We start from the raw sequence: 260459 nt of genomic DNA on the forward strand, positions 1-260459 counted from the left end.
GAAAATAAGTTTTCAGCTGCAGACTTACATCATAGAGCGAAAGGTCACACCAATGTTTATATTAAATCTGTGTCAATATGGCTAAGATAAGCTTATGACAAACCTGGATTTGTCTTTGGATCGTTCACATCCATGTAGCCCCGAAAACGCGTCAAAAGGTAATCGCTTAAGTGATAATGGTGAGGGCTTTCAAATCGAGATGAGACGAATATTGGTCGTTTAAGTATATGTCAACAATTCAAACCTCAAAATTTTGATATGATTATGAGTAGAGATCTTCATATAAATCAGATACATGTTTACCCTAATTTTATTTTGGAATATTAGTTCAAACAAATGGTAAGTGGACTTTGGTTCCCAATTCTATAGCAATAAAACGATACTTTTTATATTAAATGAAAATAAATATATGCATTAAACATGCAACGAATACTGGTATGTCTTTTAAAAAAAAATGAATCATAAATTCAAGTATGTTGCATATGTTGTGCTTTTTCCAGTCCATGGTATTATTTACTATAAATGACCTTATCCTATATTAAAGACAGCATTAAATTATCAAAACAAAAAGAATTTTCCGATAAAACATGTATTAAAAACATGCAAATACATGTATGAATACGTCACCTAAATAGTAGCTCATGTAATCTATTTTTTCCTCGTTAATGTTATACATTTGTACACGCACAACCTTCTTTGAGGGCGAAAAAGCTGCTTGCTTAATATCGTTTTCTAAAATCATTTATTTCGTACAGGATAAAATATGTGAAGTGCGTGTTCTGTAGCAAAATTTTGCTTGTCTCTGAAACTATTCATCATCTTAATGCTTGTTGTTTTAATTAAAGTTTTTGTCTTGTGACAAATAGAAGGTTTAAAGTAAGTAATCGTACAATTTCAATAACATTGTCACTTTGTTTATTTATAGATGTACAACATGTAGAACATTTGCATGTGTGTCTTAATAATAGATAAAGCGTTGTAGAATATATATTGGGCTAATGTTTGCACATTATTTGGTTCATAAAAACCAGTAAAAGGTTCAAAACACATTTCATTTTAAGAGGCTTTCATGTAAAAATCAGGTAGATCCTATGATATAGGTGCCAGTGTTAATTTTATCCCACTGACTTTTTTGTTCCCATGTAATACATATATCATATGTCAGTTAGTATAAAGATTGTTTTAAATCGAAGATGGATGGCTCAGAAATTGGCTAACAATGCAACCAACTTTTGCTAAAATTAAAGAGTTATCTTCCCTTTTTCAATTACTTTCAATGCTTTCTATGTGGTATATTTCTCTTTAATAATTGGAGTTAATCAAACACCAACTTTTAACTTAAAGATAGGATGCATTTGTGATATGAAATGGGTGAAAAACAAATTGAAAACAAAATTTGTCATCGACTCCTCTTAAACAGCATATTTGCTCCAATACCAAATTTGATATGAAAAATAAGCGTTTTCCCCGTCATATATGTCAAATTATAGAATTTGATTTAGTTCATTTTAATCATATAATGAACATTTTATATTCGTTGAATTCATGTTAATAGATAATTACATTCGTTCTTCTTATATTTCTGTAGTGGCCATAATGAATTTCTGGCAAATTGTATCACTCTTGGGATTTGTGGTGTCATCTTATCCTTTCTTGATTGGTCCAAATAACTGTGGAGAATGTATACAGCAGTATTCTACAGAAACAGGAGAAGTGGCGTGTGATTGTTCTTCAGTCTCAAGTAAGCTGTAACTTCAGTCTTTTACAGTACACCATGATATGACCTGTTTATATTTATTAAGCCAATACAAAAAAGAGTGATAAGGTAAGTGAAACAAAAACATTTTACGTTTAAATTAGATGTGTTGAAAAGTACCAGAAATAATAAACCGTAATTGAAGCGAGAGGTTTAGTGCATGTGCTATAAAATCTGGTATACCCCACCCTTCATTTTCAAATGCCTGTACCATGTCAGGATAATTGCGATTGTTTCCAACTTTCTTGTTTTTACGCTAATATTGTCTTTCAACTATTCTTTTTTACTACTGATAGATTTTATCAGTTCGGTAATTTTGTTATTTCCCTTCATTTTTTATTTTTTTTCAAAAGAACCAAATGTGAATTTGTCGCTTGTGCAATTAAAATTACTTTAATAAAAGTATGAAACTAGCCTTATATCACTTATTCAATTATTTTTCTTTGTTTCTATTTTTCATGAGGAACTTTCTCTGGTGAAAATAGTTCAATATTTTAGTTCTTCTCACTAAGTTTTCATGTAATATTGACATGTAAAGAAAACCTCAGACTAAAGAGTAAACAATGTAACCAAGATTCTAGCGGAGAAACACCTTTTATTATATTAAGATAAATATATAATTGTAAATTTTAATGGTAATTCCAAGAAAACGATCATGTAAGATATCCTTTCATTAGCACGAAAGGTATATAGCGAAATGGATTCTCCAATAATATCGCATTGTTGTTTAGTTTAAATAGTAAAATAATGGCAGATGCCGACCATTCCTTAAATGCATTTTTATTTTTTGGTGGATGGAAATCAAAGAAAAAACGAGAAATATAAGTTTCTTTTAAGAGTCAGTAAGGAATAAAGGGTATGGACTAGGCGAAACAATCGGAAGTAAGCAATGTTCATTAAGCATGGTCTAATATGAATATCAAATAATTTTGTAATTAAATGAATAACTGAAATTTTCATCTCTATATTATAAGAGTTTATTGCACTAATGAAGGTGAATTTTGTACCGAGTAGATATTATGTTGCATGTGGTTGTGAGCGCAATGCTATACTCTGCCAGGGATGATATTCAACAGTATAAATGCAATAAAGCTATATCATCACTACAGGTAGTGTCATATGTAATCAAAGCGGCATAAGAGAAAACAGAGACGATCCAACAAAAGAAAACAATTACAGATAAAACTGAAATTAGGAAAAGTAAAACAGCACATAAATAACTACGGCACTAAAATAAACATTATATTTTGTATTTTAAGTACCTGTATATCTCCATTATGTTATTTTTTCTTGAGATATTTCAGAGGTCGAATAACTTGATTTATTTATAGATAGTAAACACGACCACAGAAACCATGGTCACCATGAACACACGACCCACCCACATTATCACCATAACCACCACGAGACTGCTTCTCAACAGCCGATAATCTATTCTACAGACAGTCCTTTGACCACAAACTCGGTGACAAATAATCCGGTTATAAAGACAACTTCCAAATGTGACCCTGGCTGCAGATTGATTTTACACCCTGCCAAATGGTCTTTTTGTTATTGTATGTTGTTCTCTACAAATAACAGACACATGGTTTTTTTTCGCTAAGTTAAACGCACTGTTTAAATTCAATTAAATTCAAAATAAAACAAGACATATTTCAAGTTTACCATAAAATTATCCTTTTCTCTTTTGTATCTACCCAGGACTTGACCTTTTATGAGCAACTTGGCGGGTGTTTCTAAACAAAAAGGGGGGACGCTTATCCTACTGCTGCACCTGGTCTCAGTTGTTAGTTGCTTATTTACTTTTGTTGCTCTGTACGATTTAGTTGGGTTATTTTATGTTTTTAGCGTGTGCGTGTGTGTTTTCCATGTCTGGTCATCATCCCTGGATTACATTTTTTAATTTCCATTAGAATCTTGGTTCCCTTGATCACTCTTTCACATAAGATCAAATTGGTTGGTTCAATCTTCATTATTTTGACAGAAGTTATTATATTTAGAATCACAGTAAAATGGTTTCTAATGATTGTTCTCTCTGAAATGTCTATGGTTTATCACTAACTGTTATTGTCTATGCTCCTTCTGATTTGGAATTATGAGTCGTTTAGTTAGAGCGAGACAACAATAATGAGAACTTATTTTCATTTCGTTTTGCATGCTTCTGGAATGTCTTCTACCTGAAATTGATCGCATTTTATTTCCATACATAAGGATATATCGCAAAAAAGACAACAACAAATACTTTACGCTGCTAGCTGATGGATATATTCAGGTAAAAAAGGTACATAAAGATAGTATGATCAGTACTATATACCTTGAACCTTTATTTACTTCGTAAATCATATCATATAAGATCGACCAATCTCAAATTTTGAATCACAAAATTGTATATTGCATATTATTTGGCATTATACGTGTGGGTATATAAGCAATTTATCTTTTACGTTTTCGAATTCTTATTTTTAAAAGTTTTTCTTACATGTGTTGTCTTTTGTAGGTATAACTACAGCTAGTCCATCTAGTACGACGTCACTGAATACTGACACAAGTTCTTCAGCAGTGGATACTAACGGTCAGATTGATATAACTTCTGCTGCTGCGACGTCGACACATTTACTTACAGATATTTTGACCAGTTCGTCGACCTTATCTCTAGAGAAAATAACAACTAAAGTGCAAAATCCAACAACAAGGGAACAAAAAATAAGTGCTTCAACCTTCTTTCCGACACAAACGTCAACAAAAAGAACTACATTGGCACCAACGGTGCTGACGTCAAAATTTACAACAACTGCTGACATTTGTATTATTTTATGTGCAGCACAGCAAGGAGGAGACGCTTGTAATTGTAGTAAACCTGGATTACCGGGATAATAACTCTATAATGTTAGAAATTTTTTTTAAATTTTCGCATTTATTGGTTAATTAATCTTTGAAGATTTATCACCTAAACCTCATTCGAAGCGAAAATGCCCTTTAATTCATACTTGAATAAGCAAAAACTTATCACAAAATATCGATTAAAAATATGAATGGACAACTTTAAAGAATAAAAGGGTGTAAGACAAGGATATAACATATCTGCCACATTTAATAATTTCCATGCAATTGGTGCAATAATCAAATAGTTTTTTTTTTTTTTTTTTTTTTATGTTTCACTGAAACATAAAACATGGCTCACTTCATTTGTATCAACCTAAACGTAAATGATTTCAGCAAACTATATAATCTAAAGAAAAAATAACCTAACACTCTTTTTCAACAATGTAATGAAATCTTCAAATAGTGATCAAAGGGATGAATTAAATATCTTTCATAATCTTTTTATTGTCATTTCAATCAAATTTAAAACCATAAGATGCCTTGCTAAAGTCATTTTTGTGTTATTGATATAATTGAAATTATGAGATCTCCCATAACTTAGTTCGAGCGTAAATGGTATTAATTACCTCCGATGGTCTTCATTTATCTTCATTTTTATCCACTTGACAATTTTTTTAATTAAAACGTAATTTATACATTCATATATTCATAAACTTAAATTGAGCGTTGATAAAATAATTTGTTCTTTTAATAAAAAGATTTTTTTTTTCAATTAAAAACTTTGTTTTGTAATTCAATCAGGAACTCTAATGTACGTTTGTGAACGACTTTGATAAAGTGCATAAATGTAAATTTCTGTAGATCAAAGAATGATAGTTAGCAACGTGATAAATTTCAATGCAGGAAATATTGAAGTAATGGTATTACATCTTAGTATGGTGACACTATCTGATGTCATCACTAAATTCATAAACCCCTATCAAACTCAATTTTAGACTCTTTGAGAGCACCACCCACATTCCTAATTCACAAGAATTTGCAAAAAGGTGAGAAAGGTTATGATTCCTAAATAAGAGATTGTTTGAATTTAACGATGATTTTACTGGGGAGGTAACAGACACGATGACAAAACAAACAGTAGCCATGATTGTAGTCTATCAAAATGTTGTTGATCCAGGATTTTTAGTATTTTTTACTCAGAAGTCTCATTCGAATATCATTTTTACGGGAAGTTCTCTATTCCATTTGAAAATTTTAAAAAATGGAAAAACATTTTGAAGTATCAAAAAAACAAAACAATTCAGAGACATTTAAAAACAATTGACCGAACCACAAAAACAAACGCAACTTAGGAACGATATATTTGACAGTGGCAAAAAGAGACGAACTAAATCCAATTGTATTTCCTATTATATCTGCATATACAAGCCAGAGCCTAGAGGCTTAGATAATCTGTAATCGATTTTTATATTTAGGGTATAGAGTGATACAGAACTGGTATATTTGTCGTTTCAGGAGCAAATCTGCGACAAGTGATGGTTGTGTAAATTTCAATGACCAACTTTAGTTGTTTTTTTTTTTTTCAAATGGTGAGGTCGTTTCAATTGTCGTCTCTTCCAATCTTTCCTTGTAACACATGCATGTATATAACAATAAATTATTAATATCTTAAGTATGAACGAAATTAAAATATAAGAAACTGCGTAACTTGTAAAATCAACTTTCAAATTTTATTCAGAGGACAAGAACAGACCACAGAAATCAGAGACAGTGACAATAAATAAATTGCTCCATAAAATACATCCAGGAGAGGCATAAATGATGCTCTATAACGATATCTCCGCGGAGCTTCGCCCCTGGACCCCTACCAGGGCTCCACCCTGGACCTGCTGGGGGCCTTAAGCGGCCCCCAGATCCCCTGCCGTAATTTTGCCTACGCTTCAATTTGGCCTCACCCACGCGCCTGGTTGTGTGTGTCCTTGTTTAATCTTCACCATTGGATTATATTATTTAGATATCCACTCAAACACTGGTTCCCTTTATTACTCTTACTTTTGTAGACAATCTTTGTGTTATTTTCTGACAGGTTTTAAGTCAAACGTCATTTGACAAAAACAAATATATCGTGTAAAATCATTCATTTTTTTGGGAGAGCTGCCTTCAGTATCCAGGCGGAATTTCGAAGTAAGGCACTATTCAGTTCTTGTTGAATTATAAAAAATACAGAAACTGTCAATTCAATGACCAAGTCAATTCTAATAAACGTCCTTAGCAAGTGAAGTCCTATTAAAATATAGTAAACATGTTTAAAATGTTTTTCAATGATTATATTAGATATTTTAGAAATGCGATTCAATTTGAGAAAACACGAATAGCATAGAAAAGAGACAAATTAAACAGATTCACGTCTTATTTGGTTGGCATTTGCCTGTAATATAGATGCAAAAAAAAAGAAAAAAACACTGTACGTAATTATCAAGCCGGTGTTTTTGGGATGCACATCAATTGATACAACTTATTTTGCACTTTGAAAAATAAATCTAATTTATATCAAAGTCATTCGAAGGCAGTTGGAATTTCATGCAAAGAAAAACTTTGTTTACTGGTGGTAATTAACCATTTATCATATTTTTAATTTAAACGACATCTTGCTTTTGAAAATGAAAAATTAAATAAGTTGAATGGCGAAATGTTGTGAAAATTAAATTATTTTTCTAATAAATTAATTATTACCTTGTATCAGTATTTAAAACATTTATGCTTTGAAACCCGATACGCTTTTTTGAATATCATTACTGGTGATCTAATTTAAGATATTTCTAATGATAGAAAAATACCAATAAAATAGCTATTACAAGCAGCTTTGTTAAATTATTTTGTCACATAATTATCCTTTTTAGCTTATGGTTTTCGTATCATTACGTTTAAAATTTATTCTAGAATTAAACGATGTGTCTATTAACACAGTAGATAAACTAATTTATCTGAAATGATATCTCTGGGAACTGCATATTAATCAAATGACGAGAATATAGATTTAATAAAAAAAAAGACTAAATGAGATTTAGAATTGAACGTCAGACTAAAAGATCAAACCAATATTTTTACGCAACCTTTGAAAAGTACAAACAAATCAATTAATCAAGTTAAGTGCATAAATGATATTGAATTTTACGTTTGGCGGGAAAATTTGTGACACATATAAAGTAGAAGGGGTCCTCTTCACAATTTTGAAGTCTGCTAATTATACATGTACACTCTACATTTAACATAATTTTGTTGGAGATAAGTTTGTTAAAATGAACGATTTAGATTACTAGAAACATAAAATGGATACAACTTGATTCTGTCGAGGGAAATGCTATTATGAAATTATGACTTTTTTTCTTAGGGTATCAGTATTTACTGTCTCATACTAACGAAAACTCGAGAAAAAGAAAAGGACAAAGATTGAACAATGAAAATGGAGACAGAAACAACGTGTAGTTAACAGTAACCAGAGATTAAACTGAAATAATTCAAAACGATGTAATTTGTGATTAGATGAACGTTAGGTTATCAAAATACAAAAAAAAACAACAACAACAACATTCATGTGTATTACAAATTATGAAATGCTGTACACGTGTTTCAAGTAGTAACCTCTCATCAGAACTAAATCGAAAAAATAATTGTATGCAAGAAATTCTTAAAACTAAAACTATCGAAACCCATCACTTAGAGGTTCTACCATGTGCAATACAATGAATGAAGCCTCAGTGTTTTATTTATTTTGACATTTGTAATACTGCACATTTTGATTAAACATGATACATAAGAGTAATCCAGGGAACCAAGGTTATAGCGGTAATCAAAAGAATGCAATCCAGGAACAAAGACTACACATGGAAAACAGACATATACAACAAAGAACATAAAATAACTAAAATCATACATACAAAGTAACAAAAGCAAATGAGCAACTCGGACTCCATTAAAAACTGAGAGTATGGACCAGGTGCACCGGTAGGGTAAGCGTCCTCTGCTTTTCTAGAAACACCCGCGGAGTTACTCATAAAAAGTCAAGTCCGGGGTAGAAAACGAGGAAAGGAAAACTATGACCCGTTGAACACATCAGTGTTCATGATGCAGATGGATACACCATAACGATCAACAAGTTTATGATAACGACCTTTAAACTTATGTAGTGATGACTTCAATCTTGTAGCAACATAACCCTGTTCCAGAAGCCTATTTGTTAGAGTTCAAAAATGTGATATTGTTCGGGGTCAGACAAGTCTGACAACTGAGTTGGTGAATACCTTTAGGTTCACCAGCAGTAGCATCGACCCAGTGGTTATGAAATACAAACATACCAATTATTTACATTGCAAATTTCGATATGCTGTACACGTGTTCCAGAATACTTTATATCAGTGCATATTCTTGTCAGCACTGTCATGAAAAAAATCTGATCAGGAAATCATGAAGAGTAAACGATTTCTTTTAATTATGCTCACAGAAAATCAAGATATGACCACGATGGTAGAGAACCTGATTAAATATTTGTATTATAATTGCTAGGATAAATTACATGTTCTCTATCAGATATGTCATATTCCATGATCTTTAACGCCGACATTGTTATGTATAGATCGTAATAAGAAAATTAATAGTATAGGGTAATTGGCCAATAGTTAATCAATCGGCATGATCGTCTAATAAAGAACAAAATATTCATTCTTTTCTCATAATGTGTCAATATCGGGGCTCCAGTAACACATGGCAGGCACAAAAGCTGGAGTGAAAGTATTCGAAACTGGTTTCGCTAATTACCCGACCAAGACGACCATCTTCATTAACACGGTCTTCAATACACAGGATCTTTGTCTAATTGAGAGAAACTAATTTATTTCCCAATTAAAACATCATAATATCGCCCTTCCTGATAGACTTTGTCGATGTTCATACATACGTTACTGCAAAAACATGTGCCAAAAATTGGTGCTTGTCGTAAAATGTTGAGATCTTTATCGACAACCGCCCTGGTGAAGACAGCGCCCCTATGGAAGCGTTGTATTTTAGTTTAATTTTTGACAGTAAAATGTTTTCTTAGCTGTAAACATATGTATTGGTGATAGAGCTGTAATTAACGAGTGTCTGGAATGATAATTACAGTTTTCCTTACAGTGACTAAATATTCTTGTTTGGTAGTTAGTCAGTGTTTTCTGTACAGAGGGCTAGAACAAACAAACTTGAAATAATCCCAAAAATAATTCTTGTACTGAGGAAATGTTACCACATAACTGAATTTCAAATTTTCATTTTTAATGCCTTGAATAATGAACAATTTCTTATTTTTAGCGTTTATGAATTATAGACAATCTAATGCAATCGTCTTTCAAAATAAAAGTATGGGACGTTTTAGTTTGCTTTAATTAAAGCGATTTTCTTCAAATTGCAAGATATTTTGTTTTCGAATTTAGTGTTAAATATTTGATGTTTTAGAAGGAATGTCGCAACCAATCGTAACACAGTATAATTTGCACAATGAGTGTAATAACGTCAGCATCTGAAAATCCATGATGGCAGAGAGGAGAAGGGTCTTCAGTACGTACATATACAATATATTTCTTTTATTTTAAGCAGGTTTTTTTTCTTTTTCTTTATTGTATTTTGTTTTTTCTTCCTTTTTCTTTGTTTTTCCACGACACATTCGGTACAGTTTCGCTTTGTACACTTTGACCTTAAAGACGCTCTGTCATTGAAGCGCAAGTCATCTGGACGCAATTTTGTTTCCCGATTGGCCGAATACTGGTAACTTAGTGGCGTTCCCAAAAAAACCTTTACCGAAAATTGAAATTGCGTGTCATGTGTTATTTCTTGAATGAAATGTAGAAAATTGTACAAAAAAAGAACAAATTTTACTGCGTCGGTATCTTTTTCTTTAAAGATGGTGCTTGTTTTTTGTTTGTTAATAACAAATTAATATAAATTCTACGGAGTAGTCACCTCCTAGGTTTTCAACCGGAACATAGGTTATCACACGCATCCTGAACATCAGTCATGGTCAATTAAATGTTTGCATGATGCTTAAAATTGAGATTAAAACACTTTGGTGTGAACAATGATTTTTCAATATCAAAATTTCAATGCTATAAAACTATCCAACCATGGTACAAATAATCAAATTGATATTGTGACAACATCATTTAAAACTGTACAAAATTGTTGATCAAATAGACTTTTTATCACTTAAAGAATGCTATGTCTGTAAAAATTGTTTTATTATTAATTTATACGATATTTTGCAAGGTAGTTAGAAATTTTATTTCGAAATTTATCGCTCAGAGCAAAAATACAATATTTAACAACCTTTCTTCTGGTGATATTTTTTCTACTTCAATTATATGTAAATACCTTTGACAAAGTACCCTGACAATTACTCTCATTGTAAAGGAAACATCTTACTGTTCACGTGAGGTGTAATTAAGTCAAAATCAAAGAATCACGGACATATGGACATATAATATTATTTATAATTATGTCGATAATAAAATTCCAAAACGTGCTACCTTCACTATGAGAACACATTGAATTGTATCGCCATAACACAATGTATTCATTCGATCATGATATGTACATATTTAACTCCAGTTTCTTGATAAAATGCTATACTTTTGCACCCGGTCAATATTTCTATTTTCATTGTAGTTTACTTTGTCAGTGCTTAATTGGTTTTCCCACCCTATTTACTTTTTTCGTCATTAAATTAGTTTGGATATCGTACAACACCTATCCTTTCAAATGGTCCCACTTCAACTTCGATTAAAGTTATTTTCCTACTTCTCGATCCTTTTAAGATGCAGTCTTCTATTACATTGTGTTATGAGTGAACTGCTTTCCTTTTGTTTTATGTAACCATATTTTTTGTGTTTTTCTCTCGTTTTACAATACGGCATTACCTTTGCAGCTAGAAAACGCATAGATCTTGACATCTTTTTTTCCGATGAAAAATAAAGTCTCAAATTTTATACTACACCCTGATTTCAAAATTAAGATAAATGGTTTCTATAGTTGTGTAGATGATCATGGCGTTTTACCCACTCGAAGAGTCTTATTGTCTTTGTTATCATCATGTTCATCTTTCATGGTACAAATTGATGCTTTGCAGTTGATAAATATTTTGTATCTTGTTTATGTTAATTCAGCTTTTAAGTCAAAATGTTTTGTGCAGTTTAATATGTATATCGTTTAAAATTATTGGTACAACAATAGTATAATATTACGTATTACATAATTTGAATTGTGTTGAGGTTTTGACGTCATGTAATTAGTGTTTATCAAGATTCGATGAAAAGGTTGTGTTTTAATGGATACGTGTCTTTATAAGCATTTGAAAGAATATTTGACGTTTTTTTTTTATTTGATCAAAATCATATTTCATAAATAGTATGTTTGCATGTCTTTCATTGCAGAAGCATGCTGTACAAAGAAGGTTCATCATTACCAAATTTAGCCTCAATTTCGCCATGAATTTCCCTCTGACAACGGCAAAAACCTGTGCATCTTATTCTAAGGCATAACATCCCATGGATATGAGAAAGTTACTTGAATTTTGTGTAAAATGAATTCAAAAACTGGCACGTCTTTTGCTGTTTTAGTTTAATCAATTCTGTAGAGAATACGAAAATTGCTTGATATATAGGTGTGTGTGTGTGTTGTAAGAAGGATATTTGTGGGGTAACTAAGGCCATTTTGTCGAAAGGTTAATGAACCTTAATCTGGTGTCCTAATTCATTAAAGAATCCAATACATCAGATGAATATTGGTTGCAACACATGATATTATACGGATAATGAAACAATAATATTAAAAATTCTTGAAGATGAAAGAAACAATATATTTTTGGGAAAAAATGTATGTTATTATCATATACGTAGGTAAATAAGTATTCTTTCTCACAATATGATAAAGCAAATTAAAGGGCAAAAATTTGATGTTTTTCCAGATTGCCTAAACGGCAAGTATCGAAATGTTATTACATTTCGTTACTGCTCGGAATTTAGGCAGACGACAAACAGGATCAGATTGAATCTGAGATGGATGACGCTTTGGATTATAACGAGTCTATGAAAAATAATAATACCAAATGGAAAACCACGAGTGATCTGAAAATATCATCGAGGTGGCTGGAAGCAAATTCAGAGCACAGGAATATTGAAGACATCCCCGTTCCAGAACTGGATACAATTTTGGCCCTGTTCTTCTGAAACTCTCTAAAAGTTTCAGTACGCCGCCATGATGAACAGCAGCTCTTACCTGTCCCCAATACCAGAATAAGGGGTTGTCTGAAAGGATATTTCAGGTTTTGAGACGGCTGATCTCAAAACCTGAAATATCCTTGCCTTGGTCAAGTTTTAAAAAAAATTCAGATGTTACAGAAGTTGTCAGTAAAAAACATTTAAGATAAAATAGTTCATATTTTTGCCGGGGACAAGTTACTGGAAATAAACTAAATCTTGTCAAGATTCACACGAAAATTTTCAAATAACTATTCATATTTAATTAACAAATGTCATTTTCCTGTTGTATTATCATATTGCTGAATATAAATGTTTTGTTTTGAAGTGTTTTCAAACATATTAATATCCTTTATTATACTTTCCTGTTTTGGAGCGTATGATAAAAAGACCATTACATGACATTATTTGACATTATTGATATCATATGCATTATTAGCTATTGGCTCTTGGGCCAATATTTAACCTTGGATTAAAAATACAAATGATATCAAATGTCACGTAATATTTTGATAATATTTAAATGACCGGGTTGTTCTGTTGTCATTCATATTTTGATTTACCTTTCTTATAGTTCTGGAGTTTTTTTTTTGGTTTTTTTTTTTTAATTTTTATTTAGATGTCGCGCAAATCATAATCGACGTTATACCCACTTGACGACTTCAAAAAGTTCAATGAATCGAATTCATTTTACGGAGGCTTTTTAGTCCACAGTCAACAAGAAAGTCACAAAACAAAGAAACAAAAAAAAAACATACATGATAAAGATGTTTGTATGAAAAGCTTGAGGCATATTGTTGCCATTATCTGGTAATCTAAACAATTGTTGTTTTTGTTCTAGTTTGTTTTGTTTAGATTTCAATTTTCTGTTGACTTAGTGACTCTCTTTTCTTTGAAGTATCCTGTTATTTATAATATCTCAGATCAACCACAATAATGTAGTCGTAACATATTGATAATTCATGCTCATATCGTCTATTTAAATACAAAGTCCCAAACAATTATAACGGGCGAAAAGACAATTTTCACAAAGTTTAATTGTAAAACAAAATTATTTCAAAAGCCTTTGTGACATTGACGAGAAATAGTGATAAAAAAAAAAGAAAGAAAATACATTAAATGCTCATCACAGGATCACACCCTGATTTGGCTATAAATCATTTATTTAGTACTTTTTTAGGAATAATTTTTCAAACTGATAATATTACTTTGAGGCCCCTCCTCCTTATGTTGGAATATTATGCTAATGTCGAGAAAAATTTGGCCGAAATTTAGCTATTATCAGAATTGAACCGTATTTCAAAATTTCTTGAATCATCCTAGAGAATTTATTTATATTCACACGTAAATCATAGATATTATGCAAGTTCTTGTACATATTTTTTTATTTATTTTTTCTTCTATTTTATCTTTCTTTGTTTTGCTTGTTTCAACTTCTTGCTCTCATATTTGTTAAGCTGTTGTATTCTTTTTTCTTTTGTAATTAGAATTTGCTTTGTTTTGTTTTGTTTTCTTTCATATTTTATGTAGTTTTTTTTATTAATTTATTAATTTACCGCTCTTTATATATAATATATATGTTTGCACTGCCATTGTTTACGGTAATTTCATGAAGTCGTTGTGGTCTTGTACATAATTCATAAGTAGGATTGAACCATGTAAAAACTAAGTTCTGTTCTGTTCTGTATAATTCAATTTTACTGCTTGTGTTTAGTCCAAGTTATTCGCATACGGCATATAACCCCTAAGCGACAACCGTAGTAAAGAATATACGAAATACAAAACATTAAACTATTACTATCATAGGAAAGCAGCTTTTGTGTAGCATTTCAATTACCATAAGGTAAGCGGGCACTGATAAAAAACTTGTAAATAATTATCAATTTCTAAAATCTTTATTTGTCATACGTATATACATTATTACACAAATCAATATCACAGATGCGCTTCGTATTTAATAAATTATAAGTTTATAATAAACAGTCCATCAAGCAATGTATCTGCTAAACATCAGGGTCAGGTCTTTAATCATGTAATATTTCATTCAACAATCAGCATTTTCAGACCTGAAAGATAAAATAAACGCAATAAATATATTTGTACAAAAATATGATTTATATTTTCCTTATATGATAAATATGTTTTTAAATAAATTACAAGTTAAAAACTTGAGTAACTTCATCGAGTATAATTACTACTCTTTTTAAAAAAAAAGTGTAGAGAATGTAGATATTATTTATGAATTATCAGAGTGTGTTTATTAAATTAAAAATTTTCAATATGTGATCTTTTTAATTATATTTTTTTCACTATCCTATTACAAAACTGTATTAACGCCAATTTTTTTTAAAAACATATTCTTCCAAAATATTTCATTACTATTTTTAAAAGTGTATAAAACAAAGCTTACCGCTATAGTTTCTTGATTTCCCTAAGGTTCCATTACAGAAGTAAAGCATAACAGTGCTTGAGCTGGACTGTTTGTCTGTCTGTCCCTGAGACATTAACACAAATTAAGACAAGGAATCATTAAGGATTCTGCAGTGAATGTCCATCTCTCTGTACAGATATAATACACTCTCAGTGTTCTTCGTCTCTCAGTGTAACTGTTGAATGATTATACAGCCCTTGAGACATCAAATGCATTGCTAGAAGGTTATTTTCACCAGACGATTTCTTGATCTTTGCACGTTTATTTTGAAACCAGATCTTTATCTGTCCGTCAGAAAGTTTAAGCTCTCTTGCAAGACTTTGGCGTCGTTCCTCTGTAAGATACCTGTTCGCCTCAAATTCTTTCTTTAGACGAGCAAGCTGTTCACTGGTAAAGGCAGTTCTTGGCCTTTTTTCGTCAATCTTCTTGCATTTCTTTATTTTTCTAGATCGTGGACCTGTCGAAAGATGTAACGAATTAATTGTCTGCCTTAGTAAGGAAACAGATTATGTATGAAAGTGTATTGCTCTATAGTGGTAACATATAAAATCTCATTCTTCTATTTTTTTTATTATGGTTCTGGAGTTTTTTACTTAGCGAAAAACGAAGTTATGGTGGATGAAAAACATTACATTCTATCATTTTGTGATAAGAATACTTCGCCATATCGACAAATTCTAATCTTAACATAATCAATACATTCCCTCCATCGGTGGAAATGAACCAATTGACCGCTGGCCGTCGATGACACCCGCATGGCCGCTGTGTATTAACAGTGACACCAAGCAGGCCATTTTAACAACAGATCATCCTTATAAAGTCTGTAATTTATTTGTACGAGGGGTTAATGGACCAGTACAGGAGCAAATAGCTGGGATCATAATGGTGTTTAAATTGACACTTTGTGTCTTAAGCTATTGTATATTAATACGATAGGATGAAAGACGAATCCCTTGGGTCATTAGTCAGACCATATTTTCATTATCAGTGATAATTAACGTGTCAATCGTTATGTCATAGGTGTGGTACTTAAGGAATAAATAGGAGATGTTTGTATACTTTACAAGTCTCAGTGTCTTATAATGTAAAAACAATCATTTTTACTGTTTCCTATCTGTTTCACAATATTTAATTATTGTTTTTTATTAATATTTTTTTTACTGTATATCAGCCAAACATTTACCCAAAGATAGGACTTTTCATATACACCAATATCAAATTAATAATTCTTTTTTTTTTTTTTAGCAATTATTCGTTTTCTTTCGGACTTTTAATACGTTACAGCTTAAATCATAGGAACGGAGTCTGTTTAAAAACAACATTCGAATCTCCGACGAAATGCTTGCTCAACTATTTTAACATGCTAATTAAAATAATTGAAGTTTAATGAGATCATTTGTCACATATCTACGGTTGCTGAACATGCCACCGACATTTGATACTTAACAGTTTCGATATATAACTGAAATATATCCGTTATTAAATGTACCGTGAAATTTACTCCATCTGAATTGTTTTTACATCTAAATTTATTTTTATTCACGTTGAGATCTATAATTTGACAAAGAGTTTGCAAATGTAGACATACATTAATGTTTTAAATTGTATAAAGATCTAGATGCCTACTTAAACATTTAAACGTTTAGAATTGTGCAGTCTATGATGGGGAACAACATTTATTATTGATTAATTCAAATATTTAAAAAACAAAGCAATAGTTAAGATACACATGTATTGGGAATGCCTAATTCGATAGGTTGTCGGCAGAGTAATTCATTAAAGCTATATAAATGGACTGTAATTGTTTAATAGATTTTTTAGTATGACATTGCATTTAGTTTTTCTTTCTATCAATTAATATAAATGCAATAAATACACAAAGCATATTAACGGAGGGTGCTGATTTCAGATAAAAATGTGTCATTTTAATTGATTTCTTTTTGTATATTTTCTATTTCTTCTATGTTATTAGTATATTTGTAAAGTTATCTTAAAACTTTCAAACTTAATTTATAAAGTGATATCTGACTCAACGCAAACAAAAAATTAAATAGATAAAGAATTAATTTGTATTATGGTTCTTAAAAATCCTTTTGACTTTGAATCGGTCACAAATTGATTGGTTTCATTCTTTATTAGTAAGATTTTATTCACCATTAAGCTAAATGATTCTAATCTAAGTTTAATTTTTGTCAGTTCTACGTGTTTTATAATTAAATCTGGTTTGTGTAACAAACACTCCGCATCAAACATCTCAGCCTTACTGTTAAAAAAATAGAAATTCATTTTGATATTATCGTTATTCAATATGCAAAAGAAATGTGATACACTTCTGATAAAGGTCATTTAATAATTTAACACATATACTGAAAGTAAGAAGGACATACCTGAAGATGGTCTATCTGAGTACCGAGTACAGTAAACCCAGGCTGGAAACAGTAACGGCCGAGAATCTGATCCTGGTGATACTGCCGGACTGCTAGGGGATGAACTGGACTTGAACGATTTCTCTGAACTTGTTGGACTTGGAGCGCTTATACTGTTGTTTGGTCTTGTTATTTCAACAAACGCAGTCTTTCTTTCATTTGTAGGTCGTACTCCGAAATTTGGTCTAAGAATTGCCTCAATTGAAAAGTTTGTAAAAGTAAGTCCTTGATTCTCATTAACAGATCCTCTAGAATTGTCATCTGAGGTGTCCATAATGTCTACGGATTCTTCCTCCATGTCACTAACAACTTCAGTTTTAACTTGAACCTTTTCCATGTTATCCATAATTTAAATGTTGCAAAGTAGCTGGTTAAAAGTTAACAAATAAACAGATAAGGATTTTTCATTCTTGTTCCTCTTATTTCTTCATCCCAAAAGTAGGCGGGGTTTCTAGCTGTGAAATTTTGAAAGCAATCAGCCAATCAAGAAATTTTACAGTGCGCAGAAGGCGGGGCTTCCCGATGTTCATTTTACCGATACAGATCACGATGATTGATGATATTAACAATAATGTGTGAAAATAAACTAATGTCATATTAATCATACAATTTTCAATAATCATTATCATTATTGTTCATATTATTGGCATCCAGGAATTATACTGGCAATACATTTCATGGCATTATTTAATAGAAATAGATTTCAGATCAAGAAGTTACATAAATCATTTTGTTTTCAATTGTTCTTATGAAAAATCTATCACAGTTTAATAGATAGAACTTAATTTAGTATGAAGATAATTACCCAAAAATAATTTTCATATTCCTTTTTTCAATTCTGGGTCAATGAATGATGTGGAGATTCAAATTTCTTGAATTATTATTTTATGGTAGGTTTTCAACTCTTAGGAAAATTAAGTCATTAGAACAAAATGTTTAAATTATTGTCCATTAGTTTTTGAAATTATTTGAGCAATCGTAATAATTCATTGCTTTATTGGCTATATCACATAGAAAAATAAAAACATTTGACAGAATAATAACAATATTTTTCCTGACAAATCACGATGATAAATGTTACATTTAATGATATGAGTACAAACACAGTCGGGTTTTTTACTCTCAAAAAATAAAGTCCAGATCTTGAAACAGCTTCATTTTGGTTGTTTAGATTAGTTCTCTATTTTTTTTTACAAAAGGTTCGGAACTCCTCTTGAGTTAGGCATCAACCCTGCTTAATTCAGTGACACGACTCATATCAATTTAACAAAATAGTCCAGTGCATGCCTCCAAAGATAAATGTCAATTTGTTAATAATTGTGTGTATTAAAAGTTATTATATGATATCTGTAAAACTATCACTAACATATATTGTAGTTATATCGCGTTTGTGACTATGATTTTATATCATTTGGAAGTATTTCTTTTTGTTTTCCAGTTTTAAAAATTTAGCTTTAGTCGATGCAAAATGATTGGAAGCATGTCACAATAAATTATACAAATGCACATGCTAAATAAATAGCAAACCGAGTAAGTGTCCTGGCCATCTTTATTACCACGACTAGAATAAATTTCGTTGCCCTAAACATTGAAGAATTTCCCCTCTGGGATATGATAAGAATACTACGGTTAAAAATCCCGTGAAATTCAGAAAGGATAATCTAAGCATGTTTACAAGAACTTGCCAGAGTCTTAATGTTTAAATTAAAATTAACAAGAACCGGGGGGTTCGATACAACAAGGTGTAGTGATTATAAGATAGATATGGTGTTGCTTAATGTTCATCAAATCGTCATAACGGTAATAAAAGTATCTGGTGAGTGATTTACTGTTGGGAAGTTAATTTCTTGACACCTCGATCATGTGAATCTACCTTTAAACTTATCAAAAAGGTCTACTCAACACCACAGTTTTGAGTTAATTATCACCATAATACCTGTTAGAACAAAATGCATATATTACTTCATATCATGTTTCAATTTATCACAAAACTTCGAGATTCACATGTGTGTAATGTTTGTCAGGTTGTTTCCAAAGAACCAACGGAAACCTCTACTAATTAAAACTATTTACATGTAACTATTCAAACAAAGTAAAATAACCATAAGACATTTCGTTATTATACAACGTGTCTCTTGAAATGAAAACAGTTTGGTCTTGCATTGCTCAATTCTAGAATTATTATAATATAATAACATGCAATGTACATGTTAATTTATCAAACGCGGTTTGTTAAAAAAGAATATTTTTAAGGTTACTTAAAGTTATTTCGTCACGTTCCATTTGATAAATGTGAAACATGTCAGCTCATTACCGATAAAAGAGTTCCGATGCACGAGGGTGTAAAATAACTTGTCAGGCTGCCTTTGGATCTTTACATAAAATTCCTCAATCACACAAACTAAAACGTATTTTCAGCATTATTCTTCAAAAGTATTTTTATCAATTAAAAAACAAGAAATGCGTATTAGTGAAATTCATTCAAGTCTTATTAAGGCTGAATGCAGGACAAATACGATGATTTGATTCTCGAAAATATAACCCAACATAAAGAAATAACTATACATATAAAAAAACGGCAGATTATACAATTTTCTTAACATAATTGTTTTTAGAAATGACAATGTAAAATTGAGTTATAAACTTTATACACAAATAATTGATATATGTTTACACAATAATTCTTGATAAAATCTGTTACATGTCAAAATGGGCACGATGAAATAGATTGAACATGTAGTGTCACATCGTCAACGTCTTCCTACTGTGTTTTTTAAACCAAGGTTAATAAACAAATCTCTTAAAGTATTAAAGAGAAATACACATAAATACTAAAATGTAAGGAGAAAAGAAGTACTCAAAAAATGATAAAAATACTAATCTAATCAAAAGATCAGTTGCTAACGCTTCGATTTTATTTAAGTTCCCTTAAAAAAGAGCTCACTAATGACTTATTTTCTTTCTTTTTTTATTCATATATAGCAAGTTTTTTTTTTACTTTCAAAAGAATGTTTTAAATACTGTATTGTCACACAAAAACAAGTTACAATTAAGAGATATTTGTTAGTCTGGTAATATTTTCTTTCATGCCTCTGTCACTAGGATATATCATTTTATATTATAAATCATTCTTTCTTTATAGTAACATGTTAGATTATTCAAAATAATTGGGCCATGATATTCATTACAAATGTAAAACGTTAGATTTCTTGATAGTTGGCATATGTTGTTACATCTGAAAGACGTTCTGCAGTTTAGTCCCTACTAATGGTAAACAATACAACAATTTTATCATCGGAAATGTGCTATAGATTTTATAAGTGAATGTACATGTAATACCAGCATTTTAGCACAATATTGTCATGCAGCAAATCCGCTGTTAACCGTCCATGTACATATATTTCTTCACTTGATAATTATTTGCCGCAATCAATTCAATTACGATTTTACCATGATGAACATCTAACATAAAATATTGACAAATTTCTGGAGTTGTTTATGCAACACATTGATATAATCGGTACCAATAACAGTGATTACTGTGATGAAGATCGAACGTTAAAAGTTGAGTTTACCAGTTTCCTTTTGAACCTATATAAATCGAACTCTAAAATCAGTACGCATGTCTAAACTATACTGACTGTACATAAATGACATTATTTTGTCGATGAAAATTTTGAACTTCAAAAGATGGTGTTGTAACAACAATGATATATTTTTTTTATATTGTGGATTTGAACTTACATTTCATCAGTTAATTTAGGTTTCAATATGCTTATTATACACATGTCAACATTCTAAATGTAGCGCTGTTTGACTGGATATTGTTCCAAGACAACAGCAGCATATATTTGACAACAACATTAGCAAACTCTACTGTCTAATGTCTAATCAACAATGTGGAAGTTAAATAAATAGTAACCTCGGTTAAACTTTATTGAAATCTGTCGAAACTGATCTCTAAAAAAAATAAACCTTACTAAATCCGTCACCTTTTAAATATATTTTGAGCCTTGGTAAATCGAAAATCTGTCTAAAGTGAACAATTTTATGGTCCAAAAGGGTTTCGGTTTAGACAGAGTTTAATGTACAATTTTTCTAAAACATCCGTAAATAGTAAGCATCAATTAATCAAAACTTAAAAAAAAAAAAAAAAAAAAAAAAAAAAAAAAAAAAAAAAACGGCCTCGGAAAAGAAAAGAGTTTTACCATTAAATTGTGTGCATTGAATTCTGAAAGGAAGAGTTGATAAATGAGTCATACCATACAATAAAATGTGACATGATTGTGTCTCGTATCAGATTAACTATTGAGGTTTGTCATCCCTGTTTTTTCATACAAAATAGCTTTAAAAAATAAAATTCACCATTGGTGAAGGTTAAGATATATATGCTTGTTGTTGAACGGTTAATTTGTTTATGCATGGTTATTTTATTCTTACAAGTTTTAACCATTTTGCAATGACAAATGCACGCTGACTTGATTAAAACAGAATACATATATACTTAGCATTGAGATACTTTCTAACCTCTCATAAGAATTCGTGTATTTTATATGATCATGAGCGCGCTTTGGCAATATACATTGAAACTTATCAAACCGAACCCTGAAAACCTGTCCAAACCAGACATGTTTAAAGTTCTTTATATCAGTTTTAATGTATTTTCAACCTTTATTAACCAGGACGCTTACCCTACCGGTACACCTGGTCCATGCCTCCAGTTGTTAGTGGAGTCCGAATTGCTTATTTACTTTTGTTACTTTAAAATCCGTCAAAACCGAACCAATTATAAAGTCTAAAAATATATCTGTGATTTTCCAATATATACAATATGGCCTGGTATGTAGCTTAAGACTCAACTGAATATTATTTTGTATTAATTGATACTACTAGTATTTAAAGTGCTTAAGTAGAAAAATTTCAGTTTGTCCATTTATACATTTGTTAACCAGGATGGTATTGATAAAACTTACATTGTAGAGCCTTCGTTGTCATTAAACAGGTAACCATCAAATTCTACGAAAAAAACCTAAGAAACCAGAAACAATCTTGTATGAACTCATGAAAATAAAATATATGAATTTTTATTTGTTTTGTGGTATTTGTAATTATATTTTTACCGTTTTATATTGCAATTTGACCTTTAGAAGTATGGGTGGCATGATGTAAATCTAGTGATGCTAAAGGACTATCTTTTCGGTAAAAGTTGTTTAATGTTTTAATAGCACAGGATCCAAAGCTCGCACAAGAAAACACTAGTAAATATTTGGCCCTGTGACATGGCTGAAATCAGAAACCATTTTATTTTTTGTAGTAACTCATGTAAATTGAAATACGTATCCCCTGATGTAACATTTGAATCCAATTTATTTTCGCAAACACATGAAAGATTTAACATCTCTATATTTTATATTAATCTTCTATTCTTTGATGTCATGTTTCATTTTATTAAAATAACTAATGTATTCCATCATATCCGTTTTACTGTGCAAAGAACAAAAATTGCATGGAACGGTCTTAATTCTAGGAGGCAGAAAAAAAATAAATATCATACAATAATCCCATTTCAGAAATAACACGGTTTTTGATTGGATAAAAAATTTTGTTAATCATCTCAGACCAAATTTTGTAATGACTCTGACGTCATCAAAGTTTTTTAATGATTCAATCGTTGAAATTTGGTACTTAAATTGATTATAAGGAAGCACTGTTCTATTTTTCGTTTATCTGAAATACTAGTAACCCCAAGGCCCGTTGTGCACACTTTAAAATAGCCTGCTATTCAAGTTATTTAGTGTGCCCCATGTGAATGACGTTATTTCTTCCGAACCCGAAAAAAAAATATTACAGTCCAAATAAAATAGATGCAAATTAACGCAAATTTTTTTTTATTTAAAGAGAAAAAACCTGCAATAATTAGTTTGATAAAACGTATGATGAAACATCTATCATTACAAAATGAGGAGTATACATATTTTTATTTTGATATTCAGCGAAATATAAGATTAAATTTTTACAGTACTTTTCTTCCTACACAAGGGGAGTGTCAAGCAAAATATATTGTCAAGCCTTGCACTAGGAATGTTAATTTGAAGCAATAGAAATAAAATACAGATCACATCAAAATATTCAAGAAAGAATTTCTGAATTTTTTTCGGGTACAAACCGACAATAATGTAGTCCTCCTTATAAATCAAGCACTCGGAAAAAGAGCTGATTGTCCATGAAACTGAAAATTGATAAAATAAAAATAGAAGTAATAATAAAATGTATGTCAATTACATGAAGTAGTACGTCTTCCTCAAACAAGTTCACTTGGGATTATTAACGGGTTAATCATTTTGTATAGTATTTGTGTTTTCCCCTATTTCTATCCAAAACTTTTAATAAAACCCATGAAGAAAACATAAGTATAAAGATGAAAAAATTGTCGCTATATTGCAAAGAAATCATGTTTAGTTAGACAAATTACTTCCACCAAAATGATTAATTTAGAACATGTCAAAACGATTAATGAATGTGTGAACAGTCGATGGGTGTGATAGAACGTGCCGATATAACGGTTCTTTGATCATGAATTACCGGAATCATTAATCCCACCAAGGAAGTTTGATTAGCTTCATATTACATTACAAAGATCCACAAGCGGTAAGGGTTATAAAGAAAAATTCATAAAAATGAGCTAATATTATTGGAGAGAAAGAATGACTTACTTTATTGTGGAAATGGAATAACACTTATTGAAAACAGTTTTTTCACAGTTCAACAATTTTTCGGTCCTGAAAAAGGGCAGAACTTAAAACTAAAACAAAGGTGAATATCAAATTATTCAAAGACTTTTGAAAATTGATTCAATTTGGATACTAAAAAAAGATTGTTTATAGATTTTTGCATCATCATGCTAGCAATTTATATATATCTTATTAAGTATTACACATATATTATTATATTAATTTCGAACCAAAGCCTTAATTAATAGAGCGATTTAAATTTAGATGTGTACATGTTCAATAGAAGATGATAATTATATTATCGATGACATACACCTAACAGTTTGTTTACACAACATAACGATAATATCAGTAACAATGTCATAATAATAATTGATGGACGACAGTGTCACATGTAATCACTTCCTGAACTAGCTTATATTGAGAAATAGAAATTGAAATTCATTATGTTTAACAAAAATAAATTAACAATACACACAGTTGTTCTAATCTTTATGAAGGGTAATATCAAAATTACCGAAATGATAATTTCTAGGCAATAGTCAAAAAGAAAAGTAAAAAGAGAAAGTCTGTATAAAAAAGACAGTGTCAGGTAAATATCAACTTATTGAGTTCTATCAATGGTAGACGCATTTAAAGCAAATATCATAGGTCTAAGAGAATCACAAGCATACATATAACTGTTATACGAACGTACAGTATAACACCACCTAGAGTAAAGTTATTTACATTTTTGTTTGGTGGAAATGTCCTTTTTAATTTTACTATTTACATGAGAGTTTTTGATTTATAAAGTTGTCTCGTGAGAAGAACAACTGTTAAAATCATTTACTTTGGAAAAGAAAATATATGTGACAGTGAACAATTACTTTATACAGTATTTTGGGGTGTATCTGATCATAAAAATAGCTAAAACACGAATTAATGACTTTGATTACATTTACTTAAGATTTTGCAGCAGATGTTCATGGGAAAGATGACAAAGCATAGTTAACAATAGTTATGTATTTAACATTTACCCACTAAAGAAAATTTACGATTAATTCTAGAGCAATTTTACATTTGGATAGTCTATTAAACAGCAAACTTTACGTTTGATATTAAATATTAGGGTAATAATATTCTGCAGAAAATGAATTTTAATCATTTATATTACCAGTAATACATAAAAGTATGGACACGTTAAGAAATAATAAGATGATTAGATTGGAAGCAATTACATGCCTTATCATTCTTATAACACACCTGTTTTCATTATGATAGAATTTTAACATAATTATTTTACAGACAGAAATTTTGGAAATCTATTTATGAAATGCCACCTGTTCCAAAGAAAATTTAAAATCAAATGAACTTTCAGATATATTTGTTGCAAGGGCATTGTAATATGCAACGTTCATACAATGAGCAACAGATTTTTTACCAAATTAACACCACAGATAGATCTCATCATGGTGAACATTTTTACCCTCTGTCAGAATTTGGTTAAACCTAAACGTTTTGGAGATATATGCAAAAACTATTGTCTGACCCCTTTGTTCTATTTCCAGGAACGGCGGCCATGTTTTTAAACGATCAAAAATCTAAATTGTCATTATGTGCAGGATACTCTAAAAAAAACAACCATCTTAATATATTCGTAACCATTCAGTAGTTTCAAAATAGAAGATGTTTGAAGAATTGTTTACGACGACGACGGAGGCCAAGTGATGGCAATAGCTCACATAGCCTATGGCCAGGTGAGATAAAAATGATACAGACGGACAACAATATTACAGCCTTAATTGACGGACATATACAGCACTAAACACTATATATATCACATAAACAAAAACACTACAAAAAAACAATGTGGCACACTTATCCCACATAAACTGAAAGTTTAGATGGAAGTGACCGGTGCTATCATTTAAGGGAGTTTATCAGTGGTTAAACAATGTGTATTTTAGATTGTCGAAATGGGTATGCTTTAGAAACCACCAACATCTTATCAGAACAAACCACGTTATTTTATCCCCTGAAACTTAAATGGTTGTTGAATGACTCGTATATATTACTCATTTAATATTCATCCTTTCCTCTAAGAGGTCAACAACAAAGAACTGAATGTTGAATTTTGAATCTAAATATCACAATTTTCATAAGGACATTTTGAAGTATAACTTTGTTTAACGTGTTTCAGTCTGGCCTATCTCATTCCCTCATTATTTGTTTTTGAAGAATCATTGGTGGCATCTTAATGCATCAAATGATTAGAATTGTAATAACACCCGAATATTGCGACATACATGATTTATCTTACACAGGCAAACACTCTTTTTATAGCTGGTGCCCTAATGACTTATGTTGCCGCAATATATTGGGTTTACTGTCATAAAATCTTCATATATACTTTAGCCTTTTCAATGTCACAATTTTAAAGAAAAACAGAGATGTCAACTTTCCTTTCATCGATAACATCCCTTCATCACCTGGATTTTTCCTACGCTATATCAGAGCTTGCCAATACTACGCCAACTTTTTTTCTATGTAATACTCCTTGAAATTAGGGAACAGGGTTATGTTGTTACAAGATTAAAGTCTGTATGTTTTTAGTGGAGTCCTGGTTGCCAATTTCATTGTGTTTCTTTGTACATGTTATTTTGTGTATTTCTCGTGTCTATTTTTATCCTTGGAATTTATCATTTTGATTGCCGCTCGAATCTTGATTACTTTTCAGTCCTAGTCATTCAATGTAAGGTCAAAAATATTTAACTATAACCAGCATTTAAAGGAAACGGTAATTCCGCTAGGATATCACTGATAACGGAGAGCTGTATTTCCATAGTACATGTTGAATAGAGTTAGACCGCGCCGTATTTGTGATCAGATAAGTTTTATAATAAGGAATGGTGTTTACAATGCTTCATCAAAAAGAACTTAGGCATTGCATATATATGGTGAAGTCCCTGATAAGATATGAAATTAATATAACCTCGTCCGCAAATGTCTATTTTACAATGCATTGTATTAAAGTCAGTTCTGTCGAAGAAACACTAAAGAATGATAATATATCTAGTGTAATATTGAATGAGTGATACCACTTAGAAAACATTGACAAAATAAAGCTTGCTTGAGCGGGCCGTTTTATATAGATTAATTAAATGGATCACAAATAAGTTCAAAGGTAAAAAGACAGCCCTTAACCATTTTAGTGTGCATACACAACATATCATCGCACTTCCGATGTATGATTTACAGGCTACAGAAAGGTCTTACACAGGATTTACTATATTTTTCAAATAGGTAGATTGAACAGAACCCTAAAGATGTTGCTTAATTTAGTCCCATAAATGATAAAACAGTAACCATTTAGTGTTGTCTAATGGACCAAAAACCACATACCCCCAACGGACCATTTTGTTTTCCTCTAAAAATTCAAATGACGATAGTGTGACTCGTGTCTATTACTAATAGTCTACATATTCTCTGCCTCAGAAAGGTAAGTGAGTGGTCAATATGGTCTGTAATCCCAAAAACCTGAGCATATGTCGTCACAAAGATATCCCATGGCAACGATTGTGAGATTGATATAAATACATTTCCTGTGTCGAGGGTATCGACTTGATGACGAATTGTTTTATGATCATCTGATAAAGTTTTAATTACGATATCAAAAATATGTTCAATTATATTTGTACATCATAGTTAAGATTTCATTAGTTGATTGTGTACTCGTATCATATTTTTCTTTCATATTTAGGCTTACCGTCTGGTGTCAAAATTGAATTTTTGCTTTATTATATTTCATTATTTTGTTTTTACAAATCGAGGCATCTATTATTCGAATTTACTTGATTCGTTTTCTATGAGTTAAGCTGAGACAACAATATCATCAACTATAAAAAAAAAAAAAAAAAATTAGCAAAATGTGTTACCGTAGCAACTTTGCATATCTGACCGATTACGGTATAGTTTTTTTCATATCAATTTATATAGTAATATATAACAGAGGTGACCAATACCGTCTCAACTTATTATTTGGAAAGGTCGAGTTACAAAACAAAAATATGCATGCAGTTCTAGTTTTAGTGCGATTCTTCATTCAAACATGGCTCAGTTATGTCCCTGTTCCTTTTACATGCGAATGTACATTTTTTTTTTCATATACAATGTTTGAAGTTCTTATGTAGTTTTGTATTACTTGGTCTTTATATTGTTTTGATTTTTGCTATTGTTAATTTTTTGATTTTGTTTCTTTTTATTTTGTTTTTATTGTTATTGGTTTATTTTTGTTTTATTTCTGTTTATTTTTTTGTTTTTTGTTTTTATTTTGTTTTTGTTATTTGTTTTTGTTCTTTTTGTTTGTTTGTTATTTGTTTGTTTTTTAAGACGGAGCTAGTAAGAATGACAATGCCTGGTTTGTAAGTGCATGACTGTTTTCCATCAACACAGTTTTCTCGAAAACAATTTTTCTTTAATTAGTTAATCTCTTAATTACAATTTATTTGTTTATATGCTTACGTATTGTTAATGCTATGTAATAATAAAACATACACTAAATGCACACATATATTAATATCGGATATTGTATCACTACAAATATATATATACATGTATATAGGAATATTAACACAAAAATTAAATAGATGGTTGTCGAGAAAAAAAGGGGTTGACAAGAGCCATCCATGCCTCAAAAATCTATCGTGGAAATATTGCAGGTCAATGTTATTGCATTTGATTTTATTATAATTTTTGCTTCGTGCTCATATGCCTTCCCTGTAGTAAATATTTCAATATTGATTTTTTTTTAAGCAATAAACGTCAGAAACGAATCATTGAATAAACACTGTAATCAATTGTATGCTATTTTAGTCTTAACAATTATCTACAATGAGGTTTTCCAGAACATCGACGTTTCAATCTATTAAGACGAACGTTCAAGATCTGGAAGTTACAAAATAGTTGTCAAACCATTTCAGAGGTGTTAAGATACTGCCTCCAAGAAAAGTAAATAACAAACATTAAAGTGTCACCATGAATGTACTTCCTCTATCTAGATTTTATCTAAAATCGTTTGTAATTAAGATTTATAATGAGTTAAAAACATTGTATATATGTTCCTATTAATGATTTAACAACACTATAACTGTCAACGAATTTTACATGTACAATCTTTAGACTGATCTCCGAGGGCACGAGACTGTTATTTTTCTAAGGGTATTATTATTTATAGCGGTTCATCGATTGACGAATAAATAAATTAGTATCTAATAACAATCTAAGTCAAACAAATTAAAGATGTATCACGTGAGTAATAATTCAATCAAAATACATGAATTCGTAATGTAAACATAGCTTTACTTGTTTCACTCTTCATTTTATGCATCATTTCATATTTCTCCTGTACTTACTTATTGCCAAATCGATTTTCATGTATATTTTCCCTTTCTTCATCTTGTATTGTTCATGTTTGGAGGGGAACAAACTCGTTATTTTTTTTAATTCTTTTTCGCCTATTTCTGTTCCAAAGATGAGATTTATAAGTAAAGTATACTGTAAAAACGAAGAGTTTATCTATACATGAAAATATTCGATTTGAATTTTTTGTCAATTTTCAATTTTTATGGAGTTCTGATGAATATAAACTTGAATGAATAATGATACTAATTGGTCATCGGCAAGGAATATCTTATTTTGTATATAGACATGCTCAATATTTCATCGGATTCATTAGATTAATACATACAAAAAATCCATCAATATCCTAGTTAATGATCATGCTCGTCATAATCGTCGTCGTCAATACACTATAATTTTACTTTCAATTACCATATTGTAGGAAAAAGTAGCAATATCGTAGGTTAAACGAATGTAATTTTCGAACAAAGTTATACCTGAAACACCAAAAAGGCAATTCAGCATAAACTCAGCAGCGGACCAATTGGATTCCGGGAGGTTTGCCTGCATTTTTAAAAAATAAAAGCATAATTTGTGTTTAATTTCGTACAAAATTATGGCAAATATGATCACATAACAGCCTGGATACCCCTTTTCTGGAGCCTCTGCGGAACCCATATTTTCTCATAATCTAAAACAGTACACTAAAAAAACTGAAAATCCCACTTTTTAACGGCGACGTTATACTCCTGATAGTACAGATGTTTCAATGAAACAATTCTTATAGATTATTTTTATAATATGTTAATTCCGTTTATAGGAACAAATATTACAATTACATTTCAAGATGAAATTAATATTCTGTTATATTTTTCTCTTTGGAACTTGAGTTCTGGAAGAACTTCTGTTCCATGACAGGTTGGTATAAAAAAAATCCCTCTTCATTTACTGTAGTAACATATAAACAAAACAAGACTGGACATGGAAGCAATGGTTTGGTATTTTGTTTCTAATTGAAACCAGATTTCATTTGTTGAACAGATAAAACTGTAAATTTATTGATAGGTCAGTCAAAGTAAATCAAAGTTAAAAACATCACAAGAATATAAATTTGATGTATGTAAGTTGTTGTGTGATCAGAGCAGATATAACACGGATTATTGCTGAACATTTTACTGTGAAGTGTTATGGTATAGATAAGAGAATCGTTTAATGAGATATAAGAAATTAAAAAATTGTGTTTCGATTGAAAAGAAAGTGTTTTATGATATGGGTGCATGCACGGGCTAAGCCTTTTTTACCTTTTTGTGAGGGAGATGGAAACAATTTTTTTTTATAATGTGAAAGTACGTCCTCTATGGACCATTTCCGTTCAGTAACAATGACATCCTTAAAAAAAACATACAATTCTTATTTCCGAAAATGTTTTGAGTGTGGTGTAAATATGTCTCTAATATTCTTCTCTCGTATTCTTGTGCAGAAGTAATCATACGCGTATTTTTTTTTTAAGATGGCTCTTTTCAACTAATTACATATATTGAAATAACATTCAGGTATCCTTTGTTCGACATTGTTTTCATTTTATCATTATTTTATTTCCTGGTATTTTGTATCTCTCAATTTTTGGTTGTTTTGTTTTTGCTTTGTTTTTGCCCTTAAATGCTAGTTTATATTTCATTACTTTATTATTTATCAATTTCTTGTTATCAGTATATCCATTTTCATAACTTTTTAATTGTCTCATTATAAATTTCATTTTTGTTAGATAAAATTAATGTTTCTTCTTTAAAAAAAATCCCTTACCTCGTAATTTCGTTCAGGACAGTATATCTCTTCCAAATAAAGCTAAAACGGCTAAACAGTTGTTAATTTCATTTTAATGCATTTTAAAGAAATCGTAAAATATTTGATACCCATACTAAATCAGAAAGAAATATGTCCTTTATATATCAGGCAGCTAGAACTTGAATTTCATTTTGTTAAACGCTTCACCTTAAAGAGCAGACGACAAAACGTGGAGCTGTATTAGCATAATTTTCCCATCTTCACAAAACAAATTGCTGGGGAATAATATTCGTATTTCAAACATCTTTAATTCTTCAAGAATGACATTTGTGCACTTGTTCAGATTGCATAAAATAAAAATTAAAAAAATATAAACAAAATATTCCAAAAAGGAGGGTTCCAAAAAACCCTGGATCCATTTAACACCAGGATCCCTCACTGCATAGAAAAAAATAAAATTAAACGTTTTATATGGCACATTAAGAAAAGCACCACTAACGTCAAAGATTGTGTTTTCGTGCAAGAAATGTTTATGTATTGCATATCTGTCCATAAGTATATATTCGTTCCATTCATCACAGCTTTCCTTTTCCGCATTAAAACGGTTATGACTCGGACAATCCAATAAGGTGAAAATTAGACCCGGTCCATGCTCTGTTGTTTGGGAGGTGGGATATCTATTCATTTTAGTTTGTTGTTAAGCTCCACACAGCGACACACGTCCGCGTTACCTCCCTAAGTCTAGAGTGAGTTAGGTATTGTGTGTGTTGTTTCTGTCACTGCTTTCATTGTTTTAATTGTATCATTTGACTCTCTTGTGAATTGTAGTTACCATTGATTTCGCCGTTAACACCTACAATCACTGGCAGTAGCAGTATTTTTAATATTTTGCCGTTTTGGAGTACCACAAAAATTAATGAAGAATACTTCGCTTTCATATATATAGCTAGTCTTTTCTGAAATATTGGGGATTTGGGCAAATGCCCCCCTTAAAGGAACGGGTGCTGCATTTGTAGGGGTTTCACAAAATGTCGTTTCCATTTGAAGAGTATTCTATTTTATTACATATAAGCAAGAATATAACAAAAACAGTAACTTCTCGTTTGTGTTTATAAACCACTCCTCTTGAAACTCACAACTCCTACACTAAAGCATACGGAGTGGGAATATTTTGATATTACTGGACTAAAAGTGAATTATTTGATACCCATACTAAATCAGGAAAATATGTCCCTAATATATCAAGCTCAGTTACCCAATATTTAATTTTGTCAAGAGCTTCACCTATTAGAACCCTACCACAATACGTGTCAAGCAGGGGCTCTAGATCTTCTTTCATAATTTAGACATAATACGGATGAAAACGAGTCTATGGGTGCATTGAGGTTTATTAAAAACTCCAGATAGATTCCTAATTACCTTTAATTAATCATATAAAGCGTACAATATGTTGGTGTCTGGTTTCCTTACTTGGTGATGTCTAAGTGAAGACATTAATTTTAAAATTTCGTATTTATTACGAGCTGCCAAAATATGATAAATAACTTTCAAATTGGGGAGCATTCAGTTGGACTTAGGTCGTTTAGAAATGAGGATGGCACGGATAAAAAATTGCTGTCTGTTTTGATGCGTCTTAAATAGAGAGGAATATTCAACTCTTGAAAGTATGAACTAGATAGCACACTTCAAATGATGAGAATTTAGAAAAATGTTAGTGACACAAGTTAAAAGGTGAAATGAAGGACTATTACATAATAAAGTTATTTCACATCAAATGTACACTTATCAATTAACATAACTATTCTCTATGCCTCACTTTTAATTTTAGCGATGACAATTAACACAAAGGCCAACAGTAGAATGAAGCACCATGTATATTGGACTAACCAGGGAAAAATAATTCAGTTTTCTATTCAAGGGACGACGGAATTGTCGGTTATGTGGAGAGATGAAGGTAAACGATATATGTGTGGATGTTGCAGCCATATTCATTACGTATTGGATTTAGTCCCTCTCTGTACCAGGGCTAAATCCCATCAAAAGCATTCAGGTTATTTGTTTATGCTATAAACAAAAACATTACAGTTATCTCATTTTTTTTAACTTATTAGCATTGGAAGCGAAATTCTCTGGTTGTCCTTAATCTGCTGCGTCTTTTTAAATACGCATAAATCCAATCTGAATTTGCTCAATCTGTCACATGAGTAAGACCTACTCTATAAATCTCTGCAATCAATAATAAGTACCGGAGAACTAGAAAAGTTTAAGCCACAGAGGCATTTAAAAATGATAGATCCGTGACATCATCCTAATACATCCTAATTCTAAAATTTCGTTATCTTTCTCTTGTATCGAATCTGAACATCGCAGAAAATTTACCTATATATATATGATACCTAGCGTTTCAACAATAGAATGTAGAAAACCAGATGTTTACTCAATCAAATCTTTTTTAGCTTCTTTTTGGATTTTTCGGTGACAATTAAAAAGAATCGTGCAATAATCTTTATTTACTTAGAACAGACAGAAATGCAAGATGCAGAAAATTGAAACAATTTACAAATTAACAATAAAAACGTTTTACGAGTGTACAAAAACACTTGCCGACTGACTGTTCAAGCTATTTTACTTGTGTCTTACCCTCTTTCCTTGCTTGAGCTCATTTTAAACAATTTGTCAGACAAGTTGTTAAACACAGAGTTTCGACACTGATCGCCTGACAGACAGCTAATTAGTTTTCCATCCCTTAATGAACGGGCTAGAGTAATTGGCATAATACATTCGTACGTCTTTGTTGTGATTTAAGCAAAAAAGAAGGAAATTAAATGTTGGATTTGTTTTGACAAGAAATACTAACATTGCTACAAAATGTTGTAAAAAGGTGCAAAAATGAGATAATTAATAGTCTTCATTAACTTGTTTCTGGTAACATTCATATTACAAATATGTTATCTTAATGAATACTCGTTTTTTAAAGTAAATCACCGTGTGATTGCTTTTTCTGTGTCTTACAACATGAAACGCACAAAAAAAATCCTCAATTCGAGGGTACGATGTCGTCTCTGGGATTTGACAAAATGTCCTGGCTATTATGTGATTTAAGACAAAACAACCCGACGACTAAGCTAGTAAAGTATTCTATAATTTGATTAATTTTATCACGTCGACGAAACGAAAAACTATTTCGCTACTATGTTCAAATAAACTACTACGATTCATGCATTTTGTAGTTGAAGCAAAACACCATTATTCCGCCAGAATTTGCCAAAATGTCACAATTAATTCAGACTATTGACCAAATAAGACAAAAACAAAATGATTCAGTCTGCGAGTAAGACTAAAACGATGTGATTCAGTCTGTGAGTTAGACTGAAATGACGTGATTCAGGCTACGAGTTAGGACAAAAGGATGTGATTCAGTCTGGGTGTCAGACCAAAACAATGTGATTCAGTATGGAAGTTAGGCCAGAACAACGTGATTCTGTCTGTATGTTATACAAAAACAACTTCATTGTGCACCCTGTGAGTTAGATCAAATCGACGTGATTCAGTCTGGGAGTTAGATCAAATCGACGTGATTCAGTCTGGGAGTTAGACCAAAACAACGTCACTTAGTCTGTGAGTTAGACCAAATCGAGTGTGATTCAGTCTGTGAGGCCAAAACGACGTGATTCAGTCTGTGAGTTAGACCAATACAGCGTCACTTAGTCTACGAGTTAGACCAAATCGACGTGATTCAGTCTGTGAGTTAGACCAATACAACGTCACTTAGTCTACGAGTTAGATCAAATCGACGTGATTCAGTCTGAGAGTTAGGCAAACACGATTTAGTTTCGGAGCTATATAAAAAAACAAATGATCAAGTTCAAATATATGTTTACTATATCAAAATAAAAATATAATCATAATGAATTCGGTTACTGGGTAGATCTGTTCGTGTTCGTTTGCTCAGGGTCTTCAAGTAAATTTGGTTTTTATTTCGCCTTCCTTTATTTTACTGGCGCTCTTGTTTGCATTCTTAGTTTGTCTTAAAATTGTGATCATTCTTCGAAACTTGTAGACGGTATGTTTTCAAAGCTTTCACCTGACGTTAAAAGTCAATCAAATTTACAGTTGTATTTCCTGTTTAGATTTTAGACCGAAATATATCCTAAAACAAATTCAAATGCCACTTTATTATTTTGAGAATGCAATTAAAGTAAATACAAATCAACAAAAGCAATGTAATGTGCAGAATTGTGGTTGTATAACAGACTTAAAACACATGCAACGCGTGTTAACGACGAGAGAAACGTCAAAACAAAAGACGGAATCAATCTTGCCCGTAACAGGTGCACGTGCCGATTTACGGCAGTTAAAAAAAATCATTTGTCTAACGACATTAAGTTATGCAATTATTTTAGCGACATTTAGAATTATATAATTGTTTTGAAAAGAAATATTGTGGAGACGAAATTTAGAAAGTAAAGTAACCGTGAAAATTATAACAGGTTCAAAACCGCGGGATCTAAATATTACCCGGAAAGCATGTCAATAGGTGCATTTGGGTTTTTACCGGGGCAGGCGGGAACTTTGCACAGTTCATAGTTGTGGTATTTGAGCATAATACTGCTACATTCTTCGTTTTACAATTAAGAAAAAATCGTAAATTGACGATTGGGCTAAAGTTTTTATTGTTTTGTATATAGGTTGTACACTGGTGCGTTTCACTATATCCATTCTTTTTTCTGTATACAAACTCTAGTTGTACTTGAGACGATAGAGATATAACTAATTAACTGGCCGAACGGAATCAAAGCTTCTGAAGAAATTTAACTGAAAACCAATAATACAGTTTTTAGTGAGGTGTTTGGGAGAAATCAATCGTACACAATAGTGTAAATGGAATGCGGTACTTAACTGTACGGTTTTACTTGATTGTGACATGTTAGGCAGCCTATAACACAGAAACTAAAGATATTACCCTTCAGTAATTTTTGTTTTAACTTTTTGTTTTTGTTTTTGTTTTTTTTTTTTTTCATAGTTCCCATCGTCTAAGTACCCCGGTGTGCAGCTTACAGTTACCAAAAATCTGGTGTATCGTTGTTATAATGTAAGATGTAGGTATTTTGACTTTAATATTATAAAGTTATTCTTTTGCTTGCTACACTATTGCCCTTTTTACCAGAATATCCTGTAATAATTGTAACACTGCGGTATTTATTCGTTCATACACAAATTAGCACAATAATCTTACGGCTGCTTATATGTTCAATTAAAATTGATTTATTTCGGCTGTAAATGAAATGACATAAGGGATGACCAATAACTCTCGCTTTTAATAGCAATTTAATTGATAGTATTGGACAGCTTTCTCTGGTGCCTTTTAAATTGCGGTCATTCTAGTAAGTACGGGTCATTAATTGCTCCTGTAGAAGCTATCACTGATTGAATGGTACCAGTATATTAGGTCCTATTTGATAAACTGACTGTGGTCAGAATAAACCGAAACGAATCTTTTTCCCACATTGTGTAAATGTTTAGATGCTGGTGTTTGGAGAACACAAAATACCCAATTGTAGACTATTGAAAACAATGTCTTTTAGACTTGCCTTTGCTGTAGATACAATTTCAGAAACCTGCATCGCAAGCAATTGTTTGTGTACAATTCTGTTTTCTATATTAGCTTTTAATTATTAAGCTTAAAGGGGATATTTCAGGACTTTTTCTAATTTTTGAACAAATATAATCTGGTTTGCGGCAGTTTAAACTTAATAGCCGCTAATAAGGAATACACTATTTAAGGCGGATCAAGAGATTTTGGAAAGGAGTCCAGAAATTTGGGCCAAATTGGCACGAAATCAACTAACTTTCAAACAAATTATTCTTTGATGTGCTAGTTATACTTTCACTCCCGTTTAGTGGAATAGAAATGAAATCCTATTTTTTATATTGACAAACTATTTTGATGGCTCATCAAATCTTTCCGGACACTGACAATTTAAAGATGACAACTTAATGGGCCGTTAAAGACGATATTACAGTATTAAAATGGTTCCCTGGAGGAATAAAGACAATCTGATAACGGATCGACCTGTAAATTAACGTGAGATTAAAATGCTTACTTAATTGTCAATGATGAGAGGCAGTTTCGGGGTTGTTAAAGCTAGCCAGGAAGTTAATGAAAGTCAAATGATAATTTTGATTTTGACAATCTTTAAAAAAAAATGCCAACGAGTAATTATCAAACAGCAGTTGTTTGTGGTATCGTATTTATTATATTATTCACTCTAGACCATCTTTGCCTATTTAGAGGCATGTTTTACTGTTATAAACAATTAAGAACCAGTCCTTATTCATGAGTAGGGTCTCACTAAAACCCCTACCGTTTCAATTTCTTTACATGTTTAAAAGTAATTTTCAGAGTTTCACTGTGAATTCACAGGACAAATGACATCTTACAGTTGCATACCACTGCGACAATAACATTTTTTTCATGAAATTGACTTGAATGAATAATACTGAAAATCCACATTTCCACCTTTTTTTGCTAACAGCATGAAGGCAAAATATTCATATTCACACATTATTGCAGTAAATTACAAATATTTTTAAGTACACATTCTTAGCTTTATTTTGACTACAGTAACTTTTCATCAGATGTATACATAGAACTAGGTTCAGTGTATAGAGGTATCGTCATTTGCCCCGGAAGTGGTAAGTAAGACCTAGGTTTATTTCGACTTAAAAATTAGTCTTTTAGCCACGTTTAGAGTTTGGGTTTAATATATATTCAATTGAAATTGCGACGAACACAAGGCATTTGGCAATTAGCCAACAAAGAATTCGAAAAATCTATAGAAATTGTTTCGACCTTGTTCCTAGGGATAATTTGAAAAAAAAAAACACTAAGTAGGGCACAAGCACGGGTGGTTTCTAATGAGGCGGACTTTACAGCAGATCTAAGAAAGGACAGCTTTCATATCTAACTTCTATACTCACATGGTCAAATAGGGGCTCCAGTCCTACTACGACACTTTTACTCCCGTAGTGGTATTAATTCAATGTGGATCCTGAAAAAATCGGAAGATCTTCTGGAAACCCCCAATTCAAGATTGATATCAGAATACAATAGCATCAAAATCTATGATTTTTCAACTCTTAAAACTTCTATTCCCCATACTCAGTTTTTAATCCCGACTCAAAAAAATTTACATCATTGTTACTCCAAAAAAGATGATACACTTAGATACAAATATATAATTCTTGGTAGACATTTCTCATACTTTGTAAAAAATAATTCCAAATCATCTTCCAAATATACCAAGGAAGATATTATCAAAATGCCGGAGTTTTTCATCAATGACATATTTGTCCAGTGTGTTGGACGCGTTTTTCAACAAACGGTCGGCATTCCAATTAGAACATTTTATGCTCCTCTGTCTGTTGACCAATTCTTTCACTCTTATGAGACTGACTTTATAGCTGGTCTGATCCAGGAGAAAAGAAACATCTTTTAGCTACATCCTTTAATCTCAGTTTCCACTATATAGATGACGTATTATCGTTAAACAATCCTAGTTTCCGGGATTAGACACACAAAGAACTCGAGATAAAGGATACTGCAGACACTATGAAGGCAGTCCCAAATCTTGACCTAAACTTAGAGATCGATGGTAAAGGAAAACTACTGACCAAACTACATGACAAACGTGATGACTTTTCATTCCATATTGTCAACTTTTCTATCATCTGTGGCAACATCCCTTCAGCAGCTGCGTATGGAGTTTTCATATCACAACTCATACGTTATGCCAGAGCTTGTCGTTACCATGTAGACTTTTTGTATCGCGTTCGACTTCTTACAATTAGACTTCTGGAACAGGGTTTATTGCTACAAGATTGAAGTAATCACTACAAAGTTTTTTGGTCGTTATCATGTACCCGTGGATCGTTACGGTGTATCCATCTGCTCCATGAAAACTGATTTGTTCAACATTTCATAATTTTTCTTTCCTCTTTCGTCTACCCCCGGACTTTTTATGACTCGGTGGGTGTTTCTAGGGAAGCAGCTAGTCCATGCTCCCAGTTTTTAGTGGAGTCTGAGTTGTTCGTTTACTTTTGTTACTTTGTATGCATTTTGGTTAATTTATGTTCTTTGTTGTGTTTGTCTGTTTTCCATGTCTAGTCTTTCTCCTTGGATTGCTTTTTTTTTATTTCCGCTAGAAACACAAAGACGTTTGCCTCATATCATACAAGCAGAGTTTGGCAAAGTTGAAGACTCATGGTTAAACTATACTACAAACACAATGAACTGGTTGACTATTGTGGCGTGACCATCATGTTGTTCACAATTTCGTTATTTCCTTCTTTCGTTTAACCTAGACTTTACATCATGTGAGTATTTAGAAAATCAGAGGTTGATTACCCTACCGGTGAACCTGGTCCATACCCCTGGTTTATAGTGGACTCTGCATTGTGCATTTATTTCTTAGTTTTTGCAGACATTTAAATCATATGAAAATTAATATTTCTGGTTTTTGTTGGTATTCTTCTAGTGAATTTATGTTATTTGTAGAGTTTTGTCTGTTTTCTTGGACTAGTTAGTCTATTTTTAATTTACACTCCCTGGTAACTCACGGATAGCCTATTCCTGGTTCTAATCATGTCTTATAACAAAAAAAATCACATCTCCTTATCTACCACAACCCACATGACCAAAAATTAAACCATGCCTTCGTATATACTAACTTAACCATTGATAAACAGGGAGAACACTATCACAAACTACGCTCGAGGTCACCAAACATTTAGAAAGACTCATTTTATTATAGCCAAACAGCTGCATAGTTTTCCCGCCAAAATTATATTTTCCATTTTGATATTGTCTGATAATGGATTATGTGTGGAAAACAGAATAGTTGCTAATGACTGTCCTAATGCGAGTAGCAAGATGTTACGTAAGATTATAGAGATTTCATTCATTATGTTATGTTGGTTGTTTTTCGGTGTTAATTGAATAACAGCTCCTTTTCAGCAAATTAGATCTCATATTTATTTATAAATGCATTCTTTGCGAAATTAATAGTAGTAATTTTTCCATCCAATAATACGCAACATTGACGCTGAATGAGTTAATTAATTATTTCTAAACACCGAAACCAACTACGGAACAGATATGTTTATTTAATGCGGAATGTTTACAAGTGCAGCAAAATAAAGATTAGTTTCTTCAGTGACTTGAACACCTTGTAAAATCGTACAGTTATTTTTTTACTGCAGTTAATTATGCTTGTTCTGGAAAAGCAATTTATTTGAAGCTGTTGCTCCTGTAACTCTTTTAATTGAAGAAACCGGATCGGATTAACGACAGTTCGGAACATTTCCGTTGAAAGCGTATAGATGGCTTGAAACAAATAATGACTGTTTTTCACATTTTCCTCAGGAAACACCCGGTCCATGTTGAGAGATCAAATTGATAGCCACACGCAAATTAACAATTGAATTTAACAAAAAAGTGATAATTCTTTTTTCTTAAACAGTTTTCTTTCATCTATTTTTTTTTCACCTCCGAGATTTACTCGAGAGGAACATTATCTTACAACCGATTTTTAAATGAGAACCCATCACAATTTTATGCGAATTTGACTTGATGCTGTCTGTAATGTATCGAGTTTTGAAATTCAAACATTTTATGGTAAATCGAACAACAGCTTCCACTTTCTAAAAACTCAGTACTCATTGGGTTGTTTTTGGAATGTTTTATTGGTTGGTGATTGGTAAAAAAAGAATTCACTGTTTTGACAGTAGGTTGACGTCACAAAAATGGCTTAAATTTAAGGATTTGATTATAAAGTTTGAAAAGTTAATAGAAACTCGCTAACGACCGAAAAAGACATGGTGTATGTATATTTAGGGGATCCTACCAGTGCATATTTGTGTTCCATTCATGAAATTTCAATTTCAAATTGTCGTATGTAAAAGTCTAAAAAAAATAGCATATGTACGTATAAAAAACATTTTTCTGTTGAAACAATGTGTGTAGAACTCGGAATCAGTACCAAGTATTTTGGAGGGAAAGTTTTTTAAATAGTATTTAGTAACTATAATTGACTTGATTTATTTTAATATCAGAACTCCGAGGCATTACTTCTCAAGTTCTTTGATCGCAATCATCCGAAGTGTGTTGCCACTGGTCCAAGATATTTTTCATTTTTCGACACTTTCTTTTCAGTGAAGATTAAAGTTGATACGTATATGTACACCTTGTACACTTATCCCCTATTTTGGGGTCTGTTATCAAGGGAACCAGAATTCGAACGATATTAAAACAATAATCAAAGGATAACGACTAAACAAACTGGGGCAGCATGGACCAGGTGCATATGTTTGGTAAGTGTCCTCTGTTTTTCAAGAAACATCCGTCGAGTTGCTCTTAAAATGTCACGTCCGGGGTGGACGAAAGAGGAAAGGAAAACTATGACACGTTGAACTAATCGTTTCTAGTGGTGTAGATGTTGCATAGAAACAATGCGTGGAGAACAAAAGCAACCCAAACAGTTCTGACGTTAATCAACGTACACATATATAAAGAAGCTTCAGGTTGCCTTACCAGAATTCAATTTTATAAAAGGTCGAAATTTTGTTAATTAATCTTACTGGCTAATCTTGTCAAAATCTGTCCAGTGGTTTTTGTGGAGATAAACGTTTAGCGACAGAAGGCAACTGACCGGTATAAGTTTTGGTACCGAACCAAATAGGTTGCGATGTTGAGAGAATATAGCAGTCCCATTTAAAATCCCCTAATGAAATACATGTAGTATTACATTGCAAAAAAATACTCACTGTAGAAGAATTTAGTATATTTGCTCCGTTTTATTTTAAAAAAATTAAGAAATAATTAAACAAAATCAGAGGCGAAGGTTCTACTCCGTTAAGAGTCACTGCGGGCATTTGGATATACAATCTACCGGAATCCCAGCTTCTGTTTTAACATGTCACTTAACAAGCAGTGTAAGTTATACTGACACCAAGGGAAAATTAATGAAAATGATTAAAAGCTTTCCTCGACATGTTGTCAGCCCGTTTATGCTGTCGATATGCCTCATTTGTAGTCTTAACAGGCGTTCATGCGAACCGCGGCGTGGTTAACATGCCGACATAATCAAGTTTGTTTTTGAAGAAAGTTTTACGTTTTATTGAGAGAATGTGGTCTGCCCAACAAAATAAATGTAAGCGTTTATTTTACTATCTAAATTGGACGTTGGAATTCGTTGTACGCCAAACAGCAACCTTGTAAACAAAATCACACATGAAAGGATAGTTCACGGACATTCAAATCGACGTAATATAAATACATTTTGGTATTAATGTGGAAGGGTTTTTTTCAAAGTTTGAAAACAGTGACACATAAAATCCAATTGTGTCTGTTTATTTACAACCATGAATTACGGTGCCGTGACGGATCCAGGGGGTGTCGGGGGTTGGTACCCCCTATTTATTGGGAAATTTATAATTTTCATGTGCATAATTGACAAAAAAAGTGGCAAATAATGATTTAGGACCCCACCCCTTTTTCTGAGGAACCTCGACTGGACCCCTCCTTTTCAAAGTGTCTGGATCTTGCCCTGCGGTGGAATTCTAATGTTGAAGTCCAAACATGTGTATTGCATACACGTGTCTGAAATTGGAAGTAGACGTTAATTCTATTATTGTATTTTCTTTGTACTACATTAAGGTCTATTAAGCGACAATTTCAGTTCAAAATGGAGGCGGTGATCAACTTATTGTGAACAATCAACGTGTCCCCCCACTATCAATATGCACCCTACATTTACCTAATATACTAGTCAGGCTGTATATCGATACTGGGAGCAATTTTCTGCGATTCGCGCTATTAAAAAGTATATAACAAGAAGAGTAAATACAAAAGTGAAGACAGAAACTATACAAAAAAAAGGACTCGATCATAGTTTCATTCAAACACAAAAAAATCAAAAAGTTTCTTGTCAGCGTTAAAAAATCTTTCGTAATAAACTTTACTTCCAGATTTAGTTATGACTTTCAACATTGATTAATGCAGTCGTCAGAATTTGATTTCGATCCGGGTAATTAGATATATATATCTTTACAATAAAATACCACAAATATTTTAGTAACAATTTTAATCGCTATTTTGCAACATAAAACTTAAAATTGATACAAAATGACTCTATTTTAACCCATCCTCTTTAAAAAGAAAATGAGATTTACTCGAGGAAATTCGAGATATAAATGTCATTCCAAAGAAAAGTGGCATGATTTAAATTCGCACAATTACAAAGATTTAGCTGACACCAGGTCATCGTAATGATAATCTATTAAGAAGTAAGATCTCTATCTAGAAAAATCGGAAATAAGATATTTAACAGGTTAGTCGAATGATGGAAAGTTTAAAGCGTATAGTCTTAATTCGAAACCTATAAGAAAAGTTTATATTTAGCTACAATACATGTCAAAATAGTTTTGAATATATATAACATATGTATTATTATTGGCGCCAAATGATTAACAATTACATTCTATCCATTTTTGTTATAGAGGAATTTAATTTGGCGAATCGCGTAACTATTGCATTGATAGAGGCAGTGTTAGGGCACGAGTGGATACAGGAGCCCTGACATTGCGAGGATGGACGCTGGCTAACACCTTTATGAATAAATCTTTGAGGAGAATGGTGACATCCTTACATGCATTTAGGAACAGAATTCTAACCTCCTACTTTTTAAATGCACGAATCATGTGTAAATGAATACATGAATATGGACTGTTACACATGCTTCATTCAGTACAATTTATACGTTAAACTGAGCCTATGATTCTATTCAAATCAATTGAAACATTCTAAGCTGTTAACTTCTCTTAAAAATTGTCAAAATTAACATATCGACAGTAAAGGACAATAACTTATAAATTTGAGTTATAAGTGAAAGTTCCGAACAGTAAGTTTTAAGGTATACATCAGTTTTACCATTTATCAAAAAATATATATATATATTAATTTTCCACTCGTGAAATATTATTAAGTGGATGTCTAAAGAGGAATAACTCTTGTTCGTAGATGGCCTTAGTATTTTTACGAACCATTCTACCACAATTTTGCATCATAGTTAAAAAATGAAAACATTGGGTTTTTTTTTTTATTTTCTCCTTCGACCCAGTAAAACCCGAAAATTTAGTTCATTACTACATTGAATAATCTGAATTTATGCAATATTTGATGCAGAAATTTGTTGCACATCGTTTTTTTTTCAAATACAAACCTTGTCAAGATAAGAAATAATTGTTTTAACTGTTCCTTGTTTTATAATCTCCTAGTGAAATAAAACATATGTATGACTGATATTAATAAGGTTGGTATTAAACAAAAATTAACTATTGTTAATTAACAGTTGACTGTTCTATTCGACCTCATGGTTTTTATCAAAAAATTTAGTAAAACTAAAAAATATTATAATAACTATTGGCCAACTGAGCGAATTTGTACAGACATGGTCCGAATTTCCTCTGACCCAGCAACCCTTATCCTATTTATCTGGATACTGATATGTCCAGCCCGATCTATTAATTCCAAATAAAAAGGAGGGCTTGCAGGATGCAACTATACAGACATCAGAAAAATACAAATTAACAGAAAGAAGCGAAGTAAAAACAAAATTGAATAAATATCATCTCTAATTATAAAGTTTCCCTACTATTGTATAATGAGACCTGTCCAACACCCCAGTATACCAAAATACAGGTCTTAAAGTGTTTACTATCGGACGGACGTAGCTTTACTTCAAAAGGTGTTTTGGGATAGACAGGGTCTATTTTATATTTTGTGTTCATCTTCACTCTGCATTAATAGCTGTGTTTTGTTGGATTAATTGTGTAAAAACAATGAACCAAACTAAAACTTCTGTTTTGTTCTCTTCAGAATCCTTTAATCTCTTTTTTCATTTAACACGGGTGCATGGATTCAGGAATTTAAAAAAAGTGAGTGGAATGGGTTAAAATCCAGAAATTTATAGATGGAAGTCCTGGATTCTGCTAAAATTATGCACAACATTCATTTTAAAAAATCCAACAAAAGAGAGGGCTCCAATCACAAGACCGCTTTTCTGGGTCAACCTCTGATGTAATGTACTTATACTTAAAAAAATATTGAGTCAGAAAAAAAAATAAGCCAAGATGATGTTAAATAAACTATAATATGGCAAGGAATGTAAATTACATAAAAAAAACCCATAGAGTTAACAGTAAACTGAATTAAATTGAGCGAAAAAATTACAACAAACATAAGTTAGTCTGCACTTCATATAGATTCAAATGGTATATCATATAAGTGGGTTTTTTGTTGTTGTTTTTTACATTGATATTATTTTCATTATATTCAATGTAGATGCTGGGAAACATAAATTAAAATGCATGAATTACTACCAGCAACTCTCCAGCATTATTTATCTATTTAGTATTTACAGTATAGTATTTAGGTTATAGGCTGGTACATTATTGTATTTCACCATACTAGTTCTTATTACTACTCTGATGCATATATTATTCCAGAATCACAAACAATATATACAGATAAAATCACAATTTTGTTTTTCTACTGATGTACAAAATTAAAAAAAACTGCAAAATAAACAACTTATAAGGTAAATTAAGGTATTTTTAGGTAGCCCACTTACTAGCTGTTTAGCAGTAGTGACATAGTATTTAGTTGAATGGAAAATTCATTAACCACTGAACTGACCTGGATCCTAAAACATTTTTATAAATGTATTTTTACTGTAATATAAATAAATTCAACAAATCTTGAATCACCTTAACATTGACTTATTTCCCACAAACATTTTAAAAGTGTTACATGACAATCAATACTGTTTTGCCACTTATAATTCAATCATCACTAATTTATAACAAAAAAATAATAGCACCATTTTGATTTCTATACCTTGACAACTTTATTGAATATGCAGATAAGACTGCCTGAACATTTTACAATTCTCACCTATTATAAAATATTTTCATTCATACACCATGAAAACATGCAGATAAGAATTACATGTACATGCAAATTATCTCCCTTTTCACATGAGATTCCATTCTTAACTCATTTCTCAACTATAAAAAATCATTTTGTGGTAACATTCAATTGCAAAATTATGACTTAAAAACTTGCTAACAGAACAGGTAACAATGTATAATTTAATGCATATAACAAAAACAATTAAGTAGCAACTTAAAAGCAAAGTTCAAAGGTTCAAAGGTTAATTAATGAACCTAAAGATAACATAGGGCCTAATGGAAAGGAAGAAATGAGCAAAAAACGTTTGTGCTCACTTCTTCCATTTGTCTTTGACAAGGAGAAGTTTTGTTATTAGATTACATAAAAAAATGTCAATACTGTTATTTTTCAAACTTAATTTACCAAAACTTCATATCATCAATGCCTAAATTAGGCCATGACAACATTGTTGATGTTTTTAGTTTTCACCCTATATACATGACTACTTTGAGTCTAACATAAGGCCATCAATTCCTGGTTTACAACAGTAAATCCTCACCACCCAAATGTGGTATAATATCATTTGTTTAATTAAGAGAAAATTCCTACCAAAATGTGGCATCATGAACATTTGCTGAGAACACTACCCTACCAAGGCACCTTGTCTCTCAGTGTTTATTGGAGTCCAGGTTACACGTTTTTCTTGAGTTTCCGTCCTAATTCTTTTACCCTAATTAATTTACCTTTTTTAGGTGTTTTGTTATTTCTCTTGGTCTAGTTTTTGTCCCAGAATGATGGATACGTATTCTGTGCCCTATTTAACCATGGACTACATAGAAAAATGCTATAACAAGATTTTTTTTAATATTCATATAGTTAAACATTAAAGCTGCATATCTATTTGGTTACATGAAAATGTGTAACGCAAGGGTAGCATTTAGCTTTGCATAGCCCGCTTTTACTTTTCTAAGAGCTCGTAGCAACCCTAATCACTATACTTATTGATAATACCTATCATTTTGTGCATAGGTTATGGTGTACTGCCTGGAATAACTGGTCTAACTAATTACTAAGGAAACAATATGAAACAGTTGATTAGTTGAATGTTCAGATTTAAAAAAATGATACCTGATGCAATAAAATGCAGGCCACAGCTTGTTTCAACCACAAAGGTTGAACCCTAAATAGTTGGGAGAAGTATGAACACAACTTTCAAACTTCAGATCTGAAGTTAAAATTGTGATTAAATATTTGATACAGGATAAAAACTCAAACAAAATCAAAATGAGCCCTTCCAGTCTCCAAAAATTGGTATGGTACACTTAGATAAGATCTTTACACTTATACTCTAAGGACATCAGATGATGACCACAGCATGATATCATAGCACAGCCGCAAATTGTTTGAGGTGATATAAAAGTAACTAATATATTCCTTCTGAGATTTGTATTGATAAGATATACCCTTACATACTTTGCAAATACATTTATTATGCTACAAAAGTGACAAAATATCTTAATATTAGCACCATTTTTTAAACAGATCACTTTCTACCCAAAAATACAAATAAACAGAACATACAGGTATATCAAACATGACATGATTAACATCTGTATAAAATATGTAGTTATTATACCATGGATGTTTACAACACCAATAGCATCATCAACTTTTTCAAGTACACATCATCATGTACATATATGCATGCCACTATTTACATGGATAATCATAACATTATTTACATGATCGAAGTCTCTTTAGGCAAAAAAAAAGTCTGTTTCCTGCTACCCTTCCTAAATTGTTTGTACCTATCCTGAAATTTGTGATCATTTTTAAAGATTAGACTATTAACTTGAGTGAAAAGGTGTTTTTTTTTAAATAAAATAACTTCTCTACCTACCTATCCTTTTTTTTTTCTTGCTGGTAGCAGGCAACAAGATTATTACCTTTTTTACCTTAGATGGAGAGACTCCATCTCATCAATACTCAAACAGTGGGTTTACTGCTGTTTTCTTAAAATATTGAATAATTATAAATTGATTTAAATAATAAAATTGCATTTGTGGTGGGTTTTTAACAAAGAACAAAGTCTTATCAAAAGTGATTTGGGACCATGCAACATTTAACATATTCCATATGTCAAAAAAAAAAGTGGAAATATTTACAAAATGGTGTTTGATAAAGTCCCACTATATGTACATGTACGTTGTTAGAAAGAGTTCAAAATTGATATTTTAATTCTTTACACTGCCTCATAATTAAGATTGTTCAATTTGCAACTCATGGCTAATACAGAATAAAATATTAATGGCAGAACATATTTATTGTTTTAAAAAAAATCCTAAGGTAATGTTTTGTATTGTTAATTGTCTTTTTCAACCTTTGCAGTGATGTCACACTACTGTGAACGACTGACCAAGCACGAACTGAAAGATGTAGTATAGAAAACTAGCTGGAAAGGAAAATGAAGAAGGTTTTTAGGCGCATTTCTTTAGGATAGAAAAACACAATTTAGACCATATCTATTAAGTATCTTTTCTCATGTCAGAAAGAAATGGTATTTTAATGAAAATTATTACCTATTTTCTTTTTTTATTAATGTAAAGCAAGGAATTTCTCCTACATATACAGTATACATGAAAATTGTACAAGGTCAACTTTCAATGGTCTAGGACTTCTTGCTAGAGACGTGTATTGATCCAAAATCGATGTGTGAAGTGAAATGGAGACCATTTATGGTAATAGAATACTGCTGCTACTATGATATAACAGATGGTTAACAGAGTAAAGAGGTCTACATCAGCAACATACATGTACATGTATACAGTTAAAAAATTTGCTGGGATTTTGTTCAGTATTCTTCCCAGACCAAAATACCTTCTTGCTTTAGTCTTCAAAGTCTAGGGTATCTATCACTGGTACAGTGGTACATGTTTTGAAAAATTTGAAGATTTATAAAACCTATATGGAGAAGGCAGGAGAATATTATTGGATATATACAAATTTCAGAAGAATTGTGTTTTAAACCCTCATGGTATGGTTGACAGTAAATGTTGGATATACCTACATTGTACATGTATAACTTCATCAATCTATGCTACATATATCTTGCATGTAAATAACTGAAATGGACCCTGTGTAAAAGAATTTTTAGATGATACAATTTTAAACCCCTATAGTTTGGGTGAGAGTAAATGTAGCTATCTGATGTAGCTCTACTTTGAATGACTTTAACCATTGTTTTCCTTCCCAGTTCTTGTTGTTGATTTCATCATGCCAATCACCTTCTGGTAAATAAATGTCAATTTCTGTTGTCCCTGGCAACAAAACTGGTGCCACTAATAATGTTTCTCCTACCATAAATTGATTACCAATGGACAGGGCATCAGTATCTGTTGGCCATTTCCACCACAATGGTCTTATTATTGGTGGACCTGAAAATAATCAAGGAAATATTTGCCATTAAGCCTCAAACAAGCAACATTTTACTCAGTCCACAAAAACTTGTGTTTATTACATGTTCAAAATATTCTAACTTTTACCAAAAAATGTTTTAAATGACAATTATGGACCATGAAGAATCTATATTCATGTACATGCATATGTTCCCCTTAAGTGAATGAATTTGATGGATGCTATATTCAAAATATTTTCTTTTACAAACAAGGTACACATTTCTATTTTTTGCTTCCATTTCCATGAGGTTTTTTTTAAAGATTTTTTTATGGAGTATAGTTCTATACAACATTTAGTATCTCTATGACATTTTAAGTGTTTATTCATTTTGTATCTCCTCATGATCATACCCCATACGCCACTAAGATAGCTTAAATAAGAACTTAATGAATATTTTCGCTTAAAAAATTGAACTATGTCATATGTTCTCAGAATTCTGTTTGTTTACATAATAAAATTATAAACATGTCTATGTTAAAATGTATTAATTAAAATGTTAAATTTAAGAAAACAGTGCACAATACGACTTTTACATTTCAGTTTTATCTCAAAACAAAACCAACCATCATCATGTTCAGATGCACGAGCTGCCTTAAGTAGTAATGGTAAAATGGATTCTCTTTTCTTCAGCATAGTTTTGGTAAGTTCAACAACTTCTTTGTCATATTCCCATGGTGGTATAGAAAACTTCATCACAGGCAAAAAAGTATTCAGTTGTAACCATCTTATGAAAAGTTCTCTTTCAGGTAAAACAAATGAGGTTAGATTATCTCCCTTGTATGCATTTCCTCCTATTACATCAGGAACTACAAATGGATAACCAAGGAGACCAAGTGTCAACACTGCTGGGACGATACTATTCAGACCATTTTTATGTTCCCATGTAGAATCACGACTACTTAAATGAATGTAAATTGGATATTTCTGAGTTCGATGTCCACATGTCACTTGGTTGCCATAATCAATAACAGTTGAGACAAATGTCTCTATAAACAAACACGGATTTTTCAGAAACCTGTGAGATTTGTGACTTGATGGAATAAAATTGGTTTCGCAACCAAAAAAAGTGAAATTTTTAACATGATAATTATCTTTCATGACTTTAAGTTGGTTTTTATACCATTCCTGTGTTTCTGGTTTTGAAAAGTCAAAAATTCCAGCCAGACCATCATACCACTTTGTCAGGGCTGGGGCTTTACCTAGAACGTCATGGATCAATAAATTTGATTTCTTTTCAAAGTTATGTGTATTGTTGTTAACAGATACAAAAGGAGTCAATACAGCACTAATGTCACGCTTCATTTCTTTTAGTATGCTCACCATTTGCATAGCATTAGCAAAACGATCATTCCGGAAGTCAAAATTTCCATATGCTTTGGAATATGGTTCATAAATCTCAAAGTTAATATCATTTCCATCACCTTTCAACAGATCTGTGATGTTTTCAGAATATTTTAAGACTTTATTCTGATCTAAGTAACTTTTATACAGTGCTTTGGTCGACCAAGTGACTTTTTGCATCACTGACAAGTCTGGAATTCCTAGAAGTTTTTCAAAATGTTTTCTTTGGAAGAAGTCTCTCATCAATTTGACATTCGGTTGTTTACAAATTCTGTATTGTAGAAATGGTGGTTCATTGTTAGGGTTTGGGAATGGAGAATTATTATAATCTCCCTTGAAACATAATAAATTACTTCCTGACTCATTTAAACTGACATGTAGTGGCACAGAACTGTCAACAATAATTCCAACTCCATTTGAATTTAGCCAAAATCGTTCCACAACATTTCCGAAAACATTGGCATAATCTTTGTCTACTTTGGTTTTGAATAAAATGTCATTGGTAATGTATGGTTGCATTGGTATATCTGTAGACTGAAGAGGGAAATGCTGTGTAGACACCAGAGATCCTCCGAACCAGTGAGCAGCTCGCATTGTAAAGCAGTCTTGTGGTGTAAAGTCACGACTTGTGGAAGTCCACTTAATGACATGACAGTCATTTTTTTCTTCATTTTCCACCTGAAAAAAAATGGAATGTTTCAAATTTCAAATGGTTGCAGACTAGGTATATAAATTGGATTTGGATAATTCTCTGTTAGTTAACATTAAGACATGACTGTATCTATAGTTTAATGATTTTTTTTATATTCATATAAAATGCAGGTGCAGATCAGTGACTCCAGTTTTCACAATAAACTAGTTGTTCTAAGCCACTGTCAGAGGCTGGACAAAATGCTGAAGGGCCTGTGAAATTTCTACTTTAAGAAAGGCCAGTACTATTTACATATCAGAAGAAAATAAATTGTAAAATAAAGAAATGTAACGGTAATATCCGGATTACAAAAAAACGTAAATCAGCCAAAAAGCAGAGGAAAATCATCCCTGATACATGTATGTACATGTAATGGGCTAATGGACTCCAAGGGCAAATTGATCCAGGGCAAACAGACTAAGGGCCAACAAACCATATACCGTATTTGGGAGGCAGATTTGACTCACACTTATTTATTTTAACAACTGGTACAAAAATGTACTTAATATGATAATGATGATTTAATATTTTGTAAGGCAAAAAAAATATGTCTATTTCCTGCTACCCCACCTACCCAAGTGTTTCTAGTCTAAACATTTTATGACCATTTTGGCTCAAACACTGACAATTGCCTTAAAATATAAAATATTTCCCAATCCCATTTCAATACTGGTAACAGGAAACAATACTATTATTATTTCATTTCTTTTTTTTGGCCTAATGTTCTGTATTATGCCAAACACCCCTTTTTACAATAAGATTGTGTTATACATTTTATACAATTAGATCTTGCTCTCAAATACAAAAAACAAGAATACCATGTTGGGCCATATACTACACTCAGCAACATTTGTTTCTCTAACATTCAAGCCGATCTGAGTCAAACACAGTGTTACTCTGACATTTTGAGTGTTTACCACCCAGATTCCACCTAGCCAACACCGACTGTTTGTATATTGAAATAGTCGTAAAATTCAATGAGGCATAACAGGGAATTCATTATAAGATATGATGTATAATGTGGTTCTGCTTCTCAGGTAATTCGGAGCACTCCAGTTAAGATAAAAATAATTAGTCATGTCATTCAAAGTTCCGCATCATCTTTTATTCACGTCCAATGAGTGGGAGATATCATGTAGAAATATTACTTCGTATTTTTATCAAATAATAATTCAATATTTTGATATTTTAATTTTGAATTTGTAAATTGATAATTACTATTTATAAATATAAATAAAACACTTTGAAAGTATTGATTTTTGTAATTTGATTCGAGTGACGGACTTGTAAAAACAGTCTGGTAGCGCTTTTAGTTTCTGATAGTTTTAATAATTGAATGACTTTTCTAGAAATAAAAGAAACTAATTACAATTCCCAAGGTAATGTGTACATGAGAATTGTGATGTAGAAGCCATTAATCAGGACTGAGAACATTGTCAGTAATAATTATACAAGTTACAAGATGTTGTCCAAATGAGGATGAGACAGTGTCCTCTGCTGGTTGTTTTTGACCACTAAAATACTTCAAATTAACTCTGAGAAATGTCTCATTTAAAGTATGTTTCAAATACAACCTACATATATCTTTATTTTCATTGTAAGTTTTGTTGAAACGGTTTCGAATTTTCATTGATGCTGACCGATGTTTACTCCTGAATAAATATAATCCCTTGATGAACCTTGCATATATAGAGTTGTCTATTTTTAGAATTTCAAATGAATACTTTGTTTACAATGTCTCAAATGTGTGTCTGGTCATCACACGGACTGCATTTAATTATAATTACTCAATACAGGACTGTCATGAAGTATGTATCAACGATAAATGTCTTTTTTTAACGATTTTCATGTAATACAAATGTATTTGTCAATCTTTAATACCAAGTGCTAATTGTCTCAAACGGTCTTTTATTGTGCAGACGGCTTGGATTAAAGCTGGAAAAATCAACTAGTATCGATTTCGGCGATTGGATGGACAATTTTCACATGTCATTTGGACTCCTTTGTTGTGATTTTCTAGGGTTCCACATGAATTTTGGAGGACAGTGACCAGGGAGCTTGGGTTCTAACATCCATATTGTCTGCGAAGATCAATGAGACTAACTTCACCGTGCTGGTGTTTCACCGACTAAAACAGATTTAAAATTCCAACTTGAGTGTTAGAGAAACACAAGTCACTGAGTGTAGACTAGTGTAGTGGAAGAGTGCATATACATGTACATTTCTGTACCTCTAATTTAGCATAGCGTAGCCAGACTAAGCACAGATTTTTCTTCCCAGGTCCATTGCTTGTTGGTTTGCAATTCAAAGCAGATGTTGACCTCAAAGTTTCTGAAACAAACCCTTTCACATAAACTTCTTTAAGCTTATTGGTGTAAGTGTACACCCCAGTAGAAAAGTCAAATCTAATGTCACCAAATAATGCCTCTACAACTCCATTGGCATATAAAGGAGTCACTTTCGGTTTTAAAGCTGCTAAGATGTACAGAATTACTATTACAAGGGTTACTAAAACGACTCCGATTTTTAGTAATTTAAGTTTTCTGTTACGTGCGAAACGCATTTTGGAAATAACTGGAGGCGACCATTTTCCGGAAGTGTATACAACTTCAGCGTACTTACTAAAATGTGTATCTTCTTTTCGTACATCAATTATTATTTCCGTGTACCATGAAAAACATACTTGATTTTTTTAAAGATACATATAATGTTACTGTGTGATTCTGTACTAGCCGCGATAATGATTCGAGGTTGGCTGTATTGGTCTTCCCAGGTTCAATATACTGTAGTTAAAGATATGTTCAATTGAAATGAAGATGGATACAACTGAATTTAAGATAGGTTCTATATTCATTTAAAGACAGGTTAAATTAAAATGCACCTATGTAAAAAAAATTACACATACATATATATAGACTGACCCTGTAAAACAGGGGATATAGCTTGGATGGTTGGCTGTCTCACCAGGGACTAGAGTTACTCTCTAGTGTATTGTAGTTATATTATAAATTTTACCGAACCCAAACTATAGATAGGGATTTATGCAGATCCGTTGGATATAAGCACCGGACCTGCAGTTCTCCAGGAAGTGGAGGAATATACGTAACAACAACAACCTAGCTATCTTTAAAGTGAACATATCTTAAAATTAATTGAATATGTGTTGATTTGGCATACTCAAAGGCATACAAACAATGAATATGTACTTTAGAGAAAAAAGGGGGACAGCTGGGCAAAAATAGAAAACACAATTTAATGTACCCATGTAATTACTGTATGAAAGTTGCAGGTGTATTGTTATTTTTAGTTCACACGTTTTTACTTCTGGTTTCAAACAGGGTATAGATTACACATCTCAGCCAGGGGGTTCTTTTGATTCTCAATACCCCTTAAAACGAATAAGTACTATATTAAAGTCGAAGTTTTGTTTGAATTGTGACTATTAAAGGCGATACATGTGTAGCACCTCGCAGTGCGAGATGTAGGATTGGCTCCGGCCGCGAGTCTAAAGAACCCATCTCTACACATTCCTGCCTGTGGACCTGAGATTATTCTCATTCTAAATAAAACCCCATACATAGGCATGGAATTTAAAGTTTATTGGACTACAACAGTACACTTTTCAACGCTTTAAGAGATTTTATACCGAATATGCATAACATTTATATAACATAAAAACAGCCACTAGCAAAATAGTATTCCATCAGTGCTTGATATAGAGGTTGTCTGGCAAGCTTTATTTTGACTTGGTGCATGCATCCATTGGAGCATGGAGAAACGGAATTCCAATCTTTTACGTTGTAACGGTTACGGAGTAGTAAAATAGCAGAGCTTAAAAGCCTTTTATTGCTGATGTTATTGTACACTCAATGCACACATGAACTTTAAATCAGTTATTTATACTGTGTGTCCACAAAGAAATCCCCATGAACTAATATATTCAGACTACCTTTACAAAGTTCAACTTTTTTTGTTAGTACCGGATAAAAGTCTGCATGATTTTTATGGCTGTGTAAATTTTAAAAGTATATCTAGTGTTCTCCTTGTCTGACTGTCCAGCGTGTGTTGAAAAATTCAAATTACTCATGTTAAAGAATTTTACTTCCGTTTTGCTTGTGCCAATTTAAGAGGCATTGTATAACATAAAAGCGTTATACACGAGAGTGAGCAGTAGAACGCCGAGACATCATTGATACAGTAGAGATGAATGCAAACTGATAACAATGAAGAGATTGAAACAAAACAAAATTAGGAAGTAAAGCGTATAACTGTATTAGAAATCAAATTTTCTTTTCGAAATATGAGCAGTGGTAGTTCACAATGTCAATTAATGTTCAATAATATCAATAATGGAATTCAAAACACGTTTTACAACCTATTCAAAGTTGTTGGTCAAATACAACAAAACAGTTGATTTTGAATATTCTTTGGTGGGAAAATGTGTCCGTTAACATGATATTATATGTAGGGCAAAGCACGTGGGCATGCTCCTAATAACCATTATGTGGTTCGACTAGTATACAGACTAGATATTTGATAGTGGTTAGTTAGTCCTTGTGGTGAAGTGTTACCTTTTTCTATTTCTGAAGAAAAAGAAATTTCTTTGGCAAATGGTATTAGTAAATATAACAGTGCTAGTCGCTGTACATCATTGGTATGTTGAATTGTTACTCAATATTGAAATTTCAATTAAATTGATTTTAAAAGTAGCACCGTTTTTCTTCAAGGTCCTTAAATATTCTTCTGGCAATTCTTGACATCCGTGGTTATCGATTTGTTAACAATGATAATTGTTACATTTAGTCAATGCATATAGTCGCTGAATGTGATTGGCTTGACAATGGGACTGGATGTAGTAACTTATTTTCATCAGTATCCATCAGCACCATGAAAACTGATTTATTCAACGGGTCATAGTTTTCCTTTCCTCGTTAGACTACCCCGGACTTGACTTTTTATGTGCAACTCGGCGGGTGTTTCTAGAAAAGCAGATTACGCTTATCCTACCGGTGCACCTGGTCCATTCTCCCAGTTTTTAGTGGAGTCCGAGTTTCTCATTTGCTTTTGTTACTTTGTATGTATGATTTTAGTTACTTTATGTTCTTTGTTGTGTATGTCTGTTTTCCATGTCTTGTCTTTGTCCCTGGATTACATTCTTTTGATTTCCACTATAACCTTGGTTCCCTTGATTACTCTTTATAATCATTTTACACTATGATAGAAAAACCGCAACATTTTAATATACGAGATCGAATATAACAAATATTCCCCCTTTATATTCTTGCAAGTTTCTGTGTTGTAGCACCTCTTATAAACACGAGCAAAACTGATATGGGTTCGAAAATGAACTGTACATTTTAGCATTAAATTGTAATACTTTCCGTCTTCGTCATTCAGAAGCTTGTAAGGAATAATAACAATTTGTCCACCGACAGATTTTGGATTTTGACAAGAGGAAAAAAAATACAATTTTCTTTAATTTCGAGTTATTCTATATACATTCAAATTTTGAATTCCAGTCTCTGTATTTTTTCATACTAATGTAACGTTAGGCACTCCTTGTATCCGGGAAAAGGTTGAACGTGACCGCAGACTAAGGTTATTTGCATTGCGTAATGTCAAAAGATGAAAATATGGATAAAGAAGCAAAGCTAGGTAATATTGTAGAGTTTATGTTTATGCTTATTCTGTTTTACAATTGCTCAATTTAACCCTTTGACTGCTAGAGTTTTCGGATCATCTGAACTTGGCGATCACAACATTGGTATACCAGTATTGTTGACAATACTGGTACAAAATTTTATTCCAGTATTGTTGTTTTTTTTCAAAAGTGTTTTCTTAGCTGTAGTTCTATGACGTTTTGTCGTTCAACGAGTGTATGATGTTACAATGCTGTCTCTAATAAGAGGGTGGAATGAAAACCACACACTTGTTTTCGATTACCATTTTTTAAAAATTGCTTTTCCCTTGATAGGAAGTCTAAAAATATTGACAGGGCAGCTAAGCTATACATTAAACATTGAAAATCAATTACAAAATGTAAACCTAAATGAACAAAAAGCCAACGACACTGTCAACAGGAAAGGATAAATAAATAAAAAAAAATATGCTTCCTCCCTTTACCTGCCTTTGTAGTAGACTTTTAAGTTAGATTGTACATTTAATATTTTTTTCACAAAAAAAAAAAAAAAAAAAAAACATGAGAAGGGCAGTGAGTATTATCAAACAAATATGATTTCATGAACAATACATTACTGTTCACCCGTTACATATAAAGGCAATATTTTATTTAGTTTTCTTCCAATTGTCTTTCCATTCAAAGGAAGGTTTAGGAGGAGTTTCACCTATGAGCTTCAAAATATATGAACACTTCTATCGAAAGATCTCTCTTTTGCTGGCATCCATGGCCATAATTTTGCTGTGTCATACAATAAGATGTAATGCAGTAAATAAGGATTTCTAGCACAATTAAAACATTGGTAGACAGACATGATACATGCATGGCGAGTCGTTCGCAAGAAAGCTTTTGACAGATTTTAAAATTACATTATTTTTCAATCGCTTAAATTTCCAATCCATTTAAAATACGGACAAAGACAACACCGTTTGTGCCTTTTTTTTGGGGCAAACATTTAACATTTTTGTTTTCACCCATAAGTGTGATTATTGGGATAGAGGCGGTTTTTTTGAGTTTGACAAAAAATGGATGTACAATGGTTTAAAAACGTATCATTTCTATTGCTACCACTTTATTTGTGTCATGTTTTTAGATCTTATCGACTTATGTGAAGTAAATTATGATCTGTGTATGGAAGCCTATATCGGCCAGTGTTTTTTGATTAAAAAAAATCAAGATAATATGTTGAAAATTCAAGTTTAAAAAGAGTGGCCGATAGGCCCCAGTGTCTGTGTATCCATTGGTGTTATTTTTTGTTTTATTTTATCACTTTATACCAAAGTGATAATAGAAAAAATAGAGCAGAAATAAAAAAAAAACAAACATTTATTTCTAGCAACTGATATTTCAAATAACTACTGAATTGCAATCTTAAAACACAAACAACTAATTGGGAAAATGAGGTTCATGTTAGCCAAGGATCATATATTTAAATGAATGCATGTACACTGTTGAATTCATTTAACTTCTTGACTAGCCCTAAGGGGTATACAAGCATTTCATAAAAAATATGTTTTAATAACTATGATAACCACTACATGTAACAGCATCAGGGAGAAGCTTGTTGACGTTAGGCACACCAATCATCCAGCCAAGTAAATTAAAAATTGATGAAATAATTGACGACCTATCAATATTTTCCTTTATGGACCGTCCCATTTTTGGCTCTCAATGTCACTTTTTGTCGTCACAAAGGCCTTGCTTCTGTGATGCAAGGAAACAACAAGTTTTTGACAGGGCCGATGCATCGGCCCTCTAGCACTGAAAGGAGTACTACGTTGGGCCAGTGATCGGCCCTGTGGCACAGAACTTGTTAAAACAATGAAAGTTTTTTTAAAAGAAATTTGGTATTTTACATTGTACTGACTCGATTGTCACGTTTGCATTTCATGTAAGGTGCTTATAGACATATACTCAATTATACTAGTCCTAAATTAACAAGTGATGACTTTCTTTGTTGGCAGATATGAACAAGTATATGGCCTTCCGTCCACCCTTGGAACAGTGGATAGAAGAAGACAGAGAAAAAAAATGGAAGGAGGCTGAAGCTGCTGGAACCATAAAAATCATCAAAAGGAAATTTTATCCAGAATTTTATATACCTGTAATAGGTAATAGTTGATCAGTAAATTTTATAGGAATAAAAGATGTTATTGGGGAAGACATTACATTAAGATCCTAAAAAAAGGCATGAAATTATAGTCATTGGACAAAATAATGTCATATATCATTTTACTAGGTAAAAATTACACTGGAAGTTGTATAGAGCTAAAAAATCTTGTCATGTGACCCTGTGAGTTCTTTATGCCCATACAACAGCAAAGACAGTGTAAAAGAGTAAAAATAAATGAAAATTTAATTGAAGATAATTTTGATTACCCCTGAGGGTCTCATACTGAAAGTTTATTACAAACTAAATTTTCTGCTTCAAAACATAATACCATCCTATACGAAAAAAAAAACTGTCTGTACAATCAACAATCAAACACTCTCAAATTTTCATTTAGCACATGTATTTTGTGCAGTCTTGTCAATTTTCCAGCGTTTCATTTTAAATCCCGTAAGTACAAAAAATGTATCTTCATGTTGCCTGTCAATTGCAAACTAAATACAGATCAGTCTTTGGTTTTGAATGCATCTTACAGTTTATTCTGGGTTCAGTTCAAATAAATTTCATGTACTTTATAGAAAATAAAATAGTGGTTTACCAGACTTCTAGTACCCCACAATCTAGAATTAGAAGTTGCTACATGTATAATGATATTCATTATGGAAATCAAAACAAGTCTATTTCCTATTTTAGGATTAACTGTTGGTGCAGGAATCCTGGGATACAGAATGAGCAGACTAAAGTATCATAAACAAGTGGGAGAACTTCCGAATTATCTCATCTACACTCGATTAGCTGTTCAAGGAACTATTGTCTTAAGTTTTGTTGCCTTTGCCGCTGTTCAGACTGGTCGATTTTTGAATAAGAGATATGATAATAATAAATAATGGTGCATCTCATAGCGATGACGTAGGAATTGTTTTGATATTTATTGCCATTGTTTTAAATACCAATGCATGTATAAAAATCTATTCTTCAACAATGTACAAAGGAATGCATATGTATATTTTGTTTCCATCTTGGTCTGTAAAATACGATTTTAGATTTATTTATTGTAATATTATGAAAAATCCTTTGACCATAATAGAAAAAATTCTGAATTGTGAGTTAAAAGGTTTTGTAGTTTTTTTACCCACGCTCAATATTTCATATAAAAATTATGACTACATGTATTTGTCAATAAATAACTCTATGTGACTGTCTCTTGAATTTCAGAAAATTTTAAAGTGCACAGATCATGTTCTGAATTGAATAAATGTAATCATTATTTAATACCTAGTAATGCATGCCAAGAAATCTATGTATTTACATCAAAATCATGTATACAGTTACTCGTGCTTATACTAAAAACATTTGTTATGAGAAATCTAAACCATATTGGGCATTTTACTGCATTTTTATATGCTTATTTGGGTAGTAAAATTTTTATAGCGTGTAATTATGTCTGAACTATTTTCATTCTGTGAATGTATGCTGTGAAGGTTTTAATCACATTTGTTGACGAGAAAAAAGAAAAAATGTCCAAACCATAAAATGTGTTACTCTTTTCATGGTCCTGTCTTTTTATGAACATATATCATATTAATATGGAATGGGGTTGTCTGTCGGTCTGTCCACACATCATGCAGTGATAATTCTTAATCTTTTTACTTTGTTTTTCTAATGGAAGAAATCTCCCTTTAAGTTTTTATTACTTATCGATTTATCAGACTCATAGTGAAGGAAGATGGGGACAAGTGTTTATTTCCACATTAGTTAAGGAACAATGAAATATGTCATTAATGTGACCATATGAAATAAAAACTCTTCCATTTAGTATTTGTACTTCAACTAGACAGAACTATATTTTGGGAACTCTGATAAAGCATGTTTGATAAAAAAAAAAGATAATATATGATTTTTCTAATTCATGTAATTGCAGAAGTCTTGTCCAAAGCAAGTAATGCATGTATAATTTTAGTAGTATTGGACAAGTATTGCCATATCAGAAGTGCTTGAACGATCAGCTTAAACTTTATATTCAGAGTATGTATTAAAGCACCCTACCAAAGGTTTTAGGTTGCTATATTAGACATACATGTGATAAATACACTCTTGTTTAAAAAGTTTTATCAGTGCGACTAGATTGAATGGGTTTGAATGAGACATTGAGTAAAGTAGTGTTACATGTAGTTTTAGCCTTTAGTGACAAGACAGTCATGAATATCACAGTAGAACATTTTTTTCTGAAGTATTAGTTAAATTTTGGCTGAAATAATTACCTGCTTAAATTGTTCCCCCATGGGTCAGATGGGTGAGCTGACTTAAAATTAACTTTTAATCACACTTACTGGTTCATATCTAGGAACATATCTGGACAATGATCTATCGTATGGTAAGACCAAATTCATATATAATATTTTTAACACATTTGCAGTGATGTCAATAAAACACCCCTTCACTGCAGACTAAACATCAACATCATTGTGGTGAATTATTAACTTTCTGATCTCGCATAAAATACGGAAACTGCTAAGGAGCTTGGTTATAAATTTAATGGTCATGTACTGAAATACATTAATAACTTTTATTTTCTATCTGCTGAATATAACTCATGTGTTATTAAAGTGCATGGCATTCTACTCTGTGTGTGTATGTATATACATGTACATGTATGTGTGTAACATATTTATATTAAATCTCCATAAACCAATTGTTTTTTTTACAATGTTGTATTTTAAGTGACCTTTCAAGGTTAGAAATATTTTACAATAAAACTTATTTGTTTTATTTTGATTCATCTATTGTCTAAACTGAAATTTGAACCAGCTTTCCTTCCTCGAGTTTCTTATCCATGACCTTTGACCTAAAGGTATGCAATTAATTGTTACAAATCAAGTATCTGGAGTTAAGTTTTCTATAAAATGAAAAAAAAAACCGAATATCCCCTTTCTTTATCATATTAAGAATATGCATGCTATAGTTATACCCCCTGCAACCCAAGTTAAGGGGTATATAGGTTTCACCCTGTCTGTCTGTCTGATCTATTTTCTTGCCTGGATATAGCTGAAATATTGCTGCTCGGGCGTTAAACCCCTACAATCAATCAATCTGATCTATTTTCTAAGCAGCTTGAAGCATTATGAAACTTTCTGGGAGGTAATATGACCTAAATATAACCACATGGATATGTGCATACTGTCAGGAATTTATGTTTGGACAAAAATTATAGAAATGATGGCTATTGAACTTGGGCGGTTTTCATTTGCTATTCTGTTATCAGTAGTTTGTCCATTTTATTAATTCTGATGTAATTTAGGAAGGAACATTTGATATATTTCTATATTTTTAATAAGTAATAACATAAATAAAATTGCAACAAAATATAAAATAAAATGATAAAATACATGTATAAGCATAAAATGTAACAATCCATGCATGGTATAAATTTGTAAATGATAAAACCTAAGTAATATAAATTTGACATAATTCTTTACATACAGTTTTATTATACTAGTTCATACCGGTATGTTATTTAAATTTGTCATGTACTAAACAAATTACAACTGAAATATAGAAGGCAATATTGTTTTGGAGACATTTGTAGAAGCACAAAGCAAGGTTAGAAAAAGCTAAACTACATTTTCTTACCTAAGGAAGCTAATATACAAGAGGAATACCCAAGAGACACTGGATTAGTAGTAGAATAAGATGATACAGCAGGAGGGCACAGAAAAGCCTTCAACATGCAGCAGAACTTCTACATAAGGGAAACTCGCACTGTTATTCTTAAAAAATAATGTGTTTAAAAAATCTCACTGCACTTGAGAACTGAACATTAGCAATGCAGATATAATAAGCACTTAAAGATTTAAAATAGAAATATTATGAATAATAACACAGAAAAAGTTACCATATTAAAAATTGACAAGTTTAAATGCACTGTAGCCATTGGAAATGCATAGGATTATAATATAGAAAGACATAACTGCAAGGCAATATCGATAACCATGAACCCTCAATAAGGTACTCCAGACTTACAATATCAAAAACAAAAATAGCATATTTATCTTTTATCAACTAACTAGTACTTAAAAAAATGCATAAGAATTGCACATTGAAATGAAGCACAATAAAACTAATTCTTACAAACACGGAGATACATATACATTTATACCATTAATTTTACTGACAAGCATTGAAATACGTACATGTATACTGACAAGCATTAAGATACATGTTATCTAGTTACAACTAGATAACGAGCAAAATATTGAAAGCATAAAGCCAATACCTAACAATATCTTAAAAGATTAAAGTCTGGTAATGAAGATATTGAGACCACAGTTATCTACTAGTGGAGATATACATGTAGATTGACTATCACCATTAACACTGTGCTGGATGAAAAAAATCAGGTCATAAACTGTAGAAAAGTATGTTTGTCAGGTATTTCCAATCCTGATTTGGATTGACACTTGACAGCTTTTGTGCTGTTTAATTGTTTTAAATGACCCAATTAAACATCAATATTTGCCATAAAATCAGTGTAGAAATCAAATGACTAGGTATTTCCATATGCCTATACATATCACTAATCTGAATGCCTATGTTTTAAATACTAAACCATGAAATACCATGGGTTAAAATTAGCTTCTAAAAAGAACGGTCAAGAACCAGTTAGAATTTAAAGCCAAAGGTCAACCCATTGAAAATTAAAGTCCTTTATAAAGCATCCAATAAATGATGTAAATTCAAGGACAATAGCAATCCTAACCTCAAAGGTCAATTCAAGGACAATAGCAATCCTAACCTCAAAGGTCAATTCAAGGACAATGGCAATCCTAATCTCAAAGGTCAATCATCTCAGACACTCTATGACTATTACCAAAAAATTCAAGTTTTGTGAAGAAGAGCTAACATTAAGTAATAAAATGGCCATGTTTTAATAAACATGCACATGTTACAATACAATGACTGATAATATCATGCTTACAAAGTTTGCATTGTATAATAAGCTACATGAATTTGGATAGTTAGCTTAGTTTCACATAGTGAGTTAACATTGAAATAAGATAAAATAGCATTTTAACACAGCTTATGTTGTTTAATAAGCTACTTTGCTTTTTTTTATTTTATTTGCTAAATTTTGCTTTAAATGATAACACTGAAATAGAAAAAATAATAACTTGACAAAAGTTTATCTTTTAAATTATAATATGTGAAAAGAGAATTGCACAAAATTTATAGAAGCCAAAGACTTCACCTAAGGGTTCCCCCCAAAAAAAATCTATGATAAACATATCTTAATGCACACATTTACAAACATACACTATTTTTATTTTTGAAAATTGAAAATGGGGTGGTGCCCCTTTGGATCCGTCTATGAAGTTGGTCACATTTAAGAACGTGACCTGGAGTAGCACAATCATCAAATTTCTATTCAACCATAACACTTTCTTATACAACAATTTAACTGTAAATACAGAAAATCTTGTGATGTATTACAAACTAAGTATCAATATCCAATCTACGTAACTGTACTTCTGACATTACCTTGTCTTATCTGATAAATGAACACATGCCTTGGGTCAATTTAATTTGTTAATGCTTGACCAATTCACTGCCAATTGAGAAAACTCTTTCCTTTTAATTGATACAACTTCACCACTTAGTGGACACAGGAATCAAATTCCATGAAATAATGTGAATAATCTCATGTGAGCCATAAACAAACCAATACACAAATAACTGAGATCATGTGAAGCCGAAAACTCTCCAAAATGGCTGCTTGAGTATATATCCCAAAATGCCTAGCTAACATTGTCTTATTACATCTGTGCTGCTATTTGACCTGAAAATATAAATAAAAATGTTGCTTTGATTCCATTTATAAAAGCTGCTATTAAAAGAAGAGATAAGTTCAGATATTAGCAAGAATTAAAAAAGTCTTGGTCCTACATTAGATACTAATTTTTACAACTGAGGGTCAAGGTCATACATGACTAGTAAAAGAAAAATATACCAATATGTAATAGTGTATGAAACATGGCAATAAATTAACTTATCCTAAATAAAAACTCATAACATCATTCCAATCACAAAAACAGCTTAACTGTTAAGAGTGTAGCAAGTCACTTCATTCATAAATTTGAGTTCTTAACCAATTTTAAAATATTTCAATTAAAAACTTGAATGATCTAATGAAATCCATTGATTTAAAAATAAAAATAAAAAATATTGAGATTTTGACAAACAGCAAATCTCCCTTTTTATGAACATCTTGAGCTGAGACCTTCTCCCTTGGAGTTCTCAAAAGTAACCCCTATGCAAACCAGGGGAATTGATATTCACAAATTAAAGGACCTTAACAGTATAATAACAACTACAATGCCTTTCCTTGGCAGGACAGCCTACCTGCATTGTAGTAGATAGTAATTTAAAAGTAGCCAACTAACTGACTTGTATTAAGGACTTATTCTTTTGATGAATCAGTTTGTCACTGTCCTGTCACCCAGCAGTCTAGGGTTTGATTCTAGGTGGCAGAGGTATTATTTTGAGGAATAAATCATGCTCTCCCATTTCACCTACGAACAGACACTAGTTATAATTGTGCAATTGAATATTCAAGTGGTTAACACATCATACAAGTTATATGGACATATATTCATGATCTAAAAACCAATTCATGTAGTACATGTACATGTGCAAAAAGTTGACCCCAATTTTTTACACATACATGTACTTCCATACACAACATGCACACCAATATGTAACACACTTACCTAACTCTGCAAAACAAGAACAATAGTTTTAACATAACATTCATGATCCTACAAGGCATCACACTCAGGAATAAGCAAATCAAAGCATTCATTAGAATATATCTATTACAATGCGTTCAATAGAACATATCTGTTACAATGCATTCAATAGAACATATCTGTTACAATGCATTCAATAGAATATATCTGTTACAATGCATTCAATAGAACATATCTATTACAATGCATTCAATAGAATATATCTGTTACAATGCATTCAATAGAACATATCTATTACAATGCATTCAATAGAACATATCTGTTACAATGCATTCAATAGAACATATCTGTTACAATGCATTCAATAGAACATATCTGTTACAATGCATTCAATAGAACATATCTGTTACAATGCATTCAATAGAACATATCTGTTACAATGCATTCAATAGAACATATCTATTACAATGCATTCAATAGAACATATCTGTTAAAACCAATACAAAAACCAATACAACAGCAAAACAAGGTCTTTACAACTCATATTTATTAGTGTAAACAATAACTTAATTCGACTAGAAATAGTGTTAACAAGTTCAGAAAGGGAATACCGCTGCTTCAAAAGAAGTAAAATGCAATAATCCTGAGTATAACTGTTTACTTTGAAGTCCTTTTCACATATCTAAATATGATGCCCAACATTCCTATAAAATTTTATCAAAATCACTTCAGTGGTTTAGGAAGATTGGCGTTAACAAGATTCTTAGCATGTAAAATATTCAGGTTACATTATCTCCCTTTGGAGTCCTCCAACATTAATTATATTCCTTAATGGCAGTTAAAACACATCTAAAAATGATTCCCAACCTTCCTTTTTAATTTCATCAAAATCCCTTCAGGGTTTAAGAGAAGTTGAACTTACAAGAAATGCAGACAGACCAATGGATGGACAGACAAACATTTTGACGTGCTGATTCCTATATATCCCCAAAATTTGCTGAGGTAAAAAAACAAAACATCAGCAAAATAAGGCTTTGTAACAAAGATAAGTAAGTCGGATATGCGATACAAATACCATTACATTTATAAAATTCTAAGGGTAGTTTAAGTACCTCCTGAAATATAAGAGTTATGGGAGACTTTCATTGATTAAAAATCATTTGAACTTGCAAAAATGTATATGAATACCATATATATAACTGTACATGCACCTGCTATATCTTACAAAACATACCTTTGGTAAGGAAAAGACAAGCTATTTCTATGCTGTCTGCCAAATGGTTGGTAATAGCCTAGCAAAATAGCATTGAATCAATGTACTACCTGTTTTCAAAATGAACATTTGGGATTTCAGCTTTTCACTGTAACTTGCTGTAAGAATCAGGCAGTGGGTGAAACATGGTAAGAAAAAAAAAAACATTTTGAAAGTTTAATTTGATTATTTGCACCATTGGAATGAGTTATAATTTCATTGAAACGCATTGAATATGGCCATTTCAAGGGTAGATCATTGTCAAAAACCTCATTTTTCTAACATTCTATTGAAAAATTTCTTATTAAATCCAGTGAAGCAGAGATCAAATAATGCTCTTTTCAAACAGAGTGAAGTTATATTGTCAAATGGGTGGGGTTTGGACATGCTTGTTTCTAATTTTTTCCCATTTTGCCTGATTTCTTACAGAATCATACACTTAATCTATAAAGTCTAGTAATCTGACAATACAGAAGTGAATTATCCATTCTATTGAAAAATATCAATGTGCATAAACAACGTACACATGCATACTTTACAAAAATTAATTCAAAGCTTAGCACACCAAGCATGCCAACAACCTAGCTTTTGTGTTCATTACATTAAAACAGGAAGTGAGTTCAGAGTAATACACATGATACTTCTACTCAAACATTGACAAAAAAAATTAATATCAAATGATAAAAGAGGTTATTAACAATCTAGTTAAAGAAAAAAATTCCTGATCACGGAAAGGATCTTATTTCATACTGTGGTCAACTGGTGTAAAATATGAGAAATTGCAAAGGAAGCAAAGGAACAGAAATATGAATTATTTCTAAGAATTTCAGAATGAAACATTTAATGTTATTGGGAACATTTGGAAATGTCTTTCAAGCTAGGAAATTATTTAAAACCTACTTCAACTAGTCTAAGTTATGAATTTCAAAACTCTTTATTATTCAGTATAGAACAATAAAATATACAGTAATTGTGAAAGGCTTTCAAAAAAAGCACTTTTTTAAAGATTTGAAATTCATGTGTTTGAAAGGTAATTTGACACTAAGTTTTCCTCTTGAAAATAGTTACTCTTTGGTATATTGCATTGGTACCAAGGTTTATACTCTGAACACACCTACTGTGTCATTATGCAATAACTTAATATCAGAGCAGTCCGTTACCTGAAACTGGGGTGTCAGGTTGTAACATGTTACTATAGACATTAACAGCCACAATGAGACAGCAAAGTAGAATAGGCCCAATAATGGCTCCTTCCAGTCCTAACCAAAATATACCTCCAGCAATGGCTAAACCTGTCATGTAGGGATGGCCTCTGGAAAATAAAAAGAAGTAAGGACCCACAGACACAATTTACACTATGTAAATGACAGTACAGGTATGACAAAAATGCAACTTGAAATAATTTAAAATAAGCAAATGCAGAAATTATGACACATAATACTCATTTTAATTTGGTGCTTTTTATAAGAAAAAGAAGGATCTGTCCTCAGATATTACAAGGGTTCTTCCAGCATGTATATCCCTCTGCATTATAAAATCACAAATTTCATCACAAAATACAAGTGCAGCATAGTATCTACACTAGGTATAGAATTTTTGAAAATGTTATTAATCATTTATGATTAATTTCACTATTATGTGAAAAATATATTTTGTAAAAGGTATCATGACCAAAAAAAAATGTCCAACCAAAGCCCAAAAGATTTTATTCCTTGATTCTCAGACCAAGTCTCGTCTACTGCCATATTAATAAAATAATTTTTTTCCTCTCTATGAACCCTCATCTTGAATTGGGACAATAAAAAGAAAACAAAGTTTAGCCAGAGAACCAAGAGACTAGCTTTAAAGGGCCAAAATAGTAAAATAACCTTACCCTTTAATCTCACTGAGTATGGCAGTGTCAACTATATATGTTGGTAAAAGATGAAGGACAAACAATAGTATGGCCAGTACACCTTGACCTTGAACAAGCCAAAGTTCAAGGACAGCTGGAATAGCTGCCCAGTAGGTACCTAGAAATGGCACAGCGGCAAACACTGCTGCTAAAGCTGCAAAGAAAATTATAGAATTACTAAAAGAGAAATCACATAATTGCCACCCAAATACTGAAATTCATTACACTTTCAATTTCATTGTTAAAGATCTTCATAATCTGTTATTGATTTCTTTTTTAAGCCTTTCATAATATGACTTTTCTGTATCTTACTTTGCAACCTTCAATGACTAAATTCTGGATTCTTTCACACACAATTTTGACTTAGTATCTAGTTATTAGTTTATAGTATTTCTACATACAGGTACTGGTTACTTACCAGAAGGAATAAAAACAATGTTTACTCCAAAAACAGAATGAGTCAGCCATGTGTATAAACCATAAAAAGCACCCATCTTCAAGGAGGCCATAAAAACACCACTGAAAGTATAAAGTGTATGATTGAAAGGAAAGAATAAACAAATGTACAATATTAAACAATGTGTCAATAAGATACTGATGCCCTGCATAGCAGATTACATACCAGTAAATAACAAATATATAAAAGTTCTGATTAATACTGATATACTCATCATCATTCATGTTTATGTGACCCCATCTTTATAGAGCAAAGCTGCAGACCAAGACATTTAGTGGACAGACAGACAAGTTGAAATACACAAAAATTAAAATTTTCAAATTACTAGTTATAAAAACACTAAAAGTAAAGTAGTTTTTCTTCCAAGTAGAGAAATATAAGTTATTTAGTAGCATTACTCATAATGACAGTTCATCTATAGACTAAAGACAGTTCATCTGTAGACTAATAAAGACAGTTCATCTGTACACTAAAGACAGTTCATCTGTAGACTAATAAAGACAGTTCATCTGTAGACTAAAGACAGTTCATCTGTAGACTAATAAAGACAGTTCATCTGTAGACTAAAGACAGTTCATCTGTAGACTAAAGATAGTTCATCTGTAGACTAATAAAGACAGTTCATCTGTAGACTAATAAAGACAGTTCATCTGTAGACTAAAGACGGTTCATCTGTAGACTAATAAAGACAGTTCATCTGTAGACTAAAGACAGTTCATCTGTAGACTAATAAAGACAGTTCATCTGTAGACTAAAGACGGTTCATCTGTAGACTAATAAAGACAGTTCATCTGTAGACTAAAGACAGTTCATCTGTAGACTAATAAAGACAGTTCATCTGTAGACTAATAAAGACAGTTCATCTGTAGACTAAAGACGGTTCATCTGTAGACTAAAGACAGTTCATCTGTAGACTAATAAAGACAGTTCATCTGTACACTAAAGACAGTTCATCTGTAGACTAATAAAGACAGTTCTTCTGTAGACTAATAAAGACAGTTCATCTGTAGACTAAAGACAGTTCATCTGTAGACTAAAGACAGTTCATCTGTACACTAATTAAGTAAATTGCAATTAAATATGATTCCATATCATGTTTATACAAAAGGTACATACGCTACGGCTTCCTCAACAGCTTTTCCCAGGCTGCTTCCCTGTTGAGTTGGACTGATACTTGAAAACAGTTCAACAGGTTTATACTGGTTCCCACTTGATGCCAGAAGGTAAAATAGCGTGGTGAGGAAGATTGCCTAAAAATATTGAAATATGTGGAACTTAATCACAAGTTGAACAAGAAATACTGTGAGCAAGCTTACAAAGAGAATAAGCACTTATTAATGCAATAGAACTGATGAACGAGCATAGGTCTTATTATAATTAAGTTCGTTTGAAACTTAACAGGAGCAATAAAACCATAAAATATCTTTAATTTTTTTCCACTTACCTTATAGCAGAGTTATAATGGCTGTTGTAAAATTTTGTGATTTTAAGGCAAGAAGGTACACCAAAACTTTTTACCTTTCTTATTTTGGTGAATGCTTAGTGGTGCACTTATATCCAGAATAAATATTTTTTTAATGCAGATGAATATGCTGTTAAAAGTTAAAAAACAAACACATTGTAGCTTTTACTCAAAAACAGCTAATTTACACGGCCAATATTAGCGCCAAGTTACTCCAATCCTTAACAATAACTTACTGAAGAAAGAACAAAATTAAGAATTGCTGTTCCTCCGCCAAATACTAATGACAAAATGGAAGCAAGCAGGCTGAAGACAAGATTCATGTTTCCTTTCAAAACCATCCAAATAGATTCTAGTACCTGAAAAATATACATATATATAAAATGGCTAATGCATCTTTCAAAAAATCTTTATAAAAAGCTACATTTGATATACCTGTCCTCCTTTTTTGGTTTTTAAATTTGAATTACAGTGAATTTTAACAGGTAGCTTTTTCTATGAAGACATTTAATTTAAAAAATATTTAAGACCCTAAATATTAGCAAAAAAATACAGAAGTGTCAGCAGAGGAATAATTAAAATATGTCAAAATCCCAAAAAGTCCCTCAAAGCATTATTGAGTTAGCCTATGGCAGATACAAACAAAAATTAACATTTCTAATTAGACTAATAGAGTGTGTCAATAATGTATGTCAATTTAAAAACCTTTGAATCAGAGGTCTCAACTCCTGCCTAAATTTTCAAAATCTTCAGACCTGAGTTTCAATTTTTATTACACGTTTGCATACCAATTGCATGTTCTGGTGCTTAGGTATCTGAATAAATTTTGAAATACCAATGGGAAATTAAACCTTACCTCCTTCTTGCACTGTTCTGTTACCATGGACACTTTTGTTGTTGGGACCTTTCAGAGCTTACTTAAAATTGTATTACACTTATTGAAGACCCTTTGGTGATCTTTGTATTTACTATTTTTATAAAGGTTATATGATGGGCATTTTGATGCATTTCAACATATCCATTCCTTTTTCTAAATATCTTAATTAACATTAAAATTACAATATACCACTACAAATCATCACTTCATTTTGCAGTATGAATAGAGTTTTACACCTACAGACATAAAAGTTCCAATGTTCTCCTTCACAAAGGGAATAATTTGGCCAATACTGAAACTCTCTCCTTTAGAGACTAACTCCCATAAGGACTGTAGGCTCAAGAAATCAGCTGGTGCCATCTGAAATGTTACTGCCACCTGATTGGTATTTCCTGTGGCATTCTGTCAAAAATAGAAAAAAAAATCCATTCCAGAAATAGTTGGCAATATTTGCCAAAACCATTAAAAATAGTCAATGAAGAAAACAATGTGTGCCAATCATTTATGTGAAAGTTATCAAAAACTTACACCATCACCTAAACAAAATCATGCAAAGTCATTCCTTCTGTATACCATGGGTTGTTGATAATACATTTTATAAACTAAACAATTCCTGTAGCATGTGCCACTACATATATGGGCATCAAACTTTCATTCATTCAGTATAATACAGATAAGAAATTGTTTTATTAAAAAATTCATTTTAATATTTTACGATTACATTACAAATATCTTACCTTAATAAAAAATAAATATTAGTTCTGTGATTGTAGGAAGGTCATTACAGATTGGTTAAATTACATTAAAAGCAAATGTCAAGATGGTAATAAAGGTTTCATGAAAACTATTTATAGTACCGGTACATCTTTTAAATGTCAAAATGAGTTTTTTTTTCAAGTCAGAAACATGGATAGAAAAGAGAAATGGTAAAAAAAATACATATACTGCTTATCATTTGTATTAACACACTATACAATGCTTAAGTATTAAATATTAAAAGTTGTGCATGAACAGAAGAAAAGACACTGACAAAACTTGAAAGAGAAAATTGATGATGAAAAATGTAAACAATGCTTTGTGTAATTGAAACTAAAGGCTCAAGAAAGCCTGAATCGCTCACCTGGCTAACCATTTACTTATTTGAAAAAAACTTGAGGAATGAGACAGGCTAATTTAAAATCAACTGAATTGTCAAATGCAGGAAATGCTTTTCATAGCATTTTCATGACCTGAACCAGAATTTTGCTAAAGATAACAATTTTTTAATTATTTTCAAAAAACTGTCTTCCTACCCTTATGTTCCATTTTTATTCTAGGCAGCCATATCTATTCATGAATTAAAAATCACAACCGTCATTTTAAGCACAATACACTAAAGAACAAATATGCTTATTTTCATTTTCAGTGATCTAAAATGCTTTTATAGAATATTTTCAAATTTGTACATGTGAAAAAAAAACAACACAAAAACTGTTTCAGGGGGCCGTAACTCCTAAATCAGTAGATGAATGGTTTTGAAAATTTCAGCATAGGCCCGTCTCATGATGTGAACAATATTACCTTTGCCACAAATTTTCTAAAGGCAAGAGTTTTTGAGTTATTTGCAAAAAACTGCCTTCTGACCCTCTATGTTCTATTTTTAGTAACAGTGGCCATGTTTTATCACAAATCAAAAATCTCAACAATTATTTTGTTTGGGATACCCTAAGGAACAAATATGCCAACTTTCAATGAGTTCTGTGCAATGGTTTTTGAGAAGAAAATTTTCAAATTTGCACATGCGAAAAATTCCAAAAAAAACTGTGAAAGGAGTCGTATCTCCTACATCAGATGACAAATCGTTTGAAAATTGCTGTATTGGTACATCTAATGATGCCGAACAATATTACCCTATGCCAGAATTTTGCAAAGGGCATTGCTTTTTGAGTAATTTCAAAAAACTGTCATATGACCCCTATTTTATATTTTTTGTAACAGTGGCCATGTTTTTTTCACAAATAAAACATCCCAACAATCATTTTGTGTGGGATAATCTAGGAAGAAATATGCCAACTTTCATTGAATTCTGTGTAAGAATTTGAGAAATATAGAATCTACAAGGATAACAAGTTGATTATGGAATTTCTCACATTGAGTGAAATAAATTTTATAGTTCTGATCGTGAGGCTTGCTAAGCAATTCAAACTATAAAATTTATTTCACCAGATGTGAGAAATTCATTATCAACAAGCTATGAGTGTAGATTCTGTTTCTCTAATGCCCTAAAAACGTCAAAATACCCAAAAATGAAAAGCGTGCAAAAGTTATGATTCTGATTCGTAGGAAACATGTTGATGGCACACAAATGCAAATATTCGAAATAAATCATCCCTAGTCCCTTCATAATTCTTATTTAAGGTAAGAAAACACTAAAATTATCTCATTTAACTGAAATATAACTGCTTCAAGGGCTGCAACTCCTACAACAGATGACAAATCATTTCGAAAAATTCAATATGGGTACATCTAATGATGCTGAAGAATATGACCCCATGTCAGAATTTTGCTAAGGGCAATGGTTTTTGAACTATTTGCAAAAAACTGCCTTCAGACCCCTATGTTCTATTTTTAGTAACGGTGGCCATGTTTTTTTCACAAATTAAAAATCACAACAATCATTTTGTTTGGAATACCCTAAGAAACAATTATTCTGTGCAATGGTTTTTGAGAAGAAGATTTTCAAAGTTGCACATGTGAAAAATGCCCCAAAAAACTGTTTCAGGGGCTATAACTCTTACATCAGTTGACAAATAATTTTGAAAATTTGGCATAGGTCCATCTAATGATGCTGAACAATATAACCCAATGGCAGAAATTTGCTTAAGGCAAAGGTTTTTGAATTATTTGCAAAAAACTGCCTTCAGACCCATATGTTCTATTTTTAGTAACGGTGGCCATGTTTTTTCATGGATCAAAAATCCCAAAGGTCATTTTGTGCAAAAAACCCCAAGGAACAATCATACCAAGTAAAAAGTATCGAATCTGTTGGTCCAGTAGTTTCATAGGAGAAGATTTGAAAATTTGTCGATGACAACGATGACGGACACCAAGTGATGGCATGCGCTCACTTGGCCTTTGGCCAGATGAGCTAAAAAGTGAATGCAGTCGGACATTAACCTGCCACATTGTAAGCAATGATCTTCGCACTTCTGATATGAGACCATTAATATGGGATGGAAAAAGTTAAAAAAAAAAGGCGTAACTAGAAGAGTAAAAAAATGGGTTCCATGTAGTTATCAAAATTACATGAAACACTTTTTGAATGATGACTTGCTTCATGTAGTATAAGGACAATATTCATATATTGAAGAAAAATATGAACCCATCAAGAATCTATTGAAATAAACATTAGCTAACTAAATTCTGTCTTGAACGCATCATTATCATTATTAAAGGACTAATATCTTCTCCACCATGATGATTTAATTTGTATGTGAAAATGATTTCAGGAAAGACATGGCATGATGACATACCACAAACCATCATCTTACCCCTCTCACTAACCAGTGACCTATATCTGAAATCTATCGTAAGAATAACATCATCAGAAAATGATCAATTATGATGTTTACCAGCAATTGACACAGTAATTAATAACAAGATTTTATAACAATTAAATTCATATTCCAAGATTCCACTACTTTACAGTCATATGAAAACAACTCAAAATTATTTTCTTGTGTTTTGATGATGTACAAGCCAAAAACTGCACCCACATTTAAATTTCAAAATCATATGAAATCATCCAGAAACAAAACTTTAAAATGAGGAGAAATTAGCAATTTTAGATATTCAAGCTTTGAAAATAAAAAAATTAGTTTGCTAACATTGATCAAATACTTTTAAGCAAATGTTTGGATGACAAGAAACATAAATTGAGTGGCCTTGAGTGAAAATAAAAAACTGAATTATAAAACTAAATAACATTTTTATACAAGTGAAATAACAGCCAAAAAGGCTAAACACCTTAAGTAAACAATATTGGGCATGGTCTAAACAGTAACATACTGGACAAAATTGACACTTTTGAGACTTTTTTTTAAGAAAAAAAAATGTTCAGTGTTTCAGCAATGTAATAAGAGAAAAGAGCAGAAGAGCAGAAAGAATATACAAATCATTGTACTTCTCAGTGTCTAAATAAAATAGGGTTATATTTTTCGTTGTAGCCTTATAACCCATGGACAAACTAATAGTTTCTTATTTATTAACACAGATTGGGAATGTTTCAGTAAAACATACCACAGGCATAGAAAGAGATGGTAGAAATAGAGTCGCCTCCCTTAGAGGCAAGTTCGAATGTCAAGTGTTTTTCTTATAAAAAAATAATTGATGGAACCCATCCAAGCCCAAGGATGCATTATTGAAGTGTTTTCCATGGTAGTCTATATCAAATCTTGAAAGCCCTCAAATTACCCTATCCTAAGTACAAGTATTTGTGAGAATCAGGCAAAATGTGCACAATCTACAGCATGCAAGTCAAAAGTAACTAATCTGACAATATATTTACACTAACTGTGGTCCCATAGTCTAAGATCACCATATTTGATAATGACAACTCCTACAGAATTTGGACCTTTTTTCAATAGAATATTATAATATACTTTCAAGGAGTTATCTAACCCTGATCTGTTGCATGATTCTTACAGAGACTGGTACTATTGAACAATAATGTAACCACATGCACTAGATTTTTATACTAAATGAAGCCACATATACAATACATAATATCATAAAGCATCAATTTTGTTCATGTTCTGAATATGGAAAAAAAGATTTTTTACTACTGATTTAAAGTTTTTTAACATAAGTAAATGTATCTAAATTTTTGAAAGCGTAATGTTAACATTACATTTTACTTATTGATGCAACTGGATAAAATTATCTGTATATCATATGCCTTAAACAAATATTAGATAATTAATAGAAAATATCAATAACAATTGCATCAGAATGTAAAGTAAACAGGTTTTGCACGATATCAACACAAAAGAAATTTGATGCTCAGTAACATAAATACAGTTACAATACTACAGTAGAAATAAATATTGCCATTCCTTGGTTCTCATATCATTTTTTATGAATATCAACACATCATATTTACTTTTTATTGTAAAAAATGAGATAATGGCAATTTTTTTTTTTTTTTTTTTTTTTTTTTTTGTGGGGGGGGATGTGTTATTTGATTAAAATTGTCACAAAATAGGTAACAAAAATGTCTAAATAAATAAAAACCCTTTTAATGGACAAGAAATAGACTGAGAACCAAGAAGTTTTTTTGTTGGCCTTAAGAGTACAGAATCTACATCCCAACATATGACATGACAACTTACATTAGAGCCATTCTAAAAATAAAAGCGGTATCAAAATCACTGCATGTAAACAAGGATATACATGTATGTTACATGCAGATAATATTAATGCTGTACTTGTATCATAACACACCCATTATTATTAAAATATTCCAGTATGGTGTGTAATATCTATTACTTAATGCAATAAACAAGCTGGCATTCAGAGTACAAACCATTTTAACAGGCAATTCATTACAAAACTTACATAATATTGTATGTATATAACAGCATTAATTGTGAAAGTTTAGTTCTGATTGGTTTGGGTTTGACATTAAAACTAACTAACTGTGGTACATGTATTAAGTATCACATGGACTCGCACAGGGTTTTCAAGGGAAGAGCATAAGCCAAGGTTTCTTGGTATGCTAAAAATTCACAAATCTCGAACTTCAGTAAGTCTTTGGAATGGTGTTTTCTTCCATCTATTTTGCAGTCATTAACATACATGTAAGTCAAGTGATTTAACCATGTAAGTCAAGTGATTTAACCACTGACAAACCAAATCTATTAACCTCAATTCTGACATTAATTTGACAGAACAAACTTTTGATCATAAGTCATTAAATCTTCATTCCAACAGCAAATAAAAAAAATATCCCCCCAAAAAAAGTTTCAAAATGTGTGAAAGTAGACGGTCTCAAGAAAACACCAAAAACAATTGAATGAGAGTTATCTGGAGATGTAGTTGCATTTGTATAAAAAGTGGACTGAAAATCGTGAACAGTAAAATGCATAATCCACAATAACCAAACTTCATCATAGTCCACAGTATCAAAATTGTATCAGAATTGGTCATGTGTATCATCTGTAACTTATAGTGTGACAGGCAAACAAATGGACATGGTTATTAATAAATATCCTGTCTCGTTGAATTGGGATATTAATATTTCAACCATAAATCAATTAATAACTTATTGCAAGACAAAATGCACAGTATAGTAACATACCCAAACCTGTATGCTTAACAAAACAGGAACCTACCCGAGCAAGCCAGTTCTCATACAATCTGTCCCAGACTTCTAAGACTTGATTTTCAAGCTGTGTGTGGTTAGAAGTTGACTTTTCTCCATCAACTAAATCTCGCACCTATATAAGTGGTAAAAAAAACTTGCATGGTAAGTATCAAATAAAATTACTCTTTATAAACAGAGACAAGTTGTCACAGAAATTTATTTATACAAAAATTGTTTCATTCTTTCAATCCAGAATAAAATCATTTCAATAACTGACTGAACTCTATGGACTGGTACCTACAAGTAATTAATGTTAGATTAAACACATGTTGATGAATGGTGATTGCATCACACCACATCATACCAAGAATTGTAGTTTACAGAACCTGATATATTCTATATATTTAAAGCAGTTCATCAGTTAAAACTGTTCATTTATTCTTCCTAATGATTTCCTTCCTCAACACATTAAGTGAAAATGGAAAATACTAAAACAAACTAAGGATATATATACCGGTGTTAATATAAACTTCAGCAAAATATCAAGAAACAATTTATCTTTGGTCATCTTCACTCAGATTTACTAACTTTCACTGTGGCAGCCAATCTAGTTAAGATGATCAAAGATAAAATATACTGATCAAACCTTGGAGGCTATCCAGTTCCTGCCATACAAGTAAGCATTCCCAACCATCGAGTCCATAGCCTTCTGCATTTCTTCCCCGTCAGGTAACCAACTATAGGAAAAAAATAAACAGTAAAAAATCACACATCAACACTAGTCGGATAAAATGAAGACTTTTTTTGTTTTTGTTTTGCTACTTTAAGCATGAATTAAAATATTCACCAAATACTGGTTATTGCATGCAATATTGATGACAGTGTTGATACAAAATGGAATGAACATTTAGTAATTTGACATGGTAAGTTTATTTTCTTTCAATTCCTAGTAACCATAAGAGTTTCCTTTACTTTGTGCCTCTGAAACTCTCAACAGTTACTATTATTTACTCTCTCAAAAATGCTGCTCACAGTTCTTTCCAAACATTCAAGATAAGGGGGGATCCAAGATTTTATAAAAGGGAGGTGTAATTATGAGAATCAGTATAAAAGGAACCAGATTATGACATGTTTAATGAATAAATATATTAAAATGCCAAATTGCCATAAATACAATAACTAGCAGATTGTGATAGTTTCCATGAAGAAGGGGGATACAACCATAACACCCTCACCTAAACCTGTCCCTGAAGAGAAGTAAATCACTTTACAAGACATGAATCAACTTCTACTCTTGGTTCTACATTTTTTATGAGAAAAGCCTGTATTTATTAGAAGGCAGGAAAACAATCATCTATTACTATAAGAAGCTTGTGTGATTCTACAAATTCTATAATTTACCCAGTAATCTCAGGATGTAGCGTTGTATTAAACAAATTACTTGTCATATGAACTAGATGCATACTTTCTTGTTGTACCTAAAAATATATATGTCATCAAATAAGATAATGGCTTTTTTTTTCAATTCATGCAATTTCTGGACAACCAAAAAATCATATTTTTCAGACCATCCCTAAACACATTTACCAGTACGTAAGAAGGCATCATAACTCATTTTATTTACTCATCTTTAAAACAAAAACAAATCATCTTGTTTTCTATTTTATAAAAAAGCATTTATCAGTATTTTGAGCAATAAAAATTGACAAAGGACTGAGAACCAATAAAGTTAATTTGAATGGTCTAAGTAGTATTAGAGCAATAAAAACTGATAAAGGACCGAGAACCAATAAATTTAATTTGAATGGTCTAAGCAGAACATGACATATATATTACACTATTTCTTTGTTGCATATCCTAAAAATTATGATTCACTTCCTATGCTGAATATGCATACACAATTTTACAGTTTTAAAATTCTCTTCGGTCAACCTATTTCGACAATATCATATAATTCACACAATTTCCTGTGGTTTTCAAGATAATATTGATTTAATAGCAAAACCAACTTGTACAAAAAAAAATCATCATTGCCCTTTTTAAACATCATGCAAGAATGTGATTAAAAACAAGTAAGACTATTATTAAGGGTTTTTATGTACTAACTAATCTCTGACTGTTTTCAATTTGGATATCCTCTTTGCATTTTCTTTGGTAAAAATAACTAGATTTTTAAACAACTTTTATACCTGTACAGCAAAGAAAACAGTCATGAGGGTCGTTCCAATCAACAATATAAGAATGAACAAGATACTAGTGGCTTTGTCTAAAGATTGTTCCAGGATTCTTATAATCTACAAAAAAAAAACAAACCACAGTGAAACAGTAGAATCTGACACATCATAAACCTTATGGTCATGTACATTGTGTGATAAGGTACATTGTGTCAGGCATTACTACAGATACTCAAGTATTACATTTTCCTGTTATTTTTATACTGATTTTTTAGCAGAAAGATTAATCACAATTTGAAATTATATTATTCTTCTGAAGTCAAAAGGTCATTTGCTCGCAATTCTTGGATCAGTTGAACCAAAATATCATATGTGTATTGGTGTATTCACAGTGTTAATCAAAAAGGGATTCTAACTATAAGAGTACCAATTCAAAACAAATGTTCTATTGTTTAAGAAATAAATCATAGAAACTCAATTTTATCATTGTTTTACCACCAGTTGACCATTTATGTCATACTGTCTTCACCTAAATGGGCAGCCCATGGCAAATCAATGATAAAATTGAGTTTCTGTGATTCATTTTGTTCTAATAGGACTAGTTTCTTTAATGATTGAATCGACGAAGCCAATGTGTTGCACAAAATGCTGGTCATGTGTTTATCATTTTTTTACCATGGCTCATTATAGCATATTATATTAGAATTATAAATAAAAGTTCTACCTTGCCATCACCTCTCTGTATCAAGAGGAAGAGTCCACGGATCCATCGAGGGGCCAGAGCATCCTTACGTGTGGTGAACCATTCCTGTGCTGTAGCTTTTACTGTTTTGACTTTATCACCCAGTATACCTTCACTGCCAAGCTGGTGCCCTGTTTAGAATCCAGGAAATAGTCGAATTAAATATTATTCAGGTACATTGTACAACTCATTTCGTGATATGGAATACTGAAGGAACAAAGAAACATCAGCAATTTCATTGCGATGTGTGGTGTGTACTAAACACAGCATAAAACTGATATTACATATACTTTTAACAGTAAAATGATGGATACTCTATGATATAGAATAATGAAAACGCAAAAATGATTCAAATACCCTATAGCAGGAAATTTTGGCGAAATCCTTATTTTCACTACATTAGCAAGGTTTGGGAAATCCTAAAAATAAAAGTTTGCCAAATTTTAGTCAAGATATTTTTCCTATAATTTCTATTCCACTGAATTTGAAAACGCGAAAAGTAAAGATGATGAACATTCGGCAAGTGTTTCTAGAAAAACAGAGGATGTTTACCCTATCGGTGCACCTGATCCATGCTCCCAGTTCTTAGTGGAGTTCGAGTTGCTCATTTACTTTTGTTATTTTGTATATATTATCTTAGTTACTTTATGTTCTTTGTTGAGTTTATCTATTTTCCATTTTAAGTCTTTGTCCCTGGATCATTACATTGTTTTGATTTCCACACGAATCTTGGTTCCCTAGACTCATTTTTATAACACTATTCAAAGAGTAAATCACGAAATTTGATATCCATGAAAATAACCCGCTTAACAATATTAATATATTATATTTTTTATATCTCATTATGGGAGACACTACAGATGTAACCATCAGTACTTTCTTTCAATTCTATTTTTCTGTCAAACTGTTGCATTTTGTTACTTTCAGAAAAAAATTGGTCAATATTTTCAACCCTCAATGATCACATCATATTTTACCTGCGAAATTATGTCAAATTATTTTTATTGATAATTAAGGACATATTTAATATCCTTTTCAAGCACAATAAAAACAATAAAACTGATTTAACCATAATACTACTACTGTTACCTAAAAATTTTAAAAGCCACATTATAACAACTATTGGCAACAGAAGCTGAAGAATCCACATGTTCATCCACAGTCTGGTCAAAATTAAGGACCAAAATAAGATCATAAAATAGCTATCACTTAACGATCCTTCCTTCTCTGATGACAGCTTGGGTTTAGGCTTCTCTTCTATAGTGACTGGTTTCTTATCTTCAGTAACTGGTGTCCGGTCTTTTTGGGTAGTAACCTTAGATTTAATAGGCTGTTTTGTATCTTCTGGTTCCTTTTTCAAGAAGATATCCATTCTTGAAGTGATCTTTTGGTGAGAGGTTGTTACCCTTACAGGTAAGCTTGTAGGTTTCTTTGGTTCAGTCTCTGTTATAAAATATAAGGAAAGTGCTCATGACGTATTTACAAGGTGGAATTGAAATGGTAAGACTTTTATTTTTTTAGGAATGATGCAATTATCACATCTTTAATCACATAAGTAAATATTGCAATAACATTTACAGTTGTGATCATTTTTATAATACTGTATCGTCAGAAATTTCAAGAATAAAATCCTGCATCATTTATGTAAAATTTTAATAATGCATGTTTTAGTTACTGTAGTTTACAATCAATTGCATTTTTCACAATTATCAAGCACATTAATTCCTGAATTTACAGCACTTATATTTCTTTCAACTGAATGACTGCATAAAAAGATGACCCACTGACATTATCTGTTTGACATCAACAGTATGGTATTGAGTTTGAATTATGATCTTATAACGTGTTCGTCATCCATTATTTCAAACTAACCTCTTTATATACAATATAATCCAAAATCACAGTATTTACTTGTGTGGATAATCAGCGTGAATTTTGTGAGCAAGGTTTGACAGGCAATTAACAGTCAATGTAAATTTTAGAGAGGCAATAATTAGCTATATCATAGAGAATGCAGTATAATCCAACTATACCTATTTTCTCCTCTTCTTTAGTTGTCTCTTCAGATTTACCTTCGACCTTTGTACTATCTGGTTCATTTGTTGGTTTGTTTGTTTCTTTTACAGAAGTAAGCCAATCATAATCTCCAGTGATAACAATCCAAGCAGTTTCTACAGGGGATGGTGTTACTAGCTTCCCTGAAAAAGAATAAAATTAAAAACAATATAACCAACTGAACAACAATTAGTTATATTTCCACTACATGATGGTACTAATATACATGTAGGCCAGTGAAAAAAGTTAAGCATACATGAGCAATAGACTGGGAATTACACTTTTGAAAATATTTTTTTTTTATAAATTCTCACACGTTTTCGGTCCAAACTTGGGTATCAATTTTAGTGGGCTTTTCTTTTCATAATTTAGAGATTTTAAGGAGAAGTAACTGAATTTTTATTTTTGTTCGAGTAAACAAGGTGTGCTTATCAGTTGCTTTTGGATTTTGAACTTACAGAAAAACTGGTACTTTTTTTAGGTAGATGCAGCATGTTTTCTTTTGTTCTATTTGTTTAAGTGCTTATATTCTGTATCTCTCAAAATTTAATTCTGAATTCAAGAGATTTTTATTGTTGTATTTTGCCACCACTGCCCCAGGTCAGGGGGAGGGTTGAGCTGTCACAAACATGTTTAACCCTGCCTACTTTATGTATCTGTCCCAAGCCAGAAACCTGTAGTTAAGTGGTTGTATTTTGCCACCACTGCCCCAGGTCAGGGGGGGTTGAGCTGTCACAAACATGTTTAACCCTGCCTACTTTATGTATCTGTCCCAGAAACCTGTAGTTAACTGGTTGAAATTGTTGTTTATGTTCAATGTTATTTGTTTAACGTTTTTTTCTATAGTTTGGGTTGATTTTCATCTTTTCTGAATAGTTTCATTGCATTTGTTTTGGGGCCTTTTATAGTTTGCTTTATGGTATGGATTTTATCACTGAAAACTGTAAAAGTTTAAGTGTTCAATGCTTGGCTTTTGGTGGATGACCATCTCATTGGCAATCATACCACATCTCCTATTTATATATAAATGATATTTAAATATAATTGTGCTTTTATTTTTTTTGCATATCAAGATAACTTGCAACAAAAAGATAAATTAGATTCTTGCAAACCTTTCCTGCAGTATAAGCATTCTCATTTGTTGTGATGTCAACAGTGTGACTCACACTTTTATTTGACAGGTTTATTGAGGGAATTTAGATTGAACGGAAGCTATTTAGCACAAAAGACAACCAGTGGCAAAGGCACAGCATCTCCTTGTTATACTTACAAAACATTTTTGTACCTTGAAGTGCCTGGATGTTCGGAAAAGAAAATTACAAGAAGCTTTTGTTAAATCAGACAGAGCAGTGTCTATTGGTCCCCAAATCTATGTGATAAAGATTTTATAATTACTGCGCTATTGATTGTATATTTTTAACATAAGTCAGTATACTCTACCTTCAATCTCTCTTGGTTTTCTTACTTCTTTGACTTCAGTGACAAAACCAACAGCAATGACAATTAATAACAGTATAAACAATGGTACTCGCAGTGAACCAGCTACAGTGGCAGTGTGTAAAATAAGGACAAACCACACTGGCATGGAAAGATATCTCAGAGCACGCTTAGACTCAGGAGACCACAAGAAACCAACTGCTAGAAGGTAAGCTATCACAATTGTCCAAACCTGGAAATTAAGAATCCTAAGTGTATGTTAATTACAAGCAGACTTTTTTTTTTGTTGTTGTTGTTTAAAATACAATTTAAATAAATAGCAAAATTATTTAAAACCCACCAAATTGGCCATCCGTGCGAGACACAACAGGGTAGTCAAGGACATTAAAAACCCCCTTAGTATGCAGAAAATTTTCGACGTAAGGGTCGTTATGAAACGAATAGGGTTACATTTACTTACAGTGTAGATTACTTATGAATCATATATTTTACTTATAGAAGTACTCAGTATTATACAACTAATGTATGTATTTGTTATTAAAAGGCTTTGTATTCGACAATTTTTTATTTGGTTGAATAATTAGATGTGCAGGCATGTATTTAATGGATTCAACATTAGGGTTTTAACTTTTAAGTGAACATTCTAATTGCTCTTTCTTACCATCAGTAAAAAAGTGTTTCTATACAAAAAGTAACTGATCTCATTGTATGTAATTGTGACAGATTCCCATTAGTTATAGCGAGCACCGCGAAGCAGTGTGAGCTCGGCGGTTATTACGTGTACAAATGTACTTTCTAAATTTCCCTTAGGGTTCCCACATATACTAACGAAAAAAGTCATATCCCGGAAGTAACAAAAAGTGACTGCCCTTACGGAGAAAATTCATCATTTCTTTCAATCAAACAAATAATATAGGTTAAGATTACGTTTCAATAAAAATAAATTCTTTTTTCCTGATACTTTTCAATTCTTTTTCTATTTTTTTTTACTTATTTAAAGATGTGAATGTGATGTTTTTAAAAAACTTCGGGACACATGTGATGTGGATGTTCATATGGGTATCTACGCTGTTCCACTGTTGCTGTTGTCAAGAACCTAACCTTCCTCAGAAAAAATATCACTCTGTTTGTATTATCCAAATCAAAGCATAGGTTTTCTAAGATAGGAAAGGCAACCATTTTCTTGTTTGGAATTTGCAGCTGTCGTCTGCTCCTGAAATTTGTTTACGTCACATGATATGTGTAAAATATTCCCACCATCCATGGAGAACTGTAATATTTCCAATATCTGTACAGATTGATCTGACCAGCCAAAACTGAAATGGATGTTGCTAGATGTGCCCTTAAGGGATAAAAAAATGTAAAGTATTGTGAAGTGCTATATAAAGTTAAATTTTGAGAGCGAGGGAAAAGGGGGGCTACAGGGTTGGAATTTTGGGGGAAAAGAATTCAAGTTATTAATTTATTGAAAAAAAAACTTCCTCTTACTTAACAAGATAGATTTTCAAATAAAAATATTGATTTCGCTTGCTGCTTATATATAAATAAAAACATTGCACTTGCGAAGCAAAAATTTTCATCCATGTCGACCCCCCTCCCCTGCCCCCTCTTTGTAATGTCCTTAATTATTTTTAAAAGTCTCGCACAGACGGTATATGTATGGTAAGGCTCACCGTGCTGGCTGATAAAGCATTGCCTACTCCATATTAATGTATTGACATTCAAATGTAAATATACAAAATGTACATGTACAATATATACACTTTTTGTACAATGTACATGTACTGTGCATGTATTAACAATAACATATGGTGGATTAAACTTACCCAAAAAGAGGTGAAGTAACCAAGAACATCATAGACAAAATAAACTATGGACTTCATTGCACCAAATATAGCATAAACTGGACCGAAATGCCACAGTAAATAGAACATAAATACAGCCACTAAACCACCACCGAAAACTTTCCAGTGCTGCATCATATTGGCATAAAAGCTTTCGTATGATCTATTTACTGTTACAATGGGTAAAGTCACACACCCAACAACAAAGGGAGTACCAGAATCGTGCAAGCCAGTAAGCCAGGTTCTTAGAGAATTCGTCAAAGATCGTTTGAAAGGGTACAAGAATGTGCCGCATAACACGGCCCACATCAGAGGTCCGAGAAATGGTTCCATGATGTAATATACGGCGATTCCAGCTGCACCAGCCAAAAGAATGAATATGTTTGCAGCTGTAGTGTAAATGGCTTGTTTGAAAGCTTTGTCATTGCCCTGTGGTAAGTTGTTGATCACTGAATGAATGGGATTCCGAAAATTGCCTGGCGAATCCATTTCGTCTTCTTGTTCTACTTGGATCCCCTCGGTTGGGTCTCACTAATTGCCGACAAGAAGCGTCAAGAAGCGACAAGAAATTGTTTAGCGACAAGAAGCGACAAGAAACTTGAATTAGCGACAAGAAGCGACAAGAAGCTTGAATTAGCGACAAGAAACTAAAAAAATACCGACAAGAGGAGAAAGACTATATTTATTTGCTGTTTGAATAATAAAAAGATGAAAAAAAAATTATCTTTTTTAATAGGAAATGGAGAAGATTGTAAGAAGTTATATTAAAAAAAACTTTTGTACATGCATAGTTGATATGAGTTAGCCATGTAAGGTTTAAAATACAAAAGTTAGTGACAAAAGAATGAAGAGGAAATTTTGAGGCAGTGTTTCGACTATTGAAGTCTCATCAGTAACGCTTTGTCAAAAAATAGTGGAATAATTGCACATCATTTTACTGTGGTTTTTGCGTTATACACGTGCTTAAAGTTAACCAAAGTTCCAAAATAATTGTTGTTTTGTTTTTGTTTTTGTTTTTGTTTTTTTTTCAATTTGTTTTTTTTTTTATTTTAAAATGAAATAAAAATGTTTAATAATTTTGAAGCACGTGTTTCGACTATTGAAGTCTCATCAGTAACGCTTTGCCAAAAATAGCGAAATTAAATGCAAATTTAAAGGACCAAATTATTTCTTCAGATTTTCTTTGTTTTATAAATTTGTAATTTGTTCAATTTTTTTAATTTAGATATTGAAGTAACTTGTGTTATATAATTTTTGTTTTATTTTTGTTAGTCTCATCTGGAGCGCTCTGGCAATTTGGAATAGGTATAAAAAAAAAAAACAAAAACAAAAAAAAAACAAAAAAACAAAAGCATTTTCTTTGAATTTAAATTATACTAATAAAGATAAGCATTGAATTTTACTCCAATCATATCCATGTTAAAATTTGCGAATATCATTTATGAATTTTCTAAATTTTGTATATTTTTCCTTTGTCATGCGATTTTTTTATTTATTTATTTATATTATTTTTATTAGTATTTACATATAAACATATATACAACATTCACTGATTGTGTTGAATGGTGCAGGAGTTGTATTTGCCACATCCATTTTCTCGTACTAATGAAGCTTTTGCTTCTTAGCTGAGTGTGTTTTTGTCGACCTTATGCGTTTCCTCTGGCCAGGCTTTCTGATACAAGCATTTGTTTTGGGAATCACTAGTTCCCCATCAGAAGATCTTATAACATTGCTTGATTTCTTAACACCCTTTCCGCAACAGCACATCAATATTTGCAACAGAGTCATTTTTTTTTCTTTTTCAGATTTGCTCTGCCAGAGTTACTTTGTACACTGCAAGTGACTGATAACATGAGACAACTCATAGTCTCCGTGTGCATAAAGTGCGCCATATATTAAGCTTTCTTGCAGTGTAATCTCTTTATGGGTTTTGTTGATCAACTCTGGCAGCTTTTCTGGCTTCCACTCCTGATTTAGTTTCGGGTTGTGATTAATAGACTCGCAATTACTGTTTTACCATTGCAGAGAAATTCCAGATTCCGTCTTTCGTGCCTTATAAATATATTCCTTGATAGTAGGAATAACATTGCCCGTTAAGTAAGGCCCAATTAGGTCTTCGTATTTGCGTTCGATTTCTGTCGCTTGCGGTGTAAAGTCGATAGTTGTGTTGGTCTCTATAAGATCTTGAGCTCCAAATAAGTCTTATATTATTTGCTTGGAGACTTTCTCATTCACACCGACCTTGTTTCTTAAATGCCTTGACACATTTTCGCTCAAGTGTCATGTACAGTGTTAACTCGGAGCCAGGAAAGCTTGTTTGGATAACTTTCACGAGTGCCTTTTCCTCGTCTGACCCGATGACTATATCATTGACACTCAGTAGAGTGATATTGTACACCCCAGTGTAGAAGCAATGTGTGTAAGGAAACGCTGGTACGCGTGATATGAGCCGTCCCAATGCAAATAAATTGGACCCATTATAATGGGACTCGTAGTTTTGCCCTTTCGTTTCAGTTTGTTTTCTTGAAACTCAGTTGTCGTGACATAACAAGCACCAAGGTTAAATGTTCTATCAACACCAATGATAGACCTGCAGACACTGGCAAAATGCTTCATTTGAAAATCAGTATAGCAAATAACATTTGGAGGCTTGCTTGAGGTCTGAACTATCTCTTTTATAAAAGGATGTTTGGCAGAATTCGTGCTAATAACGCTTTGCATATCGTCAGCGACATTCTGTTTGTTCGAAGGATTATCGTTTTTATGCATTAGATACTTTAGATTCTGAATCAGAGGGTGAGTGGCTTCTTTTAGGTAATTAATATCATAACTACCTCAATTAACAATTTAACGACCCACGTGCCGGGAAAAGCCCACGTGCCACCATAACTCAGTGATTACCACCTTGTTGACTGGCGCGTGGATGAATGTCATAACTTAATTAATCCGATTGGCTGATATCCGTACATATACAAATCTATCGGAATTTAGAATGATCTAGAATCCTGACATATCTGCATTCTTTAAGGATTATTTCAAATATTTAAAAAAATAAAAATAGCACATAACATCAAAGAAATAAATAACATATATCTTAATCTTTTGATAAAAACAGAGTATTTTTAAACTCAAATCTTTGCAAATTACGTTATTTTTCACCCTTTTCATCAATTTTTTTCTTTATTATATTTTAAAATGTCATTTAAAATGATACATTTCATTAATATTAGTTTCTCGAAATTTTAAACCTTATATGGCAAATTTTTACCATAGACATTAATGTGTATTAATGTCTCTGTTTTTATCAACTTTTCATGTACAGTTTTTTTTAATATAACCAGGGATTTATAACTTCTTACAATTATTTCTATTTTTTTTCATATTTTTTATAATTCAAACAACAAGTAAATATAGTCTCTCTCCTCTTATCGGTATTTTTTTAGTTTCTTGTCGCTAATTCAAACTTCTTGTTGCCTTTTTGTTCGTTTGGGTACAATAACCCCAGATGTAATCCGAGATACATGTGGATAAATGACTTATTTCCTTTAGATTTTAAAATCGTAACCTGCCGAAAAAAAAATTATTCAAACTACATTTAGATTTACTTACGAACATGGACGTTCCAAAGTTTCAAGACCTATGAGTTAGCTTTTCCTTCCACTAAAATAATTTCTTCCCTCCACTTTTGAAGAAAAAAATGATCCTGTCTGATCTCACAAGTTGTTTAAATTGAAGTCATGCTAACCCGAATAATCCGGAGTGAAGTGAAACATGTACGGAGAGGGACTGGATTTTTCGGGTTAAAGTCGTGCTAATAATTCACAGTTTGAAGCACTTTTGCGGGAAAATTTACAAAAAAATAACTGGTATATTCACTGCGAATTTAATGCTACTGCATGGAGGCATAGTTCATATTTAAGATAATACTTTATTTCCAAGGGTATGTTTTTTTTGTTTGTTTGTTTTTTTTTTACAAAACGAATTCATATAAGATAAGTTTTGCTATATAGACACACAACTTAAATCACATCTATTCTCCCCATAAACAATATCACCCATTTGTATTTAGTATTTGTATAACTCTGTTATATGAGAACTATACACTGTCATTGAAATTATAAACAGATGAATGCCACATAAATTGTGTCTATTATGAAATAGCCAGTCACACCAATACACTAATATCTTCTTCTTTCTAATACAAGAGGAGACTCTAAGGTTAGAGATTAACCCCCCCTCCCCTGGAACGTGTGCGCTATGTGCATGGACTTATGATTAAATTAAAATACATACCATTTTATTATATGTCAGCTTGATGTGATTCCTTTAAATGTAATTGAGGAAAGTGTCAATGCTTGATGATGTTGCAATTGATTTTGGCAACGAGTTCCAGTCAGAGATAGTACGTCGGGGATTTATACTAATTGATACTTAGAGATATCACCAGCTGCAGGAAGTTCAAAACCTCTTGAAAATTATAGTTAACGTACAGAAGCTACAAAGAAACCTATATTGAATAGTCAACTGTTTTGAATATTTTAGTCGTATTAAATACATGTTTTGTTACCGTTATCAATTAATTGTAAGTTAACACTCTCATTTTTATGTATAATAATAGGATAATTAATTTGGAAAGCGTGAATAAGCAAAATATCATCACGAGTGCCGAAGAGCGTCTACATTTAACGAGTGTGCGGAACTTGTTCCGCGCACGAGTTAAATCCTCAAGCGTTCTTGGCACGATAACCAATTCATTATCCTATCAATTATATAGAATTTTCATAATTTATCTATATTTTTAATATGAATTTTAAATTCTGTGATTGGCGGATTGATATCAAAGTTGTGACGTTTTGGCGGGAGAAAGCGCGAGAGTGAAAATATTGAATTTCACGGTGTAAATTATCGAAATTAATTACACTGGGAACATTCGATAAAACACTACTATCTATATGATAAAAATATTTACTCTTTATAGATTTCCTCCACGTACCTTGTGTACATGCACCATTCAAGTATTGAATGGGTATATATATTGCTATTTGAATTTATGTTGCTAATCATCAATTTTGTATTTTCATTTGTAGGAATCCACAGTATTTTATTTGTTGTTATGTGTATTGGTACAGGTTTTAAAGTTAAAGCATGTTGACATGTATCTGACAATTTTCTCTGTATTGCTTCACGAATAGTTGATGTACTGAAGTGCGGAATAAGTCTCTTATAGCATCTTGAACAAATTCTGTATTTATTTTTTGTTTTGTTTTTGGCTGGACCAATGACGGTCTCTTTCTATTTCTAGTTTGTGCGATAAAATTGCGTGCGATGGGGTGAAATTTCTCGTGTGCTCTAAGGAATCCAACTTATAAATATGTTTACCACACACACACACACATATATATATATTTCAACATGGAATTCATGGTATCATTGTGAATGTGGGAAAGGCCTAACTGCGATGAAGTTGCTACATCTTTTTAAATATTTGTTTTAGATATATGCACATAAGTTATTGACAGAACTATTAACATACACTCCAAAGGTTTAGAGTAGTAAGTAAAAATTGTTTGGCGAACTCGCTGTTCAAATGTTCTGATAGGGAAATAATTCTACATGGAACTTGTTAATATCTAAACCCCTTTTTCGTGGTTTGATTTCACCTTGCCTCATGAAGCCATATGCAAGTATTCATGGAATATGGATAATGGAAGGGAAATCTGAAGTTTAATCCGCAAATCAGAAACATTTAAATGTCTCTGCCGAATATATGTCTATAAAATTTTAGGGAAAATGACTGAGGACCTTTGTCCGGTAATTCTTAGGAGTCCAAATCTTAAATATATGTTGACAATTACCAAGCATATTCTAAGACTTTTGTTGTTGGGCCAATTCAAAGCTTACTAATAGGTGTGTTTACACTTATCAAGACATTTTGTTGATTTCTGAAAGCATCTACTATTCTGTATTTATGTTGTACGCTGGTGCACGTGTTGCATTAAACCATATATTTTTTTTTCATTTGTGTTTCTACTTGTTTTAAACTGAGTGGTATTTTTCTGTCAAGAAGCATTACCAGTACAGGTATTTACCGGGAGTACAGATCATAGGTTTTGTAGAGTAGTACCTGCATATGCTTATGATTTTTATTCAGTAGTTTCTACACATTCTGTTCAATTATCATGTCAAACGGCATGTAAGTAAATTTGTACGCAGGTTTTACCATAATAAAATTTAACAGGATTCCTAGAAAAGGAACAAAAACATCAGTATTTTTTTTCTTTATTATCAACATGCAGATAAATTGTCAAACTTGGAAATAATTACATCTTTATCCCTGAGGTAGAACTTGTATAATTATACTGAATCATTATCGACCCAACTTGTTAAACTGTTTTACAGAACTCATATAAAATAACCTGGCAATAAAAAAAACAAAAAGAAAAAATCCAACTTATACTATTATAGGGAGTACAAAAGTGAATTTCCTGAGATAGAGTTGGCTTTCTTTTGTTTGAAAGGTCATTACCTGATGAACTGATATTGGTAGTTAAAAGGCAATCAAGAAGAATGATCTTTTTTCATCACACATAGCTTCAAATACCCAATTAACAGAGAAAAATACCATTTCTTGTCAACTGTCCAGGTAACTACTTATTGAAGTTCATCTGGTAAAGGTAATTCAACTACATTACACAACTTTTAACATCCATATCTAGGTAGTAAAGCAGTATAAAATCTCTTACAGCAAAGCAAAGCATATAAAGCCATCAATGGCAAGAGAAAAGCATGTGATATTAATAGAAAGTTTATGAATCTGTAAAACAGTTCATACAACACAAATCTGTTGGGGGTCAACCACTCCAGTATTAATGAAACGTAATCTCTACAATGACAATATTTACAGGAAACAACCAACTTAACCATACCTATAGATTTATACAAAATTACCCGTAGTCTGAACTTGACATCTATAGACAAAGTATGCTGGTCATAAAAACTTATATTGCTTCTATATTTGTATTGCTAAAAATTGCAAAAAATGTTCATTTTTAATGTAAATGAATCAAGTACAAATCTATGTAAGAATCATGCAAGGATCTTATGATCAGAAATATACATCATTTTCATCTTGAGCTCTACAATCCTGATGAAATATTGAAACTTTCCACAGATATTTTAAGTTTCGACAGAATTACCTGGCTCTGTATGGTTTATTTACAGTACACTTCATAAAATTAAGAAATCTAGTCTTGATTCCTTGTTGTAAAAGCAGAGGTAAATATCATTGTCAAAATATTTAATTCTGAACATGTTTTCCCACTGCCCGATTCTTAAAGAGACTGGTACCAAAATCATCCTTTCAAATATCATTCAGAAGAGACTATCAATTATTCACAAATAAATGGTTTAAAAATGTCAACAGTTAAAACTTGACAAAATGATCTTTCAAATTTTTATGAATAAAGTTTACTCTGAAAACAGATGCATGACACTTTTAAACAACACATGTGCAACAAGTAAAGATGATAGATAAAAGAGAAAAATAAGAAAAGATAAGAACTAGTATTTGAGTAAGATATGTATCTTAAGTAAAAATGTATCTGAAAAGATTTAACAATATCACCGTAACACCATCTTTTACTATACACCATATTTACATAATTGTAAAAGGAAATTTACAGAATTTAAAAAAAGGTAAAAACTGGTTTTAAATTAAATACAATAATTATGATACAATCCTGTAAAAAGCACACATACCGTAAGCACTAATGCACTATGATAGAAACTTTGGTGCTTAAATAAAAGCAGGAGTCATTTTTATGAGTGTCAGAAAATTTTTCTTAATTGCCAGAAATAATATTTAAAGGAAGTATTTCCAAACTGTAAGAATATTGTATGAGAAAAAATAAAGGAATTTATCAATGACAGGATCAAATGCCACACAAAAACACACACTGACCATTAATCCCAAACAAAAACAATTTGAATTAAACAATTAGTACCTTATAAACAAAAATACACCTTGTATTAAACACACAGGACAGGACCATTGTGATAAGTTACTGATACATAAAGTATTTTTTAACATGTAATTTTCAATATTACAGAAACTACTGTTCAAGACTGATTATTTTCCTTTCGTTACACATCAAAATTACTAAAATGATCAAACTTGAGAAATCAGTCTAAATTTAAATTCCACCTTAAGAATAAATTATTTGATATTGTCACATCCCAAATTTAAATCAGCACAAATACACAAGTAAGAAAAAAGTTAACAGTTGTCATCATAGGGAAAAAAATCACACAAAATATACATGTACACACATACAAACACACTGATTGATAATCTTATTAGTTATTGAAGAACCCTGATGGCAGTGAAATCACCGGAAATCAAAAATTGCACAAACATCTAGCCTCAGTGTCACAAAAACTCATGAAAGTAAAGTTGATCAAAACTTGTGAAGTCACAATAGAAAAAAGCATTGTGATGTCATAACTAACAATAAATTTTACACTTGCGATTTTTGTAATAAGGTCTGCTGGTAGAAGAGATAGTACAGTGAAGGTACTTTAATTTGTATGTACAAATAAACTTCCAGAATTTGGAAATCTGTTGACTTTATTAGAGCATCAACATTTTCAACAGAAACTTCGGAATTCAGTGGGATTTTGAATTTGTGATTTGACCAAATCACAAAAACCACGAATGGTACCCAACAAATTGACTTTCCGACACAGTACCATGACAAATGGTTTTGATGGCCACAACAAGTTACTGAGGCTTAAATTGCAGCCTTTTCTAACAACAAAAATAAAAATAAATATTAACAATTCCTGAGGAAACCTAAACATGGGTTATATCCTGCAAAGAGCTAATGACATAAGTGATTTGTATCTATGATTGCTGTAAACCAGCTGCCCTACATACTTTCTATCATGTACCGGTAATACTCCTTTAATACAAGGTAAAATCACAATAACAAACCAGAAAACAAGCAATAACAAACAAACAATATACAATTTAAAACTGGAAGTACCTTGAACCACTTCACAAATCTCATGTAAACTGAGAATTGTTATCAATACAAAAATAACCTATAATTTTTGAATCCTTGAGAGCCTAATTTCTAATTTCAGTTTGGCATGAAATGAATAAATAATACAAAAAATCGCCTGTATTTGATGCAGAAACTGTAAAAAATCAAAATCAACTACTCAAAGTTCTCCCCCACCACTTAATAATCATTTGTTGATTTGCTCAAATTAAAATATATAATTATGTTTAGCTGCATGTTTTATGGTTTAGTTGTCTGGCTAAAGACAATACATCACAAATTACAGAGATTTCGATGATTGAAAATAAATCCAGTTTCAAAAGCTATCATAAAACAATCTACTACTACGAACTGATTACACATAAAATTCTAAAGAAATATGGCTACACGTAATGACTTATCTAAACTCTACAAACATGGTAAAATGGTATATGTATGGTTTAAAAATATGTCAATTGGTTTCATTTTCCTAACAGCAAAAATAAATTTTGTAACTATGTACAGGATAGGACATACATAATTTAGGTTGTTCTGCTTAAAAGTGAATTGACAAGTTGTCTCAATAAAAAGTCAATATTTGGTAGAACTCATTTCATGTTTAAAAAAAGGAGATAAACAGTCCAAAATTGTGCATCATACATTGCATGTAATACAATATGCTGATACATAACATCCTAATCTCATCACTATCAAATTAGAAGATATACTTGTATGTTTGTCTTAAGGAGACAGACCTAGGGTAAGGGACATAACTCTTGAAATCAGTGACATGTTTTTCGTATCATAATCAATTTCACTAAAGCCTATCAAGCTTTCATTTGAAACAGAATGAAACCAATCCAAATTACTTTGATGCTTACATGAGACTGATGTAAAATGCTGAATACAAACATTCTTATGATTTGCAAGAGTTGTGTCCCTTACCCTAGGTCTACCTCCTTAAGCTGTGCCAAATATACAGCAACTTCTAAATTGATATTTCAGTGCCTTGACTGGCCTTGAATACACAGAAAATTCTAACTTAAACAAGATATCATTGAAACACAAAATTTTTAAGTTTAAGATAAATTCATTGTAGCGTCTACTTTCATTAGATAGCAATATAAATTTCAGGGTTTCATTAACATGATTGACAACCCTAAATTTTTTATGCATATGGAACTTTTATTTTCAAAAGTTGCAATAGAATGACACTAACATTACTGTATTCAAAGTTTTGTCATTCTCAAATTTGATTTGATGGTGACAGAAATTCATGACCTGGCTCTGCTTTCCCAGGGAGCTCAATTTGCTATTGTCAAATCCACATGTGATACACATTAATGTTAATTATGTTATCTCCCAATTCTATTTATTGATATTGAGCACCTGGATTAAGCACAGCCTAAAACAATGTGAAAGGAATTAACAATTTTATCACTAAATAACAGTTAAAAATAGCATATATTTCACCGAGATAATAAACAAAAAACATAACATCAATGATTTTATAATAGTAATAAGGTTATGCTTTAACAAGACTCATTATTGCATGATAAGTATTAGCAGTCTCTGCATACATATTCATGTATTTAAGTACCAATCTATATACAATTCAGACAATGCTAATGGTTGAGGTGATACACCAACTATATATTCATCTCCATGAATGGAGAACTATAAATTGAAATACTTTTGTCATATAATTTAACACTTCTAGCATGATCACAGAAATGTGTAGCAGAAATGACTAAATAATAATAAGATTTATTTGAAATCAACCGTCTTTGTTAAAATTTGGAGCAAATTCAATATTGATATGGGCCGAAATGGCTAAACCTTAATTTACTTACATATCTCCACCAACAATCACTAAAACCACTGCATATAAAAGTTAGTGTTTCTAGTAAGATAAGAAGAAAAAAATAATACTTGAGCCAGTAATAAGTAAAGATCCCTGAGATTAAAAAATAACAAGAGATACTCTTGACAAAAACCCTACAAAATCCTGAAAATTTGTCGTAAACATTTTTTTTCAGATTCGCTTTTCACTGAATATTAAATCACTATTTAGTGCAAATATAAACGTTCTTTCCACAAATATGGTTTCCTAATGCTATATAATGTTTTATAAGTGTATTTTCACAAGTTTGTGACTTAATATGTACATAGATACCGATAGTATCTAAATGAACATTATAATTCAACTTCTATTCAATATGAAATTAAATGTATCATGAAATACCCGTAATAAGTTTACATGTTTTTTTTTATATGAAGCACAAACTTGTAAAGCCACAAGATGTGTAAAAACTAGTATACTTTCACCTTGAGATCAATATCAACAAAAACTAAATATCAAAAAAATAATAGATTAGATAATTCTTCCCTGAATGTAATGAAAGAACACCATGGATTTGTTTTCAATTGACATTTTTATCGCCATTATTGAGATCAAGTTTGACAAAAATACAAGTGTCTGAAAATACTGTTCTTTCAGAAAATAAGGCCTAATAAAGTTCCTGTGTTTCCCCTTACCATAAAGACCCTAACTTTTTGTACCTACCCTAAAGTTTTTTCTGCCCTTCTTTGACAAGCATTATTTTTAATGTCTAAATGTGTCTACAACACAAACAAGTCAAAAACTTTTGAAAAAGTAAACAGTTTTGCCTACCTACTGACCCTAGTTTTCTTGAGCATGTTAGTAGAAACACAGGTTTTCTTTGGCTTATGATTAATTTATGAATTTGAATTTAGTTCTGCTTTAACATACTAAAACCCAAAAATAGTGCCATGGTTCTTGATGGGATGGTTAACATGTATATAAACATTATAAACATTTAAACTTATCTCTGATTAATTAAACATACAAAGGATAGAACTAACTGGAGCAATGAACCTTTGATAAAAAAATGCATTAACAACTGAAAAGTTCACCGGAAATAGCTGAGAACATATTTACTATCATGTACGCCCTTTCTTTTGTAGTAAAAGATGCTTCAATGATGAGGCTTCTTCTCGTAATGTGGCTACTTGAGCTCGAAGGATGGCATTTTCTTTTTCTAGAAAACTTGCCCTTATAGCTATCTCATCTTCTCTAGATTTTCTAGCATCTCTTGACTTCTTGGCAGCCATGTTATTTCTTTTTCTTCGCTCAAAATATTTAGAATCTTTTTGGTCAGTTGGTATTGGTTTCTTTTCACTTCTTGGTCGTTTCTGTGTTTGTTGTACAGCAGCTAAAGCCCTGGCCAAGGTAGGAGAAGCACTGGCTGCAGCAGCTGAAAGAAAGAGCAGGTTAACACATGTACATCAGGTTCAACATTTCATTCAAGTTGTCCCTCCAAGATAATATGAGAAAGGCACTACCTGGAATGCTCCCATAGAACAGCAGAATACTGCAAAAGTTTGTTGATAACAATAATTTCCACTTCCATGGCACAATGTGATATAGGAGAAAATACACATGCAACACACCACTTTTTTTTGCAATTTTCCCAGATTTTTGAGGCCCATAGTATATCAGATCCTTAATTTTCATTTCATCTTTATTGTCTCCTTGACCATTGAATCACCTTCACGAGCATATGACTTAACTTGAATTAACAGAGCTATTATTTTACTTCTGGGTTCCCACTTTTCAAATTGTAGACACATGCCATTTTTCACTAAAATTCAATGAGGCTGCTAAACACTCCTAGACTAGTTCTCATTACTTAAGTATAGATAATAAAACCAGCAATAGAAATGTAAATAAGGTTTAAAAATTAAATTGACATCTTGATAAACACTAAACCTAAGTATGAAATCTGTTTTGTAATTAATGAATGGCACTTCAATGCCTTCAACACCTATTTACAATCAGTTTGAGGATACATTTCTTACTATATCTTGTAGTAAACATTTAAAATTGCCCTGGGAAAGTTAGAACACCTTGTCCCACCTGTCAAAGATAATAATCAATACTAGATAATGGTACACATGAGTAATACATCATACTCAAATATCTCTCATTTTAACCAACAGAATTGTTAAACTCTTATGCTCTTTACAGGGTGTATTTGACCTTCATCTAAAAATAACTATATGCAATAGGTGTATTGGATTTAGGCACCGACAATTTTTGTCCTAAGAAAATATGGAATCGTCACTTTTATTTTTTTTTCAATGGATATAAGCAAGGAAAAAAAAATTCATTTTGTTCAAAAAGATCCCAGCAACCCCCAGCCTTCACAGATAGCATGTGGTTTGTACCTTACAATCTGTTGTGTAGGTTATTTTTTTAAGGTCCTAAAAGACTGTCACTTTCAATGCCTAAATATGAACAACACAAATGCCTGTGCTTTTTCTTTTACCTAAACAGGCCAAACAATGAATTCGTATACACAAGTATTAAAATGAATTGAAAGATATGGCCTTCATAACATAAAAAAAGTGCCAGCATCAAGACATACATGTATACATGTAATCCTCATACTGTTACACTTCCATCAATTTATAATCCCCTAATTGTAATTAATCACATGTCCAATGTTTTATTATTTATGCTCTAACATTAAAGCATTCAAATCGTTTATGAATGCAATATATACCTGGTCCTGCCAGTCACAGAAATATAAGGATGTGAGTAAGCTCCTTTAACAAATCTAACTGTTGACCTTTCCACCACAGTTCAATGGGCAATACACATAATTCCCAAGTTGATAATTATTTCCTTATGTCACCATTATATAATACAAGGTAAAACAGACCTTTTATATAAAGGGGGTCAATAGTTTAATTATATAATTTTAGTCTAGGTGGAACAAAGGGTTACATAGGATTATTTAAATTCTTCATGACAGGTACCAGTAGGAAATCACTCAATCAATTTACATGAAATTTGGTAAATCTGCTCTTATGACATTAAAGGTAATGGAGCGTGTTAGATATAATAGATATGCATTATTTAAAATTAATTATAAATAGAAAACTTTAATGACAAGTTTTTAATGTATTGGTAAGTTAAACAAGTCCTATAAGATAAGTATAACTTGTGATGTATTTCATGATTCAAAGAGCTTTCTTCACAAAGCATTGTACATTGCAATTTTAAACACACAACATTTGGACCAAAAGACAAATACTGTAAATCTAGATATATTTGTATAAATTATAGTTTTAATCATCAGAAAAATGTGATTTGACTACAATTGTAAAAGTTTATTCAGTTAGAATCATCCTTTTTATAAATTTCAGGCATAATGCTTATTGTTTTTCTGAAACGCTTAATCCTATTCAGCAATAAGGATTTAGAGAATAAAACATAGAAGTAAATTTAAAACTTAAAAGTATATCACCAACAATATATCAATGTACCATAAGAAATCCTTACCTAGGCCATGCATTTGCAGATATGGATTCATATAACTCGATGTCGAAGAATAACTACCCATACTAATAGAGGAATGGTACGGCAAAGTGGGCGACAGTGGTGAAGAGCTCTGATACGGAGTGAAAGACGATGAAGATGACCCCATGCCAAATGAACTGGAGCCTGAAAAGGCTCCAGTGGCAGGTTCCATGGGGGAAGGCAATCCATGAAAATATCCCTCACCAAATCCACTCATTGCTATTCCCTTAGATATCCATAAACAAGTTAGAGTGTAAAACTTGTGTACAATTACTCAACTGTCCACCGTGTGAACTCTCTGTTTTACCACCCAAATGACCACTGGCCACTTAATTACATGTACTTCCTTTTTTGTCCCAATACACTAGTCAACTAATATGTCCATCCAATACACAAGTGTCTAACTCTTTTCAATATATATCCCTATTTCAATTCTTGTTTCATTTCACTAACTGCAAAAATTAAATGTTCTTTCTAAAGTAGTTGATTGAAATAAACTGTATATTTATATTGATACTATCAAAAATTTTCTTTTTCAATATTCTCAATTTTTATTCTTCAAAATCCAAAGCTCCGCACGATATATATTCTTTTCATTAGCTTTTCAAGGCAGCTCAGTGTATGTAAATATTAAAGAATTGATCAGTAATTGTATCAAAGTAATTTCCTGACAATATCCTTGAATGTAATCCACAATCACCAATATTTAATCCCCTTAAAAGTATACTAGTGGTCAATTAAATATTTTTTTTATGAATTAGACCACATAATAAATCTGATTCAGTTCCTGTTAAAATACATCATTTTTCCTGTGTCCTTGTTTTTCTTCTTCAAAGAACACAATCTGGTTACAATTACTTTGATTTTTTCCAAAATAAAATATAAATTTGATGTTAAAATTTCAGTGGCCAGCCCACTCCTTTGATGTTTTTAATATTCACTGTTTAAAACCCCATTGCTTCATTTTTCTACTTGACCAATCAACGAACTTGGATGTCATAACATTATCCAAGTTTCAGACATAATTCACAATACACATGGTCTAACAAATGTTTTCTTACATAACAAGTTGTAAAGGTCAACTGAAGCTTTATGGGGATTGAGACTGGTACAAACAATTAATTAATTCCAATTACCAATCATTTGGCAACCAGATAAAAAACAGGTAAAAATCTACTTTAATAGGCTTCTGTAGCATATACTGACACAACAATCCTGGTATTAGCTCTCACATTGTTTTAAATGTGAAAAGTTTGCACAAATGAGATAATAGATTTGTTCTTCTCACAAATCTTCCTGAATACAAAAACAAGTCACTTGAAAATAAATTTAACTATCATATTACTCCAGAATCCAATTCAGTTCCATTTTTAAGTAGCCATTAGAACAACTTTTTTGAATGTAGAACTAAACAATTTTGCTGTATGTAAAGTAAACATCAAGTCCAAATAAACAATAGAAGTTAAGACTCAACAACTGAAGGTCAACAAACTGTGGCTATTTTAATGGACCTATGACTTAAGGACATAAACTGACCAATATCAACTTGTACATCAGTACTCTGTTATTCATGCATGTTACATTAGTGGGGTCCAATATAGGGTTTTATTCGGTATAGTCAGGGATATTTTTTGCCTTAAATTATCTCCAAAATATAATGCTGTTTCTCAAAAATTACAGCTTCAAAATTAGATAAAAAGGCTCACAGTGTAATCTAAATAAAGGTCAACTGGCAGTGGAAGAACACTGGATGATGTGGATGTTTAATATTAATCATTTAACACTTGTCTTTTTCTTGTAATCCTCAACAAGATTAATAATTTTAACTACAAATACAAGGTTTTGTTCCATCATTCCAAATTTCTCATTAAAAAAAAATACCCATACTTTCCCTATTAAAAGAGAATCAGTTGGTTTTGAATAGACCATTATCATTGATAGTAAATAGTTTAACTTCCCCCATTTGTAAAAAAAAAATAAATGATAATACCGGTAGATCTTCCCATTTAAACCTCCACCAACAACAAAATCCTGATTTTTTTTCAATAGGAGGCAATTATTGGGTACATTCAAGAATTAATAGTAGTACAATTTCAGTTAGTGGATGGTTCACATGTTTTAATTGAAGGAATGATCATGAAGAAAATCTACTTTCCACTAACTTTTCATCAAATAAAAAGAATTACTGGGTATTAAAAAAAAAAACAAAACAGAAATAACATTTTTTTCCAAACATCTTGGATTTAAAGGAAATGTTATATTATATGTTTTAGCCTTAAAGTAATTGGATGGATACATGTGTAACAGCCAACAGTACACATGTGTAACAGTGAACAGTACAGACATGTCAATTCATTTTCTTTAGAAGATTGAAGGAATATATTACTGATGTTTCAAGAACTCAAAAATTCAGCCCTAACTCAGTGTTCTTTGATATTTCAAAATTTTAAGTTTTCACAGGAAAACTCTAAATGAAGATTAACTATCCCATACTCGAAGGTAGCCATCTAAAACTTAAGAAATCCTTTCAAAAATCTTTCTACTTAACAAAGCCTTTAATAAGTGGGCACAATAATCAACTTTCTAACACCTGAATTGCACTAGCCATGGGTGATAGAAAAGTGGAATCCTAGAACACTGCAATTATTGGTTATTGTTCTAACAAGACATTGTATCAATCCGTATTTTAATCTGATTTTCATGACACCCCTATTAGGTGACCCTTTCTTATGTACTTAACCATGACATAAACATATGGAGCATGTCATATCAATACACATAATACATGTAATTAATTACACCACATGTCATACCAATACACATCCTGGCTTTTTTAATTAATAGGTCCTGTCATAATAGTACAAATATTAACATTTCTTGTTATTTTGGTCAATATGCAATACATAAAATCACACATGTAAGGGTATTGACAGTAATGGTCAATGTCCTGAGAGGAACTTCATATTGTAATGTTGTTTTTATTACATCCATTCTTCAGATTCTAACTATTTTTGGTGGTCCCAATGACAATACATGATGTACACAACTTCATTTGAATGCATGAAATCATAGCCAGTGTTTCATTATTCAGGCTTTAATAAACATATATTTGTTTGCTGCGGCCTAAATAAAAAAATGAAAAGGCCTCATCTCTAAACATCAAATTGAAAACAATTACAAAATTTTATTTATTTTTATCTCCCTTTATTTTTTCTAAATCTTCAGTTTATACAATTTAGTGTTTTAGTGGTTACATTTGGTTTCGAATGTTGTCCATATTACTGGTAGGCCAAGAAAAAATGTTAAAGGTTACATTGGATGAAAAATAGGATAGGTAGGTATAATCGTTTTGTTTTTTACATTTGTTTAAAATAGACACTTACATGTACGAGAGGATTTCTAGACTTCAACTGTGGTCAACTAAGAGGTATTCAATAAAAATAATAATAAAAAAAAACCAATAAAATAGGCTAGGGTAGGCCAAAAAAAAAAAGGGTAGGTAGGGTAACCTTAAACAGACATATTTATCCGACACCATTTATAATGAGTTTGCTTTGACTTCATGTGACACCCATGATGCTTACCCATGACAACGTAAACTTACAACCTCTCACATTTCATTAGACAAAAGTGATAGCAACTGTGAAATTCAAGGCTCCATTTGGGGCATTGGTGTCCTGAATTTTCCAACTCACTTTCATTCATTGAATAATCTTTTATATATTAAATAATTAAAAACATTTTACTTGTTTAACATGAAATATGAAAATAAATACAGTAATCAAACAGTTAAACAAATAAAATCTAAATCTATAAATGTATCAGCTATCTTTAAAAAAAAAAATGCACTTGTTTTTCTTGACCTTAAAATAAAATTTTATTCATACTAATGTTCTGAGCTCTGAGTAACATTAAACAAACATGTATGATTTCATGATTCTTCTGTTTTGAAGATTGATAGCTAATTCAGCTCTGGTACTCTTGTTGCAACAAATTAACTGTATACATTATATAAACATGAAAATGATGTGGTTTCCAAAGGTATGGTGTTGATAATTCAACAGAGAAAGGTGTTACTTTAAATGCCAGTGATGGATATTTTTTAATCTTAATACCCCTTCACATACACAAATCTTTCTTACAAATTCCTTACAAATCATCAATTCCTAGTTAGCAAGCAATCTTATTTAATTTGACTACATTCATAAATGACTCTTAACAACTGGTACTTTCACAGGCATTAGTATTGATTCACAAACAAATTTTTTGGAAATTTTTTTGACATGTCAAAAAAAAAAGTTTTACACTTATGTCCACAAATCTTTAATGAAAATTTTACATATTAAGTCTTGAAAACAATTCTTAACAATTCATAAGGCATCACTGACTGATTGCAATAGGAGTGATTACAAGTTGTTCATGATATACCATTACAAAAAAATTATAAAAAATTAAGGCATCAAATGGGACATTAAATGACACCCAGCCCCATTGTGTTGTATCTGCATGTAACCACAAAGCATCACCTAGGAACAGCAGATTGAACTAAAATCCTTATCTTCATCTAACTCCCATAAATCACAACAAATTTTCACCTTTTATAGCATTTCAAACAAGATAACTCCATATATTTTTTGGACATCTATTCATATTCCAAGGAAGGTAACTCTAATTCATCGATTTTATTTTTTTTTTTGGGGGGGGGGGGGTGGGTGGGGAAGAAAAAGGGGTAAGAGGCTTCAGTCTTGCATTTATATCCCTTGACTTCTATAGTGAAAGAGTAAACAAGGGAACAAAGGTTCTAGCTGAAATCAAAAGAATGTTATCCAGGGACAAAGACCTGATCTGGGTTACAGACACACCCAACAAATAAAAAATAACCAAAATAATACATACATGTACGAAGTATGGAAAGTAAACAAGCAACATGGGCTACACTAAAAACAGGGAAGGCGGACCAGGTGCATCAGTAAGGTAAGTGTCCACTGCTTTTCTGTAAACACCTGCTGAGTTGCCCATAAAAAGTTAAGTCCAGGGTTGACGAAAGAGGAAAAGAAAACTATGACGTGTTGAACAAATCAGTTTTCATGGTGCAGATGGACATACATGTACTGTAATGATCCTCCAGTTAAGTGCATATTTTTAGGTTTCTTTTTTATAATTATGTAAATTGATTCAATATAACTTTCAGTTATGTTGCTTTTTGAAGGACATTTGAAAAATTATTTTTTTCGCCAAAAAAGGTGGGGCGAGTACATAAAGAATAGACAGAAAAGTGGTCTTGAACTATAAATAGCCATTTTTTATGTTACATGCATAATATTAAATTTTGTTAAAAGCTTCATCAGCTGCCAAATCTGTTCATTTCTGATTCTACTGAATTCTGCTGATTCAATGAAAAAAGTATGCAGTAATGAAATTGAAGCAATAAATGCTGACAATAACTACAGAACATTGTGAGAACAACATTTTTTTTAATCAAAGAAAATCGATAGTTCTTATCTTATTATTTTTTGCCATTACTTCAGAAGATTGCCAACAGGACAATCACCTGGGTTAAAAATACTTTCACCTTGGTAAAAGAAATAACAATAACGGATACACAGGTAAGCATGTATCTTGTTTATATTTCATTTCATCTATTTCTTGATTAGTTTTCAAATAAATAATGACAATTACCGACCATATTTGTTACATGCATTTGAATTTATCTAGGTCAACTTTTTGTCTTGCAAGACAATAAATATATCAACATCTATTTCATGAATTTAATGCAGTTTATTAGTGGATATCAAATAAAATTATTAGGAAAAGTACAATTTAGGCATATTTCAACAGAAACAAAAATAATGAAAATGACAGCTAATGCAGCTTTTACAAAAAGTTAGTCATCTTATAGTGTTATGTTTGCTTTATTCTATAAGTCATTGTTCATATCTTTTGACAAAATATTAGTTTGCAAAGAGACAAAAAGAAAAACACTATATTTTTATACCCTCCATGTTTTGATGTACACCCGCTCAGGGATATGCAATGCAAGAATGGTACCAAAAGAGCCAAATGGAAATGAAATTCAAATTTAATCTAGACTCCAAAGAAGTACTAAATTTTTGAAAAAAATCCTTTGATTACACTGCATATCTGAAAATGTCTCAGCAGATGGACAGACGGCGACTGAACTACATTTACAATGTATGTATTTTCCTAGGGTATCACATACATGTTTAGCATACATGTATACATGAACCTTGCCATCTTGTGTGGTTGGTTATAAAAAAAATGATTGACCTTGCAAAAGTGTTTGTTCATGTATCTTATCTGCATAAACAACAAATCAAGTTGATTAATTGAAAGAGGTACCATATACAAATATACAAATGTACATATACATGTACATGTACATGTGTATTTCATAAACATGCAATTTTATTCATTGTCATCTATACCTATTTTCATTATATTAACACTTTCCAGTAACATATACCTAATGTATAAAACAAATACTGAAAGGATGACTAATAGGAAAGAGTGAATAAACAAAATATAAAAATGAGTGCTAAAGAATGCAAAGATTTCATGAATTCCTAGATTTTGTTCCGTGAATGAATTATATCTTCAAGCATTCTTGCCACAAGTAATTATATCTTGTTTACTCAGGATAAAAAATAACCAATTAATTATCCTATTTATTATATGAATTTTCTTCATAATTTACTGCTGTTTCCAACATCAAATTGAAATTTTGTGATCAGTGGAAGAATATTTGTTTTGTGCCATTTTGGTGGGAGAGTGATATCACCCAATTTCTTTCATATTGTGAGTTATTGAAATTTATTACACAGGAAACATTCAATAAATCAATGATATAAATATATAATTAATTGAAAAGCTATAGATGTAATTTATGCACCAATGACTTACAAATAAATGATGTATATTATTTTCATGTTCGAGATTATAACAGCAAATTTATAAATCTTGAAAATGTTATAAAATGAATTTTATAAACTCTCCCCCCCCCCACAAAAAAACAAAAAAACCAACACCAAAGTCGAATAATACCTCTTACAATTACATTAACTATCTCTACTTATAAACATCTATTATGATGTCTAACCTTCCTAAAGAATTCCATAGATTTATCAGGCATAGGTGTTAACCCTCCTGTTTTTTGAGGAAGTTTCCCATAATTTCACCTTTTGACCCACAAAAAAAAGTTTCCTGTGCGGGAAGCATCACTTTCCTGGTTTCAAGAATTCCTCTCATAATTGAATTGATCAAATTTCTGTCAATTTTTGTTCCCCATTTTTGTTTATGTCAACAACCGTGTGGGTCACAAATGCGCTTTATCATCAAAACCCTTAGAACAGCTAATAGACATACAAGTTCCTCTAGAATTATCTTCGTTCATATCAACAAATAGCATGATAGTTAATGTCAAGATTTTAAAATCTTTGTGGCTGAATACAACTTTCCGTTCCATGTGGCTGATCATTTTACTGACGTGAAAAAAAAAACAACATTCCCTGACAATAAAATTACGGAGAAATTTTAATGTACTAGGACTAAATGCACCCAAATCATAACGCAGGTTATTGTACCAAGTCTCGAGGCTACAAACTTACAGTGATAAGATTGAAAACAGTAAACAGAAACCAATCAGTATTTTATGTAATGAAAGCAATGGTAGGGGTGCCAAAAAGTTATTTGCTACTCTTATTCGCATTTTTAAAGATGGAAGCAGGTCCATCAAAACCAGATTCATTGACATGCCAGCAGTTAATATTAGAACAGGGCAAAATCTGTTTCATGCCACACCAAGCATCACTCCTGTGAATACATGTATTTATAATTCATTTTGTTGATTCATTTGTATATATCATGTATTTATGGTTTTGAAAGAAAAAATATTTTAAGTCCTCTGTTTTATTTAATTTATACTATAGCATAACAAAATATGTCGATAATGTCGTCACACAAAATCTCCTGCAATTTTAATATGGTTTGCAGGAGATCTTCCACAGTTAGGTCTGACTAGGTTAACAGGTATGTTATTAAGCAGTTTTGCATAGACAGTTTTAACATGCGAAACCTTTTATCTTCATATGATGTCTAATATTTTCATAAAAACTTCATCAATATCCATTCGGCAGATAATGAAGATTTTAACTTATAATGAGGTTTTAATATGTACATTGCAAAAATCTCAAGTTTGACTATCTCTCATTTCAGGCTTCAAGCAGTAAACAGCTTCCTTCATGCATATAATTTTATGCCTAACCATCTAATAAAGTTTCATCAAGATCAATTAATCAATTTAGGAGAAATTACTCAGATCTGTAACTTTATTATAATAGGAACATTTCAAATCACTTATTTTTTTGCACAAGGAAAAGGGAAGATAAAATGTCCAAAACAAGTACAAGTACATACAGGCACAGAACTGGGATGTTTAATCATTTTCTGTGGGAAAGACTGATACTTATACCGTAGTATTTTTCTACCTATGGTACTGTTAAAGCATTTTGAACTGCCATTTAACTATCTTTATACTATGGATCTTTTTCCATCCCATCCGTGTCGAGATGAAAGCTGCAGAGATGTCAAGGGTTTTATCTATAAATTATATAAATTGTAAGATGCAACAATCTAAAATACACATACCTGGGTTGTACATACTCTCTAACACTGCATCTGGACTTGTTAGTGTTGCACGAGCATGAGCAATACTTTTCTCTGATAACCGTCTCATGGCAACAGGTTTGGCAAGGCTATATGACATTTCATGATGAGACGAAGATGGGTCACAATCCATATTACTTCTATGATGAACTGTAACATTTGGATTTGGCATCTGTTTTGGTCTATCTGGGCTGCCTATTAATTCATTATCATGCATATTGAGTTTTTAGCTTAAAATGAGATACATTGCACGTACATAAAATAATATTTTTAAGATGCACATACACACAAACACAACAAATTCTGTCACTCATCAGAGAAGAGCATAAAATCTTCAGGGACTTTTTATAACATCCTTTAACTAAGATTTACAAAGACTGAAATAGCAGATATTATCTTCTATAGGTGGTCAACCTTAAACAGTCCTAATGCAGTGTTTCCCCTCTATATAAATGTATGTGGTTATACCAAATATACATATATAGGGGAACATATGGGAATGTCATAATCTTTTGATTATCTCCCTTTGAAATCTTGGACCAGAGTTGTCTTTCTTGTCATATGTTAATGTGTTTACCCATCAGGAGAAGCCAAAACATCCATATTTCATAGATCTTTATCCTTTAGAGAAATCCCTCTTTTGCTTTAAAGGCAGCCATGACTTCTTCAACTTGGATCATCGATTTATTTTGAATAATTGTTGACAAATACACATACTAAGTACATGTTGCCAAATATATGTACAATGTACATGTATGGCTATGTGTAGCAATCATGTTATTTTAATCATACAAGAAGCTTGTTTGTTGGGGTTTAACGTCCGAGCAGCAATATTTTAGCTATATTCAGACAACATACATACGAGAAGCAATGCCTTGGCTGTAATGTAGAAATGGAGGGGTGAAAGCCTGCATTCCTCTTCATAATTTCAAGGTGCCATTTTAATAAACAGAATCCCAAAAGCTGTCTCAATTCAGTATAAACATCGAAAAAAAACTTCCTCCTCCCTTCAACTACCATTAACATAGGTGTATTAAAACAATTTGACAAATCTGTAGGTCATTGGCAAATACAGCATATTACACACTAAAGTACCCTCCTGTTCCACACATATTTCAGATACTACATGCAGTTGAAACGCAAACATGTATGAGTGACTGTGGATTCTAATATGACATGCTTCAAAGCTCTTTAAACCACAGTCATGGTAAAAAAAAAATGATTAACACATGACTAACATTTCGTGCAACACAAGGGCTTTGTCTATCATTGTTTTACCATGGACTGGCCATTTATGCTATTTAACCCCTCACTATCACTCAGGGTATAACAAAGTGACATAAATGGCCAGTCTGTGGTGAAACAATGATAAAATGGAGTTTCCATGATATATTTCTTAAATACATGTACATGCATCAAAACAATACATGTACACTTGCATTTTGTCAATTATCATAATGAGTTGTACCACAGCATACCTGGAGGTGTTGGGGGGAGATTCTTCTCTGGTTTCATTGCGTAATTTACAGGATGTGGTTCAAACAGACCATGTGTTTCTGTGGTTGCTGTAGAAGTTGCCATTGAAGAATGGTGGTCATCTCCATGACTGTGGGCCATGTGTAGAGCCAAATTACTGATATCACCAGCACCATAGTTGTCCATGTAGAACCCAGCAGTTTTATGTTCAGCTAGAGGAAAAAGAAAATAAAATATACATTTGAACACATGGTCACTCATCACAATCTGTAATAAAGTTCTTAAGAGTGAACTTCTCATTCTTAGGGATAAAGGGAAAGGGCCAAGAAATTATTTGATTAGCTGCACAAACCTTTTAAATGCTGTCAACCAATAAAATTGATATCCATGTGTCTAAAGCCTATGGGTCCCAAAGAAAAAATAATTAAATTTTATTATGTGTAAACAAAACTTTGGCAAGGGTTCTCAGGTTTTTAACAATTCTTAGCCCTTTACAATGCCAAGCAGACTCCTTGACCAGACAAAGGTAGGTAGATTTCATGGTCTGCAGTTGTAGAAATCTACACCAGAATGACTTCTATAGGTAAAGTAATGCACAGATATTACAAGGTTCAAGATCATGTCAATACTACTACATTTTGGATGTACAAGATGTATATTTTCATTTTGGACAGGTTGGGTACTTAAGAACTAATTTTATAAGACCAACAAACAAAAAGGAAATTGACAAAATCAGAGGTAAATATACATTAAAAAATATCCCGACTTGAAAAAGCAGAATTCTACATTAAAGTGGATGCAAATCAGGTTGGATATTCATACATGTACGTTTTGTATGTGTTGTTGATTCTTGAAAAATCAGATTGTTATTTGTCTACAGTACATGTTAATTTGTATAAATGATTATACCTTTTTTTTCTGCCTTGTAAAACATTCCAAACAAGAATTTCGATTTTTTACCAATAATACGCCTACAAGAGGGCGTCCACACAAAAAGCAAGCAGTGGGTGGCACAACAAATTTTATTTAAAAAAAATTTCATCTACATGTATTTCATATCGCAAAGGCAACTTTTCTCAAGTTAAATATTGAAATTACAAAGAAAGCATTGAAATACATAAAAAAAGGGAGATAACTTTTACATTTTATGGAACAGTAAAATCATTTTCTGGGCCATTCATTGTCCATTAAAAAAAAATGATACTACTGGACATGTATGTATGTATGCTATGACATTACATTGATACTAAGTATTCTTAATGCTACATTGTATAAGGAACAACACCTACACCTCTGAAAATATAAATGTAAGTAATGTGATAGTTGCAATATATTTATAAATTTAGAATGTCAGAAAAAATTGACAAAATAATTTATTTGAAATGAACTTGATTACCAAGTCGTAAAATTTCACACACTGTAGAAAAGAAATATGAGACAATGTTGATATTAACAGTAATTAAAATTTACTACATAAATTTTGGTAACTTCACCTTCATAACAACCACATTAGGTGTAAAATCATACATGTACAAGCTGGTTATGAATATTGAAGAAAAAACGGTGCACATAGATTTGCGATGCAACACACTGCTATTATATGGTGTGTTTTAATTGGTAATAAAACAAACTTATAACACTTATCAGCAACACGTACTTAAATGGCATAACACGTATTATTTAGAATTATATAATGATGTGTAAAGTTCTTCAAGATGGCTACCCAGTGTACTGACCAAGGTCAACAAACAGTGACCATCCAGGTTACGGTGACCTCGCCTCTTACCATAGTTTTCTGTTCCTGTTCTTTGAGAAAAGTACTGTAACTGTGCCATCAGGTGCGGATCCATCCCTGGCGGAAATTCAGAAAAATCATTATCCGCCATAATAAGTTATTTTGATATTTTTTCTATAAACATTGAACGGTTACGTCATTAAACTTCGACCCTGTCCATCCCTCACTATTCAGACGAGTCGATCATGTCCTGGGGGATCGGTGGAAAAAAAAATGACTTGAAAACTGCACAGTAATATCTAAACGTCTTAAAGTACGTGTGAACTCTGTATGATGACATTAAAATTAAAAGAAAACGTTAAACTTCTTTTTATAGTATTAGAAATATTTTGATTAAAACGCAATGCATTAAAAATTTACCTATCAGATTAGTTAATTCGTCCGTCACGCATAACTTACAACTGACCAGTCACGTGATTTGTGTTTATTGATAAATTCTGCCACGTGCTACTACAATCAACAAAACCGAAAGGGGGAGGTAGACAATCTTAATATTAAATGATATATTATACTGCAGTATAAACTGTGTGTAAATCTTGTTGAAAGAAAAATATATTTGTTAATCTTTAAAAGAATAAATAAGACCAAGGATTTTTGATTAAATTTAATATACAATTTTTCTATAAAAAGCCTTGATATGAAAATTAAGAGACCTGTTCATTTTACATCAATATACCTTTCTCAAGACTACATGGTTTCTATTGAAAATTATTTTAAAAAAATCTTAATTGATTAAACAAGTAACCAGTTCACATTCACCAATTAACTTACTTTTTGATTTAATTCATAAATTTGAAATTAATCCCAAAACAAAGGAATGACGAAGTCTAAAGGTGCTGTGTTAAATTTCTCACAGTGGTCTTGTAATGTGATAAGAAAGATATTACAATGTATTATGTAATATACAGAATTCCCTGTTAAAAGGGAACTAAAATATTAGCATTGATATAATACTTCAGAAATGATGAGTTGGGTGGAAATCTACTTAAAAAAAAATAGAAATGGATTTTTAACCTCTTACATTGAATGAGTGCTACACCACAGACATTTGGAGAATAGATTTGTTCTAACCAGCCGACTAAGGGCAGTACAATTTGACTCTTTTCACAATATTTTAGCATTTACTATGGTGTATTCTTGTTACAGTAGAAAATATAATTTTTATTAGAATAATCAAATGCATCAAACTATAATTTACAGTTCCTTCATCATATGAGTCAGTTTAATTTTATTCAAATGATGAAGACACATTGTGTTGTTCTCAAGTTACTGTACCATGATAAAATCATTTTTAGCCTTGATTTTTTTGGTGGTATTCGAACATAGTATCACTGATTTATTAATTTTTTATCACCGGTAATTGGTCATTTTTTTAAATGCTATGTTCAATATTAATCAAATTTGTATCAGAATCTAAATATTTAATCTGAATGAAAATAAAAATTCACCAAAAAGACTACAGATCATCTAAACAAGACAACTAATAATGGTATAAAATCTGAAGAAAATAAGACCAAGTTTTCTCAAAATAATGCAACAAATGATAGTAAATTTATTGACACTAAATCCAATAACCCAAAATTTAAAAAAATCTCAACCTTAATAAGCTAATCGTGTAGTCACACATTCAAAATTTCCAAAGTGAGAAGGGAAGACACTTCTAAATAGAAAGTGCAATACATGTGCTAGTGAACACTATCTAATCCACTATTGAGTATACAGACTTTATTGATCTATCATCAGGAGTTAAAGGAACTAAAGCTCTTCAAATTAATTGTTCACTTGAAGAAAACTGTAAGTCCTCAATGAAGTGTCAATCAATAAGCCTGAGGTTTGATACCTAGGTAAAAGAAATACCAAAGATCCTTGGTCAGTAACGAATGGCCCCAACCTAGAACCCATTCTTATTTGAATCCCTGATTACAGGAACATTCTATAGCTAAATGACACCCAAGATAATTCAACGTGCTAACCACTGATGAACAGAAAAATAGGTCATAAAACAGGGATAAAAACTGAAAAATAAATTAAGGCTACAATGCTATTGAAAGAATACTATAATAATTTGTTATCCTTTAATTTTATTCAACAATACATAGAAAACAAATGATCATCCAAAATCATTTCTATAACAGACTTAGGCAGCAGAGTTTAATTATCATTACTCTTCCCTTCTTTACAATGTTGATGCACCATGGATAAACACAATCAGATAAAATGAGATATTATTATTTGATAAAAATAATTCCAAAATTTCATGTGCACTAATATCATAATGTGACTCCTGGTATTGGGAGCAATATTGGGTAGATAAAGTGAAGTATTTGGCAATCTGACCCCTAATAAATCCTGACTTTCTATAGGTTATGGCTACTGTGACGTCATTCAGCTATTGACTGAGGGAATTCAAAAACATTAATAATTAGCTATCGTTGTTGTATTCTTCAAATTCTGGAATTTAAATACATGTGAAAAAAATGGTTAGATACATTTGTATCTTAGGATTTTAAATATTGTTGCATTTTCATAGCATTTTGTTGTGCAGAAAATGACTTAACATTGGAAACAGACACACCAAAACAAGCCCTACTCACATATAAATTTTAATTTCTTGGGAAGCATCTCAGGTAGCACCAGTCTCATGTAATAGAAAAAATGGTTTTAAAGAGAACTCAACAAAACAAATGACAAACAGACATAAACAGACAGACAGGCAATTGATGTGCCCCTTAACTTGAAGTACTAACAATCTTGTGAATAAACAAAATCTAAAAAAGTGAAAAAAATCTATAAAAAAAACCCCAGTGACATGAATATAACTATAAAACAAATTAAGATACAAACCGAAAAATTATACAACACTTCAAATAGTGTTGAAACATAATTCTGTTTTGGGACTCATATTGTTGTTTTGGTAAAAATTTTCAAACTATCTATTAAAGTATAAGTGGTAAATAGACATGACACTACTGAAGCACCTGATAAAACTGTGTAAAAACAACAATGAAAAATATTGGGAGTATTACAACACATTTAAACATTTCACAAATTAAAAAAAAAACTAAAATTGCACATGTCACATAATTTTTTTTAGTAAGACAAGGCAACTTTATCTAAACCATCTCCTTGAACCCATTAATAGTTTTTTGGGAAATCTTTAGACAATTAGGAATAACTGCAAATTTTTTGACAGATATCTCTTCAGAAATAACACTTTATCAAAATTATCCAGTATCTCCAAAGATAAAGAGTTGAATTACAATTATGGATTAGTAGAGTAAAAATAAACTTTGGATGTATTATATGTCAGACAAGTGGATCTTCAATAGTTAATACACACATTTCTGAAATTGGAATCATACCTGATTCTAATTAAGGAGGTAGACCTAAGGTAAGGGACACAACTCCTAAAAATTACTGGAACGTTTGTATTCAGCATTTTACATCAATCTTATTTTATGAAACACAGAAATGGCAGAACTTTATTACACCAGAAGTAGATGTCTGATAAACCTGAAATCAGATCCCACAATATGGGACATGTACCTGATGCTGGATACCAAATATAAAGAGGCTGCAATTAGTAGTTGCTGAGGAAAGTGTTACTTAAATAATTTCCCCGCCCACCCACCTAACACATTCATCATTCTATAACCCAACTTTTACATATGAACTTCGGCCAAAATGAGATTTCATTGCTGTAAAAAGTGCAACAAAGGCCTGATAGCAAAAATAAAATCTCATGGTTAATTTAGTTTTCAGAATAAAGAGTATCTAGCAAGGTGCATGCCATAACAGATAAATTTACTATTCAAATATTCATTTCTACTCACAGTCTAATACCATTAACCTGAACATTCCAATGCAGATTGTCGAATTTATGTGTGTAATGTGTGAATCATAGATTTACAGTGTCAAAAGTGTTCATGCTGTATTGTGTATCTGAATCATATGAAATATATTTTTGTATAAATATTTCAAAAGATTATGGCTATATTTTTGAAGAAAAAAAACTAACCTGTTCAACTTTCTTTTTATAACAACATTGTGATGCATTCCTACTTTCACTTTGTATATGAATTGTTTTTTCTTGTTTCTAAAATGCAACATGTTTATGTGTATCATGTGGAGTACATAGTGCATGTTAGGTTGAATAGTTACACATCACAAGAAGTGTTATGTAAGTGTAGAATTTATATTTTTTATTGCTATTGAAGTAAAACTGAAGACACCTTCTTTGTTTAAGAAATGTTACATGTAAGTTAAATTTAACTTGCATGATATAAAATATGCTGACCCCTTAGGTCTGAGTCTCAGGTTGATATGGCATATGACACAGAATTTGGCATGATAATATTCAGTATACAAATGTATATCACATGTGTACGGTTACATTAATAGATGTAATATTCAGGCACAGTTCAAATTACATCACAATGTAATTCTCATCTTACAAAATACAATGTATAATAAATATGTAACATACATTTCAAAACCACATTCACAGAAATTATAGGCTCTTGAAAAACAAAATAAATTTCTTACAGTTCATAATAAAAAAAAAAAAAAACAAGAAAAACAAACGTAGTACATAATTTTGACAGGATTACACTTCAGATCAAAATCACACACTTACCAGTAATTTAAAAGACAATAAATGAAGAGGCTTTGATTTTTGTCCAAAATTAAATGCCTGACAGTATACACATCTAAATGTGGTTATATTACATTCCATAAACTTAAAGCTGCTAAGAAAATAGTTATGACAGACAGACAGGGTGAAATCTATATACCCCCCAAAACTTTGTGCGGGGTGTATAATAAACAAATAACACCAAATATGAATAGAAGTGCTAGCAGCTGAAATGTTATTTTGCATTACACCACAGCTACCCTATTCCTTGCTTCTAATATAATCATACAAATTTAGTATAGACATTACATATTATATTCTCCTATGGAAAGAAAGGAAAAGGTAATCAAGGGAACCAAGATTTTAGAGGAAATCTAAAGAATGTAATCCAGGGACAAAGACCAGACATGGAAAATGGACAAACACAAAAAATAACACAAATTAACCAACATAATACGTAAAAAGTAACAAAAGTAAACAAGTAACTCTGACTCCACTAAAAACTGGGAGCATCAGAGATGATTTTATGAGATCAACAAACAAAGCGGAAATTGGCACAATCAGAAGTAAATATACAACAACAACAAAAATTGTAACGGTAAAATTCGAATTTGAATCAGTGGAAATCCCCTAAAATTGGAAGAAAATCATCCCTGGAGCATGGACCAGGTGAACCGGTAGGGTAAGCATCTGCTTTTCTAGAAACACCTGCCGAGTTGCTCATAAAAATTCAAGTCCAGGGTAGACAAAAGAAAGAAAACTATGACACGTTGAACAAATACCCCATAACTATCCACGAATTCATGATGACGACCATATAACTTCTGTAGTGATGACTTCAATCTTGTAGCAACATAACCCTGTTCCAGAAGCACAGTACAAATCATTACAGTCATACACATAATGTATGACCTGAAACTCAACACACTCTGTCCAAAGTCAATTTCAAACATCACACCATGGATATAATACTAGTCATTTGATGATTGCAGTGAACACTATTGAAATTGATCCCAATCTTCAAACATTTACTCTAAACACTGAGAAAATATCTTTGAATCTACCCATTCAAACACTCTTCTGGTCCATCATAAGAAATGACCACCATTTTTCGAAGTTGTTTTCTAGTTTTCCTCCACCTGATCAATCATCTATTTCATCCTCTGATATGAGTTCCTGCTCTCCTGCGATTTCTACCTCCTCCTCCTCCTCTTGATCAACCCTTAGTTCCTCCTGTGTGCTATCATACTCTAATAATTCCTGATCTGTTACATGCCATGAGTCACCCTCAACAAAACTTGCAAATCTTTAAATAAAACGAGCAATTTTATGTTTATTGAACTTTAAAAAATGGTTAAGTTAAATAATTTGCCCTTTCAAATTTTTTAATTAGTAGACTAACCGTACATGTATTTGCTATTGTAATTTAAATTTTTTTACAAGTTATTTATGACGTAATCTTAGGTAAGGAACACAATTCGTACCAATCATTGGAACATTTGTATTCAGCATTTTACATCAATCTTGTGAAAGCATCACAGTAACTTAAATTGATTTTATTCTGTTTCAAAGGAAAGCTTGAAAGGTTTTGGTGAAATTGAATATGATACAAACATGTCACTGATTTCAAGAATAATGTCCCTTACCCTAGGTCTACCTACTTAAATCCATCTGTGCATATTTAAAAGTCAGTGACAAGATTCTGATTAATTTGATCTTTCCATTTTGCTTTTAATTTGATTCATTGCCTGCTCCTCCTTTTCATTTCATTACTAAAAAGATGAATTGTTTCTCAAAATCATATCAATTCTATACTATATGTATATGTATAATTCAAATATACTCTCCACAGTGGAGATATTTTGAGTGGAATCACAATTTTAAAATTTTAACTTCTCCTGTCTTTATACCAATTTATGTCAAATGGTTCTAACTGTTTAATAATATGTCAGTTAAGGAAAGAAATCAAAGTGCTCATAACACTGGCAGTTTTTGATTCTTGTAAAAATTGTAGCATGAACACAATTTTAAAGGTTATATGATGTTAGATAAAATTGTGATCATAGATTGCATTTAAAATACTATTAAGAAGTGCCCTTTTTAACATGTTTTCCTAACAAAACAAATCCTTACAGCATATGCAGTTTTCAACTTGCCAAGGGAAAGTGTAACTAAGTACTTTACTTTCCCTGACCCAAATTTCATTTGCCCTGGGTAACGGGAAATAGGAATCCTAGAACACTGAATCTATACTACTGATTCAACTTTACACACATTTACATATTTTGTTCCATTTCACCTCTTTCCCCAATTCTAAACCTACCAAAACGTTAATATGCATTTACATTCAAAAGCTATATTAAAAGAGCATAAATCTTACATAACAATTATACTTAAATGAAACCAATATCAGCTTAAGAAAATAATTTCCTTAACACTAGACTTTTTCAAAAACTAGACACTTTTATCAATTTGAAATTTCCCGCCAATTTTATTTGGTTGAATTCACTGCTCTTCACTTCCTGTTTATAAATGGTAAAATATTAATGATAGGATGGATAATTTACCTTATAAGTATGTTAAAATGAAAATATTTAACATATTTTATCCTTTCAGACACATTACTGCAAGGAATAAATTCCCTAAATGTAAATTTATTGCTAAATATCTTTCAAGACCAAAAAGGAGTCCCTCAAATCTAGAGTTATTTGCATAAATAATAGAAAATTACTGAGCTGATAAATTGCAAGAAACATATTTACTTGAAAGAGGTATTGAATGATATAAAAAGGTATTAAATTTGGACTATTTTATTGTGTAGTATTCAGAAATAGTAGGGAAGTTCTAGTGATAGATTGGTGACATAAGGTATTTTGATCCTGAAGGATCAAAAACCTAAAAATATTGAAAACTACTGAAATGGAGCAAATTTATCCCAGTTTTTACTTTGATGGAGTCACAGTTGAGGACATGTGTGACTCCACTTTGACGGTAGTGTAATTTAATGCTTTTTTCTCCAGGTGTTATGATATGTAACTGTGGAATAGCCTTTCTGACCTATCTGGACTTTTCAGTTGACAGTTTGGGTATAATTAATGTATGTTACTATGGAATAGCCCTATCTGACCTATCTGGACTTTTCAGTCGACTGATAACTTTCCATGGTTTACATTCAGGACTTTGACAAAACAGTCTCAATTCATCTAAAGCTTTCCTTGTCTCCTCTACACCTTGTCTTTGGTACTCCTCTTCAGTCAGTAACTTCACTGTTGGTTTGAATAGTTTATATCTACAGAAACACAAACACTTAAGTTAGACAGGTCAAAGGGCTAGCCCACGCACAGATTAATAACAGATTCAAGTTTGTTTGGATACATAAATGTACTAGCAAATTTTAAATTTCCATTTCTTCTTTTCCTTATCTGTTCACAAACAGCTGCCAGAAGTAAAGTGATGCACAACAACTGGAGATTACCACTCCATATCTGAAGAACCAAAGTAAGCCCCGAGGCACTGGGGTACTGAAGATATAAATATTCTGTGTACATGTTGAACTAGTATCTCCGAATATGAAGGTTTGTAACAAATTTATCCGCAATATATTTGTCCATCAATGTTTCAAAGGGCCAAAATTAAGCACTTTGGCATCATTTTGGCATTTCTACAAATTTGAGAAAATTGAGCCAGTGCCATACTATGGGACATGTGTGATTCGTGGCGAATGAACATGTTCCCCAAAGGTAGTGGGGGAACAAATTGTTTTTGTTTTAACTTTTATAATTCTTCTTTCCCATATACTTTTGTCACCAGAACAGCCAAACCGATTGGAACTAAACTTGGCACATATGCAATCTAATTAAAATTAGACCTATGAATTGTTCCATTCAGTCACTGCATGGAGTGTTGTTAGCTCCTACATAATGACTGAATGGAACAATTGATAGGTCTAATTTTTATTAGATGGAATCATATGCAGATGTGCAATCACTATCTGAATTTTCAAACATAGCTGCCATTTCAAAATGGCCACCATTTAAAGATGAAAAAATGATAAAGAATACAGGAAAAATTGTAGAGACTTGATATTTGGTTTAAAAATAGGTCACCACAAGGGTTTCCAGTCCACTATATTGAAATTTAGAAAATGACCATGATCGAATAGTGGTCACTTTCCATGATGGCTGTCAATCAAAACTTAATTTTTTTGTTAATATAAAACATAGAAACTAATTTTGAGAACTCCTGTGACTATGGGAATGTCTGAGAAACATCTGAGTTGGTGTCCAACACAATACATGTTGTACATTGCTATCCCCTTCCTCTGCTCTACCCCTTTGTCAATCATGTCAATAAAACATGCTGGTTTATATTCTGTAGTAATTAAGGCCCCAATACAGCATAACACTGGATCAATTTTTGTCAATTGAAGAGCTCTACCTTGCCAGAAAATAATTCAAACATATCTTTCATAATAATTCTAAGTAATTTTCCAAAGGATTCATATCAGTCTGTATCAAAAATTGGAAAGCCACATGTCAGACAATTTTTTAAAGCTTTTCTTTTCTTACCTGAAGTATCTGGTTAATCTATTACTATATAATCCACTTGGCAAATTATATGATGTCAGTATAAATATCACTATAGCAACAGACAACTGTGGAATCTGGGTCCCTTGGTACATTAGCAAAAGTCCCAATCCTTGTATCACCCACTGCAATATATTCAAATTTTTCTGGTCAGTAATTGGTCCATATTTATAGCACACTCCAAAGCTTATGAACCCTGTAGCTGCAACGTATCCCAGAATCCATTTCCAGTGTGTGAATATTTGTGTGTAGAAGGAAGTAGCAAACAGCTGCCAGAAGTATAATGAGGCACAACAACTGGAGATTACCATTAGATATCCAAGCTTCTTTAGACTCTGAAAATACATATACAATGAGAAAGGGCAGACTGAAGGACATCAAAAACATTAATATAACCTCTGCATTTTATTGTGTGGGGGTATAAAATTGTTTATTTAACAGGAAAAAAAGTGATGTTTGGTTGACTCAAGGTAAGAATAGTGTACATGCTTCTGTCAGATGTAGCTTCCATTGAGCTACCACATTAAAAATTGGGGTGCCAGACTCGTAAAAAATAAGATACCAGGTATATCTAATTAATAAAACAGTTTGATCCTGAAATGCTTGAAATGTTTGCCATAGGATACAAAACTACAATTAATCAATTTTTTAACTGATCTTTCTAAATATAAACAATACATGGACCAAAAGTTTCTCTTTATTTCATAAAAACCAAATACAAGTTAACTGATGCACAAATAAACAAATTACCTGTGGGAAAACTCTATGTAGTATCATCATCAGTATAAGCAATGATGCTACCACTCCAAGTGAAACCCCTAAACTGTACTGTAGCTTTATGTTCCTGGTAGAAAAATGAATATTTAATCATGACAAAATAATAACACTAGAGTTAATACTGGGAGTTTTATCCTACGACGCTACGAGTTTGCTGGAGGATCCTGAATTTTTAAGTTAACTGTCTTGGTGATTGTTAAAGCACTTACTCCTTTTTTGTGTCACTTGTGTAGAGGATAACATATAAAGTAGTATTTGGTGCAGTGACTTAAAACTGAACGAGCATAGATGACAAATGAACTTGAACAAAAAATGGCAAAACAGTACAAAATATTTCTGGTACTCTGAAGAACTGTTATAAAATCATTATAATTATTCAAAATGTTATTCATGGACATTCTTTCAGGAGCATGAAAGTTGTTTGCACCAATAATAATGTGGATCAGTGGTGGATACAGGGGTGCAGAAGGTTGGCACCCCTCCTCTTTATTGGAAGAGTAATCAAGGGAACCAAGGTTATAGCAGTAATCAAAAGAATACAATCCAGGGACAAAGACCAGACATGGAAACAGACATACACAACAAAGAACATGAAGTAATTAAAATCATACATACAAAGTAACAAAAGCATATGAGCAACTCAGACTCCACTAAAAAGTGGGAGCATGGACAAGTTACACCAGTTTTTTTAGTGCAGATGGATACATCGTAACAATCCATGAGTTCATGATGAAGACCATAAAAACTTCTATAGTGAAGACTTCAATCTTGTAGCAACATAACAAAAGCATGAATAAGCAACTCAGACTCCACTAAAAACTTGGAGCATAGACCAGGTGCACTGGTAGGGTAAGCGTCCTCTACTTTCCTAGAAACACCCGCCAAGTTGCTCATAAAAAGTCAAGTCCGGGGTAGACAAACGAGGAAAAGAAAACTATGACCTGCTGAATAAAGCAGTTTTCATGGTGCAGATGGATACGCCATAACGATCCATGAGTTCATGATGACGACCATAAAACTTCTGTAGTGATGACTTCAATAAAAAAATATGTTATTTTTTATGTACATATATAAAATTGACAAAAAATGGTAAGTAATGTCCTAGCATCCCTTTTTTTTTTAGGAACCCGGCTGGCACCCCTGCTTTTCAAAGTGTTTGATCTACCCCTGGGAGTTATCTGAAAATTTCAAAAGTATTTCATCATATCAATATTTTTCCTGGTGGTTATACTTCAAGTGAGCTTGCTTCTGATATGAACTTCAAAATTACCACAGTTAGTCTAAGCATGAACTTCTTAGTTACATAATTAAAGCCACTTACTGACTAAGCTGTTTGGCATAAAGAAATATTAGAATGCCAATACAAAGATAGGCCACATACCACAGCTCAACATCTGAAGAACAGATCAAATATTTTTCATTAGTCCATATAAATACATAATTAGAATTATAATCAATATCAACAGATAATGCAATAAGTATTTCAATATGTCATTAATAGTTTGAGTTATTTTAGATAACAAAAACATAGATAGATATGTATAAAAATTTTGCCACAAAGAGCTGTATAAAATGGTAAAAAAATGCAGTACATTTGTACCACTTTTTGGATGTATTTTCCTGATTTTTTTGTATTGTTCTCTATATTTGTTTTTGTAAATACTGAAAATGATTGAAATTTTAACTTTTGACATGAGATATATTATACTGAGCTAATTGTTTACATACATAACGCTAGAATACATGTACTGCTCTTTATGATAAGATAAAAGGTTCATAGTTTCAATTTACTGAAGTTTACAGTATTCTTTAATGAACAAAGCACAACAAAAAGTTATTCTTGAACTGTGAACTTACGTCTGTAAATAAAAGTGGCGTTGTATCGTTGTTTTGAATACACAGCAAAACAGTTCAATCGGTACAAATCAAATCTCAAATCCATATATTTATAGATAATACAAACAGATATGTTATATCCCAATGGTATTCCCAACAACCTACTTTTATACTTAAATGTTGCCATGTACTTTTGGTTGCTATGGACACCAATACAGCTCTGGTTGAAAGGTGAAAATGACATATCTTTTAACTCCATGTTAAACAGTAGTTTCATGTTTTGTAGGACTTGTGGTAATTGTATTGAACTTTTTTTCTTTTCTCTGACTTTTTCCACGGAATCACCATAGATAAACTGAAATGATTCTCCTGTTCCATTCTTCGGGGTGATTCTAAGCTACAAAATAAAAAAAAAACATGTATTGAAAATTATTATGTTCACAAACATTTTTGCTTTACAGGCATTCAATATACAAAGGCTCAGGAGCTTAAATTCCAGAAAGTCATGCATATTCATCCAATGCAAAGGTGATCAAGTAAGATGAAAATCTTCAGCATATTGTGTTGTAAAGACTGTAATCAGAGTAATCAACCAATAAGTGTAGTATAAATGTTCAAATATGAAATTATATTAACATGGAGTTCAAATGCAATCTTTTACTAAGTACCACAGGGTTTGCCCATAACAAGAAAAGATCCTCCTGACGGCCCTCATAACAGTACACTGTCCATGCTGAACTTTTAACCTCTACTTCATTAAATGTCATACTCTTATCAAAATGGAAACCTGAAAAATAGAATATAAAAATAATACATCATTTACTGAACATATAAATACACAAATGGGTATTGTTAGGGATCAGAACTAAGGATAATATAAAAAAGCATTCCACGTTCCATTTGAATGGCTAATATAATTTTTTTAATAAGAAAATGATACACAAATGTAAAGCAGATCTTTGATAAAATTGGGATCTCGTGAATACTTGAGATGAAATATGTTGGCACATCCTTCAACTCCTATGAAATTAATTTTACATTCTGTTACGACAGTTGTACCTAGTCTAATGTTCAGTTCTAACTATTACATGCTAGCAACTAGAGATATATGTTAAGATAAAGGCTTCTAAATTTCTAGGCTTCTAACTTTCTGAAACATTTTTTTTAAAAACTACAGATGTACTTAAATGCACCACCTTTGTCCACTATGATTTTTTTTCACATTCTCATGACCTGTGGCCTGACCATGAAATACAAAAATTGTAGTTTAAGTCATTTTTATTGACTCAAACTGCATACCATGAGGTAAAATGTTCGGGAATGTAACAAATATTCAATAATACTGATACCAAATTTCCAAAATCATCACAATTCTAAAGGAGTAGTATTTCCTTGCAAACAAAACTTGGGAAATACACTGTACTGTAGAAATTACAGAAAATGTAAAACAAGAGGCTTCAGGAACCTAATTCGCTAACCTGGTTAATTTTTTGTCTTTCAAGGACAGTTACTCTAACAAGGAGCTGTCTGACAATTTTGACTCAATGAAGATTTTGGTAATGACTTATCATAAGGACCATTTCATCAATTGAAAGTTTCATTCTATCAATTATAGTTTTTAAGATTTGGATGAAAACTGCTAAAAACATAAATTTTTGCCTTTCAAAGGCAAAAATTCTAAAAAGGAGTTGTCTGCAAGCTTAACTCCCCCCCCAAAAATGTGTAGGTTTTATTATAAGTATCATTTCAGCAATTGAAAATCTATTTACCATAGTTTACAAGATATTGACTTACATTTTGAATCAATCAAAGTGCTGATAGCACTGGAGGTTTTTGATTTTTTTTAAATTGTGGCATGAACTAAATTTCAAAGATTACATGATGTTAAATAAAATTGTGATCATACATTTTGTCTTCTTTCTTATATGTACAAACTGAAAGTCAATCCATACTACTGATTCAACTTTACACACATATATAAATTTTGTCCCATTTCACCTTTTTCCCCTATTTTAAACCTACCCAAAAGTTAATGTGCATCTACATTCATAAACTATATCAACAGAGTATTTACCTATAATTACACTTAAATAAAACCAATTTCAGCTTAAGAAATTATTTCCTTAACACAAAATTTTCAAAAACTAGACACTTTTTATCAATTTGAATTTTCCTGCCAATTTCACTTGGTTAATTACTGCTCTTCATTTCCTGTTTATAAATGGTAAAAAAATAATGATAGGATGGAGAATTTGACTTATATGTGTGTTAGAATGAACGTGCTTAACACATCTTATGCTATTAGACACATTATCATCATTATTGCAAGAAATAAATTTTCTAAATGCAAATTTATTACTAAATACATTGTATCTTTCAAGACCAAAAATGAGCCCCTCAAATCTTCAGTTAATATGAAGATTAGATCTCAATTTTATTGGCAGGAATAATACAACGTTATTGAGCTGATTAATTGCAAGAAATACAGTTTTATTCACTAGTTACTGTATAAAAAGAGATATTGAATGATACCAGAGGCTGCCAGGAGCCTGAATTGCTCACCTTGTTAAAGTTTATCTCTCAAGGACATTAAATTTAACAAGGAGTAGTCCAACAATTTTGACTCAAGAAGACTTTGGTAGGACTATCATAAAAATCATTTCAGCAATAAAAAAAAAAGAAAAAAAAAGTCATTTTCATCTTTAAAGAGCAATAACTCTTACAAGGAGTCACTTGACAACTTTGATCCCTTTAGACTTTTGCAGAAAGAGTAATCAAGGGAACCAAGGTTATAGCGATAATCAAGGGACAAGGCCAGCCATGGAAAACAAAAAACTTAAAGTAACTAAAATCATACATAGAAAGCAACTAAAGCAAATGAGCAACACGGACTCCACTAAAAACTGGGAGCATGGACCAGGTGCACCGGTATGGTAAGCGTTCTCTGCTTTTCTAGAAACACCCACTGAGCTGCTCATAAAAAGTCAAGTCCGGGGTGGACGAAAGAGGAAAGGAAAACCATGACACGTTGAACAAATCAGTTTTCATGGCGCAGATGGATACACCTACATGTATAGAAATAATTTTGCTAAACCGAATGGTTTTGGAAATACATGTGAAAAACTACTGTCTGATCCCTATGTTCTATTTTTAGTAATGGTGGCCATGTTTTTCAACAGATCAAAAATCCTCATATCAGTTCTATGCATGACACCCCAAGGAACATTCATACCAAGTTTGGTTCCAATTGGTCAAGAAGTGACAGAGGAGAAGATTTTTGAAAGAGATAACATTAAAAACAACAAAAAACGTTGAAAAAGGGCAATACCTCCAACATGGCTTAACAGATTAAAATGAAAATTTGGCCACTGAAAGATCTCATCATGCTGTACACTTTTATCCCCATGTCAGAATTAGGCTAAACCTTACAATTTTGGAGATACATGCGAAAAACTACTGTCTGACCCCTATGTTCTATTTTTAGAAACGGCGGCCATGTTTTTTGACGGTTCAAAAATCCCCACATCAGTTCTATGCAGGATACCCCAAGGATCATTCATACCAAGTTAAGTTCTAATTGGTCCAGTAGTGTCAGAGGAGAAGAGTTTTGAAAAATTGTTAGAGGCCATGTCTGGGGTATAAATAGCAGCCAATTGAAAGTAATATGGAGAATTCAACTTTCTTTGCATTATTCAAATTCGAGCAACATTTTCACTTATATCTCTGTTCGAACTGTTTAGATAAATTCAAAAATTATTGTCCATCTAAATTTGTATATCAGAACAGCATATATCAAATATGAGCAAGTAATATTTGCTATTAAATGAGAAATCATATGTTAAAAGTTATGAAGAGGTGACTTTTTCAAATTTGAATTTCCCAGACTGATGGGAGGAGCTAACCCTTTGTTATTGTTTACACAGGAAGTAGGGCTACCATGTGTAACAACTTGGCATGCAGAATACAAACATGCATTCACCTACCTGATCAGTAATATTGTTTAAATGACAGCAAATATTTCCAGATGAAGCAGATAAAGACAATCACTTAATTCCCTAAGTGTTATCAATCACAGATCAAAGATTGTCAAGATAAAACACAATAAGAATATCAAACACTGATCAACTACCCAACAAACAAACTTTTATTTATTTAACCTGCTGCCATCTATGTCCCATGTATATTTCACCAGGATTATTTGGGAACCATCCTCTAACGAGATCTACAATGCACTTGGGTGATAAATCTCTTTTGTGATAGACATTGTTTCTCCTCCGAAGGTCCTTATTGAAGACAGTCTTATTGGCATTACATAGAAGAAATGGTCACCCCAAGACAAGAACAAGGAGGTTTTTCCACTATGAAAAAAATTTTGTCTCATATCAAGTGTAAGAAAACAGACTATGTGGGAGTTGGACTACTTAAGAAAAATGGTCAGCTTATTACAGAGGATAAACAAAAGTCTGATGCATTAAATCGCCAATTTCAATCCATCTTCTCAACACCAAGTAATATTTCAGAATCTAAATTCAGTGATCAAAATTACATTACAAATGAAAAAACTTATCCTGTTATGAGTGATATTAAAATTACAATACCAGGTATAACAAAGCTCTTACAGAATCTAAACCCGTCAAAAGCCTGTGGACCTGACCTGACCTTGTGTTCTTAAAGAACTAGCCATTGATATATCACCAATTCTTTGTCTTATTTATAAAAAAATCTTTTAATACTGGTGAAGTACCCTCTGACTGAAAAACCGTACATGTCACTCCAATTTACAAGAAAGGATCTAAATACAAATGTATAATCCTGAAAATTATAGACCAATATCCTTGACATGCATTTTCTGCAAAATCTTAAAGCATGCTGTAGTTAGTGCCATCATGAACCATGTAGATGAATACAATATTCTATATATACTTCAACACGGCTTTCGGCAACAAATTTCTTGTGAAACTTTCAAATTTATTGATGATGTAACTAAAAACCTTAAAAATTCTTTTCAGACAGATATATTCATCATGGATTTCAGTAAGGCATTTGATAAAGTCAGTAATAATTTATTTACTCTCAAACTTAAGAACTATGACATACAATGCAAAACTAATAAACGGATACACAGCTTCCTATCTAATCATACTCAAGCAGTTGTCCTTGAAGGTGTAACATCTGGCTGTGTTGATGTTCAGTCAGGGGTACCCCAAGGTTCTGTACTGGGACCCAGGCTGCTTTTATTTTATATTAAGGATATGACAGTAAACCTACATGTAAATTCCACAATATGTCTATTTGCTGATGACACCATAGCCTATCTAGCAGTTAAATCTAACGGTGACTGCAATCACTACAAACTGACTTAGATAAACTAGGAGAATTGGCCAGTAACAAAAACCTTATCAAATAAACCTACATATCACATGGCCATACACTAGAACATATAAATAAAGCTAAATACCTTGGCATTACAATCCAATCTGACCTTAAATGGCAGTCACATGGACAACATGTGCAATAAACCCAACAATACACTAAGCCTCCTAAAAAGATATCTAAATGTCGGTTCCACCAAGGTAAAGGAACAGGCATATAAATCGCCAGTCAGGCCATCACTGGAATATTTCTGCTCTATTTCAGTATTTGGGATCTACATTATGTACATACACATATATACATATAAAATAGAAATGATTCAAAGGCATGAAGCTAGCCTGCTAGGTTTGTGACAAACAGGTACTACAATACATCTAGTGTCTCAAACATGATACAACAGAACAACTGACTTGTTGAATGTGTAGAACAGTTGCTAAGCAGGGTTTGACATTAACGGTTGCCCGATTGCCCGGGGCAAGTAAATCGCCGGTCTGGGCAAGTAAAAACGACATCAAAGTTGCCCGACTGGGCAAGTGAAAAAAATATGTGCCCAAATTACATTATTTCTGATCATAGCAGCTCCAAAACATCGAAAATTACTTCTGTATAGTTCGCCGTTCTTCCCGACCTTGCTGACCTAGATTATCATTGGATAGTTTTCTGATTTTCCCTTTGCCAAAAATAGATCGTATGATATTAATGTCGACCAATCGGATGCGTCCAATTGTACATCTATTTTCGTTATCCAATTGAACATCGCGATTTATTTATGGAATTTCTTACTTTGGAAAACTGTAAGAAATCTGTATCGAAAACTTCGAAAATATGAGAGAAAAAGAGAAATAAAATTCTATTGAAGATAGTTACTGTTGTCCATTTGTTAAACTAAAGATGTGAAATAAAAACTCCTCACATGAATACTTGTAATTTCTTTGCTTCTTGTTTTACCCCTTATTCCCGCAAAAAATATGACGGCTTTTCGATTTATTTGGCTTGCAATTAATCAGTTCTCCCCAAGTGTCGAGGGAGTAAGCATGGCCAAGCAGGGGACACTTGACTGTTTTGAGGTAACTGGGCTCCCCGAAATTCCACAGAAAAATACAAAAGCTGACTATGTATCACTGTAATCGAATCTTAGAATGGTCAATTTATGTTAAACCACTGTCATCTGCATTATAGTTGAACAGTTTCTTGCCCTCCACCTCTTATTAAACAAGGGTTTCTGGTTTAAACACTATATAGTGACACAAAGTTCCGGGCGAGTATTTCAATATTTCGGGCAAGTGAATCACATATGTCACTTGCCCGACTGGACAAGTGAATATAAAAGTTAACGTCGAACCCTGCTAAGGCCGCCTAAGCCTATATTGCTATAATATATAAAAGTAGAAATGCTCTCCAGTTACAGTACGATTAAAAGAGTTAAAAGTGGACTTACATTCTGGTTTAATGCATCCTTTGGCTACAATGCAGACAACATTCAAACTTAAAATCATTAAGAAGTTAAGAAATTTCGTTACTCGCTCCATTTTCAAAAGTTTTTGATCGATAAAGACTCCGCGTCTGAGTTAGCTTTGTGTTTGAGTGTTTTAGAAAATAATAAGCCAAATTAAACTTAAAAAAAACGGAAAGAAACTAACACCACACACCCCGTGAGATATAAAACGATGATCTGTTGGCTCAATTTTTGTTTTGCAATGAAATATTCCCCTAAAAAAGAACAATTTAGTTGTACAGAACTAAGTGCATATAAATACAAGAAATAAAAAAGTCAAAATTAAAACTGTTCATTTGAATTTCAAACTTATAAAATATGTGAAAGAAATGGAAATTATCAATTTAAGAAAGTTGCAGTGTTTTGATAGCACACTTGCAAAAGAGGTTACCATCATTAAAAAAAAAACAAACATGCATTTATGTATGGCATATGAAATTAAACAAAACTCTTTTATCTATTTTATGGTACCAAAAGCTGTTACCGTTTTTGTGTTTCTCGGCCGATTTGTTCTGAGACTTTATGTTTTCATATCCCTTTATAGGAAACGCAAATGGGTCATGTTGAAGCATAAACATTTTTCAATTCAAAGACAAGAGTCCTTTAATTGAGACTTTTCGTACATATGGACAAAAGAGCTATTGATAAGAAAAAAACAATGAGAGTAATGCGTGTTGTTTTAATTTGGTTATCGTTTTGCATTTATAACAACCAAAATAAGATTCGGGTCGTTTACACGCCAACTTTCACTTTGCCATTTCTGCAGCATACACATAACATGGTAAGAAACGTTTTTACCGAGCAGGTAAAATTTGCACAATTCATAAGAACTGCACGATTTTTTATGTTCTTATGCATTTACGAAAAAAAAATCAAGATGTCAGGTTTGGGTGACAAGAGTCAAGACCGACAAGAGACAATATTGTTTGCACAAACACATTTACAGTAAATGGTTATGGCATGAACAAAAACAGTAAAATGTAATAGATCTACTGAATTTATGACCATGGTGTGACAGTGATGTTAATCTGATCAAAATAGATTAATCTATAGTTTAAACTTTGAGGTTATATATTAATATGATTTCTGTGAAATTAAATTGACCTTCGATTCCAACACTCGTTCATGATTTTGATAGTTATTTATGAGTATTTCTATAGAACTAGTGCAGAATGAGTTCTATGCCACAGGGCCAGTCATTGGCCCAAAGGAGTACTCCTTTCAGTGGCAGAGGGGTGATGCATCGGCCCTGTCAGAGACTTGTTGTTTCTTTGGTGTCACAGTAGCAAGGCCTATGTGACGATGAAACATGACATTGAGAGCCGAAAAGGGTAGGGTCCATAGGAGAAAGTTTTGGTAGTTCACCAGTCATTTCATCAATCAATTATATATAAATTTTAATTTACTTGGCTGGATGATTGACGGGACTAACATCAACAAGTTTCTCATCGATGCTGTTACATGTACTGGTTATCATAATAATTAACACATACTATTTTTATGAAATCCTTGTATACCCATTAGGGCTAGTCAAGAAGTTACATGAATTCAATAAACAGTGTACATGCATTCATTTAAATATATGATTCTTGTTTAACATGACCCTTATGTCCCAATTAATTTCTTGTCTTTTAACCCTTTGACTGCCAGAGTTTCTCTAAGAGAGTGCCAGACATATTTTCCAAAATGTTTTCCAAGCTGCTCTGTTACGTTTCATGCAGTGATTGTATGACGTTAGCAATGCTGCCTCCGATAAGAGGCATCATGAGGGTGGAATGAATACCATGCAATTTTTTCCCCATTACCATTTTTTAAAAATTGCTTTTCCCTTGGATTAAAGTCTGAAAATATTTACAGGGCAGCTAAGCTAAACATTAAACATTAAAAAACAATTACAAAATGTGAACATAAATGAACAAAGTGTACATGTAGTATTTTTTTGCGGAAAAAAATAACATAAAAAGGGCAGTGAGTACTATCAGGCAAAAATGATTTTATGGAAAATGCTATTCACATGATACGTGTAAAAATGACATTTTATTTAGTTTACATCCAATTGTTTTTCCAATCAATGAAAAGTTTAGGAGGAGCTTCACCTTTGAGCCTCAAAATATATTAACACTTTCATCAAAAGATCTACCTTTTGCAGGCTTACATGGTCATAATTTTACTGCATCGTACATACATTCACATGTAATGCAGTATAAGAGGACTAACGTAAACAAAACATTGGAAGACAGACATGATACATGCATGGTGAGTCCTACCCATCACACCATTTTTTTTTTCGGGTGGGTGGGGGAGGGTTATAGCTAACAAATTCAGAAAGTTTTTTACAGCAGGGTTTTCATTATTTTTTGCAATGCAGGTACTTTTGGTTTTGTAGGAGGTACCTTTTATCATTTTGTTTAATAAAAATGTATGAAATTTTAAATTCTGGAGGTACCTTTCAGTAGTATAGAAGGGTAAAAGTACCTGGTACCTCCTCTTAATGAAAGACCTGTTACAGATTTTAAAATTCACATTATTTTACAATTGATTAAATTTCCAATCCATTTGATTTACAGACAAAGACAATACCGATTGTGATTTTTTTTTCGGGAAACACTTCACATTTTTGTTTTTGCCAAAAATAGAGGCAAGTTAATTTTGAGAAAAATGAATGTACAATGGTTAAAAAACTTATCATTTCTATTGCTATCACTTTATTTGTGTTTTATATGTATTTTTTTAGAATATAAAATTTACCTAAGTTGTTAATTTTATCGACTAGTGTGAAGTAAATTATGATCTGTGTATGAAAACCTATATGGGCCACTCTTTTTTTTTAATTAAAAAAAAAAACTTCAGGATAATAAGTTGAAAATTCAAGATTAAAAAGATTGGCCGATATCGCCCTCCGTATCTCTGTATTCATTGGTATTATTTTTTTTTTTTTTATTACTTTTAACTCCCACTAAATAAGATTAAAACCACCTTGTCCGTCCGATTATCTCGGGTTTGCTTCAAAATTTGGTGTGTCTTAATAAGATTGGGCAGATATTGAAAGTGATTTTGGCTGATCTCTGATATAAGCTTCCTGTATGAGTTTTTCTTGCCTAGAGCAAAACAACGCCTGCCGCTTTTTTTTGGGGGGGGGAGGAGATGAAAGGAATAGGACCAGACTCGTGGGATTCGGTTCTGTAGAAAAAAGTGATAATAGAAAAATAGGACAAAAATCGAAAATCAAAAATTTATTTCTAGCAACTGATATAAATAAAAAAGCGGCTCAATTGCAATCTAAAAAGACAAACAATTAATTGGGAAAATGAGGTTCATGTTAGCAAAGGCTCATATATTTAAATGAATGCATGTACACTGTTTATTGAGTTCATGTAACTTCTTGTCTAGCACTAAATGGTATATAAGCATTTCATTAAGATAATATGTTAACGTAAATGTTTTAATTCTTATGATAAACAGTACATGTAACAGCATAAGAGAAAAACTTGTTGACATTAGGCCCCCAGCCATCCAGCCAAGGTAATTAAAAATATATATAATTGATTAATAAAATGACTGGTGAACTACTAAATCTTACCTTTATGGACCCTCCCCTTTTGCCTCTCAATGTAACATTTCATTGTCACAAAGGCCTTGCTACTGTGACGCAAAGAAAACAATAAATTTTTGACAGGGCCGATGCATCGGTCCTCTGGCACTGAAAGAAGTACTACTTTGGGCCAATGATTGGCCCTGTAGCACAGAACTCGTTAAGATTGCAATTGAGTCATTATTTTATTTATATCAGTAGCTAGAAATAAATGTTTGATTTTTTCTTATATTTGCCCTATTTTTTTTCTCTGGAACTATGGCCACACGTCTAGTCCTAATCCCTTCATCCAAAATAAAAAAAGATGAGGCCTTGTTTTGCTCAAGGCATGCCAAACTTGTACAGGAAGCTGATATCTGAGATAAAGCCACACCAAATTTTGAAACAAACCATCCATTGGGAGCCGAGGTAATCGGACGGACAAGGTGGTTTCAATCTTGTTCAATTATAAAGAATAACGTAGAGGTGAACTTAATTGGACAGAATGACTGACGGATAAGGGGGTTTCAATCTCGTTGATTGAGAGTTTAAAGTACATTAATTCTATGTCTAACAACATGACACAAATAAAATGATAGCAATAGAAAGTTTTTTAACCATAATTGTACATTCATTTTTGTCAAACTTAACCACTTCGATCCCAATAATCACACTTTTGGCAAAAACAAAAATGTTAAATGTTTGCCCGAAAAAGAGGCACAATCGGTGTTGTCTTTGTCTGTATATTAAATATATTGGCAATTAAATTGATTGAAAGATAACGTAATTTTAAAAATCTATCAAAAGCTTTTTTAATTTGTTTGTTAAAACCCCCCCCCCCCCCCCCGCCCCCCCACCAAAAAAAAAATGGTGTGATGGGTAGGACTCACCATGCATGTATCATGTCTGTCTTCCAATGTTTTAATTGTGCTGGAAGTTCTATTTTACTGCATTACATGTGAATGTATGTAAGACGCAGTAAAATTATGGCCATGGATGCTTGCAAAAGGGAGATCTTTTGATAAAAGTGTTTATATATTTTGAAGTTTAAAATTGAAACTCCTCCTAAACCTTTCATTGAATGGAAAAATGGATGAAAACTAAGTAAAATGTTGTTTTTATATGTATCAAAAAAATATTGCATGTACAATATAAGTTAAAAGTCTACTACAAATGTAGGTAAAGTGAGGTAGCATCATTTTTTTCATTTATTTTATTTCTTTCATAAGATCCTTTCCTGTTGACAGTGTCGTTTGCTTTTTGTTCATTTATGTTCATATTTCAATTGATTTTTAATGTTTAGTGTTTAGTTTAGCTGCCCTGTCAATATTTTCAGAATTCCTATCAAGGGAAAAGCAATTTTTGAAAAAATGGTAAAGGGAAACAAGTGCGTGGTATTCATTCCACCCTGTTAACGCCTCTTATCAGAGGCAGCATTGTAATGTCACACAATCGTTGCACGATGAAACGTTGTAGAACTATAGCTCGGAAAACATTTTTGAAAATATGTCTGGCACTCTTAGAGAAAACTGGCAGTCAAAAGGTTAATATATATGCTATATCTCTTGGTGTGAGGTGAGGTTTTGATGAAGAAATTAAATTATGGTTGTACAATTTCATACTGTATGCACAAATTAGTAAGTGGCAAAGCAAAATAAAATTGATTTTAGTTACTTTGTGTTCTTGGTTTTGTGTGTCTGTTTTCCATGTCTGGTCTTTGTCCCTGGATTACATTATTTTGATTACCGCTATAACCTTGGTTCCCTTGATTACTCTTTTAAATACAATATAATTTTAGAGAATTTTTCTTTTAAGTACAGTGATACAATTGGAACATTGTTTAGGCACAGAAACTTATATTAACTTTTTGCAAGCAATTACTGAGTGTTAAAGATGCTGCATAAGAAAAATAGGTTTTATGCAATGAAATGCTAGATTTTGTACTAACTTCAGAAAAAATAAAAAATCCACTTTCAAAGGACCTGTTTTTTCTCAGTCTAGAAAACAGTTAACCACTGTGATACACTAAGACCCCAGTATACCTGAACAAACCCTCATTTCAGTTTGAGACAGCTGGAACCTGAAATGATCAAGAAGGAACAAAGTTCGTTCCTCAGTTAGTATTTTGGCTGCGTGGTCTGATCATGGAATCTTGGTCTGACTTCAATTGTTTCATCTTGTTCATTGTAATGTCATTTTATATATAGTGGGTTAACCTATCCAATGATAAAAATATTAAGCCTTAATCCAGTCCGATTAAAATTCAAAACACCTGATGGATATGTTTTATTTCTATATATGTAGCTGGGATATTCATCTATCAAATGTTGAAAACAATATTTTGGTTATAAATGTTGACCTACTAAAGGAATGAATGAATAACAAGGGTCATTGTACACCATTATTGTTTTTGTTTAACCTAATTTCAATGGAAAGGTGAAATTCTTGGTCATGTGTGCATTCAGTTTTCATCTGATTTTAGTTAGGAATGTCTCCTACATAGCAGACCATTAATCCTCTGATTTTAGTTAGGAATGTCTCCTACATAGCAGACCATTAATCGTCTGATTTTAGTTAGGAATGTCTCCTACATAGCAGACCATTAATCGTCTGATTTTAGTTAGGAATGTCTCCTACATAGCAGACCATTGATCACCTGATTTTAGTTAGGAATGTCTCCTACATAGCAGACCATTGATCACCTGATTTTAGTTAGGAATGTCTCCTACATAGCACACCATTGATCACCTGATTTTAGTTAGGAATGTCTCCTACATAGCAGACCATTAATCGTCTGATTTTAGTTAGGAATGTCTCCTACATAGCAGACCATTGATCACCTGATTTTAGTTAGGAATGTCTCCTACATAGCAGACCATTAATCGTCTGATTTTAGTTAGGAATGTCTCCTACATAGCAGACCATTAATCGTCTGATTTTAGTTAGGAATGTCTCCTACATAGCAGACCATTAATCAATTCTGCTTATTTTGCTGAAGTTGAAAATCAAAATTAAATATAAGTCTAATTTTGAATGCATACACACTCAGATTTTTAGGGTGAACAATAAATTACAATAGTAAACTTATAAAAAGAATAAATAATATACCATATATGAAACGTTGAGCTGATTTGAATATGTTAGTAAACACATCTTGGCCTGACCTTCATGACATATGATCCACATGCACAGACCCCTGATCTTCATTACAAAAAAAATTTGTGTAGTTGCACCGGACTTAGATTGCACCGGACATCGGTTAAACCATTATAGTTCAAATATCAGTTATGCTGTCTTTACAAGCTTTGAACTTAATTCTTTCACAATTGATTACTTTTATCATTGTGTAAATTCGATTGTTTGAAATCTTTACAGGCAGCTTCAGATAAAGTACTGGGGGCAGCAAAACAGTTTCTGTCATTTGTCAACAAATGTCCATCTCCCTTTCATGGTAAGTATTCCTAATGAATGATTTCTAATAGATGAGGTGTATGTATAAAATGTGCTATTTGACAGAAATTCTTTTCACACTTCAGATAATAACTGAAAAACAACAAGTAAGATATGTTAATTGTCATGATTATTTATTAGATATAATTAATATTTTGTCTGCAGACTTAAATTAGGATTATTTACATTTTCATAATTTTAAGGAAATACCCAACAGTATCAGTAGTAGATCATGAAATTTGTGAAACAAATTAGAAATTTATGATTGCAATGAAAAGGCTTTGAAGTTTTTTCACTCATATTTACAAGACTCAGATTGATCAAATTGGGTGTATTTTATCTGATGAATTACCAATCAGTTATGGTGTTCCACAAGGATCCATTCTGTTTCCATTATTATTCATTGTTTATCTAAATGACCTTCTGCTGTATCTTAATCAAAGTGCCGAGGCACTGAGTCAAGGAAGACCTCAAAAGTAATCAAAAATTTTCATGTAACCAAATTGTAAGCTGAATAAACCGATCAAAACTTAGTCCTTTTGAAGAATAACCATTTGTTTTAACACAGTGTATATTTATACAGTCCATTTATCAATATATATTTATGGGTCTTCTTTTGTATTATTGCTTTTGGTATTCCTGGCTGTACATGTATGTCGATGTCTTCAAATTTCGTAATACTTAAATCAGCATTTCTTACAAAATATGAATTCCACTGAGAATCACTGACTATCAATATTAGATGAAGTTTCAAAGTAAGATTGGACCCACACCTTGAATTTTCGGTTTGGAGATGCGTGAAGTAGAAATGAATCCTGCAGACTGGAGGAAGTTGAACAAAGGCTCAATCTCAAGGGAGGAATGAGCAAAAAACTTTTTCTTGCTTGTGCTTACTTTGATGTAGAATTTTTTTGTAATGAATTAAAACTAAAATGATTACCTTTCTCATTTCTCTTGAATTTTTCAATTCAAACAAGGATAAAAATCTTGTTGTAAAATTGCTATGTAGTTTTAAGATCATTTAACTAAAAACAACTTTGTAGCTCATAGATTGAGCAATTTAAGATTCCAATTAAGTTGGAAAGTCAGTGGTATGTGGTGAACACATGGAATATGATGTCTTAATCACAAATGCACATTGAGTATAAATCCATCTTTTTTTTATCTCTCCACTTTTTTTATGATGAATCACTATTCGCTGAGTGTTATATACCTGTCTGCCTTCAATAATGTATGTACATTTCTTTCACTTTTCACTGCATGATTGTTTCACAAATATGTATAAGATAACAATTCAAGTAACTTTTATGTTTTGCAAATATATAAGTGCTAATGTTTTTATAGTTTTTTATTAAGAGATGTTGACATACATTTACAGCTGCTTCATGCTACACATACATGTACCAGACTTGAGAATCATGAACTTTGTTTCATGCTTAAATGGTGTCGCAGCACAGAAATGGTCTGTTTTACTTCTGCTTTCTTCTCACTTCATCTAGTGAAACTGTTTTACTTCTGCTTTCTGCTCACTTCATCTAGTGAAACTTCTAAGTGATAACTACTGAAAAGAAATCAAGGGAAAAAATCATAAAAGTGTCTGATATATGCAAAATATTACAATGTAAGTTCATGAAAATATACATGTATTTTAACCATATGATATGGAGAAACCTCCTATTCTTGGGAAATATTGTTACATGTACATGTACATATATTTCGTGCAAATCAGGCAAAAATAAAGGTTGGTTGGTTATAACAGTACCAGGTTTTTACAATATTTCTGTCATTATTTATAGTTTCTGTCCTACATTAAAAACATTAATATAGTACATGTATATATCTACTATATTTCAGTGTTTTAAGGTTTTATTCTTTTAATATCTCTATCAGCTGTATTAATTAAGAAAAAATAAACATTTTTTTCTCTAAAATAATTCAAATTTATCTGAAATAATATAAAGAACTTTAAAAAAAAGTACACTGTATTTCATGAGCACATCTTTGTTTCAATAACTATTAATAACAGGTAACATAAGTAAGAGTAGAGCAGGTTACTTTACACCTGTCATTGTTAAAACAACATCCCCTCATAACAAGATAGATCATAAAAAGTGGTTTGAAGTGACGAGTTTAAAAGTCATTTCATTTACCAAACAAAAACCTTCCAAATACAGAAATTGAAAGCTTGCTAAGGATATTGCTTTAGGGCTTCTTCTTTGCATGATTTTAGCCACCTGCTGATTTATAATGATGTTTGGACCCCCATTTCAAAATCTCTGGATCAATCCCTGAATGTTGATTTATCTATGAGCAATTAATTGTAAATTGTAAAGTAGAAAACAAATTAGATACATGTATTACTATATTACAAATATCATAATTTCATGTATGAAATCTTTAATTGATGCTGTGCTGCATATGCCAGTAACCATAGTTAGAGTACATGCACATATATTTTTGTAGTTTTCAGTAAATTTCTTGTTCACAGACATACAAATATAAACTGCTCATTTTGCTAAGAAATATGACTACACTTTTCTACACTAGCAATAAAAACAGTATACCTATCACCAGTTTTGAAAATTTTAAATACCTGTGTACATACAAAGTATATGGATAAATAATGTATTCCTTCAACACTTACCTAGTACATTGTACATGTAAGAATGTCCATGAAAATCAGCTCTTAGAAAAGGTCTACTTTTGATAGCCTTGATATCCAACACATTTTCAATGCACTTTCATGGCCACAGAATTTCTAACATAACTGTGTCTTTCTTGTGTCATGAAAATCTTGTTTCTCACTTTTTGATCTGCATTCTAAATAAATGTATCTGGTATATCTTGACAATGTACTAAAAAAGAACCATATTGATAATCAGTTGTGACTTACATGGATGTAATACACATGTACATGGTATTACTGTTTCTTTAAATTCCATACTGAATAGTGCATGCCAAAATCTGTATCACATGCAGTATCTGGCCCCAGGATGATATAGGTCGAGGGTTGATTCTGCATATCAAACAAATTTTTGCATGTCATGTTCATTCTTTCTTATATTTTATCTATACAAAATGTACTTCAGTTGTGTTCTGTGCAAGATGTTATATATGATATGTAATATATATGTGTCTAGAGGTGTGATATAGGGTATGCCATATAGGTCTATGGGTGTGATATACAGTATGCGGTATAGGTCTAGGCATGTGATATAAGGTATGCAATATATGTTTGTGGGTGTGATATATTATATGTTAATAAATGTGTAATTTCATATTGTCCCTGTTATAATTTTGAGATCTGTCATATTGGTCAAGGTGGTCGTATTGATCCCAAGGCATCGCCGAGGGCCAATACGTCTGTCAAGGCCAATATGATTGACCGAAACCTATAACAGGGCCAATATGAAATTGCATATTGATTGACAATTTCATCAACCAACTCAATTAGATGATTTGTAGAACAGTAGTTTTTTTCGTGTTTTATCAAGAAAATGTAGGTTTATTTGCATTTATAAGTCTTAAATATCCTTTTTGTTAAAAATGAAAGATTTTTTTGTGTTTCTGCAGCTTTTAGTCCTGGTGATCAAAATTCATGAAATCCAATTCTAACTCAAAATGGCGGTGTCACACGACCGGAAGTTATGATGCCATATTGGTCCTGGTTTCATCCATATTGGCCCCCTAAAGATGCCCGGTTTGAATTCATGTCAATTGGTCAGTTTGTGACATATTTTAACATATTTTGGGTAGTTGGTTAATAAAGGGTACTTGAAATGGGTTTAGGAGTATGAAATAGGGTATGCCATATAGGTCTATGGGTGTGATATAGAGAATGTGATATAGGTCCTATACAGTATGCAATATAGGTCTAGGCGTGTGATATAAGGTATGTAATATATGTCAGTGGGTGTGATATATAGGGTACTTGAAATAGGTTTAGTGGTGTGATATACGGTATGCGATATTGGTCTAGGGTATATGATAGAAGTCTAGGGGTGTGATATACTGAAGGCAATAAAGGTCTAGGGGTGTGATATAGAATGCAATATAGTTCAAGGGGTGTGATATAGAATGCAATATAGAACTAGGAGTGTAATATACAGAAGGCAATATAGGTCTAGGGGTGATATAGAATGCAATATAGTTCAAGGGGTGTGATATAGAATGCAATATAGGTCTAGGGGTGTGATATACAGTATGAGATATGTCTAGGAGTGTGATATACGGTATTTGATACAGGTCTAGGGGTGTGATATAGGGTATGCGATATAGGTCTATCGGCTTGATATAGGGTATGCAATGAAGGTCTATGGTTGGTGTGGAAGTTTGGATTTTAGGAACATGTACATATACAAATGTATTTGTAATGTCATGGCTCATGTGTCCACTTGCGTCCTAAGGACATTACTTTATTTCACGGGATACCCCTCCTTTTTGATAGTACAAGATTACCTACTGAATGTGATGAATATGCCACATGACCTCCTTTCATCCTTATCGTTGAAACATAGACATTGTTTATGTCTCTGCTTTGAAATCATAATAATTTAAATTCTGTTTATTTAATATTTTAAATACTTCTTTGTTTGCTACATGTATGTACATGGTTGTTTACCATTTTATACATATATTATTTATGTACATGTACAATATGTAGTTAACATATATGTTCACAGTGCTTGCATTTTATGTACTGAAGTTTAATTCCTGGAATCAAATTAATCACACATGAAATTTTCCAATAAAAGGAGGGGTGCCAACCCTGTGCACCCTTCCTTGGATGCGCCATAATGATTGCAATCTATACTTTCTACACAAAAAGGTTACATTGCAGGTCCGAAAATCTGTCATTAGAAGCTCCCAACATCTTCATTAAAAGGGTCAGATCAAGAGAAATAAATTGGCAAATCTAGATTGAGCTTTCCTCCCTGCGAATGTTTGGGTCAATTTGACAAAATAGTCCAGCTCTCTGCGTCAAAATAGCTAATATCATATAATGATTGAAATCTTGCAGTTCTACACATATTGAATAGCCTTAATATCATTACACGCCAATGTCGTACTTAAAGTAAACATCACATATTTGACATGGAGTATGATTGGCAGTGGAGCTACATCTTAAAGCAAACTTTGCAAGGAGAATAACCAGTGGAGTGTTATTTTGGTAGTTATATGTTGAAATGTCTACCTTGGTTACGTACTTTGGTTGCTGACAATCTCTAAGTCAAGTTAAGTCTATAAATAGACTTCCTTGAGAAAAACTGTAACTGTGATTTTTATGCTGATGACTCAACCATTCATTATTATGATAAAAGTATTAATGATGTACAACCAAAAGTTTAGGAAAACTTGAATGAATTGCAAAAATTCGTGTTGTAGAAATGAAATGTTTATCAATTGCAGTAAAACATAATGTGTGGATATTGGGACTAAACAAAACATTTTATCAAAAATAGTTCCCCTGAGTTACTTATAAAATCTGAAGTACTAAAGAACTCAGAGTGTGAAAAATTATTAGGAGTCCAAATTGATCAGACACTGAGCTGGTCAAAACAAGTAAACATTGTATGCACCAAAATTTCAAGTAGACTTTATCTTCTGTCTAGGATTAAAAAGTGTGTAAACTTAGAAAAAAGGAAACTGTTTTACTCAGGATATATTAATCCACTAATTGACTATTGTAGTTCTATTTGGGGCAATTGTGCAAAAGAAAATTTACAATGTGTACTTAGACTACAAAAGAGGGCAGCTAGGCTTATAATTGATGCAGAAATCTGTGTCCCATTTAACCCCTTCTTTATTTTTTTAAGTTGGCCAACTGTTGAGAATAGAATGTCTGAAGTAAATCCATTCCATTCAAGAACTGCCATAAACAATGCTCTTTTTATTCCTAAACCTAAGACAGAACTATTCAGACATACTTCTGTTTACTCTGGCCCATCTCCTTTGAATACCCTCCCACATGAAATGAGAAGTCTTTTTAAGCAGAAATTAAAAGCCTTCCTAATGGAACAACAGGCAAAAGATTAATCCAACTGTATTTACATGTACTTTAATGTAAATTGATAACTTTGTTGGCATGCTCTTATGTATTATTTACTAGTACTCATTTTGTGGCATTGAAATTAACCTTCTATTCTTGTATTTGTGTGAGGGCCTCAGGGAAGATTAGTTTTAAACTAACTGTGTAACCCTCTTGAAATAAAGTATTATCATTAGTAATTATTGAACAATAAACAGATAATATCCACTGCAACAAAAAAAACTTTCCTGTGTATTTAATTTACAAGTGTTTAATAAAACTATATCAATAAATATAAAAGCTTTTTATAAATAAAATTTCTGGTAGCTGTTGATGAAGTGAAGAAAATACTGATAGCAGCTGGCTACAAGGAACTGAAGGAAGTTGACACCTGGTCCATCAAGCCCTTAGACAAGGTAAAGTTTTAACTACTTTGAATGTACTATTGTTTGTGGGGTACCAATTTTCGTGGATTTTGTAGGTAATGTAAAACACAAAATTTGATTCCCAACAAAATGGATTATTTACTTTAAATTGTATGACAGAGTCATCAAAACCACGAATTCTAGAATCCACAAACTTGTGTTTTTCAGCTGAACTACAAAAATGGATACCCACAATTGTGACAAATATTAGTACTTGCACAGTAAAATAAAATAAAATCTGTTCTGAATGCAACTTGAAATAAAGTTATTTATTGCTATTTTGTTTAATATCCCTTTGATCTTGCTATACGATCATTTTCAATCTCATGCCAGTCGAGTGAGAATGAAAATTATCGCTAGTTTCTATGTCCCCGAGTGACATACAAGCAACAGCGTAGGAATATTTGATGACCCAAATAACCGTCTGTTTGTTTACTGCATATGAAATAATGGCTTATTTGTGGCATACAAATGACGTGTCCATCATAGTTAACTGATTTTTAAAAAAAAAATGTGTATCACAACATACGTGACGTTACTTAGCACATCACTGAAAAATAGTCCCGAAAGGAAATTTGGCAGAGCTTATAAAAGTTACTTATTTAGGTCAAGAAAACTGAAAATAAAAGAAAACTAAAACCTTACAATTCAGCAAAACAGCGATAAACAGATTATTAAATATTTTTTCAACTCGTGGGAGTTTCTCATGCTCATCTTGTCTTGCGGCAAAGCCGCTCAATGAGATCAGCATGAGAAACTTCCTCTCGTTGAAAAAATATAATCTAATATTTTTATATCACTGCATTATATGAACATACATGAATTTCTATACTGATACTAATATAACTCCTTCTAAGAAGTCACCATCGATGTGTGTGCTTAACCTTTTTAGTGGTGAATCCAGAGTATCACCTGATATCATGTAGGGGGGAGGGACCACCATGATGTCCACTAAAAGATCCTTGATAAACTTATTTGCCAAGGCCCCTTTTGGACGTGCCTATGCTTGTTTTGTTTTTACTCCTTTTTTAGCCAAAGAAACAGAAGCGAAGGAGAATCAAAATTGTGTATTTACCAAGGAAATAAAATTGCTAATTTTCTAGTGTCGAAAAATTTATCTGTCATCCAAAAAATTGGCAATTTTGGCAGTTTTTTGCCTTTTTTGCTGGATGTTGGGCTCACTGCGGGTAAGACATGATCCAATGTGAATTTTTCCTTTTGAAGGCCATTTATGCCAAAAAAGATTTATTACAGTCAGTAGGGTGACTCATGTGGAAAAATGAGGATTTTTTGCATTTTTTTTTTTTTGCCATAGACTGGCCTTAAACAGAAAGTGGTTATTGTAAGGGGTTAAGATGGTGAATGTGGTGAGAGACATCATTTTTCTGTAGATTCTAGGTGAAGCAAAACACTATGGATCAATTCTGCTTTGGTGAGAAGCTAAGAAATAAGTCCTTCCCCTAAAGAAATTGTAACTTTTTGTGGCCACCATAACTCATGACCTCTTATTTAGCTCCTAAGTCCTTATTTTGGATTACACTCTACATGAGTAAGTCTCATTTTAAATACACAATCACTCTGCTTGCAGACGAAAATAAATTGTCCTTTCCTAAGCTTAAAATAAAATTGCCATAACCCCAAAATTGAAAAACAGCCACAAACTGTTTATATATACGGTCAAAGCTTTGTGAGGATTAATTTCTTACAAGAAAAACAATGGTTGCTTAGTATCTATTCACTTTAATTTGAAATTATATATTTAATTCTTGATTTACTTTTTAGTACTTTTTGACAAGAAATCAGTCCACAATAATTGCCTTCAATGTGGGAGGGAACTACAAACCTGGAAATGGATTCAGTATAGTTGGAGCTCACACAGACAGTCCATGTTTAAAGGTAAGTCTATGGGAGAGCTCACACAGACAGTCCATGTTTAAAGGTAAGTCTATGGGAGAGCTCACACAGACAGTCCATATTTGAAGGTTTGTCTATGAGAGAATTCACACAGACAGACCATGTTTGAAGGTAAGTCTATGGGAGAGCTCACACAGACAGTCCATGTTTGAAGGTAAGTCTATGAGAGAATTCACACAGTGAAAAAGGTTCAGTATTGGGTAATTCATAAAACCATTAAATATCATACTCTTATCAAATTTTTATTTTCTTAAATGTTCTGTTAACAGTCCTAATAACGAAATATGTAAGAAAATTTGATATTTTCATCAGTCAGAAATAGTTTTTAATGCTTAACAAGATTACCATTTTCTTATTTTTAGCTGACATGGCCATCACTTTGCATCTGTCATCGTAGTCTGTTGTCGTCAACAATTTTTCAAAGCTCTTCTTCTCTGACATTGCTTAACCAATTGGAGCCGATGTTGGTGTGAATGTTCCTTGGGATATCCTGCATAGAACTGTTGTAGGGATTTTTGATTTTTCAAAAAACATGGCCACCATTATTAAATATAGAACATAGGGGTCAGACAGTAGTTTTTCGCATATACATCTCCAAAACCTTTAGTTTTAGCCCAATTCTTTTTTATTGCTGAAATAATCCTTATTATAAGGCTTACAAAAGTCTCCAAGGATTAAAGTTGTCAGACGACTCCTTGTAAGAATTATTGCCCTTGAAAGGTGAAAAGTGGTTTTTTTTTTTTTTTACAGTTTTCAGCCAACATCTTGAAAGCTATGATAGATAGAATGATACTTTCAATTGCTGAAATGATCCTTAAGATACGACCTATGAAAGTTTGCGGGGATCAAATTTGTTGAACGACTGCTTGTTAGAGTTATTGTCTCTGTAAAGCACAAAATTTTGTTTATAGCAGTTTTCAGCCAATATCTTGAAAACTATAATAGATAGAATGAAGGGTCAATTGAGGAAATGATCCTTATGATAAGTCCTACCAAAGTGTTCCTTGAGTCTAAATTATCGGACAGCTTCTTGTTAGAGTAATTGCCCTTGAAAGATAAAAAATTACCAGGTGAGCGATCCAGGCTCCTGGTAGCCTCTTGTTATGTTATCACCAGCTTTGCTGGTTTGAATTAATTCACATCCTTGATATTTGTATTACATGTTTTGTAGGTGAAGCCAAAATCTAAGACAAACAAGAGTGGATATGCTATGGTTGGTGTAGAATGTTATGGAGGAGGTATTTGGCACACCTGGTTTGATAGAGATCTGACAGTTGGAGGACGAGTTCTAGTTAAGGTATGCTTTGATATGAAATTAGGACATATGGGCCTATTCATTTTTATTGCAGCCATATTGAGTTATGGGGCTGTTTATTTTTTTGGATGAAGAGGAGTAAACTGAAGGAGTACAAGAAAATTCCTGGGATTCTGATCATATCATTTTGTTTCAAAGATACTATCTTTTACATGTATTTTTCAATGCATATACATCACCAATCAAAAGCAAATTATGATTCTTATTAATGGTCATTTGAATTAACATTCACTTTATTTTTAATTCAATTTTGAATGAAATAGTTATGCTCATTATCCATTGATTAATTACATTTTTTGTAGAACAATGGTAACATTGAAAATAAGTTAGTCCATATACAGAAGCCAATCCTCAGAGTACCTAACATTGCCATTCATCTTATGAGAGACACCAATGAGAAGTTTGGTCCTAACAAAGAGTCCAATGTGTAAGTTTGTTCTCAAGAACCTGAACATAACAATTTATACTTCATGGATCATTCATAGTCTTTTAGGTAAAGTTTGGTCCTAAATAAGAGTCCACTGTGCAAGTATGTATTCACTAGTGGATGAAACTTCTTGGAAACTGCTGCAAATTTTGTAGGATTGTTAGTTACCATTTGTTGTTGAATTGGACTTTTGCACTTCAACTTTTCTTTTTGCAGAGGCAGGTGACATATGGCTACGAGTTGCTTGTTTAAGTAGGTCAGTAATTATTATACCTTCTTCCAAAAAGGAAGGAAGTCCTCATTTTTATTAAAAGGTCCTGAATTTTGATTTAACATTTAAAGGTGTTTTAAACTGTAGGTGTCCAGTGTTAGCCACAGCAGTACAAATGGAGTTACAAGGCTACAGTTTAGAAGAGAACAAAAAAGATGGTCAAAGACAGGTAAAGTACACAGGAAAAATATGTTTAATAAGCAAATATATTTTGAGTCAAAGTTAATGTGAAAATCATATGATCCAAGCCTAAATGGATGTCACTTGTTTACTCTATCCAGGTTGGTCACATCTTGCCATATCAGAGTTAGTCACATCTTGCCCTATCAGTGTTGCTCACATCTTGTCCTATCAGGGTCACTCACATCTTGCCCTATCAGGGTATCAGGGTTGCTCACATCTTGCCTTATAATATTTGCTCATCACGCATTGTGTCCTATTACATATTGCTGACATCTCATATGTCAGGGTTGTGATACTGGTGACATTTTCTGTCTCAACTTCATAACATCCATTATCAACTCATTATGCACTGTATTAATGTTCTATTTTATGACCTTTGAACTGTCATTGTGGTATTTCCTTCTTTGATTCCAGTGTGATAAACACCAACCTGCCTTGGTGAAGCTGATCTGTGAAGAACTGAAGATTTCACCTGAACAGATGATGGACTTTGAACTCTGTTTAGCAGATACCCAGCCTGCTGTATGTATAAATTTGAGGTTACTTTAGATTGTTGGACAATACAATATATATATACTAGGTAACTTGCTAAACTGATCTAAATATACATGTATATTACCTTCTACAAGGTCTTTTCCTGTCATATTATGTAGTTTTAATAAAAATGAAAAACATTTTCTATTGTATTGTACTAAGAATGTAGAAACAAGAAACATAGAAAATTGAAATAAAAAAAGCTTCATTAAATTTTTGAACGTGTGGATGATAAAGAAAAAATTAAATATATTTAGACTCCATCAACTCTTCAATAAGTACACAATACTGGTTCCTTTTTACATCAGTCATTAGCACTGAGGACAGTGGACCTTTAAACAAATACAGTATTATCATTTGAATCCATATTCTACAATGTTTATTTGTTCATACTTGTCATTATTATTTAAAAAACAAAATTCTGATTACATGTCACAAATGTGTATTAGATTTTTCTAGAAAAGCAGAGGACGCTTACCCTACCGGTGCACCTGGTCCATGCTCCTAGTTTTTAGTGGAGTCCGAGTTGCTCATTTACTTTTGTTACTTTGTATGTATGATTTTAGTTACTTTATGTTCTTTGTCAGTGATTTAGCTAGCGCTCGCCATTTTCGCCATTGACGAATGATTTTCGAAAGTGGCGAATTTTTCTCATGCACGATTTGTCACTTGATATTTCTCTCCCCCCCAAAAAAATATCGGTAAAAAAGCCTCTGATGTTCCCATGACTCCATAATTGACAACTTGTTACCTTTCCCAAGCCAATTAGGGTTTTACCATATACAATCATGACCAATGTTTTGATTGCATCACCTTTGATCACACCTTGCTTGATCACCTGGTTGAGGCTAATTATCCCGACAAACTAATTAATTAACAGTAATGATTTGTTTGTTGAGCACTGTGACACGTTCTCAAAGTACTCAAAGTGTCATCGTATGTATTTAAAATGGAAAGATGTTTGGATTTTTCAATCACAGTTCGAATCGCAACTATGTCCGCCATTACGAACTGTTTTAGTTCTTCGTCACATGACAACGTACCTAAAGGTCAAAAGTCTAAAAATAAGTCAACTACTACAAAGAGTTGCAGTGATCGACTATTAAGTCAAAATTTAAACCAGAGTGGTCGAAGATATTTCCATGCATATACTACAAAGATGGGGCAATGTACTGCCGTGACTGCCAAGATGCTGGACTTACCAATACATTTTCTATCGGAAGCAATGCATTCCTAAAAGATAATATACAGAAGCACATCAACACTGCTGATCATAAACGGGCAGTCCAGACCAAATCCATGAAGCCAGAATTTGAGCAAGGAGTGACTTCAGCCAATAAAACACACGAGTCAGATATGGGTTCCTTTAATTTTAAGAGGGCTTTCACTTTGTGGTGCATGGCTAAGGACAGGAGGTTTATGCATTACTGATCAAGTAAACAGTGCTTTACATTCTTAGACACATGCCAACAATACTAGCTGATGTATATAATTTTTAGATTTTTACACACGATATGTATGACACAGTAACAAAATATTTTTTTGCATTTTTTATTCATGAATAGTTGCTAATGTAGAAACTGTACGTTGTTATATATTTTTTATTAATATGAATTATCTGTTATTTATATACCAGTGCTGAAATAGAAATAAACATGTTATTATTTATAATATAGTTGTTATAAGTATATGTATATACATGCATGCTGATAAATTTGCGACACGAAAAGAAAAAACAGTATTGAGATTTAGTCTTGCGCAAAAGTGATTAATGGGTTGAAAATCCTGGCTAAATCCCTGTTTGTTGTGTATGTCTGTTTCCCATGTCTGGTCTTTGTCCCTGGATTACATTCTTTTGATTACCGCTATAACCCTGGTTTCCTTGATTACTCTTTAGTTACTTCATGTTCTTTGTTGTGTATGTCTGTTTTCCATGTCTGGTCTTTGTTCCTGGATTACATTCTTTTGATTATCAGTGCTGAAATAGAAATAAACATGTCATTATTTATAATTTAGTTGTTATAAGTATATGTATATACATGCATGCTGATAAATTTGCGATGCAAAAAGAAAAAACAGTATTGAGATTTAGTCCTACGCAAAAGTGACTAATGGGTTGAAAATCCTGGCTAAATCCCTGTTTGTTGTGTATGTCTGTTTCCCATGTCTGGTCTTTGTCCCTGGATTACATTCTTTTGATTACCGCTATAACCCTGGTTTCCTTGATTACTCTTTAGTTACTTTATGTTCTTTGTTGTGTATGTCTGTTTTCCATGTCTGGTCTTTCTTCCTGGATTACATTCTTTTGATTACCGCTATAACCTTGCTTCCCTTGATTACTCTTTAGTTACTTCATGTTCTTTGTTGTGTATGTCTGTTTTCCATGTCTGGTCTTTGTCAGTGGATAACATTCTTTTGATTACCGCTATAACCCTGGTTCCCTTGATTACTCTTTAGTTACTTCATGATCTTTGTTGTGTATGTCTGTTTTCCATGTCTGGTCTTTGTCCCTGGATTACATTCTTTTGATTACTGCTATAACCCTGGTTCCCTTGATTACTCTTTAGTTACTTCATGTTCTTTGTTGTGTATGTCTGTTTTCCATGTCTGGTCTTTGTCCCTGGATTACATTCTTTTGATTACAGCTATAGCCCTGGTTCCCTTGATTACTCTTTAGTTACTTCATGTTCTTTGTTGTGTATGTCTGTTTTCCATGTCTGGTCTTTGTCACTGGATTACATTCTTTTGATTACCGCTGTAGCCCTGGTTCCCTTGATTACTCTTTAGTTACTTCATGTTCTTTGTTGTGTATGTCTGTTTTTCATGTCTGGTCTTTGTTCCTGGATTACATTCTTTTGATTACCGCTATAACCTTGGTTCCCTTGATTACTCTTTAGTTACTTCATGTTCTTTGTTGTGTATATCTGTTTTCCATGTCTGGTCTTTGTTCCTGGATTACATTATTTTGATTACCACTATAACCCTGGTTCCCTTGATTACTCTTTAGTTACTTCATGTTCTTTGTTGTGTATGTCTGTTTTCCATGTCTAGTCTTTGTCCCTGGATTGCATTTTTTTGATTACCGCTATAACCTTGGTTCCCTTGATTACTCTTTTGACAACATTGTTTGTTTGAATTGGTTTTATTATGAGAAGTCTTTATTATACTTTCTATTATTATCCACAAATCAGACAACCATGTAGCATTACTGTATCTCATCTCGTACAAGATTGTGAACAGAACTTTTATAGTGATGTATGAATAATGGGTTTACATGTATCTTTTTTAAAGATAAGTTGACAGATTTAGTTGCTTAGTAACATAGTAATCCTAGAATGATCATCTTTGACATACACCATATCACAGACAAAGAAATGTTTCAAAGGGAGCATAAAACTATCAAATTAGAATTATTTATTATTGTCTTTAGTTTGAATTCTTTAATTCTAGGCTATCGGAGGTGCATTAGATGAGTTTATTTTCTCTCCACGACTTGACAATCTACTGAACGCTTACACTGCTGCTAAGGTTAGTTTTACATAGCATCACTAAAAGAAACTACATATACCTAAAATATCAATAAATTAAGTAGTTATTTGTAATTAAGTGTCAGATTTTAATAAATGTAACAGATTTTTCACAGAAAAGATTTTATACCAAGTTATCACTTCTAAAAACAAGTTTTTTGACTGTCACAAAATTTTCATACAAAAATATCACTTGCAGGTTTTTGATTTAAAATGGTGTTGTGCAGCCATTTTTTCCATGGAAATTTAGTCGATAAAGCACATTCTTTCAAATAAAATCTGATGGGTTTATTATGTGCCCTTAATACATCTATTTGTACAGGATGATTTTCAAATTATTGTCAAATCTTTGAACCTTGTTTTGGCAAATAGAGATATTTGACCTCTAGTAAAATCCAAATGTAAAAACAAAGTCATTTTTGAGTATTTGCTGTTTATCAAATTTTGCCTATTTAATACTTGACATTTCTACTCCAAATCCAGTCCACTGGTATTATTGTGGCAAATTATTTCTAATGCTGGTAGTTTTTATGGTATTGTCATTCTCTAATATATTTTGAATGACCTTTCAGTTACTGTGAGCCTTCTTTAAGTGAATCTCTTATTTTGTCTGTATTGTGTATATTGAAGTATTTCATGGTGAGAATTGGATGAATGATAGTGTTTTTCAGTTGTTTTAGATCATTTTATGACCTCATATTTAAGGGGGGTGGTTAAGGCCTTATAAAACTAGTTTAACTCCACCACAGATTTCATGCACCTGTCCATAGAAGAAGTTGGTCATTAATATTTTATGGTTTGTGGGTAGGCGAAACCATGAAATTCGGTTCCCAATGAAAAGAAGAATCTCATTGATGTGTATACTAAAAACCTCAAAACCATGAATTCAAGAATCCACAATCTTGTGTTTTTCCTAATCCACAAACTTGGTATCTGCTAATTAAAGTACTTTCACAGTACTAAATTTAATTTTGAAGAATTGTCATCATTATGTTACCATGGATTTTATTACACTTGTTGTCTGGATCTTTCAGAGGTAACTCAAAAGTACATTACACCCATCGAAGACCTTTTAGTGATCTCTGAAAGTAACTATTAATTTGGATTTAGGTTAAATGCTGTGGTGCATTGGCTGTATTTCACCAAATCCCTTCTTTTTGACCATTGTGGCTATTAGATTTGGATTCTTAAATTTTCTTTTCATTATAAATAAAGAAGGTTATTATCGCCTCAGCATAAAGTAAAAGTTTCCAGGGCAGGAAAATGTTGTCACTTGTTTTTATATTCTGTTTTCAGGAATTATTTACTTAAGTACCATTCTGTGTAAGAATCTGGCAATGGATGGCACCATAATTCTCAATTTGGTCTTTTTTGCCTCAACTATATTCAATACATCTAGAAAACAACTGAAAAGCTATTTGAATTTATCCTAAAGCATCTGTGACATATATATTTTTTGACTGGTTATATAAGGAAAAAGTGTGGAAAAATTTTTCCGTCATTTTTTCATAGTGCATTTCAACTAAATTTGACTTATCAATATCTTTAAAAGGCAAATTTTACACTTTATTGGTCATTTCTGAAGACTATCAGATATGGATACTTGGTTAATGCAGTAAGATCTCTGTGTTTTTTTTCCTTCATGTGCCACACCTTATACACATTTTGCCTTACTTTTAGATGGAGAAGCACTTAAGTGTTTTGTTTCTGGGAATACTTGTCTTTAATTTTTTGTGTGATTATAAAGTTCTCTGAAATATGAAAATAAAAAAAAAAAAACATCTATAAAATAGTACAATGTACCTCCATTTTTGAAGATAACAAATATACATGTAGCACAAAAAGTAATCTTTATATAGTACCTTCTGTTTAAGCTTTTCTAAAATTGGCCAAAGTACATGTATGCTAGCATATGACAGTATTTCATTCTTTCACTTCAGGCACTGGTAGAAGCTGGGGGTATTGCTGATGACCCAAATATAAGACTGATATGTTTGTTTGACAATGAAGAGGTAGGTCTGGTGTGAATAAAATATATATTCAGAAATTATTATATTTTTACCTATTGTGAAAAATACAATTGATTTAGTTTTGCAAAAATTGAAAACTGCATTATGGAATTTTCAGTATCAATTTTGCAGGACCTTTATTTTCAAATTGCAATAAATGAAATCACATTTTTGCTAAATTTACAAAATCAAAATAAAAAAAAATGTTTTGTTTACTAAATGTAAATCATAAAGAAAGAAACCACTGTATGCATAGCATCATAAAAAACCCTTTTTTCATATGGAAATGCAGTATTTTGTAATAAACCTACCTTGCTCTGGTTTCATGAGAAGTCATAAATCCATCCCCAACTCAAATTTTAACCAATCAGATTGCTTGGAAGTATAAATGAACTGAAGGAAATCCCAACTTCAGGTTTTTTTATACCCAGAGCTCTAGGTTATTTTGACCCTTTAAATATATATCACTGTATCTGATTGATAAGAATGAATACATTGTAATTATCGCCATACAGTAAAAGTGGTTTTTTTTTGTGTTTGTGTGGAAAATTTTTTGTTTTACTTCAAAAACTGGGTGAGGTATTTTTTTTGTGCAATGTAATTTTTTTGACAAACAGGTTCAATGAATAAGACAAAGATGAATAATTTATAATTTATATCAGGTGGGATCACAAAGTGCGCAGGGTGCAGCTTCAACACTACAGGAACTAGTTCTTCGTCGTCTCAGTGCTGGTGGTAGTACCACTGCCTTTGAAGAAGCAATCCCTAAATCCTATATGATAAGTGCTGATCAGGCTCACTCCATCCATCCTAACTACTCGTAAGTATTCAAATCTTTGGTCACGACATTTAATATTCATATTTTCTTCATAAGATAGGATCTGAGAGTGCACAGGGTGCAGCCTCCACACTACAGGAATTGATCCTTCGCCGCCTCTCCGTTGTTGGTAGTTCCACTGCTTTTGAGGAAGCCATCTCTAAATCTTATATGATAAGTGCCGATCAGGCCCATGCAATCCATCCAAATTATTCATAAGTTTGTATTTTGATAGTAGATGTTTCATTTTGCATGGTTAGTTCTGTACTATTGGTGTTTTTTTTTAAATGGCAAGGAGATACCACAATTTATGTTCCCTTTAAGATTATTTTTCAGATATGTTATCAGGAATTATTTTGTCGCTACCTTATGTATATATTTGTGCAGTTTTTGTTTTGCTTATTTTTTTTAAGATAATTTTTAGATCTACCATTATTTTCAATAATAAAGAATAGCTTGAATATTCAAACTTAGGAATTTTATTAACTTTATTGCACAAGAGTAAGATTTAGAATAAAATTTATTCTATGATTGTGTCTTCTTGTAGAGACAAACATGAGACAAATCACCAACCTGCCCTACACAAGGTCAGTATATCTCAAGTTCAAGGTCAGTAAATCTCAATGTTCAAGGTCAGAACATCTTAATGTTCATAGTCAGTAAATCCCCTTGTCCAAGGTCAGTAAATTTCAATGTTCAAGATCAGAACATCTTAGTGTATATAGTCAGTAAATTCTCTGGTCCAAGGTCAGTAAATCTCAGTGTTCAAGGTCAGAACATCTTAATGTTCATAGTCAATAAATCCCCTTGTCCAAGGTCAGTAAATCTCAATGTTCAAGGTCAGTAAATCCCCTTGTTTCCAATCAAATTTTCCTTACCTCGTTTGTCTACCCCAGACTTGACTTTTATGTTTCTAGAAAAGCAGGGGACACTTACCCTACCGGTGCACCTGGTCCTTGCTCCCAGTTTTTAGTGGAGTCTGAGTTGCTCATTTACTTTTGTTACTTTGTATGTATAATTTTAGTTACTTTATGTCCTGTTCTTTGTTGTGTATGTCTGTTTTCAATGTCTGGTCTTTGTCCCTGGATTACATTCTTTTGATTACCGCTATAACCTTGGTTCCCTTGATTACATGATGGGAAAATTTCATGGTTTTTTAGTAAGTGTAGATTTGCATTTGAAAATGGTTTGAGGTAATGAAATGGTTTATAGTTAGTTTAGATTTAGTTTGAGGTAATGAAATGGTTTATAGTTAGTGTAGATTTAGTTTGAGGTAATGAAATGGTTTATAGTTAGTGTAGATTTAGTTTGAGGTAATGAAATGGTTTATAGTTAGTGTAGATTTAGTTTGAGGTAATGAAATGGTTTATAGTTAGAGACTGATTCTGTTTGATTCTTAGTTTGATTTAATAATATTTGACAGATTTATGGCCCTTTGACTTCTCTTTTGTTTATGAAATAGTCAGTTTCCTGGATTTTTTTAAGTAGCATTCCAGCTAAGAATTATGCAAAATGTGATACATGGTTGGAAAGCCTACATATTTTTATTTTTGATATTTTGTTTAAAATGCTTCAGTAAACAGAAATTAACATTTGGTTTTTCGTATAACCCGTGCTCATAGGAGATAAAAATTGTATAAATGCACTGTAGAATTCAAAATTAAGGGAGGAACTCTGAAAATGACTCTCAAATACAATAGAATCTATTGGATTTTCAATGTTGATTATCTCCTAAGAGCAGGCAGATTTGCAAATTATTACACATTTCATACTATAAACCCATAAAACAACTTAATTACAAAAATAAAAATATGTAGCCTTTTTTGGAGTGTATCACATTTTTCAGCCTTTGCATGATTCTTACAAAGACATTTACTTAAGTTGTTTTAAATATTGCTGGAAAAGTCTGAGTAACTTCAATTTTAGAATTTAGAATTTTTTTTTTATGACAGAGTTATATCCCTTTAGTTTTGTTTAGTTGATGGGAGACATCATACCCAGTAAATTGATACTTGCTGAACTCTTGGAATTTTTTTTCAGGGTATTGTGCTGAAATTCAATGCAAACCAGAGATATGCTACAACAGCTGTAACAACGACAATTCTCAGGGAAATAGCTCTAAAATGTGACTGTCCACTTCAGGTAAGAATTCGTTACTAAACTGATACTTGTAATGATAAATATTTCCCTGGTGTATAGATTAATTGTTTGAAATAAATAAATCAATGTTGCATATGACCAGAATTTTGGTAAATTTGAAAACGTACCTGTTATTCTTTGGAACAGCTCATGTTAGAGATTTTTACGTAAAAGCAAATTTTTCAAAGAAAATGTAGTAATTTAAATTAAAAATCTCCCACAAACCTTACATTTCTATATGGGAGATTCTAAATTTTCACTGATTTTGTGGGAGTCTCCCCTAATTTGGGAGGGATAACAGGTATTTGAAAGCTTGTTGAATATTATCTGAACTGTTATATGGTTTATAATCTAACACCATATTGGATTTCAAGGAATGCTTCCATTATATAAGACTTACATGTAAATGTTAGAAGTAAGTTGTTAACTAGCTGTTTGTTTCTTTTCAGGACTTTGTTGTCAAGAATGATTCTCCATGTGGTTCTACAATAGGTCCCATAATGTCAGCTAAGTTAGGCATCCCAACGGTAGACATTGGTGCCCCACAACTCAGCATGCATTCTATCAGAGAAATGTGTTGTACTTCAAGTATTTCACAGTCTATTTGTCTTTATAAGGTAAGCTTTTGGAACAGTCATGTATTTTGGTCATTATTTGTAGCATTCCTACGGGTGACATTTGTGCTCCAAAACTTGGCATTTGTTTTATCAAATAAATGTATAACATATCCAGTACCTTAAAGACTATTTGTCTTATAAGGCAAGTGATGGAAACCACATCATGTTGCATTAACTTACGTTCTTGAGGGAGACTTTTATTGTTACATAATATAGCATGATTTCGTATTACAGGAATTATTTTTTTTCTGCTCTTTATCAGAATTCTGCTACTTCAAATCTGGATTTTACTGTTATAATTCTTTTTTTACTGATTATTTACTTCTGATTTTGCCAACATCCACTTTGTTTGTAGACCTTGTAAAATCATCCCTGTTACTAAGAAAAAATTATGTGCGACCAAATAAGGTGTCACAGTATATTGGAAAACAAACTATTATCAAGGGAGATAATTGATGAACTTTGACCTAAAAAAAGCGAGAATAAACTGGTTTCTGCTGTGATAAACTTTCTGTTTTCCTGGTCAAACTGTTAAATTTTAATTGCTAGAACCAGGCAGATCCTATGATATGAGTCACACAGGGAAAATTTATCCCACCAAATATTTTGTTTCGTTGTAATGTTTAAGATATTAAGATGTCAGTAGGAATCAGGATTTTCCTGTATCAAAAGTGGATGTCAGATTTCATGTTCCCTAACAAATCGTCAAAATTTTAACAGATCAAAGAATAATTTCTCTTTATTTTATATTTTGTAGTGAGTGCCTTGTTTTTTATTTCATTCTTAAAGTAACCATTTCAGTGATCCATATTTTAGAATGCACAAGTTTGTAATTTGAAATGACATGTGCCACCCACTGCCTGGGTCTTCCATTGTTAAATGCTGTTTCCTCCTTAGACTATAATAATTCATCTCAGAGCTATTACAGAAAAAAAACAGGTAGAAGTGAATTGAAGGACATTTTCTTTCAACACTCATGACCCATACACTTTCATTGGGTCTTTTAATAGTTGTACAGCCAGCCTTAACCTGTACAGGTTTATGTAAAGTGCCTTTCAGTTTAATCTAGAACATTCTTTTTGTATTTCTTGTGATGCATTGTCATTAGTATATATTACAAGTGCAATTATTTTATTTTATTTTTAGGGATTTTTCGAGAAATATCCTGAAGTGTTTTCCTCACTAAGGTTTTAAGACAACAGGATGATACTTTGATGAAGTGATAGATAGACACTCCACTGATAGAATATTCTTGATAGACACTCCACTAATAGAATTTACTTTCTTAAACAGTTATTAATCAGATCTCCCATTTCCTGGGTTTCCTTCACGACTTTATTCAGCAATTGAATTATACACAGATTTATTTTCATGTCTAGATTGTTTTGAAATAAATAATAATACTTTTGGTCTACTGTGTAATTAGGTCAGCTTTATACAAGTTAGTAATTCATTCTTTCTGGCTTCATTATCTCACTGAGAAATTACACAAAAATGAGTGTACATGTATGTATTACCTCAATTATGCATCTGTGCCAAAGTTCAAGTTGAAATACATGTACTGGTACTTGTAGTATTTATAGATTATAATATTTACAGGGTTTCCTCCTTGAAAATTAAAGAATTTCTAGAAATTCTTTTTGGACTTCAAGGACATAGAATTGACTGAATTTTACATAATTTTATAAAAATCCTGAAAAGAAGTCTGGAATTTCTAATGTCTAAAAGTTTGATTCTTTTTACATGTATTTTTACTTGGTTGTAGAGAAAATTCGGTTTTAAACTAAACTTTTGATGTCAATACCTATCCTGGAAAACAGTTAAAAAATTGGTCTTGAAAAATCCTGTAAAAGCCTGTGAAATTTCTGTTCTGACATTATGGAAACCTCGTATTGGAGAAAAAAATGTTCTTTTAGTCTCAGCATTAGGTCATTGTATTAATTTTTTAGAAAACTGGTAGTTTACACAGATGTTTGGTTCACACAGGTTTAACATGTATTGAATTTATTCATTGTTAAGAAAACCAGTTTGTGTTTTATATTAATTTTAATTAATCATTACTGGTGTTTTGTTTTTGAACCACCTTTTTTTTCTTTTACTACAATCATGGCTAAATCACTGGTTTGAGAAATTGTTTGCAAAAAATAAAAAAAAAATGACAGTGAAATTATTAGAAAAAACTCACATTTTGAGACTTCCAGCAAAGTTGAAGATTTCATTATGTCTCAAAAATTAGAATTGTTCAGAACACAAAAAAACAAAGTCATTATATTAAATTCACATGATAATTCCTTAGTATACTAATGTAGTAAACATATCTTTGATATTAACACCCCATGGCTGGTCTTTTTAATGGGCTTTGTTAGCTTAAAACTACTATTAATTATTGCTATTTTGTGTGAATTCTTTCACTATTCTCACTGTCTGAAAGTATCACAAGAAACTAAGGACACACATATCACTGCAAAATCACCAACAAGGTATTGACATATTAGCATTAAACATTATTGGACATCTTCACTCGATTGATTTTCTGGCTCTCACTTAACTTTCATAGAAATGATAAATGAAATTTTGTAATTGTTCTATAACAACATTTATAATTACAAAAAGTGATATTTATTTATTCTACTTTTTTATGTTGTTTTGCGTTATTTTTGTAATTAAAGAGCAAACTTGTGTTCTGTTTGTGTTTTATATATTAACTAGGTATATTCTCAGTTTTTACACTTCTTTTATCTTGACTACAGATTATTGGAGAAATGCAATTTGAGAGATAAAAAAAGAGTTTCTCCTATTACATAGAGACTGAAAATACCATCCCTCTTTACTCCAACCTCTTACAAATTCATTGCATTTTCCATTGATACCGTCTGACATTGTGTGTAATTGATTTTCCATATAATTTCATTACTGTTGGGAAACTTGTTTGATTTTAATTGTGCGATTTCTACGAGACTCGGCGGACACACATCTTAGCTTGACCTTAAAATAGACGAGGTTCAACCTATACACATGTTACTTTCACATGGTCAAGTCAAATTCTAGTAATATTCAAATATATAAATACACAATGAATTATCAATTTAGCTTTCCCTTTTAACATTAAACAAACAAATAAAAAATATGCAAGTGGACATAACTTTGAAGCAACGCTTTCGTGTTGTTTATTACACAAATTGCAAAAACCTAAACTCAATATAATATTTCCAACTTCAAACGTAAAATAAGGTAGCTTCATCTCAAAACTTGAAAGAAAAATACATTAAACAAAAATCTATTATAATCGAAATCAGTCATAGTTTTACAAACCTTAAAAAAGCCGAGGTTCAACCTTTTAATTACAGGTCTATGCATACCTTGACACCTAAGTTTTTAATGTTGTTCAAATCATTCTTTATTTTTGGAGGTTACGTTGTACATTTTTCCACAGGCCTTTGGACCAGGAATTTTTTTAAAATCACACAAATTATTATTAAATCATTTTGTTTCTATATTTGAGTTATTATACGTGTTCTCAGACATGTCCACTTGCTATTTATTGCTGTTTATGCCCAGTTTTTTGCCTATCTCCTTTCTGGGTATAGTATAATCAGCATTAAATATCAAGTGACATGTCTGAAAACACACATAATAACTCAAATATAGAATATTAATGACTTAATAATATTTTTTGTGATTAAAAAAAACCCTGGTCCCGAGGGTCTGTACATTTTCCTCTGGAGGGATTAAAAAGCCAAAATTAGGTTAAAGTATTTTATACAGAATGTTATTGCACAATAATACAAAGCCAACTACAACAGAATATGTTAACAATATCACAGTAATTCTACTCTTTGGTTATCCCCATAAAATTAAGCAGTACAGTGAAACATACTGTTCTGTCATGAGACTGCCATTCAGCTAAAATCTAGTTGCGACATATTGTCCAACCTATAGTTTATATAAGTTCACACAATTCTCGTTAGTGCTATTTATAGGGACCGATCGACCCAATTATCAAGTAAATTTTCCCCTTGAACTTTTTAATGTTTTGTCAAAGTTTCATTAAAAATTAGGAATCTTTCCCAATATTTCGAATGTGGATACCTTTTTTATCACACTTATAGGCCTGCCACTTAGTTCCATAAACAATTACAAGAGTCTTTAATAGTATGGAATTTGTGCTATGCATACCGTAAAAAGTTTTACCTAAAGAAGGGAATATAAATAAGAATTCATCAAACCCAATACTGGTAACTGCTACATGTATATGACAGCTAGTTTTTGAGCTTTCTGAGAGCCCCACGATTGTAAAAGTTTTATGTAATAAAAAAGACATAACATCTCATATAGAATAAACAAAGTCTTTGTAAACAATGATCAAATTAAAAATACACTGTGTTGATGCAGTTTCCACTAACCGTAACTATTAAATACACTCATAGTACATGTACAGCAGATATCACGAAGAGATACAATGGTTATTCCACTGTATTTTCAGGTAGCACTCCAGGTAAGAATCATGCAAAATGGAAAGCCTATACATTTTTATTTTGGATATCATGTTTATAATGTTATAATTAACAGAAATTAACATTTGGCTTTTCATATAACCCATGCTCAAATAAGATAGAAATTATAAAATGTACTGTAGAATTCGAATTGAAGGGAGATATCTCTGTAAATGACACTAAAATAATAGAAATTATTCGATTTTCAGTGTGGATTATTTCATATGAGCAGACAGTTTGAAATGAATTATTATACATTCCCTCTCATAGACCTATAAAGCAACTTAATAAATATGTGTAGCATTTTTGGGGTGTATCGTATATTACAGAATTTGCATGATTTTTAGAAAGGCAGCTACTTAAAATCGACTTTACATCCAATCATTAACATTTACATGTATCGACTGGTAACATGTCACGCTTTACAGAATAAATATAAAATACATTTAAAAATCAATTATTTTGAATTGTTAAAGAATCGTTAAAGCGTCTGAACTAATTCAACAACAAAACTAGGATATCCTTTTTAATTTACGTATTCATGAACTCATATAGTTGAGTATAATAAATGAAAATTTCTTCTTGATGCTAAGTGCTTGTTTTAAAGATATTTAAAATCAATTTGATATTTACATAATTAATTTTGCAAATTGGTATTACCTATACAAACGCTTCTTATATACAACATTACACAAAAGTTTTAGCGTGACACATAAAACGTTATGAGTTATCAAAACATTTAATAGTGCGCCCTATGTACCGAGTTTTGTGCATTATTTGATAAATATTATATCATTGAAACTACAACAGAGACATATTTAGCAAAGACATACCAACATATTGGATCCGTAAGGATGGTGGTCTAATGTTCTAAATAACCTTGCTCCTTGCCCTTTTTTTCGGTTAAAGCTAAATGACAAGAGGGGGATTCAGGGTTTGAATTTAGAAGGGACACAGTTCGTGAAACAGAGTGACTCCATACTTTGTGAGCAATTATTAGTTTTTTATTTGCTCCACCATATGGAAGGATTTGTGCTCGTTTTTGCATCAAAAATGTTTGTGTTATGCCAAACTATTGTTTAAAAACGATTGATAAAAATCACTTGTCGAAGGTTATAAACAGGTACTTAAACTGAATAGAAAACTTATTTAAATATAAATTATGAGTATTATGTCGAAGAAGTCTTAAATAGAAAATTTAACCCTATTTTGAATGCTTGATAAAAAAAAATACAATCAGAAAAGTTTGCATGCTTGACACAGAAAATTCATTTTGCAAATTATTTCAAGTATCAATAAAGCTTACTTTCTATATGTTAATTAATTTAAAAAATAAATCAATGGTAAATGAAATTTAACGTGGACAGCACATACAGGAGAATTGTTTGACACAATTACCAACGATCTACATTTATGTTTGTAAAGGGTATTAAATTTCAGTCTCTGTAAGAATCATGTAGTGGGTGAAACATGATATGAAAAATCACATCATTTCAATAATGTAATTTGACTATTTGCACCATCAGAATCAATTAAGGAAAAAAGATAATATATTTTCAATATTACTTTGATAATTTGAGTTATGATTTCACTGAAATACACTGAAAATGAAATTTCAAGGGCAGAACCCGATCAAAAATCACATTTTTCAAAAATTCTATTGAAATATTTCAGAGCAAAGGTAGTGATGCAGAGATCAAATAATGATCTTTTCAAACTTTTGATCTTGAGCGGAATAATTTGTCGGTGGTGTTTTGACATGCATGTTTCTGATTTTGTTTCCATATTGCCTGATTCTTACAAACACTTACAATTATGTGGTATACGCTTTTTTCAATTTAAGACTAAATAAATACAAACAAACATGAACGATTAATACAATTACAATTATTTTACATAAATAATTCTTTCATTTATATATACATGAACCATGACTTTACAGACACCAACAGACCAAAACGTACGTGGTATCATAGGTATATGTTGCAGTAAAATAAATACCATAATTATACCTTCATAGACTAGTACATCAAGGTATATGGTATATAATTTACTGATTAAACTACCTGTGTATATTATCAATAACCTGACAATAAAAAGTCACTGCACCATACAGGCATATTTACCGTAATGCCAAAGTCGTTAAATTGTCAAGTGATGGTCTTTTTTCAAATCCAGCGGAACACAAAAAACTATGAACAGTGATTGACTTACACAAAAAAGTGTTCTTTCGTACTAATGTAAACGGTTTACTTAACACAATATCTCTTTTAAATGAATATAACAAGATGACTTATTGTCCAATACTAAAATATAATATCACAGTTATGACTAGAACATGTCACATTACTACACGTTTTCAATATGATGCCCATGGAATGTCGCAATATCTTTAGTCCATCTCAAGCCCAGTTTCTACTGCATTTCTGAGCTTAACTATGAAGAAAATTATCGATCTTTTTCTGATAATTTTCGCCAAGATATTCCTTTAAAACCTTTTCGTCGACTTTAGGTTTATTAGATTTGCCAGACTTTCCCTGAATGGAATTTAAATTGTAATCTGCTAGTTTATCAAGTTGTTCTATAATACCATTCATATCATCATCCGGGGATTTTTTGTTGTTTCTGGACGGTTTGTTGTTCGGGTATTTTGTATCAGACGGTGCAGATCTACTCGAGGACGGACTAACATCCATTGATAATGCAGATGGAATTCTCTGTTCATTTCTCCTTGGTGATGGCGAGCGAGCGGAACGAGCGTTCACGCTCTTCTCTACGCGGGGAGCATCTCTAGAGCGTGATGCAGCTGCTGCGAAGGGTACAGCTCGCTTCGGCGAAGGACTCCTACGTTGACGATCGGGTGAAGAAGAACGACTTAGTGAGCGGTTCTTTTTCTTAGCTGACTGTTTGCTTTTGTCCTTTGACCGCCTTGGACTTGGGCTATCTCTCCGATCGTGTCTTGCGTTAATCTCAAAACTTATCGATCGACTTTTTGACCTAGATGGTGATCGCCTTCTATCACGTGATCTGCCACGAGAGTAGGATCGGCGCCTAGGACTCGGACTTCGTTTGTGTGATCGTTTTGGAGACTCAGACCTTCTTCGCGAAGGTGACCTTGATCTTCGTCTTCTTCTTGACGGTGATCTAGACTTCGATCGCGACCGTCGTCGTCTATCTCTTGTTGGATTCACAACTTTAATTTCGACGGAACTACTCCGACTTCTTGATCGTCGTCTGCGATGACGTGACCCAGATCTACTTTTGCTTCGACTGTATGATCGGCGCCTTCGTCTTTCCCTTGAATGAGATCGACTGTCGGATCTATTTACAATAACTATTTCTTTTTGTCTATTACGAGATCTTGATCGACTTCGCGACCGTCGTCTTCTTGAAGAAGAACTCCTTGATCTTCGATGTCGTCGTCTGGAATCTGACCTAGACCGACTATTTATAACAGTCACCCTAGTATCACGATCACGCGATCTTGAGCGGGATCGTCTCCGTTGTTCCCTTTTTGGTGATCTTGACCTTGACCTAGGCCGAGAAGTATGGTTATAAATTACAACATTTTTCGGTGACCGTGACCTGGAACGTGACCGTCTGTTCTCAAGCGACCTTGATCTCGACCTTCTTCTTTCTGGAGTCCTCGATCGTCGTGCCCTATCTGTTCCGACTATCATTACTCCAACACCTATGTCCGGATCAAACTGACGGTCATCACGTGGACGAGTTACTCTATCCCGCGAGGGGTCATCTTCCGGTTGAAAATTACCTGAAGAGCCACCGTTTCCTTTGATAGGTGGTAATACCTGTCTTTGGTTCATCTGACTATTGCTTCTGGCGGGAGATTCCTGATTCGATTGGTTTCTTCTACTTTCTCTTGGTGTGTCTTGCTGTTTTATTGGTGGTAATGGCGGAGTATTAGACAGGGAGCTCCTGGAATCATCCCTCGCTGGACGTCGCTAAAACAGAAAAAAAATCTGTCATGTTTGGTCTTTCTATAACATTTGATTGAATTAGATGGTACGATATTTATCACTTCTAATAGAACGTTATCATGGGAGATGCGAACTTTCCCGATGTTTAGTTGTGTGTACTGTTACTTTCCTTGTACACGGTTGATATTGATATATCCAACATTTTCATGGATCTGCCCTAAATCTAAAATATAGATATTATACCATGTAATTTACCAACCATGAGCAGACTTTTAGAAATATGTAATGACTGACAAAGACTTACACGACTTCCTCTGGGTGTCTGCTCCATGTTCTGATCCTGGTGCAAAATAAATAAAATGCAAATTAAACAGTTTAATCATAACCAGGTTTGACGCGACTCTGTCTGTATGCGTTTTTTCAGCCTCATATCTTGACCTACACTTAGAAATCGATGGTAAAGGAAAACTATTGACCAAACTTTACGACAAACGTGATGACTTTTCATTCATAATTGTCAACTTTTCTTTCATCTGTGGCAGCATCCCTTCGGCTCTGGCGTATGGAGTGTTCATATCACAACTCATACGTTATGCCAGAGCTTGCCGAAACTACGTAGACTTTTTGTATCGCGCTAGAACTCTAACAAATATGCTTCTGGAACAGGGTTATGTTGTACAAGATTGACGTCATCACTACAGAAGTTTTATGGTCGTCATCATGAACTCGTGGATCGTATCCATCAGCACCATGAAAACTGATTTATTCAACGATCATAGTTTTCCTTTCCTCGTTTGTCTACCCCGGACTTGACTTTTTATGAGTAACTCGGCGGGTGTTTCTAGAAAAGCAGAGGACGCTTACCCTACCGGTGCACCTGGTCCATGCTCCCAGTTTTTAGTGGAGTCCGAATTGCTCATTTTACTTTTGTTACTTTGTATTTATGATTTTAGTTACTTTATGTTCTTTGTTGTGTATGTCTGTTTTCCATGTCTGGTCTTTGTCCCTGGATTGCATTCTTTTGATTACCGCTATAACCTTGGTTTCCTTGATTACTCTTCTATATAACAAACATGATTTAGCTTGGGTTTTGATAAAATCATTTGCTTGTGTACCAATTTGTAAGTTAATAATACATAAGGCACATAAAAACATTTTGTAAAATGAAAAAAAATTAAAAAAATATGCATATCCTGATTTATATGAAAGATAAAGCACTAAACTTCTTCATACCGTTACATATTAAATTTACATGTACCTTTGGAGGCGACCTCGTTGGTTCGGGAGTAGGAGTCCTCTTTTCGTCCTCTAACCCTCCATAATCTAGGTCAACACTCTCAAAAGCACTGTCATTTCTTTCGATGTCATACTGGCTTTGCTACAAAGATAAACATGTTTTTTTTTTACAGATTTACTCACACTCGTTGACCATATTTATAACAATTATGCACTTGATGTCACTTCCGGTTTTTTGTAGGAGTTCATATTGCTCGTGCTTTAGTTTCTTTTTTGTGTTATGACTTTTTGTGTTATGACTTGTTAATTTCCTTCATCTTCATGTGTAATTTTATTCTGTTGACCACATTGTGTATGTAGATCGTCTCTGTTTCATGTGTTCACGTTTAGGCCATGTTTTGGGATTTTTACGTATTTGAATCATTCCACTTCTGACGCTTCGGAATGTTTTATGGTGCTGATTTAATTTGTGAGGATCTATTAAATTGACAAACTCTTCCAATTTACGTAAGTGTCTAATAGAAGAGAAAACTAACAAAAATTCTATAATTTGTATATTGCATACAGCTCGATTGAGTGTCCACAGGAAACATGCATATGACCTATCTGAATTCATACCAGGGTATTGATTAGAAACTTTGTTGCTTATGTTTACACAATGTCTTGCTCTATTTAATTGATTTTAGATTTGATACCATAATATTATTGCGCAAGGTTTTCCCATATTGGCTTAGTTATTAACCAGAAGCTAGCCATATTGGACTGAGGCGTAGTCGAAGTCCAATATTTCTAGCCGAGGACCAATAACTCTGAGGTTTAGCCAGCTCCGATCTTCAGATTATGATTATTGATATCGTGGGGAATATTGTCATTGTAAACATTCTATACACCATCATTCTTTTGATTAGTTCTGCACATGTTAAGGTTAAAGTTAGGATTTTGATCCATTCTGTAACTAATTGTAGACAGTCAGAGATGTAGAATAAATATAGTAGATCACCACAGTATTTCTTTCTATATGTAGTATAACATACCACATAAATTGATGACGAGGATAAAAGTAACTTTTTTTATTATAAGTTCATAACATTCTAAAATGGCAGAAGCTATTAACATTCCGACAAACTATGGTAAAATTAACGAGTTTGATGAACATACAGAAGACTGGACACAATATAGTGAAAGATTAGATTTCTATTTCACCGCAAACAACATTGAAGATGCCGAGAAAAAACGAGCAATTCTGTTGAGTGTGTGAGGGAAAAGGACTTACAAACTAATTAGAAATTTGTCTGCGCCAAACAAACCGGGAACAAAAACATTCGATGAACTTATTACGCTAGTGAAATATCATCAGAATCAAAAACCGTCATCTATAGTGCAACGATGCAAATTTAATAGCAGATACAGACATCCTAACGAGTCAGTGAGCCAGTTCGTGACTGCACTAAGACAGTTATCTGAACATTGCGACTACAATGCAACTCTTGATGAAATGTTGAGAGACAGGCTTGTGTGTGGGATCAAAGAGGATAGAATCCAAAGGCGTTTGTTAGTAGAGCCGGGACTCACGTTTAAGAAAGCAATGGAAGTTTCTTTAGCGATGGAAATGGCAGCTAAAAATGCACATGATCTGCAAGTTCAGGAACCGAAGCCAGTACACAAAGTGACTAACCGAAATGTGAAACGGAAGATATTTAACAGATGTGGAGGTCAACACAGCCCGATGGACTGCAAGTGGAAAGATGCCAAGTGTTACGAATTTCAAAGAAAGGCCATATCGCGGCAAAGTGTCGAAATAAAGGGAAACAAATCACACAGAAAGTGAAACAAGAATATAAGCTCAAGAAAGGATATTCCAAAGGAAACTTGCGCCGATATAAAGCAAATTTCACAGAGGAGGATATTGATGAATTTGAGGAAACACATTCACTCTATCAAGTGGAAAGTTCCGCGAAAAGGAAACCGTACATTGTTACCATGGGATTAAGTGACAAAGATATTCCAATGGAAATAGATACGGGAGCATCAACGAGCTTAATTAGGGAGAAAACATGCGAACAAATATTTGGAAGCAATTATCGGTTAGATAAATCACAGTGTAGTTTGCGTATCTACACAGGCGAGAAAATTGAAGTGATAGGTAAAGGGGATATCACTGTTAGCTATCAAGATCAATAAGCTGAATTATCGATCACCGTTGTGAAAGGAACGGGACCGAGCTTAATGGGCCGTGATTGGTTACAGCACCTACAACTAGATTGGAAATCGATATTCAAAACTGAAGGATTAAAAGCAGAAGGACAATCTGATGAGCTGCCAGCACTATTGCGTAAGTACCCTAATGTGTTTAAGGAGGGTCTTGGTACATTACAAGGTACCACAGCGAAGATTTACGTAGATGATAATGCGAAACCAAAGTTTTTCAAAGCTCAACCAGTACCTTATGCATTAAAGGAGAAAATTGAACATGAACTTGATCGACTCGAGAAAGAGAAAACAATCGAAAGGGTTGAATTTTCTGAATGGGCTGCACCCATTGTTCCGATCGTTAAGCCGGATAAATCAGTGAGGATATGTGATGATTATAAAGTGACGATAAAACAGGTTTCAAAACTTGACACTTATCCGATACCGAAAACCGACGATCTCTATGCTACTTTGAGTGGAGGTGAATCGTTCTCCAATTGGATTTAAGCCAGGCGTATCAACAGATCATTCTTGACAAAGAATCGAGAAAGTATGCGACAATAAACACACATAAGGAACTCTGTCAATACAACCGTCTACCCTATGGTGTGCCCAGTTCACCAGGGATATTCCAGAGAACCATGGAAAATTTACTCCAAGGTATTCCGAATGTTGTAATCCGAGTTGATGACATTTTGGTCACGGGTCCGTCGAAAACTGAACACTTAGAAATTTAGAAATTTAGAAAGAGTGCTCAGCAAATTACAAGATTCGGGAATGCGATTAAGCAAAGCGAAATGTGTATTTTTAGTTCCAGAAGTTGTGTACTTAGGACACCGAATTGATGAAAATGAGATTTATCCGATCGAAAGCAAGGTAAAGGCAATTACTGATGCTCCCGCTCCGACAAATGTGAAAGAGTTGAAGTCGTACTTGGGAATGCTAAATTACTACAATAGATTCCTACCCGATCTGTCAACCAAGTTAAACCCGTTGCATATGTTATTGCAAAAGGAAACAAAGTGGAAATGGGGAAAAGAACAACAAGATGCATTCGAACTCTATAAAGAGTAACTGTAGTCATCAAAAGTGCTACTTCATTATGATCCGAACAAGGAATTAATCTTGTGTTGTGATGCGAGTCCATATGGAATTGGTGCTGTCTTATCACATAGAATGGAAGATGGTAGTGATCGTCCGATTGCGTACATTTCAAGGACATTAACACCTGCTGAGAGGGATTACAGTGTAATTGAGAAAGAAGGATTAGCAATTATTTTTGCGTTGAAGAAATTCCATCAGTATCTCTTTGATAGAAAATTCTTAATCTATAACGATCATAAACCATTAATTGGATTATTCAATGAAAATAAACCGATACTAGTAATGGCCGCAGCAAGAATTCAACGTTGGGCATTAACTTTGTCCGCGTATGAGTATAGCATTGTGTCCAAAGAAGGAAGACTGAATGCAAATTGCGATGCATTAAGTAGATTACCGTTACCTATAAAAACGAAAGCTGATGAATCGTGCGAAGTCGTAATGGTAATGGAGCACATGGATTCTACACCTGTAAATTCGAACCAAATTAAGGCGTGGACTAGGAAAGATCCAGTACTTTCAAGGGTTGTGAATCACGTACTAAAAGGTTGGCCGTACCGTTGTGATGACATGGACTTGAAGCAGTATTTTATCAGAAAGGATGAACTTAGTGTTTATGATGGATGTGTACTGTGGGGAAGCAGAGTCATTATTCCACCGCAGGGTCGAATGACATTACTTAGTGAATTACACGAGGGACATCAAGGTATAACTCGTATGAAAATGCTTGCGAGAAGTTATATCTGGTGGCCAAATATGGATATGGAGATTGAGCAGACAGTCCGTGCTTGTAAGACCTGTCAAGTGAATCGTCATGCTCCAGCTGTAGCTCCTATGCATCCGTGGGAGTGGCCGTCGAAACCGTGCGCTATTATACCTTTATTGACTACTTAGTCCAATACGCTAGGCCAATATGGATTTTAATCCGTCCAATATGACGTATTGGACGGCTAATCCCGTATTGTGCTAATCCGTATTGGACGACTTTGGCGCATTTTTGTATTTTGTATTGTATTGACAGTTTTGACATATTTAGGCTAACGAACATTAGTCAATAATCAGCATTATTAACCAACTTCCAAACATACATTAAAAAACTGAACAATTGATATGAATTCAAACTGGGCATCTATAAGGGGCCAATATGGATCAAACCAGGGCAAATACGGCAGCATAACTTCCGGTCGTTTGACACCGCCATTTTGAGTTAAAATTGGATTTCATGAACTTGATCATCAGATCTAAAAGCTGCAGAAACACTAACAAATCTTCCATTTTGTACAAAAAGGATATATAAGACTGATTAATGCAAATAAACCTACCCGTTCTCGGTAAAACAAGAACACAACTGTTCTACAAATCATCTAGTTGAGTTGGTTAATAAAATTGTCAATAAATATGTAATTTTATATTGGCCCTGTTATAGGGTTTTGCTCAACCATATTGGCTTCGACAGCCGTATTGGCCCTTGGCGATGCCTCGGGACCAATATCGCCTCGACCAATATGACAGACCTCAAACCTATAATAGGGTCAATATGAAATTACGTATTTATCAAGACATAATATTAGCCTAATTAATGGATGTCACGACATATTATTTTGAATAACCGATTGTTCATTATTCAAATTACTCAGTGTCTTTCTTAACACTTAACACTTTCTTAACCTTAAACCGGAAACATTTGCCGTATGAACGTATTGAGATGAATTTAAATAATTGCCTCAAACGACGCGAAAATGAATTAAAATAAAAAATCTTCTATAAAGCATTGAAGAAAAAAATTCAAATTTAACTTGTATTTCCCCTTTGGAGTTCGATTTATTTTGTTTTATAAAAAAAACTTACGATTTTAATGCACAAATCACTGACAAAAATAAACACACTTCAGTCACGTGCGTAATAAAGAAAGCGTATAAGGCTTATATCTATACTGAGGAAATTAATATTGTGGTTATAATTTGTTCTTTTAAAATTTTCGTCGTATTCAAATCACACAAAAACCCGCAAAATAAACAACAATATCTTTAAATGTAAATGTTGAATGGATGTTCTTTTGTTCTGAACAATCTCCCTTGAGATCAAACATTCAACTTTTCAAAACCCTACAATACTTTAATTTCGAACTCTGTAATAAATCAACCAGTCTCTTTTATATGTTTTCTCTCATTTTAATGATAAACTGTTTTTTTTTTAAATGTTTTATTGTTGTAGAACTATTTAATGTATGTACAAGGAGTATAAAATCTGTATTAGGCAGTCAGGACTACCATTAGATATAGAATATAATTACTGGGTAAAGTTACAAAAAATGGTACATAATTATCATTTGATTAACATTAATAGCATATAATTATAACTGGATCAGGTAACATCTGATGTGACATAATTATACAGTTTCACAGGTTTCTTTATAACTTGTTTGGGCTACGATAACCCGAATTAACTATCGAAAATATTTTCACTTCACTTAATTTTAAGTATATTTTTAGGGTTTAATAGAGAGCTTTCTATTTGCAAACTACTTTGCAATTTATCAATACCCATTTTCTCAAAAACTTATCAATTTTTAGTACGTTTTCTTATGAAAAAACTAAGACGTTCCACACAAAATCTTACAACACATCGGCAATATAAGTCAATGAAAAATAGGAACTGGTGCATTCGATCTAATTCTAAAACAAGCAAACAGGTATAGGGATTTGAGTGAAAGACAAACACAGAATCAATAGCCCCTAGAAATTGATCAATGCAGCAAAAGAAATACAACATAATATGCAAAACATAATCTGAAAGGGCCGAGGTGTACAATCAATGCAATAAGAGGGATAAGACAACAGCACGTAAGTTCAAAATATATTTTACTGAATGACCTAGTGACAGAAGCAAAGAATGCAGTTTCAATACAGATAGTGGAGTATATCTACAAAAGTACGTAGTAAAAACCCTCAAATAAACATGCATATCAAAGACAAAAACAAACAAAAACAAAAGAAAAATAAAAACAAAAACAAAAGCAAAAAACAAAAAAAAAAAACAAAAAAAAAAAAAAAAACGAAAAAACAACCAACCAAAAAAAAAAGTTTTACTGCTTAGTGAGAACCATGATGGAAAGATAAAAAAAAGAAGAACTCAGTACCGAATTTGCCTATATTCCCGAAGGACTTCCGGACAAAGGAATAGACAAAGAAGTAGATATATATATTATCTATTTTCAACCAACATCTTATAAAAATGATATTACTTGACCAACTGTACAAACTGGAGGAATAGTTCATCGTACTTTTTATCCAAATTAATGAATAAACCCAAACAAGAATCGCAGAAGCTGTCAATGGAAAACAAGCTGGATCGAGGAAAGGTAGAGGGTACATATACGACATTTTTGTTTCTTGAAAACTTAGAATCTATAATAAAATTGCTTAACACATAAAGATGTCCGACATTACTTTCTCACGAGACAATGAAGGGTCATCTGTGATAATGATAGCAAGTAACATATCTCTAAAGAAAAAATTTAAGCAAAAAAAAACCGGTAGATTCGTTTAACGACCACCTTGGGTCAGCATATGCTGGTACTGAAAAGGACATAAAGGTTAGAATAAGTAAGGCAAGGTCAACATTAAGCAGACAATGCCAAATCTGAAAAAAATAGACATCAAAACGGAAGCTCCTCAATAAATATAATATATTCTTTGTGCTCCTACTTAGTTCTGAGTGCTGGCGAATGACAGAAAATAAATCCGAAAACGCTGATAATCACTACAATTTTCTCGAGGAGATAATTAAAATAGTTTGTCAAGAAAAATCTATAATGTAATCCTTTACAATATACAAGATAAGCAGACTTTATTTTATCATTTCGGTAATTTTATTATTACCCTTCATTTATGGATGCTAGAGGGATACATAGTCTGTTCATTTTCAACGATATCTTTTTTATGGACGCACTTATAAGGAAGGAAGAGGGCCAGATCTAATTCAATATGGCGTCAAACTATCAAGAGAAAAACAATGGTTAGAGGATACTGTGAGATAAAGGAAAGAAAGCCAACAACAGTGAAAAGTGGAGGAAGCTTGTCCTTGTTCGATGTACAAATAGATATAACAATTACTAAATAAGCAAGAAAGCATGATGGAAAAAAGAAAATACGTGCAGTTCGTAAACAGCATACTTTTTCACAAAAAATCGTAAGAGTAAATTAGTCGTAAGTAATGACTTCACAATACTTTGATCCACTATGACGTCATAACTTAAGACTAATTTTACATTTACGATTTTGTGTGAAAAGGACCACAGAATTGTTTTGTCTATATCGGTTATCTAAGTTACGTAGCCCACTATGGATAAACAAACTTTCCCACTGTCAATATCATTTTGTTTATTAAAGTATTGAACGCTATTTCCTAGGAATTTATCAGCTGAAAAACTTGGTCACAAACTAAACAAATGTCAAAATTTTGTTACGCATGTTCTCGCCAAGTACTTGATATCGACACAAGTTTACATTTAACATTAAAAAAAGAGACAAAACCTTAAATGTCACAGATAGTTCCATAGTCAGTTGCTATGACCATACATATATTTTAGATATATTTAACAGTAATGACGCATTTCATCTATGCTTAGTTAAATAACAAATAAATCGTGAAATAGTGTTCCTCATTTAATCAATTCAATATGTCTTTCATCATTTTTCGAACACATGTAACATGTTGACATGAGTTAATGCACTGTTGCACCAAAACTGAATTAAAAAGTCAAAAGCTAATTGCTTCATAGCAAATAAAAACTTATTCATTTAGAAAAAAACGCCTTCAGTTTGAAAAATATCATCAATAGTTATACTCAAATAAGACCTATATAGGACTAGACTTACCTTGAATGATGTAGCATTATTCACACAGCCACCTCGTTTAAAAAATAATCATTATTTCTACATCTATATGGTATTCAAATTCAAAATATGAAAACTTGACAACAGTAAAACGGAAGACAAGATTGATTTCTGGGTTCGATCTTGAAATTTAAATAAACAATGAGCATCAATAAAAATCCTATGTTTTGGATTTTATAATCTGCTGTATCATATTATAGATTGCATAACATCACTGCTGAGACGTTCCGAATGGCAGAGCTTTCCAAGGGCAACAGCGTTCTGTGATTATGGATTCGAGTAATTAACAAAGACATATGCATTAAAGATGCATAATGTCCTATGTGTACTTTCAGATATCGTATAATTCAATTGCCAACAAGATACATGTACACTGAAGGATTTTTATTGCTAAACATGAACCGTAGAATTCAGAACATTTTTATCGAATACATTCTTTTAAGTATAAGTGTTTGTAATAACCTGGCAGCCCGGGTAACATTTTCGTTCCACAAGTTTCTCTCAAATATAACCCCGGGTCACCAGTGACGTCTTCTCTCTTTTGATTGGCTGAGTGGATATGACGTTATTTTATTTATTTTATACGTTCTAATATTCAAATTAAAAAAAAACAGCAATGTTTCAATATTTCTTTCAAATTACTCAATCTACCTTTCGATACAAATCCACAATAAATAAGTTAATTTAGATAATTTCATCTTGGTTTTTACTCTATTTCATAAGCGGCAATTTACTCATATATTGTGCATATCCGTCGCTGGTGACCTGAGTCTATATTTTAGCGATCCTAGGGTCGCTTACGATATTGATCAGGGAACCAGATTAGTGTTTGTAAGAATCAGACAAAATGAAAACATCAGAAACATGCATGTCACAAATCCCACCGATCTGACAATAAAATATCACTCAAGGATGCTTTCTCTATTTGAAAAGACCATTATTTGATCACTGCATCATTGGCTTTGCTCAGAAATTTTTCAATAGAATGTTTGAAAAATGAGATTTTTTACAGAGTTATTTGCCCTTGAAATTTTCATTTTCAGTGCATTTCAATAAAATCGTAATTCAATGGTCCAGCATGATATGGAAAATTTTGTCTCTTTTCCTTGATTCTGATTGTGCAAATAGTTAAATCACACTATCAAAATGATGTTTTTTTTCATACAATGTTTGACCTACTGCCCGATTCTTACAGTTACAGGGACTGTCACTTAATTGTTATAAAAAGCATTGCAGTTATTTCATTTGTAGATTCAAATAAAGTTAATAGAAACGACCAAACTAATAGAAAAACTCCTTAAAAATCACTCGGTATTGAAAAAAGTGAAACTTAGAACAGATGGTCAAGTTGTAGTGACATTCGACTACATATGTCATGATATCCTTCATCCAACGAGTCACGACATTGTGGTTAAAAAATAACATAAATTAACCAATCAATCTAAAATATGACATTACTTTATAAAGAAATCTAATCACTAGCTACAAACAACATGCTAGAAGATATTATTATCAATTGAAGCTGAAATAAGTTTCCTTAGTAGCAAGCTATGATCAATGTGAATTCTTTGAAGCATAATCATGAATCCGATTTGACATACTTCCAAAACAAACGATGACGGGACTTAAAATTCTATTGTTTGGAGAACCAAACACAACGGTCTGAACAATGATACAAACAATAATACCCTAAGATCAGAAATCGATGGGACAACTTGCTGAATAATCAATAAATTCCTTCCTAAACATAAAACATCAAAGGCGAGGATAAAATCATGTTTTTTTATGAGTTTGCATTCCTTTTTTAATTGGAATATATACAAACACCTTCACTTCAACTTTCCGAACAAGTTTTATAGAATAATCTATGTCCATGAAGAGAAAAAAATCTAATGATTACTATTACAAGATCGTCTTACTGATCATGTTTATCTTTTATACAGAAACTATTTGTTTTGTCAGAAAACAAAATAATACCATATTGTGACACGTACGGCGCAAATGATGACGTCATAATTTTCAGCCGAAGAAGCGAATCCTTTTGAAACAAAATGAATATAATTTTCCTCAATATGCCAAGACAGAATATTCATCAGTTCTTAATACCTTAAACCTCCTAACAATATATTTTAATATGACTAAGAAAATCATACGTTGTTGTAAATGACTTTGCCTATATTCCTTTAATTTCCCGAGTTCATAGTAATGTTTTTCCGGCTTTTCAAAAAAATGTGTTCAGATCAATAATCCTCAGATTCAAAACACGTTCTATTATCTTTTAAAAGAGTAATCAAGGGAACCAAGGTTATAGCGGTAATCAAAAGATTGTAATCCAGGGACAAAGACCAGACATGGAAAACAGACATACACAACAAAGAACATAAAGTAACTAAAATTACACATACAAAGTAACAAAGGCAAATGAGTAAATCGAAATGTTAAAGAAATGACTGAGGTGACTGAAACAGACAATATTTCGAAGAATAATCAAGGGAACCAAGATTCTAGCAGAAATCAAAAGAATGTAATCCAGGGACAAACACCAGACATAGAAAAGAGAAAAAAAACAGACAAACACAACAGAGAACATGTAATAACCAAATTGATAAGTAAAAAGCAACAAAAGTTAATGATAAACTCGGACTGCACTACAAACTTGGAGCATTGGAGGATTGACAGGTACACCGGTATGGTAAGCGTCCTCTGCATTTCTAGAAACACCCGGGGAGTTCCCCAGTCAAGTCAAGTCCGGGGTAGACAATAGAGGAAAGGAAAGGAAAACTATGACACTATGAGCAAATCGGTTATCATGGTACCTATTGATTCACGAGTTCATGATGACAACCATAAAACGTCTGTAGTGATGACTTCAATCTTGTTACATCATAACCCTGCTCTAAGTCAGAAGTCAAACGCGATACAAAAAGTCTGCGTAGTTACGTCAAGCTCTGGCATGACGTATTAGTTTTGATATGAAAATTTATACGCAGGTTCTTAAGAAATGTTGCCATAGATGAAAAGAAAGTTGACAATACGGAATGAAAAGTCGTCGCGTTTGTATAGTCAATAGTTTTTCCATTTGCTAAGTTTACTTTTGTTACTTTGTACGTATTATTTTGATTATTTTAGGTTCTTTGTTGAGCGTGTCTGGTTACTCTTTACCATCAATCTCTAAAATATCAGTCTGTTTATTTCAAATACATGTAGATCGAAAATTATAATATTAAACCATTATTATCACTATAACGAGCCCATAAACATCAAACTCGCTGCTGAACTACGGATGAAACATTTAAATCATAGCAAAAGAAATTCTTAAGTTCTTAAGTCAAATTATTAGTATATGAATTGACACCATCCAAGTCCATTTGAAAATTTTTCTCAATAACAATGTAAAAGTGTCATATATCGCTATTACAATACTAATGTGTCATATAGACACACTTCATTAATCTCACACTACCACAGCCATATGTAGGTGACATCAAAAGTAGTTACGGTTAAGGATATTACAATTTAACAAATTCAAAATTACAACTAACAAATAACCACAACAGATAAAATATACTGGGACAGAAAGAATAAACGGAACACGGCACAAACTGTAAAGCAAACATAAAGAGCAACATGGATTCAACCATAAATCTGAGTATGAACTATGTGCACAGGTGCCCCTCTGTCTTTCCACAAGCACAAATTGAGATGGTCTTTTCATATCCGGTATAACAGGAAGAATATGACGTAAAGATTAAATCTGCTCAATTATTGAAACAATGACAGAATATCACTCCACAATTTTAGAAATTTTATAATGTTTACTTCTACGTTCGGGTATCATTACCAAATCTTAAAATCTTATTTTATATGAATTATACATGAGCCACATAGAAACATTTTGATAATGTCTTTGATAATGGTGAAAGAACCTATGGAGCAATGACCTTCAACTTTCAGCAAAATATACCCAATACCTTTACAGTATACTACCTGGCTTCCATAGCGTCCCATCTTGATCCGTTCAGCCAAGGTAAGACCATCCTTATTGCGATTTCGTTTGTATTTAGCTTTAAGTACTCGGCTGGCATTTACGTACTCCATACCATATACTGCCATAAAATTCTTCTTCAACTCGTTAACTTCTTCTTTGTCTGAAATAGATAGTATTTAAACTTATAATTCTTTTCGTCCTATCGTTTTTAGTTAGAACCAGTTCAAATGTATAAATTCTGTCGATAATAGAATCATATGAGGAAAGTCATTTAATGAATGATGTGCACAACACAAAAAAGGACAAAACAAAGTCACAACAGTAAAAAATCAAAAACAATAACCAAAAAACAAAAACAAAAACAAACAAACAAACAAACAAAACCAAAACAAACAAACAAAACAACAAACAAACAAACAAACAAAAACCAAGCCAAAACAAAACAAAACAAAAGACAAAAAAACCAACAACAAATAAACATATAAATATATGCTTGGAAAGAAACGTCATACGCGATTTGTTTGATCGTTGAATTACGGCATTTTAATCATAAGTACTCTATGTAAAATTATTGTATTTCAATTATTATTTTGTCATTTTCACAAACATATTAATTTTATCTCAAGAAGACTTGTGCATCATCTTAATTTTTAACGTTTTACAAAACTGTGAAACAAGGGTAACAGCAAAATAACCGAACATTAATTCAATCCATAATCAGGCCCAGTCCAAAATAAATTTGACAAAATAGCTGGTACCGCAATAGTTCTGACTTAGTACAGCCATTTCAAACGAAACGAGGGGTTAAGTCTAGGTTTTAAAGCGCCAAACTTCCCTCTACCATCATTGTGGCGTGTATATATCGGTGGTGATTAAATAGCGTCTGGATGCTATAGAAATCAGAGATCCGCATCAGTGATTTCATTTGAAACTTTTTTTTTCAAATATATATATGTGTCCAGCCTATCATTTTAATGGCAGTAATAAAATAATTACAAGATGGAATACGGTGTAGGTACTTGCACCCGTCGGTATACATTTTCGTGGTTACACACAATTTCGCTCGTGAAGTTTAGAACTTTGGAATTTGTGTGGAGCCTCTTAGCTCTTTACTCTTGAAAACACAAATCCTAAAATTCACGATAACAGAAAAAAAAATAAAAATTCGCTTGATTTAGCTTTGATTTTAACCATTGGTATCCCACAAAAGAAAGACCGTTTTGTGTTACATGTAACCACGGGGTAGTTGACGAACATGCTAAATACACACAGGCACCAACTAACGACAGAATAGTTAGACATGCACAGTTAACACGAAAGGGTATGTAGTTACTAAAAAATGCATTGTATTCAGAAATCAACCCATAGCTGGACATCACAAACTCTTTACGGCTCTTACTGATGACCATGTTTTTTACCACATTACTCCTCATATGTCTTCAAATAAGCTTTAAAAAGGGTTTGGTAATTTCGTTATCAAAAGAAATGGTACGATAAAACGTTAAATAAACCTATATAATAAAGTAATCATTTAATCGAAACAAGAATGTTTTTAAATAGGAAATTAATATCAAAATAAAATTTTATCGTTATTAAATATAGAACGTGAATGTCGTGATTATAACTAAGGGAAATCAGGGGGACCGGCATTCAGATGGTAATAAATCAGAATATAATCCCAGCATAACGACTAGATAGGAAAAAATAGACACACAACAAAAACAATAAAAAATCAAAATAAAACGTACAAAGAAACAAAAGCAAATGAGCAATCTGGATTTCGCTATAAACTGTGTGCACCGTTCTAAGAATATGCACCAATAATTAAATCACATGCAATCTCGGCTCCATTGAGCATAACTTATTATATATTATTTATACATTAACCAAATAAACATGTTTAAAATCATTAGCGTAGATATACAAATAATGTACAGATTCATAATAAATATAGTTTATTCCGTAATATTGATAAAACTTTATCATCGGTAACTTGAAATGACTCAGCTGTTAGGTAACACAACACATAAGAATCATGCAAAGTGTGATACATAGTAGGAAAGCCTATATAATTTCATTTTTTGATATTTATTTTGAAATGTATTAGTAATAAGATATTAACATGTGGCTTTTTTTTAGGAGATAAAAAAATTGTATAGAATGTACAGAAGAATTTAGTGTCAAGGGAGATAACTCTGTAAAAGTACCCCAATTTACAATAGAAACTGACGAATTTTCAATGTGGATTATCTCCTAAGACCAGACAGATTGGAATGAATATCTATACATTCCATCATTTAGACCTATAAAGCAACTTAATAACAAAAATAAAAATATGTGGCTTTTTTTTTGGGATGTATCACATACTACAGAATCTGCATGATTCTTACTAGTAATTGAAAAAAATGTGCAAAGCCTTATTCTAGTCACTATTTATTTAATTACAAGGATGCAGCTGAGTTCCTGAACTCCCCAAATAAGGTATTTAATTATTGGTTTTGTTGCATTTCATGTTCTATTTACTTTTTCAACTTTACTTTCGTCAAGCTGTTAATAAATAGAATGCTGCTGCGTCTTTACATTCACGCAAATAAAAATATACATTCAAAGTCTATTTAAGATGTACGACAAATAAAGTGGGAGACTCACTTTAAGCAGAAATTGAGTATTCGTAATACCTGAAACGCCCATTTGAGTGTTATGTTTTTGTTTTGGACTATTCGAAGAAATATTTGTTGTTTCCGACATACACTATCCTAGTGGTTTCATTTCAAACGGATAACATGCAAGCAATGACACGTGAGCACAAACTTTCATAACGCAAATGGCAACGAACTCTATCGACCCCACCCCCAAAAACATCGGTCACAAAGTAAAACCTTTTACATTCTGAAGGAGACACAAGATAGTGCATAGGCGTTAACTTTTTTCTCTAAGTGAAGATTGATGTATTTATAATCAATGCATAGAAGCAAGTCCAATAAGTCACGCAAAAAAGACACACACACACACGTGTTCATTAACATGTGTATTTCACGATTTATGGCACAAAAAAACTTGGTAAGTTTTATTTTCTGATAAATGGCTTTTTAAGTGATCAGTTCAGTATCTGGCCTAAAAATATAAATTGTAGGGAAAAAAGTCGAACGTATAAGAATTTGCTATAATGAGGTTGAAAGGTAATACTGCAGAGTATTATAGAGGAATTCTTCTATTATTAGCATTACTTAACCGGTGCAGTCAGATATATTATTTTAAGCCAGTGATCCTTATAAGAACTGCTTTTAATAGTAACATGTTATTTGGAAAACATGTAAAATGTCATATGGTCTTCATTTCGTAAAATAATTGGTGGGTAAACGTAAGAAGAGGCAATTTTCTACTTTTAAACGAAATCTCATACACGTTATTTACTTTGCAATATGACATTTCAGAGTCAATGCGCAAATGAAAAAAAAATGTTCACGAGTTTCTTTATAAGTGCATTAACTTACTTTTGTGGCGGTTGTGCTCATCCTCATTTTCTGGCGGACATTTCTCTTTATAACCCTGAACATAGGCAAATTTTCCATCAGATTGCGACTTTGCAAACGAATTTTTGCTGTCGATTTTTATAAGCTGAGTTTTACTGTCATTTCGTTTCTGCTTAGCCTTCCCCATTACATAACTTTTATTAAAAATATTTCTTACACTCAATTGTCATTTGAGCTAACATCCAAAATATGACGTTCTCAAGAGTATTCTAACACTTATTTTCAATACTGTTGACTCAAATCACTAATTGAATCATAACCCCAAAATGTATCTCAAAATGTCAAAGATGTACGACACATCAAACATTGATAAGAAACGCCGATTCATAGTAACGTGATAATTTTGTTAACGCTTCAGTTATAATAACATGCCTTCATCTGTCCCACAAACCGTTCAGAATACTCATTGGTTAAATTCGACCATTGCAATATTGATGTCTCAGTTTTCTTTTAAACTACTAGATATTTCTTATTAATATTTTATATACATTCTAAATAATTTTTTTTACTCTTTTAAAGTTTTGGTGTACATACAAATGAATGAGAGATAACAAATTGTTTGATAGGCTTAATTATTTATTTTTAATTCTTTAAAACTAATATTTGAAGTTAATACAATATTTGTTTATCCAAACGACGGTTTCCCGGAAAACTTACACTTTTCTCACTTGGGGCCTCATTTATATAAATGACAAACATTACAAGATCAAATATGGTCATATTGATTCCTTAGAATTGCCATGAAAATATTTGAATAACTAGTAATAATGATTTTTTTGTTAATAAACACATTCAAAATATGGTCATTATAGCTTGAGTTCAAAGTTTAAGGCAAATCATATTTATTAAATGTTCTAGCATTGTATTTTTTCTACTTCTGCCGTACTAAGTGAAACACGCGTACATATTACTTTATTGTGGTACTTCAATATCTTTGGAAAAACCGAACATTATAACATCTTTAAAGTTCCAACTACATATCAAAATACTTGTACCGTTTGGCTCGTTGCTCAGTAAATCTACAGCTTCTAGTTATAAACCATATATGATTATTCCATCAATGTTTTGCATTTCGTTTTCGGAATAAATCATTTTTGATTTATATGTTCACATACAACATAAACCACTCCCATTTACCATTCCCCATGAAACATCACACAATTTCACAATTACATTACTACATTGCAAACCAATATAATATATTTCTATAATGAATTAATGAACCAAATTTGGAAATATCGCCAAAGTTTAAGATCTTCGTTTTATTAAAACGACCCTTCCTGTTATATTTGCGGTATGCCTTTTCCTTAATGCGGGACATTATAAAATGAATATTTCTTTGATTTCACTTAGCACCGCTTTCGATGATAGCAATCGAATTTTAATGAAAATGTTCTAAGTTTGCATTGGGAAATCAAAGTTTAATGAACCAAATTATAATTAAAAGTAAATAAATTTCATTAACATTCCCAGGTAAAATTATAACTCCTAAATAAAGAAGATTTAAAACCACACAGTGACTTTGCCACTAATACTAATTTAGAACTCACTTATTAGTGGTTATGTTTCATTTTGTTCCAATTCACATGATATTGCCAGTTTGTTTGTTTTTTTTTATTAATTAGAGCAAAAGAACCGAAATTGAAGAGGTCTAATGAAGGGTAAAAAAAGAATTATCGAAGTTATAAAATCTAGGGAGTAGTCAAAAGGAATATTCAAAAGAGAAGTCTGTTTAACAAAAGGCAATATCAGTGTAAAAACCAGAAATTAGGAAGTCAACGGAACAATCCTAACTTAGTTCAGGCATTTCATAACGAGAGATGGGTTAAACGAGGTTTATAGCGCGCTAAACATCCCGCTTCCAGTACAGTTTATTCTATCCGGTATATTTCAACACAAATGTACAGAATATAATCGAAACCAGTCAAAATCGTTAAACAGTACAGATGATATGAACAGTAAATAAGTGAAATAGAAAGAAATGAAATGAAAATTGTGTAAATCAAAACCATGGGCGTCTAAATAAGTCTTGAACCTTGTGGGCTAGGTGTGTAAAGTTCAAGATTGAATAATGATTACAAGGAAAAACTATGGCAAATGAAATTGTAGACATTATGAAAACCCATCAACTGTAATCTCTTTGTCAGAAACAGTATATTTTTAAGATGTGGATATCGGTTATAAATTTTTTTAGGCAGAGTATGAAGCGTATTTTTTATAACCTTGGCCGAAAAGTTTGTGAATTACATAACATTATTTAGTTGAGTTTTTAGTGGAGTCCGAGTTGCTCATTTGCGTTTGTCACTTTGTATGCATGATTTTAATTACTTTATGTTCTTTGTTGTGTATGTCTGTTTTCCATGTCTGGTCTTTATCCCTGGATTGCATTTTTTGATTACCGCTATAACCTTGGTTCCCTTGATTACTCTTACAACAATATCTTTGCAAATATTGTTCGCGTGAAATTCATGTTAACTTCACATGACATTTAGTAAAGTTAACTTACATTGAACGTCATGCAAATATATACTTGAAATCCAGCTGAAGTCTGGATTCACTTAAATTTTACTTGAACTCATACGAATTTTCATCTGAAATCACGTGTTATACAATTTCGCACGTGTACTGCTGAAAAACGAAAACTTTAGTTAAATATTAAAAATATTTGCATGTGTACAGCTCCAAAAAGAGGGAAAAACCTTCCATAACAAAGATATATATATATATATAGCCTAGCTGGCCGAGTGGTCTATATATATTTGCTATTAACTTCCACAGGGTTTATAATTATGTTTTTAATAATAGAATAACAAAATACTCACTTAAACGAGATATTTGATCTTTTTTCGTGAATCTGTGTGCACTCCTTATGAAATTTTCATCAATAAATACAGAAACATTTCCAAAATTCAACATCTTTGTTTTACAAAAAACTGCTCTTTCTATAATACCTGCGGTATTCTTTTTCTTTCGCTTTAAGACGATGCATTATGTAAATAGTTTATGCTTTAATTTTTAGTTTAAAGCATACTCCTTTTAGGAACGTTTCATTGACGAGTATTGTAATAACTTTTATATTTTGCATACAAAACACACGGAAATCTGAAACACTGCTTCGATTTTTTCAAAAGAAGCTTTAAGAGTTTTACCCTTTTTTCATCAATATATATCAATGTACTTTGACAATATTCTCATCATGGTCTTCATATAGCATCACGCAGCAGCAAGCATAATTTTTCTTACTCACTTTCCGATGCATATATGTTTTTGTTTTTACTTTTGTTAAGAAATGAAATCTTGTTTGAAAATCAGATATCTTCGCGTAAAATCCATTTTTCCGAATCGAATAAATTCTTTCAATTGATGCTAGTGCTGCCTGCTCTTGACTGCGTGTCGAAGGACACACGCCGTTCGACGATTGTGTTCTCTTTAGGAAAAGTACGAATAAGCGTATACTTACATCGATTAGTCTCCGAATCCGTTCCTATAATTTTATATGTAACCCTTGAAAATTCTTCTCTGTGCAATTTGGAAATATCTCCAAAGTTTAAGGTCTTCGTTTTATTAAAACGACTCTTCCTGTTATATTTGCGGTATGCCTTTTCCTTAATGCGGGACATTATAAAATGAATATTTCTTTGATTTCACTTAGCACCGCTTTCGATGATAGCAATCGAATTTTAATGAAAATGTTCTAAGTTTGCATTGGGAAATCAAAGTTTCAAATAAAACTCTTAAGGCAATTCAAATGTTAACATATAAGATAGGATGAAGGACTCCCCTGGCACAAAGAGCAAACTAAACGATTTCATGATAATGATTTTATTTTTAGAAGGTTTCATGCAATAAAAACATTTTATAAAAGACTTTAGTTGTTTGTTTCAATGTTGTTGTTAGGGATAATTTTTATTGTTTTATTTCATCTCGTTAGTAATGGAAGGCAGACCAAACATTGGCGTGTTTGGTATAAAGTCAAAGTAGTAAAAGCTCAGAATTCTTGTCCTCGACATTGTGTCATAGAGCCTACGATATGAACGGGAGGATAATGCTGATAAGCAATTCCCAAGCTAAAATAAGGACAAAATGATTGAAATAAAAATATATAAAAATATATATAACAATGAGACCTATGTATAAACAATTCTATTTTTATCGAATTAATGCAAAATTTGTATCCGGTCATAAACAGATACCTGAATTGTTTAACAAAGGACACCGCTCAATGCTAAAAAGCGATTTTCAAGAAAAACAGACACTGCAGAAACTACAGAAATAATTTTACAATTTTGAAAGTGAATGAAAACAAAAAGAAACAAAAATAAATGACTCATGTACAATATCAACTATAAGCTTACAAATCAGTAACCTATTTTCCCCATTCTTAACCGGTGATTAAAAATGTACGTAACTTTTTTTTTAATCATCGGGCGGTGAATATATTTCTGCGAGAGTTTTCCCGCCATTTTACATATCCTTATTTCCATATCCTAATTATCTTGACCTACACTTATAAATCGATGGTAAAGGAAAACTATTGACAAAACTTTACGACAAACGTGATGACTTTTCATTCAGAATTGTCAACCTTCCTTTCATCTGTGGCAACATCCCTTCGACACCTGCGTATGGAGTGTTCATATCACAACACATACGTTATGCCAGAGCTTGCCGAAACTACGCAGACTTTTTGTATAGCGCTAGAACAAATAGGCTTCTGGAACAGGGTTATGTTGCTACCAGATTGACGTCGTCAATACAGAAGTTTTATGGTCTTTATCATGAACTCGTGGATCGTTATGGTGTATCCATCAGCACCATGAAAACTGATTTATTCATCGGGTCATAGTTTTCCTTTCCTCGTTTGTCTATCCCGGACTTGACTTTTTATGAGACAGATTATCCTCCAATGCTCTCGGGGATTTCTTCAGTCTCGATGATTAAATTTGAGCTGTAACTATTACGAGTGGAGAAATCTTGTAATCCCTTCGAGACTGAAGAAGGAGATTCTATATTTAAAGTTTTTTTGTTTGTAGTGAATGGTAAAAGTGAAATATTCCAGAAACAACCAATTAGTTATTTTTTTTATCAAATATTTGTTTGTACAGTATATACCATAAAACCTGAGAACAGTTTTTTTTGCCTCATTTTATGAGTAAAAAACGCATGAACGACTTAACCCGTATTTTGTAAATCGTGTTTTATATCTCACCTCTTTACAGGAAAAATGCGGCATTAATGATACTTGGCAACAGAAGTCAATCGATATTCAGTAATGTCTCAGCATTATTAAGAAGTTTAATCAGCTTTAGTTGTCGTGCAATTTCTAACATCGGAAATATCTAATTAATAAAAACTTCAATACCTGACACATTTGTTTGATCAGTTGACAGACGCTTAATTTCAGAATATCTTTTATCTGACACAAATACCAAACAAAGCAAATATATTGATAATCGTACTTTTTTTCTTAAGTTAGTTGATGGCTTGATGTCTAGGTCGATTGTCGGTATTTTCTATGAAACCAATCGTCAAGTACATCTACAAATTACCTTATAACGGGATAGGAGGGAAAATATTTCGTTGCTATTCAAATTGGTACTAATTCATATCAAACGAGCAATTAGAAATGTACGTCCTCCAAAAAGGTGGCCGCGTGGTCTAGAGCGCTGGACTTTGTGCATTATAATCTAGCTGACCGAGTGGTCTAGGGCGCTGAACTTTGTGCATTATAGCCTAGCTGGCCGAGTGGTCTAGAGCGCTGGACTTTGTGCATTATAGCCTAGCTGGCCGAGTGGTCTAGGGCGCTGGACTTTGTGCATTATAGCCTAGCTGGCCGAGTGGTCTAGGGCGCTGGACTTTGTGCAGGCGGTGTTGCCATAGAGATGTCACAGCGTTACGAGTTCGAGTCCCGCGGAGGGAACGACCAAATATTTGCATTGCAAATTTGACAATTCTAACATCGTTAGGAATTTTTCTGACCTTTATATATATATATGGATCGTTAAAAACGAAGCGAAACATAACATTAAATTAAATAAACGTCTAAGGATGGTAACATTTACATTAAATATTTCGGATAACCGTTATCCTTCCTCAGCAAAAGACTAATAAAGTTCAAGATCAGAACATAGATTCAGAAGCTGAATTACGTATGCTGTTTGTGATTATACCTTTATTAAAGGCACACATAAGCAAATGATAAGGAATCTGAATGAAAATAACAAAGGGGTTGTTTTTAACAAAATTAAGAAATGAATTAATTGTGGAAAACAATTAAGAAAAGTCAAAATATAGTAGTACGTCGTATTGATATATAGCATGCTGTGCTGTATCAGCCTTAGACCAAGACCTAAAAATGAATTATTTTTTCTTGGTTATTCTTCTGGAGAAGTTGTTTGTAATTCTTTCATCCAAAAGCTTTCCCAAGACACACTTATAAATTTTGACTAGTTAATGAAATGAAAACACGCAAACATGGATGCTGCAATAGGATAATTTATTAGCTAATCGATGAATTATTTTTTTTAACAATAAAATATTTACTGTTGTATACTTGAATTGCGTAATAATATTTTGATATAAAGCACTTGTCAACTAAACAAACAATTTTGTCGCGAATTTAGTCGGATGATTCGGATTGTAGACAACATTCTAATTCACTGATGAATTGTAATGATAAAATGAAACATTGGAATTTAATTGCATTCGGCATTTGATTGCTCATGAATCGTCAACTGTTCAATAATTAAGCAATCAAAACTAAATAATAAAAAAAAAAAAACCCTATGAAAACAGAGTATAGAATTTGAATACCAATAACAAAGAGTGATATACATTTAGTATTGTAATAGTCAACTGTTAATGTCGATGTCAATATATTGTGCTGTTGTTTTGTCTGGGCATGCCAATGTTTTTTTTAAGAAAGGAAAAGATCTAAAGAGTACAATACATTTCAAATACATTTTGTATAATCAGATAATAACAGTTTTTTTTCTTACTTTAAAACTTTAGCATTAAAACATATAATCTGTTTAATAGCTGGAGTGTGTTTTTAATTCATAAGTCATATTCATTACAAAAACAAAAAAACACAAACCAGAACAAAATAAAACACAAAACTTTCGTACCAAATGTTATGTAATTTTATCGGAGCTCGAAGTAATAAATTTATCAATTTCATGTACACATTATAAAAATTAAGATCCATTTTGATTAACTGGGACTTTTGAGTACTCAAGCTGATGTTGCTCGTTTAGTACCAGACTTTTCATTATGCAATACTGTTTTTATGCGTGAATTATTTATTATTTAAAGTTACTCAATGCTGATCCCAACATAGAAACACCAACGATATAGATTTTAACCTTCCAAAGACAGTTTCACATGACTTGAAGGGAGCCTTTAAAGCGATCAATATTGACACCAAGCTGACTTCATGAGATATTCAGGTTATACGAATTTCACGTGATGTTCAACTCCAAAAACAATTTTATCGAGGTAATTGACAAACAAAATAACCAAAGCAACACCATTAACGAAAAAAACTGTTAAAAAATCGTGGCATTGTCATTAGAAGCTTATCATCCAAGTATCACAAGAACTTAAAAAAAAGTTGTATTGACAAACTTAAATTATAATATTAACCTTCAGTTAAATACTTATTTTTATTGCTAGGTCTCAATGAAGGTATTTACGCACCAAAATTGTCCACATGATGTTCTTAAAACGATGATATAGACTTAAAAAGCATTCCTAATAATATCAAATCAGGCAGAAAGTGATTCTTGCATGTCAAAACTCCACCAAGTAGTAGACCACATAAACAATCTTTGTTTTTCATTCGGTTGTATACTTTTAAAGTTGTATAGATTGTACATGTAGTAGGCACTTCGCAAGAGTTATTGTTCGTGATTTGTTTAATTTTTACTGCCACGAGGTTTGGCTATTCATAAAACCTGGTTTTCCAACAATTTCACTTTAATACACCTGTACCAAATCAGAATCATAATTGCTATTGACACATTTCCGGGTTATTCTTGACTATGCTAGTTCACTTATTACGAAATATTTTGTATGATTGTGGATTCGATAATTTCGTTATTATCTTTATTCTAATGGGAGCTGAAGGTATAACCTTCTCAAAAATAAAAATCAGTGTGCAGGAAGTATTTAAGTTACACAAAGTATGGTAAATGTAGATGAAAAAAATCATGGTTTGTTTGGAGGACTTTTCTGGTACATGAATCACCTCTTCCATTTAGTTTGAATTGGAACTTAATTCAATTTAATTTACCCGCAGTTAATAGAAATCGACAGAAAACTTTTCTAGAACTCATATATTTATTTTATTTACTGTAATAATAGAATAAAAGTTACTAATTCGTAAAATGTAAACATCGCTTCATCATTTTTAAAGCATTTTATAGAAACATAATCTGAAATCAACTTCACTAAAACTTAGTTGAGACACATCATATCTGCATATGTATCGCTATGTCTGAAATTAGACTTTTATATAATAAAAACAAAACACAGAATATGTGTTATACATTTCCCTAGGCAACATACAAATACTATATTGATATACGATAAACATGAAAGGATGTTCAATTAACAGAAATTAAGTATCAAATAAACTGTATGCTAATATGATTATTTTGAGTCTTAAAAGCTTAGGATAGGTTTGTTTGTAGGATGGGACAACCATCAGATTTATTGATACTTTTTATGACGGTTTGAATCACAAAGGACATTCGTTCGTTATATTAAATTTACGCGAAATATTCAATCCTCAACCCATCCTGATAATCCCTAAAACTCAAAAGCCCGGATGAAGTAGGGAAATCTTACTAGATGATTGTTAACAATAAAGAAACGTTGGTAACATATGACAACTTATGTTTACCCCAGAGAACATATCACTCCTTTCCAAATGTATGTCAGAGTGCATGGTAAATGTACAAAGTATTTGCAGTTACATTGAAAAATCCCCTTATCCCCAAAAATATTTATAAAGATTAAAACTTTCGCATAATCCAAAAAATAAATAAATAAATAAAAATAATAATTAAATAAATAAATAAATTAATTAATTAAATAATAATAATTGATAATTCCACAATTTTATAAAGTCATGACAAGTCAGTAACAATGCTTAAAATACCTTTCGACATATACATTTGTTCAAAGACACAATATTAGTAGCTTATACTATTTCAAATATTTTTCTCTAAAAAATTGCACAGTTTACTAAAATTTACTGACTCTCTTTCATAATCGTTTTATCATACAAAATATCGTTTTTCGTGATACATTTGTTCAGTAGGGAAATCAAGGGAACCAGGGTCCGAACGGTAATCAAGAAGAACTTAATCCACAGACAACGAATAAACTACACACACACACACACACACACACACACACAGAGAGAGAGAGAACATGTAAACCCCAAGATAACACCGACATAGAAACAAATGTAAATGAGCAACCCAGGTTCCACTTAATACTGGACCAGATGCACCGGTATGGTGTCCATCCTCTGCTTTTTTTAGAAACACCCACCAAGACATAACTTTTTATATAAAAACTTTATTTGAAACAATTTTAGAATTTAAAAGAAATTGCACATGTTCCTTACAATTTAGAATCTTTGTTTCATGTTCGATTTAGTATTAACGATGTTCTACTAACAAATTTGAAAACCAGGCATGAAAAACATTAAGAACTAATTGTACAACAGAAGATTATTAGAAAATACACAAGGACAAACGATGAGCAAATACTCCAATAAAAACCGGTCATTTATTTAGTCATGCACACAACAAAAATAAAGTAATGGCAAGACTTTATTTTAACGTTTACGATTTTGTGATATAATGGCACCTCTGGAGCCAATTATGCTTAAAAATTAATAATCTGAAAGCAGGTGCTGCTGCTTAATACGGATGACCACAATGTTATATTCATTTACTATGGAATTCTAAGAATAATAATTAACATCACTTTTTTATTTTTACATTCAACGGATACATTAATTTTTATTTATTTCAAATGATAGAACTTTTAACATGTCTATTTATACATACCTGTACACTTGTGAGATTCGAATCCGTATTTATCCCAATAATAAGTAACCTATCTATAACATTGTTTTATTATCTTCTATTGATTACATTATTTAAAACAAATTTTCCCTTCGGGACATCTCTTATCACACGTTATAGTTAAAACTCTTTAGGACGATTCAGCCAAACATCCAAGACCATTTCCACGGTAGGTTATTTGCAAATCAGAAGTTTGGAATTTGATTTTAAAATAAAAGAAATTAACATGTACAAGTTAATTTTGTTTCATGTTAAATTTATTATGTCCAACATTGATCTATTAAAGAATAAAATGCAGCTTATTATTGCAAATAGTATATTTTACATGTAAATGTAATCAAGCCGAGTAGCACATTTATGATATTCTATTTCAGGAAAACCGATAGAGAATCAATATGCTATGAAGGTAATTTTACCGTTTCAGGTATTCACAACGATTTAATTGTTTGCTTGAATTGGCTTTTAAAATAAATGTTATTGATCCTCATCATGTAACGGTAGTTCTTATCCAGAAAGATTCTCAGATAAAACCATAGTGGCAATCAAACACACCCAACCGAAAACTTATACCGCAATAGCATAGTAAAACTTAATTATATTTGAGTTTTCAACATTTGTAGACGACGCAAACACGCATCAGTACTGAATTGTCATTCCTACCAGACCCAAGCTATCCACTGTGGATCAACTCAGTGAAAGACACGTCTCTCTTATCCATAGTAACTATACGAACAAAAAGATAATCTTGGAATTAGTTTTGTTTTTAATTATTAAAAATCATACCCTTGAAAACAAAAAAATAATTAACCTTTAATGCAAAATGCACTTTCGTAAAAAGAATAAGCCTAAGCAAAATAGAAAACCATCTTGCAATATGGTACTGATACCAGTACTGCAGATTAATATGTAAACAATGGTTATCCTGAAAATATTTCTACGTCTCTTTTTTTATAATCACCTAAACATGCTGTCTTGTTTTATATGCACATATGATAGAGCGAAATGTTGTAAAAGTCTTTTTCACTGGCAACAATAAAACTCTTCGAAAGTAGCTTCAATATTTCTTCAAATATAACAGGCTTTCAGCTGCATATTCAGTCGTTCGTCGAAGTTTTCAGATATTTCGTTTCACCTTTTTCTTCAATCTCTGCTTAAGTGTATTCAGGCTTGAAATTAGTAGGAACAAGTGCCAAAGTTGAACTTTTTGGGGCATCGTTACAAATTACCTATGTACTTTCACTTAACAACTTCGTATCATCACAGCTCAATGGATCATGGTGGCACCCATAGGCGCGGGAAATTAACATTCCCCAATTAAAAATTACAATTAACTAGTTAAAAATGGAAATAGATTTTGTTTAAATTAAATTTTCATGAATATTTGACAGATTATTTTAAATATTTATGACTTGCACAATAACATAGTTCTCTTATTTAATCTTATGAATAAATAGTTTAAATATTGAAGATTTTCAAAATGGTAAGATGTAGTTCGTAACATAAACATCATAAAATTGAAAATACTATGGAGAACGGATGGTGTAGTTTGGAAGTTTATATAAATCAAGAGTCGTTCAGGAACAATTCCTTTGAGATTAGAAAATATATTTAAAAGTTAAATAAATGAAAGTCATTTTAGGTTCAGTAAAATAGTACACGGTGTCGGGAAATGAACAAAGAATAAAAAAACTAAATAAAAATAAATGAACAACACTACATCCTGCGATCATGAACCAGGTTCACCGGAAGGGTGTGCAACATTTTTTCTTAAAACGCACACATTAACACGTCATTTCCGGCGGTATTTTATGGAAGTAGAAACATGACGAATCGTGAACATAGTAGAAGATACCTTGAAGCCTGTCAATACCGAATCCCTTTGGATTGCCACTTTGTTCGATTTAGACAGATGTTCGGTTACATTTACTGTATTTAAATTGATTGATATGAAAAGTGTCTGGTTTAGACAAGTTTTCTGTTTAATCATAGTCCAGTTTTGACAGGTTTCACTGTAACCATAAAAGATAAGGTTGCTTTTTTGATTTTATCATTCACCACCCTCACATAAAATAACTATTTTGTATTTTTAAGTTGGCCTTTTCTACTTTTAATGACTTATGCTAAAATAGGAATGTACATAATAGCAACAATAAGCATTTTTGTGTTAATTACCTATTGTAATTACTATATTTAATGTAAAGCACAGAAGAAGTAAAAACGGCTTCTAAAAATAATGGATGACTATAATGGAGATGAAAAAGCATAGGGATGTTATGTTTACTGTCGTGTGAAGCATCCATAAATGGCAAAGTCATTATATAACAAATAGATTATTCGAACAAAAAGAAATCAAATTAAGAAATGACCTATTTACACTAGGATATAATTCAGCAGTTCAGTAGTTTTATGCAAGATGGACATTATTTATATTACAGCGTATCTCATTCATATCTCATTCATATAATCACCTTTTTCAAAACATATCAGTCACACTTGTATGGCTTTAATAGTAGTTTTTTTTTAGCAGATTCATCGTATTAAACCGGTACAATTGAGCCGCCAACTATATGATCTTATTAGTTTGCACACGCTTTTTTCTTCAAAATATTTCATTTATGTAACTACTATTCATTTATTCTCCAGATATTCAAATAATGTACGTTGTTATTCCATATCAACTTTAATGCGAGCCGTTTAATTTGCAGCTATTCTTTTGCAATAGATCGACTTTATTGCACTTCCTTCAGAGCTGTCCTTCAGCGCTGTTCTTTGGTGGTGTCCTTCAGTGGTGTCCTTTGGTGCTGTCTGCAGATTAACAACTGTATGTAACTCAAATGTTTCAAAATAAGACTGACAAGAAGTGTCCATGTTGAATCACTGACTCAATTTGTCGTTACATATTTATTGTATTATCATACCATTGTTATCCTCTACAAGTCACAAAGAATGCGTCAATTACAATAGTACTTCATGAACCACCGTCCTTTAGAGACTTCTACAGATAAACAACTAGTATAGTCTTAATAGTAAGAATATCAATAACAATTATTTTACAAGCACCGTCTTTCGCTGACTCACAATTATATACTTTCTCTGCTTTTCTGGTCTAATTGTCTGCCAAAGTAAACTATCATATAAATGCACCATTTGTTGTAACTACTTGCTATACTGATATAATTGTACATGGTTGTAAAATTCGATCTGTGTATTGAATTGTAAACGTTGTTTTGTTATTATCGCTGCGGACCCTTGATGGGAACAAGTTTTATATTTTAGTAACTGATATAAAGTAGTAGATATGAGAAGGGACACAACCACTACTCCAAGAATTTGCATTTAATGCTTTTTAATTTCTAATAAGAATAAAAAAAATGGTCAAAAGTTAAAAGCGTTGTATTGCCATAGTGCAGATGTTCTTTTTTTAACAAAACGATTTTCGACACAAAAGAATTTAGTACAAAAATACTGGGATTCCGAACTAGGATTATATTGAAAGGTATTTAAAATAAAAAATATATTAAATCGGAAAGAGTTTGTGATTACGTGACAAGTGTCTTCGTAACCTTCGCAGAAATCTTAAATTTCAATGAAAGAGTAATCAAGAGAACCAAGGTTATAGCGGTAATCAAAAGAATGCAATCCAGGGACAAAGACCAGACATGGAAAACAGACATACACAACAAAGAACATAAAGTAACTAAAATCATACATACAAAGTAACAAAAGCAAATGAGGAAAGGAAAACAATGACCCGTTGAATAAATCAGTTTTCATGGTGCAGCTGGATACACCACGCGATACAAAAAGTCTGTGCAGTTTCGTCAAGCTCTGGCATAACGTATGAGTTGTAATATGAACACTCCATACGCAGGTGCTGAAGGGATGTTGCCACAGATGAAAGGAAATTGACAATTCTGAATGAAAAGTCATCACGTTTGTCGTAAAGTTTTGTCAATAGTTTTCCTTTACCATCGATATCTAAGTTTAGGTCAAGATATGAGGCTGACGTTACAGCGTCCGTAGTATCCTTTATCTCAAGTTCTTTGGGGGTAGATGCGATGTATCAAATCCCCGAAATTAGGATTGTTTAAAGATAATACGTCATCTATGTAGCGGAAATTGTGATTAAAGGATCTAGCCAAACAATATTCTTTCTTTCGGATCAAATCAGGTGTAAAGTCAGCCTCATAGAGTGAAGGAAGAAGTCAGCAAGTAGAGGAGCACAATTTGTTCCCATTGGAATGACGACCGTTTGTTGAAAAACAAGTCCACCACACTGGACATATATGTTGTCGATTAAAACTTCTAGCATTTTGTAAACATCTTCTTCTGTATATTTGGAAGATGATTTTGGAATTATATCTTACAAAGTATGAGGAATCTCTACCAAGAACTATATATTTATAGAATAACAAATATAATCAAAATTATATTTCATTACCCTTTCATATCACATTAGTTCGTCAGGGTTGTTTGCTGAACTTTTTTTGTGTTCATTTGAATTGGTGTATACCATCGACTGGTTCTTTGTTTTTATCCTTGTCCTTTTAATGTGAACGATGAATTTCCGCTTGTTAATATCTTCTGTAAAGAGTCTTATTTTTCAAAAGGGAAATATGTAATTTTAGTGAAGGCATAAAAGTATATTTGATCAATCGATCTTCAATCTTGTCTATAATCAAAACTAATCATCTTTCAATTACCGTGGAAATTTATGTGGTCTGTTATTGAGTTCGTTGAGTACTTATTCAATTAAAATAGATAAAATGTCGTTAGGATTATGAAATCTGAATTATTAAATTATACAGTATAATAATTGACGTATAAAGTCATACACCCCACAAAAAGACAACGGGAAGAATCAATGTAATAGAAGGTGGTTATGATGACACAGGATTTTATAATACATGGATAACACAGGAATGATATTCGACTTGATACGTCAATTATGACACTGTATTATTAGTTACATAGTGATTTAGTGGCCGTGTACGGAATTTACCCTAGTAAGTATATTTCATACCCGGCGTCACTATATAACGAATTTACCCCATCGATGATTTTGCTTTTGTTCTGCTTCCGTGCATTCATGTAAAATTTGTCCAACACATTATTCACCTTAACTGGGTCAAACTCTTCAAAATTGTCTACCTGGCCGGTTTCCCTCAAATAAGACTTAAGTAATTGTGCGGCATTTTGATTACTTTTAATGGTTTCCTGTGAATTCGCCATCATTTTCAGTTTTTGGTATGTCGTCTGTCGTAAGCGACACAAAACGTTTTGTCGCCATTTTGGTTAAAGTAAACTAAAAAACGATAACTGACCGGGTATTGCTAAACTAGTGACCGTGTATCGGAAATACACCGTCTTCACGTGATCAAAATACAGAGCGCCGATTAGTTGATTTCAACTGATAATTATCAGAGGTGGGGTAAAATCTGATATTCCAGATATCATAATCCTACTGAGTTTTGATTTATTATTAAATACCATAATTTGGCATCAAATCATAGGTTTCATGGAATTACATGCAATTTCAATGTAATTAGTGTGAACAGTTATGTGTTACATTCATGCACTTGTTTTAAAACTTAATCAAATAATTATAATATGAGTAATTGACAGTACTATTAAAAACGTTGATGAAAATTAACAGAATTTACATTTCCATTATCAAATGGTTAGTTCATGTGATCTTTTTAAAGTTCATGGCTATTTGTTTGTAAATCATTGGTAGAGATCACATTCAAACAACAGCATTTAATTCGCATAAAGTAGCTTCTTTTTACCCTTTCTGTACGTAGTCTGATATAACTTATCCCTGCGATGTCATGGCCACAGACAAATAATTACTTTATTTTCTACACTATATCAAGTATTTGTAAAATTTGCAATCCTGTGCCTATGATTTTCGTCGCTTCGGGCTGAATTCGTATGTCATAGTTTTACCTAGTCAGAACACTACTGTTTTCTTCAAGCAAGAAAACAGACTAAAATAAAATAATTGAATAAATAAATTAAACACCCCACGCTCCTCCAAAAAAAAAAAAACAAAAACAAAAAAAACCAACAAAAAACAAAATAAAACAAAATAAAACAAAACAAAACAAAAACAAAAACAAACAAAAACAAAACAAAACAACAATTTTTATTCTTTAATTCGACGTAGGTGACAACTTTAATAGTTACTTTTTAGCAGTGCATTTTGACTGCTCAAATTGGGTGGTTGCAGTACTTATAGGTACATCCTAATAAAAGGACACGAAACAGGTACATATAGAGCAACTGCATTGTTCAGTTCAAAATTCAGTTCAAAGTTCATTTAAGTCACCACCTTGACGATAACGTGAATGTGTGGTAAAGTTTTTCTCAATATCTATATTTGATTTGCGTGTAAATATATTTTATTTATTCACTTTAGATGATACCATTTATTGTTAGCTGTGACTTGCCTTATGTCTTTGTTATACACAACAATAACAGCATGATACACATACTAATATAATTCATTTTTATTTTACTTTAGCTATAATTTCATAGCGGAACAGCGATCAAGTATAGCCGAAAAATACGGCCACACGTGACATAACGATACAGACTTATTACTGATCATATTCAAAAGAAAGAACATCGTATGGCAAGATCCTTTGACCTTAGTTTCCGCTATATAGATGGGGTTCTGTTTTTAACCAATCTTAAAATCGAGGATTTTATATATCATATCTACAACAAAGAACTTGAAATAAAGGATAAAGGAGACACTATATAGGCGGAGTCATATAGCAGAAAGGGAACACACCTATACGCAATGCATTTTCGTATCGTCAACTTTCTTTTCAATTGTGGCAACATCCCTTTATCAGCACATGCTTATGGAGTTTTCATATCATAACTCATACGTTATGCCAGGGCTTGCCTTAACTACTCATACGTATTTTTACCGTGCTAGATTTCTTACAATCAGGCTTCTGGAACAGGATTATGTTGTTACAAGATTAAAGTCTCCACTACAAATATTTTACGACGTCATTATGACTATGTGGATCGTTATAGTGTCTTTATATGCACCATGATAATCGATTTGTTAACCGTGTCATAGCTTTCTTTCCTCTTTCATCTAGCATGGACGTGGCATTTTAAAGGTAGCGCACCAGGTGTGACTAGAAAATCAGAGGACGCTCACCCTACCAGTACACCGGTGGACAAACACCATTTCTCCCAAAATTATAAAAAAAAAATTACACATTCCCCCCCCCCCCCGGAAAAAAAGCAACAAACAAAATTATTGGAAGCGATGCATTTATGTTCCTCATCATACAAATTCAAATTTCCTATCAATTCTATTCAGTCATTTCAAGCGAATCTGAAACATTTTGCAAACATAGTTTTGATGATTATTCAAAAAGCGGATTATTTTACCCTTTAACGATTTCAATTGACAAAAATGTTCAATGAAAATTGTTATACGAATTTTCGTCCTGTATCCCGTATTAAACGGAAAATATAAGAGCTTATAATAAAACACGGCAATGGGATTTATACTTACGAAAATTACTTTATTTCGCTCATATTAGAACTTAAGTATTCTCTGTCTGATAATGAGGCAAAATGTGTATAAGGTGTTGCACACGAAGAAAAAAACCGCAGAGACTTTTTGTATTATCCAAAAGTATGTATACCTCCAGAAATAATCATAACATTGTTCGTAAAGTTTGCCTTTTTAATATATCAACAGGTCAAATTAAGTTGAAATGCACTACTGAATATATATATGCAGCTACAAATATTTATGTTACAGATTATTCAGGATTAATTAAAATAGCTTTTGAGTTGTTTTATAGATATATTGAATATATTTGAGGCAAACCAGACCAAATTGACAATTCCCTGATTATTACACAAAGTGGTACTTACAATGTTAATAATGTGTAGAATAAATGAATGTGAACGTTCCTTAAAACAATTTAGTGAACGAGAGATTAGCGGCTTATGGAATAAGCGGAAGTGGGATGATGGAAACCCAGAAATTATGTTATTCTTTACAATTGCTAACATTTAGATGTTGAATACGAACTAATTAATCTAACGTTCGGCACCATTACATATCGAATTTGTCCCGTTAATCAGCATTGGCATTCAACAGAGCGAATTTAACTAGCTGCACACCATTATCCATTTAAATGCAGGTAATGATTTATCGATGACATTGCTGTGCACAATCAACTTTATTAGGACTTAACCGTACAGATCATTTCCAAATGTCATAACAGCATACAATGTTGCTCACTGTTGTGAAAACATAATACAACTGCGATAGGAACGACATGATGGATGTTATTAAATGTTAAGTTCACTTTGTAAATATCAATATCACTTAAGATAAGGAAATTCAATGGAGAAGGCTGTTATACAATGGTACGAACGATGTCTGGTGGGGATTCTAGGAACACACAAATGACAACGGAGGCAGGATAAGTAGATCATGCTACACGCAAGAAATCCGACGAGTTGCTAGGTTATTGTCAAGTCGTATGAAAAAGAAACAATATTCAGGACATTTGGAAGTCATTGATCAGCAAATAAACTGACACTCCACATCGGTCAGATATGTGTTATGTCAGAAGTCATTGATCTCCTTTGGGAATGAACACTCCGTATCAGTCAGTTACGCCGTGGTAATGAACGTAGAGCAACCCTCATCTATTGGTAATGACGATTGTTTTGTTTTCGTTTTGATACCTTACAAAAAGACAGGGGGAATTCTCACACAGCCATACTCATGCCTAACTATTTATTCCTATTTTGCATTAACATTCTGAAATTAGTTTGTACAAGAGTACATGTTTCAAATCCTCTTATATGTTTCTTATATCATTTTTAGTGAAGCAATGCTGTGTTAGGTGTTAACCATTTTAATAGATACAAAGCATCGTATGTTTGAAGTGTTTCTAGAAAAGCAAAAGGACCCTTACCCCACCGGTGCACCTAGTACATGCTCCCGGTTTTAGTGGAGTCCGAGTTGCTCATTTGTTTTTGTTTGGTTGTGTGTATGATTTTAGTTACTTCGTGTTCTTTGTTGTGTATGTCTGTTTTCCATGTCTGGTCTTTGTCCCTGGATTGCATTCTTTTGATTACCGCTATAACCTTAGTTCCCTTATTTACTCTTTAAAGAAATAAAATGCATTTTTCGCAGATTAGAGTAAAAATTACATCATGCATACAATACTTTGTTCTATATCAAGAAATATGCAATACTTTAGCATTACCTTTGAATCCAACATACATCATGTTGTATCTCGGTCGTTTGGTATTTACATATTCAAGATGTCTTATTTTCGAAGTTGTTTCAATAAACAATTTTTAGAGAAAAAAACAGCTCAGTAATGAGGAAAACAGAGTAGTGCAGTAAGTGTCAAGTGCTTAAAAACTAAGATGACAAAGTATTCACGTGAAGATGTAGAATATTATTTAGTCAATCTATTAACAACGTACAACCAGTGACTTGTCTGCAGTTGTAGAATATTCTGTATGAGTCTTTCAAACTTTAGAATTAAAAAAAATCAACATGTTGAAGCAATATTCGTCATATGAGGAATTTCTAGACCAGTACAAATAGAAATATCTCTCATCATTCACAAAGCCACCATCTGATAGTATGAATGCTTTGTTTGTTTTGTTGTCTTTTGCTTTAAGTTTCACTTCATCTCTTCTAAGAATATCTTAAGACAAAGGACACAGTGAAATTTAAATATTCCTTTCACTGTAAAAAAAATCCTAAGAATAAGGCCTTTATTTAAACTCTTATACAAATGCAATAACTTTGCATTCTCAATGAACAACCACGTTATCCCTTGTAGCAAAATGACAGCGACTTCAGACTATAAGGTTTTCTTTTGCAGAAATTGCAATTATAATGCACGCCTGGGATTGGAAATATTGCATCAGATATAGGTGTTGATATGATAAATTCTACGGATGCCGCTATGACCTGGTTGGCCGTTTCCAAGATGGTCAGCGCCCTCTAACGGTCAAAGATTTTCTTTCACCTCAGGACCATAACATACTAACAGCGACAACAAAATAGATGTCGTCAAAGAAATGGGACCTGTCTCGATGTTATACGGTTGTACTTCATGTCTAGATGGTATACGGTTGTTCTTCATGTCTCGATGTTATACGGTTGGTCTTCATTTCTGATGTTGTCTGGTTTTAATCCCCGTCTGTTTCCTTAATATTCCTATTTATATTTTAACGCGTGGTGGAACCATGTTACTTAAGATAATTATATAGTATAGTCAAATCATGCTCTCCCGTTACATTTGGCGCCCAACTAAAATACCCACAGGGTTTGGTTAGCTATTGAGCTAGTGTTAGAATCTTTCGTGGTACCAAGAAATTGGCAGGACGGCCTACCTGCGTTGTAGTAGGTTGTGAGATTTAAAAAGCCAGTTAAATGACTTGGCTAACGGATTAATTCTTTAGCCGAATCGGTTTGTCGCTGGCTTGTCACTGAGCGGTCTAGGGTTCGATCCTCGGTGGCGGAGTATAATTTGAGAGTAAAATCATGCCCTTCCGTTACACAACAGTACAGTAAAACCTGTCTAAACAAAACCTTCTTTGACTTAAAAATATTCGTTTCAGATATTGGTACGGTAAATTAAGATTATTAAGACTTCAAACATTGTATATTTTTGACAGGTTTTCGGAACATACAGTATGCGGATTGGTAAGGTTTAACTGAAGTGTAATTACGACATTCGTTCTCAATATCAATAAAACATGTAAAATATAGAAAATTTTCATCACAATTGCATTTTGATTCAATTTCAAGTGATATCAAACGATGTCAAAAAATTATTTAATCAGTTGCTCGTCAACAAACGATAGCTTAAAACAGTATGAGAATATAATTAATGTTTTAAAAATGCCAACTGGCATAAAATTTCCAATCAATGTTACGCTAAATCTTCAAAGATAGGTGACTTATAATAACATACTTGGTACATATAATTATTTATATGTTATACGTATGCATTGTTGAATTGCATCTTAGTTTACAGTTATTGTTGAGGAAAATATCGAATTATTAATAACATCAATGTTAAGCTTCACTAACAACAGAACGCGATGTCTCATAAACACATATCATTATGACAATGTTTTAGTGCAAATAATATATAAATCATACGTATGCATTGTTAATGACAACAAATGTTTAAATCATGATTAAGGGAAATACTGAAGTATTTTATTACAGCAATTTACAAGCAATACAACAAATGAATTTGCATTTAGAGACAATATGCTTTATCGCCATAGTGGCAGTTAAACAAAAGTCTTTTCGTATTCTCGTGTTTAGCTTCATTTTGCATGAGTGAACCAAATTATTTGAATTAATCATTGAAGGAAGTTTTATGACAGATATGAAACAAAAGAATGCTTTATTACTTATTCTGCTTATTCTGTTTTGTTCTATGAAAAAAATAAATTTTCTAGTTTGGGAATATTCGCTGCATTCATGCAGCTTACGCAATATTTGTAGCATTTCAGATGGGTTCTTCAGATGTCGAAGAAGTGATGATTATAAAAGTAATTTAAGACAAGATCAAAAACAAAAACAAGATCAATATCCAATTAAGCATATTCTTAGTTTTCATATACTGAGTGAAGCAAAAGAAAAAACAAAATCAATGTAAGTAGTTTATTGATATTCTTCAAACCTCTGTAATGTATCAAAGACCCATTATTAACACTTTCCGGTTATTATTTGGTCAACTTGTAAACTATTTCAATAAATCTACAGTTTCACTTTCGACGCCAATACTGGCTATGTTACCATAATTGAGAACATACATTTAAGGTTCTATTTAACTGTTAAAAGAAATTATGTAAAACAAAACAAAAAAAGAAGAAAAACAATACAAAAACAAAACAAGACAAAACTAATTAAAACAAAAACAAAAATAAAAACAAATACAAAAAAAGAAAAAAAAATAAAACAAAAGAATATCGGATGATGAAAATACAAAAAAGATCCACTCTGTCTTCATCATGGTAAATTCGCTCTAAATATCATATGACATTTGACCAACCTATGCATCTATTCCATACTCCCATAGTTGAATACACATAAATAATTATAGATTTTTGCGTATTTTGTCTCTGGTTTTTGCCACTGGTCATGAATATCTTATTGTTCGTTTAAATCAGTGTTTTTTATATTTATTCTTCTGCCATGGTCTTTAATGAACGAAAAGGGATCACAGAACAATTAAGCATTCATAAAATGCACCAACAGACCAAATAGACAAAAAGGGGCAAAGTAAGAAAGCTAACAAAAAAAATCGTAAGTAATCAACAAATTCTAAACTTACCAGCCATCTTGATTCTCTGAAACAGAAAAAAGAAATATTAATTTAGATCCAAACGACTATCTTCACCTGCAGAAATCGCTGTATGTTGCCATCCATTAATGAGCTTCTATATATGAATCTAAAATGAAATTCTGTTGACGACATTTGAAAATTAGTTTTGTTTTATTCGAAACCAGGAGTTTCTGCATCATTTGATTAATGACTCCGACATTCGAACAAGTTATAAACAATTCTGCTTGCAAATTTTCAATTAGGTATGGTTCGTCATCGTTATTAATCGAAAGTAGCAAAGTTAAAAAAGTCTGATTAATTTTGTTTTAATGAATTGGGAAAATCACATATAAATATCATTGAAAACTTAGTATTTTGTATTGATATGAAATAAAAAGAGCTGTCAACACTAAAATACCCTGATAAATCAAAGAAGGTTTAATGTGCAACTTCGATGACTTTTATTAGAAAATCGGAACATCTAGCGGTATTTTTATGATGTTACAATTTTGACCATATAGATAGTTAATTCATTGTCTACGTACCGATTAGCAATTATTTTCTACTAAGCACATGTACATGTATCATATCAGCGCTAAAGACATGCCAAAATGATATTTTATAGTTTTAATCTGAAGTAACACTTCGAATTTATTTTTCGTCGAATGCAGTGGATTAGATAGGCTTGTGATGAAAGAAGGTAAACAAGAAATATTTAACATATGTAATGAATGTTCTTTAAATAGAAGCCATGTTCTTTTTTAGAGAGTACTGTGAAAGTATCATTGTTCGTGGGGTACCATTTGTCGTGGATTTCGTGGGTTTGGTAAACCACAAAATTTGGTTCCCAACGAAAAGGAAATGTTCTAATCATTTGCATGTATAGAGTTATCAAATCAACGAATAAATAAATAATAATAATAAACAAACAAATAACTGAATAAATACATAGACTAAACACTGTTAAACATATTTGTTTATCTGTTTATTTGTTCAATAACTTTAAACAAATAACCAAAGCAAATGAAAGAAAACATAAACAAAATAAAACAACAAAACAAAACAAAATAAAAAACCCAACAAACAAACAAACAAACATAAAGAATCATTTTTTACATAGTAGGTAATTCTTTGTGTTTGGTAGTTATTGGTGAATACTAATTGACTCAAAACATTAAAACTGACTTGAAAAAAACACACCCCTTGTCAATAAAAATCTCTTTTACGGGCTCAAAATTAGAGATTTTCTATCAAGATAGTGTATATTTAGTAAATTTCATTGCTTTCGTTTGTTCATAAAAAGATATAACTCTCCTATTGCATTTCAGAACATTGAAAAACTTATTTCACAAGAAAAGGCATGCACCCCAAACTTCAGTAATCTCCAACTAGACAGACAAAACCAAATACAAAAGATTCTCGCTGACTGCTGAGTTAATTTAGTCACAATTCTGTGTCTTTTATGAACAGGAATAATTTGATAACATTTTATTTTGGTTGTAGAATTCCCTAAGCATAAATATTAATGCCCGTCTTGTTTTAGGTCAATATATTTAATATTTTTATCTGCTGTGATAAATCTCATACGTAATTGTCTTATATGTTCGTTACTCATTTAATACAAAGCAGTACCAAAGAGTAATCAAGGGAACCAAGGTTATAGCAGTAATCAAACGAATGTAATCCAGGGACAAAGACCAGACATGAAAAACAGGCATACACAACAAAGAACATAAAACAACTAAAATCATATATACAAAGTAACAAAAGCAATTGAGCAATTCAGACTCCACTAACTGGGAGCATGGACCAGGTGCACCGGTAGGGTAAGCGTCCTCTGTTTTCTAGAAACACCCGCCGAGTTGCTCATATAAAGTCAAATCTGGGGTAGAAAAAAGAGAAAAGGAAAACTACGACACGTTAAACAAATCAGTTTTCATAGCGCATATAGATCCACCGTAACGATTCACGAGTTTATGATGACGACCATAAAACTTCTGTAGTGATGACTTCAATGTTGTAGCAACATAACCCTGATCCAGAAGCCTATTTGTTAGAATTCTAGCGCGGTACAAAAAGTCTGCGTAGTTTCGGAAAGCTCTAGCATAACGTATGAGTTGTGGTATGAACACTCCATACGCAGGTGCTGAAGGGATGTTGCTACAGATGAAAGGAAAGTTGACTATTCTGAATGAAAAAAACATCACGTTTGTCGTAAAGTTTTGTCAATAGTTTTCCTTTACCGTCAATTTCTACGTGTAGGTCAAGATATGAGGCTGACTTCACAGAGTCTGTAGTATCCTTTATCTCAAGTTCTTTGGGGGGGGGGGGGGTAGATGCGATGTACAAATCCCCAAAATTGGGATCGTTTAAAGATAATACGTCATCTATTTAGCGGAAACTGTAATTAAAGGATCTAGCTAAACGACATTTTTCATTCGGGTCAGATCAGCTATAAAGTCAGCCTCATAAGAGTGAAGGAATAGGTCAGCAAGTAGAGGAGCACAATTTAATCCCATTGGAATGCCGACCGTTTTTTTTAAAACGCGTCCACCATGCTGGACAAATATGCTGTCGTTTAAAAATCCAGCATTTTGTAAACATCTTCCTCTGTGTATTGGGAAGATGATTTGGAATTATTTCTTACTATAATAATAATACCAAGAACTATATATTTGTATCTATGTGTACCATCTTTTTGGAAAAACAACGATGTATGATGTTTTTAAGTCAGTATTTTAACTGAGTATGGGAATAGAAGTATACAGTGTTGAAAAATCATAGGTGTTAATGCTATTCTATTCTGAAAATAGTCTTGAACTGATTGACTCCGAAAGATCTTTCAAATTTTTCAGAATTTACATTGAATTAATACCACAACGGGAGTAACAAGTGTTGTGGTAGGACTGCAAACCCTCTTTGACAGCTGTGACAAAAATATAAAATACCAAAGCGACAAAATAAACTAAAAAGCAAACAAACAAAGACCAAACCAAAGAAACACAAAAAAATCAAAGTAATGTGATGGAGTGCTGCCATTTTCATTTTATTCTGGGAGCGAAGCAGGCCATTCGTACCCACTAGGAGCACTATATGTCACTCCGAAGTTTTTTTGTAGGAGTTCATATTGCCAATGATTTGTTTGTTTGTTTGTTCTTTTTTTTTGGCGTAACTCTTTTATTCATATTTTATACGTAATTGTATCTCTTTGTGAATGATTATCGTCTTTGTTTTCTGTTCTCAATTTATGGCCATGCACTTGGATCTTGATATATCTGAATTCTCTCATTATTGGTCCGTACGTATTTTTTTGCTGATATCCACCCTATTGAGACTTTTTAAATTAGCACAGCAAAAGTGGCTCTGGTTTTCAGTTTTCTTCATAAACAATCATGATTATTCTTCAATTTAATTGGAATTCATTAAATAACGTCTAACAGTACTTATAATATCTATTCAATAAAAAGGTGAAATCAATTGAGCATCTTTGTTCTAGTTCTGTGAATAGTATGGATTAGTTCTCAGAGTTCTTTACACTAAGACATTACATTCTTTACGCCTTACAATCCTGTATAATATAGCGGAAATACCATGCAGGGGATAAAATTAACACTAACAAAGGATAAATGTAGTAGATGACATAGTTAGGGAAAAAAGGACGGGAAAATAATTTCTTCCTTATAAAATTGAAATTTGAAAGGTTTAAAAATTACAAGGCACTACTGTCAAATGAAACATATAAAACAAATGAGTCTTTTAAATTTTTTACACTCGTTTCGGCAACCTCTGTCATAATGTAGTAGTTGTTATATGAAAACTCAACAGATGCTGACATGAAAGGAAAGTTCACGGTAAGAAACGAGGAGTCATCGGATTTATCGCATAGTCTGGTCATAAGTTTTCCCTTTCGATCTATTTCTGAGAGAAAGTCAAGATATTAGACTGATTTTATAGTGTCTGTAGTATCCTTGATCTATTTATTATTTTTTTTTTTTTTTTTGGGGGGGGGGGTTACAAGGGATGTATTAAAATTCAGATTATCGGAGTGTGTAAAGAATAAAAGTTAATTAACAAGACCGCAGTGGTATGTTAGATCTCCAGTACTTTGTCACTCGCTTCGTTTGAACGGAAAATAATGTATATCCTCCTATTTCAAAGTAGTGTCAATGTTTACTACAAAGAACGTTTTTTACCTTATACGGTCAAATTCTGTGGCGTACAAAATTTTCATGGTGGCCAGTCAGTGAGACCCGTAATTTATTAACTTGGCTGAAGTAATCTTGTTGATATAACAATTTTCCTAAATCACCTATTTTGTAACATAATTATATATATATTATGATCTATATTATCACTGGTTACTTTTGGTGGAACATGGTTAGTGGATAAATTATGTGATTCTTTTGCAGAGAAAAGGGTGAAAAAAACCTGAAGTATGAAAGACGGACGCTCAGACTGAAAATCATTATCCTAATTAACTTCGTTGAGAGGAAATACATAGGAACTTTTGCATACCTGCAAATGCATGTGTTTTGTATCTTTAATTAAAATATATACAAATTCTAAAACATAGAAATTTTTTATTTAAAAGATATACAAATTTGTATAGTTTATGGCATCACACCAATATAATCAGAAGGACAAAGAGAAAAATGTAAGAAATCAGTGATAGTATACTCTAATAAAACAACCATTAAAAAATCTCAAAAGCGGTATAAATAGCTGTGGTACAATTCAATGAACCTCATTATGTACAAATCTAGAACCCCAATCATTTTTCAAATGTAATATGAGTAATATGTTAATTTATATGTAAGACTCGGAACAGCAATGGGACACAGAGGAATGATGGTCGCGCGGAAGTGCAATGATAGTACTCCGACGTGCGTTTATGATCAATCTGTACTGCGATAGTTAGACGTGATTGTTGAGGCAAATTGCAATATGGAAATGCGGTGGCCACTACGAGGAAGTGCGTTTTTATTTTTCTTTTGAAACAAATTTTCGCTTAAATGTTTTGACTTTTATTTAGATTTTTTGTCCGTTGTTACCGTAAATAAACGATAATTATGAAATTCTACAGATATCAGTCCTCATATAATCAGAAAAAAAACTTTGCTTTCATTTCGTTCCTACTTCCAATGATTGAGGACATTATTAAAAACAAAATTAATAACTTTACTTCCAGTTTTTCCTTCACCAAGTGGCAAATTGAGTAAAATTTCCGGTCACTTTTAGGAGGACGAAAACTCTTTTTCGTGAAATATTTGCTATAGACTGACTGTGGTGGAAAGCTCTTTTTTTATTTACGTATACACTACATAAAACACATCTGATCTATAGTACCTGTAGAACATAAATGCAATGTAGTATAAGACGTCGTCTTTTTTTTTCTTTGTGTCATCCTATACACTGCTGCTGAGGTTATCAAAGAATGATTGATGCTAGAGAGATCTAGATTAGATTGATTAACGGAGTAAACCTAATATGAAGAGAAACGTGCTAGTCAAGTCCCCCGGAACTTAATTTTTGTCTTCGAGATGTCAATACATTCTTTGAACTTGTATATTGCAGTGTCTATTTCGCCTTACAACTATAGAATACGCTCCATGATTCCTTGTGAAAGCATGTCTTCCTTTTTCAAAAGGTAAAAATTCATGATATCAAATTCATAAAAAGCCACATTTTTTCCCGATTTTAATACAACGATAACAAAGCAGTCCCGGTAAATTATTTAATTGTACTTAATATAGTTTTTATAAAAGTTAATTATTAGCACCGTAGAACAATTTAATTAGTCGGTCGCATAGTACATTTTCTATGTTTCATGATGCATGCAATACGATTTTCAGTATCTTTTGTTACCCGTAGCTAAAGTTTATGTTTCTCGAATTACCTCGACTACCGTAACGTATCTTTTAAGTTTTGATGCTGCATTAAATACATGTACTGTTAACACTAAAAATTAGTAATGACACAAGCTACGTATGTTTATACAGGCAACAATATACTAGCTACTTTCATGACTTTCCTGTCAGCTTTCTCCGTAACATTAATACGCTCTTATGCACGTAAAATTTCGTGGCGACGTTGAATTGGGTATCAATGCACTTCCGCGTCTTCGCGAAATATCAGCCAACGCACTTTCGCGCATTAGCGTTACACATCAAACGTATTTCAGCGTTGACCATCGCACTGCGGCGTCCCCTTCGCACTTCCGAGTCTTACATATATATTTCAAATTATGATTCACTCTCCGGTTCTGATTAAAACCAGGAAAATATTCCAATTGCAACAAAACATTTTTTAACAGATGTAATAAGTATATATGTTAGAAAAAAGAACCGATATGATAAAACGTAATAAATTCAGTGTAAAACCTAAATACAAAAATAGTCTTACCTAGGGTAAGGGACAAAACTCTTAAAAATCATTGCAGCGTTTGTGTAAAGCATTTTACATCAATCGCATCTAAACATAACATTAACTTGGATTTATTTCATTCTATTTCTAATGAAAGCTTGGAAGGCTTCAGTGAAATTGAATATGATACAAACATATCACTGATTTTAAGATTTCTGTACCTTACCCCCAGGTCTACCTCCTTCAGTTCACTTCACTCCCATGTAACAACAGAAACATGAACGACACAATTTATCCTGAGGTGAACGTACAATATTTTAACGACAAACAACTCACCTGTCGAGTAATTGAAAACGCTTTATTCCTCTAAACATACGAGAAATGTGAAGAAAACGCATTTAATACGAAGTCAACCTTGTCTAATATTTGATTGGTAAAACCTTAATTTACGCTTTCTGCCTCTGATCGATTTGGTAGATATAGGCTTATCTTGAAAATTGAATTGAAAAAAAGTACATAGAGATGTTAGAAAAACAAAGTATTAGTTACGCGTCGGTAAAGATGTACAAAAAGAAACCCATGATAATCTTGGTGAAAAGACACATAAAAGAGAAGCATACCGATAATAACAGTAATACTTTGTAAAGAAAAATACATTGAAGCACCAGATTAACACGTTTGCATTATGACAATTTATGAGGTATCCGAGATATAAAAGAACTATTACCAAGAAATACGATTTTTTTAATAATATTTATATTTGATAAGATTAATACGGCAGATCAAGAAACGTCGTTTACATGGAAAACAGACATACACAACAAAGAGCATAAAGTAACTAAAATAATACATACAAAGTAACAAAAGCAAATGAGAAACTCGGACTCCACTAAAAACTGGAAGCATGGACCAGGTGCACCGGTAGGGACAATCATGATTTATATTTTAGCTTTAATAGAAAAAAGAACAGATAATATTTTCTAAGATTTTTTCATTGTCATAAGTATCTCGTGTTTATTTGTATTATATAAGCGTTTCATGCTTGTTATATGGATAGTTTGATTGTTAAGAATGTCTTAGCATGAATGTCTTAGCATGGGTATTCGCACTGATGTTGATAAAACTACAATAAAAATTACGCAGGACTTTACGACACCATAGATCAATTACGACAGCAGTGTTTTGCTGCTACATTCGTATGTGGCTAGTTTCTTCTATAAGTTAAGCTTCAATAACATAAATTAAAACATCAATCGAGACTTGCTATTTCCTATCTTAGTTTAGCATTATTCGCCACAGTTATTGATGTCACTACTGTGAAAGAATGGTTTCTCGTTTCATTGAAGGCAAATCTTATTGAGTATTGAGTGTCTGAATTAAAATGCACACATAAACACCAGGTCATCTCGTCTGTATGTTGATAAAAAACATGTGATTGTTGTGAAACATAAAAGGATTAAATCCATAGTAATGATGTCTAATAACAATTATTAACCTATTCTACTTGAAAGGAAAATCTTTAATTATACGTTTCGTTTTGTATTTTGAATAATTTATAATAATTTAGAAGCACGATTCGATCAAAAACGATCGTTAACGGTCAAAATAAGCATTTTCACCTATTCACCGGTAACGATAATTTAGAATTACGATTGGTAGGCATATTTCGACGTAATGTATTTATACATATTTAAACAATATATGCCATAATTGAAACATAAAATGATATTCGCCACGTCATGACAAAAAAAAGCGGAATGGCAAAATGTTCAAAATGGCCCAACTCGAAAACTACATTTTTAATTTTGTTGAAAATAAAACATGTATTTGATGGCACTTAACAACTGTGGAAGTTAAAACAAAATAATTAACCTATTTTCAAATTATGCACTGGAAACCTCCGCCCGAAGAATACACAACTTTTTGGAAGGTATTACATAACACCTTGCCACTTCGTGTGGCAGGATATAAGAATAGAATGAGGATAAAAGAAGTCAAATGAGCAATTAAAACATATTAGCTAATGAATACGTTGGAACTATATCTGAAGAATACAAAAAAGAACTACATTTCATCACGTTGAAGGAAGAAAAAGACACAATTGACTATTAAAGAGCATTTAGTGAGTAATAGCCATCAGTGAGTAAGATACATCATTTAGTAAGAGTCACTAGTGACTTTGAATCGTTGACATGGAAACTTTATCTATCATTTGTCGAGAGCTCGTTGTGAATCGTTAACATGGAAACCTTTATCTATCATTTGTCGAGAGCTCGTTGATGTTGAAATTTGCAAGTTTATGTTATATAAAATGCAGGTATGCTTTAGAAAAAAAATGCTTCATCGGAAGAAATGTTACACATCTGCTTATGTCATTTAAAAGAAAACATTTCCGCTCTTCAAATGTAGTTTGTCTTTAAAAGAGTAATCAAGGGAACCAAGGTTATAGCGGTAATCAAAAGAATGCAATCCAGGGAAAACGACCAAACATGGAAAACAGACATACACAACAAAGAACACAAAGTAATAAAAATCATACACACAAAGTAACAAATGCAAATGAGCAACTCGGATATATTAAAATATTGTCACAAGCAATCGTTATGCATTAGATTGTGTGTCATTTTAGGTTATCTACAAATTTCATGATTTTTCGTATATAATAGAGCAAAAAAATACACATAACTTTAAGTAATGTGTATTGTCATAGGTGTTGTCTAGTTAGGAAGAGCCTTATTTTTAAAAAGTAGAAACAGCCTTATACAGAGTATTGGTTCATTGATGTTGTCATGAATGAATGGTAGAAAATTAAAAGGTTTCTAGGAAAACATATTCTTTCATAAGATGTTTAATAGCAAAATATCACGACAATTTTTTTTTACTTTAGTAATAGATCTTTCATGTAACCGTCTGACAAAGCGCATAATTTGTGATCATTAGCTCTGCTATAAATATAGTATTCCACAATGTGCTGACAATCACTACAAAGGACCCGTGATTCATGATTAATTACAATAGTAGCAAAGGACCTACAACGTTCTACATGATTCTTATATTTTGGTACAGAGACTCCAAAATGTTCTACACGCTCCTTACATTCATTGACCCCCAGTGTTAACATTTACCTTATATTCGTTTTCTAAATGTTACGTTTATCTAACATTCATTCCAAATGACCGACTTTACATATTAATAACATTTATCACGAAGGACCCCTAGTGTTCAACACGTCTGTATCATTGGTTCCAAAGGACCCACAATGTTCAAACTGTCCCTGAATGTTCCATGTGTTCTTTACATTCATTTCAAATGATCCACAATGTTCCATGTGTTCCTTACATTCGTTGCAAAGGATCCACAATGTTCCATGTGTTCCTTACATTCATTCCAAAGGAGCACAATGTTCATGTGTTTCTAACATTTATTCTTACTCTACTACACTCCCTTTACAAAACAAGTCTTGACAATCCTGTTTCTGACCCCACCTCATCATTATACAGACTTGTTGCTATCATTTTGGATATTGGTTTCTACAGACTCTTTAAACCAGTTTGTGTGAAAAGTCAAGATGAAGAAAAACGATCATTTCCTCCACTACCGTTTGTCAACAAAGGTAAAGATGCAATTAATTTGGCTATCATCCTCCATCACAAACACGTCACCAACAAAATTCTCCCATATTTCAAAAACAAATCCATACCAATTATTTCAAAATCCTATACTTCACATATTGCATACACAATTTTCAATTATAAAAGGCTATTGCAGAACCTCGAGATTGAGGACTTCAAGGCTAAACCACCTGACCTGACTGTTCTTGCAAAAACATTCCATTCAAATATGGTCCTTCTGGTCATGTCGTTACGGGAGATTTAACCATCATCGGAAACGAATCTCTGCGTAATATCCTTCCTAAAGGTCCTAAGTACCGTGAACCACGCTCCATAAATTGGAATTATAACTTTATAAGTTCTTATGGATGCCGTCGAGGACTATGCAAGCAAACTGATAAAACGAGAACAAGAAGACATTGATTCTCTGTCAGAGTGGTTAAAGGCCGTGAGGTCTTTAATTTTGAAACGAATGAAAGTATTAAGTAGGTCAATGAGTGCCAAAGCTACATCAGTTTTCAAAGACCTCGATGTAGCAAAAACATTGTCTATTATACATGATAAATATGTTGTCGTACCAGCAGACAAAGCCCAACAACAACATTCTTTTTGTCTGCAAAACGTTTTACATCAGATGTTTATTATCAGAGGTAGACGTAGCAAATATTAGCAGTGATAAGACCTATACTGCTACCACACTCTCCAAAGAAGAGATTGTAGAAAACACTAAATCAGTACTATCCTCGTTTAGTATCTCCACCAAGGACGATGATTGTGATCTACCGTCTATGTACTGGATTCCTAAACTCCACAAGAACCTCTTTGTAACTTTTAACTTCTATACTCACAACTGTCAAAGATGGTCTGCAGTCATACCACAACACTTGTTACTCCCGTAATGGTATTAATTCAATGTGGAGCCTGAAAAAATTCGAAAGATCTTTTGCAGATAATCAGTTCAAGACTATTATCTGAATATAATAGCATTAAAACCTATGCTTTTTCAACACTGTATACTTCTATTCCCCATCCTCAGTTAAAATCCCGACTTAAAAACATTATACATCGCTGTTTTTCCAAAAAGATGGTACACATAGATACAAATATATAGTTCTTGGTAGAGATTCCTCATACTTTGTAAGAAATAATTCCAAGTCATCTTCCAAATATACAGAGAAAGATGTTTGCAAAATGCTGGAAGTTTTAATCGACAACATATTTGTCCAGTGTGGTGGACGTGTTTTTAAACAAATGGTCGGCATTCCAAGAGGAACAAATTGTGCTCCTCTACTTGCTGACTTATTCCTTCACTCTTATGAGGCTGACTTTATAGCTGATTTGCTCCGAAAGAAAGAATATCGTTTGGCTAGATCCTTTAATCTCAGTTTCCGCTATATAGATGATCTTTAAACAATCCTAATTTTGGGGATTTGATACATCGCATCTACCCCAAAGAACTTGAGATAAAGGATATTACAGACACTGTAAAGTCAGCCATATCTTGACCTACACTTATAAATCGACAATACAGGGAAACTATTGACCAAACTTTACGACAAACGTGATGTTTTTTCATTCAGAATTGTCAACTTTCCTTTCATCTGTAGCAACATCCCTTCAGCACTTGTGTATGGAGTGTTCATATCACAACTCATACGTTATGCCAGAGCTTTCCGAAACTACGCAGACTTTTTGTATTTTTGCGCTAGAACTCTAACAAATAGGCTTCCGGAACAGGGTTATGTAGCTACAAGACTGAAGTCATCACTACAGAAATTTTATGGTCGTCATCATGAACTCGTGGATCGTTATGGTGTATCCATCTGCACCATGAAAACTGATTTATTCAACGGGGCATAGTTTTCCTTCCCTCGTTTGTCTACCCCGGACTTGACTTTTTATGAGCAACTCGGCGGATGTTTCTAGAAAAGCAGAGGACGCTTACACTACAGGTGCACCTTGTCCATGCTCTCAGTTTTTAGTGGAGTCCGAGTTGCTCATTTGTTTTTGTTACTTTGTGTTCTTTATTGTGTATGTCTGCTTTCCATGTCTGGTCTTTGCCCTCTACTGATTACCGCTATAACCTCGGTTCCCTTGATTACTCTTAAATTCATTCCAAAGGACCCACAATGTTCCGCGTGTTTCTTACATTCATTCCAAAGGACATACAATATTCTATGGATTACATTCATTTGATCTCCGCTAGACATCTTGATTCATTTAAAAGAACCCATAATGTGTCATTTGTCCTTACAGTAACTAAAATGGGATCCATAATGCATTCCACGTTTTGCATTCATTAAAAGGGATCCACATTTACAAACAGTAAAGAGTAGAAAATCGTCGACTTACCTATTTTCTTAAGGAGATTTCCTTATCTCAAATAATACGTATTTGCTATTCAAACAATCTTTAATCATTCCATCTATTCCGTTTAAAGTATACTAGAAAGAGTATTTTTTTTTAAATTTAATCGTTATCTGAATCATAGCAATATAAGCAGCAAATTATAGGCTTAAACGTATTGTACGGTGACTGAACTTATCGATTCCATAATGTTTGTTAGTGAAAAACTATAGGTGGTACAAACCTGAGTTAAATAATAAATAACTAAACAACTTCCCAAGGGAAAAGAACATTAAAATGCCACTTTTAGAAAGAGTAATCAAGGGGACCAAGGTTATAGCGGTAATCAAAAGAATGTAATTCAGATCATCGTCTATTGTAAAAACATTTCCTGTTTTGATATCAAGGCATATACGATTTAGCTTTTTAAACTATAATAACACAATTCAGATTTTGAATTTTGTATTATCGAACGTTGTGCTGTCCTCCATAATGGTAAACTAAATAAAAACGACAGAATATTTAATTTTCGTTTTACACCCCCTTACAGTATTGTTATGCTTATATGAAGCACTTATAGTAATTCGTATTTAGTGCTCTTTATAAACATTGTATAATAATACACTAGTCTTTTTTTCTCTTTTTCATAAGTACCAACGCCTATCACATTTTCAGTTCTTAGTTGTTAACACTGGAATAATCAACAAGTTTAGATTGATTTTTATTTTATATCATCCTTTCCTATCTCTTACATCTGAGCACACTCAACACAATAATTGAATACAAGGTAAAATATCAGGTTATTTATTTGTATTTTAAAAAGATGTGAAAAAAAAAACAACATCCGCACACCCAGTGAACTTAACTATATGCAAATGCTCCTTATATCATATGCGTTAAACTATATACCTCAGCTATAATAATCATCGATTTAAAATAGATAATTATAGAAACAAATAATAAAAACACCAAACTTCATAAATTTTGAAAACAGAAGTCCACAAATGTAGGAAATTGTAGAAATAAATTGATTTTTCTTGTTAAAGCGTTTTTTTCAAACGTTCTATTAACATAGAAGTAACAGATCCAAAACAAGCTGGAGTATTCAACTTAAGTTGAAAATGTGAAATGTTATGAATACGAAGATCACACGCGTAATAATCATCCAGTCTGATACTCACTACATTTACTACAACTTTAATCAACATGTGAGTCCGTCAATTTTAATTGACACTTTTTGAAAAAAAATCTTTCTCATTCGAAAATCATCATGATCTACTACATTCATGTCTCTAAGAAAATGCATGTTCTCAATACAGTAAAACCTTTCTAAACCGAACCCTTTATGGAATCTAGCATTTGTTTTGTTTAGACAGGTGTCTGGTTTACACAGGTTCGAAATGCATTTCAACTGACACAAAGTGATAAAAAAATAAATTTGGCGTAGACAGGTACAAATCTTGGTAGGCTACTAAGCAGTTTTAATAGCTCTTTAGGTAGAAATCTGCCCTACATTATACTAATGTGTTCTACTAAACTACTTCAGAACACCTGTGTGACCTTTTGGACACTGTCTTTTAAGTTTGAATAGCTGTCTATTATGATGAGCTTAACCTCTAACCTAGCCAGCTATTTAAACTACCTAGTAGCCTACCAAAATTTGTTTTGAAATTGGAACTGGTCCTTTTTAACTCGAGGTCAACTTTTGTGATAATAACAAAGCATAATCCTAAAAAATGCAACACGTTACGTTTTAAATTCCATAAAATCCAATTTTAGTTAAAACAGTTCTCGATATGAAAAGATTGCGTTTGCTTCAGACCAATGTAGAATGTAAATATCAAGTAAATAAAACTTAAATGATTCTTGATTTTTTTAAAAAACATTCTTAAATTTTATCATTGCATCGAATTCTTACACAGGAAGTCCGTGAATTACACAGGTTATAAACTGTAATATACTGTTGTACATGGTTTGATATGAAAGTTTCTTTTGTGAAGTAGTGTATTTTAGTGTATCTCAGCTCGGCGGGTGTTTCTAGAAAAGCAGAGGACGCTTACCCTACCGGTGCACCTGGTCTATGCTTCCATTTTTTAGTGGGGTCCGAGTTGCTCATTCATGCTTTTGTTACTTTGTATGTATGATTTTAGTTACTTTATGTTTTTGTTGTATGTTTTTTTTCCATGTCTTTGTCCCTGGATTACATTCTTTTGATTACCGCTATAACCTTGCTTCCCTTGATTATTCCTTTAAAGATCATATTAGTCCTTCACGAATGTGACTGAACATAAACAGCAACTTTGCTCGATGTGATGGTCTATGTGATAAAACCTGATATAATGAATGTATGATAAATCTATTTATCTATTCTAAAGATACCAGCAAGACAAACGTGTGGACAAAACCATAGCAGGAACACATAAAACAAAATAGATAGACAACATATTTCAACAAATGAACTAAAAAAGCACAAACGATCAGCGGGACACCCAGTAAATATAGGAAATCAATTCAGGTGCTCTAAAGAGGTGATTAGTTCCCGCTTCATGAAATACATCTGCCGTGCTGACATTATAGATAAGTAGGGAAAAAAAGAAAACATGGGAACTAATTAACTAGTTATCAACATAAATATACAGAAGACAAAAAAAAAAGCAAAAATTACAAGTGCTACTCAAAATATCAGCGCAATATATTAGGTATGTTGTTCTCAAAGAAATTATGCTAAAGCGGAATTTGACTGCCCGAATCATCATTTCCACTAAATAATGTTTAAATATGAACCAATAATTCTGAAAAAAACAAAATTCAAGGAAATGTAGTCGTCTTCTATCAAGTAAAATATCCTTTCATTAAGATATAGATTATTTACAGTATGAATGGTTTTCAAAGATTGAAGCAAAGCGGTTATTTCTTAAGATTCATCATGTAACTTATACATGTAAAGTTACGTGCTGTGTTTTAAGGCGTCTATATGAGCTTACATTTTACGTTCATAGTACATTGAGGAAACTATCGACACGATAGCAGAGCTATTAGACGGTTATTTGGTTCCAACAATTCAACATTGATCACAACAAATCTCCCAAAACAATACAGATATATCATTCTGTAATATATCAGTAAATGATGAGCATGATAAACATATCCAGCATATCTTTATCAATCACATTCTATAATAAGTTTCAGGATAACTCCATCCAAAATTCGTGGGAAAAAAAATTAGGATTGGGTATAAAGCTATCGCAACCAGAATGCAAGGAAAGGTTTCAGAGAACGCAAACCTTACAGACACTGTGAAGTTAGCCTCATCTATTGACTTTCACTTAGATATCGTTGGAAAAATAATAAAAACAAATTGACCAAACTAAACGACGAACACGATGACTCTTTATTCCGTATTGTGAAATTTCCTTTCATCTTAGATATATATGAGTCCGACTTCATAGTGTAGGTAGTTTACTTTATCTCAAGTTATTTTGGGGATATGCGATGTATCAATCCTAGAAACAAGAGTTATTTAACGTCATCTATATAGCGCAAACTGAGATTAAAGGATCTAGCCAAATGCTGTTCCATCTTTTGGATCAGTTCAGCTATAACGCCAGCCTCATAAGAGTAAAGGAATAGGTCGGCAAGTAGAGGAGCACAATTTGTACCCATTGGAATGTCGACCTTTTTTTTTTTATAAACGCGTCAACCACATTGGACAAATATGTTGCCCATAAAAAATTCCAGCATTTTTGGAAACGTTATATTTGGAAGATGATTTGGAATTATTTTTTCCAAAGTATGAGGAATCTCTACCATGAACTACATTTTTGCATCTAGATGTACCGTATGTTTTTGGGGTGACAACGATGTATGATGTTTTTGAGTTGGAATTTTAACTGAGTATGGGGAATAGAAGTATAAAGCGTTGAAAAATCAAAGGTTTGAATGCTATTGTATCCTGATAATAATTTTGAATGAGTGTTTCCGGAAGATCTTTCGATTTTTTCAGGATCCACATTGAAATGATACCACTCCAGGAGAAATAAGTGTCGTGGTAGAACTGGCGACCCTCTTTGACAGCTGTGATTAAACTTTCTGAAAGAGTTTGGGGTAAATTTTGCAGATCCAGCTATATAACGTTGTTTGTATGGATTATTGAGGAGTTAAGAAATCTAGTACATAGACGGTAGATCACAATCATTGTCATTGATAGAGAGACCAAAAGAGGATGGCAAAGCTTTATGGTTTTCCACCATCTCTTCTTTGGAGAGTGTAGTGGCAGTATAGGTCTTCCTACTGCTATTATTTTCCACGTCTACCTCTGATAATAAACATTGGATGTTATAACTTTTGCAGACAAAAACAATGTTGTCCTGCGCTTCGTCTGTTTGTACGACAACATATTTTTCATGTATAGTAGACAATGTTTTTGTTTCATGGGGGTCTTTGAATACTGATGTGGCATTGACACTTATTGACCTACCTAAAACTTTCATACGTTTCAAAATTGAAGACCTCACAGCCTTTATTTACTCTGACAGAGAATCATTGTCAATTCGTTTTATTCATTTTTTGCATAATCCTCCACGGCATCCATAAAACTAAAAAAGTTATAATTCTATTTTATGATGCGTGGTTCACGGAACGTGGGACATTTAGAAAGGACCTTCTTCAATCTGGAGGTTCTGCAGGTGTCATACCACTATTTCTGGTCTCCATAACTTTCTATGTTAAATTCAGCTTTTTATAAGGCTCAATTTTTTTTTACATTAGTACTGATGGTGCTAGATTGGTATCATTATGATGGTCACCCTTTACCTTAACTCTCATAAAAATATAAACATACCATATGTGCCTTCTAAGAAAGAACGGTAAAGTGAAGTAGACAGGTGCAGAAATCACTACTTTCGTTTTGAAATTTAGCCATATCAAGGGGCCTAGAGTTTTTGGTCAGAATTGTTTTACCCTACACTTAATAAAGAAAGTAAAGATTTTAGAGTATTGCTGATTCATTCTGCTTTCAGATGACAACAAATTTGTATACCTCTACTAAACAAGGAGAATGATAGGGTGCAATATTGGGACTACTTCGTGTCATTACGAACTACTTTCTTGTATGTTCAGGCGACTGGTTTCCGAAATAGTGGTATTACACCTGCAATAGCGTTTTATAATTGAAAATTTAGGATGCAATAGGTGAATTATTGGAGTATGAAATAATCGGTATTGATTTGTCTTTGAGATACAGGGGAATGTTTTCTTGACATTTTTGTGATTGAGGATGTTTGCCAAAATTAATTGCATCTATACCTCTGTTGGTAGAGGAAGAAATGATTGGTTTTTTGTCACCTGGACTTTAACACTGGTTTAAAGAGTCTGCGGAAACAAATGATCAAAAATGGTGGACACAAGTATAATGATGAGGTCGGTTCTGAGACAGGAGTGTCAGGACTTATTTTGTAAAGGTTGATTGATTGATTGTTAGGGTTAAACGTCCGAGCAGCAATATTCACACGATGAACATGAAATGAATGATAAAATGATCATGAAATGATGATGAAATGATAAAAAGGATGGGACACAAGGTTAATAGCCCGACAAATTTTGATTGCCACTGGAAATAGGGAGGGATGGGTAAGGTCGGGCAATTTAGCCTCCTGTGGCGGAGCGCAAAGGTTCCTACTCCTATCGAATACCACAGCAGGGTTCATTAACGTGCGATGAACGTGACATCCTTCCGTATTATAGCCTGACAACCCCAGCATGTAACACGCCAGGGGTACCCAATTCCACCACCTGGGGCACACATCCCAGTTGCTCTGTGGGCAGAACGCCCAGCCCTCGGCTAGGTTTCTGAGCACTATTTAGTCGCCTTTTATGACAAGCTTAGTGCTGCTGCAGGCCTATTCTTTTGACACCCGGGCCTGCACGGGGCTTTTTGTAAAGGAGAATTTAGTAACGTCAGAGGTATAGAACAGAGTTTAATGCAAATATAATGAAGTCCAAGAGGCTTTTGCATGAAAGGAAGAAGGCCATCTACGAAGATATCATGCATCTTACGTGATGTATAGTGGCGATGGCCATGACTCTTTATCCGTCTTGCATTTTTGTCAAATAAATTCATCACATTTATGTTATTGTTCTATTGCTTGAAGTGTTTCAGTACCTAGTCAGTGTATCCAGTCTTCCTATCTTTCCATACGATGGCTTTTACTTAGGACAGGACTGTTCGGTTGATGGAATTTTTTTGAACTTTCATAGAGAGGATTGAATGACCCTGTTGATTAAATTGTTGATAGACTGTCGGGAATTTGATGGTATTGATTCCCGAACGATGGCCGCATATTCGTTTGTTTAATCGTTCTGGTGTTTTGCCGACATATACTAGACTGCATACGTTACATTCTAATCTATAGTTTTGTCGATTTGCAACTTAAGTCATCATGAATTCTTGAGTGAAAGGTTTTGTTCGTAAGGGTACTTATGAGGAAAGACTTGGTTATCAGAATGTTGCATGTTTGGAAAGTCCGTAAGAGAAAAACATTATATATACAACATTCTTAACACAAAAATGACATAAATCATTGAAGAAAGTAGATGAAAAAATATTCAGTTCTGTAAGTTACTTTAAAAATTCTGCTTTGTTAGTGAAATTTTAAGTACAATCTAGAAATAATTGTGAGCAAGCTCATTTTCTGATATACCTGCTTCCCTCCATATAAATCGTGTAGAATAAAATTAAATCAGGTGGAAAACTAGAGAGAAGGTGCACAATGGCATCGTGTTATTAAGAATATATGAAAATTTCATCAATTTATGTTAAGCAGTTTCAGAGAAGTTGCGGATAATGCTGTCGACAGACAAACGGACGGTTGGACACACAGCATAATAATAGTATATCAATATAACATGAAACGTAACATACAATTTCTAAGGTATTATTTCAAATAAAAAGAGGCTTTGCAAAAAAACATTTTAAATGAACGACTTATTTGAATTTTTAAATAAATAAAAAGTATTTATATTTGCGTTAATTCCCTAAAATTGCAACCGTATATTTTTACCCAAAATGTATACAATCTAATACTTTTACAAATCATAAATGTAAGATTATAATACAAAAATACAAAGTGTTTTAGTTGAACTAGAACGATTATCTCGGGATTTATAAGTGGATGGTGTTAACAATGGCCCCGCTTACTACTTAGCCTTTTGTGCCCTTACCGCGTTACAGTGTCATGACAGTAGCCAAAAATGTATTCACTCAAACCATAAACAATGCAATATAATCACCTGAATCTTCCATAAATGTTAACTGTAGACTATATTCACTGGCTATTTTCAATTTATCATAGCGAGCTGGTAAGTGAATTCAATGTAATCACTCGAAAGTTGACATCACGTATTGAGTTAGTTATAAACAAATCATTAAACTTTTTTGTGACGTCCGCTACAATACTGCATCAATAAAACATTGAATTCAAACAAAATGAGCAGCTTCTTTTAGATTTCTAATCTGTGGCAGCATCGATTTGATAAACCACATGTTACTTTCCCTAAAACGATTTGTATGCAAGAGTAATCAAGGGAACCAAGGTTATAGCAGTAATCAAAAGAATGTATTCCAGGGACAAAGACCAGACATGGAAAACAGACATACACAACAAAGAATATAAAGTAACTTAAATCATACATACAAAGTAACAAAAGTAAATGAGCCACTCGGACTCCACTAAAAACTAGGAGCATGGACCAGGTGCACCGGTAGGGAAGCGTCCTCTGCTTTTCTAGAAACACCCGCCGAGTTGCTCATAAAAAGTCAAGTCCGGGGTAGACAAACGAGGAAAGGAAAACTATGACCCGTTGAATAAATCAGTTTTCATGGTGCTGATGGATACACCATAACGATCCACGAGTTCATGATGACAAAGTTGGAGAACAGTTTAGCAAAAACTTTTTATAATGTGTATTAAATGATTCATCTAATATATGATATTCACGCAGAAATTCAGTTAATGTCATACTCATGTACTAGTATACTGTAAATGTTAAACTATCATTTCTGATATTCTAAGAATTGCTCTGAGCCAGCTTGTATGTCCACCTAAATGACATTTTCGTCTTGGATACACGACAGTAGTATTGTAGAATTATTTTTTTCCTCGATTAATTAGAGTTATTATTCTTGGATTGCTGGAAAAAGGTGAAAGTTATCTGGAAATAATTTCGTCTGGATTAGCATTTGAGTTTAATGTTTTGATTCTGTGTGTTCATAATGTTCATGGATATCAAATGCAACACAAAGTGGTGGGATATCATTTAATACCCTATAAGATACCTAATTGTTATCCCAACATTATAGACGAGAGGTGGAGATTTAGAAACGAACTATAGTTTATATAAGTTTAAATTACCTAAAAATCAGATGAAATTTTATTGTTTTAGATAGTCAATTGATTATTCAACTTCCATGTCATCATGTCGTAAGGTCTCAAAAGTGGCCTGCTTAGGTATTTAAATACAATTTAAGTGTAATACCCTATATCAGGTAACGACACCGCGCATGATTCGACAAAGATTTTATCAAAACTATATTTTGTAATCGTTTTTTTTTCAAAACATGTCAATACACACATCAGACTATCGTTTCGTTAATATGTAAAAAGAAGCATGGTTTTAATCCATTTCACATCGCTACATTTAATTAAAAGCTTATTGAAAGTGATTTTTTTACGATGAAAGCAAAGTAATGATGCATGATTTAAGATACAATGATGATTTTTAAATAATTCATGAAGTGAAATATTCTAATAAAAGTGGTGCTATTTTAGATACACCAGGAAGCAAAATGCTGGAGAATTAAGGCTCCATGCAAATAATATCAACGAACAGTCTGGCTGTTGGTGGAAACCGACATTCTTATGAATCTTATGAAACCCAATAAAATTGTAGCTTATGGACCTGATTCAACGAATTAAGAGATATGTCAACAGTGAACACATCAATGAAAAATAGCCAGAGTCTTGCCTCACAGCTGAAGCGCCTTTATTCTATGCAAACAATGGATCAACAATTATTTGCAGTTGCTCAGCAAATAAAATGGTGTTTGAAAGATGAATTTTGTGACCAGACTAGTTATAAGACTTAATGGATTGCACGCTTTGTCTTGTTTTATAGCCACTGTAGGGATATTGTGGTCTAAAGCAGATCTGAATGACTTACTTGTTGATTCAGGTATCTATGCTGGAGCAACTGTAGAGCAAATGCTCAGTGGTAAACAATTCAACAGAGGAGTTAGGGATTTTGTCTCATTTATGAGGCACTAATGCATATTTTGCTTACGGAATATTTCAAGTAGTGTTTGTCAAATAACAACTTGACCGACCTTACTAACCAGATGTGGAAAAGGTTGAGATAATTTCAATCTCAACTCAATGAAAAAAGCAGAGAGACTTTTGAAAACCTTCAGGAATTTTTTTCTTTGCATATATCTGACAAACTGTCGATTGTTTTTGCATTAGCTTCAAATAAATCCCCTACATTCAAGTACTGTTTGATGCTTTTGGACGCAACCCTGCTGATTTTGAACAACATAAAGGCAGAGCATGGAGGTAAATTGGACATTTGTTCATCATTTTTAAGATGCTTCCTTATTTGTTTTGTTACTAACCGCGTAAACTACTCTAGATGGACACTTGTTTATCTTCTTGACATGTTGGAGTAACCAAGAGTAAAACAAGGTAAAACAGTGTTTTGAAAATTGAAATTTTGTCATTCGTCAGGCGTCCGGTAAGTTCAGGGAATTTGGAGTGATATGGCGGTTCAGAAAATTGTGATAAAAGATTCGAAAGGTTGTGGTGGAATTTAAAATATAACAAGACAAAAAATTGCTTTGATGAGATGGTCATTGTCGCAACACTTGTACCATGCATGTTAGCACCGGTGAGAAGGACATCAGTTATCGATGGCATGAGCAGACTCAGATAGTATCTTTGAAACGGGATGAATCTGATCTCATTACCCGTAAAGAAGAATGACTAACCATTTTTGATATAGGTGATCACCCAAAGTGTCTCATCAATATATTTACTGGGATGCATGCTTCAAAAGATGAACAGAAGTCGCTCCTTTCGGCATTGGATGCTGATGAAACGCAAGTCGTTTGTAGACAGTGCTCCGTCAACAGACGGATGAAAAACGAGTATTTACAGTACATTACCGAGGTCTTCTTTGAAAACCTTTTCTGAGATGCAAAGAAAACACCATTCCGTACTCACACTGTACAAACTCTTCTTTGCATGCGTACCCTGAACTCGTATTTCGCAGAGCTCTTACATTATCCATCAATCGTGAGGACGTCTCCATTCAGAAAGTCCTGGAGCATGCCAACATAATTTTTCATGATGATGAGATCATGTGAAAGTATGTCAAAGCAGAATTTCTACATAAACTGTGATTATAAGGAACGCAATGATAATTGTACAGTGCCCTATATGATTGGGAAATGACATGGGGTTTGACACATGTCGAATGGGTCAATGGAATATGTGGAATTGGGCATAATGGAATGTTGAGAATGAAACGTTTTCCCAATTGAGAAGCTGTACTATAGAGTTTCATCAAATACGCTATATTTTACATTACATGTAGGTATCTTTAAGTATTTTCACTAAATATTGTTTTACATAGTATATTTGCCCTCAATGTTAACAAGATTGCAACAAATAAGAAGTTAAGAAAGGGTGTTATTGATTCTACACTGTCGGCAATATTATATAAAGTAAAATTGCTAATTTAGAAATGACGTCACTGCTATTTTCTATACTGACACATTACTAGATCAATTTAACAATGACGGCTTTTGTGAAATCAATCGTATATATTCACGTATACCATATATGTCAAGATCTAGGACGTTCACATTTACACATGTTGGACATGTTACACAGAAATAATCAATGATTTCATTATTCTTATGAATTAACAAACTGCTCAATGTGTTTCTAAAAGTATATATTTTACAAATATATATATTCGGTGACTTTTTTTTCGGAAAAAGGCCTTCCTGAACTGTTCCTTTGATATTTCGCAGAGATCCTCCCAATCTTTGTTTAATGATTATACACATAACAGACTCATTCGATTTTACAGAAAGCCGTAATTGTAAAATTGATCATAGGTAGTTAACCATAAAGAAAAGAAGCTGTGACGTCATTACCAAGATATTTCATAAATATTTCATTTTATATTATACGTCGATAGTACAGTATTATTTGTCTAGTTTTTACCCATATAATATATTCTTTTGTTTTCCGCCCAAACTTTGGTTCCCTTGAGTACTATTTTTTTCATACTAAATATAATGAAAATATGATTGAAGGGGTACTTTCGCAAGGCAAAAAAAGAATCAAGGCTAATATATGTTAACTTCTACCTTGACATCTTTGTGAGGTCTTCCAAATGTTGGGTTGGTTCCAATATTGCTTAAATAAGAAATAATTTTTCTACGTATTTCTTGGTCGAATACATGCACTGTACAAAAAACTCATTTATTTCACTTTCGATGTATAGAACCATAAACTACAGATTGGGAGGACCTCTGCGAGATGTCAAAGGAACATTTATCAAATAGTTTGGAATAAAATACCTAAAATTCCTTGTTTTTGCATTTTTTTGTGAAATTTTACAGTCACCAAAAATGTATGTGCATGAAAAATCCACATTTTCACATAGTATGTTGTTTTAATGTAACCATTAAAAATCTTATTATTGGACTTTTATACTTTGCTTTTGTCTAGAAAGATTAAGAAGGGAGCCAAGGTTATAGCGGTAATCAAAAAGAATATAATCCAGGGACAAAGACCAGACATGGAAAACAGACAAACATAACAACGAACATAAAGTAACTAAAATCATACATACAAAGTAACAAAAGCAAATGGGCAACTCGGAATCCACTAAAACTGGGAGCATGGACCAGGTGCACCGGTAGGGTAAGTGTCCTCCGCTTTACTAGAAACACCCGCCGAGTTGCTCATAAAAGGTCAAGTCCGGGGTAGTCGAAAGAAGAAAGTAAAACTATGACACGTCGAATAAATCAGTTTTCATGGCGCAGATGGATACACCGTAACGATTCACGAGTTCATGATGACGGCCATAACACTACTGTAATGATGATTTATATCTTGTAGCAACATAAACCTCTTTCACAAGCTTATTTTTAGAGTTCTAGCGCGATACAAAAGGTCTGCGTAATTTCGGCAAGCTCTGGCATAACATATGAGTTATGATATGAAAAATCCATAAGCATGTGCTGAAGGGATGTTGCCACAGATGAAAGGAAAGTTGACAATTGTGAATGAAAAGTCATCACGTTTGTCGTAAAGTTTGGTTACACGTAGAATATAAAATAGAAAGTAATATTACAAAAAACAAAACAAAACAAAAACAAAACGGCAGATCATTAGATTTGAAGGCTTTTCAGTGTTTTGTTTTATATTGCAATTTTGTTTTTAATTAGTCCTTTTGGTTTTTCTGATATTGTTTATCCAACTATTTCCACTAGTTTGTACTTTCGGTTCAGCTATTTCTTACATCTAGTTTGTTGTCTAGCTTGTTTATCAATGTTGCTATAAATACACAAACGAGAAAGAACAATGTCAAATAATTTATTTTGATTCTTAATTTCACGTCTGGGTAAGAAAAGTTATTTTCTTGATACTATGACGTCATTAACGTATCATAATTTATTTAATTTGAAAAGAAGGAACATTATTTTATGCGAATCAAAATCCGCTTGTCTTGCATAATAAAATTATGATCAGGAATATCTGAATTCCATTTCTTAAATCTGAATTTTGAATACTGTAAATTTTTTTGTAAGATTAAGATTTTTACAGTGTTGTTGATTGTGAATTAAAGAAGTTTTAAAATATTTTCCCAAAACTTGGTATATGTTTTTGTGTTGAATGACACATTAAAGTTGCAGAGCAATAGTTAAAAGGATGAATGAAGACCATACAAGAAACGTCCTAGATATTGACATTAGTGGAACTATAAGTTAGGAAAAAAACAGAATAATAATAATAATGATATAAAAACATATTTTAATCTTAATATTTTGCATAACATATGTTATTAGAAAGATGAGAGTACTATCCTTTTTTTTTAATCGATGATCTACTTCATGAAATGTTTGTATATTGTATAAACTTAAACGTCAATTATTTTTGTAGTTCTACGAATCAAATGTATTCATTATGAATTGAGCAGTCAAGTTCATGTTTTAAATGACGTACTTAGTTATACTGTATACAAACATAATTAACTCTGATTGTGCCACAATTAAACACCATTTCAAGCATAGAAAATTACATTCCCACCTTTCTAAGGGTTTCACTGGTATATATAAAAAAAATTATTTCATTAATATAGTGGATTCTTCAAAAAGCAAACTCTTAAGGATTAACTTATAAGCGGTATGTTATTAACATTATTTGCTGTAGTCAATCTTTGGTTTTTTTTTTCTTGAAGTAATACAAAGGTGTTTTTCCGGCCATGTGAAGAATGAATACATTTCTTTTATACAGAAAGACAGTGAATAACGTTTTACTCTAAAAAAAAATAGTCTGATTTCAGGCTTCGATTTATATTTGTTTGTTTGTTTGTTGGGGTATATATTTCAGCTATATTCAGACGATGAACATGAAATGGATGATACAATGAACATGAAATGCAAAAAAAAAAGGATGGGACACAAGGACAATAGGGTCGACAAATTTTGATTGCCACTGGAAAAAGGGGGGATGGGTAAGGTCGGGCAATTTAGCCTCCTGTGGCGGAGCGCAAAGGTTCCTACTCCTATCGAATACCACAGCAGGGTTCTTTAACGTGCGAGGAACGTGGCATCTTTCCCAACACGGTGCACCACTATGGTTTGCGGTCAGGTTTTCCGTATTATAGCCTGACAACCCCAGCATGCAACACGCCAGGGGTACCCCATTCCACCACCTGGGGCACACATCCCAGTTGCTCTGTGGGCAGAGCGCCTAGCCCCCGGCTAGGTTTCTGAGCACTATTTAGTCGCCTTATACGACAAGCTTAGCGCTGCTGCAGGCCTATTCTTTTAACACCCGGACCTGCACGGGGCGGCTTCGATTTATAATTAACTTATCAAATTCACCAGGATACAACCATGACAAATATTTGTCGTTGTTTGGTTGATGTCGTCATTTATCATACTATCATTGTATCTGTTGTTTTTTTATTCATTTTCACAATCCTGTTTTAAATTCTGAGGTTTACAATATTCACAATGAATAACGAACTATATATTTGACATGAAGTTATAAAAAAAATCTGTAGATCATTTGCAGAGGTTTGTGCTTCTTGGTTGGTTGCACCTTTTTAGATGTTGTCGATGAAGCTCATAATAACGACTTCACTCCAGTAAAACCAAAGTAACGTTCATATATTGAAGTTTACATGTCAAGATCTGTATCACAAGCCTTATCAACCGAAGATGCCTTTATCGTCTGAAGGCTACTAGTCCTAATTGTATTTGTTAGTTTGTTGGGGTTTAACGTCCGAGCAGCAATATTTCAGCTATATTCAGACAATGAACATGGAATGGATGATAAAATGAACATGAAATGAAAAAAAAGGATGGGTCACAAGGATAAAAGGGTCGACAAATTTTGATTGCCACTGGAAAAAGGGGGGTGGGTGGGTAAGGTCGGGCAATTTAGCCTCCTGTGGCGGAACGCAAAGGTTCCTACTCCTATCGACTACCACAGCAGGGTTCTTTAACGTGCGAGGAACGTGGCATCTTTCCCAACACGGTGCACCACTATGGTTTGCGGTCAGGTTTTCCGTATTATAGCCTGACAACCCCAGCATGCAACACGCCAGGGGTACCCCATTCCACCACCTGGGGCACACATCCCAGTTGCTCTGTGGGCAGAGCGCCTAGCCCCTGGCTAGCTTTCTGAGCACTATTTAGTCGCCTTATACGACAAGCTTAGCGCTGCTGCAGGCCTATTCTTCTAACACCCGGACCTGCACGGGGGGTCCTAATTGTAAAATAGGTTGAGTGATGCAGGTTATGACATGCCATGTTAATTATATTTTGTATTCAAAGTGGTATTGGGAGGGGGTTGATTAAGGGTATGCGATATACGCCTACGGGTGTGATATAATGTACGCAGTATAAGCCTATATTTATGGTACAAGTCTATATTTATGGTTAGTAAAAAATTTGGATTAGACACGAGTTATTCCAAATCACATGGTCTTCTCCATACATGGAATATAACACACAATAAATTATTGAACAAATAACGACAAGTGTAGTGTAGAGAAATTGATAGTTTTAAGTTTATACAACAGTAGGTCCACATCACAAAAAGAAAAAAAAAAACAAAATTGGTGTAAAACGTTAATAAGTAATAAAAAAAATAATGTTTTAAAGTTGCTGGTGTTACCAAGTATTGCGCTACCAAATAAAATCAATATTATTCGATCTTCACCAGTATCCGGAAGATTGTGTATGTATAATTTGCGTTGTTCTACATACAAATGACATTCTAGAAAGAAATTAACACTATCCTCAATAGGCCAGCCATAGTTGCATTTCTGGTCAGGCACCAAACCCACTATGAACAGATCAGCTTTAAGTGTGCTACTCATGTGACGTAGTCTTGTATGCAAAATATTAAGCTTTCGAATTCCATTATAATAATATGAAGGTGGTTTGAACGCAATGTTCTAATTTCTCAGTAATACGAGTTGAGGATAAACATAGTTGGCCTCATTTCTCCAATTATATTGATTGGTTGTGCCTACAATAGATGTTAAACAGCCTTTAAGATATGCTGGTACCTTACTATTGTGTACTTTATGGAATAGACACAGTTTACGTCTTCGTCGACGATCTGCTAATGTCTCCCAACCAGTTTCAAAATATAACGATTCAATACTGGCATATCTTGGAAGACCGGTTACACTTCTGGCAGCTTTATTTTGTATTTTATCTAATTTATTTGCACATTCTGCAGCACATCCATCCCACATTTCACAAGAATATTCCAGTAATGGTAAAATATAAGTATGATATATCTTTTTCAAATTTGATCTGTTCAGGGTGAACTTGAGCTTTCGCAGAACAACTGTCTTGTTGCATTCAGACATAAATAATCAATATGGGTTGACCACTTACAATCCGAAGACAATACTACTCCTAAATGTGAGTATCAACTATCTCTACTCGTTGATCATTAAATTTAATATTGATTGGTTGTTGTGTTTCTTGGTTTGTAAAATATACAGCCTTGGTTTTGGCAGGGTTGAAGTCTACTCTCCAGACCATTTTTGTCGTTTATCAAGGTCAGAGTTAATGGTATGCTCTATTGTTAAATGATTCTGTGACGAACAGCCTTGTGAGGTATCGTTAGCAAATAATCTAGTAAAAGAGTAATCAAGGGAACCAAGGTTATAGCGGTAATCAAAAGAATGTAATCCAGGGACAAAGACCAGACATGGAAAACAGACATACACAACAAAGAACATAAAGTAACTAAAATCATACATACAAAGTAACAAAAGTAAATGAGTAACTCGGACTCCACTAAAAACTGTGAGCATGGACCAGGTGCACCGGAAGAGTAAGCGTCCTCTGCTTTTCTAGAAACACCCGCCGAGTTGCTCATAAAAAGTCAAGTCCAGGGTAGACAAACGAGGAAAGGAAAACTATGACCCGTTGAATAAATCAGTATAAAACTAATACTTGTTGAATAAAACTATACAAATCATCAGATACATCATTCGTAAAGATCCAAAATAGTAAGGGTCCAAGAACAGAACCTGGCGGAACTCCCGCGTTGATAAAAGACTCAGATGGCATAAAATTGTTCACAAAGACTTCCTGTCTTCTTTTATATAAATAGCTTTGAAGCCATAAAAGTACGTTATGGTTAATTTCATATGATTTAAGCTTTACTATTAACCCCTTATGCCATACCTTATCAAATGCCTTCGAAATATCACAGAACACTACACAAGTAATATATCTCTTGTTTAGAGCTTCACATATCTTATGATAAATCTCAGTCAGTTGATGGACTGTGCTGTGCCCAGCCATGAAACCTGACTGAAATTTATATAACAATGCGTTTGAAATTAGATAGTTGTAAAGGTACTTATAACAGGTACTTAAAAGCAGCAATATTTCAGCTATATCCAGACGATGAACATGAAATGGATGATAAAATGAACATGAAATGATGATGAAATAAAAAAGGGATGGGACACAAGGACAATGGGTCGACAAATTTAGACTGCCACTGGAAATAGGGAGAGGTAGGTAGGGTCGGGCAATTTAGCCTCCTATGGTTTGTGGTCAGGTTTTCCGTATTATAGCCTGACAACCCCAGCATGTTACACGCCAGGGGTACCCCATTCCACCACCTGGGGCACATATCCCAGTTGCTCTGTGGGCAGAGCCCCTAGCCCCCGGCTAAGGTTCTGAGCACTATTTATTCGCCTTTTACGACAAGCTTAGCGCTGCTGCAGGCCTATTCTTTTGACACCCGGACCTGCACGAGTCTCGATAATTAGAAGGCAGAGACGTCTCCCCTTTTTAAAACAAGGCATAACTGAGGCAAGCTTCCAAAACTCCGGAAACACCCCATTTGATAATGATTTATTAAAGAGTATATGTAACGGGACCGATATGAAAGAAGAGGGCCAATATGGATCAAACCAGGGCCAATACGGCATCGTAACTTCCGGTCGTTTGACACCGCCATTTTGATTTAAACACAAACAATCTTCCATTTTATACAAAAAGGATATTTAAGACTGATTAATGCAAATAAACCTACATGTTCTAGGTAAAACACGAAAACAACTGTTCTACAAACATCTAGTTGAGTTGGTTAATAAAATTGTCAATAAATATGTAATTTCGTATTGACACTGTTATAGGTTTCGGTCAATCATATTGGCCGTGACAGCCGCATTGGCCCTCAGCGATGCCTCGGAACCAATACGACCGCCTCGACCAATATGACAGACCTCAAACCTATAACAGGGCCAATATGAAATTACATATCTGTTAACATATATTTAGGGCATGTCTGTCTTATTGCAGGTTATCCTAATGTTTTGTTTGACATATTGCTAACAATGTAGACATTTTATAACCGGTACTCTTCAAAATAGACTATTATAAAATATTATATTGGCTTTTACAAGGTGATGGAACCAAAAGGCACTTCAACAAACTGAATACATTCTATATAACTTCTTGATTTGCAAGACAATGGAATTCATTTAGTGAAACAAGTTATACGTCATATTCCCCACTTAACGAGTGGGTAGTATATTGGAAGCATCATGTCCGTCAGTCCACTCAAATGTCGTTGCAATTATCTTTGTTTGAATAAATTGACTTCAGTTATGTCAATAGACCTGAATTACAAAGACTCGACATGCATTGTAAACAAATGAGGTAGCTGTCAGATATCAACTTTTTGTTACGTAGGACCTTCCACTATGTGAAACGTTTGTGGGTATACTCAAAGGTTACACATCACTAATTTAAACAATGAGCAACATAAATTAAAAAAAAATTGAAAATGTTGAAAAAAATGAAACTGTTTCTGAAAGGACAACCAATTTTGTACATTTTATATGAACAGCTATTTCATGTGTTGTAAGAGTTCATCTATATATTGAAAAAAAATATTGGGATTCCCCATGCTATTCATTGATTCTTTACTTCTGGTGACCATGGGCTACCCTTTACCACTTTGAGTGTTGTGAACTGACAAATGTAGAATGCTGATATATGGCCTTCTTTAGGTTAAAGTAAAGATATAGTCAGGGAAGCCATTGAAAAATTGTGAGTGGTTTTTAAGTTCCAGTTGTAAATTATATTTATAAACACAAATCAATAGTTTTAAACATAGATTGTCCATAAGCATATTTCCAATATAAATGATTGTTGAGATGTATGTCTGCTAATAAATTACTGAATCAGTATTTATTCACTAGTATTAAAATGTGCAAGACGTTAACTACTTATAAAATGTTACGTGCACTGAGCTTTGTAACTGTTTCTTACACTTCTTGAGGACAACATTATACTATCTTTATCTTTGGTTCTAATGCTGCCAATAGAGAACAACCGCATTTTGACATTACTCGGCAAATCGGGACGTAGACATAAGGGCACCGGTTATATTAAATTATAAAATTATGACAAAACAAGCGTATGGCAAATTGTAGGTCAGGACTTAACCATTAACTTTATTTCTATATTTATTTGATTTTATCTACCCAATAAACCTTCTCCGACAAAACCGTTTATTGTGCAGAATTTGTTCACTTTATCAATAAGTCGGATTACATGTCAGTTAAGTTCCTCTTAGCGGAGTTACCTGCAGGCATGAAATGTTCTATTTTTAGAATTTATATAGTTTCTAGCCTAGTTAGATAAGGAGATGGACGAAAAACTGGGCATAGTATAAACAGCATTAAATAGCAAGCGGACATGTCTGAGAACACACATAATTACTCACAAAATGATTTAATAATATTTTTGAAATAAAAAAAAAAAATCCTGGTCCTAAGGTCATGTGAGCTAAGCTACTACATGTACTACATGTAGCTCCCATCAGTATTAAACTAACATTACAATTCACAAATATCAAGTATAATTTAAATGAAATTATAAAGATGGATTGATTAAAAATGTCATTACCCCAGTATCAAAATCAGATTTTCCACAAATATTCATTGATGCAGAACATTAATATTTAAAAATATATCGCCACGTGCGGGTCGGGGTGTCAAAAGAATAGGCCCACAGCAGCACTAAACTTGTCGTAAAAGGCGACTACATAGTGCTCAGAACCATGGCCATGCCAGGGGCTAGGGCGTTCTGCCGACAAAGCAACTGGGTTGTGTGCCCCAGGTGGTGGAATGGGGTATTCCTGGCATGTTACATGCTGGTATCGTCAGGCCATAATACAGAAAATCTGACCGCAAATAATAGTGGTGCATCGTGTTGGGAAAAATGCCTCGTTCCTCGTACGTAAAATGACCCTTATGTGGTATTCTATTGGAGAAGGAACCATTGGGCTCCGCCACGGTAGACTAAATTGCCCGACCCTACCCACCTCTCCTTATTTCCAGTGGTAATCCATTGTCCTTGTGTCCCATCCCATTTTTCCAATTCATCATCATTTCTTGTTCATTTTATCCTTCATTTAATGTTCATCGCCTGAATATTGCTGCAATATTGCTGCTCGGGCGTTAAAACCCCAACAAACAATCAATCAATCAATCGATCAATCAATCAAAGTTGATCTAGAGTTCACAGATATTTCCGATATTTCTTTTTTCACTGTTTTTTGTTTTTATTTGTATTTGTTTTTTCATTATTTCATCAACCCGAATTTAATGTATTTGCTAAATTATTCAGTGGTTGAAAATTCAAATAAATGTTATCTCTATAAGCTGAAATATTTATTTGCATTTTAAATAAGAAGCTGTAGAGATTGGATTCTGCAGCGTACCTAGTCCAAAATTGCTCTGACGACCAACGGCTGCTTTGCAAGACAAGTTTGGATCGTGGAACATCATAGCGTGCCTCATATAAAAGCAGGTGGTTTTGCTATTCAGTCGATTTCATGTTGTATGGAATTCAGGCAACATCACGGACATGTTCACTCTGAATAAAATTTGCACTGTGTACCAAATTTCACAAAGTTCAAGATCACGATAATTTGCTACTTTTTTTTAAATGTCTATTCTCAAAACACCATTTACTGCAGTTTGTTTGTTTGTTTGTTGGGGTTTAACGTCCGAGCAGCAATATTTCAGCTATATTCAGACAATGAACATGAAATGGATGATAAAATGAACATGAAATGAAAAAAAAAAAGGATGGGTCACAAGGATAATAGGGTCGACAAATTTTGATTGCCACTGGAAAAAGGGGGATGGGTAAGGTCGGGCAATTTAGCCTCCTGTGGCGGAGCGCAAAGGTTCCTACTCCTATCGAATACCACAGCAGGGTTCTTTAAGGTGCGAGGAACGTGGCATCTTTCCCAACACGGTGCACCACTATGGTTTGCGGTCAGGTTTTCCGTATTATAGCCTGACAACCCCAGCATGTAACACGCCAGGGGTACCCCATTCCACCACCTGGGGCACACATCCCAGTTGCTCTGTGGGCAGAGCGCCTAGCCCCCGGCTAGGTTTCTGAGCACTATTTAGTCGCCTTTTACGACAAGCTTAGCGCTGCTGCAGGCCTATTCTTTTAACACCCGGACCTGCACGGGGCCCATTTACTGCAGAAAAGCGTACAGGTCCATAATACTGTTAATAGTATAAACTTTCAATACATACCTAGTTTTAACATTTCAAGAAGTAAGTTTTAGTTTCGAAGCGCGCACTAAAATTCCGTATTTTTGTTAATGGCCACGGCGTTGAACGTCAGAGCAATCTCGGACTACAGCATACATATAGTAGCTTCTCCCGTTCCAGCAACCGACAGATGTGATATAGTATAGAAAAGAAAGTCATCCTCACGAGCCATAGTATGGCGAAAAACTAACTTTAAAAGATTCGTTTGATTTAAAAAAAAAAAAACAAAAACAAAAAACAACAACCGAGATATTTTTCCCAATTGATGGTGTTATAATGGCAATTGTGATGGGTGTCACTCTTCAAGCTACTAAAATGGTAAATTTTGAAAAGTTAGAAGTGATTCCTTACAAAAGACTGAGTCAAATCAGGCTTGTATCTAGGATTTTATGAAGGGGAAGTGTAATTACGAGAATCAGTATAAAAGGGAACCAGGTTAGGGTATGTTTAATGAATGAATATGATACATTGCTATATTTAATACGATAGTGAACAGATTACGTTAGATTTTGGAGTTTTTTTCCTTTGAAAAAGGGGGGTATGTCCTCAGCTTGACCGCCCCAGGAAACGCGAAAGAAACAATTAAAAATATTAAAAAAAACGGTCGAGGTTGACTTATCACTGAACCTTTATATAAAATAATAAAGTAGCAGTCTAGCTTAGAACCATGCAAAGGTCGATGTATGCATAAATACGCCTCAGTGGTTAAATCAAAGACTAAGACAAAACTTTATTTTCACAGACAATTTGCATTGTAACGAAAGGCAAACATCTAATATATTTACATAATAATGGCAAATAGAACAGTGATACATACAAAATTAAAGTACATGTACATGTATATTCGGTTGAAACGATCGGTTACAGAGAACATTACACAATTTCGGATTCAGGCACAGGGATCGTTACAAGACTATATAGTTCATATACATTAGCACGGCCCCGATATGTATGAATATTCATTGCCAGTTGTTTAATCTGGTTTCTACTTTGGTTCCGTGGTCATTATCATTATTCCGAGGCAATCATTTTGACGGACAAAAACAAACTAGAATTTCTTTTTTTTTTTGTATTAGTACTTGTATGGGGTAAACTTCCCATTCTAAAGCTTTTATTGGAATCGGAAATGGGGATATTTGGGATGGGGAGTGTGTTAAGGGGAATGAGGATTTTGAATGGGGAGGATGGGGAATTAGTATTCTTATATGAAAAATAAATCAGAATTATTTCGAAATAACAGTTCAAACGTTGAAGAATTTAAACATACAAAATTTATTTGGTGATGTAAATATTTGATAAAGACAAATGCAATGGGGATTGTATTTGGGGATGGGGTTTTCATATGGGGTATTTGGAATTCTCTTTGGGAAATGAGGAAGAAAACATGGGGGATTAGGGGATGGTTATACCGTCTTAAAGCTGTAATGAAGGAAGACATACGAAGGATAGTGAAAGCGTGGGTTAATTTTCAAGCATGATATATTTGCCGTGATCAAATCGAAAATATTAATTTCTCACCTTGAGTGCCAAGCTTGAGTACAGTTAAGTAAAATAATTGCTATTCATATACTTGAAATATAAAACGTGATGAATGATTTACTACATAATACTATTATATAGACATGTATACATTAATTAGTCAGTCTTGCGTGAATGATACATTGCATTGTATTATAGCCTCTCAGACATACTCGTTTGAGTGCTTGCTTATTACGGACGTGTTCATTGTTATTGTTCTACACCATTCTTTATAACAAATGTAGATATATTTGATTCAACCATTGTGTAGTATTTGAATACACACAGAACAAAACGTGCTATTCAATAGAACTTACTTTCATTTCTGTATCTGTATCTTTATAATGAATAACTAAATTGACAAACCGATAGGCCAACTCTAGACCATTGTTTCAAAGAAGGAAAGTCTTTATAATAAATTGCAATATCACGGTAAAAACTGGAAAGTTGGAAACCACTGCAATGCCTCTGACATAGTACAGGAATTTTCGATGGAAATGGTTGTTTTAGCCAGATTTCATGTCACGTTTTATAGTTTTATAGTTATATCTTGTTAAGGATAAATAAACGAATAATATATGAACGTATTTATTCAGGAATATCATGCTTTACTGCAGCCATCTTGAATTGTTTGCAATCATACTTTTTATTATTTCTTAACGATTATGTATTCAATATAATATTTTCTGACGTTTTGTTTTAGAATTATGGAACTTTTCCCGTCATAGTAATCGATTGTAAAAAAAAAAAAATTACATGCTTCTATTTAGAAGTTATTTTTCTCTAACCCCCAAGTCTGAAAATTTTCAGTGTTTCAGTAGTTTCTAAACAAAACTATTAGACTGAAAACCATTTTTGTTGTAGAACCTTTATTCAGAAACCGGAAAATCACTAATACAAGTTTTCTTTACCGGCATTTACTGACCTATAATGTGCCGGGTGTTGCTGGCGAAGCAGGGTATCCTTATCTTTTTGGAGCATCTTATGCCACTCCCGGTGCTTTTTTTTCTGCAATTGCTTTAGATTTTGTGAGTCGTATTGCTTTACTTATCTACAGTTTTTATTTTGTGATTATCAATTTAAACCTTAATATAGAATTTGTGCTCAGAATTTAAATATAGAAACAGGAGACTTAACAATATTAACAATATATTCATATGAATTGGAGATTTTTTAAAGACAAGGCGGTTAAATAAGCTGGCCTGGATCCTTTAAATTCATATACGTTGTGTTGACGATGTTCTTTTCATTTACAATCCTTTATTCGGAGAATGGATTATGTTTCTTTATCCACCAGAACTAGATAGAGAAGATACGAGACTACTGATACAGTTTCATCCACGTCATTTAGACCTTCACCTCGAATTCGACGAAAGTAGTCATCTCGGTACACAGTATATGACAAACAAAACGATTTCGATTTTTGAATTATAGACTTCCCCATTTCTAGAGCTTTTTCATAGTCTGCAGTTGTTAAGATAGTCAGTATTATGAACAAAAATTAACAAAATAAAAACACTCATCATAATGAAGAAATCTCGCATTATAATAGAGAAATTTCTACCATTAGGCAGTCACGAAGTCTAAATATGTTTAACATCACCAGAAGATGGTAAAATTTACATTGAATATTTCGGATAACGGATATCCTTCCTTAGCATAAAACTCATAAAACATTGTTGTTACGATCATAGAACATAATAAAAACTGGTCAAAATGTAAAAGAGTATCTCGGGGAAAGCTTTTGGATGAAGAAATTGCAAACAACTTCTCCAGATTGAATGAACGAGAAAAAAATCATTCATTTTTAGGTCTTGGTCTAAGGCTAGTACAACACTACTTGCGATGCATCAATACGCCGTACTACTATATTTGGGAACCCGTGCAGGTCCGGATGTTATAAGGATAGGCCTGCAGCAGCGCTAAGCTTGTCGTAAAAAGGCGAATAAATAGTGCTCAGAACCTTAGCCGGGGGGCTAGGGCGCTCTGCCCACAGAGCAACTGGGATGTGTGCTCCAGGTGGTGGACTGGGGTACCCCTGGCGTGTTACATGCTGGGGTTGTCAGGCTATAATACGGAAAACCTGACCGCAAACCATAGTAGTGCACCGTGTTGGGAAAGATGCCATGTTTCTCGCACGTTAAAGAACCCTACTGTGGTATTCTTCCGGAGTAGGAACTATAGGGCTCCGCCACAGGAGGCCAAATTGCCCGACCCTACCAACCTCTCCCTATTCCCAGTGGCAATCAAAATTTGTCGACCCCATTGTCGTTGTGTCCCATCCCTTTTTCATTTCATCATCTTTTCATGTTCATTTTATCATCAATTTCATGTTCGTCTGAATATAGCTGAAATATTGCTGCTCGGACGTTAAACCCCAACAATCAAACAAACTACTATATTTGGACTTTTTATTTTTTTAAATTGTTTTCCACAGTTAATTGTAACTTTGATAAAAAGACTCTCTTTGCTATTTTCATTCAGGCTCCTTATCAGTTGCTTATGTGAGCCTTTGATAAAGGTACAATCACCCACAGCGTACGCGATTCTGCTTCTGAATCTGTTTTGATCTTGAACTTTGTCAGTTTTATGCTCGTATAGTTTTACGAGTTTTATGCTGAAGAAGGATATCCGTTATCCGAAATATTCAATTTAGATTTTACCATCTTCTGGTGATGTTAAACATATTTAGACGTTTTTATATATACATATATTTACATATCTCAACTGGTCCGAGTTGCACGTGTTTAAGTGTCAGATTTTAATGAACCCAAGAAAGCTTTTGCATCAGGAGTATCACTAATACAAAACTATAATAGCCCATTTATCACTAAAAATATAGTCTATAAAGAACAATCTTTAAAACAAAATACGAGGGATTAATCAACTGCCCCCGATTTATTCGTAACGGAAACGACTTTCCTTCATTGACGATCCCTTTTTTCACAAATAGAAACATTTGACCTTTAATTGCACCCTCACTCAAAAACTAAGTCATGTTAGAGTCTTGCACGACATCAAACTGGCTGTGTCTTCAGGGCTGATTGTTTTGATGGTCTTTCTTTAACATGGTCTCTGAGCTAGCTACGTCTGGTTTTCCCTTTCTTCAGTTTTATGTGTTATTTTTTTTATTTGGTTTGTTATATTGTCTATGTAGATAGTCTTTGTTTCATATGTTTACGTTTATGTCATGTTTTTAGATTGCTGATATTTTGAAAGTCTTTATTATGATTTACGCTGGTTACCTTCGTTAAATAAAGAATTAAAACTATTTTAATAACTCTGATTGGTTTCTTATTCCCCTAAAAACAAGATATTGTTTTAACACAAATGAAAAATAAATGGCATTGTGATTGAGCTAAATTCATTAACACGTTTGGCCAAGTCGACAATAGCTATCATATTGCCTCTCTGCTAAACTGTCTTCTTGTTCCAATTTCAGATTTTTCACACATATAGAAATGTTACACAAATTAATTAAGTTTCTGGTGACAATGTATCTGTTAAACATTGTATCCATTTGATTTGGTTTTTTTTTCCTCCCGAACTATCAACACGTGGACGATATTTAGAGACACATCTAAAATAATTCAACATTTAATGCAATAACGCTTCCCAGTGTACAGTTAAATAATTAAGTAGCATTTTATTTAAATGTCATGCACCTCAAAAACCCACTAAATTTACCTTTACTATACATTTCTTATCTAGGCTTACACCTAGATACAAATATGTAGTTATTGGTAGAGGTTCCTCATGCTTTGTAAAAACATTGCTGTGACATATTCCCCATCATCATTTTTTGACAGTTGTCAATAAAATGCCAAACTAAATTTAGATGTCATTTATATAATACCAAATGTACATTATTGGAACTCATAATGCATGCAATTCAACAAAGAAGTCATAAGGTGTCTAGTTTGTCAGATTTGATAATCGAAAATTTTAACATAATATCATTGTCAAGCTATTATATTTGTCAATTTTGTTATATGGAAAGTAATATTTGTATCTGCCATTTCCATTCATGTGATTTGTTTAATTTCTCTTGTTACACTCTGCTGTGTCTGAGAGATTGAAATGAAGCATTGCATTTTGAAAATATCCGTTTTCTCAAATGTTTCGGTTGTTTTTTTTTTCATTGCAATTATCATATTATTCTTTTTTTCATCTGATGTTACTAAATATTGATCTAAGATGATAAAATGATTAAAAAAAAGAGAAGCAAAAATATGGATCAATTTGCATTTCTGATTGTCCACCATAGGAAAATGATATTGATAAAAATAGTTTATTTCAGGATAAATCTAATATTACAATATGACCAGTTTTTAATGCAATTCAATGCAGAAAAAATGTAGAAAACACATGGAAAAGAAATAGTTATATTCCTCTTTGAACTGTCAAATATTATGGACAATCAAAAAGACATTTCAATTTTTAAAAAGGTTCAAGCTTATCTTCAAATGAGTAGCATAATTTGATGTACTTTTAATATTGTCAGAAATGTTGGTGTCTGGACACATCATGCATTTGATTTTTACATTCCCATTGTCTAGTGCCTTATCGGGCATTATAAAATGTTTCCAAGCATCAGTCTATTTTTATTAAGAACAAAAAGATTTAAAGAAAATCTCTAACACTATGTTTTAATTGTACAATTGTAATTTTTTATTCATGAAGTAATGATAGTTGAAGAAAGAAAAAATCAAAGCAGGATGACCTTAGAAATAATCCTAATGTAGAGATACCCGAGCTTAAGATTAATGACTGTTTCTTATTAAGTAGGAAACTTCTGCATATTCATTCACAAAACAAATCATACTTACAAGAAATACAAGTAATCATGTTGAAATCATAAACTTAGTAATCATAAAGTAATCATGATAACTCGCTTTCTACACTGTAATCGATTACATTACGATTACAAGTAATCATAAAATAACACGATTACAGATTACACATGATTACTTGGGAAAATGTAACCGATTACAGATGATTACGATTATTGATTACGATTACCCCAACCCTGCTCGGTGTACGCAAAAGACTGCAGTCATGTCAACATATGTCGTTCGTAAAATAACAAGCATAGTCTGTTCGGTAGGTTTTTAGCACTTTCAACTACCATTGGCAGTGTATGAATTTCACTTAACCATTGGTAATGTATGAATTATATATAAATTGATACTAATTTAATTTGTTTACACATAAATTGAGTATTTCTGTAGCGGTTCATGTTACTACAATTCAATGTTAAAATTAAAATATACCTTGATACTTGTACAAATTCGATGTGTGTACCTACCACTTAGTTAATTGCAAATTGTACCTTATTTCTCTATGAAACTTTATATTCTATTAATAACATACTCGCCCCGTGCAGGTCCGGGTGTTAAAAGAATAGGCCTGCAGTAGCGCTAAGCTTGTCGTATAAGGCGACTAAATAGTGCTCAGAAACCTAGCCGGGGGCTAGGCGCTCTGCCCACAGAGCAACTGGGATGTGTACCCCAGGTGGTGGAATGGGGTACCCCTGGCGTGTTACATGCTGGGGTTGTCAGGCTATAATACGGAAAACCTGACCGCAAACCATAGTGGTGCACCGTGTTGGGAAAGATGCCACGTTCCTCGCACGTTAAAGAACCCTGCTGTGGTATTCGATAGGAGTAGGAACCTTTGCGCTCCGCCACAGGAGGCTAAATTGCCCGACCTTACCCATCCCCCCCCTTTTTCCAGTGGCAATCAAAATTTGTCGACCCTATTATCCTTGTGACCCATCCTTTCTTTTTTTCATTTCATGTTCATTTTATCATCCATTTCATGTTCATTGTCTGAATATAGTTGAAATATTGATGTTCGGACGTTAAACCCCAACAAACAAATAACATACTCTACCTTTTACGTTGATTTTCAATTCAATGTACTTTAGCTGCAGTTCTTACCGAAATAATTTTCTTTTGCCCTTTTTATGGTTGCAACCAGAATTTGCTTGTGATATGTAAAATAAGACAGAATTATCAGAGATTAAAAACTTCCTAATTATTGTTTTTAATATTAATGGAAGAGAAGCGTTAGTGCTTCAGTGGTGGAATTTCAATTTTAATATGATATTTTTAAAAGGCTTTGAGATTGCAACAGTGGTTAATATTCGATCGCCTTATAAAAAGCACGCGCTAAAATGGAATAGTTTGTGTCTGTGTTAATCACATCACAAACATTCTTTAATCGTGTAAAAAAACAAGGGTAACTTTCGAAGGTGTATTATCTATAAAATATTTCCATTCATTCCGGTATTGGAACGGAAAATCAAATTTCTATTTAGTAAAACATTATAAACGGATTTTGGTGATCTTTTTGAAAATTAATTATAATTAAAAAAAAGAAAAGACAAAGGCTTTACTGTAGATACACAACGTGCATGTTGCCGGTTTTCGTCTGTAAAGTAAACAAACAACATGCAGTTAAATGACGGACCACGTGTGAACACTGACCTTCAAAATGTACAAAACTGGTGCGATATCTATGATCGTTAAAATTGATTCGGTGTTTCTAGAAAAGCAGAGTACGCTTACCCTACCGGTGAACCTGGTCCATGCTCCCAGTTTTTAGTGGAGTCCTAGTTGCTCATTTGCTTTTGTTACTTTGTAGTATGATTTTAGTTACTTTATGTTCTTTGTTGTGTATGTCTGTTTTCCATGTCTGGTCTTTGTCCCTGGATTGCATTCTTTTGATTACCGTTATTCCCTTGATTACTCTTTCCTTCATTCACATAAAGCACTTAGATCAACTCGCCTTCTTTCTTTGTTGATTATGTTATTTTGTTCACTTTATGAAACAGTCGAATATGCCAGTAGTGTAAATGCACTATAACTGTCCCATTAGAAGCAAAATAAATTACGTTAACTTTTTTTATCAATGCTTTACCGCGGAATGGTCATTTATGTCGATATTTAACATAAGTAATGAGCTGCGTTCTGGTATGACATGTCACGCTCAACCAGCACAGCAACACATAACAGGTGGGTGAAACCCGGTAGAGGTAATGTTAGAATGGGTTTCAATCCATTAAGAGTAATTAAGGGAAGCAAGATTCCAGCACAAATAAACAAAATGTAATCCAGGGGCAAAGGCCAGACGAGAAAAACAAACATAACAAAGAACACAAATAACCAAAATAATGCAAACAAAGTTACAAAAAAAATGGAGCTGCTCGGACTCCACTACAATCTCGGATCATGGGCCAGGTGCACCGATAGGGTAACCATCCTCTGCTTTTCTAGAAACACCCACTGAGTTGCTGATAAAAAGGCTTGTCCGAAGTTGACGACAGAGGAAAGGAAAACCATGACACGTTAAACAATTCAGTATTCATGGTGCAGATGGATACACTGTAACGATGTTCGAGTACGCAATGACGACCATAAAACGTCTACAGTGATGAATTCAATTTTGAAGCAACATAACCCTGTTCCAGAAGCATAATTGTAAGAAATTTAGCGCGATACAAAAAGTCTGCGTTGTTACGGCAAGCTCTGGCATAACGTATAAGTTTTGATATTAAAACTTCATACGCAAGTGCTAAAGGGATGTTGCCACAGATGAAGGGAAAGTTGACTATACGGAATATAAAAGTCATTGCGTTTGTTGTATAATTTGGTCAGTTGTTTTCCTTAACCATCCAACTTTAAGTGTGGGTCAAGATATGAGGCTCTCTAGTGTCCTTTATCTAAAGTTCTTTAGGGCAGATGTGATGTATCAAATGAAGTATGTTATGAAATATACAAAAAAATATCTTATTAAATGAACGTCATAATTATCATTATTCCATATTTGATTTATTGTGCTGAAGGACAAAAAAACAATATTTAATTGCTTTTTTTGTGCTCATATGACACGCACATCTAAAATTCACTATATTCCTAAACCAAGTTAGGACCGTTTCTGGTGTTCTTTCTCATAATATTGCTTTTTGTTATGTGGACATTTTTTTTTTACCATTACTTTGACTGTAGAAATAATCAGATGTTTTCTTCTTATATCAGCTCAATATAAATTTGGATTGAAATAGAAATGTGAACATTAATAAAGGCGTGGTCATCCAATCGGGCATAATTTGAATACAAAAATAAAAAAAATTTAAAAAAGTAAAAAATAAAATTCAACTTCAATTTTTTATTGGTATAAAATCTAGATAACAGAATTTTCAACCAGTTATAATACAGGACAATAACAAAACACATAATACAATTAGCAAAAATAATATTACAAACTTGGCAAAGTGGAAACATAAAAACAAATCATTTGATCTCACAAATATGTATACTATTGAATTCCTTTTCAATTCAAGTTATATATTTTATAAAATCAGCTATAAACATATATCATAAATCATAATTGTTATCGGGACAAATGTTTTTTTTAATCATGATTACTTTTTCCGTTTCTTTATCTTTTGTTTTTGTTACTAAATATTAATCAATTGTGTTTCCGTCATCAATTTGAGTTGTTATAAATATATTCTATTTGTCATCTCTTGATTAATAATGATTTGGAGTTATTTTCATGGTATTTTTTAATAATACCGTAATCTTAGCAACATGTTGTTGGTATGATATTTCAGTAATTTAGCGTAGGAATAACAATAATCTTCCGACTAATCTCACTTTATTTACATCATTGTTGGCTCTACTCCACTCTTGTTTTTCATTTCCAATGCATGATCGTATAAATTATAAAATTAAACATGAAACTTATTAATTACCATGTTGATTTAAGAACGGGTTATGTAATAACATTTTAATTCGATAACTATTGATTATGCGGAGTGTCTGTCAATGGCATTGTTTTAATTGTGTGGGTTACCAAAGTGAATTTCTAGGAACTATATTTTTGAGAGAAAAAAAATGAAACTGAGAAAAGATTTTTAGAAATGCTGTTGATGTTTTATTACGTTAATATATATCCTATATAATGTTACGCTGATTGTATTCACATGTTAAAACAGTCAAATATGACAGCATACTTTAACTGTCCCATTCTCAGCAAAATAAAACACGTAAACTTCATTTTACCATTGTTTACAACGGAATGTCAATTGTAGTAACATAATGTGACATGCCAAATTGGCTTGGTATCAGTCCAGTAAGTCATGGAGTATACGTAAGACTTATTTTTAAATGAACGTTATAATTATTTTTTTCCATATTTGATTGATGTTAGTGCTTAATGACAAAAAAGCATGAAATTGTATTTTTTCATAGAAGACACGCACATGTAAAAATCACCTAAGGTCTGAACCAAATTAGGACCAATCAGTAATATTGCAATTTGGCCCCGTGCAGGTCAGGTGGTAGAAGAATAGACCCGCAGCAGCGCTAAGCTTGTCGTAAAAGGCAACTAAATAGTGCTCAGAACCCTAGCCGGGGGCTAGGGCGCTCTGCCCATAGAGCAACTGGGTTGGGTACCCCTGGCGTGTTACATGCTGGGGTTGTCAGGCTATAATACGGAAAACCTGACCGCAAACCATAGTGGTGCACCCTGTTGGGAAAGATGCCACGTTCCTCGCACGTGAAAGAACCCTACTGTGGTATTCTCCCGGAGTAGGAACCATAGGGCTCCGCCACAGGAGGCTAAATTGCCCGACCCTACCCACCTCTCCCTATTTCCAGTGGCAATCAATATTTGTCGACCCCATTGTCCTTGTGTCCCATCCCTTTTTCATTTCATCATCATTTCATGTTCATTTTATCATCAATTTCATGTTCATCGTCTGAATATAGCTGAAATATTGCTGCTCGGACGTTAAACCCCAACAAACAAACAAACAATATAAATCACGTTTACTTTTTCTTTCCTTTTTTTGGCACTAAAACTAATTAAGTTATGTTCCGTCATCAGTCCTATTTGTTATGTAATATATTCTACTTGTCATATCTTGATTAATGATGATTTGGATTTATTTCCATAGTGCCTAATAGTGATACCGTAATCTTACTAACATGTAGTTGGCATAATGTTTCAGTAATTTAGCTTAGGAAAAACGATAAGCTAATGACTGATCTCACTTTATTTACTTCACTGCTTTCCTTTTCGATTTCCACACATAATCATGTAAAATGTCATGTAAAATATGAATTGGGTTAATCAGCATGTTAATTTAAGAATTGGTAATGCAACATGTTGGCATCGTTTGAATTTATAGTTAATAATTATGTGGAGTGTCAATGGCATTGTTTTGATTGTGAGTTACGAAGGTGAATGTCTAGGAACTACCTTATTTAAAATAGGAAATGTTTTTAGACTTTTTGTCTAGTAACTGTACGTGTCGATTGATTAACTACATCTTTATTTAAGAAATCAAACGATGTTTAATAGATAAAAAAGGGCACAAAATTGCTTTGTTTGCCAAAACCTGAACTTTCAATAAAATACCTGCCTACTTAAATTTTTTATTACTCTTTCCTAAAACAAATCAGAATCATATATATGTACAATGAATAACAAAGCATAGCCATCTCTATGTTTTAAAAGTTTTACCTAGATACGTATACAAATTCGACACTTGGGTACAGTTTCTGCGAAACAATATATTTTTTAATGCGTGGGTTAATATATATTACTATTCCTATTTATGAGTAATATATTTGCACTCAACAACCCGGTAAATTGATATATAGCTATTCTGGTTTCTATCCCACTGTAGTCAATTAGTTTCTACTGTCTGATCAAGGGTAAAGCATTGATAAAAATCTGAAAATACACGGACATGCTACAAACCACAGTGTTATTAAACTGTCAAGATGATACTCACGGTTTACGGTGTAGTCTTAGTGAAAGAATAACGTAAATCCTGTAATTTGTGATACACCCCCCCCCCAAAAAAAAGGCTACACATTTTCATTTTGTCATATAAATCATAATATTAGATAGCAATTTTGTTGATTAGCAATTATATCGCGTTCATGGTGCAAATGCGATAAAAATCGTGTCATATTCTTGTGTATAACATATAAATAACAAATAAAAGACTCGTAAAACAATATAGTAATTTCGTGTTTGTATAATCTAAAATCAAAGGTAGATCATGACATATCAACAGCTCTCTTAGAGAATGACATTAAATATTACCATGTTTGAACTGATATGCTATAGAATTTAACTTTTTATGGCAGCAAACGATTTATTTTTACTTTTGAAAGACATATACATCTTACATCCCCACTGAACGAATGAGTGGTGTATTGTAACAAAATTGTCCCTCTGTCCGAATTCTGTCGTTGTTATCTTAAACCACATTCTAAAAATTAATTCAAATTGTATATGTGGCCATTTTTATAGGTGAAAGATACGTTGTAGTGGACATCGGTTGCTGTCCAATATCAACTTCCTGATGGGGTGTGTTAAGCACAATTACGCATTTAACTCCATGTTGCCTTTGCTTTCCCAAATTAACGATGAGCGTTGGACTTAGACTAAGTGTAGGCAGTGTTGCCATAGAAGTCAGAAAAGATAATTCAGCTCAGGGAGCAATCAAATATAGTTTGCAACCTCGCATCGATCCTTCAGCTGGGGTGTTGCTTAGACTTAATTATATATATATATATATACAACGTCTCAGAATGTGACGACTCTACTCTCTACACTGCTCCATCGGATCAAATATAGATACAGGGAAGATAACGTAAACTTATAGAAGGGTCTGAAAAATTCCCAACGATGTTAGAATTGTCACATTGGCGATGCAAATTTCGAGTTCGAGTCCCGCGAGTGCATCGCAAATTTGACAGTTCTATCATCGTTGGGAATTTTTGGTCGTTCCCTCTGCGGGACTCGAACTCGTACCGCTGTGACATCTATGGCAACACCGCCTACACAAAGTCCAGCGCCCTAGACCACTCGGCCAGCTAGGCAATAAAAATATAGCTGTCGCTGGCCGGGTCATTCCTCCTCGTAGGATTAATCTAGGGCTGTAACTTATTACACGATGTATGGCAGTACGGGACAGTTCATTTAGATGTTATTATGTAGGATAGAGGATCAAATTAATGATGCATGTCACAACAAATCAAGTTTATACAAACGTCTCAGAATGTGACGACTCTATTCGCCACACTGCTCCATCGAATCAAATTGATACAGGGAAGATATGTAAACGTATAGAAAGGTCTGAAAAATTCCCAACGATGTTAGTACTGTCAAATTGGCGATGCAAATTTTTGGTCGTTCCCTCCGCGGGACTCGAATTCGTACCGCTGTGACATCTAGGGCAACACCGCCTGCACAAAGTCCAGCACCCTAGACCATTCGACCAGCTAGGCTATATAAATATATAGCTTTCGCTGGCCGGGTCATTCCTCCTTGTAGGATTAATCTAGGGCACTAACTTAGTACACGATTTATGGTAGTACGGGACAGTTCATCTAGGTGTTATTATGTAGAACCTAAAATATATGATATATAGTGATATTAATTGATTGTTCCTCCATAGATGGGCAATTTGTATCATGGGCGCATCCCTTAGAATTTGTTTTACTAAATTGAACCCCTAAAGTTATGGACAACATTTCGAAATGTTCCTAATTATTGTCGTTCTATTCAATCTTTATCACCAACTTTTGAAGGAGAAAGATTATTTCCTACTTCCTGATTTTATCGTAGAGGCTTTTCACATTCGAGAACTAAAATGAAATAATGATTTAGTTTAATAATGCATGACGTGGCTCTTAAGCTTACATAAAATTTCAATTATTTCTTTTTCCAATATTGTAACAAATAAAGCTAATCAAAACAGTTACGACTACAAGTTTGGACACTAGCTTATGAAATATATATGCATGATATTTGAGAATACCATGTGAATGATAGTAACCTGGAGTAGTGTTGAAAATATCATATGCTACAATGATGAACTTTGCTTTTGAACAAAACATAATTTGGATAATTTGGTGGTATAGGATCCAGAGACACTGATAAAGAAGGGGTAGAAAAGGAGGCTCCAGGGAATAATTTGTTTATTTGTGTTCAAACGTTTCACAATATTAACAAATCTATTTAATCATGGGGGTAATGAAGTCAGTGTATACTCTCGACGACACGTGAACATGGGTAGTATGTAAAATTGGTAAAGGACAAGCACACCTCCTACATGCAATCATTCAACGCAAGCTTTAGTTGAAACTTTTCACCAAAAAATAGGTATGCCAGGCAGGTCATACGACATATTGCAGTATTTGTTCAGATGCTCTTATTTCTCCATACTAATGGATGGAATGATCATTTTGTTTATTTTAACGATTGGTGTTTGTTTGAAAACTTCTACAGGGGCCAATAAGAGCTTGTAGGTTAGACGATGCCTTTTATTTTATCATTTTTTTGTATGACTGCTTGAATGATTGTCGCGTGCATATTGCTTTGTGTGTGTATTTTGTATCTTAATTCATGCTGTTGGTTTGCTTGTTTTTTTTTTATATTTCGTTTGCCATAAGACGTCAGGTAAGCCAATATATACATAAACCTTTAATCAGAAGAATATCATGACATACCAACATCGCCTTTATCTAGAGAATGCCAGTAAATATCTACCATGTTAAATATTACATGAGATAGGGTTAAAGTTCTTGTGACAGCAAATATTGTTTTCATCGTATGAAAGAATGATACAAATTATATCGCCACTCAACGAATTGGGGTGTATTTCAACGATTTTGTCCGTCCGTCCGAGATGCGTTGCTTTGTTTTGTTTGTTTGTTAGGGTTTAACGTCCGAGCAGCAATATTTCAGCTATATTCAGACGATGAACATGAAATTGATGATAATATGAACATGAAATGATGATAAAATGAAAAAGGAATGGGACACAAGGACAATGGGGTCGACAAAAATTGCCACTGGAAATAGGGAGAGGTGGGTAGGGTTGGGCAATTTAGCCTCCTGTGGCGGAGCCCTATGGTTCCTACTCTGGGAGAATACCACAGTAGGGTTCTTTAACGTGCGAGGAACGTGGCATCTTTCTCAACACGGTGCACCACTATGGTTTGCGGTCAGGTTTTCCGTATTATAGCCTGACAACCCCAGCATGTAACACGCCAGGGGTACCCCATTCCACCACCTGGGGCACACATCCCAGTTGCACTGTGGGCAGAGCGCCCTAGCCCCGGCTAAGGTTCTGAGCACTATTTAGTCGCCTTTTACGACAAGCTTAGCGCTGCTGCAGGCCTATTCTTTTAACACCCGGACCTGCACGGGGCGAGAGATTCGTTGCAATTACCTACACTCCATTATTGGAGTTTTCAGATATGGAATATGATTTATATAAATAGGGCATGCATTGTAGGTGATTATTGGTGCTGTCCAATATCAACATCATGATTCGTTGGGATGTTCCGTTTTTCATTTGAATTTAAATATCGGCGAAAAAATACAGAAAAGTCAGTAATGGGACGTTTCAAAAACGTTAATATCCAACCAAACATGGCCTAATAGTGAAACAGAGACGATCTACGATCACAATATAAACATATTGAAATGATAGTGAAAATTTTTATCACAAAAAATTGGTTTCTTATTGATGGATGGATTGCTTTCAATTGAATTGTGGCTTAACAAAGATGATACATGCATTGTAAGCGATAATGATTGCTTTTCGGTATGAACTTCTAAATCTAGCGGTGTATTCTAGGCACAATAATATATGCATCTTGATATTCTCCTCTTTTTAATTAATGTTCAATTACGTAAATCATAACAATTTACCTTTATTCTTTGTTGGCTACTGCATTCAAATTTCATTGAAATTATTACCACTCCATGATTTGTTTTAATTGCTTAAAAAACATTAGCACATTGCACAAAGTATCGCAATAAAAGAACAATTCTGAGTATTTAACACCCAAGTGCATGTCTAAAACATTTAGACAGGAAAAAAAGAAGATATACCAATAATATGTTTATAACTTAATGAAATACAATAACATATAAGAATTGGAGACAAGGAAAAAAAGACAGCACACAAACATCAAAACAATTGCAAAATTAAAACTAAAACCAGGTTTTCCGGAATGGCAAACACATGATTTTATCATTCTAGAGCTTTCTTTATACATTCAGACACTTGGCAAAAACGACCATCACACCATCACACATTTTTTGAACCTACATACCAACAAAGAAATGACAACAATTATAAAAATTAAAGAGTAACCATGGGACCAAGATTCGAGTGAAATCAAGGAATACATTCCAAGGATAAAGACTAGACAGAGAAAATAGACACATACAACAAAGAACATGAAGTAACCAAAAATAACACTTACAAAGAAACAAAAGTAAATGCGCAACCCGCACTCCACTAAATCTTTGAGCGTGGATCAGGTGTTCCGGTAAGGTAAGCCTACTCTGCTTTTCTAGAAACACTTGCCGAGTTGATCATGAAATGTCACGTCCAGGAAAGACGAAAGCGAAAAGGAAAACTATGATACGGTGATAAAAAAGAACTATAAGCATCGGTAGAATATAAGTCTTTCGATTATTACCAACAACTTTGTGTTGAGCGGTAAATGATTCTATTCTAAACGTTCACTTTTACGATGCTATGAAAGCATGTATATATTTAAGTTGATTCATATATAAATTTGGAAAATGTAAAGTGATGTTCTTCCATATATTTAAAATTTGTACTACTTACATATCCTGTAGAAATCTGTTTACTCTAAACACTACAATTGAGGGCAAATTATCTTATATTCTATATTCTTACTTAGTGTCTATTTATTTAACCTTTATCCCGACTTCTGAGGAGGAATATTATATCATATAGACTCTTCACCTTTGAGAACTAAAACGTAGAAATTAATTAGTTTAATAATGAATGACGTGGCTTTTTAAGCTTACATAAAATTTCAATTATATTGTTATTCCAAGAGATAAAGCCAATTAAAGCCGTTGTAACTACAAGTTTGGACACTAGCTTATGAAATATATATGCATGATATTTGAGAATACCATGTGAAAGATAGTAACGTGGAGTAGTATTGAAAATATCATTCGTTCGAAATTTATATGATAAACCTGCTTCAATGATTATGCTAGCTTGCTTATGTTTGCTAGGTTTTTATTACAAGCGATGTTGAGCACTAGAACATAATAGGTTGGTAAATTTAGGAAGAAAGGAAGGAGGTGTAGGAACCAGAGAATTTGATATTGGGGTGAGGTCATGAATAAAGGGGGCTTCAGGCTATTACTTTTTTGTGCTATTGTTGCACGAAATAAACAAATTGTATTCATACATGGGTTGGATGGGGTCAAGTCAGTGAACCTCCTCAAAGCAACATGAAATTGGTAGCAAGTAACATTGTAAGTGACAAACATATCCCTTTTACGTAATCATTCAACGTAAGCTTTTGTTTCAATTTTTCGTTTTGAGGTAGAAAATAAATTATGCCAGGCAGGTCACCTGGCATTTTGCAATACTGAAGAGCGGTTTGCACTGCCATTGTACCAAGATGGGAATGTTTTAGAGTTTATAGCAATTTAATGTTCTTATGTTTATTTTGACGATTGATATTTGTTTGAAAAATTCTACAACGGACAATAAGAACTTGCAAATTAAACCACGCCTTTCTTGTGTGTGACTGCTTGAATGACTGTCTAATGCATTTTAATTCTGTGCGTGTGGATTTAGTACCTGAAAACATCGTTTTATCTTCAACATTTTGTTATCAAACGAAGTGCAAAATTGTGTTCTTTGACAAACATATATTAATTCAATCTAGAATATTATTATTAAATGACCATATGGAATCTCCAAAAGGACCTGTTTACATGATTCATACTTTCATGGCAATATATGATTCATGTTATTGGTTTGCTTGTATTCTTATTTTATTTTTACAATATCACGACAAGTAAGACAACATGGAATGACGAACGAAACCCATAAAAACTACATAATATTGATTTTACGATACATATGGATCCAATTTTAGGAGCATACATAGGTTGTAACCCTTGAACGATCAATACAATGAAGTCTGAGTCGCCGTAAGAATCAAACAGTGGGTGAAGCATGGTATGAAAAAAAACCCTACTATTTCGAAAGTTTAATTTAACTAATTGCACTATCAGAAACAATGAAAATAGACAACTACTTTCATATCATTTTGTGAATTGAGTTATAATTTCATTGAAATGCACTGAAAATGAACATTTCACGAGCAGATAAATCTGTCAAAAACCTCATTTTTCTACCATTTTATTAAAAAGTTCTCAACAAATCCAGCGACGCAGGGATTAAATATTGGCTTTTTCATTAAGAGAACTCATCTTAATAAGAAATTACATTGGCAGATCGGCATATTTCTGATTTTTTTCCCATTTTGCCTGATTCTTACACTTAAACAACATTATTTCATATTTTGTTGCTCGATTATGTTCAATTTTGCAATGGTTTAATTACAATGTTCTTCATTGTAGCAGCCAGAAATGAACGAGTTATGAAGTACTTCACTTATGATAGCATATTGTGAATGTGGCTTGTTACAAAGATACATTTTATTTTGATATTTATACTGAGCTCGCATAATTCAACCGTAAACATAATGAAAGCTCGATACTTAAGTTAGAAACAGTGCTTGTTTCCTTGCACCAAAGTGTACTTTTATGTTTCCTTATCGTATACACTCAAGTGACAAACTCAGCTTGAAATGATTGATTTTTGTACAAAAATATGTCCATTTGTTATATGTCTATATTTTACAGTGAAAGCCATTGAACAGTTCATTTAAACGAACTGTTCACCCATAGATGTTTCACGAAATTTTGGAAACATAATTTACTTTTTCGTTATGGATAGAAAACATTAGAAGC

The 260459-nt window shown here is 32.6% G+C and overlaps 9 protein-coding genes across 21 annotated transcripts in view; 3 read left to right on the forward strand and 6 right to left on the reverse strand.

The window, feature by feature from the left end:
* Positions 1-6281, forward strand: part of LOC148613034 (uncharacterized) — a 7354-nt gene extending 1073 nt beyond the window's left edge. The window contains exons 1-4 of one of the 4 annotated variants that reach the window (XM_088595018.1): positions 69-158; positions 1589-1741; positions 3088-3312; positions 4254-6281. In XM_088595018.1, the coding sequence (XP_088451144.1) occupies positions 95-158; positions 1589-1741; positions 3088-3312; positions 4254-4630 (819 nt within the window). In that variant the 5' untranslated portion in view covers positions 69-94 and the 3' untranslated portion in view covers positions 4631-6281. Of the gene's footprint in view, positions 1-65; positions 159-190; positions 340-1588; positions 1742-3087; positions 3313-4253 lie in introns of those variants that run through there. The other 3 variants (XM_088595020.1, XM_088595019.1, XM_088595021.1) reach the window with 3 other exon arrangements.
* An 8487-nt stretch (positions 6282-14768) lies between these two features.
* LOC148613035 (homeobox protein engrailed-1-B-like) lies at positions 14769-18136 on the reverse strand. The gene is made up of 3 exons (XM_088590572.1): positions 17680-18136; positions 15272-15749; positions 14769-14927 (listed from the first exon to the last, which is right to left on the reverse strand). The coding sequence occupies exons 1-2, from the start codon at positions 18062-18064 to the stop codon at positions 15442-15444; spliced, it is 693 nt and encodes a 230-aa protein (XP_088446698.1). The 5' UTR covers positions 18065-18136; the 3' UTR covers positions 14769-14927; positions 15272-15441.
* A 29918-nt stretch (positions 18137-48054) lies between these two features.
* Positions 48055-54725, reverse strand: LOC148613036 (alpha-galactosidase MYORG-like). The gene is made up of 3 exons (XM_088595022.1): positions 54342-54725; positions 50643-52098; positions 48055-50057 (listed from the first exon to the last, which is right to left on the reverse strand). The coding sequence occupies exons 1-3, from the start codon at positions 54672-54674 to the stop codon at positions 49789-49791; spliced, it is 2058 nt and encodes a 685-aa protein (XP_088451148.1). The 5' UTR covers positions 54675-54725; the 3' UTR covers positions 48055-49788.
* Positions 54726-57472: 2747 nt separating this feature from the next.
* Positions 57473-62667, forward strand: LOC148613037 (uncharacterized). Its single transcript, XM_088595029.1, has 3 exons — positions 57473-57766; positions 59753-59899; positions 60592-62667. Exons 1-3 carry the CDS (start codon positions 57727-57729, stop codon positions 60783-60785), a joined length of 381 nt encoding a protein of 126 aa, XP_088451155.1. The 5' UTR covers positions 57473-57726; the 3' UTR covers positions 60786-62667.
* On the reverse strand, positions 61014-87721 carry LOC148613038 (transmembrane protein 245-like). Of its 5 annotated transcripts, XM_088595023.1 has the most exons (19): positions 87161-87708; positions 85338-85566; positions 83876-84040; positions 82932-83285; positions 81825-81973; positions 81116-81220; positions 80328-80404; positions 79573-79663; positions 78955-79059; positions 77953-77964; positions 76114-76146; positions 72824-72985; positions 71943-72065; positions 71361-71494; positions 70206-70306; positions 69767-69941; positions 69054-69205; positions 67876-67933; positions 61014-65731 (listed from the first exon to the last, which is right to left on the reverse strand). In XM_088595023.1, the coding sequence occupies exons 1-19, from the start codon at positions 87665-87667 to the stop codon at positions 65695-65697; spliced, it is 2769 nt and encodes a 922-aa protein (XP_088451149.1). In that variant the 5' UTR covers positions 87668-87708; the 3' UTR covers positions 61014-65694. The 5 variants fall into 5 exon arrangements, with proteins under 5 accessions (XP_088451149.1, XP_088451151.1, XP_088451153.1 ...); XM_088595025.1 differs by lacking the exon at positions 76114-76146; XM_088595027.1 differs by lacking the exon at positions 67876-67933.
* A 5720-nt stretch (positions 87722-93441) lies between these two features.
* LOC148613039 (uncharacterized) lies at positions 93442-115465 on the reverse strand. 2 transcript variants are annotated; one of them, XM_088595033.1, is made up of 4 exons: positions 113553-115465; positions 111769-111978; positions 110273-110485; positions 93442-99497 (listed from the first exon to the last, which is right to left on the reverse strand). In XM_088595033.1, exons 1-4 carry the CDS (start codon positions 113650-113652, stop codon positions 99184-99186), a joined length of 837 nt encoding a protein of 278 aa, XP_088451159.1. In that variant the 5' UTR covers positions 113653-115465; the 3' UTR covers positions 93442-99183. The 2 variants fall into 2 exon arrangements, with proteins under 2 accessions (XP_088451159.1, XP_088451160.1); XM_088595034.1 differs by lacking the exon at positions 113553-115465 and adding an exon at positions 113424-113502.
* Positions 115466-115619: 154 nt separating this feature from the next.
* Positions 115620-132339, reverse strand: LOC148613040 (nuclear envelope integral membrane protein 1-like). 2 transcript variants are annotated; one of them, XM_088595032.1, is made up of 8 exons: positions 132205-132339; positions 126062-126180; positions 125559-125790; positions 124879-124951; positions 123531-123624; positions 122763-123115; positions 121322-121483; positions 115620-119500 (listed from the first exon to the last, which is right to left on the reverse strand). In XM_088595032.1, the coding sequence occupies exons 1-8, from the start codon at positions 132293-132295 to the stop codon at positions 119338-119340; spliced, it is 1287 nt and encodes a 428-aa protein (XP_088451158.1). In that variant the 5' UTR covers positions 132296-132339; the 3' UTR covers positions 115620-119337. The 2 variants fall into 2 exon arrangements, with proteins under 2 accessions (XP_088451158.1, XP_088451157.1); XM_088595031.1 differs by having other exon boundaries at positions 125415-125790.
* Positions 132340-132871: 532 nt separating this feature from the next.
* LOC148613041 (aspartyl aminopeptidase-like) lies at positions 132872-162174 on the forward strand. The gene is made up of 15 exons (XM_088595039.1): positions 132872-133042; positions 139208-139283; positions 145638-145726; positions 147518-147631; positions 148821-148946; positions 149267-149391; positions 149750-149831; positions 150260-150367; positions 153830-153907; positions 155847-155918; positions 156578-156735; positions 157280-157319; positions 158773-158874; positions 159321-159488; positions 160635-162174. Exons 1-15 carry the CDS (start codon positions 132887-132889, stop codon positions 160680-160682), a joined length of 1542 nt encoding a protein of 513 aa, XP_088451165.1. The 5' UTR covers positions 132872-132886; the 3' UTR covers positions 160683-162174.
* A 1056-nt stretch (positions 162175-163230) lies between these two features.
* On the reverse strand, positions 163231-219771 carry LOC148613042 (uncharacterized). Of its 4 annotated transcripts, XM_088595036.1 has the most exons (6): positions 219660-219771; positions 207343-207358; positions 181332-181492; positions 169178-169297; positions 168224-168259; positions 163231-167943 (listed from the first exon to the last, which is right to left on the reverse strand). In XM_088595036.1, the coding sequence occupies exons 2-6, from the start codon at positions 207347-207349 to the stop codon at positions 166414-166416; spliced, it is 1854 nt and encodes a 617-aa protein (XP_088451162.1). In that variant the 5' UTR covers positions 207350-207358; positions 219660-219771; the 3' UTR covers positions 163231-166413. The 4 variants fall into 4 exon arrangements, with proteins under 4 accessions (XP_088451162.1, XP_088451163.1, XP_088451161.1 ...); XM_088595037.1 differs by lacking the exons at positions 207343-207358; positions 219660-219771 and adding an exon at positions 194951-195287; XM_088595035.1 differs by lacking the exons at positions 207343-207358; positions 219660-219771 and adding an exon at positions 184827-185097.
* Positions 219772-260459: the final 40688 nt, after the last annotated feature.

The sequence above is a fragment of the Perna viridis genome, chromosome 7 (genome assembly GCF_037379345.1).
Source record: "Perna viridis isolate PV_CMFRI_1.1 ecotype Kerala chromosome 7, ASM3737934v1, whole genome shotgun sequence".
Classification (NCBI taxonomy): domain Eukaryota; kingdom Metazoa; phylum Mollusca; class Bivalvia; order Mytilida; family Mytilidae; genus Perna; species Perna viridis.

Coding starts and splice junctions, on each gene's coding strand:
- LOC148613038 (XM_088595023.1), bottom strand. CDS start 87,667: ATGGATTCGCCAGGCAATTTTCGGAATCCCATTCATTCAGTGATCAAC. Junction 81,221..81,824: donor TACAGAGAGGTGATGGCAAG/GTAGAACTTTTA, acceptor TTTTTTTTGTAG/ATTATAAGAATCCTGGAACA. Junction 67,934..69,053: donor ACCTGACACCCCAGTTTCAG/GTAACGGACTGC, acceptor CTATTTTGCTAG/GCTATTACCAACCATTTGGC.
- LOC148613041 (XM_088595039.1), top strand. CDS start 132,887: ATGGACAAAAGAGCTATTGATAAGAAAAAAACAATGAGAGTAATGCGT. Junction 139,284..145,637: donor ATGTCCATCTCCCTTTCATG/GTAAGTATTCCT, acceptor AATTTCTGGTAG/CTGTTGATGAAGTGAAGAAA. Junction 153,908..155,846: donor ACGCTTACACTGCTGCTAAG/GTTAGTTTTACA, acceptor CTTTCACTTCAG/GCACTGGTAGAAGCTGGGGG.
- LOC148613040 (XM_088595031.1), bottom strand. CDS start 132,295: ATGGAGCGAGTAACGAAATTTCTTAACTTCTTAATGATTTTAAGTTTG. Junction 125,791..126,061: donor TGTTATGGGCAAACCCTGTG/GTACTTAGTAAA, acceptor TTTATTTTGTAG/CTTAGAATCACCCCGAAGAA. Junction 123,116..123,530: donor TACATAGAGTTTTCCCACAG/GTAATTTGTTTA, acceptor ATGTATTTTCAG/AGTCTAAAGAAGCTTGGATA.
- LOC148613042 (XM_088595035.1), bottom strand. CDS start 184,992: ATGGGGAAGGCTAAGCAGAAACGAAATGACAGTAAAACTCAGCTTATA. Junction 181,493..184,826: donor TGAGCACAACCGCCACAAAA/GTAAGTTAATGC, acceptor TATCTATTTCAG/ACAAAGAAGAAGTTAACGAG. Junction 169,298..181,331: donor TGGGACGCTATGGAAGCCAG/GTAGTATACTGT, acceptor TTATCTTTGTAG/CAAAGCCAGTATGACATCGA.
- LOC148613037 (XM_088595029.1), top strand. CDS start 57,727: ATGTCAAAAGATGAAAATATGGATAAAGAAGCAAAGCTAG. Junction 57,767..59,752: donor GGATAAAGAAGCAAAGCTAG/GTAATATTGTAG, acceptor CTTTGTTGGCAG/ATATGAACAAGTATATGGCC. Junction 59,900..60,591: donor ATTTTATATACCTGTAATAG/GTAATAGTTGAT, acceptor TTCCTATTTTAG/GATTAACTGTTGGTGCAGGA.
- LOC148613039 (XM_088595033.1), bottom strand. CDS start 113,652: ATGGCGGATAATGATTTTTCTGAATTTCCGCCAGGGATGGATCCGCAC. Junction 111,979..113,552: donor AACAGGAACAGAAAACTATG/GTAAGAGGCGAG, acceptor TTTTTCCTCTAG/CTGAACATAAAACTGCTGGG. Junction 110,486..111,768: donor TCTCCCCCCAACACCTCCAG/GTATGCTGTGGT, acceptor ATGAATTAATAG/GCAGCCCAGATAGACCAAAA.
- LOC148613035 (XM_088590572.1), bottom strand. CDS start 18,064: ATGGATAACATGGAAAAGGTTCAAGTTAAAACTGAAGTTGTTAGTGAC. Junction 15,750..17,679: donor CTCAGATAGACCATCTTCAG/GTATGTCCTTCT, acceptor ATCTTTCGACAG/GTCCACGATCTAGAAAAATA.
- LOC148613036 (XM_088595022.1), bottom strand. CDS start 54,674: ATGCGTTTCGCACGTAACAGAAAACTTAAATTACTAAAAATCGGAGTC. Junction 52,099..54,341: donor TACGCTATGCTAAATTAGAG/GTACAGAAATGT, acceptor ATTTTTTTTCAG/GTGGAAAATGAAGAAAAAAA. Junction 50,058..50,642: donor TGCATCTGAACATGATGATG/GTTGGTTTTGTT, acceptor GATTATTTTCAG/GTCCACCAATAATAAGACCA.